This window comes from Bidens hawaiensis, unplaced genomic scaffold, assembly GCF_021521415.1.
Source record: "Bidens hawaiensis isolate Kalapana, Puna unplaced genomic scaffold, B.hawaiensis_p1.1 tig00017157_1, whole genome shotgun sequence".
Classification (NCBI taxonomy): domain Eukaryota; kingdom Viridiplantae; phylum Streptophyta; class Magnoliopsida; order Asterales; family Asteraceae; genus Bidens; species Bidens hawaiensis.
In genome coordinates, this window is record NW_027492594.1 from 278187 (window position 1) to 527851 (window position 249665).

Below are 249665 nucleotides of genomic sequence, written 5' to 3' on the forward strand. Positions count from 1 at the left end.
AGTAGTCACCTGAAGAAGGAATGAGCAAAAGCCGGGAACATTCCCGCATAAAGGCGGGAGGGGGAAAACTCCCGCCTAAATGAGCCAGTCCGTATAATAATGGAGGATCTTTTGTGTGATACCTGACGAGGTATGGACAAAAGATCTGACCAACGATACGACAGCTCACTGACAGCAGCATGGCAGACAACACGCCACAGCACTGTGACCAATAGCCGCCGCCTGCTCACCAACTCCTGCCATACCACGTGCCTAGCCTGTAGTTGGTGGAAAAGGAAAAGTGAACAGCACGCCTGGTCACTGTCAGCCGCTGCCTATCCACCAATTACCAGCAGAGCACGTGCGTAGGCCACAGTTGGCAGAGTAGTAGGCCGGCTAAACCTCCTTGGAAACCCACCTTCGGCTATAAAAGACATCAAATGGTAATATCATTTCATCATCTAATATCTTGTATAATTTACCTGATAACTGCTCTAGTATTAATAACATACTTTTATATTCAAAGAGTAATATAGACTGATTCTCACGCCGGAGGGTGGTCACAAGGAGGAACCCCCCCCCCCCCTTTCTTAGTGACGAGCTCACGGTGTCTGTTTTGCAGGTTATCGGAAGAACCATCTTGCCGGAATTAACCCCTCGTGGGAAACGTCTATCTAACCCTCAGGTTACTCGTAATCTGTCGGGGTTCGACTGGTGTTTCTTCATTGGCGCCATCCGTGCATAAAGCTAGAACTTTATTTTTCTCCAGTTTTTTCAAAACTTCTGGAAAGATGGTTAATGATACTCCGGTCCCAAAACCGAGTAACCAAGAGACTCCGGTAATTATAACCCCAGCTATAAGGGGGGATACCGAGTACACAAACTTTACGAACACTACCCCTGCTACCCAAGCCGGGGCAAGTGAAGTAAATAATCAGACACTGGGATTCACCGATACCCAGTTAGAAGATCAACAGACGAGGCTCCCCTGCCAAACACTCGATGAGGTTAAAGCGTGGGCCGAATCACGTCAAAAAGAGTTCCAAACTGAGTTGGATGAACGTTTACGTTCACTCCAACAAGTGGAAGAATTCGAATACGACGATGATTCGGAGGAATCCGAGGAAGACGCGAACCCTCGTCATAGGGCGAAAGGGAAGCGTAAAGAAACAGATTCCCAACCAAGAAGGCGTTTTGGAGAAGCATTCAGTCCAATAAACCTGGGCAACAGCCCACGGGACTTCTCCAAAACATTCACGCCAACTGCGGCAAGGGCGGGAACGTCCAAATTCGCAAGGGACATTGCGGAAGCAATCGCCCCAAGAAGTGCCAAACAAATGTCCAACATAGGCATGTACGATGGTATTTCTGACCCTGACGATCACTTGAACAGATTCATCGCGGGGGCGACCGTCAGTAACTGGACGGAACCCACGTGGTGTTATATGTTCCAAATGACGCTGGTCGGGGCAGCTAGAGCGTGGTTCGACCGTCTGCCGGTCCACCACATCTACGATTGGGCAGACTTCCAACAGAAGTTCAGCCAACACTTTAGTCAGCAAAGAAAGTACACTGAGGAGCAGTGGACAATCCTCAAGTGCGTCCGAGAGGAGGAAGAATCTTTGCCTGACTTCATCACTCGCTTCAACTCGAAGAAGCTAAGCCTGGGCAACGTTAGCGAAGATCTCGTTCGCGCCGCTTTCATCCAGGGCGCAAACGACCCGGAACTCATCCGCACCCTGACGGGCAAAGATGGCATGCCATCCACATGGGATGCCATCATGACCGCAGCTAAACGCTTTGCGGAAACCGAGAGGCAACTGGGTAGAGATCTTCCACAGAGCACGAACCTCAACACCCAGAAGACGAGGGAAAACAACGTCCTTACCGCCCGATTAAACAAAAAGCGGAAGCTGGGCATTTGGCAGTCAAGGGTAAACTTTGACACCCCGTCCGGTTTCCAACATCGGTTGGGCGGAAGAGATAACGTGAAACCGGAGAAGAACTCCAGGTGGACGCCACTCACAAAGAGTGTGTCCGAGATATTCGCCACGGAGGAGCTCCCGTGGCCAAAGGCTCCGTTTATCCGGCATCGCCACAACGCCGATCGGAGAAAGTATTGTGATTTTCACAAAACCAAAGGCCACAACACTGAAGAATGCTTAGACGTAAAGGACTTGGTCTAAGCATTTGTCAAGGATAGGACACTCGCGCACCTTGTGGCGAAGTGAGCGTCGAGAAGGCTGATGCGTGAACCCCAGCTGGGGAAACGCACGAATAAAAATCGCAGCTTCAACGGAGACTATATACTGCGTAAACAACGAGATCCCGAACAAGATACATGTCGGCTCGATGGTGCTCTCATCAAAGCCACGCCTAATGGGAGCTCAATTACACAGTTTGTATGTAGATCAATTCCAAATTTGTAAAGAAAAGGCCTAGAGCCACTTCTAATGGAAACGATTCTCCTTCAAATTGAAGCTGATGATTTTACATTTATATTTTATGAACTTTGCACATGGAGATGCCGGTATCCGCCGCATCAAGTGAAGAATCGTTGCGCAGGGAAGGCGGCAAAACCCGCACAAACCCAAAAGCATCAAACCTTCACGCAGGTCAGTTAAAGGGGAAAGGTTCAGCCATCCCACTATGTGAAAGTGCCGGTATATCCGCATGAATCCTGGTAGAAGAAGCTGAACACTAACCTATTAACAACCACGCGTTGAACGGTCGATTCGAACACTAATGCCGGTAGTCATCGCATCAAGAAGAGTCACTGCGGCAAAACCCGCATAAACCCAAAAAACGACAGATCCTTCACGCAGGTCAGTTAAAGGGGAAAGGTTCAGCCATCCCACTATGTGAAAGTGCTGGTATATCCGCAAGAATCCTGGTAGAGGAAGCTGAACACTAACCTATTAACAACCACGCGTTGAACGGTCGATTCGAACACTAATGCCGGTATTCACCGCATCAAGTGAAGAATCGTTGCGTGGGGAAGGCGGCAAAACCCGCATAAAACCAGAAAATGACAGGACCTTCATGCAGGACAGTTAAAGGGGAAGAGTTCAGCCATCCCACTATGTGAAAGTGCCGGTATACCCGCATGAATCCTGGTAGCGGAAGCTGAACACTAACTCATTAACAACCGCGCGTCGAACGGTTAAAAGTCATTCTGAAAGGATAAGGAAAAACCTACGCGCAGGTCAGACATAGGTAAAGTTTAGCCATCCTACCAAGTGCAAGTGCCGATCCTATCCGCACACTCACAAAGTGGGAAGCAAAACTTCAACCTACTGTCAACCACATTCAAGGTTAACTTATTCTAAACACTTGGGAAATCGCTAATTTAAACTAAGTATGCAAGTCATATAAGGTTTATAAAGCAATGAACCCAAAGGAAATAACAGTCTTATCCACAAAAAGATTTGTATTTCACAAAAGATATATTACAAGAATGGCCGGGTAACTACCCGCCTACAAAACAAAATCTAGTCTATCCTAGCAGCGGGAAGGGATCTTCAGAATCAAGCTTCAGGACCACTTCCACTTGGACCCGCCCCATCAGTAGAGCGTGGCGGTTCAAGGAAAGCCTTGAGAATAGCAAGTCCATCATCAGCAGCAGCGACTTCCTTCACCTTCTCCACCACCGGATGCGGGAAGGCGGCATATTGGTTCACCGCTTGGTCATATGCAGCTTCGGTGTCCACATCGAACAAAGGGAAGTTGGAAGGCGGGAAGCCTCTCTCAACGAACCCCAGACCAAGCAGGAAGCCGGCCTTTTCCCCATCCTCATGAGAAGCGTTGAGGGCTGCGCTCATGGCATCATCGTAAGTAGTCTCTGAGAAGACCCGATGCACAACCTACAAAAAAAAAATACAAGTGTCAAACACCTTTTCTATGTACAAAGGAAAGCGTGAAGACGTAAAGCTAAACATACCTGAGACAACGCTTCTCGAAGAAGCCATTCCTTGGCAACCAGAGCTTCTTTAAGGGCGGCTTGAGCTTGGGTGCAGGCGCGTTCGGCTTCGCTTTTGTTAAGGTTGGCAAGTAGCACTTCCTTTGCGGCAGCCTCTTCGACGCCCTTAAGCTTCCGCTCGGTATGGTCAAGCACGCCCCTCTGGTCCAAGATCTCCTGGAGCTTCTTGGCATCTTCCATCGCCAAGGCATCATGAGCACGTTGGAGAGCCTCTAATTTGGCCTTGAGCTCCTCGTTCTCCACGCGTAAAGGCTCAGCAACGGCTTCAGCCTTGGTGGCCCTCTCGGTCGCGGTCCTCGCAGTCTCCTTAGCCAGCCGAAGCTGTTCGTTAACAGCTTGGGCAGCCTTGGAGCGGGCCTCGAGTCGCGCTTGAACCTCAACCTCGAGGGCCTTGAAGGCCTTCTCCTTCTCCGCAGCAGCTGCGGCCAACTGTTGGTTCTCCTCCCGAAGAGCCCGCGCTTGAGATACTTCCTTGGCGCGAGCTGCTTTCAACTTGTCGTTTTCACGACAAAGCAGCTCGACGCGCGGTTGCATCCGGGCCTGGAGAACCCGAAGCTCATTGGTTAGCCTACCCTCCTGGTAGCTAGCCATGGCTTCCCCCAACGCACCATGGGGAGCAGCGTGGCGAGCCCATTCCACGCACTCCACACGGGTACGAAGGGTTGTTCCTCGGCGGATGTTCCATCGCGGAACATACACTTCATTGGAATCCGACACTGCAAAAGAAACAAAGCAGTTAGGAAAAGATAAAGAAAATATAAAGGCCAAAAGAACCCTACGCACCTGTAGGGTCGATCACAGGTCGATAGCCACCGAACCCATCGCCTGAACCTAAGGGAAATCCATCCAAAAGGTCGGGCAGATGGGAAGGTGACAAAGATTGGCGAGAAGCCCTCCGCGTACCTGATGGGCCGGCCGTTGTTGCCGGTGGCGGAGGCATAGTAGCGGCCGCCGTGGTCGCCGCCGCGGTCGCCGCCGCAGAATCCGCAGCAATCGTAACCGCCGGCTCGGTGAAAGATGCTGTAAAAATCGCACTTACCACCGGCGGTGACGTCATCTCAGCCGGAACAGTCGGCTTAAAGGAGTGAGCAACTGATCCAGCGGAAGCAGGCGCAGACGCCTGGGTCGTCGCCTCAGGTAGGCTGACCGAGCCTACCATCATCGGCGGAGGGGTACTCCTCTGCGCTCCACCCTGGAATGCGTCAACATCCACGCCTACACAAGAAGATAAGTGTTTCAATAAATTTATAAAGTGATAAATCTACAAAGATAAAGATGTTTGTACTTACGGGTTTTCTTGAGCTTGAACGTACGGACGGGCGGGGACGAATCCGATGGAGCCGGTCTCTTGATGCCGGCCACCGTCGTCGTCATTGGTTCTCCGGAGGTAACTGTCGTAGCCTCCGGAGCAGTGGTCTTCTCACCACCGGGGTTCCCCGCCACCTCTTCATTATCTGACTCAGTGTCAGATAGGACCACTGGATCGGCTGTGGAGGCCGCCTTCTCCTTCCCTTTTCCGCCGGCAGCCTTCCTCTTCCGCACCAACGGAGGACCATCTGCGGATTCCTCAGAAGAAGATGGGATGTCAGGAATTCCAGCAGCAGGTACAGCATTGAGGGGTGGAGGATAGAATAACGCCTTACCTGGCCGCCGGTGGCTCAGGATCTCGTGGCCCAGCGGATAGACCTCCACAAACCGATCCGCTGTTTGTTCCAGGATGGGCAACTCGTTCTCGTCTAGAGCACGAGTACCCACCCGCACGGGACCGTCAGCTTCCCGCGGGTACAGGAGCGACTCCAAATCGTTCCCCTCTGAAAGAAAAGAAACAGTTAGAAGACAAACTCATATCAGCAAAAAAGACAAGACATACCATAAGGAATAGAATTCAAACCGTATTCGAGAAGGATGGGAAACCGAGACGCCTCCTTCCATACCCGGCTCATCCCCAGCATTACCATCCCGGACTCCGGAAACCGGTAAACCGGAGATTGGACAAGAGATATCTTCGCGAACCATTCCGCCTCCTGGTAGCTGGAAGCATGAAGGCTCGGAAGCGCTTGCCCCTTCTTAAACTTCATGGCAATGGGGATGGCGCGGGCAGAAATGTAGAAGAACTCCCGCTTCCACGATCGGAGACTGCGCTCGGTCGCGCAAATCTTCAAACCCTTGATCCGGGTTGTCAGGGTGTACCACCCCTGGATGCACCTCCAAGTATAGAAGGTCATCAGGCGGTCCACATAGGGCTCAATGCCCAGAATTCGGCACACCCACTCGAAGTGCCGAATCTTGGCAATCGCCATCGGATGCACCTCGGTCAGGTGCACACCGTGCCTCTCCAGGACACGGTACACAAACTTTGTCAATGGGAACCTAAGGTTCCCATAAACAAAGAATGCAGCATATACCCCGATCTTGCCACTGGGGGCATCGTACACAGTCTGCTGGGGTTCAGGAAACACAGGCTCAAGAGACTCAAGCATGAATTTCCTGACAACGTACTGGTACAGATCGACAGGTAGAGCACACTGGCACTCGCCAGCAGTACTCCTATCGTCGGCTACAGCTTCAGCATCATGGGAAGACATATTGCAGAAGAAGAAAAACGATTTCGGAGGAATGCTCGATTAAATAAGGGAGTATTCACCAGAAATCGCCTTAGAGATGAAGAGAAGAAGTGAAGGTGTGAATTACAAAGGACCCTCTTCCCCTTTATATAGTGATCGCAATTAATGCGATGAATTTAATGCGAAGGAGAGAGAAATTGAAGGTGCAATGAAACCGTGACATGTGGCACCAGGCAAGCTGGCAACAGCTGTTGAAAGGACGAGTGCCATTAATTTTGCGGCCACGCGCCCGAAAAATCGCGCCCACGCGCCGAAAAAAGCGTCTGGAATGACCATATAATGTCACGTCGCCATAACTTCCAGCACGTCCTGACACAGTCAGAAGAAACCGTCGCACGACGACTGTTCTTATCTTTTCACCAACTTTTCAAATTTCAAATTTCAAAGATTCGAAAAGTAAGCGGGAAAAACCCCTTACCCCGGCTATCCAGTTGACCGTAAGTCGGCTGCGGGTACAGTGTTAAGGCAAAACCCTTCACATACCTAGCACCCGCGGGGAACAGAAGCCAAGAATACCCAACTATGAAGTCGGGTGCGGGTACAGTGTTAAGGCAAAACCCTTCACAAACCTAGCACCCGCAGGGAACGGAAACCGGAAAAACCCAACCATGAAGCCGGGTGCGGGTACAGTGTTAAGGCAAAACCCTTCACATACCTAGCACCCGCAGGGAACGGAAACCGGAAAAACCCAATTATGAAGCCGGGTGCGGGTACAGTGTTAAGGCAAAACCCTTCACATACCTAGCACCCGCAGGGAACGGAAACCGGAAAAACCCAATTATGAAGCCGGGTGCGGGTACAGTGTTAAGGCAAAACCCTTCACATACCTAGCACCCGCAGGGAACGGAAACCGGAAAAAACCCGACTATAAAAGATGGGTGCGGGTACAGTGTTAAGGCAAAACCCTTCACATGCCTAGCACCCACAGGGAAGCGAAGCCGAGAAAATCTTGGCATTCCACCCAACTACAAAACGGGCACAGGTACAGTGTTAAGGCAAAACCCTCCACATACCTAACACCCGTAAAAAGTCATACCTCGGCACCCAATTGTAAGTCGGGCGTGGGTACAGTGTTAAGGCAAAACCCTTCACATACCTAGCGCCCACAGGGGATTAAACGCCAGGAACACCTCGGCAAGCATAAGTCAGGTGCGGGTACAGTGTTAAGGCAAAACCCTTCACGCACCTAGCCCTGCAGGGATTTAACGCCAGGGATACCTTGGGAGTAAAGTAACTAATAAGACGAAGTGCGGGTACAGCGTCAAGGCAAAACCCTTCGCATACCGAGCACTCCATGGGAATTGAAACCAAGAAGGATCTTCTGGGCCATGCTTGCAGAAACGGGATTAACATCCCCGCATAGCGGGAACGTCAAGAACTAGATTGTTTGAAACTTCAGGATGGAATTGGTGGTTATAACATGATTGATCACTATGTTCAAAACCACCAAGACCTCATGGAGAATCTACACAAAAGGTTCTAAACGCTCCTGACTTGCGGGGAGGTTACAGACCTATCCGCATCATCCCAGAGATCAAGCAGAACATTGGGAAATTCTGCGTGACATTGGGAAACCCGTGGGTAAGACTTCCCGCGGAAAACCCATAAAACCAAACCCTTTTCAAAAAACCCCTTGCTTAAGTCCAAAAGTTCACCTCACTTTATTAAACATGCATGAGAAGAACATTGGACTGGGGGGACTTGAAGAGGTAGGTCCCAGCAGAGGTGGTTAGGACCCGCAAGACTCCCTTAAAAGGAGACGTCTGCGCAGTTGAACACGCAAAGCTCCTTAAACGGACGTCTGCGCATTTGAACCGCAGACTTCACCATAGGGACGTCTGCGCCGCGACCTACCAGACCCGCAGGACCCACCACGCTCAGAGTTGTGACGACCTCACATGCGGTACGCAAGCTGGTCCCGCAGGAAATGCCTCCCAATGGTTTCCAAGTATCCCCCTGTTCCCGCAGGCACGGATACCCGCCATTAGGGACTGGCCACCCGCGCAGCATGGCTACACGCATAAAGGCTCCAACTCGTAATAATTCAGTAGTCACCTGAAGAAGGAATGAGCAAAAGCCGGGAACATTCCCGCATAAAGGCGGGAGGGGGAAAACTCCCGCCTAAATGAGCCAGTCCGTATAATAATGGAGGATCTTTTGTGTGATACCTGACGAGGTATGGACAAAAGATCTGACCAACGATACGACAGCTCACTGACAGCAGCATGGCAGACAACACGCCACAGCACTGTGACCAATAGCCGCCGCCTGCTCACCAACTCCTGCCATACCACGTGCCTAGCCTGTAGTTGGTGGAAAAGGAAAAGTGAACAGCACGCCTGGTCACTGTCAGCCGCTGCCTATCCACCAATTACCAGCAGAGCACGTGCGTAGGCCACAGTTGGCAGAGCAGTAGGCCGGCTAAACCTCCTTGGAAACCCACCTTCGGCTATAAAAGACATCAAATGGTAATATCATTTCATCATCTAATATCTTGTATAATTTACCTGATAACTGCTCTAGTATTAATAACATACTTTTATATTCAAAGAGTAATATAGACTGATTCTCACGCCGGAGGGTGGTCACAAGGAGGAACCCCCCCCCCCCTTTCTTAGTGACGAGCTCACGGTGTCTGTTTTGCCGGTTATCGGAAGAACCATCTTGCCGGAATTAACCCCTCGTGGGAAACGTCTATCTAACCCTCAGGTTACTCGTAATCTGTCGGGGTTCGACTGGTGTTTCTTCAGACATATATATAATATCTAAAACTTAATTTTCTTTATATCTACCATTTCCGAGTACTTCGAGTACAACCAACTCCCCAGTCGGCCGCCTAGGGTCCGCCTAGCGACTTTTGCAACCATGATCTGGTCAGAATATGTTGTCATAACCGGGTCCATGCTGGCTTCATTGTTTGACTTGGATGTTTCACCAGGAAACCATACCATGGCTGTCATTTGACAGACGTTGTGCCGCCAAAAGAGCATAACTCTTTAGCGTAACACACGGTATGACGAAAACCCAGATGATCTCGGGATTCGAACGGACCACATTATACAATGCCTAACTCAAACCTTTTTATCTTAATTGCCATAATTTACCAAAAATAACTCACATAAATATTGAACTTAAGCCTCTACAGAAACCCAAGCTGTCACACCCCGGCTTAGGGCCTAGGCGTATAACCAATAGTTGGTACCTGTTTTTTAAATATATCAGAGTTGCGGTTTATTTTAGCGGAAGACTTTGGTTATAATAAAAGATTAATTTATTTGAAAACTTCTTGGATAATAAATACCCAAGTGTTTGATTTATAAAGCTTGTTGAAATACCGTTTGCAATATTTTAATAATTAAAAACTGAGCCATCATTACCTTGCGAGCATCTAACTCCATGAATGTCTTGCTACCTGTACTAATCTGTATTCCATGAAATGTGGGGAAAAATACATCAGCTATATGCTGGTGAACACGTATGACTCTATAAAACATTTTGAATGACATTACAATGCAATCATAGTTTTCTATACACTCAGCAGATGCACGGCCACATCTGGGCTTTGTATCACTCCCCTACACACACACAGTTGTTCCCCCGAGCTATATGCGTATAGCCCCTACAAGGAGAACTAGTTATGACCGTTAGCCCGCGGCCACATAACCTTTGAATGATTAGGTTGAACGGTTATGTTTGAATCCATACACATGTGTACTTGGTCTGAGTTGCTTTTATTGTCTATATTGTATTATAATGTTTTAGAGAACATATAATCTCATGCAAACATTGACTGACTCGTTAGACAAACACCCGTTCATCTTATCGAGTATAAAATATGTTTTGATTGAAAAGGTTAACGTATTCACGTTATAAAAGGTTTTGAACGTACTCACCTGTGATTGTCTGTTCTGAATGATATGGTGATCTCGTTTGAAACCTTGATTGTGAATGATTGATTGATTAACTGATTGATTGATTGATTGACCTATAATAAAATAGGTATATAAATATCCAGATCCTTACTTGATCCGGCTACAGACCCTTAGTCTGGTTTTGATAGCTTTAAACCTTGATTGATCATTTGTTTGAATAAAATATTGAGACATATAGTCTTTTTATTTATTTACCAAATCATATGCTGAGTTTCTTTTTCATGAAGAAACATCTATAATTTGTTTCTTCTTCAAGAATAAACATTCAATGACTGTTAGTATTGAATGTAAAATCTTTATGTTTCTTAATCATAAAGAAACAACGTTTTTACTATATTCCTTGTGTAGGAAATGCTATGTTTCTTAATCGTTAAGAAACTATATTTTGACTATATCCTTATGAAATATATTTATATATATGCTTCTTAATTGTAAAGAAACATTATTACAATCCTTGTATGTTAAAGCTTATATAAACATGTTTATGATCAATGTTTGGGCTATACCCTGACTATGGTCCAAGCCATATAATAAAATAATGGCTTAGGCAGAACCCCTACCTTACACGGGTATTCGGAGTTTGATTACTAAGATTGATTGAGCAGCACTTCTACTTTCTAATGCATAATAGAGCTTAGACTGTCGGATCCTTAGAGCTTGGCACGAACTTCAAGGTTGACACGCAAAACGAGGCGACATATAGTGGTCGTCGTGTTGTGCGCGTACTTCGAGATAGTTTGTCGAGTTATTCCCGTGTGGCACGCATTTCAAGGTATCGTAGGTATATGGCACGGCTTACGAGGTGACGATTGTCGGGTCGGGGCACGAAAACCGAGGTAGTGAGAGAGAGAGTACTCTAGAGAGAGAAAGAATTTTTGGTGTGTGAAGGAATGAGCCGTGAACCCCCCTTTTATAGGCTGAACTTGCAACCCATCGCGATACGCGATGGGTCTTGGTAACCCCGTCGCGTATCGCGGCGCCAGAAAATATACGCCGCCATACTAGAAGCTGCCACGTGTCCTGCTGACTCATCAAGGTCCATCGCAATACGCGATGACCTGTGTTCTGGGCTCATCGCGTAGCGCGATAGGTCCCTGAACTCAAATTTTCACTTTTAGTCCTTTGTCTCTTGGTAGCTTGTTACTTATGGGTTTAACTCCAGTGCGACATCAAAGCGCCACATTGCGCCCATCGCCTGAGCCCGTGCGCGTGCGCGTCGGGTGCTTTGCACCCTCCGCTAGGACCACTGTTGCATGCTAGGCATATAAGAATATTATAATGGAAACTCTCTTCTTTATAAAGAGCTCTCATTTCTTTACCACTTTCCATGTGGGATGAGATTATATTCCTTATTTATATCTAGATGGAAGGCTTCCATCTTTCCATGTGGGATGGAATTTTCTTATTCCATATTACTAACATAAGATAACTTTATTTATAAGATATTTTGTTTCCTTATAGAATGATCTAGTTTTCTTTAAATTTTCCCAACACTTATATTAGGGAATAATTTTGATCCTTCATCTTTACTTAGTTGTTAAATTTGGATCGGAATTTTGAGAATGTTAAACAAGCCTCTAACAATAAGCCACAACTGGTGGATATCAATCCTACATAAGTAAATATTCATTCAACTACATTTATGTATTTCACAATTTTATCTAATATTTTATGAATTTGTTTGCACACACACCGCTTTTACTTCTTTATTCAACTATATTTATCTAATGAAAAATTTTTCTAATGATAAATTATGGGGATATATTCAAGGAAAATTTGTTGTAGATTATGGTGGAAGAGAATTGAAAGAGTGTTCAAAATAAAAGATGTCTCTACGTTTATCATAGTCTTAATTAGCCTTGTTATGTGGCATTCAAATAAAAACACTAGACCCGTTATGTAATTTTAGTCTCATTGTATTCGTCCGTCCTTGCCTCTTTTTTTTTCCTTGTAAGAGGGGGCGGGGCACTGCGTGATGAGCTCCCCATCACGCGTGATGGCTAAGTGAACACCGCCGTCGGTCAATTGTCACGCGTGATGGGGTGTAGTTGCGTGATAGCCATCACGCAAGTGATGGGTGTTTATCGAGGAGAGGTATTCGGTGGGAATGGGTGGGAGCCGTTGGAGGGAGCATGTGATGGATTAATAACACCACACCACCACCCTTAATAAAAACCCATCACATGTGATGGATTTGGGGTTGGTGATGTGGCACACCACCATTGGAGGTGGTGTGTGATGAGCTTTGCACCCCCCCCCCCCTAATAAAGTGGTTGTTAACCTATAATCAAGTAATCTAGTGTTTTAGAGTTACCCTCTTCAAAAGTAGGGCTGACATATCATGTATACCCGTACACGATAAGACACGAACACGAAACATGTATATATGTACACGGAATGCAATCTTATTGTGCACCTGTATTTCAAACCCGAACACGAACCTTTTAATACCGGTGACATCGTTGCAACCACAAAGAGGCCAACCTGCCGGAGAATCAAAGATATGGAGAGGTAAAGCGTAAAATCGAAGGGTTGAGGCTACCGAAGATGTGGAGGGAAACCATTAGACTACCCGAGATTCGGAGATGGAGAATCGAAGAATGGCTTGTGCGTCGTATGCTTGATGTTGAACAGGAATGATATTTGCCTTGTTTATTTGTTTGGTATAAAAATTTAGAGTCAACTATTTGTGGTACATACATATTATATTCTTATATATTTTTATTTCTAAAAAAATCAAATTATGTACTAACGAGTACTTAACATGTAAATAGATATTTGACGTGTTTAGATACGAAAATTACTAAATCGATTCGTGACTACGTGTTTATTACACGAACTTGTTAAGAATAGACCTAATAATAAATTCCTTTTAAATATTAATCCACATATGATGACGTATGTAAAGGTGAAAAATGAGCAATTAAATAAAAATATGAAGGAGAAATGAGGTGTAAAATAAGTGTAAAGATGAGAACTTATGCGTGCGTGTGGGAGAAAGAAATTAAAGAGGTATCAGAAGTAGGAGCAGAAGGTAGGCTCTTAGGCTTTTACTTTAGCCACAGTACCTAAGCCTACACTGGCCACCTAAGCTTTTTGTAATTATAAATCATTCTTATATAAGATATATTGTCGTATTCTAGAAAAGACTAGTGAGACGCGTACGTATGCTACAAAGGTAGTTCGTAAAAATACAATATCTGTATTTAAGGCGGAGAAGGGCACGGTAACTTGAAATCGACGAATATGGTACCGATTTTGCTACTCCGCAGTCGTCACGTTATACTTGAAATCACGGTAAATAACATGGCATTATATGATTGATGAGAAATAGGTATCTTGAGTGACTATCCGTCTTATCTTAATAATTAATTGATATCATCATCGTACTCTGTATATCCAACAAATAGCAAAGTTATGGTAGAGTCTCAGAAGGGTAAATTGTAGACCGCCTTAGCTCTACCCCGTATGAATAGAGAGGTTGCTTCTGGTGAGACCCCCAGCTCGATAGTAGTTTTGCATCAAGCCTTTAACATAAGGCATATAACACTCAACAATCGGCCGATAAGTGCATGCACCCTTGTCTTTCGGCTATAAACGCCACCACCTGATGCATCATGCATGATTAAACTTCCGCCACTTTTAACGTTGTTCTCAAGAAATTAATAAAATAACGTCAAAATTAGTGAAATTTCACTTTTGTCCCAACCCATACGTATATAAATTGTATACGCGCACCACAAGTAGGCGTAACTAATTGATATACAAGAAACAATAAACCTAATAAATGCTATTAAATATTAATATATAATCGTTCTACAATAATATTTACATCAATTTTAAAATAAAAACTACACTTTATATTTTAAAGAATTAATTGTTAACAGAATTTAAATAAGCTGAAAACAAGAAAATACCTCTAAATTTTTATTAATGCACCTTTTTATAAAGTTGATAACGTGAATGTCTTATATTTTTATAACGTGAATATGTTCAACGTTTTACAAGGTTGTCTACTTTTTATAAACATATGAATACGTATCAAATTTTACAGAGTCAGAAGTGGACACACTGTAGCAATGCACTCATTGAGTTGTATATATATGTATAAGTGGCTAGCGATCTTAGAAAGCGGTTGTTGTCATACTGATGTTTAAAAGTGGTTGTCTGTTGTGATCATAACGGATTATGAAACCTTATTGAGTCAGATCAGCATTATTCACCAGCAACAACTGACGTATTTTTAAAAGGTATTTTCAGGTAATCAGTAATAGAGATATTGAAGAAACACTAACCAGACCCCGGGCAGATTACTGGTAACCTGGGGGTTGGAGAGCTGTTTCCCACGAGGGGTTAGACCCTTGGAAGATGGTTCTTCTGATAACCTGCAAAACAGACACCGTGAGCTCGTCACTGAGAAGGGGGGGTTCCTCCTTGTGACCACCCTCCGGCGTGAGAATCAGACTAGATTGCTCTTTAAATATAAAAGTATATTAAGAGATTGCTAGAGCAGATATCCGGTATATATGATAAGATAAGATGATCATACCATTGGGGTATTTATAGCCGAAGGTAGGTTTCCAAGGGGTTTAGCCGGCCCAACACGCTACCAACTGTAACCTATGCACGTGCCCTGCCTGTGAGTGGTGGATAGGTAGCGGCTGACACAGAGCAGGCGTGTCGTGCACTCTTCCTCTTCTGCCAACTACAGGCTAGGCACGTGGTATGGCAGGAGTTGGTGGGTAGGCGGCGGCTATTGGTCACAGTGCTGTGGCGTGCTGTCTGCCATGCTGCTGTCAGTGAGCTGTCGCATTCTTGGTCAGATCTTTTGTCTGTACCTCGTCAGGTATCACACAAAAGATCCTCCATCATACGGACTGGCTCATTTAGGCGGGAGTTTTCCCCCTCCCGCCTTTGCTCATTCCTTCAGGTGACACTGGGGAGAGTTAAGTGCCTAGTGCGTGTAGCCATGCTGCGCGGGTGGCCTTCCCTCATGGCTTGTATCCGAGGCTGCGGGAACAGGCGGAGTCCTTCACCATGGGAGGCATTTCCTGCGGGACCAGCTTGCATACTGCGCGTAAGGACGTCACTTCTCTGAGCATGGTTGGTCCTGCGGATCCAGTTGGTCTCTGCGCAGACGTCCCTGTTTAAGGTGAGTCTTGCGGGTCCAACTGGGCTCTGCTGGGACCTACCTCTTCAAGTCCCCCCAGTCCAATGTTCTTCTCATGCGTGTTTAATAAAGTGAGGTGAACTTTTGGACTTAAAAGGGTTTTGAAAAGGGTTTTGTAAGGTTTTCCATGGGAAGTCCTTGTCACTTGCAGAAATGCCCGAGTTTCCTGCTTGGTCTTTGGGTATGATGCGGGTAGGTCTGTAACCTCCTCGCAGGTCAGGAGCATTGAGTCCCAGTTGTGTGGATTCTCCATGAGGTTTTGGTAGTTTTGAACATAGTGATCAATTATGTTAAAACCACCAATTCCATCCTGGAGCTTCAAACAACGTAGTTCTCGACGTTCCCGCTATGCGGGGATGTTATTTCCTTTTCCGCAAGCATTGCCCAGAAGATCCTTCTTGGTTTCAATTCCCAGCGGAGCGCTAGGTATGTGAAGGGTTTTGCCTTAACACTGTACCTGCGCTCGTCTTACGGTTACTTTACTTCCAAGGTATTCCTGGCGTCAATTCCCTGCGGGTGCTAGGTATGTGAAGGGTTTTGCCTTTACACTGTACCCGCACCTGTCTTATAGTTGCTTGGTTGCCGAGGTACTTGGCTTCAATTCCCTGCGGGTGCTAGGTATGTGAAGGGTTTTGCCTTAACACTGTACCCGCATCCGTCTTATGGTTACTTGTTCGCCAAGGTTTTCTTGGCTTCAATTCCCTGCGGGTGCTAGGTATGTGAAGGGTTTTGCCTTAACACTGTACCCGCATCCGTCTTATGGTTACTTGTTCGCCAAGGTTTTCTTGGCTTCAATTCCCTGCGGGTGCTAGGTATGTGAAGGGTTTTGCCTTAACACTGTACCCGCATCCGTCTTATGGTTACTTGTTCGCCAAGGTAAGGGGGTATTTTCCCGCTTCTTTTTAAATTTTGAATTTTGAAATTCGAAAGGTTGGTGGAAAGATAGGAACAGTCCAAACCTCTGAAACGTCGCGCGACGGTTTCTTCTGACTGTGTCAGGACGTGCAGGAAGTTATGGTGACGTGACATTATATGGTCATTCCAGACGCTTTTTCAGGCGCGTGGGCGCGATTTTTCGGGCGCGTGGCCGCGAAATTACTGGCACACGTCCTGTCAACAGCTGTTGCCAGTCTGCTTTTTGCCACGTGTCATAGTTTCATTGCACCTTCGAATTCTCTCTCCTCCGCATTAAATTCACCGCATTAATTGCGATTAGTATATAAAGGGGGAGAGGGTTATTTGCAATTCACACTTTTCACTTTCATCTCTTCTTCTCAAGTAATTTCCGGCGAATTTTTCTGTTCAGTAAAGCATTACCCTGAAATCTCTTTTCATCTTTCTTCCACCATGCCTTCTCATGATGCTGATGACCAGAAGACTGCTGGCGAATGCCAGTGCTCTCTTCCTGTCGATCTGTACCAGTATATCGTCAGGAAGTTCATGCTCGAGTCTCTCGAGCCTGAGTTTCCTGAACCCCACCATACTGTGTACGATGCCCCTAGTGGCAAGATCGGGGTTTATGCTGCATTCTTTGTCTACGGAAACCTTAGGTTTCCGTTGACAAAGTTTGTGTACCGTGTTCTGGAGAGGCACGGTGTGCACCTGACAGAGGTGCACCCCATGGCCATTGCCAAGGTCCGGCACTTTGAGTGGGTGTGCCGGATACTGGGCCTTGAGCCCCTCGTTGACCGTCTGATGACCTTCTACACTTGGAGGTGCATCCAGGGGTGGTATACTCTTACAACCCGTATCAAGGGTTTAAAGATTTGTACCACCGAGCGGAGTCTTCGCTCATGGAGAAGAGAGTTCTTCTTCATATCCGCTCGCGCCATCCCCATCGCCATGAAGTTCAAGAATGGCCAGGCGCTTCCGAACCTTCCCGCCCTCAACTACGAGGAGGCGGAATGGTTCTCGAAGATATCCCGGGTCCAGTCCCCGGTTTTCCGTTTTCCGGAGTCGGCGATGGTGATGCTGGGGATGAGCCGGGTGTGGAAGGCGGCGAATGCGGATAAGGTTCCGATCGTTCTTGAATATGGTTCGAACTCTGTCCCTTATGGTACGTCTTGTTTCATTTTGCTGACTTCGATTTTTTCTAACTTTCTTGTTGATTTCAGAGGGGAACGATCTTCAGTCGCTCCTGAACCCGCGGGAGGAAGATGGTCCCGCGCGGATGGGTACTCGTGCTCTGGACGAGAACGAGTTGCCCATCTTAGAGCAGACCGCGGGTCGGTTCGTGGAGGTTTACCCGCCAGGCCAAGAGATCCTGAGCCACCGACGGCCAGGTAAGCCTATCTTCTACCCTGAACCTCTCAATGCTGTGCCTGCTGCTGGAGTTGACACTTCTTCTTCTGAGGAATCCGCAGAAGGTCCTCCACTGGTGCGGAAGAAAAAGGCTGCCGTCGGGAAAGGCAAGGAGAAGGTGGCCTCTACGGCCGACCCGGTAGTCCTATCTGACTCGGAGTCAGATAGTGCAGAGGTGGCGGGGAAGCCCGGTGGTGAGGAGACCACCGCTCCGGAGGCTGTAGCTGTTACCTCCGGGGAGGCAGCGACGACGACGGTTACCGGTGTCAAGAGGCCGGCTCCATCGGGTTCGCCCCCGCTCGTCCGTATGTTCAAGCTCAAGAAACCCCGTAAGTACCCCCATAATTCTTGTCTAGATTTGTTGTTTCAAATAAATTTTTCTAACACTTTTGCTTGTGCAGGTGTGGATGTTGACGCATTCCCGGGTGTAGTTGGAGCAAGTATTCCCCCGCCAATGAGGGAAGGCTCGGTCAGCCTTCCCGAGGCGTCGACCCAGGCGTCTGCGCCTGCTTCCGTTGGTTCCAGCCTTCCTGAGGCTGTTCCAGCTGAGAAGGTGTCTCCGCCGGCCGTGAGTGCAATTTTTGCAGCATCTTTCACGGAGCCGGCGGTTACTGTTGCTGAGGAGGCGACGCCAACAATGGCTACCACAGCGGCTGCCACTATACCTGCGCCACCGGCACCGACGGCCGGACCATCAGGTACGCGCCGGGCTTCCCGCCGATCTATGCCACCTTCCCATCTGCCTGACCTGTTGGATGGATTTCCTTTAGGTTCAGGTGATGGGTTTGGCGGCTATCGGCCTGTTATTGACCCTACAGGTACGTAGGGTTCTTTTTCCTTTGTATATTTTTGTCATCTTTTCCTAACTGCCTTTGTTTCTTTTGCAGTGTCGGATTCCAATGAAGTGTATGTTCCAAGATGGAACATACGCCGAGGAACAACCCTTCGCACCCCTGTGGAGTGCGTGGATTGGGCTCGCCACGCTGCTCCTCATGGTGCGTTGGGGGAAGCCATGGCTAGCTACCAGGAGGGTAGGCTAACCAATGAGCTTCGGGTTCTCCAAGCCCGGATGCAGCCCCGCGTCGAGCTGCTTTGTCGTGAAAACGACAAGTTAAAAGCAGCTCGCGCCAAAGAAATATCTGAGACGCGGGCTCTGCGGGAGGAGAACCGGCAGTTGGCCGCTGCCGCCGCCGAGAAGGAGAGAGCATTCAAGGCCCTCGAGGTTGAAGTCCAGGCGCGACTCGAGGCCCGCTCCAAGGCTGCCCAAGCTGTGAATGAACAGCTTCGGCTGGCTAAGGAGACTGCGCGAAACTCAACTGAGAGGGCTGCCAAGGCTGAAGCTGTTGCTGAGCCGCTTCGCGAAGAGAATGAGCAGCTTAAATGCAAATTAAAGGCTCTTCAGCATGCTCATGACGCCTTGGCAATGGAAGATGCCAAGAAGCTGCAGGAGATCCTTGACCAGAGGGGGGTGCTTGACCGCACTGAAAGGAAACTCAAAAGCGTCGAAGAGGCTGCCGCCAAGGAAGTTCAACTTGCCAACCTTGATAAAAGCGGAGCCGAACGTGCTTACAAAGAAAGTCAAGCTACCCTCCAATGGCTGCTTCGAGAAGCGTTGCCTCAGGTATCTTTATCTTTTTCTTTACGCTTTCCGCTCGTAATTAGAAAATGTTCTAACTTGTATTCTTTTGTAGGTTGTGCATCGGGTCCTTTCAGAGACCTCTTATGACGATGCGATGAGCGCAGCCCTCAACGCTTCTCATGAGGATGGGGAGAAGACTGGCTTCCTGCTTGGTCTTGGGTTTGCTGAGAGAGGCTTTCCGCCCTCCAACTTCCCTTTATTCAATGTTAATACTGAAGCTGCTTATGACCAAGCTGTGAACCAGTACGCTGCCTTCCCGCATCCAGTGGTGGAGAAGGTGAATGAAGCTGCTGCTGCTGATGATGGGCTAAACATCCTTAAGGCTTTCCTTGGGCAGCCGCTCTCTGACGGTGCTGGTCCAAGCGGAGGTGGCCCTGAAGCCTGATCCTGAAGATCCCTTCCCACTGCTAGGATAGACTTAGCTTTGTATAGATTTCTTTTAGGCGGGTAGTTACCCGGCCACTGTTGTAATATATCATTGAAATATACGATTGTTATTCCTTTCATTGGATTCTTTGCTTTATAAACTTATGACTTGCATACTTAGTTTAAAATAGCAATTTTCCAAGTGTTTAGAATAAGAACCTTTGAACGTGGTTGATAGTGGGTTAAAGTTTCGCTTCCTCCTTCGTGATTGTGCGGGTAGAACCGTCACTTGCACTTGGTAGGATGGCTAAACTTTAACTTTTATCTAACCTGCGTGTAGGTTTTTCTTACTTTTTGAGGATAAGTTAACCTTTGAACGTGGTTGATAATAGGTGTGAAGTTTTGCTTCCTCTTTCGTGATAGCGCGGGTAGAACCGTCACTTGCACTTGGTAGGATGGCAAAACTTTACCCATACCTGACCTGCGTGTAGGTTTTTCTTACCTTTTTAAGAATTGTTTTGAACCGTTCGACGCGCGGTTGTCGATAGGTTAGTGTTCATCTTCCTTTCATGATTCGTGCGGATAGACCGGCACTTTCATTTAATGGAATAATTGAACTCTTCTCCTTCAACTGACCTGCGTGAAGGTTTGCCACGTTATTGGGTTCGTGCGGGTAAGACCGCCTTCCCACGCAACGACTTCACGTAATGTGAATGCCGTCACCAGTGTTGGATTGTTTTAACCGTTCGACGCGCGGTTGTTGATAAGTTAGTGTTCATCTTCCTTTCATGATTCGTGCGGATAGACCGGCACTTTCATTTAATGGAATAATTGAACTCCTTCAACTGACCTGCGTGAAGGTTTGCCTGCTGAGGATAAGTTAACCTTTGAACGTGGCTGATAATAGGTGTGAAGTTTTGCTTCCTCTTTCGTGATTGTGCGGGTAGACCCGTCACTTGCACTTAGTAGGATGGCATAACTTTACCCATATCTGACCTGCGTATAGGTTTACCTTTTCCTCTTAAGAATTTTGAACTGTCCCACGCGCGGTTGTTGATAGGTTGGTGCAGTTCCCTCGAATGATTCATGCGGATAGACCAGCACTTTCATATGGTGCTGCGTGATAAACTTTTTTCCCCTTCAACTGACCTGCGTGAAGGTTTATCATGCTTTTTGGGTTCGTGCGGGTAGGACCGCCTTCCCATGCAATGACGTTTTTTTGTAATTATGCGGTGAAAACCGGCATATTAGTGTGTACAAAAGTATAAATGTAAATCATCAGCTTCGACGTTTGAAAGAGAATCATTTCCATTAGAAGTGGCTCTTGGCCTTTTCTGTACAAATTGGAATTGATTACATGCAAACTGTGTAATTGAACTCCCTTCCATGTTGGGACAGGAGTGCCATCGAGCCGACACGCACCTGTTTCGGGATCTCGTTCTTTACGCAGCATGTAGTCTCCATATTGAAGCTGATTTTTTATTCATGTTTACCCCAGCCATGGTTCCACACGCACCTGCCTGCCTGCTTAGCTTTTATTTCGCCACGAGGTGTGCGAGCGTCCCATCTCTGACGAATGTTTCGACCATGTCTTTTACGTCTATGCATTCTTCAGTGTTGTGGCCTTTTGTTCTGTGATAGTCACAGTACTTGCTCCGATCAGCATCGTGACGATGTCGGATTACTGGAGGCTTTGGCCATGGGAGCTCTTCAGTAGCAAATATGTCAGTGACGCTTTTGGTAAGTGGCGTCCATCTGGAGTTCCGGTGCAGCTTTACATTATCCCTTTCACCCAATCGGTGCTGTAAGCCGGATGAGGTGTCAAAGTTTACCCTTGACTGCCAAATGCCTTGCTTCCGTTTTTTGTTCAATCGGGCGGTGAGGACGTTGTCCTCTCTCGTCCTCTGGGTGTAAAGGTTTGTGCTCTGCGGAAGGTCTCTACCCAGTTGCTTCTCCGTTTCCGCATAGCGTTTAGCTGCTGTCATGATGCCATCCCATGTGGATGGCATTCCATCTTTACCCGTTAGGGTGCGGATAAGCTCTGGGTCCTGCGCGCCCTGGATGAAGGCTGCGCGAACAAGATCCTCGCTGATATTGCCCAAACTTAACTTCTTTGAGTTGAAGCGAGTGATGAAGTTTGGCAGAGATTCATCTTCTTCCCGTATGCATTTGAGGATTGTCCATTGCTCCTCGGTATACTTTCGCTGCTGGCTGAAGTGTTGGCTAAACTTCTGCTGGAAGTCTGCCCAGTCGTAAATGTGGTTAACCGGTAAACGATCAAACCAAACCCTAGCAGCCCCCACCGGCGTCATTTGAAACATGTAACACCACGTGGGTTCCGTCCAGTTGCTGACGGTTGCCCCTGCTATGAACCTGTTCAAATGGTCGTCTGGGTCGGACATACCATCATAAGTGCCTATGTTGGGCATTTGTTTGGCACTTTTTGGGGCAATTGCTTCCGCAATGTCCCTTGCAAATTTGGACGTTCCCGCATTTGCAACGTTCGGTCTGTACGTTTTGGAGAAGTCTCGTGAACTTCCACCTGTGCTTTTTGGTTTGAAGGCTTGTCCAAAATGCCTTCTCGGTTGGGAGTCCGTTTCCTTACGCTTCCCTTTTGCCCTATGGCGAGGGTTCGCGTCGGAGTCGGATTCCTCCGAGTCATTGTCCAAGTATTCTTCGAATTCGTCGGCCTGTTGGACGGAACGCAAGCGTTCGTCCAACTCAGCTTGGAATTCCTTTTGTCGTGCCTCCGCCCATGCCTTAACTTCATCGAGAGTTTGGCGGGGGAGTCTTGTTCGTTTTTTAAACTGGGTATCGGTGAATCCCAGTGGGCGATTATTTACTGCACTTGCCCCAGCTTGGGTAACTGGGGTAGTGTTCGTAAAATTTACTTCACTTGCTCCGGCTTCGGTAGCCGGAGTAGTGTTTGTAAAAACTGTGTTGCCGGTATTCCCCCCAATAGCTGGGGTTGTGGTTACCGGAATTTCTCTAACCATCTTTTGTAGAAAGTTTTGAAAAAACTGGAGAAAATTGTAGTTCTAGCTTTATGCACGGATGGCGCCAATGAAGAAACACTAACCAGACCCCGGGCAGATTACTGGTAACCTGGGGGTTGGAGAGCTGTTTCCCACGAGGGGTTAGACCCTTGGAAGATGGTTCTTCTGATAACCTGCAAAACAGACACCGTGAGCTCGTCACTGAGAAGGGGGGGTTCCTCCTTGTGACCACCCTCCGGCGTGAGAATCAGACTAGATTGCTCTTTAAATATAAAAGTATATTAAGAGATTGCTAGAGCAGATATCCGGTATATATGATAAGATAAGATGATCATACCATTGGGGTATTTATAGCCGAAGGTAGGTTTCCAAGGGGTTTAGCCGGCCCAACACGCTACCAACTGTAACCTATGCACGTGCCCTGCCTGTGAGTGGTGGATAGGTAGCGGCTGACACAGAGCAGGCGTGTCGTGCACTCTTCCTCTTCTGCCAACTACAGGCTAGGCACGTGGTATGGCAGGAGTTGGTGGGTAGGTGTCACACCCGGCCCTGAGCGGCGGAAACAGCCGGGCGCGCACGAGTGGGGATTGATAATTAAGCACGGGCCATTGCAAAACATTCAAAGATTTTTATTGCGCATGAGAAGTTTAGTACAAACACATTACATTGTTCAAAGATTACAAAAAGAAACATCCAAGTATAAAACTGAAGATTTCCTCGCCATATCCCCTTGCGCGGCGGGTAACCGTGCGCATCGAGGGGATAAAACCAAAATCTTCCAAAAAGCTTGTTTTAGATGTTCAGCGTGTGGTGCTCTAAGTGTGACTCCATGCGCTACCTAGTTATCTCCTGAAAGACACGTAAAAACATTTGAATCAGTATAAACTGAGTGAGTTCACAAGTTTTAGTAACTTGATAAAATCATTCTGAAACATTTCTGGCAACATCATTAACATCTGTTTGGTAAAATCGTATTAACACATAATTCTGACAATATTCTGATAAAAATCGTTCCGCGGGTTACGCGTGTACAAATTCTGGATACGGTGCTCGTCTATGTAAGTGGCGCAGCCACTACGAGCTAAAATAACGTAAAACCGTCCCGCGAGTTACGCGCAGACGTTTCTGGAAAACTATGCTCGTCTATGCAAAGAGGCATTGCCCCTACGAGCTAAGGATACTGTCCCGCGGGTTACGCGCGAACAATTCTGAGAAACTGTGCTCGTCCATGCAAAGAGGCATTGCCCCTACGAGCTAAGGATACCGTCCCGCGGGTTACGCGCAGACGTTGTGCCGGAACACAAGGCGCTCGTCCATGCAAAGAGGCGCGACCCCTACGAGCGGGCTCAACCCCATAGTACTGCCCCATGCCAGGCACTCGTCCATGCAAAGAGGTGCGACCCCTACGAGTGGGCGGATCAAACCAGCAGTCCCTACCCTTAGAGTTCCAATGGTAAAGTGATCACTTACTCGAGTTCTAGCGCACATACATTGAAAACCTTAGATAACCGTTTGCATTGCTCATCATGAAACATAACTTAAACACATAATCGCTTGCATAGCTTGTAAGTATACCATGATAAAACATTATTTAAGTACGTGTCCCTCGCCCCGAAAGCAGTTTAAAAACAGTGAAAACAGTGAAAATAGGGGCTGTGAGACTCACCTGTGGTTCTTGTTAAGGGATTAATCGAGATTCGGGTTTTCTTGGTGTTGGCCTCGGAATCGAAGGTCTAGAATACGATTAAATAACAAGTATATATATTAAGATCAAGAAATAGGAGAATATAAGGGTTGGATAGTAGGTCTCAAGGTTATATTCTCGGCTTACCTAGTAACAGGATCGGAGCTGGAAACAACGGATGCTTGGGAAAGGATTAGTGCAAGTTTGTAGTTCTTTGAAGTGTGTTTTGGGTGATAATTTAGGCTACAAATTTATAGGCAAACTCAAGGGAACACAATCCCTTGCTTTAGGGGATTGAAATCTTTTCATATCTAAATGTAATGATGATAAAGTATGGAAGTTATTATTATTTACTTAAGAGTGGAGTGGTGGATAAAAGATTTTGATTTGATTTGGACAGAACATGCAGGTCTGGGGTTGGTGAGAATAGGGTGGCTGACAGTTGACTTTTCATGTTACAGTGTGCTTTTTCAGGTACTTTTGTCAGTGTACAGTAAAAAGTGGAAAATCTCTGAAACACGCTACTGTTTCCTTTCGGGCGGGAGTAATCTCCTTAACTGGAGAATAGACCAAGTGTTCTGCGCGTATAACTTGGTGCGCATAGCTTTCTGCGTATAGGACATGTCTTTGCTGCGGGTAGGTGCGTAACCTTCTCGCAGTTAGGGACATTTGAGTTTCATTTGTAGATTCTCCAGGTGGTCTTGGTATTTCAACATAGTGATCAGTCATGTTGAAGTCAATTCCATCTTGGAGCTTCAGACAAACTAGCTCTCAACGTTCCCGTCATGCGGGTAGGTTAGTTCCCTTCCGCACGCGCATAAACGATGTAGGATGCACCCGCCTTAGCATCATGCGGGATGGTCAACCCATAGACAACATAATGTTTAAGTTACATGAAAACATAAAGCCAAATCATTCACGCATGGCGCATATAACATATGCTCACGCTGGTTCTTAACATGGTGCGCTCGCGCAGGTTGCACATAACAACTGCACGCGCTGACTATCATGGCGCGCTCGCGCAGGGCGCACATAACAAATGCACGCGCTTATCATTTACAATCACCTAATTATTAGGTTGATTACTTAGCTTATGGGTTTGGGAATTTACCGGTTGTCACATTCTCCCCTCGTTAAACGAATTTCGTCCCGAAATTTAGGAGACGTTGCTGGCAGAAGCCATGTTCTGAAAGAGGTGTGGGTATTTTGTGCGCATCTGGTCTTCTCTTTCCCAAGTGAATTCAGGCCCACGCCTCGAGTTCCATTGAACCTTTACTAACTTGATTTTTCTTCTGCGTAACTTTTGTTCTTTCCAATCGGTTACTGCTATGGGTTCTTCTACGAAGTGCAGCTGTTTGTCAATATGAATTTTTCCCAACGGTAAAATCAACGTTTCGTCAGATAAACACTTCTTGAGGTTGGATACATGAAACGTATCATGAACTCTACTGAGTTCGGCGGGTAGACGGAGTTTATAAGCAACTGGACCGATCCTCTCCAGGATCTCAAATGGTCCAATGTAGCGCGGATTTAGCTTTCCTCGCTTACCGAAACGGGGGACTCCCTTCCATGGAGAGACTTTCAAAAGTACTTTATCCCCTACTTGAAACTCCAACGGTTTCCTTCTCATATCAGCATAACTTTTCTGTCTGTCGCGTGCTGCCTTAAGGCGATCCCTTATCTGAAAAATCTTGTCTGTTGTTTCTTGGATCACTTCTGGACCAGTCATTTGCTTGTCGCCCACTTCAGCCCAACACAGTGGGGATCTACACTTGCGCCCATATAACGCTTCAAACGGCGCTGCCTTGAGGCTTGTGTGATAACTGTTATTGTAAGAAAATTCAACTAACGGAAGGTGGGTATCCCAACTACCTCCAAAATCGATCGCGCACGCGCGCAGCATATCTTCCAATGTCTGGATCGTTCGTTCGCTTTGTCCATCCGTTTGGGGGTGATAAGCCGTACTCATGTCCAGTCGAGTACCTAACCCCTCTTGTAATGATCTCCAAAACCTTGAGGTGAACCGACTATCTCTATCAGAAATGATGGACACTGGGACTCCATGTTTTGAAACTACTTCTCGAATATATAGTCGGGCTAACTTTCCCATTTTATCAGTTTCTTTAATCGGCAGGAAGTGCGCTGACTTAGTTAGCCGATCTACAATAACCCATATCGTGTCGTAACCCCCAGGTGTCCTTGGTAGTTTGGTGATGAAATCCATGGAGATTTGTTCCCACTTCCACATGGGAATTTCTGGCTGTTGAAGTAACCCCGACGGCTTCTGGTATTCAGCCTTTACCTTTGAACACGTCAGGCACTTACTGACATGTGTCGCGATGGCGCCTTTAAGATTGGGCCACCAATACAACATTTTAACATCTTGGTACATCTTGTCTGCGCCAGGATGTACGGAATACCGCGTCTTGTGAGCTTCGTTTAATACCTGCTCGCGCAGTCCTCCCTTGAGAGGGACCCATATGCGGTTGGCAAAATATCGAGTGTTCCCTTTAAGTTCCAAATTCTTAATCATACCCCCAAGGGATTCAGTTTTAACAAACTCTGGTTTCAAGGCTTCTTGCTGAGCGTCTCGGATGCGCGTAGAGAGCTCTGCGTGAATTGTTAGCTTTAGGGCCTTGACCCGTAGTGTTTTTATTCGCTCCTTTCTGCTTAGCGCGTCTGCTACCACATTCGCTTTCCCCGGATGATACTTGATCTCGCAATCATAATCATTCAACAATTCAACCCATCTTCGTTGCCTCATGTTTAAATCCTTCTGATTGAATATATGTTGGAGGCTCTTATGATCCGTAAAGATTACACATTTCGTACCGTAGAGGTAATGGCGCCAAATCTTTAGCGCGAAGACAACCGCTCCAAGTTCTAAATCATGCGTTGTGTAGTTCTTTTCATTGGTCTTGAGTTGGCGCGAGGCATACGCTATAACTTTGTCTCGCTGCATAAGGACACATCCGAGTCCCTGGTGTGAAGCGTCGCAGTAAACGACGATGTCATCCGTCCCCTCTGGTAAAGATAAAATTGGCGCACTACATAACTTCTGTTTCAACATTTGAAATGCCGCTTCCTGATTCTCGCCCCAAATAAACGCCTTGTCTTTCTGAGTTAGCGCGGTCAGAGGTAGAGCTATCTTGGAGAAGTTCTCAATGAAGCGTCGATAGTAGCCAGCTAGTCCAAGGAATTGCCTCACCTCAGTTGGGGTTTTTGGCGCTTCCCAGTTTTCGATGGCTTTAACCTTAGAAGGATCGACGTGTATTCCTTTCTCGTTTACAACGTGACCGAGAAAGTGAACCTCTCTAAGCCAAAACTCACATTTAGAAAACTTTGCATACAACCTTTCTTTCCTTAACAATTCCAAAATCAACCTCAAGTGTTGCTCATGCTCGGCCTTGGTTCGAGAGTAAATTAGAATATCATCTATAAACACAATCACAAACTTGTCCAAGTATGGTTTGCACACACGGTTCATCAGATCCATGAATATAGCCGGCGCATTAGTTAGCCCGAAAGGCATCACTAAGAACTCATAATGGCCATATCTGGTTCGGAAGGCTGTCTTTGGCGCGTCTTCCTCATGGACCCTAAGTTGGTGGTATCCTGACCGTAGATCTATCTTCGAATAATAACTAGATCCCTGCAACTGGTCAAATAAGTCGTCAATCCTCGGTAAGGGGTACCGATTTTTGACTGTCAGCTTATTCAGCTCCCTGTAGTCAATACACATCCGGAACGAACCATCCTTCTTCTTAACAAACAGTACTGGAGCTCCCCAAGGTGAAAAGCTTGGGCGTATGAAACCCTTATCCAAAAGTTCCTGTAACTGATTGGATAGCTCTTGCATCTCAGATGGAGCTAATCGATAAGGCGCTCGGGCTACTGGCGCAGCTCCTGGGACCAAATCAATTCGAAACTCGATTTGTCGCGGTGGCGGCAATCCGGGCAGATCTTTAGGAAAAACTTCTGGAAATTCGCGCACTACAGGTAAGTCTTCAATTCTTCGCTCATCTCCCTTCTCTATTACATGCGCCAGGAAGGCGTAGTACCCTTTCCTTAGGCACTTGCGCGCCTTTAGGCACGAAATCAGTTTCGTCGCAACTCCCTTTCTTTCCCCTTGAATCATCAAAGTTTCTCCGTTCAACAGTGGAATCCGAACCTGCTTCTCATGACAAACAATCTCCGCGAGATTCTCGACCAACCAATCCATACCTACCACAATATCGAAACTTCCCAAATCTATTGGCAACAAGTTTATATTGAACTCATGACCTCCCATGACTAATACACATTGCTCAGTCCTTTCATTCGCGCATAACTGCCTACCATTGGCTAGTTCTATAGTATAAGGTTTGTCTAGCCTACTGGTCGCTAAGCCCAGGGAGTTTTTAAACTCATGGGATATAAAACTTAGGTCAGCGCCAGTATCAAATAAGACAGATGCATAATGACCGTTAAGCAAAAACGTACCGGTTACCACATTCGGCTCTTCCTTTGCTTCACCCGCGCCGATCACAAAAGCTCTCCCGCGAGCTTGGTTTCCTTTCTGTGGGCAATCCCGACTGAAGTGTCCAGGCTTCCCGCATGCGTAGCAGCTGTCGCTCGATCCAGCTTCTCTGATGCGACAATTCATCGCCTTGTGTCCTGGTCTGCCACATTTGGCGCATTCGATTTTTGCGCATTCACCTTCGTGGTGATACTTGCATTTGCTGCACCATGGGCGAGGCCCGCTGTATCCTTTCCTTGATGGTTCCGCGGCTTGAATCGCGTAAACCCTTGTGCTTTCCTGCTTCTTGGGTGGTGGCTGCTTGAAGTCTGACCCTCGGTGGGAGTTCCATTTCCTCTTGGAGTCAGAGGTTCGCTGCTCGTTCAAGCGAGCGGTCAACATACCCGCACGAACCGTATCCCTTGTAAGGGTGATGGCTCGCGCAACCGCCTCGTCAAAGGTCGGAGGTGCGGCGGCGTTGAGCGGGACTCTAACGACAGGAGGTAACCCAAAGGTGTACCTCTCGATTTTCTTTTCTTCTGTGTTTGCCATGTCTGGCACCAGCTGGCAAAGCTCGTTGAAACGATTGGTGTAGGCATCGATATCCGTTCCTACCATGGTGTGGTTCCAGAATTCTTGTTGCAAGCTCTGAATTTCTGCGCGAGAGCAGAACTTTCTCATCATCATTTCTTTCAATTCTTCCCAGGTCTTGTGAAGAGCAACTTCTCGCCCCAAAGTCTTTACTTGGAGCTTCCACCAAGACGAAGCTGCTTCTTGGAACAGGCAGGTCGCGTAAAGGACCTTCTGGTTTTCACTACATCCGCTGATGGAGAGAACGGTCTCCATCTTGTCAATCCAATTGTAGAGCCCAATGGCTCCTTCGGTGCCTTTGAACGGCCAAGGCCTACAGGCCATGAATGTTTTATAGGAGCATCCTTTGTTCAAGGCTCCTGATTCGGGTTCTGGGGTCTCGTTCTCTTGGCGACCCTGACTAGATTCGGCCTTGCTGGCCTCATGCGTTGCAATCGCCTGCGCGATTATTTCTGCGAGCTCCTCGGGTGTCATGGTAATTCCCTTGGCTCTGGTTGGAGGCATTCTTTTCATAAAAAGAAAATATAACAAACTTAGCGCATGTACTCAGAGCACATAATGTTCTTATCTCTAGACACTGTGACCCGTGTTCCTAAGTGCGTGTGTGATTTTTCTTTTGAAAATATTCTTTTGAAAATATTCTTTGAAAAATATTTCATGCGATTCCCCAAAGGTTATAGTCTAGGTTAAAAACTTCTTTTCCTAGTTCGCTATAACCAGTGCTCTGATACCAATCTGTCACACCCGGCCCTGAGCGGCGGAAACAGCCGGGCGCGCACTAGTGGGGATTGATAATTAAGCACGGGCCATTGCAAAACATTCAAAGATTTTTATTGCGCATGAGAAGTTTAGTACAAACACATTACATTGTTCAAAGATTACAAAAAGAAACATCCAAGTATAAAACTGAAGATTTCCTCGCCATATCCCCTTGCGCGGCGGGTAACCGTGCGCATCGAGGGGATAAAACCAAAATCTTCCAAAAAGCTTGTTTTAGATGTTCAGCGTGTGGTGCTCTAAGTGTGACTCCATGCGCTACCTAGTTATCTCCTGAAAGACACGTAAAAACATTTGAATCAGTATAAACTGAGTGAGTTCACAAGTTTTAGTAACTTGATAAAATCAATCTGAAACATTTCTGGCAACATCATTAACATCTGTTTGGTAAAATCGTATTAACACATAATTCTGACAATATTCTGATAAAAATCGTTCCGCGGGTTACGCGTGTACAAATTCTGGATACGGTGCTCGTCTATGTAAGTGGCGCAGCCACTACGAGCTAAAATAACGTAAAACCGTCCCGCGAGTTACGCGCAGACGTTTCTGGAAAACTATGCTCGTCTATGCAAAGAGGCATTGCCCCTACGAGCTAAGGATACTGTCCCGCGGGTTACGCGCGAACAATTCTGAGAAACTGTGCTCGTCCATGCAAAGAGGCATTGCCCCTACGAGCTAAGGATACCGTCCCGCGGGTTACGCGCAGACGTTGTGCCGGAACACAAGGCGCTCGTCCATGCAAAGAGGCGCGACCCCTACGAGCGGGCTCAACCCCATAGTACTGCCCCATGCCAGGCACTCGTCCATGCAAAGAGGTGCGACCCCTACGAGTGGGCGGATCAAACCAGCAGTCCCTACCCTTAGAGTTCCAATGGTAAAGTGATCACTTACTCGAGTTCTAGCGCACATACATTGAAAACCTTAGATAACCGTTTGCATTGCTCATCATGAAACATAACTTAAACACATAATCGCTTGCATAGCTTGTAAGTATACCATGATAAAACATTATTTAAGTACGTGTCCCTCGCCCCGAAAGCAGTTTAAAAACAGTGAAAACAGTGAAAATAGGGGCTGTGAGACTCACCTGTGGTTCTTGTTAAGGGATTAATCGAGATTCGGGTTTTCTTGGTGTTGGCCTCGGAATCGAAGGTCTAGAATACGATTAAATAACAAGTATATATATTAAGATCAAGAAATAGGAGAATATAAGGGTTGGATAGTAGGTCTCAAGGTTATATTCTCGGCTTACCTAGTAACAGGATCGGAGCTGGAAACAACGGATGCTTGGGAAAGGATTAGTGCAAGTTTGTAGTTCTTTGAAGTGTGTTTTGGGTGATAATTTAGGCTACAAATTTATAGGCAAACTCAAGGGAACACAATCCCTTGCTTTAGGGGATTGAAATCTTTTCATATCTAAATGTAATGATGATAAAGTATGGAAGTTATTATTATTTACTTAAGAGTGGAGTGGTGGATAAAAGATTTTGATTTGATTTGGACAGAACATGCAGGTCTGGGGTTGGTGAGAATAGGGTGGCTGACAGTTGACTTTTCATGTTACAGTGTGCTTTTTCAGGTACTTTTGTCAGTGTACAGTAAAAAGTGGAAAATCTCTGAAACACGCTACTGTTTCCTTTCGGGCGGGAGTAATCTCCTTAACTGGAGAATAGACCAAGTGTTCTGCGCGTATAACTTGGTGCGCATAGCTTTCTGCGTATAGGACATGTCTTTGCTGCGGGTAGGTGCGTAACCTTCTCGCAGTTAGGGACATTTGAGTTTCATTTGTAGATTCTCCAGGTGGTCTTGGTATTTCAACATAGTGATCAGTCATGTTGAAGTCAATTCCATCTTGGAGCTTCAGACAAACTAGCTCTCAACGTTCCCGTCATGCGGGTAGGTTAGTTCCCTTCCGCACGCGCATAAACGATGTAGGATGCACCCGCCTTAGCATCATGCGGGATGGTCAACCCATAGACAACATAATGTTTAAGTTACATGAAAACATAAAGCCAAATCATTCACGCATGGCGCATATAACATATGCTCACGCTGGTTCTTAACATGGTGCGCTCGCGCAGGTTGCACATAACAACTGCACGCGCTGACTATCATGGCGCGCTCGCGCAGGGCGCACATAACAAATGCACGCGCTTATCATTTACAATCACCTAATTATTAGGTTGATTACTTAGCTTATGGGTTTGGGAATTTACCGGTTGTCACAGTAGGCGGCGGCTATTGGTCACAGTGCTGTGGCGTGCTGTCTGCCATGCTGCTGTCAGTGAGCTGTCGCATTCTTGGTCAGATCTTTTGTCTGTACCTCGTCAGGTATCACACAAAAGATCCTCCATCATACGGACTGGCTCATTTAGGCGGGAGTTTTCCCCCTCCCGCCTTTGCTCATTCCTTCAGGTGACACTGGGGAGAGTTAAGTGCCTAGTGCGTGTAGCCATGCTGCGCGGGTGGCCTTCCCTCATGGCTTGTATCCGAGGCTGCGGGAACAGGCGGAGTCCTTCACCATGGGAGGCATTTCCTGCGGGACCAGCTTGCATACTGCGCGTAAGGACGTCACTTCTCTGAGCATGGTTGGTCCTGCGGATCCAGTTGGTCTCTGCGCAGACGTCCCTGTTTAAGGTGAGTCTTGCGGGTCCAACTGGGCTCTGCTGGGACCTACCTCTTCAGATATAGATGTTGGAATGCCAAGTGGTGTTAGAACATCCCAGTATACAACTGTTGGCTCAGCTAAATTTTGTAAAACTATATCGACGTAAACTTGTTTTTAACTAGTAAATTTTGTAAACACTACGGGTGTTTAAGCCTCAGTTGTAATTGTAAATGAATATCTTTATTCGAGTGATTTTCTGTTGCGCAATTAAACTTTGATAATTTGACAAAACATGTACCAAATATTGGTCACATAGCTAGACTTAGTGGCAAAGCTTGGATACAAGTGCTTACCAAAAGAACTCTAATCATATATTGACAGCTATATACAATCTGATGATCAAACAAGAGTAATTGATTAGATATTCTCACAACTCTAGGGTTCTAGAGGATACGCAAATCTTTAGGATGGAGGTTTTATGCTTGTAGTATGGGATCTGAATGCTATTATGCTAGTGCTTAATATCAAATATTGGTAACAATTAGAGATTATCTTGTTTGGAATCATGTGCCAAAAGACACAACAATATGATCAATGTTTGTATCAACGTATGATCAAAAAAGGTAACACATCAAACAATTAATCTAAGTACATATTTAAATTTGATTTTAGTGTATCAACCTGATAAACGTTTAGCACATCATCATTAAGTTAATTGATGATATAAACTAAATCATCACATAATATATTTTAAAGTAAATTACACAAATCATCACTTAATTATAACTAAAACTGCAAGTTATGTACTTTAACTAACGTATGAATTACAAAAAACGTCATTTATTTGATAAGTTGTAGCACATCACATTCTTTTGACAATATGGGGAGTCATTTTGCTCCAACGACCGTGGACGCCACTTCTTTTGGAAAGTTCCATTTACTTCTTATTTGAATTTCAAATATTGTTGTTTTTATAACATTTACTTTGTAAAATATTTTATAAGAATTTAGTTATATAAAAAGTTAGCCAAGTTTGTATAAGTTTTGTTATTTTACTAGATGTTGATTTATAACCTCTCTACTAATATGTCCAGGGCTGGCTCAAGGCATGGGCGAGCCGAAAGGCCGTCCTAGGCACGTTTTTTTAGGGGGTGGGGTGGGAAGAGGGCACTGGCTGAACCATATAGAGTCAGGAGTGTCCGGCGAAGCAATTGTTTGTAGAGCTAGAAAGATAGAAAGCATATGAGATGAAAAAAATTGACTGAAACTAAGATAGTTCGACTCTGATGTAGAATGTCATTTGTAAAAGAAAAGTAAAGAAGATAACCCAATTGTGTTGGGCATTTTTTTAAAAAGTTAAAATACTCTTACAGTCATTTTAAAAACTGAATTATAAAATTCTTATAATCTTTTATAGCAAAGGACTCTAGTTTTAGTATATTAAATTTATATAACTACTTTTTAAAATTATAAAATAAAAAGGTTAATTTTAAGTATTTACCATTTCTATGCAGTTTAGTACTTTAGTAGTTTACCATTTTCTTAATTATTATTTATTATTATTATTATTATTATTATTATTATTATTATTATTATTATTATTATTGTTATTATTATTATTACAGACAAGAGTAAACGTAATATAACCAAGTTTATGCTTCTAAGTGTTGCCAACGTGAGATGCTTGGATCAAAAGATTTCCCAAAAAAGAACCACACTTCACATATTCAAATATATCTTCACTTCAAAGCAACAAAACCATGCCTTTGAATCAAACAAAACCCTATATAAACCCACACTCCATAACTTAACTTCATTCACATCATCAAATATGGCATTCCTCATTCCTTCCATAAGAGCCTCGCTTTTCTTCGTTTTCGTGTCGGTTTTGGCATGTTCGGCTTTAGCACACGAGTTTTCAATCCTAGGGTACGGCCCCGAGGATCTAAGCTCGATTCATAAGACGATTCACCTTTTTGAATCATGGATGGTTAAACATAGCAAATTATATAATAGTCTAGATGAGAAACTACACAAATTCGAGATCTTTTTGGACAACTTGAAGCATATCGACGAGACCAACAAGAAAGTTAGCAACTATTGGCTTGGACTTAACGAGTTTGCTGATATGAGTCACGAAGAGTTCAAGAACAATTTCTTGGGGCTCAAAGGTGTATTACCCGAGAGGAAAGACGAGTCAGTTGAAGAATTTAGTTATAGAGATTTCGTGGACTTGCCAAAATCCGTTGATTGGAGAAAGAAAGGAGCAGTCGCTCCGGTCAAGAACCAAGGTCAATGTGGTAAGTACAAGTAATAAAGCTACTCATTTTAACGTTAGCGGACTCATTCTAACGAGATACACAAACACGCAGGTAGTTGTTGGGCATTCTCAACCGTGGCTGCGGTGGAAGGCATAAACCAAATTGTAACAGGAAATCTAACCGAGTTGTCAGAACAAGAACTAATCGATTGTGACACGAGCTTCAACAACGGCTGCAATGGAGGTCTAATGGATTACGCATTTGCATACATAGTGAGAAATGGCGGACTTCATAAAGAAGAAGAGTATCCTTATATCATGAGCGAGGGCACATGCGATGCCATGAAGGTAAACTTTATAAACCTATAAAGACAGAGAATCTAAACCCGATCGGATATAAATGATTCTAAAATCTAAAAAAATCTCGTGTTGTCACAGGACGTATCTGAAAAGGTGACGATAAGCGGATATCACGATGTGCCACGAAACAATGAAGATAGTTTCTTGAAGGCTCTTGCAAACCAGCCGATTAGCGTTGCCATTGAAGCCTCGGGCCGTGATTTCCAATTCTACAGCGGGGTAAGTTTACAACGACCCGTTCATTTATAAATGTTTTATCTATATAAAAAAGTCAAATTTAATGCATAGAACTTTCTGAACCGTTACGTTTGTCTAACGTGTATACGTTGTGCATTGATTAGGGTGTGTTTGACGGGCATTGTGGGACCGAGTTGGATCATGGAGTTGCAGCCGTTGGATACGGAACAACCAAGGGTCTAGACTACATCATAGTGAGGAACTCTTGGGGGGCAAAATGGGGAGAAAAAGGATACATAAGGATGAGAAGAAATACAGGGAAGGCCCAAGGGAAGTGTGGCCTTTACATGATGGCTTCTTACCCTACAAAACAAAAATAATATGTCCCAATCATATGTATTTGTAATCTTTATGTTTCCTGCTTCATTAATTTCTTTTGTTTGTGGGGTATCTAAAGCCCACTATTTACTATAAATGAAACAATTCCAGTTATGTTTGACCTTAAAGTCAAAGTCAAAGATAAACCATGTAACCTTGTGCATAAATGATAAATGATAAACCTCAAGGTTAATGTTACAAAAAGAACACAATAGTCATAATCATAAGGATCAATATTCAATAACATAAACATACAACTAAAACCGGGCTCGATACTCAACTAGATAAAACAGAAACAACAGACTAGACGGAAGTAGCGATAGGGGTACCCGAGCTTTTAACCTTTGGTTGATTGGAGGGTATGGTGTGTTTCAACACTACGACTTCCAGTATGCCATCTTTCCGGAAAGTGGGTGCGGTCAACCTCGGATCAACTCGGCCTGGTAAGTTAAAGTTGACACGGAAGTCTCTGGATGAAGTTTTTTGTTCCTTGTATTTTTCTCCAGCATGTTTGTTGACAAACTCACTGTCTTGGACAACTCCTGTTATTTCAACGGGCCCATCGACGCATATATCCATCTTTACGTTGGCTGTCATGACATAATAATAAGTATTGATAACAAATCTTTTTTAGTTGAATATTTTATTCTTTGAATACTTTTAACTCATTGGTATTTTATGGGTTGTTGATGAGGAGGTTTGCAGATAGTTGATTGCATATTAGTGTAAGGGTAAAATGGTAAATGAGCACTTACACTGAGGTAAACGGACACCAGGTAGAGAAACCCGAAAAACGTAAGCATGCTGATTTTCACCTATATCAACGAGCCCAAGTGGCGAAGCGTTTTTGGCATCCTTAGCTACACCGGTCAAAGTAACGGGTGACTTGGTTTCACTCATACTTTCTGGGAAATTTACACATGCAAAAATATTAGGGCTGTATTAGTAGTTCTTAACAAGACGGGAAATTAACATGTACGACAAAATCTATAATAAATTGTTGCCGTGCATCCACTTTAATAAATCTTCATCAACTCGATTACAGTATTACCTTATATAGATAATACTTGTATGGCTTAAATACGCCCGTCCCTCGTTACCGTTCACATGATTAGCATTTCAAACATATGTTACTATCACTGTGTTTTAAAAATAATAAAAGCACAACAAAAAAGTACCCCTAAGACTAAAAATTAGCAAACAAAACAATCTGGTTAACAGAAAATAATGAAAGAACCTCTAGTGTTAGTGTGTTCTGTTTGGTCTAACATAATAACATTCTACTAGTATGTTGGTTGTGTAGATTCAATTCAAAAGGTAAAATACAAAGACTCCATTTTTTTCAAACTAAAATTTTAAATACAGTGCTTTTAGAAAAAAGTTATTATTGTCACCTATGCATTCACCATAAATTATGGGAAAAAAATAATATATGTTAGCTTTGTATCCTACCAATGACTTATTCTAGATATGGCTGCAAAATTAGGTATCCCTCTAAAAGGACCCATAATGTCCTTATATTCAGCTATGTATTCCCTCAAACAAATAATAAATGACACAATCCAGATATCTATAGTATGCAATAAAAATACATTAAGTTCCAATTTGGTGAATGAAGTTATTAAAATTATTGTAAAAGTGACTGCATACTTAACTTATTCAATAACAATTGAGGGGAACCCCTCAATATATCAAGTAATAAAACCCTAGAGAAGCCTAACTTCGGCATATCATATCGTGTTTAACAGGTTAGAGAGGACGCGCTTAGCACAAGTATCAAACATGAATACGACTCGTTACAGTTTTAAAATTCATGTAACAATAAGGAGAACTGATAAAGCATAGCCTACTAATTTCAATTATTTAAAAAAAAATAAAAAAATCACATAGCTTTTTTTATTAACAGGTTGTGCCCAATTGACAGCCCTAGGCATATGATATTAAAGAGCTAATATCATAACCAACCAACATATTATCTCATCTTTTAGGAAAAACTCCCACAACATAATATTGAAAAGACTGATTGGTTGGTTAAGGGCTCCGTACGGCTGGGTTGAGCCAGCTGGTGGTGACCTTTTGTCATTGGGTCACCCGTAACTTATATTTGTTAGCCATTAAAACAAAATAAAAAAGACTCATGATTTTAGATGTTTAATTAAATACCAAAACCCTAATTTTACAAAGAAAGAAGTTAGCAAGCAAAAGTGGCTAATTTAGAATACCAAAATTCAAAAATAAATAAATAATGAGCAATAGGTATAGATCTAGAGAGAATTTCAATCTCCTTAATAATTACACAGTCAGTTATCATCATCATCATCATCAGGTATATGTATATATATAAGCAAACATTACTTCACTTGGATTCAAACAAAACAAAACAAAAGTACAACAGTTTTGAAAGAAGAAATTAAATTTACAGAGAGAAATGAAATGCTGCAGAGAAGCTTACCCCAACTGTGAATATGAATATGAATATGAATATGAATATGATCTTCGGAGCTCTTTCTTTCTTCGTCTCACTGTTTCACACTACCAGTCTTCACAGATATATGTATATATAGATACACTCTTGATACACACTATTTAATTCATCCATCAAACATTTAATATTCAATATATTTTCACATTCGATTTCAAATTATGTTATTACTTTATAATATAATATAATATAATATAATATTACTATATAATATCAATACTTTTATTTTAAACTCTTCCCTTAAAAACATGGTTGGAAAAATCTCAACTAGTCCTCGATTATTTGTTATTTGGTCAAAATCGATCAAAATTGAAAAACTTATATATCTATAATATATATAAACGAAGATATAAAAATCCTACGTGTCGCGATGTGGTCGTTCCCCCTTTTTTTTGGAGTCATCAGATTTGCTTGATTTTTAAATGGAGGCTTCTCATGCATTTGACCCGAATTCATGGATATGGGTCTTACCAAACCCATATATTCCTTAAACGGGTTATAACATCTCCATAAATAAAAAATTATTCTCACCAAATTATTGATTTAAAAATCCTATAAAATAGGATATACTAAAAATTAATATCTTAATTATTTTAAAAAATATATATATATATATATATTATTTAAATTAAAAAACCAATTTGATAGTAAAAAAATAAACGGGTCTTGGGTCTCATCAAATCATAAGTATATTATTAACTTTCATAAATATTATTTATAATTAAAAAACAAATTTTATAGTAAAAGAAATAAACGAGTCTTGGGTCTCATCAAAACATATAGTTTTTAAACCGAGTTATAACATCTCATTTATTTGTCAAATAATTTATCATTAAACCATAAGTATATTATTAACTTTCATACAATATAGAAATATACATACAAAAAATAAATAAATATTATAACAAATAATATAAAACAACTCCCGTAATACGGGGGATAAAAACTAGTATATATGTGTGTGTGTGTGTATGTATGTATATTTTCAAAGAGTAAACCACATATGAATTTCATTCCGGTTAACTGATAGTCTGTACCCCATCGTTTGACTAACGCCTAACGATTTTTACAACACTATTAATATTTTATAATATATGAACAAATTTTGTTTTACTTTATTTTCATGAATCCAAATATTTCATTCTAGTGTAAAAGATTTGATAATAAATCTATATAAAGTAAGTTAGTTTTGTGCATTTAATGATTTTATTAGATAACATGAATTTAAAATTAATTAATACCTCAGCTTTAACAATGATATCAACTATAGAATTGTTTTTAATGTTTAATAATTGTACTTATATAGCATTAAATGCTGTATCTTAAAAGTTTTAAGTTTAAGAACTACACTTAAAAAATATGCTTTTATGACATAATATAAAACTTAGAAAATTAATACCCACATTTCCAAACCAGGTTTTACCATAAAGGGTCTTTGGGCGACGGGTATTCTCCAAAGCATAAATAATACCGTATAAAATTGTTTTTTACCATTATGTTTGCCTTGAATAACCGGGCTTTATTTATTAGTCATTCAAAAGAAAATTATCTTCATTTTCAATCTTAATTTTAGTCTTACTCGTGTTGGATTTCTATTTTCTATGATTTTTCTAACAATTTAATATTTATGAATTTTATGGTGGGTATTTGTAGTTATTTTAAATATGTTCATAATATATGACATAAGAAATCTCAATGTATGAGAAGCAAAAGATTTAATTGAGTATATTCTTAAACTAATTGTATATTGAACGCCATAAAAACAATTTTAATACTAAATAATAATATTACAATAATTGAGTACATTCCAAAAAAAAAATTGAAAACACACCGTAAAATAATAATATTATAATACTACGTGTGTTTTATTATGAGGGTCAAATTACTCTATAAAGGGGACAAAAATAAAAATGATGAGAAAACTTTTAGCAAAAAAAAACCCTCAAAAAATAATGAAACATTAATTAAAAAAAATCATAACTCAAAATTTAATAAAAATAACGAAAAATGTAAAAACATAAAAATGTTTCTACCGTCTTCCTAGTTCTCAAAAAAAAATGTTGAAGATAAACATCATTGTGTATTTATTTATTATTGTGTTTTGTGTTTATTTTTGTCATTGATTGTGTCTTTTTTCTTTAACATTGTGTCTTTTTTTCTTGATATTGTTATATATTACTCAATATTGTGTTATATTTTGTTCGGCATTGTGTTAAACTTTGCGATCTATTATGTTTTTTTATTTATCACTGTGTTGTTTGTTCATTTTCGGCATTGTGTCTTTTTTCTATACATTGTGTCTTTTCGTTGGATTTTTTTATTTTTTTAAACAGGAATTACGGGGTATACATTTTTGTTTTTCTCTTTTTTTTTTGTTTTTTATTTATATTTTGAGTTATAATTTTTATAATATTTTTTTTGAATTTTTTGTAAAGAAGTTTTTTATGTGGTAAAAATCTTTCTGACACTTCTCATGTTTGTCTCCCATTAATAAATATATACTTACTGTACTTAATACTACAAAGTTGAAAACATTAAAGAATTTATTATTTGGTTAATGAATCATAATTATGACTGTGGTAGCCGGCGATTCAATAATTGTCATCGAATTGTAGGACAATGGATGAAGTTATTTTTTAAAATATTATGACATATTTTATTAAATGAGAGCAACTAATAAGGTTGCTGATTTGTGACACAGAGGCCTTGAGTTTTGAGTTTTAAGCCAATTGTCATTGAATTATAGGACAATGGGTGAATAGGTTATTTTTTAAAATATTAAGACAATTTTTTTAAAATGACTTGGAGCAACTAATAAGGTTGCTCCAAGTCATTAATGGATACCGGGTCGGTGGCTGAATATAACTTCAAATGGAACAAGTGGGTTCCGTTAAAAGTTGGGGTTCTGGCATGGCAGGCGGAGATGGAAAGAATCCCAACCCTTGTGTCACTTGCGAGACGAAACGTAGACGTGTCGTTGGTGTTGTGCCCTATTTGTGGTGAGACGGAAGAGTCAGCGGAACATTTGTTTGTATCATGTAACTGCGCTCAAGCTACCTGCGGTTTGTTTAACGAGTATTTGGTGTCGTTGGAAAGCTAGAAATGATGCGGTGTTTAATGGAAAAGTCGCACAATTAAACAATGTGATGGGAGGAATAAAAGTGTTGGGTTTTTTGTTGGTGGGTGCGAAATGGATCAAAATCGAACACAATTACATGGGAAAACTGGAGAACCTTCAATTTGTAATTTTGGTATTATTTATTGGTTTTTCTGTTGTGTTTCTTTTTGGCTTCTAGCTATGTTTCATTGTGGTGTTTGTAGTTGTGATAACGGATAGCGACTTGCTGTTCTCGTTGATTTAATGAAATAATTTCCTCTTGGTCGTTCAAAAAATAATAATAATAATAATAATAATAATAATAATAATAATAATAATAATAATAATAAGGTTGCTGGTGACCCTGGGGTCATAAGCTTTGAGTTCCAGGCCGTGAGAAACAGCCTCTTTCACAAAGTGTAATACCAAGATCGCCTTATGTAACCACTGCGCAGTGACACGCTTTTTAATACCAAGATCGCTGCCAATGGCAATTTCTAATAACTCTTTAATTGATGATGTTCAAGTTGAGGCTTGTGATCTCAACATAAGAAAATAAAAATTAAAAAAAATTATAATTTGATGCACTACAAAAAGACCTATCATAATTCATACATCCAAACACAAACATGAAGAAGAAACAAGATCCTGGACTTTCACCCTTTGAAAACCAGGACCCATTTTGTCATAAACACAAACCGAAAAACGAAAAACAAACACGAGCATGGACGAATGCAAAGCACCGTTTAGTTTACTTTGACCAATGTATCTACAGAAACAAAAAATGAGGGGTTTGTTAATTTTAACAAGAATGGTGTGTATGCACGCCAGAAACCTATTCCGGCTTTGGATTGACCCTCGTGACACTGGCGGAGCGAGAGGGAGGGGCAAATGAGTCCATTCACATCACGGGATTTCCCAAACCATGATTTCTCTGGTAAAAATGACCTGCATACCATAATAACATCAACCAAAACTGTTTCTGTACAAAAAATAGCATAGCATGCATATCGATTACGACCAATACAGGTATTCGGTTTGACTTTACAAAAGTCAAAGAAACCTATTCTATCATATTCAGTGATCTGGATTACTATTTTTAGAATCATAAGACACACATTAATAAATTAATTATAAAAAGAAACTAATATGAGAAAAAAAAAGTACTTTATGGGACAACTTATCACCGCCTCTAGTTCAGAGAAACGAAAACGCTGATTTTCATTGGTTGAGTCAGGGTCCCACACCCTATACGGAGGCCAAGAATCACAATAACTTAAAATAATTGGAAACAAGTAGCCCACTTCACCCCCCACTAAAAATCAAATTCAACAAAGGCCACTAGTGAGAATAGACAGGACCCTACAAGTAACAATGCTGCATAAGTCACAGAATCTTTTATAAATTATACAAAGATCTAGTTGTCTCTGACTGGATAAGTGATCTATCTGTCACTCGTAGAGGTGGCAAAATGGACAGTTGGCTGAAACAGGAACCTTCTTAATAATGATCCAAATGGTTTAAACAAGATTATAAAACTATACTTTTAAAATAATAACCTACCAAGGCTATTTACAAGGTTTAAAGCATTTAAGAGCACTTCGGGTAGTTTTTGACCGTTTTCCTTTTTGTTAAGTTTTACTGTTGAAATTTGAATAAATCCAAGTCTTTCACTTTCAAAAATTAGTGGACACTTGCAGTTTTTCCTTTTTATAAAAAAGCAAGCCCACGTGCATTCTTCAATTATCGGGGAGAGTATCTAGTGCCTATGATATTACTTTTGGCTTTTTTAAGCATCATTACTATGAACAAACAGTTCAACCAACGGTTTAAAGTACCCCACTAGGATCACAAACATATATATGGACCCCTGTTTTACTAAAGGACAACTATACAAGGGTTCGAATATTTACGAAGGATTATTTTCTTTAAAAAAAAGTTATGCGCTTGTTGATGAGTATGTGTGTGTACCTCTAGAATGCAAAGCGATTAATTTGCAAGGCTAGATTGAAGGCCGCCACTCATGTAGCAGTACTCTCCTTAGTCCTGCTGCAATCTAAAAATACCTGAAGAAAAATAATAATTGAGAATTTATTGATGTATATTAGTAACAATTTCTTCAAATACGCACCTTTTAATCAGACATTCATCCTGCGCTGTGCTCAGGCCCGCCACCTGGCATAACCTGAGGTGAAGGGGCTGGAATTACAAACTGTTGTCCTTGAACAGGTGCTGCAACGCCTGAAAATACAAAGACAGGTTATCTTTTTTCAATAATTATTTTTGAAAAGTTTGAATGTTTTGGAAGAATATAAAGTGCCTGTCGGATATGGTGCTGGTTGTATCGTCCTAATGGCTGAAGTAGTTGTTGCATTTACGTTGGGCCCACCAAATTGCACCATCTGATGACCTGGCATTGTGTAACCCTGTACGGCTGTGTAGCCTTGACCACCCGGACCCATCTGATTGTAAGGATATATGGGTGTGTTAACTGCCCCATATATTTGAAGGTACTGTTGAGCTGAATACGGGTTGTAAACACCCTATAGATATAGTGAATAAATAACTTGTTAGAATACTTGTACTTCACATACACTTCCTATTTTAAGGGCTAGCAATATAGGTGTATAATAGTGAGTTAATAACGGGTTAAAATGAGTAAGTTCAGTACGGTTGGAACACTTTCTGGCCAAAATGTTTACTTTTTGTAGATAATTAGTTGTCATATATGATTATAAGGTTATATTACATCAATAATGATATAAAAATTTTAATAAAATGATTTAGTGCATTAAAATTACACTATGGATGCGTTTGACTTGCTTTCTTTTATGCTAATATTTTAGGATTGATTTCATAAATATCCTTTAAAAGGTTCAAAACTCATATATCCTGTTCATTATTTAGTTATTTGCCCCTTAAAAAGACTAAAAATATCATACATATCTATTTGGTTTTAAATAAAATAACTTCAATTATTTATAACAATTGGTTTTACCGGATGAAGTAATAGGGAAACAATATTATACTGCAAAGTCATCGCAGTGCCAATACTCTCTTCGTTTATTTATTTACTATGGAAGACTAGATGCAATAACATTTAGTGTTTTGAAAGGGTGAAAATGGTATTAAGAAATTCAGAAGAGTAAACATAAAAATTAAAACTTTTACAAATTTACAAGGATACATATGAACCTGTGGATAGACGTATTCTGGACCATACATTCCATACCTACATCCAAAAAAGAAAAACACTTTTTCTTAAGAATATTTGAGGTATTAATTTGACAAAGCAACTCAAAGAGATATAAAACTTACGGGTATGAGGGATACGATAATCCTTGTCGGTAATTATAAAAAAACGGTTGTTGGTAGCCATAACCTCCAACAGAAGGCACATTAGCAGTTTGACCACCTCCAACAAAAGGCATTTGCGATGCCATGTGTCCTAATTTCACCACAAAATGATATATACATAAATAAACTAAGGAACAAATACTTTTGAATTAGGAGTGTGCACAAACCCAGAATAACCAAACTCAATAAAGAACCGCTAGTTTGGTTTTATGTTTTTAAAAAACAGATTTTTCAGTTTGGTTACGGTTTTGCATCAACCCAAAAATCGAAATTACGAACCAAATAGATTGGAATCAGACCAAACCGACAAAACCGATTTAAAGCAATTTATTAAAAAAAAATTAAAAAGAAGAAGAAGAAGTTAGTAAATGGTATAGGCCAAAAATTTTACATCCAAATGTGTAATAATCAATGAATTATTGGTTAACAAACAAACACAAGTAGGCCCAAATTCATTACTTTGGGCATTTTTCTCCGTCCAAAATAATCAAGCCCAAATAGTAAAACCAAAATCGACCTGAACCCATTGTTAAAACCGAAAACGATGTCAAAAACTTTTTATTTGGGGGGGGGGGGGGGGAGGAAGAAAGAAACAAGTTTAGATTTTAAATGCCAACCTGTTAAAACTAATAACCAAATTACCAAAATATAGATTTTAGAAAATAAGCAGCTTGAAAAGTTGTTAATGTTATGCTTATTTTCACCTGAAAGAAGTTGATGTTTTTATATTTAGGAATTGGTTTTGGTGCAACAACTTCTTACCAAAAGGCAGTGCAGGACGAGGACGGCCAAGTGAAGCCAAATTACAGTTAGCCCGTCTACCATCAATAACCGGAGCTGGGTCCACACACGCATTCGCAGCTGATTCGGGATCACGAAAAGTCACCTAAACCCTCCGTAAAAACATACTCATTTGTCATTCTTTTTATCATAGTCACAAATATACTCTCATTTAACAAATTTATTTAGTTTTGATTTGCTCTTTCAAAGTTCAAACAATTAACAACTTATGTTTATGCTTATAAACATGATCAAATAATAACCAGTTTACTATAAGTCTATTAACAAACTACACACTTGCATAACTCAAATTTGTTTTTAGCAAAAAGTAGCATATTATAAATCCTCTTAAAGGTAGCAATATTTAAAGTAATTTCACATTTTAATATCTCAAATGACAGGCCAAACTAGAGGTGTTCAACAAATCATCATCATCATCATCATCATCGTACTCAGTATATCCCACCAATAGCAAAGCTATGGTAGGGTCTGAGGAGGGTAAGATGTAGACAGCCTTACCTCTACCCCATAAAGATAGAGAGGCTGCTTCCGGTGAGACCCCCGGCTCGATAGTAGTTTTGCATCAAGCCTTGGACATAAGGCACATAGCACTCAATCATCGGGACACCGGCTGATCGGTGCATGTACCCTTGTCTTTCGGCTATCAACGCCACTACATGATGCCTGATTAACCGTCCGTCACTTTTAACGTTATTTTCACGAGATTAGTAAAATAACGTCAAAATTAGTGCAATTTCACTTTTGCCCACCCGAGGGTTCACACATATATACATCATATGTGCGCACCGCAAGCAGGGCTTTTGCCCTGCTTGCCCACCCGAGGTTCACACAATTTCACTTTTGCCCACCCGAGGTGTTCAACAAATCAAACATCGAAATCAAATTTTGAATCTTTATAGCTGGACTCGTATTCAATTCGAAATTCGATTGCTGATATCGAATCAACCCGAATTATATTCAAAATCGAATTTTGAAACCTTATAGCTGGACTCGTATTCAATTCGAAATTCGATCCATATATCGACCCAACCCAAATCAAATACAAATATTTGAAAACTGAATTCGAAACTTCAAACTCGAAAAATAAATTTCAAGTTTTTCGAGCTCACCGAACACCCCTAGACCAAATGAGTAATTAATAATAATATTATTATTATTATATAAAGAAAAAACACTCACAAATCCGTAACCCTTGGATCGGCCATTATTCTTATCAGTGATCACAACCGCTTCAAGAATCTCTCCAAATTGTTCAAAATACTGACGCATGGTGTCACTCTGAGTCTCCCAAGCAAGCCCACCAACGAACACTTTAGTAAAAGTCGTATCACCAAACGGCGATTGAAACCCAGAACTCGAACTCGATCCAGAACTCGGACCCGCCATAAATAAAACAACAACACCCTTCTCAATTACCCAATAATTGATCAAACCCCTGTTCACAAAATCGATCAATTGGAAACCCTAGAAACAGAGGTGAAAAGGGGTTTTGGTGGGTGGAATGATTCGGTGTATAACAGCCCACTACATGTCATCGAAGTGGGATCAATTGAAGAAATTAAGAAGCTTTATTGGGTAATTGAAGGAGAATTGAGATTCTTGAAGTAAAACAAGAAAAAACTAGGGTTTGATAATTGAAAATTAGAAAGACACAGTAAGTAAATGATGATGATGATGATGATGATGATGAAGGTGAAGAAAAAGTTAATGGAAGTGAGCTGGCAAATGGGATGATTTATACGCACAAGGAACAACAGTCAAACAAATGGAGACTACAAATTGATAACTGTCAACTAAGGTACAAGTTGTAATGCGTGGTGTACATGTTTCTGAGGCAGTTTAGGCTTGGAGTGTCTTCAGTTTGGTAGGCTTCGGATTCTTTTGGTTCCCACCTATGGTTTACAAAATGAAATTGGATGATACGAAATCATTAGTTTGACTTGTTTTAAAACATTCCTAACAGAGCAGGTAGAGGTGCAAACGAGCTCGGCTCGTTTAAATTACACGAAGCTAAAACTCGGCTTGTTTCGAGCTCTATTTTTAAAGCTCGAGCTCGGCTCGTGAGTAGATTTCTAGCTCAAGTTCGACTCATATACTGTTTATTAATTATTATTTTTGTACATTTTAAAAAAAAATAAATTATAACTTGATGTATAAAATAATATATATTATTTATATTTAAATTTTCATAATATTATATATACTAATTAGTAATTATTAAACTGTATATATTTTTAAAAATAAAAGTTATATAATTGACAAGCTTGTTTACGCTCGTAAACTAGCTTGGCTCGATCGAGCTATTTCACGAGCCAGTCTCGAGTATCTCTTGAGCGGCTTGGCTCGTTTGCACCCCTAAGAGCAAATATACAAGCATTAGTATTGTAGAAACGTTTATTCTCATTCATATAATTTAACTAGAAAATATATTTATTCACAAAACTTGTTCATTTAATTGAAGCCGTATACATCTGATTACTCGTATTTATTCAATTAAATAATTTTTTTTAATTATATATGGAATGAATAGTAATTCGTATATGTGGAAAATCACTATTCAGTTTATATCCACTAGGCTAATAAGGAAATTGATATTTTCATCGCTCATCTTAAGGATCCAATTATCTGAACTTGCTTCTGGGGGTTCTTTATTTTTGTTTTGAGGGACCTGGTTCTTCCTGCTACAAGGACGATGGGTTACTATTTCTTGCTAGAAAATTTTTTGGAAATAGGAAAATGTTAAAAAATAAAATGGTTGTTAGGAGGGAGAAAAGTTTTATTAGGAAAACATGAGATTCGTCATTTGAAACGATGAATGTTAAAAAACACGTAGGTCATGTCATATCTTGTATGGTGAGGTGGACGACTATTAGGTGTTCCGTCATTTCAAATGGCGGATGTCAATTTTGGTGATCCGCCAGTTTGACTGACATGTCACAATTTCCAAAGTAGGCTACCCCTATACGTAAAAGTGTATTTTGATGGACATCCGTCATTTGAAATGGAAGATGTCATATTGACATCCGCCATCCTTTTTCTTTTTATTATTTACTTATTTTCTTATATAATAACGTTATTTAACAAATAAAAAGTGTATTAACAAATAACGTTTTTAAAATACGTTTTTTTTATTGTGTATTAGTTTTCTAAATATTATTATTTAAAAAAATATAAAATTTAATATTAAAAAGATTTTTTTATTAAAAACACCAACATATGTGGTTTTAATGGATGACATCTTCTAATTCAAATACAAAAAAAAAAAAAAATCTTTTTAATATTAAATTTTGTATTTTTTTAAAATAGTATCACTTGTATCTCCCGAGTGGTGAGGGTCTAGGACCTAGGTCTCGTGGGCAAGTGGTGTTTATTTAGGGGAGTGTAAGTTACACGTTAAAATTAAAACTTGTGTTTGTGCTGGACATCAAGGAGACCATTAATGGCTTCACGTTACTAAATCAACAAAATCTTTAGATACCTTAACACGACATCCAATTTGGTACCATTGACAACTACACTTATTTTTAGGCCATTAGTAGGTGTGTCTGATTATGTTTGGAATAATATAACGTTATAAAAAGATATTATTTTGATGCCTGAGACGTCACCTGCGGGAAGAAATCCTTCCACTGATAGGCTTGTACTTGACTGTGCTCTTGTTATTAGCTTTGATCAAACATTGTTAATGATTAGTTAAATCAACTAAAGACTATAGTAATAGAATTCAAACCTAACTGAGATAATAATGTGTAGGTTTTGCTATAGATGCGCATAGAGCTTAATGTGTATGATGCATGCTGCAAGTTATACTGTTAGTCTAAACTATGTGTTCAGAAAGTATGACGATTATTTGTAACAAAACTTTTTATGGTATTTTATAGTTTTCAGCAACACGAGTATGGACTGTAAATTGTATAGAATTGTAACAAAACTTTTTATGGTATTTTATAATTTTCAGCAACACGAGTCTACCTTTGTCATACAATTCTATACAATTAACAGTCAATAAAAATATTAAATTGTTAGTCAATGACAAAAACCTAACAGATCATACACAAGAACTACAATGATGCCGGAGGTTGAAAACGATTAATGGGTTTCGTGCTTTATGATCGTTTTGGTAACCATTTCTGACTATCCAACTTTATATGAGATTATTGAGCTGAGATTCCAGTTCCTGAATGGACACCATACTAATGGTGGCTATTTCCTCCTCATTGTACTCTTTTTTCAGCAGCGATAACACTTGTTCATGGGCTTCTATTATATTTGTCCTGCATCATCCCAACATAATAATAATAATAATAATAATAATAATAATAATAATTGTTTTTAATGATTTTAAGCTGGAAATTCAAGAAAACTTAAATAAACATCTTACTTAATTGGTTTGAAGAGTATTGTACGAGTGGATGGATTTTGCAGATACAGCTTCATTTTCTCCATCACTTTTGGCAACTCATTCTGCATAGCTGCATTTACCTGTACCAAACAGTTATTAAAATAATATAATTTCTGTTAACCGTATTGACACTAGTTATATATAAAAAAATAATAATTTGGACAAAAGCATACCTTTTGGACAATTTCTGCAACCTTATCTGGTGTAGCGAAAGCTTGATCCTTCAGTGGTTTTCCCATAGCTGACTCTAACTTTTGATTCTGACCACCTGATGACAATGCAACTTTGACAGCTGTCACCTTCAAGAAAGAAAAAACAAGCACGGATGAGTTTTTGTCATGATTATAATGAAAAAGAGTTGTGTAAGTGTTAAAAGAAGATAACCTTTGTAATAAAAGATAGCATGGGATCAACTACTGATTTAGTGACTGACATGATGAACTCTTCACATGTGGCTTTAAGATTTTTCTCAAGTTCCTTCTTTGCATCAATTTGACTTTCCAAAACTCGAGGGGACAATGTCCTTGCTAAAGAAGTTGACCTTGACCAGTCAAATAACGAGGTTTGACCTCTAAGAATCCGTCTTAGATGCTCCTAAACGCATACAAACCAGTAAAAGCTTTTAAAACTAATTTCAAGATATAAGAGGTTATTGTCATTAATCAGTCTTCAAGGAAATACTAACCAACAAGTGGGAGAAATCTAGTTCCTTGTGTGTGACTGAGAACTCTATGTCAAAAGGTGCAATCTGTAAAAATTACCAAAAATGTAGTGATGAAAATCAAAAGATTAGGAAAAATTGCATAAATGGTCCTTCTGGCTTGACCATATAACCATATTGCAAGCTTGTTCCCAGATTTTAGATTATTGCAAACTTAGAGGCTGTTTGGCAACCTCTGCACCCGTAAGTGTTGAACCAGTAAGTGGGCCCCGCGAATGGTTAACAGACTCTAAGCCAGTAAGTGTCGAGTCCGCCGATGTGGGGATTGGTGGTGAAGGAGGTTGGTGCATGAGTGGCAGACTGCCAAAGTGAAGGGACAAAGGGGGGAAATTTTCATACAACATTATTTTGAAACCTAATGGGTAGTAGGTTTGCTGACCGATTCAGAGGTGTCGTGTCCTTCTGGTGAACCAAACACCCTTAATCCTAACTGATTTAGTGGTAGCCACTTAATGGAATCATTAAGAGGCTACCAAACAGCCCCTTGGTCTAAACATTTGTGAGAGGGTTGCACATTCAGTCCCCACTAAACTAACTGGGATTAACGGTGAGGACTAAGCGTGCAGCCCTCTCACAAATATTTGGACTAAGCTTGCAAACTTTAAAACTTGGGAACCAAACTTGCAATGTGATCAAACCACAAGAGTCATAATAATGGAAAAAGTGTGGTGAGTCGAGACCTGTTCTCGTAAGATAAGAAGGTGCTTAATAAGAAAAAGTTGTCCATCCATTTGTGATGATCTTTTGGCAACAAGTTTGCTTGCTTTCTGCATCAAATAAATATATTAAACATTAAAATTGATTAAATAAACTTTATACTATCAAAAGCTGACTATGCTTACTTGAATGGATAGAGAACAAAACTCAACAGCTTCCTGAACAATGAAAAAGAATGCAATTGCAGTTAGTTAAACGTTAAAACATGATAATTTGTGAAATTGCTAATACCTGTGCTAAGCCAGTAAAAACTGCTTGTTCCAGACAGTTATATAATTTGGAAAGACAAGATACAGTTTTCTCGAGTGGAGGATACCAAGTCTTGAAAACATCTGAACTTTGATCCACCTACAAATGTTACATTTATATCAGTATAAAAAGAAGTTTTGTAATATTTTATATCAAATAAATAGTTTTACCTTTATAGTAAACAAAAACATATAAAAAGTGATTTAAGAACTTACAGAACTGGGGTCAGAATTGGTTTGAGCTGATTGTTCCAACTTTCTAGGGTAATCAAGATCTTCATCCAAAGGAAGATAATTTGCTATCTGAGATAAAGATGCAACAGAATTCAAATGGCAGAATTGCTTATCAAATCTTATGAAGGTCCTACTTTTACTATATTACAAAGTAATCTGATTTTAATATATGTAAGATATGTTGGTCATTTGCTTAGAAAGGTAGGCCTTTTTTTTTGTTTACTCAAGAAACTTACTCAGTGGCAATATTGTTGATTTTCTGTCTATTTATTATCTTCCAATAGAATCTATAATAACGTTAGCTTAATCTTATGTGTAGACTTGTCTGAGACCAAAATAATAATAACACGATAAACAGCAGCAGCAGCAGCAGCAAGTCAGCAACAACAAGAACAACAACATGCTAAACATAGTCCGTTAAGGCTATAGCCATATTATTGTTATTTATATCAAAATGTATAAGGAGGCCACCCAAGAATATATCCAGTTTCATATATACCAAATTTGATAAAAGTACATGTTGAAAGACGGAAATTTACTTCAACTTTTGACCGCAATTTACTGTACAGAATAGAAAACTATTTTTGTTCTTTCCAAAAAAAAAAATTTAAGGCTATATTTGTCATTCAGATAGTCAGATACATGTATGAGTGGCCTATATGAAATTCAAATAGTTGTTGCCTCACATTATTCCTAATTTTTAATAATCATGTAAATATGTAATTAACAATAAAGTGGTTGTTATCCATTAATCTGAATGTTATGTTTAGCAAACCACATAATAATATAACACACCAAGAAAGTAGAGGGCAGTCCATTGGTAGTTCAACAATAATGGTTCATGTTTCACAAACCATCTTTTTTTTGTACTTATTGTTCAATGTATACGCAATACACATGTAACTAGTTAATAATGATGCATGTTTTACAAACCTTTTTTTTCAAACTTATAGTTGAAATGATCATTTTTTAAGCAAACATGTGTGTTGGATATTAAACATAAATAGATTGTTTACAAAGGAATGTTTTATAGAGAACATTAAATCAACAAGTGGGGTTGTACATCACATTTTTTTATATAATGTTTTGTGTAAAACAACTCTTTATAAACAATCTTTATGCTTAATACCAAATACATATGTGTTTGGATAATAGAATGAAGTTTATTTCAATTATATTTTTGGAATGATGATTATTAAGTACATGTTTGGAACTTTGGAGTTTGGATCATTACTTTGTTGTGAAATTGTTTCTACAATAACGAAGGGATTAAATATAAACACAAACATGTCACATACCTCATCACGAATATGAGTACGTGCACGGAAGGTTAGTCTTTCATGAATATCTGCTAGAATTCTGTCTAATGTAGGACGTATACCAGCCAAAGATTCACTTCGTCTGCTGAGTTGTTCCCCTATCACTTCTATTTTAAGAATATCCACTAGTTCACAAAGACTGTCTAGATTCGTTTCATGAATAAGCTTCGGTCGCAGAGTATCATACAAGTAAGTACATCTGCGAAGCATCTACCAAAATTAGATGAGCACGAATAGCGAGATATAATCCGGGTTTTCCGGATATTATAACTTTAGAAACTTTTTTACAGTGTAATATGATAAAGCCTTTTTACAAGTGAATATTCATACATAAAAATATTCATGTCGAAACTTTGCTTATTAGATTGGTGAAAAGGGTACACGGCATCATTTTACAAAACAAAACAAAAAAAGTAAAGCGCGACTCAGTTTTGAAGGTGTGTATGTTTATGTATCGATCACTTCTAAGTTAACATTAACAATTTGGTTTTAAACAAAATTTACATCGATATGTAAATAAAAATAAGCATGTCGCAATGGCATACTCGGAACTTTATGGTCCACATGGCATAACATGATTGGTTAAAAAAGGAATGAAAAACAAAAATAAAAAACTTTAAGGTCTAAATGATATGTTTAAAGAGGCCCTTTTTGTAAGTTGGAAAAGCCCATGCTAAAAGCAGTTGTAAGAAGTGAATAGTGTTGTTCACTCACAATCAAAGTTTACCTTTTAATATTATATATAATATGGTGTGTTGCTAGACACCTAGACTATTGTTAAATTAAACTTATAGTCAACAAAGGAAAAGGGAAGAACAGAGAGAGAAGAATTATGTATTCAAATAAGGAATAAGGTGAAAAATATACAATAGACCCAAAGAGAATGAAGCTTACAGAGGATCTATCAAAGGAGCCAAACTTGAGATATCCTCTGATGTTGATGGAAAAAAATGGTCAAATAGTTGGCGCTCCAGCTGGCATACCTGTCAAAGTGATTTCGTACATTGTTAAACAAGTTCCTATTAGCTAGTGGACATCTTGAAAAATGATCTTCATAACTATCTACCTGCATCAAGTATGCACACCCAGATCTTGTTAATGAAGGTAATGTCTCCTTTTTGGAATACTCCGAAATCCTTTGTGACACTATGCCTTTTACCTAGATGACAATTGCAATTGCATCAAATAGAGAAAGCTTGATAACCTGAAAAACATAACATATAAATAAAAATATGAAATGATTATAGATCAGCTCACCAAAGATAGTCGTTGTTCACAATATATTCTGTGACACTCAGAAAGAAGTTGAACATATTCTTTCCTTGAAGCCCTTCTTTCAATTTCTTCTAGTACCGGTTTAAGCTGCATATATGCCTACTATTAGCTTATTCTTGATATAGAATTTAGAAAGTAAGCTATTATTACCTCACTTGCAGCTGCCTTGAAGCGAACATAAATGATAGATGCCTCAACACCCTCAGAAACACCAGCTTTATTTCCACTACTACCACGAAGGGCAGTTTGGACCTTTCCAAGAAAAAATAAATAAAAATAACTTCTTGAAAATTCCATTGTAGCAAAGAAAATTTACTCAGATATGTTACCTGAGAAGTACTGCTTTTGAGAACAGAAAGAACATGAGCACGAATCATTCCCAAGGCTCGAGACTGTAATTACATTAACTCGATATAATCCCAATCGTTAGGAAAATTCAAATTGAGAAATCTAAAACTTGATTTATAGAAGGGAAAGTGTGTTACATACTTGAAGTTGACGAAATTTGACAAGATAAACACCAGACTCAGCGTACTGCGGATTATTTTCAACATACCTAAATATTGCACAAAATAGAGCATTTGTATATAAATGCAAAAGTTCATTCAAATGGATGCAAAAGTTTAAAAAATTCCAATAAAACAGTTATCACCTAAACAAAGAATTAGTGTTCTCCTTGAAAGGAGAAAATTAAAGAGGAATACTATTATACTATATTGATATCATGTTTATCAAATGTATCATGTTAGGAATTCTATATTACTTGAGATTGATTTACTTTCCTAAAATAAGTTTATTTTGTTTCCATATTTTCTAGTTTTATATATAAATAGAGGCATCACCTTACAATCAATTCAAGCTTTAATTATGCATAAGAGCTAGTGTTATGAGCAATTTACTTACGAGATGCACTCATCAAGCTTTTTAAGCTGTGGAAGAAAATTTTCACTTGCAACATTTGTATTTGAAGAGTAGAAACTGGTAGCAACCTGCAAAGATATAATACATATAAAGATAATGTAGTCATGAAAATGCCACATGATCTATTAAAAGATGCCTTAAGTATGTTGGCATTTTTGTAATTTAACCAAAAATAATTATAGGTAAGATGATATGTAGTGTAGCTCTGCTAGAAAATGAAGAATGGCCTAAATAAACTAAGGGAAAAAAATCTTTATCAACATGATATACCTGGATCTAGATTTTTAGTGTAGTGCTTACAAATTACTCATTTCTTTATTCAACTAACCCTTAAGCTACTGCTAGGAACAAATTGATAACTTGTTACCTAGATGTTTTTTTAGCAAGAAAAAGTAACTACTTTTACATTACAGCTTACAATAAGCACGCAATGATTCATGACTTACATTTTCTAGTTCATCAAAATAATTGAGTTTGCTGCGAAGGGAGTCTGCAAACTCTATCAATCTTTGCTTCTCTACTACCTGCAATATAGACATGGAAGTATAAGATAGTTTCAAAGAATCTTCATTATTTCATTAAACTAAAAAACACAAAAGTTAATAAAATATCAGTTTTTAGCTTGCAACATTTGATATCTATAGAAAATTAGCTTCTAAACTAGATACAGCAAGAAAAGGTTAATTTTATTAAAAACACTATTAATCACAAAACTTTCGATTGTCACACGTGAACAAGAATAAGAAATACAAGTTTTAAGAGGAAAACAAACGGGACCCACCATTCGATCACATGCATCATGAAGAGTTTTGGTCTTCGTTGCCACAACTTGATGTTGCATTTGTAATTCATTGAACAAATCGAGAGTTTCATCAACCTAAAAATAATACATCCATTAGACATGAAAGAACACAATTGTTCATCAACAAGAAGAAAAACTTCTTGTTCATGTGGTTAAACAAACAAACATGAGCACATGTCTCGTTCGTTCATTTATATTCATGCACGTTTGTTATGTCCGTTCTTTTAGGTACCTTTATGCTCGTTAGTTTAAGTTTGTTCGTTTATGTATTCATGTATTGTTAGGCCCATTACAATTATGTCTAGTTTTATTAAATTAAAAAATCACCCGCAACAACTTAGTCTAGTTTTACTAAATTATAAAATTACCCATAACAATTTAGTCAAGTTTTATTACTCACATACTAATATTAACATTAACTTTTTATTGGTAATTGCTGAGTTATGTGCGTTTATATTCATTCGTCTATGTTCAGTTATATCCGTTTGTTTATGCTCTTTACCTTTGTGAACTGTTCGTTATACTATTAACAAATAAACATAAACCAACATGAACAATTATATTTCTTAACAAACGAACACAAACAAGAAAACCCTGTTCCTTTAACTGTCCGTGTTCAATCGTTTGTCCGGTTAAAGATAAGCTAGCAAACGCGAGCATACACCGTTGGTGCTCGTTCCGTTCGTTTACAGGTTAGGTGGGATCATTCTAGTTGGGTACCGGTTCAAAACAGAAAATTTTGTAGGGACTAGGCGATGAAACAGGTCAGGTTGGTTCGACTCGACACATCTTTTGTCCAAACCTTTTTCTATAAAACTGGTGGTTTAGTTTCAGTTATCTATGTTTTCCAGGGAAAAAAATTGTGGTATCCACTTGAGAAATTGTAGAATTGAGAAGATTTATCAGAGACGTATACCTGTTGAAGAATACCGTCACATGTCTGTATCCTCTCAGTTAAGGTGTTAACATATTGCTGATACTTCTCTTCCGTCTATAGAATAATATTATAAATCAGATTCCAAGACAAACAAGAAAACAACAAGGCAAAGAAAAAATGCTACTAACCTCTGATTTCATTGCTGCTTCGAGATCAGTAAACCATTTGTAGAACTGTATCAAGATGAACGAGCACTCATTAAGTCTTTAATTAAGTAACTTAACATTCAGTTTAAAAATACAGCATCTACAAGCTTGCATTTAGCATGTATACTTAAACAACATAATATATAAACTGTCTAATTGCATGCTGCTATTATGATTTATGAATCAAAACACCACTATATCACACCTGATTTGTATTGACCAAAACACCGTCTATTTCCCCAGATTCTTCCACGTTTCCATGCTTGGTAGAAACAGATAAACCATTATTCTCTTTGAATATATTATCCTGAAACTGCAAATCATATTATCCGTATCAGTTACCAGTCTCAATCCACACAAACAATATCCATCCAAGTAAAACTATTCGCTAGCAAAAACTCACCAACTTGGAAGGAAGTGGCCGCTCCACAACCGCATGAGACAATGCTAATATCGCGGCCTGTTGCTGTTCGGTCAACGGAGCATTCTGTCCAATAAAAACAAGCCATCACCAATATATCACGTTCTTGTGTACAAATTGGCTATTAACATCTAAGCAGTTAATGCGGAAACTTATCGGATATCGGCCAAGGACCGATATCTGAGATATAGGTTATCGCAGTGGGATATCGGTAATTTTAATATCATGTAAAATTAATATACATAGCAATCTAACACTAATAACTCAGTATACTCTCCTACCATTAACAAATTAACCTTTTGCAACTTGCAAAACACTAACAATCGTAGCATGTAGGAACTTATTAAGACTTAAAACACTAACATTGAACACTAAAAATTGATAATTAAGACTTATAACGCTGGTATCGGGAATATCGGTGATATATCAGTCAAATATCGGTCAATATCACGATATTATTGGTACCGATATTCTGACTGATATTTTGAACGATATTTTACCAAGGGAGCGATATCGATTGCATAGATTAACATGTTTTCAATTGTGTTTCCTAGACAGTCTCGTAATTTCCAGAGGATTAGTGAAACTGTAGTGAAGGATTGAATATGTACTACATTTATCAGCTCCCTTGTCTATGCCTAGATTTGTACTAATATCTGCAACTTCTGATGACCTAGGTCAATTTCTAATGATACATCTATTAAATCTATTAACTAAAACTAAAATTGTAAACAAATAGAATGAGAAATTGATAAAATGAATATGAATTAAACCTGTTCCCAGGTTGAAGCGAAATTGTAGCCTCTGGAAACAGCTTCTGAATTCGGAACACCGGTTCGTGTGGCACTAGTCATTTTGCTTACTCTACTCGTAAACTGATTGATTGAAATGTTAATAATATCTCAACTGTAACTGAATTAACGATGAATAAACGAACCAGATCTGACGTAATTACCTGATTCGCACACGAATCGTCGCAATTGCTGTTAGATCGAGTTTCGCGTTTGCCGGAGAAATGGAGATCGGTTTCAGTGTGTGCAGATTTTTCTTTTAATCACAAAACTATATATTTTTCGATTAATAATTCTTTTTTTAAGGCCCCGAGGTAACTTAACTGGCCAACCTTATTTGTTACGGGTCCTACTGCTTTAGCCGGCCGAAGTCATCCTGCAATGAAACTTGGTTAGGATCGGATTCAAACTTGAGATCTTGTGGCCTCCGACCCAAATCTTCAATTCACCCTCGATTTCAGTTGAGCTAAATTTCATTAGGGTTTGAAATATAATCATCACAATCCGACTTGTATCGGTATACAATGTCAGTGAATTCTTTGCGCTATGATGCAAGCCATCGGTAGGTATGGGTTTGGTTTGTCAGAGTATCGGTGCGCCAACAACACTTGATAAAGCAATCGATACGTGTTTTACATAAACTAAAACCCAAAGAAAGAATATTTATGTCGATGTTGGTTGAATGGCACTTGTGTTGGTACCTTTACGTTACGTCGTTTCGATATAGCTTAATGTTACAACCCTTATTTCTAGGTTATATGTTACTACTGAAACTTGGAAATTTGATTTGATAATCTGATTACTTGTTCATAATTGTTGATATGCATAATGCTTGATTAGCTAAAATGCCTGTAAAAACGTATATTTCATTGCCCTATATATACATTATCAACCAAAATGTTAATATTTTCGAACATTGGTCGAGGACATTCAAAATATTTATAATTAGGTACGTATTGAAGTGATAAAAAAACTTCCTAGTGTTTTCAGGAACAAAAATCCTGGTCATACAACACATTTCAACATTCAATAACATGTACATATCTAAGTCTACAAAAACCCCAATTAAAGTGAATCATGTTTCAAGACTATGAAAACTCTTACGCTAGTCATTACCTAGTCATAAACCACTACTAGTTACATACACGTTATAAATTTCAAAGTTAAGTGAATTATAACACACATTCCACCTACACTTTGTTTTTATTTATTTAAAATCCCATCTAAAATGATGTATGCACTAAATTGTATAGGATTTTATATCCACGTATGATTCCTTTTATATAACGAGTCTAGGAATTTGCAAAACTCTTGTAATCTACATGGAGACCACCTCACCCTCCCTTCTATCTCTCCTACCTTCCCTTTTGTGGCTGCCAACATCATCCCCTCCCCCTCTCTCTCTAGTTATACTTTGAAATTGAAACCCTAACAAGACTGACCAGTGACCGATGCGTTTAGCGTTTCAGTTAACGACATTTTTTAACATATGAACCATTTCTTTGTGATAAATGTTATTTAACAGGTTTGTCATTAAACCATAAATTAAGTTTGACATTTGATAAAAGATTTTGAATGAAAACATATAAATTTAAACTACTGAACAAAATAATGAGATTCTCGAGTCCCAATGAAGCTTCGCCCATATGTAAAGAAAATAGTTTAGATAGTAGAAAGACAATATTATAAAATTTTAATTAGAGATATTAGAAAAATAAATATACTTCTTTTTATTTATTTATATTCTCATTGTATGTGCAAAGATGTGTAATATTGGTGGAAAGTAGGAGTAAAAATACTTGTTAAAATAAATTAAGTAATTAATTTCATTTAATGCTATTTTCAAATGTTATTTAATATTTGTATTCATTTTAAAATTTTAACAATGAAGTTTGAAGTAACTATTATTATAATATTGGGGGCAACTTCATAAAATAGTAACCAAGTTTCAAATGTGTTTCAATTAAGTAACTGAATTTTCATATTTTATTAAATGAAAGGTCTTAACATGTTTTTTAGCGTTTTTCTTTTGTTTCACATAGGAAATCTTTTTTATCTTTTTTTTTGTTGACGTTGAGTGGCGACGTGGTTTATTTTTTATTTTTGAATTTTAAAATAATTAACGTTTTTTAATTTTTTTTAATTATAACTACATATATTGCAAATTCCGACCCTCACATCTTATCCTTTATTTATTTTTTGACGCACACAAAAATCAGTGAGACTCGATTTGAAAATTTAGTGACCCAATTTGAGAAAAATATGCATTAGTGGCCTAATTGGAACACTTTTGAAAGTTGGTTATTATTCTATATTCTATGAGATATTCCCTGTAATAATATAATTCAATGTTATTTAATACTTTTGTTTATTATTAAGTTATATATACACACGTATAAATGATTAAATACATAGAGTTGTTATCGAGTAAATTGTAAAATGTACAAATGACTAAATATAGGTTGGGTAAATATTTTTTATAATCTAAGTAATTAGTTACATATATTGCATCCTTATGCGCGGATAAAATTACACCTCTCTCACATACAACATGCCATTTTCTCATGCCTTTATACATTTTTTAGATTAGTGACCCTTTATACGTTAACTCACCATTTATATACACATACACAAAACAAAAGATTAAATTTGTTATATGAGTTGTAATAATATTTTCTTTATTTTATTTTTTTAAATTATTAAATAAATTAATAATTATGATATCACCCTCACACCCTGCCAATAACAAATTTCGAGTCCGATTATTATGACAATATTTATTTAATTTCTATTTATTTAGTGAGTTGAATCAGGTTCAAAGCATGAAGACATAACGCAGACGCATCAGATAATCGATAATCGCCAGTATATTTATTTACTTGTATTCTACTCTTGTTTCTGCTGTTACAGTCAGTTACAGTTAGACCTCTTTTTCTGTTTCTAATTTTCTAGCAACTTAATATTACTTACTTGCTATGGAAGTATAATTGTTTGCTTACTAGATAAACGCATGCATGAATTAATTGGTGTATATTGTCTGTTCCTGTAAATGAATCGGCAAACTGTTCGTGAACCGTTCAGCGGGAAGTCAGTTTATGTTCATTTATTTAATAATCCAATGAGGTGTTCGTTTTCGTGTAACTAAACATGTTTTGTTCGTCTATTTATATTCGTTTATGTCCTGTCTGTTTATTTATGTCCGTTTACATATTAATAGAAAATAGTTGAATATTATTTGTATAAGTCATCATCTACTTAATTGTTTTATATTTGTTCGTTTGTGTTCATTTATGTTTGTTGGTGTCCATTTACGTTTGTTCGTGTATGTTTATTTGTGTTCATTCATCTTTGTTCAATTATGTTTGATAACTATTCCTTTATATTTTTAACAAATAAACATAAATGAACACGAACATGTTCATTCTTTAAACGAACGAACATAAACGAACAAGCTCGTTTATTAAACGAACGAACATGAACACAAATATTTGTTCGATTATGTGTCCGTGTTCATTTAACGTTAAATGAATGAACACGAACATGCCCTTGTTTGTGTTCATTTACAGACCTTGACTGTTCATCTTAATGCTATTGTGTACAGTAAGCTATAAACAATTTCTTATAATATTTCTAAACAATTTGGTACAAGGATAACCGTTTACATGAATATTCTCCTTTACCATGTGTAAAATGCCCGTTACAGATTCTGCTTTCAAGTAGCTAGGACATAAAATTTTGAGTTTGTCTGTATTTTCATCCAAATCACTTAGCTTTAACGATGAAGAGCGGTGAGCGTGCTGCGAATATTGCTCTAGCAGGTTTATATTTCTTCTTCCAGATAGATCACATCTACATTATTATTATTATTATTATTATTATTATTTATTTTTGATTATTATTATTATTATTATTTATTTTTGATTATTTTGGGGTTACATGTCTAACTCTGGCACCGCTAATTTTGAAGATTGATCCAAATATTAATGTCATATTGACCGCATGCCTTGCAGTTTTTGTTGGTTGTTATCGTTCTGTCAAGCCAACACCTCCTTCTGTAAGTACACAACCACCGTATATTACCTCATTTTATGCTTAAAATGTGGTTTTTTATTCCACAGGAGACGATGTCTAAAGGACATGCCATGCGTTTCCCTTTAGTTGGCAGTGCAATGTTGTTATCTTTGTTCTTGCTCTCCAAGTTTCTGTCAAAAGACCTGGTCAATGCTGTTCTCAGTTTCTCACAGCCTATTTCTTTGTTCTTGCCTTCTTGGAATCATTGCCCTTTCGTATGTTCTCTTACATATCTATTTATTTAGTATGCTAAGCAAGTCATTTAATAAACACGGGCTAATATTTCACTGTAGGACGACACTCTTCCCTGCAATTAGGCGGTTCTTACCTACCAAGTGGAACGAAGATGTTATTCATTGGCGTTTCCCATATTTTCACTGTATGCATCCTATATCCATTGTATTCCTGTGTCATATGACTCATATTTGATATGATGTTATCAACAAGCTGACAAGGTTATACAGAGGCAAAGGATATTGATTATTGAGGGCCAGGGGTGCCCCCCCCCCTGTTTTTTCGCGCGTTAGTGTAGATGTAACCGTTTTTCGTCTGAAATATTTATACGCATTGTAAATTTACCCTTTTTCGACTAGAAAATTAAGCCCAGCCCCCCCCCCCCCCCCGGCGTTCACGTTTAAGCTTCGCCACTGAGGTTATATATGTTTTGTTATACAACTTTGGATGTTGAGTTTACAAGGTCTCAAGTAGTTGCAGCAATTCCCGGGACTTTTTTCTGCGTGTGGTATGTTTCACAGAAGCATTGGCTGGCTAACAATGTTCTATGACTTGCATTCTGCATTCAGGTTTGATCTTGTCTCATTTTATTATTTTGAAGAAAAACATATAATAGTTTATAGCTTTAGTGATTCATACTAGAGGCTATATTTGGCTGCTTTAATTTATAAGGTTTGTTTGACTGTTAAATTATGCATTATAATACAGTTTATTCTTAATATTCGTTATATTATTTATTTGAATACATATTTTTATGAATGTGATCAGGGCATCAGGCATATTTGTAGCATTGGCACTGAGATTTGATGTGTCAAGAAGGAGAAACAGCCACTACTTCAAAAGTGCTTTCATTGGATATGCAGTTGGTGTTGTTCTTACAATTGTGGTCATGAACTGGTTTCAAGCTACACAGGTTGGTTGGTAATTTATGCAAAGAGAAAATTGAGCAAATGGTCCGTGCAGTTTGATCATATTGCAAGTCTGGTTCATAGATTTTAAAAATTGTAAGCGTAGTCCAAACATTTGTGAGAGGGTTGCACGCTACTCCCCAACGTTAATCCTAGTTAGTTTTTAACGGAGAAAGTGATGTCATGTGTCATTCATTTGAAAGTAATTACGTGTTTTCAAATTTGGAAGTTGGAACCCTAATAGAATATAGAATACTCTTTTAAACTCCAGAACTCCTAACATCGACTTCATTAAATTCGATCAGTGCAAAATCGAAGGTGATGAAGTCGACGTTGGAGTTCTGCAGTTTGAAAGAATATTTTATTAGGTACTGTAGAAACATGAAATGAATCTGACCTGATCCATGACGATGTTCCCCGGTCTTCGAGATGAACGAACCACGTCTCGATCTTCTGCTCCGGTTAGCTTGAGATCTGCAATGGTTTTTGGGGGTGTGGAGGTGACTGCTAAGAAATCTCAAGGATCTCTTGTTTACAGACACAAAAATGGTTATGGTGGTGCCTCTTATTGAGAACAACCAACCCTTAATAAGGAGGTGGAGACCTCCTTATATAGGGAGCCTCATGGCCACCATCATGGTACCCTAATGGGCCTAGCCCAGTTAGGGTTACCTCCACAAAACCCCCTCAGCCCAATAATATTGTATTAGCCCATATAATAAAACAAGCCAAACATAATAAATTAAGGTCGTAAGCCGGGTTTAGTACCATACCCCTACAAGCCCCCCAAGTCCAGTGTTGCTCCTAGGCGTGCAAGCGTTTAGGTGGAGCTCTGGACTTCATAAGGTGTGTTAGGATATGAGGCGGTTTTTTCCCCTTTCTTCGGCCTTGTCTTTATTGTCTTTGAGTTTTTAGAGGTTTTCTCCATGATGGTGACATGTTGTGATCCTTATGATAATAATGGTGCACTGGCATGAATAAGATATAGCACGTATCATAACAATAGTGGCGCGGGGCCTGATAAAAGATAGAGTGCGCATCTCGATAATAATGTAACGCAACTTGCGCGCGAGGCAGCTTACGAGCTATTAAAATAATGAAGCTTGCGCGCGAGGCGACTTACGAGCTATAAAATAATGAAGCATGCGCGAGTTGCGGCTTATAAGCTATAATATGATGATAATGACCGGCCCACAAGGGCCTCTTCTACGCAGGATGACTATCCCGGCTTGTCTTCAAAATAATAATGGAGGCACAAACGGCCAGATAATAATAATAATGTAATAGGTGCTTGTGCGACTTGTAGCCGAACCTGCAAAAACATATCAATTAAAAGTGGATGTATTACAAGGTTCCCATCCTCGGGCAAATTATGAGGTGTGCCCAACCTACGTTGGCGCGTGGCCTTTTGGGATATTATTAGGCTCCCGACCTTTATGTTTGGCGCGTGGCCATGTGGGATATTATTAGGCTCCCGACCTTTATGTTTAGCGCGTGGCCGTTTGGGATATTATTAGGCTCCCGACCTTTATGTTTGGCGCGTGGCCGTTTGGGATATTATTAGGCTCCTGACCTTTATGTTCGGCGCATGGCCGTTTGGGATATTATTAGGCTCCCGACCTTTATGTTTGGCGCGCATGCATGGCCGGGTTGAGCGCGCATGCATGGCGGGAGTTGAGCGCGCATGCATGGAGAAGCGGAGGGTTGAGCGCGCAAGCATGGCGGGGTTGAGTGTAACACCCCGACCAAAGGCGGATTATACATCGGGGCGCCACATATTGTTTCATTACTCGTGACACTATTGGGTGTCAATATTTAATAAATACATTCATTCGCGCACGCGCAAAGTAAACAAGATAACATAAATCATCATAAATCATTATATTATAAATCATAATATTCGAACAGCAAAAACTTGTCTTGATACATTTTAATCTAGGCCCAAAATAAAGAAAACTTCCTACGTGTCCACAAGCTCCAAAACAGCTACTGCAAACCTGAACATGTGTTAAAATAAACGTCAAACACTTGCGTGTTGGTGAGAAATCAAGTTTAATACAATACATAGATAACAATAATTCTGCGCGCAACACGTGTATGTCTGGTGTTTAACAAGGGTGCAATCAGATTGTGATCAAGCCTAAATAGATCATAGCTCATAGTTCATAGTTCAATCCGTGCTCCCAATTGAGCACAAAAACGAGAAAACATCTGTGCAAGTGTAAACAAAGAAAACCGTAAACGATAGGTCTCCCGTGTTCATCTAATGGATCCATGAAAACTTCGGAATAGGCCGAACAAAGCGGTTAATGATACACACATACAAATAAACAGCCAAGTAAACGTCCTCAACACATGGGATACTGCGCGACTAAAGTTCATAAACCAGTTTAAGACTCAAGTTTGTACGAACACATGAACATCCCAAAACATTAAAAATAAAAAGGGATTAGATACGAGATTACTCACTTGATAACGATGCGGTGTAAGATAAAGCAAGAACCAACTTTTAACAAGCACAAGTTAACCTATAAACAAGATTATTGTTTTAATGATTTGTTTTAAGTCTTGATTACAAGTTAGCATAATTAATAAGTAAGTTATTATATATAATATATATTACCGGAAAAACAGGGCAGAACAGGGAGGAAGACGGAGGCAGAGAGGGAGGCGGCAGAGAGAGCAAGGAGGAGGACAGGAGAGATTAAGTGTTTTGTGTGTGTAGTGTTAGGAAAAATAATACTATTATTTATAGAGAAACCCTAGGGAACACAATCCCTAGAAAAAAGGGGAAAAGATCTCAAAAAGCAAAAGATTCCAAAAGCAAAAGATATCAAAAGATATGGCAGCTGCAGGGGACAAGAGAAAGCTGACAGGGAACAGAAAAAAGGCATGGGCGGGTCAGAAAAAGGTACTGGTCAAGCATGGCAAAAGCAGATCTCAAAAGATTATGTCAGTCACTTTTTCTGCCAACCAATGGGGTTGGTGCGCATGCTGCGCCAAAAGTGGCTTTTCAGACATAAGATAGGTCAGGTCAACAGCACAGAAGATAAGACAACACAAAAGCAAACGGCTAGATTCAACAGAAGAAAACTCAAAAGGGTTTAGCGCGAGAAGGCTAAGGCGCGCCGCGGGAAGAATCACATTTCTTAGCGCGCCGCGGGAGGAACTACAATTCCTAGCGCGCCGCGGGAAGAACTATAATTCTTCGCGCGTCGAGGGATGAACTACGATTCTTAGCGCGCTGCGAGAAGAACTACAAATCCTTAGCGCGTCGCGGGAAGAACTACCGTTCTTCGCGCGCTGCGAGAAGGATTACAATTCTTAGCGCGCTGCGAGAAGAGTTCGTCTCGCGTATCGCTGGAACAGATGGTCTTCACGCAGGCTTCCTTGTAAGGGGTCTGGCGCGTGGAGCTGCGCAGACAACCTTAGGCGGGAAGGAACAAAGGACAAGCAAAGAGGGAAACAAGGCTTAAGGGCGGGACGGCGACAAGAGGGAAAAGAAGGCGGAAAGAGAGAAGAGGGACGGGACGGCGGAAAGAAAGAGAGAGAAAGAGGCGGGAAGAAAAATATATTATTATTAAAAGTAAAATATAAGTATAAATAAATATTAAATCATAAAAGAAAGAGATCGGGTCAGAGAAACGGGTACCTGGGTCGGGTCGGATCGGGGCAGATGTCACAGTCTCCCCTACTTTAAGAAATTTCGTCCCGAAATTTATCTCGAAGTAGGTTGCGCAGAGAACAGGTGCGGGTACTTGATCTTCATCTGATCTTCCCTTTCCCATGTAAACTCGGCTCCGCGCTTGGACTCCCAGCGAACTTTCACGATAGGGATGCGACTGCGCTTGGTTTGCTTAACCTCGCGATCCATAATCTCAACAGGCTTCTCAACGAAATGCATAGATTCATCAACTTGAACTTCATCAAGTGGAATGTGAAGGTTCTCGTCAGCTAAACACTTCTTGAGATTGGATACATGGAACGTTGGATGCACATTACTGAGCGCGGGCGGCAGGTCAAGTCTGTAGGCAACTTTTCCTACGCGCGCGAGAATCTTAAATGGTCCAACATATCGAGGAGCAAGCTTACCTTTCTTCCCAAAGCGGACAACACCCTTCCAGGGCGACACTTTGAGGAGGACAAGATCACCAACTTGAAATTCGAGAGGCTTCCGCCTACGATCTGCGTAACTCTTCTGTCGGCTTCTGGCAGTCAGCAGATGATCACGGATCTTGGCGATTTTATCGGTTGTCTCTTGAACAAGTTCGGGTCCTGTGATTTGAGCTTCTCCCACTTCGCTCCAACAAATCGGGGAGCGGCACTTACGACCGTAAAGTGCTTCAAATGGGGCCATACCGATACTGGAATGATAGCTGTAATTATAAGAGAACTCGATCAAAGGCAGGTGCGAATCCCAATTACCTCCAAAATCAAGAACACAAGATCGGAGCATATCCTCAAGAGTTTGAATAGTTCGCTCAGACTGACCGTCAGTCTGAGGATGATATGTCGTACTCATGTCCAAGCGAGTTCCTAGCGCAGATTTGAGAGATTTCCAAAAGCGAGATATAAAACGGCCATCGCGATCGGATATGATGCTCAAAGGAGTACCATGGCGGCAGACAATTTCCTTGACATAAAGTTGCGCGAGTTGCTCAACACGGTAGTTTTCACGAATGGGCAGAAAGTGAGCAGACCTAGTCAATCGATCCACTATTACCCAAATGCTATCATGTTTGCTTGCTGTCAGAGGTAACTTGGTAATGAAGTCCATCGCTACACATTCCCATTTCCACGTAGGAATTTCTGGTTGTTCGAGCAAACCAGATGGGCGTTGGTGTTCAGCTTTTACCTTAGAACAAGTCAGGCATTTAGCTACGAACACAGCAATATCCTTCTTCATACCGGGCCACCAATAAGTAATGCGCAAATCCTTGTACATCTTATCAGCGCCAGGATGAACGGAATAACGAGATTTGTGCGCTTCACTCAGGATATCAACGCGAAGATTCTCATCATAGGGAATCCAGATGCAATTAAGATAGCAGAGAATTCCACTCAGATTAGGGACAAAGTGTGCTTCCGCGCCACACGCTAACTCGGCGCGAAGGTTACCATTACTGATGGATGCGCGCTGCGCGTCACGAATACGCGATTCAAGGTTGCTTTGAATCGGCGCGAAGTGAAGCTGGGTGCGCGGCAAGATACAGTTAAGCTGGCAGGGTTTTCGGCTGAGCGCATCGGCTACCACATTAGCCTTACCAGGATGATACCGGATCTCACAATCGTAATCGCTGATGAGTTCGTTCCATCGGCGTTGCCTCATGTTAAGTTCCTTCTGATCAAAGATATGTTGAAGGCTTTTATGGTCAGTGTAGAGGATACACTTAGTACCATAAAGGTAGTGTCTCCAGATCTTCAAGGCAAAAACAACTGCACCAAGTTCGAGATCGTGAGTCGTATAATTCTTCTCGTGAACCTTGAGTTGCCTTGATGCGTAAGCGATAACCTTGCCTCGTTGCATAAGAACACAACCGAGACCTTGGTTGGATGCATCGCAATACACGACAAAATCATCATTACCCTCAGGTAGCGCAAGAACAGGAGCTTCACACAACAAACGCTTGAGTGTTAGAAAGGCTTCTTCTTGCTTCGAGCCCCAAATATACGGTTTACCTTTGTGCGTTAAAGCTGTTAAAGGCAATGCGATCTTTGAGAAGTTCGAAATAAATCGCCGGTAATAACCAGCTAAGCCCAGAAAGGAACGGATCTCAGAAGGAGTAGATGGCGTAATCCAGTTCTTGATTGCTTCAATCTTGGATGGGTCGACATGGATACCCATCTTGTTCACAACATGGCCAAGAAACTGTACTTCATTAGACCAAAATTCACACTTGGAAAGCTTAGCAAAGAGCTGCTCGGTTCTAAGCTTTTGCAACACCAACCGAAGATGTTGCTCATACTCGGCCTTGGTCTTAGAATAAACCAGAACGTCATCGATAAACACAATCACGAATTTATCTAAGAAAGGCCTACACACCCGATTCATTAGATCCATGAAAACGGCGGGTGCGTTGGTTAAACCGAAGGACATGACCAAGAATTCAAAGTGGCCATAACGAGTTCGAAAAGCAGTCTTCGGAACATCTTCATCGCGGATGCGCAACTGGTGATAGCCAGAGCGGAGATCAATCTTGGAAAAACAAGTGGCACCTTGGAGTTGATCAAAGAGGTCGTCAATACGCGGTAAGGGATACCGGTTTTTAATGGTGAGTTTGTTCAACTCGCGGTAATCTATACACATGCGAAACGATCCATCTTTCTTTTTAACGAACAACACCGGAGCACCCCAGGGCGAAGAGCTAGGGCGAATGAATCCTTTAGCAGTCAACTCTTGAAGTTGGCTTGCCAATTCTTGCATCTCAGCGGGCGCAAGACGGTAAGGAGATTTGGCTACGGGGGAAGCACCAGGGACAAGATCAATACGAAACTCGACTTCACGAGCGGGAGGGATACCAGGAAGATCATCAGGAAAAACTTCAGGAAAATCGCGCACAACAGGGATGTCGCGAAGCTTCTTTTCTTCAGCAGGTTTAACCACATGGGCTAGAAATGCAATACACTTCTTCCGCATGAGTCTTTGGGCTTCGGCGCAAGACATAAGTTTAAGACCGCGGGAGGGTTTCTCGCCGTAGATATGAAGATCACCATTTTCTCGAGGTATGCGAATCATCTTCTTGGCGCAAATAACTTCGGCGCGATTATGCGTAAGCCAGTCCATACCAATGATAACATCAAAGCTTCCAAGGGGCATGGGGATGAGGTCGATCAGAAAATCGTTTTCGTTAAGGTTAAGCGTGCAATCTTTAATCACTGAGTTAATTAAAACAGTTTCACCATTAGCCAATTCAACTGAAAAATCTTCTTTTAAGTTATCGCGCGGTCGCGCAAGCTTCTGCTCAAAGGCGCGAGAGATAAAACTTCGATCGGCGCCAGTATCAAAAAGTACAGAAGCATAAAATCCGTTAAGCAAAAATGTACCATTAACTACGTCATTATTTGCTTGCGCTTGGTGCGCGGTTATGTTAAAAGCTCGTCCGCGTGTCACTTGGTTCGAAATCTGGTTCACCGGATTCGCTTGTGTGATTTGCACTTGTAGTCTCGGGCACGCGTTCCGGAAATGACTGGGATCACCGCAGTTATAGCACGACCTGGGTCGTGGGTTTTGGTAGGTTGGTTGTGGGTTCTGCGGGTAGACTGGTGGTGTTGGCGCAGTTGGGTTGGCGAGAGGGACTCTACAGTATTCGGCAGAGTGACCAACACGGCCACATCGGTTACATTGTCGACACGGGGTTTGGGTTGGGTGGTGAAGTCTACAGGTTGGGCAAAAGGGTTGATTTCCTGTGTAAGGTTTCTTAAGTGGCGGGGCAGGGAGTGCGGGGTTGGTTAAGGCATAGTTATGGACTACAGGAGGTGTTGGGTAGGCTGTCAGTGGGTTAGGCGTGTAAACTGGAGGTTGGTAGATGGGTTGCTGGACAATGGGCGGGTTGGTAAGCGCATAGGCTTTGCGCCTGCGCTTGAGGTTGTTACGGTTTGAGGGTTCTGGTTTGGTTTCTGTTGGTTCAGGAACAGTCTTGGTGAGTTTGGTCTTTTCTGTTCCCCGCAGGAACAGGGTTCCTGCTCTGACATGGTTGTCGCTGAGCACAGCGGCCAACTCGATGGCGTCAGAGAGGGTAACTGGGTTTCTGGCCCATACAGAATCTTGAATTTCCATGGGGAGACCCCCAAGGAATTTCTCTGTGGCTCGGCGGGAAGGGGTAACAAGGTGAGGGACAAGCAGGCTTAGTTCATGGAAACGCGTCGCGTACTCGCGCGCTTCACCGCTGTATTGCTTAAGATTCCAAAATTCTTCCTCCAAGCGCTTAACTTCGTTGGGAGGGCAGAATTCTCGCGTCAGAATTTCCTTAAATTCCTCCCAGAGCATGCTGGAAGCAGCTTCTGCGCCACGCGCATGAGCTACTCCATTCCACCATGTAAGCGCTCTAGATTCCAGGACACTGGAAGCATATAGGGTTCGTCTGTCTGAGGGGCATTGTGTGTGGAGGAAAGTGTTTTCTATTTTCTCAAGCCACTGGAGCATCACGGTGGCTCCTTCAAGACCTGTGAACTTTGGAGGGTTACCCGCGTTAAAGGACTTAATGTTGTAACCAGAGGTGTTGGTATTGTTTTGGCTCAAGGCTTGGGCTATTGCGGCGGCCATTTCCTGGGAACGTTGCAGCGAACGTCTGCGCGCGGCTTCTTTCTTCTTGAGATGGCGAGCTGATAGCGGAGGCATTCTATAAAAGTTTTAATTTTAGTTAATATCTTGGTTTTAGCGCAAAGTATAGCCTCAAAAAAAAAGCTTGGATTTACGGAGTCAGTTACTGTCAAAAGTTAAAGTAAAATAAATGACCCTAAATGCAGACTTAATAAAGGTAACAAATTCGAATCAAGAATCGACAATTCATGTATCACCATGACTTTCCGAATTCCCAATTTAAAATATACGAGCAAACGAGTATTGGAGATTGACGATTCATGTATCACCATGACTTTTCAATCTTCAATATAAAACATATAAGAAAATGAGTATTGGAGGTTGACAATTCATGTATCACCATGACTTTTCAAGTCTCCAACCTCAGAACATAATCGTAAATGGAAATTGAAAATCAACTATTCATGTATCACCATGACTTTTCGGATTTTCAAATCCAACAAACGAGTATGTAAGTAAAATCAATAAAAATCGAAATTCAACAAAAATCGAAATATCGCGGAATAAAACATAAAATCATATACTGCGCAAGCGCAAGCATATTCATAAATAACGAGTAATTAACAATAAGCGCGCAAACATGAGATTTCTCTCATGCGCGAGAAGGGACTCTTAGGTATTCTAGGCCGTTACGTCTAACCACCTATCCTAAAGTCAACGAGCTCTGATACCAATCTGTAACACCCCGACCAAAGGCGGATTATACATCGGGGCGCCACATATTGTTTCATTACTCGTGACACTATTGGGTGTCAATATTTAATAAATACATTCATTCGCGCACGCGCAAAGTAAACAAGATAACATAAATCATCATAAATCATTATATTATAAATCATAATATTCGAACAGCAAAAACTTGTCTTGATACATTTTAATCTAGGCCCAAAATAAAGAAAACTTCCTACGTGTCCACAAGCTCCAAAACAGCTACTGCAAACCTGAACATGTGTTAAAATAAACGTCAAACACTTGCGTGTTGGTGAGAAATCAAGTTTAATACAATACATAGATAACAATAATTCTGCGCGCAACACGTGTATGTCTGGTGTTTAACAAGGGTGCAATCAGATTGTGATCAAGCCTAAATAGATCATAGCTCATAGTTCATAGTTCAATCCGTGCTCCCAATTGAGCACAAAAACGAGAAAACATCTGTGCAAGTGTAAACAAAGAAAACCGTAAACGATAGGTCTCCCGTGTTCATCTAATGGATCCATGAAAACTTCGGAATAGGCCGAACAAAGCGGTTAATGATACACACATACAAATAAACAGCCAAGTAAACGTCCTCAACACATGGGATACTGCGCGACTAAAGTTCATAAACCAGTTTAAGACTCAAGTTTGTACGAACACATGAACATCCCAAAACATTAAAAATAAAAAGGGATTAGATACGAGATTACTCACTTGATAACGATGCGGTGTAAGATAAAGCAAGAACCAACTTTTAACAAGCACAAGTTAACCTATAAACAAGATTATTGTTTTAATGATTTGTTTTAAGTCTTGATTACAAGTTAGCATAATTAATAAGTAAGTTATTATATATAATATATATTACCGAAAAAACAGGGCAGAACAGGGAGGAAGACGGAGGCAGAGAGGGAGGCGGCAGAGAGAGCAAGGAGGAGGACAGGAGAGATTAAGTGTTTTGTGTGTGTAGTGTTAGGAAAAATAATACTATTATTTATAGAGAAACCCTAGGGAACACAATCCCTAGAAAAAAGGGGAAAAGATCTCAAAAAGCAAAAGATTCCAAAAGCAAAAGATATCAAAAGATATGGCAGCTGCAGGGGACAAGAGAAAGCTGACAGGGAACAGAAAAAAGGCATGGGCGGGTCAGAAAAAGGTACTGGTCAAGCATGGCAAAAGCAGATCTCAAAAGATTATGTCAGTCACTTTTTCTGCCAACCAATGGGGTTGGTGCGCATGCTGCGCCAAAAGTGGCTTTTCAGACATAAGATAGGTCAGGTCAACAGCACAGAAGATAAGACAACACAAAAGCAAACGGCTAGATTCAACAGAAGAAAACTCAAAAGGGTTTAGCGCGAGAAGGCTAAGGCGCGCCGCGGGAAGAATCACATTTCTTAGCGCGCCGCGGGAGGAACTACAATTCCTAGCGCGCCGCGGGAAGAACTATAATTCTTCGCGCGTCGAGGGATGAACTACGATTCTTAGCGCGCTGCGAGAAGAACTACAAATCCTTAGCGCGTCGCGGGAAGAACTACCGTTCTTCGCGCGCTGCGAGAAGGATTACAATTCTTAGCGCGCTGCGAGAAGAGTTCGTCTCGCGTATCGCTGGAACAGATGGTCTTCACGCAGGCTTCCTTGTAAGGGGTCTGGCGCGTGGAGCTGCGCAGACAACCTTAGGCGGGAAGGAACAAAGGACAAGCAAAGAGGGAAACAAGGCTTAAGGGCGGGACGGCGACAAGAGGGAAAAGAAGGCGGAAAGAGAGAAGAGGGACGGGACGGCGGAAAGAAAGAGAGAGAAAGAGGCGGGAAGAAAAATATATTATTATTAAAAGTAAAATATAAGTATAAATAAATATTAAATCATAAAAGAAAGAGATCGGGTCAGAGAAACGGGTACCTGGGTCGGGTCGGATCGGGGCAGATGTCACATTGAGCGCGCATGCATGGCGGGAGTTGAGCGCGCATGCATGGCGGAGGGTTGAGCGCGCATGCATGGCGGAGGGTTGAGCGCGCATGCATGGCGGGAGTTGAGCGCGCATGCATGGCGGGGAGTTGAGCGCGCATGCATGGCGGGGAGTTGAGCGCGCATGCATAGCGGGAGTTGAGCGCGCATGGAACAGATCTGAATATCCACATCAGGTAGGTTTTATGTAAAAACCAACAGATCTGAAAGGAATTATAGATCTATGAATATGAAAGGTGACTATTGCTCAAACGAACCCAGATCTGAAAAAATCATAACTAGATCTGGTATATTTCACTTATAAAACACACAGATCTAAGGGTTTTCCCCAAAGTTTGGTGGTATTTCTTCTTGTATATTTCCGGATCTAGAAATATTTTCAGATCTACGGATTTTTGGACTTCCATAGAACAGATCTGAAAGAAGAAATCGTAGAACCTAGAGTATTTGATGAAAAGATCGGAGGACCGAGACGAAAAACAAGACGTGGTTCGTTGCCGGTCCCATGGATGGCGCCAATGTAGAAACATGAAATGAATCTGACCTGATCCATGACGATGTTCCTCGGTCTTCGAGATGAACGAACCACGTCTCGATCTTCTGCTCCGGTTAGCTTGAGATATGCAATGGTTTTTGGGGGTGTGGAGGTGACTGCTAAGAAATCTCAAGGATCTCTTGTTTACAGACACAAAAATGGTTATGGTGGTGGCTCTTATTGAGAACAACCAACCCTTAATAAGGAGGTGGAGACCTCCTTATATAGGGAGCCTCATGGCCACCATCATGGTACCCTAATGGGCCTAGGCCAGTTAGGGTTACCTCCACAAAACCCCCTCAGCCCAATAATATTGTATTAGCCCATATAATAAAACAAGCCAAACATAATAAATTAAGGTCGTAAGCCGGGTTTAGTACCATACCCCTACAGGTACCAAATTTGAAAAGACACAATTACCCACACATGAATGACACATAACATAGCTAGTATGTAAAAAACTAACTGGCAACTAAACGTGCAACCTTCTCACAAGTGTTTCGACTAGGTTTGCAATTCTAAAAATGTAGGGACCAAACATGCAATATGATCAAACCGTAGGGACAAGTATTGCAATTTTCTTTTATGCCAAAAAGGAGTAATGTTTGTTTCATATTGGCCCATATAATCTAATAATGTTGGGTTTTGTTTCAGCCTGCTTTGATGTATATATTGCATATGGAATGGGGAGGTCAAACTGGTAAGTGTTTATAAACAAGCAAAAAAAAAAAAAAAAACTTCTTGCATGAGCTTTTGTCACGTTTTCCTAACATAACGGTTTTGGCATTTGGCCGTTGTTGGAGTTTGATGAATGATGAGTCTAAAACTGGTGGTGGTGGTGATGTAAATGAGAATACAAGCAAGAAGGTAGAGTGAAAGATTTAGAAAAATACAAATAGGAGAGAAGCTATGGTTTTCTTTTCTTTTTGGCTAACTTATGCTATAGATTATGCACTTTAAAGATTATAAGGATTTTATTATATATTCCTTTTGATATTTCTAGACGTTTATGTTAAACTTTGAGCAAGTGAATCAAGAACACGAACACGAGGATTTGATCAACCCACGATCGACTCTTTTATTAAGAAAACGACAAACGATAAAAAACTTAATATTTAACTAACACATTGAACCTATGGTATATATAAACTCATGGTTCTAATCCTATATTAACTCAAATACACAATTTGAATCTAAAACAAATAGGATTAAATAAAATAATACTAACTTATCTTATTATAATAAACAAATTATTATATTAAATATTCTCCAATATTTTAGGAGTCTTCAATCTGGTTTGGTGTTGGACACGTTTAACAGTTTAATCTATGGGTGGTTATTCCGGTGGGATTGAGTTGGTTGAGTTATTCATTAGGTGACTTGACCTATTCACCTTAGGCCCATTAAGTTGTGATCCGAATCGCTATGGGTGTAAACCAGCCGAGCCCGAGCTGGACTAAGCTTGAGCCCACTCATTTCAAAGTTTTATTTTCAAAACTCATGCTTGGCCAACGAATAGGTTTTTAAAGCTAGAAGCTTTGCTCGCCTTGGTTTGTTTGTTATTTGATAGTCAACTCGTTGGTCCTCAACCCCACCGGTCACATATCACTAGTTATATATCAACAAAACACTACATAAAAAATATATTATATGGGTTTCACACCTCTTTATGTAAATTTGATTGTGTACTTAACGTGGGTCAAGTATCACAAGTAAAGCTTTAATTAAAAAAAAACAATTAAGGTTAGTTGAGGTTATACTAAATAAGAATGAAATAAAACTTTCACGAATTAAACACTGAATCAAAGCATTACCGTTTTGTCAAATAATATATAATAAGGGTTACGCCAAAAGCCAAATTTGTTATTGTTTGCTTCAAAAAGTTTTATTTGCTATTAACAATGCCAATAGTAATAGTTTCTCTAATGAGAAGTTTTTATAATTGCTTCGAAAAGTCATTATTTGAACATTTGGTTTGGAGAAAAGTCTTGTTCAAAGATTATTTGTTGCTGAAAGCAACACCTCGTCACAATCAAGTACCGTGAATTGCATATTGTTACGAACTACATCGAATTTGCGTTTGCTCTAAAATGAATTGAGAGCATGTTTGAGATTGAGTTTGAAAACTGCTTATTAGCTTATTGGTGTTTTTAAAAAGTCAATAAGCTAAAAAGTGTTTGGCGATCACAAAAACTGTTTTTTATTTTAACCTTTTAAATGGGTTAAAAACAGTTTTTTAAAAGCCCTCAAATCATGGTTTTTTAAAATGGTTTTTTGAAAAAGCCAGTAAGTATTTTTCAAGCTCAATCCAAACATGCTTTGAAGTAAAAAACGTGCGAGAGAGAATTATGGATTATAATTTGAACTGAGACGCAAAGTGTTGCGACGGAGATGACGACGTAGAGTCACAGGCTGGGAAACGTGATGCGTAAAAGAAGGGTTGAAATGTTGGATTAGGGTTTAGAAGCTACCAAGAGAAAGCTAGTAAATAAGATAATTAAACCAGGTAATATATCAAATCTGATAACCAGTTTTGTGGTTAAGATGTTGGACTTTTAGAATTATGATCATGGTTTAAAGTAGATGTTGAACCCCACATGCTACAATTCTTTTATCTCGTCTACTAAACTGAAGATGGATGTGGAGTGGTGGAAGGATTCAAATCGAATACCTCATAAACCATATGAACTCAAACGGGAATTCTTTCAAGTTATGGATGAAAAGTCGATATTGATCTTCAGGCTAACGGTGTTAGTTGAAATAGGGACTCACTTTTACATACTTTTAAACCACAGGGACTCAAGTGTATCATTTTAACTTTAAGGGCACCTTATGCCCGCGTTATAACCACAATGACATAAATAGAAACTATCTCTTTATTAAATAAACTAGCTTATATCCCGTGTGACACACGGGTTAAAAAAATAAATTTGTATACATATTAATAAATATTTTCTATGAGATTTTAAAAATCAAATTAACATGCAACCAAATAACTTAAATTTTCTGTCATGTTCACCAAATAGAAGTCCACTTCTCCTGTATACAACCCATAAATCAAAATTAGATTGTATACATGTCCAGCATGGCCCATTATTTTAAAAAATTGAATAAATCATGTACACATGCTATGTTTCTACATGTAAGCATGTAAAGAGCTTTATAAAAAAATAGTTTAAAATAAAAAAAATTACATTATTATGAGGGTATTCCCTTTAAAGCATCTAAATCTGTTACTTAAAACATGCTTTTAGGAAAAGAAAAAATAATAAACCATATGAATTTGCGTAGGCTTATTTAGATTTTATCCTAGTAGTAGTGGCTCTAACAATAGTACTAAGAATTGTCTTACGACAATACACCCAAAACCAAAAGGACTCAAACAAAAAAAAAATAAAAAATACTTGGTGCCCAATAGGACCAAAGTGGATTGATTATCCAAACTAAAACACTCCAACACAATGCGAGTTCTTCTTTCTCCTTGACTTCTTCGACCGTCAAAAACCCTTAAAATACATTAAAAACAACAATCAAAAGTATGCTTGTAAACAAACCAAACAAACATGAACGGATCATGTTTGTTTCTCCTTGGCTAATGTTTAGTAAATTTGATAATTATAATCGGGAATATCTCATAGAATATTAATCAACTTTCAAAAGTGTTTTAATTAAGTCACTCATGCATATTTTTCTCAAATCGGGTCATTAAATCTTCAAATAGAGTCTCACCAATTTTTGTGTGTGTCATGAAAGAAATTGAGGATAAGATGTAGAGGTCGGAATTTTCAATATATGTAGTTATATTTAATTTTTTTTTAAAATTAATTATATTAAAATTCAAATATAATATATAAAATCCACGTCGCCACTCAACGTCAACATAAAAAAAACTAAGATAAAAAGATTTATTATGTGAAACAACAAAGAAAAACGCTAAAAAACATGTTAAAACATTTTAATTTAATAAAATATGAAAATTGAGTGACATGATTGAAGCACTTTTTAAAGTTATGATTTAATTGAAACACTTTTGGAACTTGTTTAGTATTCTATGAAATTGCCCTTCCCTTTACAAGTTTATAAACTAAACACTATTGTCGTTAAACAACAAGGTTCCTTCGAAAAATGTACACGAATCACACAACCCCTTAAAGTTGGGGTCCATAATTTGGTTTAAAGTTTTATAACTTTTTATATTGAGGGTATTTTAGTATTTTTATAAAAACCTAACAAGACTTTTTAAGGTAATTTATTCATAGGGATAGTCTTTTTTTACTAGTTAGTGAATAGGGCGACCCTCTCTCTATTTTTCTCTTTTTGGGCGCGTTTATCGCATGGGCAATGGTGTCTCTCCACAAGGGCCATAACACATGCCATACCCATTACCCATTTTCGAATCCACAGTGGTGTTGCCTATATTTCAGAGCGCGCACATGAGCCATGATTCGATCCCTGAACCCCTCAAAAACCTATTGACCAATCCACTAAAGTAATTATGACCTCTTAATAATATTTTATAGTCAATGATCTTGTATAGTTGTATGCATATTTGAATGTGATATTACCTTATAAAGCATACTAATCATCATATCCATTTACACATTATCTTTAAACATTAGGTTAACCTTCAATAAAATACGCTAAATTAACGCTCATCTGGATCCCTAAATTAGAAAACAATAAGAAGATAACAACGAGTCGATGAGACCTCATTTATGGCGTTAGCGGTGAGGGGGACACGTGGGATTAAAATTAAATACTTATCAGACTGCTTAATACAAATGTACATGTCTCGCTTGAAAAACTACACACGAAAACTATTACAATATTATATAAACAGTAAATAAAATTATAAAATTGTGGTGCAAGCCTGCAAATCCAAGAAGGTGGAAGTGGTGGGGTATGGTTTTGTTGTACGACTCAAAGGTCACATTCACTGTAAAACAAACAAGCAAACAGTGTGGTCTGGTGGGTGGAAATAAAGGTAAGTTTTTGATGGCCGTACGAGAAAAGGAAGACAATAATAAACAGTAATAATATTAATAATAATAAGATAAACTTAGAAAGAAACCATTCCAATTGACTCCACCACCACCCTTTTCACATCTTCAATCAGATCTATTCATTCCTCTCTCCTTCAGATCTCTATTTCAACTCAATCAAGATCTGCCCACCAACTGTTTGATAAAAGTCCTCACTCAGTTTTTCATCTATGAACCCCTAGAGGTTGGTAAGTCTTTGTTGTTTATTGGTTTTGTTTACATATGTTGATACATAGGTTAAAGATTAGTGTAGAAAGACCTCTAGTTTTGGTTCTAGGTTTGGTGTTTAGTGCTGTAGAACTTGCTAGGCACTAGTCGGGCGGGGTCGGGCCGGGTCGGGTGGAGGGGAGGGTGATTAATCGGATTGGAATTTATATGTAACTTTTTAAATATACATATATATTTTAATTTTGACCGACTTTGACTAGGTAACGATTAATCGGCGACCGGTAAGTAGGTGCCGACTAGCGATTAATAGGGATTATTCGGATTGGAATTTATTTGTAATTTTGAAAATATACATATGTATAAAATTTTATAAATATTAATTTCATTTTTGACTTGACTTTGAGTCTTTGACCAAATAGCGATTAATCGGCGAATGGTCGGTGGGTACTGGCTAGCAATTAATTGGTGATTAATTAGCGCCTAGGCGTGATTTTTGCAACCATGTTAATTTGATGGATTAGATTAGATTAGGGTTTGTTTGTCTGAGATGCTTTGACTTTTATAGGAATTTGGAAAATTTGAGGAAAAATGGAAGAAGTAGCTCCTCCTTTATATATGTACAACACAATTGGCACCAATCCGATCACCAAGAAACGAAGCATGCCGTTTCAAAGCGCAAACTGTATGCTACAACAGCAGCAGCAACAGCAACAGTATTTTCAAAGATTGAATTCAAGTTTAGATGAGCCCAGAAACAATTGGAACCCTAGATTGGGAGTGGGACAGTTCGAGGCTCGTGGCTAAACCCTTGATGGAGAATTCTAAACAGCAAGAAAAACAACGTCATCATCATCAGCAGCAGTCTGTTAATAATTCAAAGGAAGAAGATGCACGCCTCTTGTTACAGCTCGGTGGTGGTGGTGAAGAGGCGGCAGCCAGGCCTAGCAAGAGAGTTCGATCTGGATCACCTGGTGGTGGTGGTGGCGGGAATTATCCTATGTGTCAGGTTGATAATTGTAAGGAAGATCTAACGGCTGCTAAAGATTATCACCGCCGACACAAGGTTTGTGAGGTTCATAGTAAAGCTGGAAAGGCCTTGGTTGGAAACCGGATGCAAAGATTTTGTCAACAGTGCAGCAGGTTGGTTAGTTAGTCAATTAACTAACTCTCTTATTTTTCAGTTGAGGGTAATTTGGTAACTTTGTATACTGTGTTGTAGGTTTCACCTTCTTTCTGAGTTTGATGAGGGAAAACGAAGCTGCAGGCGTAGGCTTGTGGGCCACAACAGGAGAAGAAGAAAAACTCAACCAGATGATGCTGCTTCACATGTATTAAACGAAAATAATAAAAGCAACGGGGATATGAATATTGTTAATTTACTAACCGTTTTAGCTCATGCTCACGGTATAATACTAAAATACCCTTCTCCGTTTCTTCCTTTCTTTCATTTTTTTTAACAATCTAATATTTGTGGTTCTATATTAGGAAACACTGAAAACATAACTAGGAGTCCGCCACCATTACCAAACAAAGACCAACTCATGCAAATCCTTAACAAAATAAGCTCTTTGCCTATCCCACCAGCTCCCGGAAAGTTGACTAATGCTGACCAAGAAAGTCAAAAAGTCAACACCATGGACTTGCTTGGTGTTCTGAAGCCAGTGTCGGAGGTTAATTCTGGTGGAGAAAGAAGCAGTACAAGTTTTCAGTCTCGTGAAGATTCAGATTGTCAAGTGCTCGATACGCCTGTTAACTTACAGTTACAGTTATTTAGTTCATCACCTGAAAATGACAACAGCCCACCAAAACTAGCATCAAGCAGGAAGTATTTCTCGTCTGACAGTAGTGATCCAACTGACGACCAGTCGCCGTCATCATCACCAGTCGCCGTCATCATCATCGCCACCTGTTGTGCAAAGACTTTTCCCGCCAAAAGCTAGGGGCGGCACCACCATGCCTTTTGAGCTTTTTGGTGGCACTGATAATATTTCTATTCAAAGTTCACCTCACCGAACTGGTTATGCATCTTCATCTGGATCAGACCAGTCGCCTTCCAGTTTGAATTCGGATCCTCAGGTTGTTACTATGGGAGGGATCAAACGAGTAGAGGTTTTAGTGCGAGAAGTGAAGAGAAAGAAGAAAAGAATTATTCGTTTTTTTTTCAATTTTAGAATATTTTAAAATACAAAAAAATGGTTACAAGTGCCATGTTTATTATATCTATTTTAACATTAGAAAAAAGAACATAAACAAAATTCGTTTATATATAGAACCTACACATGTGTAGGTTTTGCGTGTCATGTGTAGGTATATTTTCCGCACATAACCTACACATACCTACACATGTGTAGGTAAACGTTTCAAAGTTAAGACAAATATATGAAAAAAAATTGTTTAATGGTTTTTTTTATGTATATAACATAACATTGTATGTAAGAAGTGAAAGTTTTTTAAAAGTTTTAATCATTGAGAGAAAAAAATAAATGTTTTAGGTTTCTTCTTTTTCTTCTCGCAATAATTTAGTCTACTGTTATGAACCTCTCCCTATATGTATATTGTGTATTTGTTTCATGTGAATATGTAATCTAATATATTTTGGTATTTTTTAGGATCGCACTGGGAGAATATCGTTTAAACTGTTTGACAAGGATCCAAGTCATTTGCCTGGTTCATTGCGTACGGAGGTAAAACATTTTTGGTAATTTTATCTTTTAAATCTCTAAAACAGCTTTATTTTAGCTGATTATATGATTAATTGTTATTCAGGTGTACAATTGGCTTTCTAGAAGTCCAACTGATATTGAAGGATACATAAGGCCCGGTTGTGTGGTTCTTTCAATTTATTTGTCCATGCCATCATCTTCTTGGGACCAAGTGAGTAGTATCTTATTTTGTTACAGCAGTGGTCTATTACTTATTAGGATATACTGAGCATTTTGTGTGTTTTTGGGCAGCTTGAGGGAAACTTTGTTCAGTATATGAATTCTCTTTTACAAGATTCTGGCACTGATTTTTGGGAGTCTGGAAGATTCTTAGCACATACTGAGAAACAAATAGCATCACATAAAGATGGTTAGTCATTTTCTTGTCTTTATAGATAATTGATGTATTCAATATATGTATTACTAAAATAATAATACATGTTTAAAACAAAGGAGGTTGTAAGTATCCAAATACACATATAGTGTCTTGTGACTTTCAATCCAGTTCTTTTGGCTAGCATTTAAAATTTTATTTATCTGACCCTTTAGAGATAATTTATAACCCAAATTGGTCAAACTTTTAAATTTTTTTCTATAATTTGATGTTTGTTTAATTTTATGATATATCAGGGAAAGTGCATTTGTTGAAATCTTTGAAAGCATGGAGTTTCCCACAGTTAATATCCATCTTCCCTTTGGCTGTTGTGGCTGGAAAGGAGACTTCCTTTATTCTTAGAGGCCGAAATCTAAAAATACCTGGCACAAAGTATGTATTTTTTTCCATTTATTTATTTATTATTATTATTATTATTATGTGTGTGTGTGTGTGTGTGTTGTTTCATAACCAGTTGGATTTTTAAAAATGATGTCATGTCATATTGCAGAATTTATTGCACACATGCAGATGGACATACATTGGAAGAAGCAACACAATCAGAATCTGCTAATCAAGAATCTGCATTGGATGTAATACGCACACACAGCTTTAAAGTGTCTGCCCCGAGTACGCTTGGTCGATGTTTCATCGAGGTATACATATGTTATAAACAACTGGCACTTTTGACCCGTCCATAGTTCGACCCATTTGGTTTGTGTTTTATTTCTTAATGGGTCAGACCAGTAATATTAAAAAGTAGCTTGAATGAACGTGTTGCAAGCTGCACATATATAAGAGATATAAGTATACAACCTCCTAAATAACTTTATTGAAAAAGTAAATTATTTGTAAAAATGGATTTTCTCCTAAACAGCCCTACATATTTCAGTAAAAACACAGTTTGGTCCCTACATGGCTGATATACTATTTTTGTGATCGACTTGAGTCCTCAAAAGGTTTTTGTTTAATCATAATATATGCTTTATATGCTTTTTGTGAGGGGTTAAGTCCTCCAATTTTGTTTTTGACCGACTGATAAGTAGGGCTTTTTTCAGAGAAAGTTAAAAAACTTTAGACAAAAAGTCTGTTGGGTCAACCCGTATTGACCCAAACAAATCTGTTGTTTTGACACATTTTGCCGCTTTATGAATCTGTTTTGGAAAGATGATTGAATCTAATCGTTGGAACAGGTAGAGAACGGTTTAAGAGGTACAAGCTTTCCTATAATTATAGCCGATGCAACTCTCTGCCAAGAGTTAAGGCTTCTCGAGTCTGAATTTGTGGAGTTTGTAAACGGTCAACCAAATCCAATGCGCGAAATCTTGCACTATCTAAACGAGCTTGGGTGGCTTTTTCAAAGAAAAGAAGGAAAATCTGATTATACGCTTACCCGGTTCAAATTTCTACTTGTATTCTCTGTGGAAAGAGATTTTGTGGCTTTGGTGAAAACCCTTTTGGGAATTTTATTCCAAAAAAGCTCGGGCATTACAGATGATGAGTCATCATTGGAGATGCTATCTGGGATTAATCTTTTAAACAGGGCTGTTAAAAGAAAGTGCAAGAATATGGTTGATTTGCTCATACATTATTCAATGGTTGACACCCAAACGACTTCTAGAAAGTATGTTTTCCCACCAAACCTGGCAGGACCCGGCGGCGTTACACCCTTGCATTTGGCAGCTTGCACATCTGATTCGGATGATTTGGTTGATGCCTTGACAAATGACCCACAAGAGGTATATACCATCTTCGTTTCTTGGTAGGAAATATGCCATTTAAAAAAATATATTTTTTATTTTTTCTAAGGTTTCATCTTTTTCAAAAAAGATGTAAATTTTCTACAGAAGATTTTCATATTTCCTAGAAAGATCTCATCTTAGAAAAAATATCATTTAATATATTGATATTGAAATGGAGTAGTTTTTAAGAAGTTTGGATTATTATGGAATAATATAATTTTGAAAAAGTTGGACTATAATTTATAAGATGTAATAAACATGCATGTATTCTCTTGAATCATTTTATTCAAAAAGTGTAGATTAATATTGAAATAATATAATTTTAATAAAGTTATATTACAATTTTAAAAAGATGTAATAAACATGCATAAATTAACTAGAATCGCTTTATTAAAAAGTTCAGATTATCAAACATTGGACAAAAAGTGCCCGGGGTCAACACTAACCCAACAACTAACGCTTTCTGATCATTTTGGCCCGTGCAGATTGGGCTGCTGAGCTGGAATTCTTCGTTAGATGCAAATGGGATGTCTCCATTCGTATACGCATCTATGAGAAACAACAATTCATACAACACACTAGTGGCCCGTAAGCTAGCAGACCGAATAGCCCATCAAGTGTCGGTACGAATGCCAACCGAGATCGAGCTCCAAACAAGAACAGGGGATCACCAGGAGCTTAGTTTCAGAATAAGAGACCAAACACCACAATCCTGTTCAAAATGTGCACAAGTGGCTGCAGCATACCCCAGGCGGATCCCGGGTTCACAAGGGTTACTTCACCGCCCTTACGTACACTCGATGCTTGCAATAGCTGCCGTGTGTGTATGTGTGTGTCTTTTCCTTCGTGGGGCCCCTGATATCGGTCTCGTGGCACCGTTTAAATGGGAAAATTTGGACTTTGGTCCAATGTAGATTAAATCAATAAGTAGGTTTATTTTAGGTTATAAGTTAACTTTTGGAAAGGATATGGATATAATAAACAAACAGGCTCATTAACTAGTGTTATCTTTTTTGAAATATATGCAAGTTTATATAATATAGTAGATAGTGTTTGTCTTGTTTCTGTATATCGTTTTGGCAGATGTAAAGGATGGTTTTTTTAAATCTCTTGTTTTCTACTTGTTTAGTTGATTTATTAGTATTATGATTCGTGCTTGTGTTTTCTAAAAATAAAAGAAAAACACCCATTTTTATATTGGTTTTGTTTTGAAACATTTAAGTAACACAGATGAGTAGACTAAATTAAATGATACTGTAGGATTACTGATTAGTTAAGTTATTTTATTTCATTAAAAATTATATTTTTTGATTATCAAAAAACAGTGGCGTGGTGAACGGATAAGGGATTACGTGTAAAAGGTAAACGTGACATTTATTAATAATAAATAAAATGTCACGAAACGGATATTCCAATATTCCATAAAGATGTTCTTGTGAGCTGTGACACTATTTTTTCAATTTATTTGTAGATGAACAAGGATAATATGGGTAATGGTTAAAAGTAAAAACGGTCACAAAAATAAGAATTGTGAGAATTTAAACGGTAGAGGCACATATACCCAGTTTATTTTTAAATAGCGTTTGGAACTTTCCTTGATAAAAAAAGGAAACTCACTAATATGAGAAAACACTCTCAAGTCATATTTCGAACTTGAGACATCAAGAATCTAAGCTTTAACCGTCACTTATGTGAATGCTCTAAGACTAAAACAACTTTAAAAAGCATACGAGTGTTAGTATTATTTTTTTGGAAAATTGGTTTTTATTGGTCTCAACTATCGTCTTTTGGTCATTGCTGATCCCAACTAACGAATTGGCTGCTGGCGGTCACAACTTCTAACGTATCTGTTCCTAACGGTCCGCGACTAACAGAATTCTAACGTCGTTAGTTTCGGGTCGCCGGAAAAACGTTTTTGGCCGGAAAACACACATTTTTTCCCGAAAACTCAATAATTTTGTCCCAAACATCATGGTAACTTTGTATCGTACCTTTAGGAACCTTTTACTAGTGAAAATCCCAATTATTGAGGTCGTAGGAACCCTAGAACCATCGTCTGAATCAGTTGATAGTGCTTAAGTGATGGTGGTGGTGGCGGTGCTCAGGTGGTGTTTTTCGGCAAAAAAATTGACTTTCTCGGCCAAAAACGTTTTTCCGGCGACCTTAAATTAACGGTGTTAGGTTTCTGTTAGCCGCGAACTGTTAGAAACAAATACATTAAAAGTTGGGACCATCAGTGACCAATTCGTTAGTTGGAACCGGCAATGACCAAAAGACAATGGTTGGGACCAATAAAAATCAATTTTCCTATTTTTTAAATACTAATAACACCGGTTATGTATTTTTTGCTTACCATTGTGTCTTTTTTCGTCACTTTGTCTTTCTGTTTTTCAATGTGTTTTTTTTCGCATTGTGTTTTTTTAATTACTAATAACACCGTCGTTGAGTAATAATATGTAAATATAATGAAAAATACTAACAAATTATCTAATACATAAAACAATGATGAATACATGTTACACAATAACCTGAAACGTAAAACACAATAATGAATACATATAACACAATGACCTGAAGCGTAAGACACACTGGTAAATACATATAACACAATTACCTGAAACGTAAAACACAATGAAATCTACATATTACACAATGACTTGAACGTAATACACAATGAAAATAGTACTAATTTTCTCAACTTAAGTGAATGTTGAACACAATGAATAAGTAACAATGAAAGTAGTTAAACAAATGTTGAACATAAATACATAATGAAGAACAAAAAAACACAATAATGTAATATTGGTTTTAATTTATATCTTTAATATGAGTACGATTGAAAAACACAATGACCAAAATCTATAACACATGCATAGAAAAACTCAATTAAAAAATACAATGAACAATCAAATAATACAATATAAAAAAACATCAACACTTATTTCTTAATAATTTGTTTTCTTTATTTTCTTCATAGACATACCATTATAATTTTACTAACTGCACTTTTTTTAGGATGCCACACATGTATTGGCATCTAAGATCATATATATAAAAACATGTATCTAAAATACACACACAAAAAAAGGGAAAACTATATAGTTAATTTGCTTGTTAATCATCTCAGTTATATTTGTTGTTTAGGCTTAAAATTAAATAAAAGGTAACACTAAATAAAGTTCAAAACTGAGAATATTAAAACTAACTCCCTTATATTTTTCAACACCCTATTGTGACGTTTCAAGATCTCGCAACTTTCGATGATTGATTTGAAAGATCGTTTGAACTACCACATGTTATACATATGCATTATTATTACCATATGTTATCACGTCATCAATGTTCTCGAGACTCATACCTTGATTTCAACGAGATTCGGTTATATTGAATGAATCTAGCCAACTTTAATTAAACTTATATTTTTATTAAGAAAAATTTTCCATTTCCAATAACTTTTAAACTTAGAATATCAAATTAAAAACAAGAATATAAAGTTTGTAGCTTTGTATTTTGTTCACTCAACCCTCAATGTTCTCGTTATACGGATAATATGATGTTATACACTCCTCCGATGTAATTACATAATTACATTACTTATTCGGACAGTTAACACGTTTTTTAGTTTAGACGTGAACTTTGTTGCTTGGAATAGGTTACAAAAAGGGTTCGGGTTTGACCGAACCAGAATCCGGTTTGTATGTGAGATGCAGTTGCAGCCTACCTACAAATACAAATATATATAGTGTAAGTCTATTATCGATCAGAGTGTCTGTGTGTATGCCATTAGCATTAGCAACAACACAAACACTGTAGCCGCCGACTGTTATTGTTCTCTTCATCAGGTCAAGTTCACCATTGCTGTCTGTGTCTGTTCACTCGTCGTAAACCGTCGCATATAGTTGCAGCAGGTATTTTATCTTATTTTTATTATTATTGTTTGTTTTAGGTTAGAACTGGTGATGTAGGAGGTTGCTTGTTGTTAGATCGATCTCATTCCTTTTCAATTTTCACACCATTCACAGTGGCGGATCCAGGATTTTTTTCCGGGTGGTGCATTACTTTTAGACGTTTCTATTTCATGGAGTCGGGTATAAAAAAATCCGGGTCGGTTTAAGGTTCGGGTCGGTTCGATGGTTCGAGAAAGTTCATTACATAATAAAAATACGATAAAATAATAAAAGAGACACCGTCATTAGAAATTAAAAACTAACAAATTAAAACCAACAAACTAACAAACTAAAACTAAATTTAACAAATAACTTAACAATCAAGAGCAATTAACATTTTACAAGAAGTCAAGAACAATTAACATTTAACAATGGATTGTGAATGTAAACTTACCTTCAAAGTGGGAGGATTAGAGGATTCGAGTAAGAGTAGGCAGTGGCAAGAGGACGGGGACGGCTGAGTGGCTGACAGAGTGAGGTTGCCGACGTTCCACGATGGTCGGAGTGACGAGGACGAGTGGCTGACGGAGTGAGGCTGCCGGCAGTCAGGGGCTGAAGAGGGTCAGGGGCTGGGGACAAATAAACAACTTAAAGATCAATTAATTTTCAAATGACTTAGTTTTGGTATTCAAAAAGCTTTAAATTTCAATATATATATATATATATATATTATTACGAATACGCAATTCATAACAAGAAAGAACAGACTAGTTTCTATGTCATCAATCTAGTTTGATAAGTCAGATCTAGAAGCTTCAAGTTCACGACTTGTAATTTACCTATAACAAATTCCTTAAACTATTAATGAAAAAAAAGTGAATTACCAGATGAGTTATTGTTGGCTGAGAAAACAAAAGGCTTAGGCTTATTGTTATCCTGAATTCGGTCTTTGAATCCCTGGAAGTCAGCTTCGAAGTCATCTGATGGTGGTGGCTTTGAGAAGTAATAGTTTGATAAATTGGAATCACGGAGAAGATCTGCGGCGGTTAAACGACGAGACTGGGGAGGCGCTGTGTGGTGTTTTGTGGACTGGTCACTGGTTGTGTTTATTATAAAACCCTAACTAAGTAAAAAAAAATGTTTCAAAAACCAGAATTGAACCTGTGACCTCCGGGTTACAAAACCAATAGGTTTCCAGCTAGACAAAGGCTTCAAATGTTTGTAAGGTGGTTCCTTTCTAATTTATAAGGTGGTTCCTTTATTATTTTCTATATATAAATACATTATTATTTCAAAACTCGGGTGGTTCCTCGGAACCACCCGTTTTCACTATAGATCCGCCCCTCCATTCATTCATTAATTACCTGTGTGCATTGCATTATTATATTATAATAATCGCGTTAGGGCTAATTGTTTCAAATTAAAATTCAGGGCTTCAGATGCTGTTGTTGTTGTTTAGGGTTTACTCATCTATTCTAAAACTGATTTAGGGCTTATTTATCTATTTATTTTTTAGGGTTTTTAATACACCATTTATTCCCAGTTTACTTTTCTTGTTGAATATATTAAGACCGTTTTGCGTTTCTGGTTGTTTTATTTAGTTTATTGATTGTTCATATCTCGCACGAAATACCAACACCTCAAAGATTCAGGCTGAACAAAATCGCAATAAGTGATACTACATCTTAATAACCAAATCTTAAATGGATGGTATTTGCTGCTCCATTAGACAATGGCTCAATAATAGATTTACTATATGATGCTCAAATTAGGTCAATTACTATTTGTGTCAATGTAAACCGTAATGCATTTTCTTTGATTTTATCAGTTTGATTAGCTAGTTAGATGGAAACCGGAGGCAATTCATTAGCATCTGGACCAGATGGAGTGAAGAGAAAAGTGTATTACTTTTACGATCCAGAAGTAGGAAATTACTACTATGGGCAAGGTCACCCAATGAAGCCACACAGAATTCGCATGACGCACGCGCTTCTAGCTCACTACGGTTTACTACAAGACATGCATGTTGTAAAGCCTGTTCCCGCTAGAGACAAAGATCTTTGCAGGTTTCATGCAGATGATTATGTTTCTTTTTTAAGGAGCATTACTCCAGAAACACAACAAGACCAGTTGAGGCAGTTAAAACGGTTCAATGTTGGTGAAGATTGCCCTGTGTTTGATGGTCTATACTCATTTTGTCAGACTTATGCCGGTGGTTCTGTTGGTGGGGCAGTTAAATTGAACCATGATTACTGTGATATTGCTATAAATTGGGCAGGCGGGCTGCATCATGCTAAGAAATGCGAGGCGTCTGGTTTCTGTTACGTTAATGATATCGTGTTGTCAATTCTTGAACTTCTGAAAGTGCACCAGGTTGGTCAACTGTTATTATTACAAGTTGGATACACTATATATGTGTGTGTGTGTGTACAGGGAGAGATTCATTATAAAACACATTAATACCGTGAGAACAAAAAGAACAAACTTGAATTTTTTAATGTTTTTTTATTAATGGTTCTGCTTTTTAAAACTTTCACTTCTTACATACAAATGTCTATGTTATGTACATAAAAACCATTAAAATAATTTGTTAATATGTTTTTCTTTCCACTTATAAACGGTGACCTATACGTGTTGGAAGTATAAGCTACAAGTTTTGCACGTGTGTAGGTTCTATAAATGAACGAAATTTTTTTTTAAGTTTCTTTAGAGTATTAGTAGAGAAATAAATATTGCCAAAAAAAAAACTGTGTTCTGCTTAAAACGCTACCCACTACCCAGTACACACACACACATATGTATATACATATATTTTGAAGGTGTGAGTACAATTTGACCCGTTCCACTAAGGTCACCGAAATACTACAACTTTGTATACACTTGTAGGGAAACCATTTGACCCGTTCCATTTTTAATAAAACACGACCCGTTTCTGACTTAATCGTGTGTTTATGTGTGCAGCGTGTGCTATATGTAGATATTGACATTCATCACGGTGATGGTGTGGAGGAAGCGTTTTACACAACCGACAGGGTCATGACTGTTTCTTTTCATAAATTTGGAGATTATTTTCCTGGTACAGGCGATATAAGAGATATTGGTTATTCAAAGGGGAAATATTATTCTTTAAATGTGCCTCTTGATGATGGCATTGATGATGAAAGTTACCAGTCGTTATTTAAGCCGATAATTGGTAAAGTTATGGAAGTTTTTAGGCCTGGTGCGGTTGTGTTACAGTGTGGTGCAGATTCTTTATCGGGGGATCGATTAGGTTGTTTTAATCTCTCCATTAAAGGCCATGCTGAATGTGTGAAATATATGAGATCGTTTAATGTGCCCTTGTTATTGCTTGGTGGTGGAGGCTATACAATTCGAAACGTTGCTCGTTGCTGGTGCTATGAGGTGCTTATTATGTTTCCTAATATAATTACAAATAACATGCTATTAAATATTAGTTAGAGAAAATTGCACAAAGGGTCCATTTGGTTGATCATATCGCAAGATTGGTCCCCAAGTTTTAAAATTTGGAAACTTAGTTCAAACATTTGTGAGAGGGTTGTACGATAATCACAGTTTTTAACGGAAAAATGGTGTCACGTGCCATTCATGTGACGGTAATTGTGTCTCTTCAAGTTCGGAACCCTGATAAAATACTCTTTCAAACTTCGAAACTTCTAACATCTTCAAAACTCCAAACGTCGACTTCATCTCCAAATATTTAATGACACAATTACCCTCACATTAATGGCACATGACTTTTTCGTTAAAAGCTAGCTGGAACAAGCGGCTGGGAGTAAACATGCAACCCACTTGCAATTGTTTTGGACTAAGTTTGCGATCTTTAAAATCTGGGGACCAAACTTGCATGTCAAAACCATAGGGTTCATTTGTGCAGTTTTCACAAAATATTAAAACTTTTATTTGTGTGTGCAGACTGGAGTTGCTCTTGGGGTTGAGCTGGAAGACAAAATGCCACAGCACGAGTATTATGAGTATTTTGGTCCTGATTATACACTTCATGTTGCTCCAAGTAATATGGAAAATAAGAATTCACGGCAGCTGTTGGAGGAAATAAGATCAAAGCTTCTTGATAATCTTTCTAAACTTCAACATGCACCTAGTGTGCAATTCCAAGAACGCCCCCCAGATACAGAATTCCCAGAGGTTTGTTACCAACTTTATGTCAAGTACATAGATTTATTATCTGCACTCAAATATAGATAATATATAAATGAATTTAAATTGATTTTTTTTTCTAGAAATGAAATTGATACTCTTGAAACCATGTGAAAATATATACGACTATACATAAAATAATTATATATTTTAAAACACAATGTTTATAAACCTATAAATATAACATAATTATACAACAGTTAAGTAAAAAAATTTTCTAATCTTTTAGAAAATTGATTATGGAAGCACATAGTTCACTACAAACACGTGATCTTACTTATTTAATAGTTCGGAGTTCAAATTTTATATCTCATTTATATAATAAAACAGCCAAACGGAATAGATATGCTTCTAAAAACATATAAATCTGTAATTATTAAGAAACAAATCAACTTAAATTTGTACTATCTGTGATTGTAGCAGCATTATTCTCTGGGGAGATTTTCATACAGAAATTTGTTATATATTTTATAATTACATCTAATTGTTTGTTTATGTTTCAAGTTATTTGCTTACTAATTTTTCTGTTCTGTGAATTTTTTTTCCAGGCAGATGAAGACCAAGAAGATGACGATCGAAGATCAGATGATTCTGATGATGAAAACGAGGGGTAATAATTCATTTCCTAAGACAAGCTAAAAAAACTTTGTTTTATTGTTTTCATTTTATATTTCTTCTTTTATTACTTTCATTTATTCATTCCCTTAACAGTAAGCCTGTCGTTGGACGTGTGAAGAGGGAACTTCATGATATCGAGTCTAAGGACACAGTAAGTGCAACTTTTGATCTTTAAGTGCAGTTAAATAGACTTTTTATCATATTTTAAGTGAATAAACTATGCATTCCTATTTCTTTTCTTAATAATTTAACTTAAATTCCTTTTGATATTCTCTTAATGCTATTATTGAGCTTACGAAAACATATACTATGAGTTTTAGCTACAAATATTTTCTTACTTTTGTGATGAAACCCTTTATCATTTGATTATACTGCCATTTCTTCTAAAAGTGATCTGGATTGGTATTTTGAAATTATATATCTGGTTATTACGACTTCAAATCACAATAATCAGTTATTATATATTTATATTTATCTGGTTATTGCGACTTCAAATCGCAATTATCATTATTTAGTGTTAGATGAAAAAGTTATATCATTTTATTCTGATATATATGTGTTTTCAGGATGCCATAAAAGAAAGTGAACGTGCCAGCGCTAGTACTAGAGAGATGGATGCATCATTTGCTGAAATATCTTTAAAGGTAATATAAATAAATAATTATATAAGTAAATAAATAGTTATTTAACTTTTTTTTTAAACATATATTGTCATTTGCCAGGCTTCAAATTCAGGTCCAGTAGCAGCAGCAGAGGTGAAAGTAGAACAAGGGAACTCAAACAAGCCAGATCAGCCAGCTTCTGATATGATGCCATAATCCTCACCATCAACATTTGGCTTTAATTTCAGTTAAAACCCTAATTATGAGAGTTTATGTATTATTTTGTTGATGGGGATCGTAATACTTAAACATGTCATGTTGCTTTTATTTAAATCGACAAACATCTATGCATATGTGATTCTCAACGTCTTTATTTTACACGCATTTACTTTTAAAAGAAAGCTTAATTCATAAAACTCAAACCTTAAATAGCAACATAGTTGCCTTCACTACTTTCTTAGGGTGGCTCCTGGGGTTTTACCTTAGGTTCACAAGGGTTTCTTTTGTTTGACATCGCGGGTTCAAATCCCACTCATGTGCCATATTTTTAGGTTATTAGGCTCAACGACATCGAATCCCACTAAGAGTTTTTCAAGGGTTTAACCTGTGTTCGCCGTTTAAAATGTTTATGACTTGTTTATGTTTAGTTATGAATATGTTTGCATCGGCAAGAGGCTAGAGACAGCCAACACATCAAAACCAATCTACCGGTTCCAGAGATTCAAGCTTTGCTCTATTCTTCAACTAAAAGAGGCTTTTGATCTCGTTAATTAGCCTATAAGCTAGACTCCTTTTATTATTGAAAGTAGCATCGTTTCGTGCACGCAACACACACCAACAGGGCAACAGGCTTTAGGTATCACCGTGTGGGAATATTTTTGTGGGCCTCTAGAAGATCAAGAATGGAGAAGGCAAAGATAAGTCATAAGAGGAATGTCACCACTGAGTAACAGATTGCCAAGTGATTGCAGCCATATAACACGAGGAGAATAAGTGAATGGCAGATTCCTACACTTCATTACATAGTTGACACCAACCTAGACCTATATCGATTTATCTTTTAGCAAGAGCATCCTTTGTGGGAATACAGTTCATTTCGGCCATCCACACGAAAATGGGGTGACTTTGTTGGGCACCAATCTACACCAATTCAATTTGAAATTTCTTTGGAAACTTACTTGACTGGCAGTCTGGCACATTATGGATTTAAACCTGAATGACCCGGTTGGGTCTCCAAGCAACACCTATTTATCCTTATTGAGAGAAAAATTGGTTTATATAATGAGGATCATTACGTGTAATATCTTTATCGCCTAAAATGGTCGCAGGCTTGTAACTCGCAGGTTTAAAGGTGTGTAATACATAGTTGATGTTTCAATGTCCCATGATGATCATTGTTCTAGATTTAAGAATAGATTAAATTAACCGTTATAAAGAACTATATAGAAATGTTATGAGTTTCTATATTGAAGAACTAAAAATTGTGAGAATGCATTACACATCAACACACGTGCTTCGCACAAAAACGATCCAGTTGTTTGATACTTTGATTGTTGGTTTTCTTTCCAACTCAAGAACATGAAAAGAATTTGAACAAGAAAAAAAATAACTGATTTTTTTTTCTCATTCTTTCTGATTTCCTTCCAAATATGCATCAAGAACACAACATTAAAAACACGAAATTCAAGAATAAATAGTAAGCAGTGTAAACTGAATGAAACAGACAAGATATATGATTATTCAAGATTCTGTTTTTCAAAAATCAAATCCTAGGTTCATTTGCCTGATGCTGCTGCTTCTTCAGGAGTTCTGGTTGTCATCTGGTCAACCGCATGAACAACACTTTGCAGTTCTTCCCATATGGCTTTGTATACCATCCTCTGTCTATTCACAGCAGATTTTCCCTCAAAATCTGCAGACACAACATCAATGCTGCAAAACCACAATCTCAAAAGTTATTTTTGATGCAACCGCCTTCTAAATCATTTAATTAACGACTCATTATTATTATTGCAATAATTTGTTTATAATCATTATATCAGCATATAAATAGTGATAGAAAGACACATGACAGCAATCACTTACACTCAAGTAACGATTCGTCACTTAAGAATTTAAGAATGACGACTTCAAACAATAGTAGCACATCCAAATACTACCTTCTACAAGCTTTAATATTATAGCTGATCTATCTATTCTAATAAATAACTACCCATTTTTGCTACTTGTCACTCTCATAGCTCTCTTCCTCTTTTTTTTCAACATTTCAATATTGATCCTTAGACTTTAAGTCATTTATATATATGAATTGAAGTTTATTTTTCTTGAATGTAAATCCTATTTGATTCATTCATTAACATTAATGGTGAAAGATAATAAAATAAGAAAATAAATTAAAGTTGCAGACTTATTAAAATAAAATTTTAAAATCATAGGTAATTAAAATCAAGGTAAACTATAACTTGTTTTTAAACTGGGATTTGAGCAGCAATGCATAATTTTTTATATAAGATTTGTTTCATTTGGATTTAAAATTTTCTCATATGTATTTGAACTCGGGAAAATGTGTATTTTCTTTATTTTCTCCAACCATTTTATATAAATATTGCAAACATGAAGAATACATTTTATATATATATCTCGGTGTTTAGCATTAAATCATTGAAGTTGAATATTATAATTATAATTCATATGAATAACGATTTACTATATGAACTATCTATCATTTATTTATGTCTTTTTTGTGCAGTATAAAAGGTTAGCAATAAGAATATCAATATATAGTTTTCAATATTTCCTTTCATAACTCAAGACAAAAATGCTCCAGAAACATATATTTTATGACTTGATTTATACTTTTTTTATACATTCAAATATATTAAATTTAATATGCCTTATAAGACAAATTACTTTATTAAAAGCATTCAAATTTTTAAACAAAAAAATCTGTTTCAATCCCTTTCCGCTATTTTCGCTTTCCAAAAATCATTCAGGATATGAAAACCTAGAATATCGTTTTCATCAGTTAGTCATTCAAATTATTTCAATATTATATTACTTAGTAATTTTAATTTTAGACAAATACAATGATTTGAGGTTATGTTAGTGTTACATGTTGGGTAGTACATAATTAAAATGTCTATTATAGTTTATATTCAAAATAATAAAGCTATACACAAATTTTTTTTAATAAAAAAAGATTTTACTGTTATTTGAACATGGCTTTAAGGTTAGTATGTCTTTGTCATTTTCCATTCATATGAAATGAAACAAATCATTTTGTTATATTTAAAATTTGGGTTTTATATGTTTCTTGATTATACAATTGTTAATTTTAATATATAAAATTAATTAAAATTTGTCATATGCAGAATATTAATAACTAAAAATAATTTATCATGATCAATAAATTTCAGATTCTAATGATGATTATATTATCAAAGTTCAGGTAATCCATTTTTTGGGGTAATCATGTTTTTTTTGGGATAAACATGAGCAAATGATCTCAAATGACATCATATATATATATATATATTAATTGATCAAAATGTAAGTTATTTTATGTGTATGAATATTTTTTTGTTAGTTTCATAGATATATATTATAATTTATCTAGGGTCGCGGTATGTACTTGAATAACCTTACTTGTCACACAAACAACTATGCATGGCTATATCAACTATCAAGATTTATAAGCAGACTTATATGTTACCTTATAAAGAATTACAAGCAGACCTGGACTAAAGATTTTGATTTTTGATAAACAATGTATACCAACCAATACAACCACAAATGTAGTGTACAAGGACAGAGTAGTGTCAATGTTTCTTTTTTTGTTTGTCCCGTTACAAATGTCCACTTTCAAAATTTATTAGTTAATTTCCAAATTTACCCTTAAACATACACAATTAACATTAATAACCAATATTGATGGACCCAATTTCTAAGGGCATTATTGTCATTTGGTAAGCAAGAAAAGTAATAATTCAATCTACCTTAAACTTTGTGTTTTTCAAACCATGACACTTCTAATGGGGCGGATTTGTAACGTATTTGTGTTATCTTAGTTATGTAATTTTTGTAATTTTCATATAAATTGTAACTGTATTAACAATATATGATCATTTTGTTGACTGTAATTCATTTAATGGTTAAAGTTTAAAATTTTCATCAATTACCCATGTAATACACGGGCCTCAATCTAGTTATAAATATTCAACTTCATGTAATTACTTTCAAAACACACATCCAAAGTCTAAACACCCCCCTTAGGCTATGTGTAGTAGAGGGGCTACAAAATGAAGCGTTTTGCGCCATGTGGCGCCCAGTCAGCAAAGGGTGGGTTTTGTGTTTGGAGTGTAATGGTGTTGTAGCCCCATATATATATATATATATAGAAAAGAGTTCAAATAAAAAACAAGTGTTTTGTGAGAAGTGTGAGAAGAGCTTTAAAATAAAAGAAACCACCTAAATATGACACTATACAATGTAAATATGAAACAATACAATTATTTAGAAACTACCAATCTCAACCACTAGATCATAGATCCAAGGGCCTAGATCTATTCTTATTCTTCTCACAAAAATATTGTTTTTTACATTAACCCTACCCTATATATATATATATATAGGGAGAGGATCATGAGAGAACTCCATTTTATGGAGAGAACTAATAATGAAGTATTTTTAATTTAATTAAAAAAAATATTTTTAATTTTTTTTTCATCCTTCTTATATGTTGTTATTCTTCACCACAAAAAAAATAAAAATAATAAAAAAAAAATAACGAGTAATGCATATATGCAATACACCGACTTTTTTTATAATGCATATGTGCAATAGTGTGCATTTTGATATTTGAAATAGTGTTGAATAGCATATATATAGTTGTTTGTATTGTTTATTTGCAATAGTGTTATATTATATACAAAAATTAAAAAAAATCGATATAGTGCATATGTGCATTAGTGTTGTATTACATATATGCGATAATGTGTTTTGCATACAATTATTAGTGTCGTATTTGCATATATTCAATAGTGTGTATTGGATAATGCAATTGTGTTGTATTACATGCAATAAAACACTATTGTATATATGCAATAGGCATTAGTGCACATATGCACTACAGTACTACACCGACAAGTTTTTTTTTTTTTTTTTTGTATCAATATCATCTTATTAGAAGGAGGAAAGAAAAAAAATCACAAAATAATTTTTTTTAAAATAGTTAAAAATAATTTTTTCCTAGTTCTCTAGTTCTCTCTTTAAGAGGAGTTCTCTCTAGATCCCATATATATATAGGGTAGGGTTAATGTAAAAAAGAATATTTTTGTGAGAAGAATAAGAATAGATCTAGGCCCTTGGATCTATGATTTAGTGGTTGAGATTGGTAGTTTCTAAATAATTGTATTGTTTCATATTTACATTGTATAGTGTCATATTTAGGTGGTTTCTTTTATTTTAAAGCTCTTCTCACACTTCTCACAAAACACTTGTTTTTTATTTGAACTCTTTTCTATATATATACACACATATATATATACATATATATATATATCTCACACACACATATATATATAATAATAATACACACACACACAACACCCGGCGAGAAATACCTAGCGCACCCCCACAATTCGCCCCAAAAATCGCCCGGGGGGCGGTGTTCGCACCCCAATTCGCCACTTGTCGCCCGTTTTTTCCGCCCATTACTTATAGCCTTAGTGTGTAGTGATGCAAAATATGATATTTGTGGAAGAAATCCACAACAAGAAATAGAATTAAGCAATAACCGAACCGTTAATCGAAACCGAAAACCGATTAGCCGAAAATCAATTATCATTCTTGTTTCAGTTAAATGAAATGAACCAAATTGAAAAATCCATATTTTCATATACTTTTAGTAGTTATACCTCCATTTAATGTATTTGATGTTTTATACCTACATTTAATGTATTTGTAAGCAAAAAGGTTTGGCTTTGGTTATTAACCGAACTGAACCGAACCTACAACCTAACCAGATAAACCAAACCGATTAACCAAAAACTGTTTGGTTAATAATATAAATAAATTAACCAGTGACTTCGGTCGAGGGTAATAACCGAACTGAATGCACACCACTAATAAGAATGACTGACCTAACATGTCTTCCATCACCATAAGCATCCTTGACAGTAACTAATTCCGCATTCAATTCTTCCTTAATCTGCAATTACTTTCAAATCAATAATAAACCTAGGGTTGGAGTTGGTAATCGTATAAATAATAATTATTATCGAACCTTAGTCTCCATGGATTGCATCAATGGGGAATCAATAGGTCCGGTTCCGTTAGTAACTCCGGCAGTGATGCTCCGGCGACCAATCAAGGGTTTAATAGCCCCAAATTTAGTGGCGACTGGTAGGATTAGGAAAGAAGCACGAGGAGGAGGTTGATAATGGTGAAGAACGTTGCATCTGAAGAGACGAGTGGTGTAAGCGCACAGTGCCGTCATATTTGAACGGCTCAGCATCATCTTCGCCATTGCCGTACTGGTAGTAGTAGTGGTACTGTGCACAGATACACCAAATGACGGCCACTCTTTCATAATTAAGTTTTACATCAATGGATTTATAAATTGATTTGTAATTTCATTCCGATCAAAATCTCTAAATCGTCAATTTAAGAAAAACTTAGCGTCGTTAAATTAGGTCAAATGAAAACAAGTAGTGTAAAAGTTGGGACTAGATAGTTATTTTCAAAGTTGAAATTATTATCGGCAAACTGCAATAAGTTATAATTACTAGAATCCAATTTTCCTATTCTTTAAACGTAAGTTTCTTTGACTTTGTCTTTGAGACCGGGTCATCAACACAATGACCAAAAGATTATTTACTACTTCAACATATCCCCTCATTTTGATCCAACTTAGGGGGTGTTTGGGATTTCTTATTTTACCTCCTTATAAGTTATAACTTTTCATTAAGTTAATAAGTTATAAAAATGTAACTTATGAAACTTTTCATCTCACAATATAAGCAATCCCAAACACCTGATTATTTCTCAAAAAATTTATAAGTTATAAGTTTGTGAAAATAAGCAATCCCAAACACCCCCTTAACTTATCCATTCACGTGAGTGCTTTCTTGTACCATATAATTAGCCTAAGTCTATTTCCTTAGTCTCTCCTAGCGCAGTACTGAACATCTCATATTGTTAGACGAGTAAATCGGTATATGTTTACATGAAATTCTATAGTTCTTTCAAATTGGATGATTAACTATCTCACGGTTATTTTACATACACATGTAATAATGTAACTGACAATCATAGATCTTATTAGGTAGTGCCATAGAATACACAATGCTTTATCGTCAATGTCTTAACATTTTGTGATCATTGTTTGAGTACCTGGATGGATCTTTAGATATTGTAATATCATTCCCATCTTTATAATTATTATATTTTTTTGTATGTATTCTCATAGTATGTTATCATAAAACACTAGTAAATTTTTGTCATCCTCATCTTCCATGTTACAAAGACATCTATAGACAAAATTAGAGGCTTATTGATAACCATTAGAGTTAGTTGTTGACATTGTTATGGTTTTCACGTAGTGAACATATTGTTTTAGAACCACGAATTTGGATCTGATGATTTGTTATATCAGTAATTCACAATCTCTTATATCACTTGTTTGACTTAAGCAAGATGATTCTAAACACGCAATCATGTTGTAGCATAATTACAATATGATACCTCACTTGTAAAATCAACTGTATCATCAAGAGTATTGCGAATCTCTAAGATGGATCTAATGGAATCGTTAATTACAATAACAATGATATACAAAGTTGTACATCGATATCATTCAAACCCTGGCCTTTTGGTAGTTTGCTTTAAGACATATACACACAACCGTAGTCGATATGACGTTCAGTTATTCAGTTTTCTATGCAAATCGGATAAATGTTCTTTAAAATTTCAATCAAATAACCCGAATACCTTTTTTTTTCTTCAATTAATTAGAGTCGATTTCATTCGATTATTCGGTTTAGAAAAACATCCAAAAGATTGTATGTTCCCTATATTTAGGTCCACATACATTGACGATTCGAAGACATGGTTAAAACAAGAAGGGTTCTAAACTTGTAATCATAAATCAAGAAACGTATCATACAAGCACCAATCTTTTATTATTATTATTATTAGATTAACAAACAATATACATACATACATAAACCCTAACTCACCACCGTCAAACTTTGATTACTGATGGTTGACGTGGTGTAATTCTCTCAAACATTCATCGTTATCGCCGATAGATTCATTTGATTATACATACATACATACATACGTGCTGCCACAACGACGACGGATAATAATAATAATAAACAATCAACTTCAATCAAAACCCACATTTCAATCGGTTCAATTTCACCCTCCGATTATCAATTATTCACTCCGATGGATCTGGTTTTAGGGTTTTAGTCAGATATGATAATGGGATTACAGTCTGCTGGTCAATTATTACTTCAATTCGGTGGTGGAACAACAATATTAATGCATTTGATGGATGCACCAGCAGCAATTCAAAGCTTCATTCTTTGATTATTATTAGTATTATTATTGTTTAGAAGAATTTCACAGGTTTCAGTGATGGATGACGTCATCACTAGGGTTCCACCAGCAGAAGCTTGGACTCCTAAACACCTTGTGTTTCAACCTTATACACCAACTACACACAATTTGGGTGTTTTTATTAAAAGACCTGTGAGTCTATTTCGACCATCAAAATCTTTACTTTTTATTAATCAAGTTGAAGTAATCAAGTTTCTTAATTGATAATATCTTTGCAGTTGGTATCAAGGTTAACCAAAGATATTGTTGGGACATACAGAATATGCAATCCACAGTTTAACTATTCACAAGAGTTAAACCCGAAACGGTTCTTAACAACCCCGTCTGCTGGTGTACTCAATGACGGTTACGATAATGAAAACTCTGACCTCATTTTAAGTGTTAACTGTCCCCTGGTTAACTCAGAAACTCACAGAAGATATGTTGTAAAGGACATGCTCGGGCAGGGGACGTTCGGGCAGGTTGCCAAATGTTGGGTTGCAGAACTTGACCGTTTTGTTGCTGTCAAAATAATTAAAAATCAACCGGCTTATTATCAGCAGGCGTTGGTTGAAGTTTCTATATTGACAACAGTAACTATTATTTATTTTTTTATATTGTCTAATGTTTTGACTTTATGAGAATAATGTATGTGATTGTAAGTTGATTTTGTTGTGGATTTCAGTTAAACAATAAGTTTGATCCTGAAGATAAGCATCACATTGTCCGAATATACGAGTACTTTGTATACCAACGCCATTTGTGCATTGCTTTTGAACTGCTCGATACAAATTTGTAAGTTTCAGTTTGCTGTATAAGTTTTGTTTGCATATTTGTGTCTGATTTTTTTGTTTTGTTTGTTATGGTATATTAGGTATGAGCTTATAAAGCTAAATCAGTTCCGGGGATTATCATTGAGCATTGTGCAGCTATTCTCAAAGCAGGTTATTATTTCTGTGTGAAACATTATTATAATTTGTTGCTCAGTTCGTCTAATGGTTTATATATATGTTGTACTAGATTTTATATGGATTAGCTCTGATGAAGGATGCTGCTATCATCCATTGTGATTTAAAACCTGAAAATATTCTTTTATGCACGAGGTGAGCTACTTAAATGGAGTTATATTTCTGTGTTGATTGACTGACTTATTATATTATTTATTACAGTATGAAGCCAGCAGGAGTGAAAATTATTGACTTTGGATCTGCATGCATGGAAGATCATACCGTTTATTCTTATATCCAGGTTTGTATCTAATACATTATCTTAAAGTTGCATGTTTGACTTTTGGTCATTGCCTTTGAATTTTTATAATTTTCTTTTGCAGAGTCGGTACTATAGATCACCTGAAGTTGTTCTAGGATATCAGTATCCTTCAATTATAAATCTGCTGTTATGTTGTTATTAGCATCTCTAAATCAAAATTTGAAGTTATATTAGTAGTTAGTACTATCAATTATTACTTCTGTTATTGTTAAAGCATATGGACATGTTAATACTTGTGGTGAGCCTTTGTTAGACTTTAACCGTTGGTTAGGTATACAACCGCCATTGACATGTGGTCGTTTGGATGCATAGTTGCTGAACTGTTTCTTGGCCTGCCCCTTTTCCCAGGAGCATCAGAATTTGATCTTCTAAGAAGAATGATAAAAATAACTGGGTATAATTATTTATCTTAAACTCGATCATACCTTTTATTTGAACTCCATTTACTTTGTTAGTTTCACCTTACGGCTTTAAAAAAAGTTAATATTATGAGCAACACTTGACAAATGTACGTATGAGTTATTTTGTTTTTATTTGTTCAAGGGAACAACCACCTGATTATGTGTTGAAAGGGGCGAAAAACACTAGCAAGTTCTTTAAGTGCGTTGGGAGTGTAAACCATGAAGATGGAATAAGTATTTACCAACCTTTAAATGAGCAAGAATATGAAGCTGTAAGTCTTCATTTTTCATCTTCTTAATATTTTCTTTCATTTGTACAAATCACATGAAATTAGAGAAGTCAGTATCTTTGAATCTGTAGGATGAAATGAATATTATTGAACTTATGCAATGCTGTGTATCTATAGATTGTAGTTACATCCCAAGGCCATATACTGTATGAAACCCTGAAGAAACTTGTTTATTTGTTATTTATAATTTTCTTATTTAGAGAGAGATGAAAAAACCTTCAATTGGAAAGGAGTACTTCAATCACATGAATCTTGAAGGAATTGTTAAAAAGTATCCTTATAAAAAGAACCTGCAAGAAGCAGATTTGGCTAGAGGTTAGCTTTATTTAATTATATTCATCCTTAAATCGCTAAATTTATTTTATTTTTCTTCCTAAATCTTTTATAGATAAATATATAATGGCTATCTCATGCAGAAAGTCAAATGCGACTTTCGCTGATTGACTTCTTGAAGGGACTTGTAGAATTTGATCCAGCTAAGCGGTGGTCACCTTTGCAGGTCACCAGATGACATTTTCTTTTTATTTATTATTAAATAATATAATGCCAATAATTTATCATATCATGGTGCAGGCTTCTAAGCATCCTTTTGTTACCGGGGAACCTTTTACTTGTCCCTATGTGCCTGCTCCCGAGACTCCTCGTTTGGTAACTAATATTTCTTACTTTATAATCTGAATTACCTATTTACTTGAATATTGGGTTAATGTGTAAATGACTTGTTTTTAATTTTTGCAATGTAGCCTGTTTCTCATAATGTGAAGGTTGATCATCATCCTGCTGCGGGTCATTGGTTTGCTGCAGGTCTCTCGCCTAATGTGAGCAACTTCTGTGTTATGTATTAACTTTTTGAAGAGAAGATTGCACAAATGGTCCCTGTGGTTTGACCATATTACAAGTTTGGTCCTTAGATTTTAAAAATTGCAAACATGTTCCCTGCAGGTCTCTTTTACAAATGTTTGGACTAAGTTTGCAGTTTTCAAAATCTGGGGACCAATCTTGCAAATTGCGATATGGTCAAAAGGGTCAAACCACTAGGACCGTTTGTGATACTTTCTCTTTTGTAAATATTAGAATTTTTCAAACATTTAGGTTCTAGGTGGAAATCGGGTTGCAATGTATAACAACTCTCATTTCCAAGCATCACCTTTTGGACATGGGGGCAATTTTGGAAGTTATAACGATGGCACTGTACTTGGAAGTAGTTATGGCAGTTATGGAGATAACAGTAATATGTTGGCATATTTTTCACCGGTGGGCCCGTCGCCTATGAACAACTACCAACAAAATATCCCAGTGCTTGGAACCAGTCCTGATGCTAGACGAAGAGCTATGCAAGTTCCCCATGGAAACGGGTTCGGATTCAGTCCAGCTGGCAATTTTGCACCTATGTCATTAGGCACTAGTCCATCGCAGTTCACTCCACCCTATAGCCAAGTGACAGCTGGATCTCCTGGACATTATGGCCCGAGCTCTCCTGCTAGAGGGAGTTGTCATGGGTCGCCTCTCGGGAAAGGAACAGGGTCGATGGGCAATCAGATGAATAGAAGAAAAGGATGGGGGTATTCGGGTAATTTACCAACTCAAGAAAGCACAGCTTCTGCACATCGGATGCAACAACAAAGGAATAGTGGAAATGGTGGGGCCAACAGCTCATTTGGGTCGGGTAAACCTTTATTGCCTCCTAAACATGATAAACCTGAAGCTAGTAGTTCACTGCCTGATCCTGGAGACTGGGATCCTAATTACAGGTAATGGTTGATGCCTTATTTTTGGATTTTATTATATTCCATATATTTTTTTGTGTCATGTTTGGTTTATTTTGTTTAATATGAAAGTATGTGACCCAATGTTGTGGTTATGTCAAACCGTGTTATCTATTACGTTAGGAACATACAAGTAGTGCTTTATATAATAGGCAGATGCGAGTTGTACATTTTTTACCCCTTTGAAATGTGCACAGTTCTAGGAATACAATTATTGCAGTTATGTGATGGTGCGTGTAATTAAGTGTAGAATGGGAAACTTGACATATTATCTAGCAAGTGTACATTCTTTTTGAGGCTTACTTGAATCGTAACGTGTGCCTGTGCATTAATTTGTTTTGGGATTATTTGTCCCATAAGGGGTAAATCATAATCCAAATCGGCCCATTCATATGTAAATGGGCTGAAGTTGCCACTACAATAGTTTTAGAATAGGTTGCTAGTAAATTGATAATCATGGCTTCTTGTTGGAAAAATTTAGAGTACGTCTTGTTTGACTTTTCCTTGAGTGATGAACCATTCTTGTTTGACTTTTACTTCAGTGATGATCTGCTTCTTGAAGATAATTCTTCAGAATTGAACAGCATGACCTTGGAATTCAGTAAGAGTATGCAAATTAGTCAAGCTTTTTCGCCTACCGGGCCATTTGGTGGGGTTGGGCAATTCAACCAAATGCCCAACTCAAATTTGTCAACACAAAGGTAAGTTCATCATGCAAATGTAACTTAATTTCACCTATATTGCACGTAAGGAAAAAATGGTTTTTCTCCTAGTATACATTATACTTCCAGTTTTAGCAATGTATGTAAGCGTCTTTTTGTTGAACAATTTTCTGATGACGTGGCGATGCGCCACATCACCATATCTTTTACCTTCTATAGGTTGTTAGGAACAAAGCGGCGCGCGGAAGCGAAACAGCACACACATGCACAACGATAAACACACATAAACGAAAATATAAACGACACAAGAATTTAACGTGGTTCGGTCCCCGCGAGGGGACCTACGTCCACGGGCTGCAACTAGGTTTTCTTATTAAGCTCAAGGCACACAAGATTACAATTACAACTAGGGTATATATAGACTAAATCTAGGGTTCCTAACTTGTTCTCCAAGTTAGGCCCAAACAAATAAGATGGGACCCATTAGGGCCGGCTAACCCTAATTAGGGCCGGCTGCCCTAATACCCTTTGTTCGAGTCTCCAACCCTAACAATCTCCCACTTGGAGGCTCGAGCAATCCTCAATCCACCATCCAAGCAAACCCTATACCTGTAACTCCAGTAATCTTAAAAACAGAAATCTTCCAAGCCTCCAGTTCCAAGAACAAGCTAAAACTTCACGGTCAGAAGTTCTCCAAGCCTCAAGCTCCCAAGAACAAGCTATGATTTCAAATAAAAGAAGTCCTCCAAGCCTCAGTTCCCATAAACAAGCTAAGACTTCAATCTAATCCTCCTAGTTGCAGCGGCCCGCTCCTCAATTACCTGAAGAGCCAGTTGAAGCTCCATTGAGCTCCAACCCAACAGTCATCAATGACCCAGCCATGGCAAAACCCGCCATTGACTCATCCTCAATCTCAACCGGCTCCCACTGATTCGAACTACCGGCTCCAGAGACTCCCAGAGAAAACACCACTCTCCAAAACCTGCAAGTACCCAGGAGAGATTTTCCCATTCGGAATTCCGGTATTCAAAACCCAACGGTGTTTTGAACTGTACCTAGAACACGGTTCGTGCTCCCACTGTTCCAAAACCCCTGACCTAGTTTAAACCTCCGAATGCACTCAGCTACATCCCGGTGGCTCCAGGATTCACACTTGCAAAATGAATCCACTTAGCTCTACCCGATGCAGCGAGCCAAGACTTTAATACTCGGAAGTTGGTTCCCTTCTTCCAGCGATACATAAACTTGTACCTTCCCAAAGTCTTCAATAAGATTCACCAATACTTCACTACAGTGGGTAACATGAAATGAAGTATACCAGAATCTCGAACCCAAGAGTCTCACTGCCTTCACTGAGTCCCAATGCATCAACCCAGACACATTCTCAGAAGCAGAATTCATTATCTTTTGACATTGACTCTAAAGAATGTCACGAACCTCCATGCAGCTCCACGAAGTCAACTATGCCCAGCTCCCACTGTCCCTGTTATCCCAACCCATTACCAAAACCAACATTCCATGAGATTATCCCCGATCGTACTTTTCCCGGTAAACGTGTTCACCCAGCACAAGATCCCGGATCCCCTCAAATGTCGAACTGCTGATCACCACCGAACAAGAAATAATTTCATAGTTCCAGACCAGCTAACCGGCAAACGGTTATAACTAACAGCAGTAGAGCTTTACCGAAAGCAAACGGTACCAAGGATTCCGCGATTGTACACCCGATCAGCTAATCCTAACCGAATAAACCTTTCAACCTGACTTCCCTTTTTTTTCACTTATGTCGTCACCAGCACACCAGAATCAGAATACTTAAAACCCAAAGCATTCCAACCTGCTAGTTCCATTTTCACCTGTTTTATCCCACAGTACCACATCCAAGTTCCTTTGACAAAACCAACCAACCGAAATCCAAACCGGTCAAACCTTCGATCATACCCATCCCGTCTTCAGCTATAACAATAGCAATCAGGAAACAAATCGAAACAGTGAACACATCAATGGTACGAGCCAGAACTTGACGGATGTTCTCTACCGAACATTGTCAACTGACCGATTTGCTCCTACAATAAACTTCGCAGACAAATCTAAACCCAAATATTGATTTTCACGTAACTCGGTTCTCAAACAGTTGATAATAAACAGTCAACAGAAACTAACTAAATCTCTAACCTTTATTCGACGAATCCAAGAGTTTTATAACCAAACCCTAATCGGCGGCTTCAAAGAGATTAACCTGGTACTATAAACAAAACCATTTATACCCGCGATGTCATAACCCGAAACACCTGACCCGACCTTCACCTGCAAACCCGAGTGAGACCAGCAACTTCAAGAGATCCAAAACCGGAACTCTAATTGCAAATTCACTCCAAATCAGCCCCGAACAGCCCTGTTTTCTTTCCCTTTTTGCGCAACCTAGGGTTTCTCCTTTACGAATCGTTCTTCCGTGCAATACCGTGTGCAACAACGAGCCAAAGCTCTGATGCCACTTGTTAGGAACAAAGCGGCGCGCGGAAGCGAAACAGCACACACATGCACAACGATAAACACACATAAACGAAAATATAAACGACACAAGAATTTAACGTGGTTCGGTCCCCGCGAGGGGACCTACGTCCACGGGCTGCAACTAGGTTTTCTTATTAAGCTCAAGGCACACAAGATTACAATTACAACTAGGGTATATATAGACTAAATCTAGGGTTCCTAACTTGTTCTCCAAGTTAGGCCCAAACAAATAAGATGGGACCCATTAGGGCCGGCTAACCCTAATTAGGGCCGGCTGCCCTAATACCCTTTGTTCGAGTCTCCAACCCTAACATAGGTTGCTACTTAAATACAGTGGTAAAAAACTAAAAGCACGTTACATACAATGAGGAATATATTTTTTTTGTTTTTTTTTTGCAAACAATGATAAAGGTGAAAGTATATTACATTTTGGCGTATTAAACCCTAATTTTAGGGGTTATTTACATGAGAATGTATGCCACTTTCACCTTCAAAAAATGGTTCTTTTTACCACTATATATAACCAACCTTCTATAGCCGGCAAAATATTTGTGATGACTTGGCAGTCTGCCAGGTCACCAGTTACATACAGTAGTAAAAAAACATGTAAGTAGGTTGCATACAATGGAGAAAAAACATGTTTTATTAAATACAATGAAAGAAAGGTGAAAGTAAGTTACATGTTTGTGTAATAAACCCTAATTTATTTATTGTATACTAATGTACTATTCGGTACAGGACAAATGTGCCTATGCAAGCATTTTTGAATGCAGAAACATCACCTGATGTGTATGTTCACCCTATGATGATGAATTCTTCCCATTTGATACCCCACTTCTCACCTAGCCGGTTGGGTCAGCCACCGGTTCAACGGTATGGACGGTCAATGGGCGGTACTCGTGGTGGTGAATGGAATCATTTCAAGGCCCCGCTTCCCAATTTCAATTCAGGGGGGCCTCGTTCCCCAGGAAGCAACAATAGTGCACCTTGGGGTACTTTTACAACCCTTTCTCGTCTTTTGAGTTTTTCTTGGAATTGCGTCTAATAAAATTTGTAAGTGTGGCAAACTGGACGAGTGGATGGGTTGGTTAACGAGTCAAAGTAGGTGTCATTTGACAAGGGTTGGGGTACCTTTCTTACAATTTTTTGTTCGTATTTTCAAATACATAAGAATATAGTTATTTAGGAGATTTTATGCATTAAAACAACATTTCGGGCGGCTTTCAACGCATTTGTCTTGTTAACTTTCTTTTTAGCTAATTTAGGTGAGTTTTCCCGGTATGGATAAAAATAACCTAAGCTGGTTCTTTCATAAGAATACCAGTTGTAATTTACCAATTGGCAACTGGCAACTCGTGGGTTAGTCAAGTTGGCTAACGGGTAAATGCTTGTTTTATTTTAGCTCTATAAAATGTTTGATCCAATTGAATTGCATCACCTTTTGTCCAAGTTTTTTCGTGAATTGTAAAGTGTGTTGGATATGATCACAAAAGTTATATAATTATGGCCATGGTCTACTTTCTTTAATACTATGGGCGAAGTTTTACTACTTCGTTTTTAGCCTTTAATTTTTGAATTAAACACTTTAGACGGTTTTATGCATTAAAAATACACCGTGACTCATGACGCATTTAACGAGTTTGTTTTGTAGTTATTTTTTCTTTCATTTGTTATAGATAAAACATATCGAATCAACCCATATATCTATAACTCTATTAAGGATAATATTGGAAACAGAGATGCCGCCTCTAGAAAGTGTATTATGAACTGAAGTTATTATTTTTGTAGGGCGTAGGGGCAACCATCCTATAGCCGCCAATATTCTGCCATCTTCCCATGGTCGGAACGAATACGAAAGGATCGTCTGATGGTTGGAAAAGGTGATATAATATATAGAAAGTTTTTACTTTTAAGGGATGTTGTGATGATAATTGGTAGTTGAAGACTTGAAGTGTGACTTATAAATGTGCATTCATAGTGATATTTTTAGTACGACCAATGAAACCGGCTTCCTTATGTTTCTTTCATTTATTGTTCTTGGTTGCTTTTTTGGTGGAATGCTGAAAAGGAGTAGTCTAAAAGGGTTTGTTCATTTCTATTTTTTATTTATTTTTATGTGTAATGTGGTTGATTTATTTTGTGCAAAATGGATACAAAAATATAAGAAAGTGGTCAATGGCCTCTTTGCTTGTGTTAGCAATTTGTGTCAATCTTGGATCACTCATTTGTATTAAAAAGCCGAAGTATGTGGATCCAAGATGGTCTATTTATTAGCCAGATGGCTGAGACAAGTGTATCAATGGCATGGCACATGCAAGTTCTCTATATATAAGGATGCTTAGGGTTATGTTAATGAATTATATTATTTTATTGTTTGGTAATGGTAATATTAATATTTGTGATATTTGATACATTTGTATGCAAAGGTAAAAGTTACCTGAAAATTGAACTTTAATAATTTATATTATAACCGATGGTTGATGACAATTTATGTTGGCAATGTAATTGTTGATACTCTTGACTGTTACTTTCTAGCAAAGGATAATATTTAACGGGAAAATAAACCCGTCTACTTATAACTTACTAAAAATTATCGTAATATTTTAATTGAAAAAAAAACTAGTTTTGCATTTTTACATTTATGAAATGAAAAGAAAGGTAAGGAAAAAAAGTTTTATTTTCTTATCTTTTCTTTTGTTATCTCCTCTCTCTTCAATTTATTTTTCTTTCAAATCTTTTCAATTTAAAAAGATACAAATTCTTTATTTTATTTATCATTTTTTTTTCAATCCCTTCCTTTTCTTTCTTTTAATGAAACTCAGGAACACCTCTTTTAATTTTTTTCCTTTTTTTCCTTTTTTGATTTGTACATTATATTTTCCTATACATGCGTTTTTCCTAGCCTTAATTTTGCCAAAGTTTTGTTTTGAGTTACAAATTTTCTTAGGAGAACATATAGATACAATTGAGTTTTTTTCCATTTGCTCTTTTATTCGTTTAACTATGCATTACTTACCACTTTATGTTACCCGTAATTACTACAATAATTATTAATATTAGTTGCATAGTCGTTGTTTTAGTTCTTTTAACCACACAATCACATATGTCATCTAGATTCATTTATATTATCCAGATTATTATAATGAATTCATAAAAAGAAGAAATTTTTATTTTTTTGAAGCCGATAGTTTCAACTGGATTTTTGCACTATCACGTAGACTGAAGTAAAGATTTACCCAGACTCATCGAACCCTATCAACTAGAGGTCAATCTTTTTTTACCGACTACATGTACCGTATCAAACCAATTTAGACCAAACACCATTAGACTATGTGTAGTGGGGACTACAAATTTGGGGAGATTTTGACACGTGACCTCACGTCAGCAAATGTATAATTTTTATTTTAGGGGTGTAATGGTTTTATAGCCCCATCACATCGTGTATATATTGTGTGTGTATATATATATTACGTACACATATAATATAATAATATTAACCCAACACACGTCACAACGACAAGTTAATGCCGCCCCCCTATCGCCCCTACTACCGCGTGGGGGTATTCTCGCCCCTTATCGCCTGGTGTCTCCCTATATTGTCGCCCAGTACACTTGGTCTTAGTATCGATATTGATACCCCGCACTCGTTTTTCGATAGAATGCATGTATAAAAACATAAATGAGTTTCGAAACACAAAAAACGTAAATGAAAGCGTTAAATTGGGACCCGATTATTTCCCAGCCCATCATCGTCTATCTGTGAACAGAACATAACATAACAAATGACGGTGGGTCATGTGGTGGCACTGGCCGGAGCTCCGCCTCTCCGACCGTTAACCACTAATAATAATGCACGGCTTTCTCTTCATCATCACTCTCATTTCTCAAAACTCTCCATAATTCGTCACTTCAAAACCTACACTCTGAAATCTTCTTCTTCTTCTTCTTCTTCTTCTTCATTTAATAATAATAATAATCACTCGTTTCGAGTGAAATCCCTACGGGCTCTAGATTCCGATATCCCAAATCCTATTCACCAACAAGAAGAGGACCAACAGAAGGAGGTTTGAATATGAATATTATTGATTATATTTTAATTTATTTATATGTTTTTGTAAGTTAAAATTCAGTTTTATGTTTGTGTAATTAGGGTTTGAAGCAATGGGATTCACTGACTGCAAAATTCGCTGGAGGTGCAAATGTCCCATTTTTATTGCTGCAGCTGCCTCAGATTGTGCTGAATGCTCGTAATCTTCTTGCTGGAAATAAGGCTGCCCTTTTTGCTGTTCCATGGCTGGTACTATGCATACATATATACTCTTCTAATTCTGCTTTTTTGCATGAGTAATTGTGTGATATGAAATAGTCAGAATTAGATAATACTTACAAGTTTTGAAAACTGATTAGTTAAGGATTTACATGTAAGATAATCAGAATCAAGAATTGTAGCTAACTGATTAGCTATTATTACTTCTGGTGTTGTAGAACTTGCTAGTCAGCCAGTGGGGTGGGTGGGGACTAGCTATTAATCGGACTGGGATTTTTCTATATCATTTTTAGTTTTATTTATACAAACACATTTGTATATATATGCGCATTTTTATGTACACACACACACACACGGAATTGCCGGAATTAAGGTCCGGCTAGCACGGTTAGGTCCAACTACCACTTTTCTCGCCAATTACCCAAAAATTAATCAGGCCAGCTAGCGATTAATCGCAGCCTAATCCCGATTTTTCCAATACTGACGATTGACAATTAATAGGTATTATTTAGATTGGAATTTTCTGTGTAATTTTTCAAAGTTATATAAAATAGTTCACATAAAACTTTAAATATAAACAGTTAAACTTAAACATAACAAATCAGTGAGAAAACCAAGGTCCAATTGCCTTTAGAAAAATAATAAAAAAAAGGTCCGATTTGGGCCGATTTTTGACCAATTTGACCGATTACCATTAATGGGCTGATTAGGTGAAATCGGGTTGGTAGAGTGTTGATTAGCGATTAGTCGCCGATATCCCGACTTCTACAACACCACTTACTTCCCCTTAAGAGAAAACTTGTAATTTCTGAATCTTCCAATAAAAGTAAGTAAAATAAAGCTGCTTATTGAAATCAGGTTAGTTCAATCTAAGATAAAACATTTTTCTTCAGTGGAAATTCTCAAAACTCAATATAAGCTGTTATAATGGACAAATTCCCAACACCCTTCCTTAGATGATTACTTGAAGTTCTAATAATCCTAATATATATTTGACTCCACAAAATCACACATTATTTTGCAGGGAATGTTTACTGGACTTCTTGGAAACCTTTCGTTACTATCTTATTTTGCAAAAAAAGGTGAAACCGAAGCAATGATAGTTCAAACTTTGGGAGTTATATCAACATATGCGGTTATCACTCAACTAGCCATGGCCGGATCCATGCCCGTACCACACTTTACAGCCACTTCTGTTGTCGTTGCTTCCGGTCTCCTCATTAATTTCTTTAATTATTTCAAATTGCTTAATCAAAATATCTGGAACTTTTGGGAGGATTTCATTACTATTGCTGGCCTCTCTGCACTTCCACAAGTAATATAATCTTTTCTTTTTTTCTTTATTTTGTAGCTCCAAACTCAATAATATAATTTCTCGTTAATCTGTTATGAATAAATATAATGTAGGTCATGTGGTTAACGTTTGTACCTTATGTTCCAAATAGTATCTTGCCAGGAATATTATCTTTTGTGATAGCAGTGGTCACTGTTGTGATGGTGAGCTAACTTATGCTTGATTAATTAAGTTTCTAGTTAAAAGTTGGAGAAAATTGCACAAATGGTCATTGTGTTATGACCATATTGCAAGTTTGTTTCCTAGATTTTAAAAGTTACAGAATTAGTCAAAACAGCTGTGAGTGGGTTGCGCATTTAGTCCTTACCGTTATACTCACTGTTAGTTTTTAACGGAAGAGTGATGTCATGTTAATCACTCTCACAAATGTTTGGATTAACTTTGCAATTTTTAAAAGCTGGAAACCAAAGTTGCAATATGGTCAAACCACAGGGACTACTTGTTCATTTTTCTCCAAATTTTGTAATTACTTGACATATCTGCAGGCTCGAATAGGGAAGCTTCCAGAAAATGCTACCAAATTTGTTGGATCAATATCTGGATGGACCGCTACACTTCTTTTCATGTGGATGCCTGTTGCACAAATGGTAGCTAGCATATATCTCATAAATATTATTCAATGCACGAGTTTATAAAATAAATTTCAATTAAATAATTAACAACTTTTGGTTTTAAACAGTGGACAAATTTCTTGAATCCTGAAAACATTAGAGGGTTGTCAGCTTTCTCAATGTTGCTTGCCATGACTGGAAATGGACTTTTAATCCCGCGTGCACTCTGTTAAAGATCTCATGTGGTACAATTCATTCTTATATTCCTCAAACTTGCATTAAATTTGATTGAAATATTATAATTTCATACACTAATGTGGTTTTCATTATGATGGGTTGATTTAACACTTTTTTTCAGGTTTACTGGTTCCTGTTGGGCATCTTTCTTTTATGGATGGGGAAACCTTATATGCATGTACCTGTAAGTCTTTAATAAATAATGCAATGTTTAAGCAATTTTAGCTAATTTAATTATATATATATGTTAATAACCATGATTATGGATGTATTCAGTTGTGCAAGTATCAGCAAGGAGTTCTTCTTGGCTGCAACAGTTGGCTTATTTCTTTGGATAGGTTTGCACTTTTAATATGCTCTTTGCACACGTCTTATATTAGCTTATCAATGTCAGAATTAGATAAGTCTTTTTGGAGTTAAACGCTTTAAAATAGCAAAATACCTACATCTGTTTTACTGATTATAGCAACTTAAATAGAAAGTTATCAGTCATAGCTACATCCTTTCATTTATTTTATTAACCCATAATAGCAATGTAATTTCTCTTAATCTCTTATGGTTGCTGATTGATAAAATGAAAGTATCTTTCTATTTCAAGAAATTTACCTTATATTTTTTGGTTGAATAATCATAAGCATAACCTGATAATTGTATTTTGTGGCTTATTTTAGAATGAAGATGAAAATCTTTATTTTTGATGTTTTTTTTTCTTCACAGGATTTGCACTATGGAACGATAGTAAGGCGTATGGTTATGGTTCACCATTGACATCTCTAAAGGTGCTGTTTTTAGGCTCTTAAAACATTTGCAAGTCAAATTTCATACAAATGATCTAGTGACTTGTGAGTGATGTGCTTGAAAAGGATGACGTGTCATCACTCACCATGGTAATAAGTGACATAACACAGCAACTCGCTGCGGTCCATATTCATTGGAACTTGGTCTAGAAGATAGTCAAGCTCAGAATTATGTGTAGTTGTCTTCAAGGAGGAAGTATAGTGTAGATGAGTCATCATCATCATCATCATCATCATCGTACTCAGTATATCCCACCAATAGCAAAGCTATGGTAGGGTCTGAGGAGGGTAAGATGTAGACAGCCTTACCTCTACCCCATGGGGATAGAGAGGCTGCTTCCGGTGAGACCCCCGGCTCGATAGTAGTTTTGCATCAAGCCTTGGACGTATTACATAAGGCACATAGCACTCAATCACCGGGACGCCGGCTGATTGGTGCATGTACCCTTGTCTTTCGGCTATCAACGCCACCACATGATGCCTGATTAACCTTCCATCACTTTTAACGTTATTTTCACAAAATTAGTAAAATAACGTCAAAATTAGTGCAATTTTACTTTTGCCCACCCGAGGGTTCACACATATATACATTATATGCGCGCACCGCAAGCAGGGCACCATAGTGTAGATGAGTATTAGTTCAAATTATGATTATAGCTATTAATACAAAGTGTAAAGTTATCAAGACTGTTATAGGCCATTTTATTTGGATAATATTCTTTTTAATTTAATGTTAAGCTTTGTAATCTTATTTAATAAATTAATTATTTATATATAGTCTTAAGAAACGTTTGTAGGTTAATATGATTCATTTTATATTTATCCGGTTTTGAAAGTTTGAATTATTAAAAAACTAAATCGTAAAAACAAATTACGAAGTTTGGTGTTACTTGGCCATCGTTGCAAAATCATGATACAACAATAAAATCTGCTACAATGTACAATCATTTATACACATGAATCATGAATGTGTTAAGCCCATCAAGGCTTGCCAAAATTCGTGTAACCTTTCGTTACCAAACTACTTTTGCTTGATTATTCGCCCGATTTTCTTTCTTTTCGTGTCAGTATTGTCGGTGTCGAGTCCTTGTTAAGGTCGGAGAGTAGACTATTGAAAGTGTCAAAAATTCATTGTTAAATGCATTGTTTTTCAATCGAGCCGACTTGTTCAGTTTGAGCACAAGCCTGAGCTATAGTTGGTTGGTACGACAGACTGAAGAAACACCGTTTATTACATTTAAAAACCATTTTTTCACTACATTTAGGTAAAATGATAATCAAATCAGGGTACATTTTATTCTCCACTTGTGGTCTAGTGATAGGAGGCTTGAGTTCTCCAGTGGAGACTCAAGTTTGAATACCACTTTTGTCACATTTGCGTGGACATTAGCAATGAAGGATTTGAGCTAGACCTTGTGCAAAAGTTGTCAGTTTGAACCCTGAGCCCACCCGGGTTTTCGTCCCACCGTGTGTTACTGATGTGGGCCCAAGTATAGAAGACCAGGCCATTATGTTTCTGGAGACCAAGATCGCGCTTCAAAAGGGGCTTCACGAAAATGGGCTTAACTTGGGCTACGGGCCTCCGTTTCTGGCGTTCTACCAATCAAAACGACCGTTGGAACGTGGGCCACGCTGTGGTAACCGCTGTAGGCGGGTTTTCCCGTTTATTTTTTCGAAATAAGGCCTCTAGATACACTTTTGGGCCACTTTTATTTTCGTCTACTTTTTGTGTTTTGTTTTGGGCTGTTGTTGGGCCTTTAGTTGTTTATTTCGGCCCAAACCTATTTTGGCTTCTCTATATATATGTTATTATGAATGTAATCTGACTGATTATTTATCAGAATTAATAAAAAACTTTTGACTTTTCAAGTTCTTGACTTTTGGGTCGAATTTAGGGGTTTGGGAAGGATTTCACGGGTATTCCAATAATCAACGTGTTAGCCTTCGGATTCTCATTGTACGCTGCATCAGTTACACTAGAGACTTCTGCTCTTGTGGTGGCACAACGGTTGTCAAGTGACAGTCGGCAGTATGGTTTCCTTGGGGAACGCCCAAGCCAAACTCTTAAGTCAGCGTGAGCCCGATTAAGACTATGTTTTGTTATAACATCTTCTATAACATATATACTACCCGTAGTGGGCGAAGAGTTTGGACGATTTTGGGCGAATAGGGCTACAACACCGCCCCCCGGGCGATTTTGGGGGCTATAAGGGGGGTGGGCGGCAATTATTTGTTGGGCGAAATGTGTTTGTTAGTGTGTGTGTGTATATGTATATTATTATATATGTTTGTGTGTAGTATATATATAGGGTTTGGATCAAATACAAATGAAATGAACGTGCTAAACGTGATAATCAAGTAGAGTAATTATATATATACAAGTAGCGTAATTATCATAGAGTAATTATGTAATTACTCTACTTGTATATATAATTACTCTAACAAGTTAATTTCATTTGTACGTTAACTTTCCCCATATATATATATATATATATATCAGCCTACAACACCATTACACCCCAGAAACAAATTCATATATTTTGCTGACCGGCGTCACGTGTCGCAATTCGTCCAATTTATAACCCCAACGCTACGCATAGGCTTGATGTAACTATGTATAGTCTTTCTTCGTTTCTTAAAATTGAGCTGATCAGTAAACCGGTAAGTAACACAGTGGGTTCGATTTTTTTACACACACTTTATATTTTATTATCGGCACGACTCACAAAACGCCACGTAAGCCAAGAGTAGCATCTGCCTGAAAAGTGACAAGTAAATGGAGGTTACACGGTAACTCAAACTCAGTTGAGCAATTAGCCACCGGCATGATCGATCGGCTGTAACGATTATTATTCCGATAACCTAGCGAAATCACTCAATTAATTAATTAGATCTGGATGGGTTGGGGATTGGCGATTTACGAAGGAGTGGTGGTGTTTGGGTCTCTACTACTGCTCGGCTGGGCCGGCCTCTGGTTTCTGAACCGGCGACTGTACAAAGAGTATGAAGAAAAACGCGTACTCGTTCAGATCATCTTCAGCGTCGTTTTTGCTTTCTCCTGCAACCTCTTTCAGCTTGTTCTGTTCGAGATCATTCCTATTCTGTCCAAAGAGTATGCTATGTTCTTTAATAAACCCTACACTACATATTACTTGCTATTAAATGCTAGGGTTAGGGTTTCAAGCTTATATATGTCAAATTATGAATCTGTCTTTGGTTAGGGTTATTTTCTGTTATGCCTCTGTAAGTATGGGTGTTTAATGCCTAATCTAAGCAGTTAATGTGGAAAAATATCGGATCTCGGTTGACGACCGAGATTATCGCAGTGAGATATCGGTAATTTTAATATCGTGCAGAATTTTTATATACATATAATATATATATATAGCAGTTTAACACTAACTGTTCAGTATACTCTCCTACTATTAACAAATTATCCTTTTGCAACTGCCAAAACACTAACAATTGTAGCAAGCAGGAACTATTTAAGACTCAAAACACCAACATTAGACACCAAAAGTTTAAAATTAAGACTTAAAACACTGATATCGGGAATATTGGTGGTGAAATATCGGTCAGTATCGCCGATGTTATCGGTACCGATATTTCACATGAGGACCGATAACCAAGATACCACCGAGATTGACTGCATAGTGCCTAATTACTTTTTATAACAATTGTAATATTGTTGTATTACTTATATAGGGCGAGATGGATGAACTGGAAGGTGGATTTAATATGCTTGATAACGTTACTGGTGTTCATGTTGCCTTATTATCATTGTTACTTGATGCTCTGCAAAAGTGGTATGCAATGTGCACTTATTATATGCCTCGTATTCTTAAGTAACATTTTTTTATCTGTTTGTTAAATTTTGGTTATGTATGAAAGGTGTTAGCAAGCAACGAGCTGCAACTGGAGCTGTTATATTCTTGTTGGCATTTCTATATGCTTTTTGGCGTATGGGAATCCATTTTCCAATGCCTTCACCAGATAAAGGTTTGAATCTATTTCACTTGCATTTTAACTTTTTTTCTGTTTTTCGTATGTTACCGATTGATATGTTGATGTTCTGATTATAATGCAGGTTTTTTCACCATTCCACAGCTTGTGAGTAGAATTGGAGTAATCGGTGTGACAGTTATGGCTGTTTTATCTGGTTTTGGAGCTGTCAATTTGCCATACAGTTATTTATCTCTCTTCATTAGGTAATATATTAATTGAGTTATTAGATCAAGGAAAAAATGTTAGGTAATGTTTGTGCCCAAAAACCCTTAGACCCATGAATTTGAAAGCATCCAGGGGCTCATTTATAATTTATGCAAACACATAGAAAAACACTATACTGTATGCTTGTTGTTTGAAATTAAATGTTATCACAGTTCTAAATGGTGTCTAAGATGTTAGTCTTGATATGCATTACTTTACGCATTCTTGTAGCCATTGTTTTTAAGTACTCAAACACACATTTCTATTCGCACTTAGTGTCATGCTATCGTTTTGGTAAATAGTTGCTTTTTTTTTGTTGAGCACAAAAGGCCCAGAAGTTGCTTGTTAAGTGCTTTCATGCATATTAGTATATTACACTAACTGTGAATTATAGTTATTAGTTTTTTTTAGCGTCTATTAGTATATAGCCTGTAAAGTGGTTTATCTGCTGTTAATGCTCTGTATAGATTGAGGGTTTCTTCCGTTTTAATTCACTTTCAGTTAATTAAATCCAGTTTACATGGTATCAGAGATAAGGCTCTAGGTAGAACTTGGGTGATAAACCCAAGTATGGAAGTTCAGTGATATTGCAATAGTAATTTAAAACAACAAGATGAATGATGTTCTATTACTGTTCAAGATGCAAAATTTATAAATCATGCATTCATGCTCTACTTTAGGAGTAGTGGTGACCATGTTTCTAAATTTTGTTTGTAACAAGGTGGACATGATTAACATCAATGCTCCAACTTGAGGATTGTTAATTATAGTTTTTAGCATTTTATTATTAGGGTTTGTTATTATATGGCATGTTGGCCCAAATTAGGTTTTTTTGGGATTTCTTTCGTGTATGTATAGAGGTTTCTCTCCATTGTAATTTATTTTGAGTTAATTGATCCACAGTTTACTAGCACGTATACGTATCCTTTAGCCTTGCTTCATTACAGCCTTGCTCTATATTTTTTTCTAGACAGCAACTGCATAAGCAGCCTGTGTACCATTGTTTTTGTTTTTAATTTTCTTGGTATGTAGCTAGATTGTAGTATTGTTTTTTACACCGAATAGACATCTTATTATCTTTCAGTAAGATGGTTGCATCTAATAAATATGGCTAGGTTTCTTGAGCCTTAACGTTAAGTCCTATAACAAAAGAAAACTAAATTGATACATGCGGGGTCTAAAGTTGTAGTCTGTATCTTAATCACATCATATGTAGGAAAGTTATGTAAATGCTTTTCTCTTCCTTGTCTGTTTGTATCATTAATTACTTGCTCATCTGATGTTCTTATATACTTTATTGTTGTAGAGAAATCGAAGAAATTGAAATCAAGGCATTGGAAAGACAGCTAATGCAGTCAATTGAGACATGTATTGGAAAGAAAAAGAAAATCATTCTTAGCCAAATGGAAATAGAACGAGTTCAAGGACAAGAAGAGGTTTGGCTGTCTTTTAAAACAAATTAGTTAAAGCTATTTTTTGTTGGACACAAACTTTTCTATTATAGTTTATATATATTTGCCTTTTGAGGTACCAGGTTTTAGTTGTTTGAACGCCACTTGTTTCTTCTTTTTTTTGCAGAACTTTAAGGCGGGGTCCTTTTTCAAGCGGATTGTTGGAACAGTTGTGCGTTCTGTGCAAGATGACCAGAAGGAACAAGGTTAGAGTGAAATCCATTTTCAATTATACAACCCTTTATAAGAAAAGTATAAATATATTTATATAGCATTAAGGTGAAGATATTGTGAATCAGCCCGAAAGAAACATCATAATCCATGTAATGAATTAGGTGTTTACAAAGATTTTGTTCATGTAAATTAGTAATATGGATCTTAATTAATTTGCTTGTAATAATATAACCTTTTGCTTCTTGGCAATTTCAGTTAACTTTCTGCTTGTAAGCTCTTAAGTTATTTTTATGTATTATGTTTCACTCCAGTTTTTTATTATTGTTTCATTTGAAGATATTAGAGGCTTGGAATCTGAGGTTCAAGCTTTAGAAGAGCTCTCAAAACAGCTTTTCTTGGAAATCTATGAGCTTCGGCAAGCTAAAGTATATTTTGTGATGAAAAACAGTAAATGGCATGTTTACCCTCAGCTTTGACCACAGTCAGCAACCCTTGACCACAGTTACCATTCTAAGCTTTTTTATAGATACGTAACATGTTAATGTGATTGCAAAACTATATTATTACATTAATAATCTATGTTTTGAATGATTTGATTAGGAGGTTTTATTCAATCAAAAGTACACTTTGGTAGATGTTTAATTTGTTTCAGTGAATTTTTTTGGCATGGCTTGTTTGACATAATTATATTACAAATCAACCCAATCATTTTTTTAATTATTTAAACCAATTAATCCTAAGTTTTATTTATCAGGAAGCAGCTGCATATTCTAGAACGTGGAAGGGCCATTTGCAGAACCTACTTGGCTACGCATGCTCAGTATATTGTGTGTATAAAATGATAAAGGTATGCCAATTATTAAGTATTAACTGCATATTGTAGGACGTGCATGTGTTATTTTCTTGAAATTTAGATTTATAATATTTACGTGATCTGATTGTTTCAATTGTACTTTGCAGTCTTTGCAGAGTGTTGTCTTCAAGGAGGTGCGCACATTGATCCTATAATTTCATTTAATTATTACTTAATATTATGTTCTACTACCAGAGCTCAATTTTTCCTCTTGTGCTATGAGACTTGTTGGTCTTCTTGTATTTTAATGTAGTATTCTATTAATATAACAGGCTGGTTCAGTTGATCCTGTGACTAGGACAATCAGCATATCATTGCAGTTTTTTGATATAGGCATCGATGCAGCGTTATTGTCCCAGGTTCTTTTTACTGCTTTTTCTATCAAATGATTAAACCTTACTTTTGTTTTCTAGTAAAACAAGTGTTAACTAATGATCAATAACCATATTGGACAGTATATATCTCTTTTATTCATTGGAATGCTGGTTGTGATATCTGTTCGCGGGTTCTTGAATAATCTGATGAAGGTAACCCTAGCTTCTCAATCTGCCTTTCAATTATAAAGTTGGAAAAATGGACGTGTCAAAATGGGTAATTTTTATATGTGTTGGATTGGCCAGAAACATGTTTTGTTCGGACTTTATACTTTTTTCTGTAACTTTTTTGCAGTAAAGCTAATTTCTTGGATAAAATTATCTAGGAGGTTTTATCTTTTAGACTTTTTAGCATAAAAAATGTACACTTCATGCAACGTTCGAGTTTAGGCTCTTTCGTTTTTAGCCAACATTTGACCCGTTTGGGGTAAAACATAGTTGCATCCACCCATTTGTAAGAAAGCGGTTAAGCTACTGCTTGATTTGCAAGACTATTCAAGTTGACTTTATCAAATGGGTGTGTTGGGTAACGGATGAAAGCGAGTAAGTGTTATATGGGCTGGGTTGACCGGAAACATATTTTCCAACTTTTTTTACCTATTGGAAGATTTATTAGGGTTTCATAAATGATTGCAAAACTTGTATTATTTCAATATAACTTAAAAGAAAAAAAAAGATTCATGAGCTTTTATGCAATAAATGAAAGACGGATGATTTTCGGCCTGCTTTTTTAGTTATATGTTTTTTACATCCATTGATCCATTGACAAAAGGTGAAAGTAAGTTGCATTTGACAACCCTAAATTACAGAAGGCATTGTAACAAATTGTTTGATTTTTGTATGCATATGCAGTTCTTTGCGGTTTCTAGAGTTGGAAGTGGGTCCTCTAGCAATGTTGTTCTGTTTTTATCTGAGATCATGGGGATGTATTTTTTATCTTCTATTCTTCTCATCAGAAAAAGCTTAGCAAACGAATACAGGTATATTATTCCTTGCTTTATATGGATGTTAATTTAATGCTAAACTTTTTAATACAAATTTAATCTTGTTGATTTTGTTTTCTTTTTTAACTAGTTAATGAATTAATTAAGGTTTAAACTCTATTGCTAAAATAATAATCCGGTTTTGCTAGTAAAATTATTTGGGAGGTTTTAGGCGTTTGAGAACACTTGGGATGTTTTTTGGCCCCTTTATTTTTAGCTAAGTTTACTATTTTATTTGTTTGACCCACTGATGAGTAAAGGAATTTTAAATTTTGTAATTAATTAAACTGGTTTAAACAAGATTATAAACCTATATTGTTAAAAATAATAATATATTCTTTTTTGAAAAAGTGAATTAGTAGGTTTGAAGTATCTAAAAATATTTTGGAAATTTTTGACCCATTCGATCGATTTGAGTCCACTCATCATTTGGCGTGCTTCCTCTTTAAACATTTTTTAAGATTTTAATAGCGAATTAACTAAGAGGGTTAATGATGTTTTAATTTTTAAACTTTTACCAGTTTTCTGTTTCAACCATTTGTCCATTTATGACATAGCAAAAAAAGTGTTGAACAGAGAAAAATTTAGGGTTAATAATGTTTTTTTTTGCAATGTTTTTACATTTAACTTCTAAATATTAACATCGCTATTAAATTTTTTTTGATAAAGTGAGCGTCGAGGTTTTAAGCATTTGATAACACATTGGGTGATTTTTTTTAAAGCTAATTTTTTAAAAATCTATTTATTTGATCTGTTGGGAGATTAAATAAAAAACTAACTTAAATAGACAAAGTAAATGTATACACTTATAAATGACCAGCAATGTTAATATTTTGTTTTGTATATTTTTGGCAGAGTGATTATTACAGACGTATTAGGGGGAGACATTCAGTTCGATTTCTACCATCGATGGTTTGATGCGATTTTTGTGGCTAGCGCTTTCTTGTCTTTGCTTTTGCTTTCTTCACATTACACATCTAGGCGGGCTGAAAAACACCCAATTGATTAATCAAACTTCATTTGTAAGCTTTGATTTGTACTTAATATTACAGTAGTGTTGTTTTTAAGCCATCTTAAAATGAAGTTTACAAAATGTAGATACGGTTTTATGGTTTAACCTTACTCTGTCAAGAGTCAATGTTACTCGTATTGTGAGAATTATCATTAATTAAATATAACTACAAGACCATGTTGAGAAATGATTGTGAGCTCTTCACAAGAAACACAAGGTATGAGTGTGACCATAATGTAGCAGCCACAGTGCTAGCAGTATATTTTCCTTTTTCTTATTACATATTATTATTACAAATAGATCTATCCATAAGTCCATAACAGAATTACAACACCAAATTAGTAACTAGCGAATCGACAAAAACAATTTGTTGACTGGATTGACCAAAGCCACATTCTGCAGAAAACAGAAGACCGAAAACTCGAAAAGTACTTTTGACAATGTGGATGCTGTCTACCTCATGCTTTGAATCCTGTAAAATCTTGAGTAAACTCCTTCTGACACTGCCACCAGATCTGAATGAGTACCCATTTCCACCACTTTACCTTTCTCCATAACAACAATGGTATCTGAATATACAACCGTCGAAAGCCTGTGTGCAACTGTAATCTGTGTCGTTTGTAACCCAGCGATTCCATTCCGGTTGATTGATTCCATTGCACTCACCACAGCTCTTTCTGACTCCGCATCAAGAGCACTCGTTGCCTCATCAAGAAGCATGATCGCCGGCCTCTTTAACAAACTCCGAGCAATAGCAATCCTCTGCTTTTGTCCCCCAGAAAGCTGACACCCTTTTTCGCCCACCACCGTGTCATACCCGTCCGGCAGATTACTTACAAATTCGTGAATGTTGGCTTCTTTTGAAACCTCGATGATTTCACTTTCAGAAGCCGATTCTTTCCCGTAACAGATATTCTCCCTGATCGAGCAACTAAACAATAACGGCTCTTGTTGCACTAATCCGATCTGCTTCCTTAAATTCCGCAAGTTATATCGTGTTATGTCTCTCCCATCTATCGATATCCTTCCTGATGAAGGAAGGTAGAATCTTAATATAAGAGCTAAAACTGACGACTTGCCAGCTCCGCTTGGCCCGACTAGAGCCAGCTTTGTCCCCGGATCAATATGCAAGCTAAAGCCATCTAGTATCTTCACCTCCGGGCGCAACGGATAGCTAAAGTGTATATTTTGAAACTCGATTTCCCCTATGATCTTTTTAGAAGGTGGGTCCTCGGGTTCATCCGGTTCAATTTCTGTTCTTCGGTCCAGTGTTTGAAAGACTGGAGTTAATACATTGACGGCTGAGATCACCGTTGGGATCAAAGTCCACAGCTCGGTGATCGAAGGTACGGTAAGGGAGAATATTTGGTACGATCGAATTCCATCTTCGAAACTCGCTTGCTTTTTCTCAACTAAAACCGTTGAATACCACAATGCAACAGCATGAGCAATGTTCCATAAACAAAGGGACACGCCTTGAATGAGACCGTACCACAAACTCTGTTTTCTGCTCTTTCTTAGCGGCGGATCTAAACAGCGTTCAGCTCTTTCAAGTATTCGTTGTTCGTGGCAGAACGAAGCAACGGTTCTGATGTTAGTTGCTGATTCCGAAGCAAGTGCAACGGCGTCTGAATGTGCTGCAGCTGTATCGCCTGAAAACCCTTTGGCGGACTTGGCTTGAATTAGACCGCCTATGAAGTGACATGGCATCACTGCCCAGGCTACCAGACCCATCCGCCAGTTGACTCGGATGCTAACAATGGTTGCAATTAATATGGAGGAAACACATTGCACAATCACCGCCATACGATCGGATATTATCGTCTTCACTGTCGATGTTTCGTTTATGATTCGTGACGTGAGTGATCCCACACTGTTTTCGGGCTTGTCGAACCATGCTACTTCATTGCTTAGTACAGCTACAACATATAAAGTAATAATCAGTAAATCACAGTTTTTGCTCATTAAATGTTTTTTTTTCAGCTCTGACTACGAGTAGCGTTAGAGAATATAATTACGTAAACGGGGCCGTGGGTTCAATACTAATAAACATAAAGTCATGTCTAAAATATTTCAACAAATACCTGAATATAAAGCTTGCCGAAGATTTGTCATGGCTTTCTCCCCAATAACTCCATAAAGATAATGCTGCACGGTGTGACTGAAGAGTGAAAGCAAACCAATTGCACAAAATAGCAGCGAATACCATCCGACTTTCTCTTTAGCTCCACTTTTAAAATATGCAACACCTATTGTAATAATAAAGAATCCAAAAACCGGTTTCGAAATGCCAGAAAATGCAGCAGCAAAAGAGCCAACACCAATCTTTACAAATTCTTGCCTATTCAAACCGAACCAGATCCTGAAAAATATATCATTTTTCACACTACCGTCCTGTTCATCTTTCGTAAGAGTCTCTTTAATGATTTTGTTTGTTTCTCTAGGTGTATCCGATACCTGTTGATCGGTTCTTTCTGTCTCTTTATTCGGATCTGTTCTTTCTGTTCTTTAATAGGATTTGATGAACTGTTAAACAGAAAAATCGTTATAAATAAATAAGTGTGTTCTGATTCTAATAACTCCCAACATAGATGCTAAATCATTTTTATTGAAGCAAGTAGATTATTATTGATATACAGACGGTGAATTGACAATCACTAACCTTGATTCACCGTCTGTATTGATATCCTGCATGCTAAACAAATTGCTGTAAAACTCGCTGGTTTTTAGCAAACTACTGTGAGTTCCCGTTTCGGTAACTCGTCCATTTTGCACGACGACGATCATGTCTGCATTAACAATTGTCGACATCCTGTGTGCAATCAAAATAACTGTTCTTCCTTTCATTGCACTCTCAAGTGCATCTTGAACCAGTCTTTCAGATTCCGAATCAAGAGCACTTGTTGCCTCATCAAGTAACAATATCGGAGAGTCTTTTAATATGGCCCGTGCAATGGCAATTCTCTGCTTTTGTCCTCCTGATAACTGTACACCCCTTTGTCCTACCTTATTATTACAAAATTCCATGTCAGCATATAAGCATATTTAGACCTTTATATTGAATACACTTACATCTGTTAGGTACTGATTTGGGAGTTGTGATATGAAAGTGTGTGCATTTGCCATAACTGATGCTCTTTCTATTTGTTCATCATCCGCATCTTTGTTTCCGCCTACTTTCAAGTTATCTTTAATGGTGCCAGAAAAGAGTGCGGGCTCCTGCGAAACTGCTCCTATGTTTGTCCTTAAAAACTTTATGTCAAGATCCTTCACGTTATGGTCGTCGATTAGCACCTCGCCTGACCGTCACAAATGAATTAGATCCATATCTATAATATAGTTTACATAAACAAATTTTGTGTATTTTACCTTTTTCTGGATCGTAAAATCGTGGGACTAGAGAAATGATGGTGCTTTTCCCGCAGCCGCTACTACCCACTAAAGCCACAACTTTTCCTGCTGGAATATATAACGAAAATCCTTGAAGAATTGTTTTTTCTTGGCGTGACGGGTACGCAAAATACACGTCGCGAATTTCAATATTTCCATTAATCTTTTCAAGTGTCTTCCCTTTTGCATCATAGCTTATAGCAGATTTCCTGTTAATCACCTCAAACACTTCTTTTCCCGCTGCTTTTGCTTGGTTAAATATTTGCATATCTGGTGCTGCATATGTGATCGATCTGATAATAATAATAATTCAATGAATATTAAACCTGGTACCGACATTTTGACTTGTTTACTTGTAAAGTGTCGGTTCATATTATAAATATTTTAACGGATAAAAAAAGGAGTATAACTAACATGGCTCCAAAGAGTATGCTCATGACTGCTGCAATAACATCACCACCTTTAGCTCTGTTGGCTACAACCACAATGGCTCCAATCCACACAATCAGAGCCCACGAACAAAACGTTACCGTTTGAAATATTCCGGTTCCAACTCCTTTAATCAACGCTTCTCCTTTGCTTATAATTAGCTGTCTCTGCATGCACTCTGAAAAAGATTTTATTGCAGAGTGTTCTCCAACAAACGCAAACACTGTTCTAATCTGAGAAATCGTCTGCAAAGAATCAAACTCAACTTACTAAACACTTTTCTAACAGTCCACAGACTAAAGTCTATATCATGATGATGATAATAACAATACTAATAATAATAATTTATAAACACGAGTTACGTATAAATAAGATTAAAGAAGCCAAGAAGGCTAATAATATACCTGTTCCACCATTACTGTGGTTTCTGCAAGGTATGTTGCTTTTGTGGCTGAAATGGAGTTCATTTTCTTTGTGTAAGTGGCTCCAATTATAAGAATCATAGGAACAACCAATATGGTGAGCAATGATACTTCCCAGCATGATATAAAAGCTATTATCACTCCGGTAAAAAAGGTTGCGAAACACGACAGAAAATGGCCCAACTGTGTACAAAAACATACAAACTAAATAAAAATAATAAAAATAAAAAAAGAGCTTAACAAGGGCTACCCAAAAAGAAAGCTTTAATCTTAATTATTTTATATTCGAGAAAGTTTATTATTGTTATTTTATTATTAAAGTTATATGGTTTTATGTAATTGACAATATTTGACGGATATAACTATTTTATAAAAGGCCAAATCCGACATGCGCATGTTGTCACATTTAAGTGTAGGTATTGAAGATTACCTTCTCGCCAATAGCGTCTTGTATTATACTCATGTGACTACTAATACCGGTGATGATTTTCCCGTTTGTCAGTTCTGTATCAAAAGCACCTATCTCTTGTTTAAGAAGTGCTTGCAGATATGCTAATCTTAACCGTGTAACTTGTCTCTCACTTGCATACATCCACCCTCCAACTTCTGCACATCCCAAACCAAACATTCTAAACCACTATGCTTTTTCAAAGAGAACATCACGAAAATAGACATTTTGACTGACAAAATTCCAAAATACAAATTGACTTTTAGTCTTAAAAAAATTGGCATGTTTAAACTAGCCAGTCATGATTCGACAAATAAATACGACTAGCTAGGGGGCTAGAATTTAGCAAGCACAGAAAACCTTGAAAAGCGGGGGCTAAATTCTAGCTGCCAGCTAAATTTAACCTACGCTTTTTACATGCGTATTTTTTATTGGACCGCATTGTATTTTTCGAGGTTTTTTGTGCCCGGCTAATTTCTAGCCGTCTTAGAGCATTCACATCCCCTTCTCTAAAACTAATCTATCTCTAAATTATATAGAAAATTCTAACAAAATCATCTAATTTACCCCCACATCCCATTCTCTAAAGTAGAGTTACAATTTTTAGAAGTTTAACTTCTTAAGGCCAAAAGTCAAATATCTAAAAATTATTGTGGGTGTATGAAAAAGAGAAAAATAATAAAATAAGTATATGAATATGACAAAGATAGAGATAAGAGAATGAGATGTGGGAGGTTTCTAAAAAATAAACAAATTTTAGAGAAAATGCGTATTTTTATTAAATTATATAGAGATAAATAATGAAATGTGAATGCTCCGTGATGCTTATTTATCGAGTCATGATTGGCTAGTTTGGATATGTCTTTTTATTGCGAAAATTTTCTCCTTTTTAAACACACAACTTGCATAATTAGCAACCAACTTTTGTCATATATTGCTTAAAACACCCTAAAAAACATTTTAAATTCATAAGTTAGTTATCATCATAAGTGAAAGCTACAAGCTTCTAAATTATAAGTTTCACCTATAACTCCAGCTGGAAATGTAGCAAAAGCCATGTACCATACAAATGGTATAACCTGAAAACCAAAATCATTACACAATTGTTAAACAAGATTAAAAGTCCCACAAAGTACACAACAAGTTATTATTGTTACCTTCTTGAGGGCTTTAACCATAGCAACATCATCATTTATGTTGTTACCAAACGCGTTTATAGCTTTCCCTAACAACAGATAACCAAGTGGTTGCGCAAGCCCATGGATAATCGAACCCAAAGATGCAAACGCCATTAACGTGTAATCTAGCGCATCTGCATAGCTTAAAAGTTTAAAAAACGACAATGGTTCATCGTTTAAAACCGCCTTTTCATCATTTATAAACTCTTGTGAGCCAACTCTCTTCATTTTGCATGCAACTAGCTAGCTAGACTGTTATCTGTTAAACATATGGTACGTTTTATATATTTAGTTATTTACATATGTGGTTTGTATTTATATTGGATATTTACATAAAATAAAGACGCGTAAGAGAATCCCGAGTGCATATTCGTGTAGCTTCGTAATATAAGTAGAACGTGACGGATTTATATGCTTGTTTTTCGATTATGACAAGTTGATATTGTCTGGATGTTGATGTCCTGTTAGTAAGTATGCCGTCCTATTTAAGGATATTCTTTGTGACGTGGATAATGTGCCATATATGCTTAGTGAGTAACAGATTCATATGTCTTTTTCTTGGTTTTAAGGTTCATGTTAAATTCCTTCGGTTCTGGATTCTTTAAACCTTTTGAGTACTATGTCATGCTTCAGGCATATATATAATGTTAATTACCAACAGAAATCTGTCGACAAATAGCCATCAGTATGACCGTGGCTAAGCTGGTTAATGTTATCAACATTGTCGAGTAATCATTGACAACTTTTAGAGCATCGTCCACAGACATCTTTTCTAACATACTACCGACGGGCTCATGAGCGATGTATTTACTAGAGAGACCATGTACCTACGGACTCCTTTAAGTTTAATTACCGACTAGTTTTCCCTTGGTAATTCATTGGCATATACTCGTATATTTTATTTAAAATATAATATTAAACCATGCATCTTTAAAACATATTAAACCATCTTACACAAAACATAATCATAACCGTAACAAAAAAACTTAGCATATGTATATGGTATGTTTTATTATAGAAAATTAAAAAATAAGATAAAATAGCATTCAATTGTTTCCTAATGGTCACTCTGACTTGCAACCACCATGTTCATAGAGCTATCAATTAATACACGACACGTACCTATACAATTTTAACAGATAACAGGTAAGGTCTTAACTGCTTTCGTGTCTAAACATAGAAAATACATGTCTACCTATTAAGTACATGTTAAGTACCTGGTTAGATTTTTATAATTAAATATATGGATTACTCCATACAATAGTATATATAATTATAAGTTATCATAAACCCTAAATTCCTAAAACATTCTCACTCTCTGTTTCTCGGCATCACTCACGAACATTCCCTCTCTGGCTTTTGTTTCACTAAACAAGTTGTCAAATATGTGTTTCTAAACAGTTCTTATCGTGTATTATCGTATTTTATCGTGTATACCAGGTACTAACAGGTTCGTGTTTGGGATACAGGTACACGATAAGTTTTCGTGTCGTGTACAGGTATACACATTTTGTGTCTTATCGTGTACGAGTATACACGATATGTCAGCCCTACATGTTCATCTACTAGTCAATTCTTGAATAATTTAGCGTTATTACAAAAACGCCATGGCTCATAAAGCCCATATAATGCGAAGCGGGTGTTTTGGCGTCTTCCGGACACAATATTTAGAATATGAAGCCCACGACAATAAAACTTAAGAATGACGAATTGAAAAGTTTAAAAATGTAGTTGTGTAAGTGCAATATGTAGGGAACGTAAGAAGGTTGTGTCAGCGAGAGGGTATTTTCACAGTCAATCAACGATCAGACTGTTAGATCAATCACAAAATCTCTATCCAAAATAGACTAAATATGCCAAGTCTAACATCCACATTCAATATTAAGGTCAGACCGAAGATTGACATTTTGAATGTTTTTTCAAGTACAATCTTAACACTTAATGAAGACGACAAGTCTTCTACATCAACATGATCATCATGGTTACTTGTATTGGGCATGGAACACTATTTAAAAGTCTAATGGTCAAACAAAGTTGAATTACACAAACATGGCAATATTCAAACAAAGAGGAATGGAAGAAAAAACCAAGCTAAGGGTTAAGAAAAGATGCTTTACTATTCAAACACCCCACCCCCACCCCACCCCACCCCACCCCACCCACACACACTTTATTTGCCTTCTCACAATGTTTGACCATTCATAGCGAAATTGGTGGACTACGCCATCCACAATCGATGCATGATCTAAAACGTGTATCGACCTACTGGATTATGTCAATCTTTCATATCGTCTTCCATCTAGGGTATTTAAGCAGTTCACGTCTGAACACTTTGACTAGCCTCTTGTACATTAATAATCATAAGCACGCTTCGTATGCCTTCGGTGGTTATATCAATTTTTTTTCACACCATTAAGATAACATGAAAAAATGACGGGTATCATGCACGCCCACTCATGCAAAATAAACATAAATCATATATTACAAATAACTTCAAGTGGACAAAAGAAATACTACTTTCTTAATGAATGTTTTGTAACGAAGATCACTAGCCATTTTATGAAAAGTGTAAAGAACTGATTATTACCCGATTGGTAAAGCACTACGCATTTAGAAAGGAAGAAGTTATAGTGATCCCGTAAATGTGGTCCCTACCTTGATTACTGAGAAGTTTAGTATCGAAATAACTTTTTAACAGATACCGATGAGTGTACATAAAAAGAAAAGATAATCCGGGGGACCATTGTTGTAAGTATTGAAGAGTATAAAATGAGTTTGGTTGCTGCAACTTCAAGTTATCATAATAATATCAATCAGACCCAACTGCAAGCAAGTCTTCGGTGCGACTGAGTCATCAACGCGCTTCATCATATTCCAACTCCAAAGGTACAATCTATCTAGCCCTAATTTGATGCTTATTCTATACATTATTATTTACAATATATTGTTGTCTGATCATCCATAGCTACCTCAAGTTTGAGTTTCTAATTAGCTTCGCGATCCCTAAATCACTCGATCGCCTGATCAAAGTATGTTAATTGGAGAAATCTGATCCTGTGTTACGCATGTTACTCTAATTTCAGTACTATTCTAGAGCTAATTTGTTATTAGGTTATGATATTTACTTGTTCCCAAATTTCGGAGTTGAAAACTAGGGTTTTGGTTAAATCAGAAACACGAGTGATAATCTGATTCTGATTCTTTAGTTTAGTATTATGTTGTTATTAAGTTATGGTGTTTAATTGTTCACGAATTTGACAGTTGAAAACTAGGGTTTTGAGTGTTTTGATTAAATCAGAAAAATGAGTGATTGTCTGATCCTTTATTTTAGCATCATTTTAGAGCTACTTTGTTATTAATTTACGGTATTTGATCGTTCTCAAATTTCACAGCTGAAAACTAGGGCTTGGGTGTTTTGATTTATTAATTAAATTAGAAACATGAGTAATAATCTGATCACCTTTTTGGTATTGTTTTAGAGCTACTTAGTTGCAAACTAGGATTTGAATATTTTGATTTAATCAGAAACTTGAGTGATAATTTGATCTTGTATTATGCATATTACTCGATTTTCAGTATTATTTTAGAGCTACTTTGCTAAAAACTTATGATATTTAATCGTTTTTAAATTTGGCAGTTGAAAACTAGGGTTTTGAGTGTTTTGAAGATCCGATCAAACCAGAAACATGAGTGACAATCTGATGGACAAAGTTAACGCTCTTGGTGAGCGCCTCAAGATTGGGGGATCTGAGGTGGGCCAGAAGATTTCTGCAGGGATGAGCTCGATGAGTTTCAAGATGAAAGAGTTCTTTCAGGGTCCAAATCAAGCTGATAATCTTGTGGAGGAAGCAACTGCAGAAACCCTAGATGAGCCTGACTGGGCCACAAACCTAGAACTGTGTGACATGATTAACAATGAAAGGGTCAGTAGCATTGACATGATCCGTGCCATCAAGAAACGGATCATGCTGAAGAACGCAAGGGTTCAGTACTTGACTCTGGTGTTGCTTGAGACTGTAGTCAAGAACTGTGAGAAGGCTTTTTCTGAAGTGGCTGCAGAGAGAGTGCTTGATGAGATGGTTAAAATTATTGATGATCCACAAACCGTTGTTAATAACCGTAATAAGGCCCTAATTTTGATTGAAGCTTGGGGTGAGTCTACTGAGGAGCTTCGATATTTGCCTGTTTATGAGGAGACATACAAGGTATCCATAGGACCTATGTTTGTATCTTGTTGTGGTCATTATATTCATTGAAAATTAATGATGAAACAACAACTGACAGTTATTAAGTGTTTATAGTTATAATTTCAAGGGCAAATATCATAAAATACCAACATACTTTCTGTTTATTTCTCACAAAAGTCGCTCAATATATATATTTTTTTGCACATTAAATTTCCCTTATAATGTTAACTTTGAACAAAATCGTGAATTCCTTTTTAGAACAATTTTAAACAGGTACATCCAAATGTTTTTAATAAACAGCTAGGATATCAAAATATAAGTTGCGTAACGGCGTAAGAAAAAAAACGCTAAACACGTAAGGAAGACAGCCGGGTGTATCGGTTTCAAGTTGTTTAAGAGAAAGTTTACCATTTTGTTCAAGTTTAACTTGCATGGGACTTCAATGTGCAAAAGGCTGTTAAGGGACTTTTGTGAGAAAAAAAAAAGAAAGTATGTTGGTTTTTTATGATATTTACCCTAATTTTAGAAACAAAATAATCAATTAGTTTAATATAAATGTTCCTTTGTTATTTATATATGTTATATATATACACACGCTAACAATTATGAAATGATAAATGTAATAAAGTGGAAATTTACCTCTTAAAGTTGAAAATATTGTATTAATTATACTTGTTTTGTGATTGGGTGATTATGCCAGTGAGAAATACAAAATAGATTGTATAACAGTTTTATACGGTTTCTTAATATACATTGTTACTTAAAAAAACATATGATAAGATATCTGTAAAGAAATGGTTGTAGTAAAGTAATGTTTATTACTTGAAGGTGTGTTGAATACATAAGCAACTACATCTATATATACACAACTAAACCCTAGCTAACAGCCCATAAAAGGCCCATGGGCTTTAACCAACAATATGGGCTAAAACCCTAACTAAAATACAATTAACACTCCTCAAGTTGGAGCATAGATGTTAATCATGCCCAACTTGTTACAAATAAAATCTATCTGAGCTTTCCGGAGCGGTTTAGTTAGAATGTCTGCTAGCTGGAAATTTGTCTTCACATGAACTGGTTGAATGGAAGGAGGATCAATTTGTGTGCCTACTACCCGATCTCTGATAAGGTGGCAGTCGACCTCAATGTGTTTTGTCCTCTCATGAAATACTTGATTCTTGGCTATGTGAATAGCTGACTGATTATCACAGTATAGCCTCATCAAGTCATTAGAAACAACCCCGAGCTCTCTGAGAAGACGACGAACCCATGTCATCTCTGATGTTACATCTGCCATGGCTCTATATTCTGATTCGGCACTCGACCGGGAGACCGTGTGTTGCTTCTTACTCTTCCATGATACAAGGTTTCCTCCAACAAACACACAATATCCGGTGGTAGATCGTCGAGAAATTGGACAACCTGCCCAATCTGCATCTGAGAACCCTGATATCCGACCATCTCCTTCTTCTGTGAAGGCACCTACACGACAATGACCCTGATCTGAGTATAATATACCCAAGCCAGGTGAGGTCTTAAGATATCTTAAGACACGAAGGGCAGCATCCCAGTGACCGGTGTATGGTGTAGCCATAAATTGGCTCAGAACACTGACAGTAAAGGAGATATCCGGTCGTGTGACGGTTAAATAATTAAGTTTACCAACCAGCCGTCTGTATCGCTCAGGATCTTTCATTGGATCTCCTTCTTTTGGGAGGAGTTTCTTTGTAGGAAGCATTGGGGTATCAACAGGTTTACAACCCAGTAAGCCACATTCAGTTAACATATCAAGAACATACTTTCGTTGGGAGAGAAGTATTCCTTGTGGAGAGCGGGATACTTCTATGCCAAGGAAATACCTCAATCGACCTAAGTCGCTGACCTGAAACTGAGACTGAAGAAACTGCTTGAGTTCGGAAATCCCGACCTCGTCATCACCTGTGATTATAATATCATCCACATAAACAACTACGATAATCCTCTTCCCTTTCTGGTGTCTAAAGAAGACAGAGTGATCGTAGGCACTCCGAGTCATCCCAAACTGTCCCATGACACTAGAGAATCGACCAAACCATGCCCTGGGAGACTGTTTAAGACCATATAGAGAACGACGTAGTCTACAAACTTTCGAGGCCTCCTCCTAAACGACGAATCCTGGGGGCTGCTCCATATATACCTCCTCCTCAAGAACACCATTAAGAAAGGCGTTCTTAACATCAAGCTGGTGGAGCGGCCAATGATTAATGGCAGCAAGAGCGATGCAAATACGGACAGATGGCATTTTAGCAACCGGAGAGATAGTTTCATCGTAATCAATGTCATATGCCTGAGAATACCCTTTTGCAACCAACCGAGCCTTTAAGCGGTGTAGGGAGCCATCCGGGTGTAGTTTAACCGTAAACACCCAACGACAACCAACAATACGCTTCCCTTTAGGAAGTGTTTCAAGATCCCATGTATGATTTCACTTTAGAGCCCCAATTTCATCTTCCATAGCCTTTCTCCATCCTGGGTGAGCGAGAGCGCTCGTCACATTTTTGGGAATCGGGTAGGAATCAAGGGTAGTGGTGTACGCATGAGATTCAGGAGATAGGTGGGTGAAGGCAACATAGTCCTGAATTGGGTAACGAGTACATGTCCGGGGTTCCTTGCGAAAGGAAATAGGTATATCGGGAAGTGGGGCACCAGGAGGATCATAAACAGGTGTGTCAGAGGTTGGTGGATCGGGTAAGGATGTAGTAGTGAGAGGGTAGAAGGAACTGACACAGGAATGATGTAGTAGTGTAGGCGGAGTATCGGAGGGTATTTCGGGGTCGTGGCCAGGTTGTGATTCAAGAGTCAAGAGTCGCTGATGTTTGACCCCTACCTCGCCTAGCATATGTGAAAAGCAGTGGCGGAGATTCTATCGGTGGGTCAGAATCAGAGGAGATTGGATCGGTAGAAGGAACTGACACAGGAATGGTGGGATGAAGGGAGATGTGGGTATATTGAGGTCAGGAAATGGGTCAGAAACAGGAGTGGAACACTCAGGAAAGTAAGGACAGGGCTCATTAAAAGTGACATCGGCACTAGTAAAGTATCGGTGAAGAGAAGGGCTATAGCACCGATACCCTTTTTGAACCTGTGAGTAACCAACAAAGATACAACGAAGGGCTCGGGGATCAAGTTTGATTGTTTTCGGACGATGGTCATGAACATAGGCAACGCAACCAAAGACTTTAGGTGCGAGAGGAAAAGGAGTACCAGTGGGACATAGTACAGAAAACGGTGTTTTACCGTGAAGAACGGGTGTGGGCATATGGTTAATCAGATATGCAGCTGTGAGAACGGCATCCCCCCAAAAACGATGAGGGACACGTGATTGGATCATGAGTGTGCGAGCAACATCCAATAGGTGACGATTTTTGCGTTCGGACACACCATTTTGTTGAGATGTATATGCACATGATGATTCATGAATAATACCGTTGTTTTTCAAGTACGAAGAAAAGTCGGTGGAAAAATATTCCTTAGCATTATCAGATCGGAAAGTTTTAATGGTGGTGTTAAATTGGTTTTGAACATAAGCATTAAATTCTTGAAATATGGAAAAAATTTCACTACGAGATTTCATCAAATAAATCCAAGTAGTGCGAGAATAGTCATCAATAAAGCTAACAAAATATTCAAAACCCAAAGTAGATTTGGTAGGACATGGCCCCCATACATCAGAATGCAAAAGTTCAAAACAAAAACTGACTCGATTAGACACTCTAGGGGGATAGGGACGTCTGGTATGTTTACCAAGTTGACACGACTCACAATGAAAATTAAAAGACGAAAGTGGTAAATCTGGACGCATTTGCCTCATAACCGCTGTAGAGGGATGACCTAACCGACAGTGGTCCTCCCTGACTGAGGCAGTTGCTGTAGAACATGTAGGACCTGACGGGAAGATTAAGCGGTAGAGGCCTCCAGATTCAAAACCTGTGCCAATCAGACGGTTCGTCCCTAGTTCCTGAAAGATACAGTGAGTAGGATAAAATTTAGCAGAGCAATTTGTATTTTAGTAAGTTGGCTTACCGAACAAAGGTTATCGGGAAATTTAGGAACATATAGAATAGACGAGAGGTTTAAGTTGGATGAGGTGTTAATGGATCCAACCCCCAGTACAGGACAGGAAGACCCATCAGCCAGTCGAACAGGTTGGTGGGAGATTTTATTAAGGTTGGACAGAATACCCGAGTTCCCAGTCATGTGATGAGTGGCACCCGAATCAATAATCCAAGATGAAGAAGGGCTAGGAAGCGTACCTGAATCGGCCGTATTGGCACATGGGGCAGGAGCAGGAGCAGGAGTCTGAGAGGCTAGAAGCTGCTGGAGACGACAATAGTCTTCTTCGCTAACTGTGTAGGAGGGAGTGGCGGTTGGACCTGAAGTCTCACCAGCGGCAGCCAAACGAGCTTTGGGACGAGGAGGTGGCTGACTTCCAGGAGGGCGGTTCGGGCAGTTCCATTTCGTATGACCTGGTTCCTTGCAATAGTGACAAACAAGACCACCGCCCCGTCCAATACCCTTTTTGTGGGTCATATGAGAACCTCGACCAGTACCCCGACCAGTAGATGTATACATAGCTGATGTATCAGTAGGAGATAGAGTTGCACCAGGACCATACATTTCCCGCAACAGGTGAAAGGTTGATGCAACTGAAGATGTGGCAACGGAGTTGCTCAACAGTAGGGGTCGGGCGCTTGAATACCTGGGCGAGATTCCGGCAATGAAGGTCATGACATCCATCTTGGCGTTTCGCTCCTCCTGAATCTTCAAATCAGTAGTGGGTGGAAACATAGTGCGAAGCTCATCTCGGAGTTTGCAGAATCGTGTGAAATAGTCGGTAAATGTAGAATCACCTTGCTCGGCCCGACCATAGGCTTGAACCATAGAATAAGCATGAGAGACAGACTCCTTAGCCGAAAAGGATGAAGAGAGGTGATCCCACATTTCCTTTACGGTGGAAAAGTTTTGAGCAATAGTAAGGATTTGTGTATCCATAGCATTCCATAGGGCCATTAAGATTCCGCTATCATCAATTTTCCATTCTTTGGTAATCGGGTCCGGGGGTGGTTTAGTGAGATGATCGTCTTTGTCCAAACTTTCAAGACCCTTTTGGACAAAGAGACTCCACGAACCCCAATTTTTTGAGTCAAGTTTGACCGGAATGCGAAGAACAACTGAATAATTAATAATACCTGGAGCAATCTGAGTTTCTGAAGCCTTTTTATCAGCCATTGGATCTGAAAGTTTCTTATTCGAACGAATACACACGCGAACTGAGACAGAAAACTAAAAGGTCCCGAATTGAAAAACTAACAACACAGGGTGGTGCGGAAGCAAAAAATAAGTAACCTGAAAAAAAGGACGGCGGCCGGAGGGCGGTGCACGCGCCGTCACGCGGCGGCGCGTGGAGGGCAGTGGCGGAGCAGAGGCGGCGCGTGGGGGCGTGTGCGGCGGCGGAATTTTAGGGTTTGCTGATCGGAGGTTGGTGGTGACAGTGAGAGAGGCGGTGACGGCGGAATATGTCTCGAAAAAAGATTTCGAGATCTGGACAGGAGGTTCGGTTTCGGTTTCAGATCTAGGGCCGGCTGGGTCGGTTCAGATTAAGTGGCGGCTAGGGTTTGGATCGAGAGCCGTAGCTCTGATACCATGTAAAGAAATGGTTGTAGTAAAGTAATGTTTATTACTTGAAGGTGTGTTGAATACATAAGCAACTACATCTATATATACACAACTAAACCCTAGCTAACAGCCCATAAAAGGCCCATAGGCTTTAACCAACAATATGGGCTAAAACCCTAACTAAAATACAATTAACAATATCAAAAAGTTCAATCTTTGTTTCATGTTGAACACCTTGAATATATCTTTTTAATGATGCAATTGTTGAATGAAACACACCATATTTTGTTGTTTGTTTAGAAAACCATAAAACATAAAAATAAAAACCTTTGATTTTAGGATATGCTGTTGTCATAATATTTATATGTAAAGATTTATTATTCAGATTCCGTGACTATACGTATTCAGTCTAATACGATTTGATAAGATTTAAGTTTTCTAATAATAATCGTGTAATACAGAGTTTGAAATCAAGAGGAGTACGATTTCCGGGTCGTGATTCTGAAAGTCTGGCTCCTATATTCACCCCGCCTCGTTCAATTCCAGCTCCAGAAGTATATCCTGTTCCTCCACAGAATGTTCGTCAAGAGATTCCGGTTCCTGTACAACAAATGTCAGCTGAACAAACAAAAGAAGCCTTTGATGTTGCAAGGAACAGTCTTGAGCTTCTGTCAACTGTTTTATCATCTTCACCTCAACAGGATGCTTTGCAGGTATTATGCTAGTTTGTTATATTCAAAAATTCATCATAAATTACTTATAAACGTGTTTGTGTGTTTAACATTAAGCAAACACACAATCAAATACGAACAATTAAACAAATGGGGTTTTCTTATTCATGTTTGTTCGTTAAGAAAATGAACATCTCCGTGTTCGTTTATGTTTGTGACTTTGTTTTTTAATAATAAAAAAGAACGGTTTACCTAAGTAAAGGAACGGACATGATTAAACATAGATGAGCGATTTGTAGCTAAGTTATGTGAAGAATAATGTGTTGTGCATGAAAAGTTATTAAAACGATAATGCGCCAAAAATAATTAAATGAATATATTAAGGAACGCAAACAAACGTAAATAAATGAACATAAAGTATCATAAAGGAACAAACATTAACAAATTTCAATGAACATAAATGAACGAAAGAGACGCATATCGTTTTACTAAATGAACAAAGTTTTTTGTTTATAAACGAACTTCCCGGCTCACGAGTTGTCTAGTGTTATTAATGCATTTCACATTATTGAAATATCATAGATTATGATTGTAATAAGATTGTTTCTCACAATCAGTGCATTATATCGCTGCAACATACTTTATCAGCATATTTGGTGAACATGGCATCATTGTTGCCATGTCAGCTGATCTGGTCTGTCACTTGCTGATGTTGAAATTAATAAAAAATTTTGATCTAACTTTTTATGTCTTAAAATTACAGGATGACTTGACCTCGACACTCGTGCAGCAATGTCGGCAGTCCCAGCTAACGGTTCAGAGAATAGTTGAGACAAGCGGAGATGATGAAGCCCTGCTGTTTGAGGCGTTGAGTGTTAATGATGAGCTCCAGAAGGTTCTATCCAAGTATGAAGAAATGAATAAACCAAGTCAGGTGCATCGTGAGCCAGAGCCAGCTATGATAGCTGTGGCTGCTGAGCCAGATGAACCGCCACACGTCGGGAAAGAAGAGTCGTTGATCAGAAAGCCGGCTGGGTCACGTGGCAACAACCAAAATGATGATATGATGGATGATCTTGATGAGATGATATTTGGGAAGAAAAGTGGGAGCCCGTCTGAATCGAAAAAGGATAAGTCTTCCAAAGATGATCTTATTAGTTTTTAGGGTTTCATAGTTGATCAAGTTGCTGCTACTCAGATTGTGATAAACATGAATTTATTATACTCTTTTGTGGTCTTGCTTTATTTTATTTTTAACTTTTGTGGTGTGGGGAGATTATATTTGGAGCTTTACCATTGTTTTCTACATGCATCTGTGACTCAGTGTTAACGGTTAATTTGGTTATGGGTCTGTTAATTTGATTTTCTGACACGTTATGACATTGACAATGACATGCATTTAAGAAGAGCTATAATTAGAAAATTAACTCCCAACGAAATCTGTTGAGCCTTTTTAACAATGTCGGATTTGTTTGTGTGAGCTTTTGGTGTGTAAATTCCATTGGAATTCGGTAAATGATCATACTGATTAACTTGTTTAGATAAGAAATTGTTCGTTATTCTATATTGTAATCAAAATAAATGTGTGAATGGTATATGATTTCTGAATGTTGATTAACTTCGGTTCTTAAATACCTATTGTTCAAATTACGATGTTTTAATGATGAAACAATTATATATATCCAAATCACTTTAGTAGATAATCATGCTGCATAACAAGTAACAACTGATATTAACTAATTTTAAATTGATAACCGATTCTAACAACGCTGCCTACATTAAATTCGTTAAAAAACATTATATGGCAAATTTTATAAAAATGCTAGCGGAAAATTAGCAACAAAACCCCAAGACAAAACAAACAAGACTGCCTAAACACAAAAAAAAACCTTTGGAAAACTAACAAGGGAACACCCGTACAACCACTCAATTCGCTTAATGAAGAGAAATGCATAAGATTTTAGGCTCTATTTGTTCACATGTAATCAAGTTTTTAAGTTTCTTTTTTTTAGATTATTATTTTAACTTTGTAGGGGTATGGTACAAAACTTGGCTTACGACCTTAATTTATTATATCTGGCTTATTTTATTATATGGACTAATACAATATTATTGGGCTGAGAGGGTTTTGTGGAGGTAACCCTAACTGGGCTAGGCCCATTAGGGTACCATGATGGTGGCCATGAGGCTCCCTATATAAGGAGGTCTCCACCTCCTTATTAAGGGTTGTTGTTGCTCTCAAGAAGAGCCACCACCATAACCATTTTTGTGTCTGTAAACAAGAGATCCTTGAGATTTCTTAGCAGTCACCTCCACACCCCCGAAAAGCCATTGCAGATCTCAAGCAAAACCGGAGAAGAAGATCAAGACGTGGTTCGTTCATCTCGAAGACCGAGGAACATCGTCATGGATCAGGTCAGATTCATTTCATGTTTCGACATTGGCTCCATCCGTGGGACGGCAACGAGCTATCCTTCGATCTTCGTCTCGGTTCTCAGATCTGTTCATCCATTATTCTAGATCTGTGATTTTCTCCTCTCCCAAGAAAAATCCAGATCTGGAAGTTTACAGAAAGATGTTTCAAGATTTGTTCCATTAAAGCTCAAAAAGATCCATAGATCTAAAAGATGCTTCCAGATCTGTATAAAAATGAAGCTGAAAGAAATTTGTAGATCCAAAAAGAAACTACCTGATCCGGACGGTCAAGCCTCCGGATCTGTGATGGTTTTAAATTCTCTCCACTTCGGATCTGGTTTACAGATCTAGATCTAGGTTATAGATCTGGATTTTAGGTTTAAAATTACATCATATACTGCGCCATCGCCATCGCGGAAAAATGTGATGGCCGCCCGTGCGCCATCGCAGATAAGACTCCTGACGCTGTGCATGCGCACCCGCGAGTCATCACTTCGCCGCCATGCATGCGCTCCCGCAAAAACCCAACACGTGGGTCGGAAGACGACTCCATGCCTTTGGTTTTGCGCAGAAGACTTCACTGCCATGCATGCGCGCCCGCGAGTCACCACTCCGCCGCCATGCAAGGGCACTGCCGAGGATCAAGATTCTGCTACCATGCATGCGCGTCACTGGAGATCAAGTCTCCTCTTCCATGCATGCGCAGTGCCGAAGATCAAAACTTCGCCACCATGCATGTGCGCCCACGAGTCACCACTCCGCCGCCATATTTCAATAATATTTAAAGGTTGGGAATCCTCATAAACCCATAAGGCCACGCGCCAAATTTAAAGGTTGGGAATCCTCATAAACCCATAAGGCCACGCGCCAAATTTAAAGGTTGGGAATCCTCATAAACCCATAAGGCCACGCGCCAAACTTAAAGGTTGGGAATCCTCATAAACCCATAAGGCCACGCGCCAAATTTAAAGGTTGGGAATCCTCATAAATCCATACGGCTACGCGCCAAACTTATAAGGTTGGGAATCCTCAAACCCATAAGGCCACGCGCCAAATTTAAAGGTTGGGAATCCTCATAAACCCAAAAGGCCACGCGCCAAATTTAAAGGTTGGGAATCCTCATAAACCCATAAGGCCACGCGCCAAACTTAAAGGTTGGGAATCCTCATAAACCCATAAGGCCACGCGCCAAATTTAAAGGTTGGGAATCCTCATAAACCCATACGGCTACGCGCCAAACTTATAAGGTTGGGAATCCTCAAACCCATAAGGCCACGCGCCAAACTTAAAGGTTGGGAATCCTCATAAACCCATAAGGCCACGCACCACCGCGGATCAACCATTCCGCCACTCTACATGCGCACCGCCATGATGCTTGCGCGCAGTCGCGTATCACATTCCACCAACTTGATCCGGTGGGTAAAACTCCGCCGCCACGGAACGCATGCGACCTTCTTGAAGTTCGACGCTAACTCTGGCAATTACGAACTCCATGCAACCATCCCAAATGTTCAAAATGGTGGCAGGAACGTGCAGAGGCAAACTATTAAGTCTAATCTCTTACCTCGCTCGCGCAAGATATGACACATTAGACTTGGGGGGCTTGAAGGGGTATGCACCCGCCTTAACATCGAGCGGGGCGGGTCAACCCACAAGATATAGACGAGACTTGAAATCAGGATGTCATGAAGACACAAAGCCAAAACCTATGCGCGTGGCGCATATCACATATGCTCACGCGTCACATATGCTCACGCGTCACATATGCTCACGCTTCACATATGCTCACGCGTCACATATGCTCACGCGTCACATGCTCACGCATATCACATCAGCGCATGCAACATCTGCGCGTGGCGCATGACAAAAAGCCTATGCGCAAGCGCATGCAACATCTGCGCGTGGCGCATGACACAAAGTCTACGCGCAAGCGCATGCAACATCTGCGCGTGGCGCATGACACAGCCTAGGCGCAAGCGCATGAAACATCTGCGCGTGGTGCATGACACAAAGCCTACGCGCAAGCGCATGAAACATCTGCGCATGACACAAAGTCTACGCGCAAGCGCATGCAACATCTGCGCGTGGCGCATGACACAGCCTATGCGCAAGCGCATGAAACATCTGCGCGTGGTGCATGACACAAAGCCTATGCGCAAGCGCATGAAACATCTGCGCATGACACAAAGTTTACGCGCAAGCGCATGCAACATCTGCGTGTGGCGCATGACACAGCCTATGCGCAAGCGCATGAAACATCTGCGCGTGGTGCATGACACAAAGCCTATGCGCAAGCGCATGAAACATCTGCGCATGACACAAAGCAAAAACTTATGCGTAAGCGACACAACAAATGAGACAATAGTCTAATCCAAATCAGGATAAGGACAACCTTATTTAGCAGCAATGAACTGGGGGACTATCGATACACGTTTGTGATTAAAACTTTATTAACAAGTTTATATTACAAGTTCAATGAACTAGGGGACTATCGTGGTATACCACCACTACATTATCGCGATGGAAGACATCCGAATCTTAGGTCGGGAGCCTAATAATATCCCAAACGGCCACGCGCCACGTAGGTTGGGCACACCTCATAATTTGCCCGAGGATGGGAACCTTGTAATACATCCACTTTTAGTTGATATGTTTTTGCAGGTTCGGCTACGAGTCGCACAAGCACCTATGACATTATTATTATCTGGCCGTTTGTGCCTCCATTATTATTTTGAAAACAAGTTGGGATAGTCATCCTGCGTAGAAGAGGCCCTTGCGGGCCAGTCATTATCATCATATTATAGCTCATAAGCCGCAACTCGCGCATGCTTTATTATTTTATAGCTCGTAAGTCGCCTCGCGCGCAAGCTTCATTATTTTTATAGCTCGTAAGTCGCCTCGCGCGCAAGCTTCATTACTTTTATAGCTCGTAAGCTGCCTCGCGCGCAAGTTGCGTTACATTATTATCAAGATGCGCACTCTATCTTCTATCAGGCCCCGCGCCACTATTGTTATGATGCGTGCTATATCTTATTCATGCCAGTGCACCATTATTATCATAAGGATCACAACATGTCACCATCATGGAGAAAACCTCTCAAAACTCAGAGACAATAAAGACAAGGCCGAAGAAAGGGGAAAAAACCGCCTCATACCCTAACACACCTTATGAAGTCCAGCGCTCCACCTAAACGCTTGCACGCCTAGGAGCAACACTGGACTTGGGGGCTTGTAGGGGTATGGTACTAAACCCGGCTTACGACCTTAATTTATTATATCTGGCTTATTTTATTATATGGACTAATACAATATTATTGGGCTGAGGGGGTTTTGTGGAGGTAACCCTAACTAGGCTAGGCCCATTAGGGTACCATGAGGCTCCCTATATAAGGAGGTCTCCACCTCCTTATTAAGGGTTGTTGTTGCTCTCAAGAAGAGCCACCACCATAACCATTTTTGTGTCTGTAAACAAGAGATCCTTGAGATTTCTTAGCAGTCACCTCCACACCCCCGAAAAGCCATTGCAGATTTCAAGCAAAACCGGAGAAGAAGATCAAGACGTGGTTCGTTCATCTCGAAGACCGAGGAACATCGTCATGGATCAGGTCAGATTCATTTCATGTTTCGACAAACTTTAAATACATTATGTATATTAAAATGATCAAATCATCTTAGTTGAGTTGGTAAGCTACAAATATTTTAGAAGTAATGTATTGAGTTCATTCCCATCAACAACATATTTTTGTCATTCCCACTTTGATGGATGATAAGGTGGTTAGAGTATTAAATAAGAGGCCAAACCCTCCCCATAATGTGTAAATATTTAGTCGTTCAATAAAAATGTATTTTAAAATGAGAAAATTACATCACATTTTTTTAAAATAGACACTTAAATTTAGCCTCCAACCCCAATGGGCATTTAAATGTAGCCGATCAGGATTCGTCACGTGCCCCCCCAAGACGGCTAAAAATATGAAAGGCGGCTACGCATTAGCTGCCACTATTTGAACTCTGAAAATCATGAAAAGTGACTTCAGACTAATAAGACACAGCCACATGTCTAAAGCCGGCTAAAGTTAGCCTACAAGTCTTAGTCGTCTCGATGTAGCCATTTTCAGAGTTCAAAGAGCGGCAGCTAAGGCTTTCATATTTTTAGCCGTATTAGGGTACATAGCAAAACCCATTGGCTCAATTTGAATATCTGTTGAGGTTGCAGACTAAATTTTGGTGTCTATTTTAGTCACACTTGGTTATTTATGTAATTTTCTTTTTAGTATAATGTAAATCCATTCCAAGAACCGTGGATGTAATTGACGAATAAACAATAAGGTTATATGTAGTGCAGGGGCTACAAAATGTGGTGACTTACAACATGTGGCGCCCAGTTAGTAAATAATTAGTTTTTGTTTTTCTTCCTCACGTTTACATGAGGACAAAGGACCTGGGGGTATTATGGTCAGACCAACCCGTATGAGGATTCGTTGATACATCACCCACGTTGGTCTGTACTTCAAGGTTCATTATTTACTGACAACAATGTTTGTCACGAATTTCTTCAACGAGGCACCCCTCCATCTGAGATGCAACGCCAACGTCGGCGACCTCGTTATGAATTGGTCAACTCTTTCTCTTCAACATGGCTAACGCTGTCTCCACCAGTCAGGAAATCTATCGGGACTGGTTAGCCATGAGTGAAACGTGGGATGAACTCGAGAGAATGCTGAGGTGGCGAAGAAAGAAGCTGAGGACTAACGCATATCTGCGAGGTGTGATGGTGTTGTAGCCCCCCCCCCCACATATATATATATATAGGGGTAAGTTAACTTACAAATGAAATTAACGTGCTAAACATGAGAATCAAGTAGAGAAATTATATATATACAAGTAGAGTAATTATGTAATTACTTCATAAAGTAATTACATAATTACTCTACTTGTATATATAATTCGCTCTATTTGATTATCATGTTTAGCACGTTAATTTCATTTGTACGCTAACCTTCCCCTATATATATATATATGCATGTGTGTGTATCACACACATAAACTATTATAATAATAACAGAACAACAAAGGTAACAGATGACAAAAACACCTCGCCCCCGCCCGATTATCGCCCAATTTGGCTATTTTGTCGCCCCAATACAAACAGCCTAAGGACAATCCGTGTAATTTGTGATAGCTATGGATTAAACATGCAATATTATAACTTTTACACTATGGAGACCACTTGTGTAATTAACTAATTAAGTCGAGTGATATGATAAACCGCCGTCAACCAATTCATTCCGAAACCCTACATAAACCCTGAAGCCACCATCGGTGCCTTCTAGAAACACAACCAACCGAAATGAACTCAATTCTTGTTTCAATTCACCATTAGATTGATTCATTCCTAGGGTTTCAATTGAAGTCAATTATTAGCACACAGCAATGGCAAACACTTCCGGTTCCGGCTTCTTTAACTTTCCTCCATTCTCTTCTTCACCTTCACCGTCACCGTCTCCGGCTGCCGATCCTAAATCACCTCCGGCGCAAAATGATAAACAGGCGCCTCCACGTGTCCGTAACGATAATCCGAGAACGACGTCTGCTGGATTCGATCCTGAGGCCTTGGAAAGAGGTGCTGAAGCTGTTAAGAAGATTGCAGCATCTAAGGAACCTAAAAAGGTTTATTACTTACTTGACTTAATATTTGAAACTAATATTTGAAATGATGATTTAGTTTTTATGTTTATATGTTTTGAGTTTTATAATTTGTGTTTTTTTAGGTATTTGAGTTGATGAAGAAGCAGGAAGAGACTCGGCAGGCGGATTTAGCTGCGAAAACGGCCGAGTTTAAGGCAATGCAGGCTCAGGCTGAAACTGTAAGCTTTGCCTCTGGTTTCAGCATGATTTATGATGCATGTTTTCAACAATTGTGTTTTACCTATGTCAGCTAAAATGTATATGTTATTAATTCGAAGTTTGTTATTTGATGACTTGGACATTTGGTTTTTCTTTATGCTGATTTAAGAAACATAAGAATATCTTTTTGATGTTAGTGTTTGGTGCTTCTTCTACTATGTGGAAATAAAAAATGAAAGATAATAATATGTTTAGTGATGGTGTGTAATAACAGCTTTGCTTATAAACAAAGATTGGCATTTCATCATTATTAATCATCAAACTAGGTCATCAGTCTGTGCTATATACAAGTTAAATAAAGAACATGTTAAATATTTAGTAATGAAGGTTTAGGAGTTATAAACCGGTGTTTTGTGATAACATATGATTGAAATAACGTATAAGTACTTAAAAGTATTAACACTTTTTCTTATAATTAGTGTTAAACTACAGTTGTTTATAGTTATAATTAGTATAATTAGTGTTACGAGTTATATTTGGATAATAGAAATGTGCCATGTAAACGGGCGAGCGGAAAAACACGCTTGTTCATGTAAAGACTTTGTTTTGCATTATTTGAATGTTTTTGTTTATTTATAGGAGAGGCAAAGAGTGATATACGAGGAGCAGAAAAAGCTAGCTCAACAACAAGCACAAAATAAATCACAAATGGCTCGCTATGAGGATGAGTTAGCAAGGAAAAGAATGCAGGCAGAAAACGAGTATCACAGAACAAGAAATCAAGAGCTTGTAAAAATGCAAGAGGAGTCATCAATTAGGCAAGAACAAGCCAGAAGAGCGACAGAAGAGCAAATTCAGGCACAAAAGAGACAAACAGATAGAGAGAGAGCTGATATTGACAGGGAAACATATAGGATTAAAGCCATGGCTAAAGCAGAAGCAAAAGCCCATGAAGCTAAATTGGCAGAAGATGTCAATAAACGTATGCTCATTGAACGTGCAAATGCAGAAAGAGAGAAATGGGTGTCTGCAATTAACACTACTTTTGAACACATCGGAGGTATGCACTTGTTTTTATGTTAAAGCATATGTATAGTTGTGTGATATGAACCTAGAACTACTCAACGAATCGAGTCAGCCCATCTGACTCGGTTAGGGCAGTTCCAGATACCCATTTACCTTAATCAGTTACCTAAACGTGGAGCGGTTTTACTTTCTTTGTTTTTATAGTACCTTGGATGTAGATTAGGGTGCAGGTTTGAAATATTTTAGTTTATCTTTGTAATCTGAAATCTTTCCTTCTCAATCTGGGACTTTTATTACGGTTCTAATCAATCATTTGAGTCTAATCGCTTTTGTAATTATATTTGACTCATGCAAGTTCTTATAAAAACCAGTTATTTTTCTTGTTTCAACTCGTTACTTAGCATTAGTTTTTTAGATTATAAAGATATTTCATGAGAACTATACATAAGCATATTATTTCCAAAAATGAGAGAATATTATAGCGGTAAATAACTGGTTCGATTTACACAGCCGGCTCCAGCTTCTAAGTTCCAAACCGTCGGCCAGACCGTCATACTCGTATTTCAAACCGCAAAACGCAAACCAAATCATATAAATCTCAAACCGGCTAAACTAACTGTCTTCATTTGGGTGGCTTGGTTGGTTTTGACAGTTTGGACACCGTACCAACCTGCTAATTTTGCCACCACTAGTTAGAATATTATGTTTATTGATCATTAATAATGAGGCAAGGTAATGAATTTGTTCTTTTAGGGGGACTGCAGGCAATATTAACTGATCAAAACAAGTTGGTAGTAGCTGTTGGTGGTGTCACAGCTCTTGCTGCAGGGATCTACACAACAAGGTATTTTTTTGGTGGTTTCATTAATACTTATTTATGTTATATAATTTAATTACAAACTATTTATTGCCTGTTACAACACACACAGAGAAGGTGCTAGGGTGGTGTGGAGCTATGTGGACAGAATATTAGGACAGCCATCACTAATCAGAGAATCTTCTAGAGGAAAATATCCATGGTCAGGCTTTTTCTCACGCGGTCTAAGTACCCTATCACGTGGCAGTCAGAACGGGTCAACTTCTCAGAACGGAAACGCGTTTGGTGAAGTTATTCTTAATCCATCTCTTCAAAAGAGAATTCAGCAGTTAGCCAATGCAACTGCTAATACAAAAGCTCATCAAGCACCGTTTAGGAATATGCTCTTTTATGGCCCACCAGGAACCGGGAAAACAATGGCAGCTCGAGAGTTAGCAAAAAAATCGGTATCAATTTTAGCTTTTTTATTTACAATATTTCTGTATATTGACTCATCTTATATGTGGTTTAAAATGTTTCAGGGACTTGATTATGCATTAATGACTGGTGGAGATGTTGCACCGTTAGGATCCCAAGCTGTTACAAAAATACATCAGTTATTTGATTGGGCCAAAAAATCCAACAGAGGCCTTTTGCTTTTTATTGATGAAGCAGATGCGTTTTTATGCGAGTAAGTAATTCTTTATATTGTCGTTTGAAAAAAAAAGTCATTCTTTTTATTAATTTGTTGGCATATGCTAATAAGTTAAAGAACCTCAATGTATGCACCAACGATTATGGTATAAGAACACTTTTTTGGAATATGCTTACACCAAAGTCTTATGTACTTGATAGCTTGATTTACATTAAATATGTGAAGGGTATAAAACAAATCGACATTATTCGAAAGGGTTAAAACGAAAAATATGGATCTTGGTGTTTTGGTGCGTACGTTGGAAATGAACTAATTGATACAACTAACACAAATTTATGTGTTTTATTTATTTAAATTGAACACAAATAAGTTAATGTAAATGATTTTATATTAAATATAAAGTTCATCGACTACTGTGTGTGTGTGTGTGTCAAATTACAAATACACATATTTGAATTAATTAAAATAAGTGAAAGGTATGAAATAAATTGACATTATTTAAAAAGGTTTAAAATGAAAAACATGGATCTTGGTGTTTTGGTGCATACGTTGGAAATGAGCTAATTGATACAACTAACACAAATTTTGTGTTTTATTTATTTAAATTGAACACAAATAAGTTAATGTAAATGATTTAATATTAAATATAAAGTTCATTGACGATGATAAAACTTAATTCTCTGTGTGTGCGCGTGTCAAATTACAAATACACATATTTGAATTAATTAAAATAAGTGAAAGGTATGAAATAAATTGACATTATTCAAAAAGGTTTAAAATAAAAAACATGGATATTTTGTATGGTGTTTTGGTGCATACATTGAAATGAGTCATATTACTTAATGGATATAACTAACACAAATTGTTGTGTTTTTATTTGTTTAAAAGGCGGAACAAAACTTATATGAGTGAAGCTCAAAGAAGTGCCCTAAACGCACTTCTGTTTCGAACGGGTGACCAGTCAAAGGACATAGTCTTGGCACTAGCTACAAACCGTCCCGGTGATCTTGACTCAGCCGTTGCAGACCGCGTTGATGAAGTTCTAGAATTCCCATTACCTGGTGAAGAAGAAAGATTCAAACTATTAAAACTTTATTTAGACAAATACATCGCTAAAGCTGGTGCAAGAAAACCGGGGTTGTTTTCGAAGTTTTTTCAAAAGCAACAACAGCAGATTGAGATCAAGGGTTTAACTGATGACATAATTAAAGAAGCTGCTGCAAAAACTGATGGGTTTTCAGGAAGAGAAATTGCTAAACTTATGGCGAGTGTACAAGCTGCTGTTTATGGAAGCGAAAATTGTGTTCTTGATCCGGCTTTGTTTCGTGAAGTGGTTGATTATAAGGTTGCAGAACATCAGCAGAGGCAAAAGCTGGCGGCTACCGACAGTGCTGGCGGCGGTAATTAGTTGTTTTGAGTTATCTGCTTTTGTGTCATTTTGGGTGCATCTGATGAAGAGTTTTATTGATATACAAACATGAATTGGTTTTACAATTTAGGAAGAAGTATGTTTTGTTGTTAGGCAAGGTTCATTGCGCAATAATATGAGGCATTTATGTTTTGGCTAAGGTCAGACAGTCTTATGATTGTCTGATAGACTGACAAATACTCCTGGCATATTATGTTTTTGACCCTTTTTGGTAATTTTGAACCGGATCTGGTTATTAATTTTTGTTCTGTAGTTACCAAAATGGGTCGAACAGTGTTATAAACAGACGCCACCTGGTACTAATTGATGTATCCATGGCACCTAAATGTAACAAACTGTCACTATATGATTCATGTCACAAAGTTTAGTTTTGTTGGCGTTTAATATGACTGGTGACGGGTTAGCGAAAGCTGTCAACATAGACCCTTGTTTTGCTCCATTCATGGCTACTGAGAAATGAAGATTGGCCTACATGATGTAGGCGGAAGTTATCGAAGTTCTCTATTAAAACCAAAACTGGTTATTAAGTGTATTTGAGATTTTTAAGGTTCCAATTCATGCATGTTATTCATAGAGGAGCGAATTTTTTGTTCATGTTTTGGTTCACTTTCATCTAAATTTCTGTTGACCATCCTTACGAATTAAAGAACTTAGGTAGTGTTAGGCCTAAAGGAATGAGTGGCGGAATAGAATGGATCATTTCAAAGAAATGAAAAAACCATGTTTGGTTGTTATGTGGTAATGGAATGAACCATTTAGTAATAAATAAAGTTCCTTCCAAATATATAATTTTCATTCTTTAAGTAGGTGTTTTTTTTCATTCCTCCAAAGAATAGAATCAACAATTATAATATATTAATATTAGTAATAAAATATATTATGATTATTAACTATATTTTATTATCATTATTTTTGTATATTATAATAAATCAATTACAATATTAAAGTTATTATCAATTATTATCAGTAGTATTATTATTAGTTGATGAGTCAACGCTTCACATCACGTATGCGTGGTTCAAGATTTTTTCGATGATTTTTATTTGGTTTAATGATATCGTTAAAGCGCACAAGTCTTAAAAAATGAGTTAATATGAATATTCATATTATTAGTATTTATTATTATTATTGTTGCTATAATAATAATAATAATAAAGGGATGATAATTTCATTCCTATATGGTAACTAAAGTACCAAACACAACAATTAAATGGTAATGATCCATTTTATTCTTTTTTTCATTCTGATCCCACGTCCATTCTATGCCACCTTAGCCAACCATACCATAACAAACCCCCAGTCATCACTCTCCTCTACCCACCTTCTCGCTAAGTGGGTAACGCTCTAGAGAGCTCAAAAAGTGGGATCCACCCTTATTTCAATCAATCTTCTATTTTTTTTAATATCTTGGTTAACTAAACTCCCTCCATTACACTTGTTTATTGAGTTTCGTTAGTTAAAGTTCACTGCCTATGTGACAATGACGTGACATTTTAACTAACCAACCCACAACACATAGTCTTATGATTTATCGACCGTTCAACAAATCTAATACTTAAGAAAAATGTAAGAAAAGTTAAAAAAAAATCATGATTTTTATATGATTTAAATAAGTTATTAGTTTCAAACATAAGATTATTACTTTATTGAAAGGTTGTGTTGTGTTGATGTAAAGCTAAATTTGCAAAAACTGTATGATTTCTCTCAAAATTTGGGGATGGGGACATGTTTGAGAGCTATTATGCCAATGTTGTTGGTTACATGTCTAGATCATTCAAATCTCATTTTTCATATTTAAAGTTAAAATTGAACTTCACATTATATATACTATATAATGCACCAATCAGCCGGCGTCCCGATGATTGAGTGCTATGTGCCTTATGTAATATGTCCAAGGCTTGATGCAAAACTACTATCGAGCCGGGGGTCTCACCGAAAGCAGCCTCTCTATCCCCATGGGGTAGAGGTAAGGCTGTCTACATCTTACCCTCCTCAGACCCTACCATAGCTTTGCTATTGGTGGGATATACTGAGTACGATGATGATGATGATGATGATATATACTATATATAAATAAGAAGTTTGGTGCTGCACTTGGCGGCACCGTGTTTATTGATGAATTTTGTTTTTAAGTTCGGTTACTATAATAAACGTATAGGAAATTAATCAAACGCCAATTTTTTTAAACCTGTAAGAAACCGACTGAGTTCGTGCAGACTTGCGGCCTTTATTTAAAGCCCATAACTGACGACGCTCGAGTTTTACCAATGCACAAGTTTACAAACCGACCCCCCCAAAAAAAAGGTTGTTGGTCCACCTCAATTTTATATGTTTTTTCGTTTTGGTACCATAACATACGTAATCAAAACATGCCGAATTTGTGTCATGTTACCACTCGATGCTTGGTGCTGGCAAAGCTTAGGTTTTGCCACCGCCCGGGTTTGTCAACAAAATAAACATCATTTAAATATTTTGTTTTCTTATATGTTAATGTTTTATATGTTCATTTAACGAATAATTTTTTTTGGGTTTTAACGTTGAAATTTTATCAGTGGTGTCTATGTCGTAACGAACGCAGCCGATACTGACCGAATTCGTGTCGACTCATCGTCGTAATGCTCGAGTTTTACCAATGCTCGTGTTTCAATGCTATGGTTTGCCAGCTGCCCCGGCTCAACACGCCAGGTAGAAAAATATTTAAAAACTAACTATACATTTCCTATATTTTGTCCATGTTTGTGAAGCAAGAAAGAGTTTTTATTTTTAATAGAGATGGAGAAGAGAAATAAATTTATGAGCTTTATTATATAAAAAAACCAGCCTTCTTATGTAGGATATGACCATATGTACATATTTTAGACGTTATTATCGGCTATAAAATAGGGCTGGCATTAAAAACGCGATCTGACTTGCTAATCATCACTTAAGGGGCATTCAGAATTACGAAGTAAAACTGTTAGGGTGTTTCGTGTTGCTTGTTAATCTATTCAAATAAGTAACCCGAAACACCCCTCCCCAACAAGTTCCAACCTTTTTTTTCATGAGTAACACAAATCACAAAAACTTGCAAAGGGGCTGGCATGAAACCATTATTCACAAACCCATGTATCATCTATATGTCCTCACTGCTCGTCTATCATGTCTCTAAAAACATGCATCTCACCCTTCCGCCTATGATCCTCCTCATTGTCCTTGGCTGTAGGTGAAAACGCACGAGAAAGCGATAAAGTAGATGCCACGTCACCAACCACGTCCTTTTTTGTCATTACTAACTATCCATTTCTCCAACCGCACACGAGATATCCTCGTTTAAGTCCAAAGGAAACACCAGTTTTTTGTTAGGTCTTTCACCATTATCACTCTTTTTCTTCTTGCTAAAGTTACACTCTTGTTGACCACTTGCATCATGCCAAGTGTCGGTTTGACTTGTAGCATTAACGTCAAGGTCAATAAATGGACGCTTTATGGGCTCACTTTCTGGGATTATCTCTTTGATGTTAACTGGAACTACATTAACATTATCCACTGGTCTTGATATGCTATCAACTCCCTTTTCATGTGAAGAGTTTTGCAAATTTGGGTTGACCTTTGACTCCAAGTCAACATGTTTATCCTGTAAAGAAAGAAAAAAAAGTTTCCTTTATTAAGTTAGATCTTAAAAATAGAAGTCACCTTAAAAACATGTTTTCCTGCTATAAGTGAACAAACCTTATGATGTCAAAACAAGGGTGATTAATCAATAATCATTAACCCATATTTTAACACATAAAAACAGCAATATCAATAACATAACATTAGATTCTAGGTATCACTCCCTAAATGTTGCAACCATGTATAACTTAAAAATAATAATAATAATAATAATAATAATAATAATAATAATAATAATAATAATAATAATAATAAATAGAAAACTAAAATAGGAGGTAAATTGGTAATGGTGAATGGAAAAAAAATTTCACTAAATAATAACCAATTTGCATAATTGTTCCATCTAAGTCAAATGACTGATCATCTAACGAAAGTTAAATGACTTTATGCTATTTTTAATTCACCCATTTGACCCGTCCAAAAAATTATATAAAATTATAATAGGCAACATAGGCGAGTCCAACGGGTCAGTATCTTGTAGGGTCAGGTCGGGTGGCCTGAATCACCCTCCAAAAAGATTCAACTTTTTATACAAGCAAGAAGTGTAAAATACGATTTTAAAGGTATTACGCACGTATTAAAAATGGTACGCTTGTGTTCGCGTTTATTTTAGCATGAATTAAAAATACACTTTAGTCGACTTGACCTCAATGCTAGTTTTGTTGTATTCAAATTAAATACTTTATTCACATGTTCACAAAAAGAATAATTACCTTTTCAACAGCTCCAAATGAACCCCCATTCTCCGCCAATGATATTTTATCAGTTGAGATGGAGGAAACGAAACATTTTTTTTCCAGATCATTAGGAATTTGGTGCGAGGAATTCTTTTTCTTTCCTCTAAACACACCCCATAGAAAGAACAACATATTCCAACCTATAAATAAAGAATAAGAAATGTGAGACACATGCATATGTATATGTGTTAATCATAAAGAGGTATAGTTTCTTCTTACGGTCAGATTTTTCAGGAAGCCGATTAGACGGGAATATCAAAAGTTCAACCCCATTAATACTTCCAATAAGAGCCAAATCACTCCTCATCATATCTTCCAATAAAACTTGATAGCTTTTCTCATAGCTGTGTAAAAAGTATAAACATTTAAAAAATGATGAGCCAAAAGTCAAAATGGACCTCGAAACGCTTTTTGTATAAAAAATTCCTTCTATAAATAATCTTAGTTTAACCCAAAATTAGCGTCCACTGTTTACAATGAACAAGTTACGGCTAATGGAATTCAGTGATATCATAAATGCATTATGGGTAAAATTGGCGTGTTCCGTTTTTAAAATAATCCATAATTTGCAGCCCGTTTACATTTAAGCTATTTTTTTACTCGTTAAAGATGACGCAAAATCTGGATCTACCCGTTCATAACTAAATTGATAGATTAAAATATGATAATATAAGAGAATATAGTTTGTTACCTATCAATGTCTTTAGCAAAAAAATAGATTCCAATATTGTTCTCTTTTACACCATTATTCTCAAATTGTGTGGGCCAGGCACTCACTCGTGACACCCCGTTTAACAGAATTTTATGAGGAAGTTTGTTCACAGTCTCATAGACTCTAGGGGATGCACAACTTGATAAATGGGCTTGTAACCCGTCCCAAAATTCAGCTGTCTTACCGCTTCTGTTAATCTCAAAACTTCCTCTACATTATACAACAAGTCGAAATCATAAGCACAAAAAAAATTCAAAAAAGAAAAACTTTAAAAGAATTGAGGAGAAGAAACCATACTGCCAGATACAATCATGATCCGGAATAGGCGTATGCTTTAAATAAGAAGATAACTCCACATCATCATGTCCAGCTGTCAAAGGCTTCACTTCAGAAGGGAGGATTATGGATTGCTCAAAACTGTTACCGTTTGACTGTTTAGGACGCCAATCACTTGAGGGCGCGTCAGCAGAAGTCAAAGTCCCTGTGTTTCTTAGATGTGGTTCATTATTATTATTATTATTGATGGTTGATTCATCAGTAACAGGTTGGTCAGGAACTTTATTTTTCCTATAAATTCCGGGCTTTTTAAGTAAAGCTGCTTCAATTGCATCTTTTAACTTGTTATCTCCGTCTTTCACATCTTTTGAAGTTTTCAAACCCGGTACATTGTTACCCGTTGTGACTCCATCAGCAAGATTTGTTGATTCTTTAGATATTGACACTTTTGATGAAATGTCAACTGACTTTTGGTCAACAAAATTGACACTAGAAGAAACCCTAGTTGGGGAAGATGGCAGCTGCTCATTATTCATGGTCGATTCATCAGCAGCAGATTGGTCACGAACTTTATTTTTCCTATAAATTCCAGGCTTTTTGAGTAAAGCTGCTTCAATTGCATCTTTTAACTTGTTATCTCTGTTTTTCACATCTTTTGAAGTTTTCAAACCCGGTACATTGTTACCCGTTGTGATTCCATCATCAAGATTTGTTGATTCTTTAGATATTGGCACTTTTGATGAAATGTCAGCTGACTTTTGGTCAACAGAATTGACACTAGAAGACACCCTAGTTGGGGATGATGGCAGCTGCTCGTTTAATTGACCTGAAACAGAAGATCAACAAAATACGTGAAAATGTCGCAAAATAAAGATTGAACAAACTTGCACAAACGGTCCTTGTGATCTGACCATATTGTAAGTTTGGTCGCCATAAATTAGAAGTCACAAACTTGGCCAAACATTTGTGAGAGGGATGCACGTTTAGTCCCAACTATTAATCCCAGACGGTTTTTAACGAAAAAGTGATGTCATGTCACATGTGTCATTCATGTGAGGGTAATTGTGTCTTATCAAACTTGGAACTCTAATATAATATTTTGGCCCTTACTAGACCCAAAATTTATAACTGGTTGACGCTCGGCTCTTTAGTATCAGGTCCAGATTCGGTTACATAACATTATGAATATTAATTTATAAGGGGTGTGCAACAACAACCACACACAATAAAAATCCCGCTAATAGCTCAAGGTCTGGGGAGGGTGGGATGTAGGCAAATCGTACCTCTATCCCAAAGAATAAAGAGGTAGCTTTAAGAGAGACCAAATTTTTGGCCAAACAAAAAAACGAAAATTTTTGGCTCGGTTTTGACTTTTTATGTAATTTAAATAGAAACCGAACCAAACGAAATTAGTAAATTTTTATTTTTTATTTTTTGAAATTTAAGTAGTTTATTAAAACTTAATAAATAGTGTAATCCAAATATTTTAGCCTAAATGCAAAATACTTAATTCTAAATTGACAAAAAGATAGAAGCCCAAATTCATTATTTTGGGCTAAGTTTTTATCAGCCCAACAATTTCAAGCCCAAATGGCTAAACTGGATTAACCAAAACCTAACCGAGCCCAAAATCGAACTGTATCCATTACCGGAAATAACCTAACCAAATTGTGAATTCAGTTTTTGGTTCGATTTCTAACCGTATCCAAATGTAAATTTGGTTATCAGTTCCACAAATCTTGCTTATTCGGATAAGCGGACCAAATTTAATCGAATAAACCAAATAATAACTGGTTTAATCGGATAACCAAACCAAATAAATCAGTTTAATTGGTTGAATTCGATTTTATTAGACACGTTTCAAATTCAGATCGGTTCAGTTCGGTTAGGACCAAAAAAAAGTAATTCAAATCCCAATAAACAGATATCTGAAGATTATACCTAAAGAAACAGGGGCTTCTGCACTTATATTAACCAAACGATTGGTTGACTTTAATCCTGAAATAATTTTACTATCACCCTTTACCGGTTTTACGTCAGCATTAGAACCAGAAGAAACTGAATTAGTTTCACCACGAGACGATAATACTTTAACTGAATTAGTCTTTTCAAAGGTCCTTTCTTTGTTGCTTTTGGGACTTTTAAGATCCTGAAGATGAGGCGACTTTGGAGATAACATTTTAATTTTAGAACCACTTGGCCCAAATGGCCCCGACTTTGTAGATCTAAATGACTTAAGTTTTGAAATCTCTTTGACTGTTGTAGTATCATGAGAATTATGTTCTTTTGTTGATTTCTGCCTTTGAAGAACAATTTCATCTACTAATTTAGTTTTCGACCGAGCATTGGAGAAACAGAATGAACTTGACTTTGAGAATGCACCTGAAATTATTAAAAGAAAATCACATGCATTTTAGATCTTTGTTACTTCTTTGCTTTCCAAAATAAACTAAAAATTATATATTTGCATTCGAGATTTTAATGAGCTTTATTATGTTTAGCTTGTATGATAACTAATAAGAGCATAAAAATACAATAACTGTATTAAACCCTCGTCTCATTTATTCCAATCTTAGTTTAAAAATGTGTGATGCGCTTTGATCAAAAAAGCTAATGAGTGATGGGCATGCATCACGTATGCAATGAGTTTGTAATTAAAAGAATATTAAAAAATTATATACAGATAATATTTTAACTTTCTTAACAATTAAAAACAAGCAAATAAGAGATTAAAATGAATAAATTAAAAAAAAATAAGAAAAAAATAAAGCTGTAGTACCACCAAAATAGGTCTTTAATGTAAAGAAATGGTTTGTAGTGAAGTAGTGTTTATTACTTTAAGGTGTGTCTAATACATAAGCCAGTACATCTATATATACACAACTAAACCCTAGCTAACAGCCCATAAAAGGCCCATAGGCTCTATCTAACCAAATGGGCTAAAACCCTAACTAAATACAATTAACACTCCTCCTCAAGTTGGAGCATAGATGTTAATCATGCCCAACTTGTTACAAATAAAATCTATCTGAGCTTTCCGGAACGGTTTAGTTAGAATGTCTGCTAGCTGGAAATTTGTCTTCACATGAACTGGTTGAATGGAAGGAGGATCAATTTGTGTGCCTACTACCCGATCTCTGATAAGGTGGCAGTCGACCTCAATGTGTTTTGTCCTCTCATGAAATACTTGATTCTTGGCTATGTGAATAGCTGACTGATTATCACAGTATAGCCTCATCAAGTCATTAGAAACAACCCCGAGCTCTCTGAGAAGACGACGAACCCATGTCATCTCTGATGTTACATCTGCCATGGCTCTATATTCTGATTCGGCACTCGACCGGGAAACCGTGTGTTGCTTCTTACTCTTCCATGATACAAGGTTTCCTCCAACAAACACACAATATCCGGTGGTAGATCGTCAAGAAATTGGACAACCTGCCCAATCTGCATCTGAGAACCCTGATATCCGACCATCTCCTTCTTCCGTGAAGGCACCTACACGACAATGACCCTGATCAGAGTATAATATGCCCAAGCCAGGTGAGGTCTTAAGATATCTTAAGACACGAAGGGCAGCATCCCAGTGACCGGTGTATGGTGTAGCCATAAATTGGCTCAGAACACTGACAGTAAAGGAGATATCCGGTCGTGTGACGGTTAAATAATTAAGTTTACCAACCAGCCGTCTGTATCGCTCAGGATCTTTCATTGGATCTCCTTCCTTTGGGAGGAGTTTCTTTGTAGGAAGTATTGGGGTATCAACAGGTTTACAACCCAGTAAGCCACATTCAGTTAACATATCAAGAACATACTTTCGTTGGGAGAGAAGTATTCCTTGTGGAGAGCGGGATACTTCTATGCCAAGGAAATACCTCAGTCGACCTAAGTCGCTTACCTGAAACTGAGACTGAAGAAACTGCTTGAGTTCGGAAATCCCGGCCTCGTCATCACCTGTGATTATAATGTCATCCACATAAACAACTACGATAATCCTCTTCCCTTTCTGGTGTCTAAAGAAGACAGAGTGATCGTAGGCACTCCGCGTCATCCCAAACTGTCCCATAACACTAGAGAATCGACCAAACCATGCTCTGGGAGACTGTTTAAGAAATGGTTTGTAGTGAAGTAATGTTTATTACTTTAAGGTATGTCTAATACATAAGCCACTACATCTATATATACACAACTAAACCCTAGCTAACAGCCCATAAAAGGCCCATGGGCTCTATCTAACCAAATGGGCTAAAACCCTAACTAAATACAATTAACATTTAACACTGTGTACAAATAGTCTATGCATAAGGTACACGTAACCTATGCAAAAATTCACTTTAACTCAGAAATGTGTGAATCATACCGCATCGCACGCATCATGGAATGTGCATCTTAAAACCAAGGTTCCAAACAAAAACATCCTAAAATCAGTAACATACCTCGCAAAGATTGCAAGTGTGGGTGTGTAGCAGGAGAACGTGACCCTTCGGCAAACTCGTTACCAAAACGAGAATCAGAAGAAACCTGATTAATGGGTTTGACTTTTCCACGATCAACATCAAGAGCCTGTTTTTTGAAAGATGGAGAATATACTAATTCTTCAGCAGGTCTTTTTCCAGATACTCGGTTTGTGTTTCTAACATCTTCTAACTTGCATTCTTCACATAACCAATCACCTTTAGGAACTTGATCTACCGGTTTTTCCATGCAATAACTGGCAGCATTTATTTGAAGTAAATAGAAATTCAGTTGGTTACAAAAAAAATAGCATCTTTATTATCAGTACACTGGCAAGTGATATAATAATGTATCCTTACGTGTGTTCTGCACCATCAATACACCTAGAACATGTAGCAAGTAAATCCTCCTGTCCTGCATCTCCACACGTATCACACACTTTAACCTGTCGGCATTAAATAATTTAGCAAAGTTTAAACATTTTATACAAACTTCAAATTTTAAAAATGACATTTTACCCTAATTAATATTATATGCCCTTACAGAGTGGTTAAAATATCATACATACCCAATTCATTAAAAACATATTATGAAATGACCACTTTACCCTTACTTTTCAAAAACTTTAAAATTTCTTATCATTAGCCTCAATTTTTTTATTTTCCTTTTTTTAAACCCATAAACAATAGTTTCTCAAAATATTATATTGCTTATCGTTCTACTATCATGCGCGACTATACTTGGTTCAATTATCTGATTTGAACATACAGATTCGATTGTTCGATTATCTTCCGTCGAAAGAACAAAAGTGGAGAGACAACGCTTCGGTTTGCTTGCCCATCGTCTATGTGGATCAAAATCCAAATAAAAAATAAGGTTAAAACAGATATAATGAAAAAGGGGTAGAATGGTCACTAAGTAAAAATTCACTAAAGTCGGGTATATATGATATTTTTAGTTTGTAAGGATATAAATGAAATTAATCCTTTATAAAAAAACGAAAAAAAAAGTAGAATTGATACTCACTTCATGTTCCACATCATCTGATTCATCACTGCCATCTGTATGCTGACTTTGCAAAGACATTTCTGGTTCCTTACTATTTTCATATTCATCTGAACTACATGAAGATTTTTCTGCATGTTCAAGAATCTATTAAGTTCAATGTTCAACTATAACTAAGTTAGTATCGAAAAAACAAACACATGGTGTGACATGACAATAAATGTACCTTCAATGTTTCTTAACTGACAATCATCCGCAGACATGTTTTGTCCATCATTGGATTTGTTTATTCGACCACCCTTCATATTAGCTTTTCTTTCAAATAAAGCATTATAACTTGAACTTGCACTCTCTATGTTGCTTGTTTCACTAGTTTTCTGTTTCTGCTCACGTGTTTTCTTCTTATCGTTAACCTTTACCATTGGATCTAGCTTAACATGCAAACAAGCTAAATACAGAGCAACCTCTTATCAACTTGAAAATACCTAAATAAATTTGTGCGATCATGTTCTAAAGTTTCAGGGCCTAACGTAAAATAGGTAATGCATCGAAATTGAAAAGCGTATTGGAGTAATGCAGTTGATGAGCCAAAATAATTGTATGTATGTATGTATGCATAACTTTAATACATGAGAAGTATAAAGTTGATGCAAAACAAACAATGATTCAAAGGCAAAGCATCATTTCATGCAACAACAATGTATAACATAATAAATCAGTAAAAGCTAGCTAGAATTGGTTTGTTTGTTTATAACTAACTAACTAACTCACTAACTAAGTTGAAAGCAATTGAATTTGTGAGTGAATAATAGGATTAAGTAAAAAGGTCAAAGGAAGTCAACAAATGAAAAAGGGATGAATAATAACAATAATAAACCCTAAAAAGTAATAATAAGTAGATATAAAATGAGACACCTTGGGAAATCAATTGACATTATACGTAATCGATGAATGAAAGGTGGAAGGCTTTTCGATGATTCAGTTAACCGATTGCTCCGCATACATAATGGAGGATGAGCAGGTGCAGAATGATAATTTGGGTATTATTATGGAGATTAATTATATCAATGAGTTTTGAAAGACAAAGGAACAAGAGATGTGTGAAATGGATAAATCTAATTCTAGGGCACCAATTCAACAATTTCTTCAACTACACCAAAATAGTAACAAATTTATTTTAATTAATTCAGAATTTTGGAAAAATATCATAATCTTTGTCGGTGTCGGGCTAGTCCGTTTTATACTAAAGTTATTTATGTGAAATGTAACGGGAGTAACATTTTGCGTTAAAAAAAAATTACTTTGTCGATCTAAAATTTGTAGAATGTAAGAAATTACTAAATTTAGTTTTAGTTATCTACCATAGATTTTTTTTGAAAAAAAATTATGTTTAATCGAGATACGCTTATCAATTAGCTAGACTAGAATCTTGATCATATGTTTTGTAGTAGTTTAAGCATTCAATCGACTAACAGCTTTATACTTTGTGTTTTTGTTTAAGTGTACCTATTTCTTAGATTATATTACGTACGAATACAATTTAGTGTGTACTTGGTTATATAGAATGTTTATGTGTATAGGCCCATATTGTTATGTGTGTAGCTTGAATATTTACAGATTAGAAAAATTAAGAGATTTATAGCTTCATAAAAGCATTTAAGTGCATGTATCTTAGTTTTGAAAATACTTAATATATACTTACTTAATCTAGTTGCTAAAGTAGAAAAGCTTATAGCCTTGCATCAAGATGTTTCGTTTATCCATTTAGCACGTGTTTGCATTCAAAATGTTTACTTATGTGTATTCTCTAGCATAAAAGTTAAATAAAAAGGACAAAGTCATAAAACGCACTAAAACACATTGGCACACATAAACGAGTTTCGAGTAATAAATTGAATAGAGTTTAAAGTAATAAGTTGCATGTATTTAATCATAAGCATTCGATTTGACTTAAAGCATTTGAAAGCACAAAAGTATTCTAATCTAAAAGCATGCATATAGAACTCACAATTAGCCTTCGCTAAGTTCTTGCCTACTCCACTTAAGCGTCCAGGCTAGTATGTTGGCGTATAACCAAGACTGTCTAACATGGCCGCTAAACAGTGTAACAATGATATTTTCATGGTGATTACGCCGTAACGTTTAGGTTCACGTCAACTTTGGTTTGGCTCATCACTATGTATTCTACTTTACACTACACACAAATGCACTGTATGTAAATGATTGCTAGCGTAATTGTGCCTTTCTGTATGTTTGTGCATATATAGTCTACACTAGCACAAGGCTCACATAGTCGTACTTTGTGCACTGCTACTGGCATCACTTGATGTCACAACCCCCGACCCTATATATCTGGAGGGGAGCCGTGAACACGCGCGGTGGTATTGGTGTTTATTATTAAAGTATTTAGCCAGCACAAATTAATCAAGAACGTAGTTAGGAAAAATTTATCAGAGTATAAAAACATCATGATTCTTATTTTATAATCTAGGAATAAAACTCATATTTATACAAACATAAATTTTATAGGGATAAATCCTAATTTACAAACATATTTCTTTATTTTTGTGACAAGCCACTTATTTAAGTTGGGAGGCTCACTGTCATCATTCATGTGTCTCTAACAAGTCACCTGAAACATGTTTAAAAATATTTGACCAACAAGAAATACTGGTGAGTACATTATTTGTAAACGACACATTTTTACAGTTACAACATTAATGTGTTTTTACACTTGCCTGCTTACAAATTACCGAAAGGTACTCGATCGTATATGTGACTATGGTCATATTACTTATTGGCTAACACTTGTCCAATAAGTAACATGTAATAGCCATTAGGCAAGCTTTGTATACAAAACCCCCCACAATACCAGTAGTAACTATCACGTAAGTCTACAGAGACTTAATCACTGTACTGTGATTAAAACCTTTTGAAATCATTTTGAAAACATTTGGACTATCTGTCATGAGTTTAATAAGTTTAAAATTCATCATGACAGTATTGGAAAACTAGTTGTCTCACACAAATGTGAGTTGTACAAAAACTCGACTTTCTCACCCTGAAAGTCTCTAAGCAAAGAGCCTCTTGGTATTAAGAACCTAATTAAACAAAATGTAGTATATCTAGATTAGTATAAATTGTGTAATTGCCGCCCAACACGTAGCGTGACCACCAAAAATACTGTAACATTTCCAAATTTTCCAAACACATATGGTGGAAAATGTAAAATAAGAAAATGGAATTACCCCACTTTGAATAAATGAAAAGATGAGTTCATCCCACATTGAAAGATGGAAAAATATGGAATTTCCACATGGGTATAAATATGGAATGAAATTTGATCCCACATGGAAACTTGAAAGAAAATGGAAGCTCTTTATAAGTAAATGAGTTTCCATAATAATATTTTTATATGATAGGTCACTCTCAAGTGGTCCTAGCGGAGGGTGCGTAAGCACGCGAACGCGCACGGGCTCGGGCGAAGTGCGATGGGCGCAATGTGACGCTTTGATGGCGCACTTCGCACGCTCGCATCGCCGCGAGCCGCTATAGGGCTGCCTTAGTATTTTTATGGAAAATTAAAATTTTTATAAATCCACCCATCACGATACACGACATGTAGCTTATCCATAAGCTTAGGTGTCCATCGCGATACGCGATGAACTCCCAAAGTGACCCGTCGTGATACGCGACGTGGAAGTTACACAGACGTGCCACATCACCTGACACGCGTCAGAAATGGGGATGACTCATCAACCCATCACGATACGCGATGCCTACTTGTTGAACCCATCGCGATATGCGATGCGGTCCAAAATCAGCTATAAATAGATTGGATTTGAGACACTTTCTCTTCGTCCAAAATTCTTCTTTCTCTCTGAATTTTCACACACATATATATATTAAGAGTATAGTATAATACCCGAGTGTCGTAACGATATCCTATCCGATCGAAAGAAGTTTTTTATATACGAATCCAAAAGCTCTACTTAAATAAGGTAAGACATTGTGTCATCGTGTAAAGTTTCTAATCTCGTGATTATCATTATGATTATGGGTTTATATTAACTTAATTAGCTATACTACATGGTATTTAACCTAGGTGATTAATACAAGGAAGCTCATAAACCGTAAACTTGCAAGGTGAGACATTCGAGTTTTTGTATCACTCACATTTGTGTGAGATAACTGTTTTTCCGACACTGTCATGATGATTTCAAAACCTATAAAACTCATGACAGATGGTCTAAATGTTTTCAAATACATTTTTAAAGTATTTTAAATACATTATAGTGATTAAGTCTCTGTAGACTTACGAGATGATTACTACTGGTATTGTGGGGTTTTGTTTATAAGGCTTGCCTACTGGGCTATTACACGTTACTTATTGGAAAAGTGTTAGCCAATAAGTAATATGACCCCAGTCATAGATACGGGCGAGTGACAAATACCTTTCGGTAATTTGTAAGCAGACAGATGTAAAAACATCTTAATGATGTAAATGTATATGTGCCATTATAAATGAATGTATTCACCAGTATTTCCGCTGATCAAATATTTTAAAACATTTTTCAGGTGAGATGATAAAGATAAAGAAATGGTGTCTGCGGGCCTTCCAGCTTAAATAAGTGGCTTATCACCAGAATAAAGAAACATGTTTTTTTGTTGTAAAATAGGGTTCATCCCTATAAAACATTGTAAGGATATAAATGGGTTTTATCCAACCAGATGAAATAAAAATCATGGTGTTTTACACTCTGATAATTTTTCCTAACTACGGTCCTGATAAATTTTTCCGCTGCTAAATAATAAACACCGATACCACCACTCGCGTTCACGGCTCCCCTCCCGAGGTATGGGTTTGAGGGCTGTGACAAATACTAAGGTGGTTCTCAAACGGTTGAGCTCTTAGTGCTCACTCAAGTTCACATATAACCTTTGATTCTAAGTACCCATAACCTATAAGGCTTAGGTTACAAGTTTTACCTTCTTAGCCACCATTCTTCACATTTACGATTTTGCCAGTCCCCAACGTATCATCACCCCACATATACTCACACTCAAAGATTGTCGATACATCGAGAGTATTTATTAGGCAGGAGCAGTCTACACGGAAAATAGGTGATTTACAGGAAACCCACGAGTTCTGAAATAATAATGTAGTGCTATAGTTTTTGTTAGTTATCCCATGTGTGTTGTATTAGGTTATATTATTAGTTTCATTTTATTTCTTTTTTCTTTTTTGGTTTAAATATAATGTGATAATCTAACAAAAAAAATTTAGGTTTGGTTATCGTACGCATAAAATGAATCTAATGGATATCAATCGAATTTGTGTCGACTCGCCGCCGTAACGTCCGGGTTTTTGTTTTAAGTATGTTAACTTGACGGGACTATTTTTTTGGGTTTAGTTCCAAACCATAGCAAATATAGCCGATACTAATTGGATTAAGATTGACTCGTCGCTACAACGACCATGTCTTATTGATCGAATAAACTTTGATTTAAATACAATTTTTATGGTTATTTTTATTTTTTGTATTATCTATATCTATATTATATATAAAGAAAGAGTGATGGGCACAAACGTCTTTTCATAATTGTGTGCGAAGGACAAAACCAACATTTCATAATAGGGCAAGAAAAGTAATTTGTCAATGGATCCATCAATTCCTAAAGCTCTTAGTACAACATCATGAAGCTTCAAATTTTAAGACATTACGCTTCAATCCTTTAGAAAACAAAAGGTTATGGTTTACATGTGTTATTATTATAGATTATTATTATCATTATTATTATGGTGACTATCCACATTCTTAACTCCCATGTGTTATTATGTTTCTATTAACTTTGTTAGCCTATATATAGTGCATTCTTGTACTTCTATTACATAAACATACATACATACCAATTAATAACAACCTCTCTTTTCTCCACTCCCTATTCTCCATTTATCATACCCTCTATACACTATTTCTCAAGGTTCGAAGGATGTAATAAGGAAAAGTTGAGGCGATTTGGGCTAAGGAAAAAGATGAAAGTGTAAAGTTCGGACTAAACTATAAGCACACTTTTGGTAGTGTTGGAAATTTGTAAAAACACTTTTGGTAGTGTTGGAAATTTGTAAAATCGATGGATAATCTATATCTATATTATATATAAAGGAAGAGTGATGGGCACAAACGTCTTTTCATAATTGTTTGCGAAGGACAAAACCGACATTTCATAATAGGGCAAGAAAAGTAATTTGTCAATGGATCCATCAATTCCTAAAGCTCTTAGTACAACATCATGAAGCTTCAAATTTTAAGACATTACTCTTCAATCCTTCAGAAAACAAAAGGTTATGGTTTACATGTGTTATTATTATAGATTATTATTATCATTATTATTATGGTGACTATCCACATTCTTAACTCCCATGTGTTATTATGTTTCTATTAACTTTGTTAGCCTATATATAGTGCATTCTTGTGCTTCTATTACATAAACATACATACATACCAATGAATAACAACCTCTCTTTTCTCCACTCCCTTTTCTCCATTTATCATACCCTCTATACACTATTTCTCAAGGTTCGAAGGATGTAATAAGGAAAAGTTGAGGCGATTTGGGCTAAGGAAAAAGATGATAGTGTAAAGTTCGGACTAAACTATAAGCACACTTTAGGTAGTGTTGGAAATTTGTAAAATCGATGGATAATCTATATCTATATTATATATAAAGGAAGAGTGATGGGCACAAACGCCTTTTCATAATTGTTTGCGAAGGACAAAACCGACATTTCATAATAGGGCAAGAAAAGTAATTTGTCAATGGATCCATCAATTCCTAAAGCTCTTAGTACAACATCATGAAGCTTCAAATTTTAAGACATTACTCTTCAATCCTTCAGAAAACAAAAGGTTATGGTTTACATGTGTTATTATTATAGATTATTGTTATCATTATTATTATGGTGACTATCCACATTCTTAACTCCCATGTGTTATTATGTTTCTATTAACTTTGTTAGCCTATATATAGTGCATTCTTGTGATTCTATTACATAAACATACACACATACCAATGAATAACAACCTCTCTTTTCTCCACTCCCTTTTCTCCATTTATCATACCCTCTATACACTATTTCTCAAGGTTTGAAGGATGTAATAAGGAAAAGTTGAGGCGATTTGGGCTAAGGAAAAAGATGATAGTGTAAAGTTCGGACTAAACTATAAGCACACTTTAGGTAGTGTTGGAAATTTGTAAAAACACTTTTGGTAGTGTTGGAAATTTGTAAAATCGATGGATAATACAATATGTATGAAACAATCCATAAATGGTTTTTTTTAAGAAACATTAGTGAGCATGTTACCAATATTGAGATTAATAAAGTCTATGGTTTAAATATGTTACTAAGTGATTATCCACATTTTTAACTCCTATGTTTCATTATGTTTCTATTAACTTTGTTAGCTTATATATAGTAGCTTGTTTTTTTTTAACCAAAGTTGGTTACCTATGTATTATCCCAACAACCATATAGACATGAAAATGAAAATACATACCACCAAACATTTCAAGGCGTGCAAGTGCGCAACCCTGTCATCGTTATCAACCGTCAACAATAAGGTGGGAGGATATTGACGAGAGCGATCATTAGATTACTCCCATGGTCTCTTAACATTATGCATTGGTGAGTACCTAATTAAACAATAACAATTAAAAACCTCCAAAATTTTAAGTTGTATTAAATATATATTACTCATAAATTGCACGAGGATTGATGGTTTACATTGCTCACTTGATTAATCATCAAACCTCTTCCTCCTTTATAGCTATATAAACATAGCATTAATGGCTTCGCCGCCTTACTTACCGCCGACGAGACGTCTCAACTTACGGGTAAATCACCACCACCAACCACTTTGTACCTCATGTGAAGTAGTACCTAATTTGTCACCACTTGCAAGTTGGCAGTTTTATACCATAGTAAATTACAAAAGATATAAAGAAAGATATGTAGATTTGCTTTATTTGAAAGTCTACCATGTCTCTTTCTTATGAAACAAAAAAACTACCATGTGAATACTGGTTTCTCGATACTTACTCATATTCAGTATCCTTTCTCCAGTAGTCCGGTAGCCCCCCTTATGTGAATTACCTATACTTAAATCATAATTAATGAAGAATATATCCATTTCACACCCATTCAACCTACAGTAAACACACCTTTACCCTCATTCTAAGAAATTATAACCACTATTAAACACATATTAATTACAATAACTCATCAATTTATATTCCTACATACATATTCAAAAAAATTAAACCCACACTCCATTTACTCACAGCTTAATATCTATATTGATACATGCATTCAATGACAGCTTCATATTCACCAACACCCCCTACATAGTCCCACTCCTCATAACCAAACTTCTCACTCTTGATGTCCATGCATGATCTACGACAAAAGTGTAAATAATTAAGACAGCATTTAGATGTGAGTTTAGAAAGAAGCTGCGTGAAAATTGGAAATCAAAAGGAACCATACCAGAATAAGAATTAAATGACTACAGTTATTTTTATACACAATTTAGGTTGTTATTACGCATTATACGTCACTGAAAATTGTTTATCCCAAAATGAACAAAACTAAAAGCAAATCAGTGATATACAAATCAAATAGCAAAAGCAAGAAAGATGAATTCCTAAACCAACCAACTGCAAAGTTTGAAGACTTCCCATCCTGTACACAACTAGATTATACGGTCTGATTAATTTAGACCAAAATTCATAACGATTAACTTCAAGAACGCCATGCAGCAATCCAAATATATAAAACTACTGCTCTAAATTATTAAACTGAAATAACAAACTAACAAATATCATCCCTAACATCATGCATGTAAATACCACATCCTTGAACATAACCTACTATATATCATTTGAAGTTGTAATAATAAGATGCCCAAATGTTTAAACAAATATAGTTTAATGATTAACATATTTAATTGCATGTAATACTGTTAGAAGTTTTAGAATATAGGGAGTCTAAAGTGATTAATGACACTAAAGCTGTATAGTGCTATTTGATTATTGTTTCCACTGCTTAGTTGATTCTAACAACAATTAGATTCATTTCCGTCAAGCTATTAAAATCAAACCAACACATTACTCATTACCGGCTTGGAGTGGGAGAAATGGAGTCGGTTCAATTTTATTAACTTTCCGTCGCAGACAGTTCTTGATGTAGTTTGTGTTTGTTGATGCAATTTGTGTTTGTTTCTTTTTATTCCTTGTAACTTTGGACTCTTTAATAGTTCGATTTTGGTTTTTTCCCCCTTTAAAGTTGGCCTTTATTTGTTTACATATCTAGAATTTAAAGGTTTTATTACTGGAAATTGGCTTCAAAGATTTTATCCAAAAAAAGGGTAAAAACTAACAATATTAGATGTTGTTAACCATATTACCTCATAATATTTTTATACATTATATGCACTTTAAAATATAAGTTTAATAATATGGGTAGAATAACAAACAATCTATAAGTCAGTTTCAAGTTTCAAATTTTCAAGCTATTAAAATCAGACTAGCACATTACCGGCTTGGACTTGAAGAAATGGAGTCGGTTCAGCTTTATTAACTTTCCGTTGCAGACAGTTGTTGATGTAGTTTGTGTTTGTTGCTGCAGTTTGGTTTCTTTCTTTTTATTCTTGTAACTTTGGGCTCTTTAATAGTCCGATTTTAGTTTTTTTTTCTTTAAAGTTAGCTTTTATTTGTTTACATGTCTAGAGTTTAGGGGTTTTATTACTAAAAAATTAGCTTCAAATATTTTCTCAAAAAAAAAAAGTAAAAAATAACAACAAACAACCACGGGTTTATGATCATATGGATCAAACAAAGGATATGCAACAAAAGGTGACATATTTTTAGTATTTAAAATAAATGGATAATAAGATAATGCATAATTCACACTTAATTCCCATTTGCTCTTAATGGAGGGCTTACCATTTTTAATTCTCAGCTTCCTATGTATTTAAGTTCATCCCTTAAAGCCATATTATATAAATAACTCATCATTTTATATTGATGAAATGAAACTCACACTCCATGAAGTCACCAATTAACACCTATTTATGCATGCATTGAACCTCAACATTTCCTATACTATATAAGTTATTATTACCCTTACTTTCCTCCAACATTTATGAAACTCACACTCCATGAAGTCAGCAATTAACACCTATTTATGCATGCATTGAACTTCAATATTTCCTACACTATATAAGTTATTATTACCCTTACTTTCCTCCAACATCTATGTTCCTTTCTTGCACCACTACAGCCCATGAATATGGCCTGCTTACCTCTCGACATCACATATAATACGCTTGGATGCCATCGAAGTTGTTAAATGTAGGTCTGTGTGTAGGCAATGGCGTGACATGATATCAACACCGGAGTTTGAGGCCGCTCACTACTCCCGTTCAGGTATTGCAGCAAAGCAAAGAACTATTTTAATACATGATTTCAACTACTCAACTTATTCGATGAACATGAAACACAACACTTATGGTCCAGAGACAACAGTTTCATTCCCGTTCCAGAACGGCCTCACGGGTGCAGAAATACTAGCACACTTGGATGGTCTATTGTGTGTTTGCTTCAACGAAACCAGTGAGATGGTCCTCCTGTGGATTTGATCTTTCCTTAATTTTGCACACATTAATCTTTCAATCTGCTCAGCTGAGATAATAGTTAAATAACATATAATAGATTGAAGTTTAGGGTGTTGATATTTATAACATAATTGGCGGACCCAATGTGACTTGAATTAGCATAACCCATTAGGTGTACGACGCCTTTCGCACGCCGGTTGAAAATTATCTCTACAACAATATGTCACATAAGGCAGGCTGGATTATGTAACGAATTGTTTTTTTGTTTGGTGCAATTGCCTCATGCAATGTTTGCCGCTTTGTTGCTCAATTATTTTTAAGTTTTTGTTAAATTTTGTATTTATATGAGTTGAGATAATTTAATAGGTAATATCGGACAACAATGAAAATAGCAGAAGGTCTTTCTTTGTTGCATTTAACTTCTTAAATAGCTTCTCAAACTCTAAGTGGCATTTTAAACTAAAATGTGTAATGTTAATATACATTTTAACCGTGCAAAGTAATTAATATAATTTGACTATACATTAGACTTAATATATAATTTACGGGTATAGATAGGAAAATGGTTGTTATCAAACCAAGTAACATTGAAATTCATAATGAAAATAAACCGTTTCATGTCACGCTTGCTCAAAATAAAGAAGAGAGAATGACAAAAGTCAAGGTTTCCTGTTGCTTTTTAAGCTTTTGAAAACAATTTTCTTTGGTTTATCATTTGGTTGAAAAATATTGAACCAAAATATTAAGTATGCTTAGTCATTTTGTTAAGTTATAGTTAATTGATTACTAATTCATGTAACTAAAAATATTTGGGTAAGACGTCCACGCGTCCATCAATGGTACATAATGTTATCAAGTTAGTTCATGGTCAAGGATAATACTTAAGTTAGTTTTACTCTAAACAAAGTTTATGTTATTATTCAATTTGACGGTTCATCAATATTAATTTATATACTAAATTATATAAAAATATATATACTTATTTGGTTCTTGACTCTGGTTCGACTAATCCAATTGGTCGTACGGATATACCAACAAACATGTCATCACCAACACCTTAATACGATCCCGCCGCAACGCGCGGGCACGTATGCTAGTATGTTATACGAGTCACTACTATTATGAGTGTTTACTAATTTATTATTTGTGTTTAATATATGTACCGGTACAAACCTAACTTATATCAATCGAATTCATGTCCGCCGTCGCAACACGATGGTTGCCACCTAGTTTGTATTCATATTGGAACCAAATTATTGAGAATAAGTAGACTACTAATGTCTTAAAAAGCATTTTTCTTTCTTTATGTAATCAAACAAAGGTAAACAGGGCATGTTGACTAACAGAAACATCTTAAATTATTAGTTTCAAAGGTCAATATGGTCTCTAATGCCAAAACCATGGAATAAAACAAGCGGTTGGTTTGCTGATTTATATAAAGTGTGAAAACAATTTGTAATAAGGATCATATTCCAAACAATACGGTCCATAATCATATGGCCATCTTTTCATAAATGACAAACATAGCCCTTGTATTATACACTTTTACAGTCTTGATAGTTATATTTCTAACTTTACCTAACCCTTTTGAGCCCTTTAATTCTCATTACGTATAACCATAACATCCTTTAACATAACTTAGAAATATAAATAACTTCAAACATACTTGCTTATCTCTTGAAGCTAATTCGCAATACCGGCACGTTGACCTCATGACTTTCAACGATCACTACGATGTGTCTTATGCCATAGCTCCACTCTCATAAACATCCAATTTTATCCATCTTAATAATTAGACACCGTGTATTACATCCAAAAAGTAGGGTGTTTTTACATTTCACGTAGCACTATCTCCCCCATCAAATGATTCATGAATGGTTCACTAAACGTTCGTTTTGTTTACATGCCTAGCTACTTTATAAAAACATTAAATAGAAAAATCTAACGGAGTTAGTGTCATGAACGAAAATACTTTAAGAAATTAAAAACGAAACCAAAGTGACTTATACAACAAATTTTTTTATTCTAAACTAAACTAGTTGAAATAGTTGAACCAAGTAAACGGAAAACCGAAAACTAAATTATATAATAGAATTTATTTAAAAGAAATTGATGGGAATTTATCTGGCCTCAATTAGTATTATCAAGAAACTGTAGAGTCATGGGTATTATTCCTGTTCCTTTAATCATTCAATTCAAAAAACGAATAACATTAGGTTAGAGAATGAACCACTCATTTTATTTGTATTTGTATCTGTATTGATTTAATGATTGATAGCGATGTATACGGCATAAGCACCGCACATCCCGTAAAAAGAATGTATTATATAGTCACCAGATGTTGATCTTCTTCTTTTGGCTTCGATGATGGTTTAATAATAATAATAAACCCAGGACATGCCCCCACATTATAATTTGATTCTGTTTCTGCATTCTTTACTCATCTCCATCATGTATCTATATATTCAAGGTATAACCATAATATCATCAATATCAATATGATCAATTCTTTTATCATTCCCATATTATATATATATCATCAATGAGTTATTTAATATTGTATTAGGAATCATGGGCAGGAACAATAGAGGAATGACCAAAAGAGTTGATAGTAATAATAATAATAATAATATTAATCATTCCTCCATTGCAAACATAACTTCTTTCTCTTGTACAACTTTCAATATCCTTGCTCCAATTTACAAGCGCATTACTTACGAGGTAAAACTAAAACTATAACCCATGTTCATGTTTCGGTCTTGTTTGTGTTGTCGAGTTTTGTTTTGAGACGTGCTTTGAAAGAATATAGGGTCGGGCTTGCAGAGAAAGCGCTGTTCGGGCCCATTGGCTCAACAGAAACGAAAAGATTTTGTACTTGTTGTTGCGTGAACGGTCGTCGATTATCTGTCTTCAGGTTATTAATTAAAATCTATATCTTCTAAGCTTTGTGTCTAAGTTAAAAATTTGGTTTGAAATTTTGTTAATTTGTATCAGGAATTTTGGGTTGATAATGAAGAGCTTGTGGATATGTATGCCACGAAGCTTGGGGATGCCGGTTATGTTAGTTTCAAGCTTCCACGAACCAATAACCGTGGGGATGGCTTGTTAACTGCTGTCCATAAAGACTACTTTCGTGTTATCAACCATAGAGAGTTCCTGTTTAATGGTTTTGCAGACCGGGTTACTCAGCTTTTGCATGTTGAAGTAATTGCGCCCTTTGCACAATGTCGATCCAAGAATAATGTTTGTCGCGAGATGCTTATAGTTAACACTCATTTGTTGTTTCCACATGATTCAAGCCTATCTTTGGAAAGACTAAGACAGGTAATTAAGCTAATTAAAATATTAACTTATTAAATTTTGCGCTAAAATACAAACTACTAAAAGTTTATTTTTTTAATGCTTTCATGGATAACCTTTCAAGATGCCATTTGAAGCATCTAAATTTGCTTTTTTATGTAGGTATACAAAATCTTGCAGTCTGTTGATGCCTATCAAAAAGAGAACAATCTTGACCCGTTGCCAATTATTCTTTGCGGGTAAACATGAATATTATTTGTTTTGTTAATATTCCGAGTTAAAGCATATTTTGTTGATAATGTTGGGCCATATTTACAGTGACTGGAACGGGAGCAAGCGAGGTCATGTTTACAAGTTCTTGAGATCTCAGGGATTTGAATCATCATATGATACGGCTCATCAATATACGGATGCAGATGCACATAAGGTCAGTTTGTTTTATACAACACGTGTTTTTTTTTATTTTAATGGATCTAATTTGTTTGTCTGTATGTATGCAGTGGGTTAGCCATAGAAATCATCGTGGAAACATATGTGGTGTGGATTTTATTTGGTTTCTTAATCCAAATAAATATCGAAAACTACTAAAATCAAGTTGGAGTGATGCGGTCTTTGGGTTGTTCAGGGTATGAAGCTGAACCTTAATATGTTATTGTTTTTATGCTAGCAAGAGGCAATCGTGTTGGATTGAACTTGAACACGACTTGTATATTTATTCGTGTCAAACACATCTATACTGGCCTGCACACACTTAGCCCAAACACGATCTGTTTCACGACCCCTTTATCTAAACAAGTAAAATGAGCGAAATCAATTTTGTAATCCATGTTTGCAGATTGTATTAAATTGGTTAAATACTTAAATAGGTTGCAAACATGTGTTAAAACTTAAAACATGTATGACTTTTCTCTAAAGGAGTTAGATATTACAACCCGAAAACCAGATTATTTTTATTCGTCTCGTGTTAGGGATTGGAATCGCCATCCCTAGCAGAAGAAGCACGTGTCGACTGAGTCGGGACATAGGGGGTGTTCGCCTTTGCATATAAACTATGTACATATTTAGAATTAAAGGTCCCAATTGATTTGAAATAATGAAATTGCAGAACATTTTTGTATTTTCAGTATCAACTAAGTCGGGCCTCAGTAACCGAAGAAGATGCATATGCATTTTTCAAGGCAGTGAGCAATGGTGATCATATTACTTACAACGGATTTTGTGAAGCATTACGCCAGGTATCATGTCAAAATGCTTTGTAAATTTGTATCATGTCAAAATCTAAAAGATAAGGAAAATTGGTTTTAAATAATCCAAACTATGGCCTATTGGTAAATATCCATCCCAACTTTACACTTGCCTGCTGGCAGGCTCAACTACTTGTGCATTTGTTTTTAACGGGCCGCGACTAACGGATGTTAACTCCGTTAGTCTTTGTCTGACGTGGCGATCCCAGTTGTCAAAAATTAGATTACGTGGACGTCTACGTGGCGGCTGGCTGTGTATTTAAAATATGGGTGTGTTTGGGATTCCTTATTTTCTTCTCCTTATAACTTATTGTGATAGAATAAGTTATTTTTGTGTGAAAATAGTGTTTGGCAATGCAAAAGTCCTTTTCCATTTCTCCTTATTTACTAGGCTAAAATATAAGTTTTCAATAAGTTAGGATTTCCTAACTTATCTCCTTATCAACTTCCCATTACACCCTCATCCCACCCAACTCTTTAACCACCTACCCTTGCCATAAAAAATGTCCTTTTTAATCATTTTACATCAATAAGTTAAACCAAAAACTTTTTAAAAAACAACTTATTGCCTTATATTAATCCAAACACCTTTTTGAAAACCCCTTATTGAAAACCCATAATACTTTTTTACCTTATCACAAAAAGACCTCCCAAACACACCCTAAATGTATATATATAGAGATTTACTCTCCCCCTTCTCTATCTATCTCTCTTCATCTTCATCCACCATCACCGCCCCACCTGTCACCACCATTTGCCACCGGACCACCGCCATCGCACCACCTGCCACCATCAACCTCTCTTACCGCACCATAAGAGTTGTACCACAAAATCTTAACTTGTATACCACCAATCCCCATCTCCGGTAGAGAAATCGTCGGGAAAATCCAACCCTGCAGCAAGAATCTTTCACCTTCATCACCTTCAATTTTAATAATTAATAATGTCGCATTTCCAGTTAGGGTTTGGTGACCAAAACATGGAGATTTGGGTGTTTATGATTTAGAGCTTCAAAATCAGATTAGGGCTTATGAAAATTGAATTGGGTCTTCAAAATCCGACTAAGGCTTCGTGAAGGTTGAACTTCGGTCTTTGAAATCTGATTAGGGCTCCGTGAAGGTTGAATTAGGGTGCTCGGAAACAAGGTATTCACCACTGTTGTTATGTTCAATCATTGCTGGAAACACACGATACCAACATCGTCTTCCCCACCATCAATATTGCTGGAAAAAATGGAAAATAGAGAAGTAAGGTTGATTCAAGTGGTTTTCCGATCTCCTTTTGGTGGTGGTCGATTGTGATGGAGGTGGTGGCGGTCACAGATGGTGTGGGTGGTGGTGTTGGTGGTGGCCGATTATGATGGAGGGAGAGAGAGAGAGAGAAGAATACTTATATTAATTTTATACATAAACCTTAATACACAGTCAGCCGCCACGTAGACGTCCACATAATCTGATTTTTGACAGCTGGGATCGTCACATCAGACAAAGACTAACGGAGTTAACATCCGTTAGTCGCGGCCCGTTAAAAACAAATGCATAATTAGTTGGTACTGCCAGCAGGCAAGTGTAAAGTTGGGATGGATATTTACCAATAGGCCATAGTTTGGATTATTTAAAACCAATTTTCCAAAAGATAATAATATGTTTCAAAAGAACTAATAGGAGCATAGTAGAGTACAGAATCTTGATTTGGGAATAAATTAATTTAATTCAAATGCATGAATTTGATTTTGTTTTGGTTCAAATGCATGTTGCAGCTTAACCTTATAGGTCAAGCCTATGGGCTTAGTGAGGATGAGACAGATGACCTGTGGTTTCAGGCAGACATTGATGGAAATGGCGTTCTTGACTACAAAGAATTTCAGAAACAGATATGGAATCCAATGTGGAGTTACCAAATTGAAGACCCGAGCCACGATCAAGAAGACGACAATAAGCGTGTCACGATGGGATTGGATGTGAAAAATGCAGTATTATTCCCAACAGAAACCGAAACCGGATGTTGGCCAGAAGATTATTCTTTATCGGATCATGCTAGTCTTACGGCCGTGTTTACACCTACTAGAATGTCAAGCTCTCGGTTGAATTCTTTGTAGTTTTGGCATATTTTTAAAGAAACAGACTCAAATGACGCGTTGACCGCTCTTGGCATGAGAATGCTTAAGTGAGATCATCTTTGATGGTGTGGGTATACTGGGAAACTTGAAGAAAACGGGATCTACAGGATTCTTCTTCTGATGTATTTCATGTATAGAAAGAAATATGTATAACAAACGTTTGAAAAGATGAATGATACGACCATGCATGCAGCTATAAAAATAAAATACATTAGTTATCCGTGACCAATATAAGAACAAGTAGTGTAATTTGTTCCATTTGGTTTAGAACATTGAAATAAAACATTGCCTTGTTCCCGAGTTGATGTTCAACCGCTTAAAATGTTTTCTTTCTTGGTATCGTCTTTCCCAGCCATGCATTCTTGCTTATTTCAGATTTGCAAAAACTTGTTCTTGCTGTTGCAAAATTGATCAAATTTACCCAACCAACTTGCTAATTGGAATTTAATTTATACAAACCCGTTGTACTTGCTTTGACCCAAGATTGATCGTTGAATCACAATGATTTTACTTGCTAGCTCTTGTTGTATTTGAACCAAAGATGGTTCTACTTTCTACAAAACCAAGATGCTTGTTTTGACTTGGTACAAGTAATCTATACTATATATATATAAAGAGAATCCCATGACCTCATAATTTTTAATAGGTACAATTATTATTACTCATTGTATTGCATGTCTTAAGTTGGTTAAGAGGGTAATATGGTATTTAGCCAAATGCCATCACACAATATAGTTTATTGTTTATATTATACTTACATTTTTTACCCCTCAACTTTACTCAATTTATGTAATAATAAACAATAATTACCCTTCCACCCCCTTATATTTATCCATATATTCCTCAATTTCTATTTTATTTTGTTTTCCTCGTATATCTTTTAATAAACTACGTTTTAAAAAAAATCAAACATGACATTGTGACGTGCTTATTTTTATCAACGTTTCAATATTAATTTTATTAAATTTCGAGTTGCATAGCATAATGTACAAACCATTTGTATCAGCTGCAATGCGCGGGTTTCCTGCTAGTCTTATATAAAAATTATTAGAATATATGTTACATGTCTAACTATTACACATGCCACAAAACGCAACAGTAATAGATTATTATTATTATTATTATTATTATTATTATTATTATTAATTTAGCTCAACCTTGTTTTTTATAACATTCAAAATATAACGTTTTATATAGGGATATTGGTTTTTAATACTCCCAACTTTCCCTTATTGGTAGATAACATTCTCAACTTTTGATTTGTCACCCACCACTCTCAACTTTCACCCTATTTTCCTGTATCACTCCCCGTCTAAATGAACACTAACCTTGTTAATGTTTTGGACTAAAAATGTCATTCAAATTAGTTGAGGGGGTAAAACATAAATATTATTTTTAACACACAACCGTCATTTCCAGTGACCTCGTTTTTCCGGCGACCTCTTTTTTCGGAGAATTTGAGTTTTCCGGCTATCTCGTCTTTCAGAACAACATATCCATCATTTCACCGAGCTTCACATATGCATTTGAGTTTTCCGGCGAGTTGCAGGTTTCCGGCGAACACCATATCCATCATTTCACCGCCCCCGCCCCAAAACCGCAACCCCCGTGTCATACCCCACTTTAGGGCCTAGGCGTGTGACCACAAGTTGGTACATTTTTTGTAAATAAATCAGAGTTGCGGGTTTTATTTCAGTGGAAGTCTTTAATTAAATATTATTGTATTGAAAACTTATTAAAAACTCGGGTTTAAATTCCCGTTTGATATTTCAAATACATTTCTTTATAAAACGTAACTCTTTTATAATATTTTCAAATAAAATATCTGAGCCATCAGATAGCATCTAACGACTATAACTCCAATCTTCTATTCCTTCTTGCTTGTTTGTTCTAACCTTTCTTGTTTCCCTGTAACATGGTGGAAAAAATACGTCAGCACAAAGCTGGTGAATAACGCTGACTCTAAAAATATCTTTTCACTACCTTTGTGCAACAATAATACCTTTGTGACTACTGATGACCGTCATTTGAGTCATGCAAAAACCTAATTAACCTAAGTAGTCATGCAAAAACCTAATTAAATCTCATCGTTTTGCGTGCTGGGCATCCCGGGTCTTCATTCCGTGTCACAACATGTCCATATTGAGTACTTTAACACCTGTGACCTGAAATCCAATAAAACACGTATGAAGTATCGATAGTTCTAGAATAAACAGTTAAAACTAAATAATAAACAAACTAAAACATATACAAATTAACCGACCATCAACTACTTATTAGGCACCCAATTACATTGGGATCAAATTACCCTAAGTACCATGTACAATTAATTATATACACAATATCATTTCTCTGAACAGTCCCGTAGACCTTCAGAGGCATGTTGATGATATGCATGGCCTCGGGGAAATGCCGAGTCACCATGTATGTTTGGATCCATACACATGTATACTCTTAATCAGAGTGTCCGTTTCTTATTATTGTACACAAAGTTTTTAAGGATTCGTAAATCCTATGCAAACATTTAGACTCATTTATAAAAGGTTTGGGGCGTATTCACCTTGTCTGTTTATAATCAGTTTCTGATACTGATTCCTGTTTTCTGTTCTTTTCTTCTTGTTTTGTTACCTCGGACCTATAGTACGAGAATAACATTTGTACAAATAACTAGATCAACGATCTATCTTTAGACCTTTAGTCTATTTCGTATAGCTTTAACCTTGATAAAATCATTTGTTTATATAAAACATTTGGACCTTTAGTCCCCTTCTTTATTTTATCGATTATATGTTACGTTTCTTCTTTATGAAGAAACGTCTATACTGAGTTTCTTCTTCAAGAAGAAACATTATTTAACTATACTCTTTGAATATTATATTTCTTAATATTAAAGAATACTATAACCTTTGCTTTATATTATTCTTAATTGTAATCAGGGTTCGGGCTATACCCTCGACTATGGTCTAAGCCATTTATAATAATAAAATAATAACTTAGGCAGAACCCCTTACCTCCCACGGGTATTCGGAGTTAGATTTCTTAAGTTTATACGGGCAGCACTTCTACTCTATACGCACGTTTATTGAGGCGTTCTTGATCCACCTTCCTTGGCATGCAAATCGAGGCGTTGTTCACGTGTCGCCGGGTCGTGTACGTACTTCGAGGCGGATGTCGGGTTACTTTTAGGTGGCACGCACTTCGAGGAGAACACCGGGTTTTTGGATCGGATTACAAGGTAATGATTGTCGGGTCGGTGGCACACAAAACGGTGTTCGACACGCAAACCGAGGTAGAGAGAGTGTAAATTCTAGAGAGAGAGTGGTTGTGGTGTGTGTGAAATGAGCCGGATCCCTCCCATTTTATAGCCATTTTTGTGTCCCATCGCGTACCGCGATAGGCACCTTTTCAACACCGTCGCGTACCGCGACGGGTACCATTCTGACACGTGGTCTGACACATTCTGCCACGTGTCCCGTCGTGTTGCCACGTGTCACCAGAGCGTGACACGTGTTCGTGAGTCATCACGGCCCATCGCGTACCGCGATGACTGTCCTCTTGGACTCATCGCGTACCGCGATGGGTCCTTAGATATTATTTTTTCGTTTTCAGTCCTTTATCTTTTGTAGCTTGTCATTTCTGGTCTAGTTCTCGTTGTCCAAAAATACTAAGGCGGCTCTTAAAGCGGCCCGCGACGATCCGAGCGTGCGAAGTGCAAAGTGCGCCATCAAAGCGCCACATTGCGCCCAACGCCCTTCGCCGTCGCCGTCGCCTTCGCCTTCGCCATCGTCCTCGCCCGAGCGCGAGCCCGTGCGCATGCGCGTCGGGTGCTACGCACCCTCCGCTAGGACCACTAGGTGCATGATATTCATAAAAGAATATAACTATGGAAATTCTATCTTTATAAAGAGCTTCCATTTCTTTACCACTTTCCATGTGGGATGGATTCTATTTCCCTTATTTATACCTTAGTGGAATGCTTCCATTTTCTTACATTTTCCAATGTGGGATGGAGTTTTCTCTTTACTTATTTCCTCCATGTAAGAATACTTAGCTTAGGAAATATTTTTATTTCCTTATTTTTCTTATAATTCCTTATTTAATATTTTCCCCATTACTTATCTTGAGATTATTTTTGATCCCTCAACTTTCCTAAGTTGTCAAATTTGGATCAAAATTTTGGGGATGTTACATCCTCCCCACCTTAGAATGAATATCGTCCTCGAGATTCGTTGGTTTAAGAGTGAATGGTTCTTGCCCTTTTGATTGTTGATTAGATTCTATCTAATCTTGTTCCTGTTGTTACAATCTCTATGCAGAATGACTAGGGTCTTTATTTTGTTGTTAACTTACATCTTTGAATGATGTAATCAGTCAATAATTCAAAATATCATTAGTAAATATAAATTGCTAAACACATTGATCAGTTGTGTTTAACTATTTACCTTACCTTTATGTATTCTAAACATTTACTGATGTTAACTACATTGTTGTTTGGATTCGGTCTGTCGAATCTATTCCACTAAGTTGCTAATTAGATTCAGTCTATCGAATCCATTCTTATCCTTGATCTTGATCAATGACATTCTTTATATTCTAACAGTACCCTTGTACTTTGTCTTAATCACATTTGCTATACTTAGCAATTGTATTTCTTGAATATCTTCGAGCTCTTTTCCTTTGATCAACCATTCTAGGTAATATAATATTCCGTCAGTCGTATTTCTTTGAACGAATTCTTTTCGATAATGTCCTTGCATATTTTCTAACGTTTGGTATATCATTTTCCTAGATGATAAATTTTCTCAACGTCTTCCTTGTTCTAAGTTTCGGATGAACCTTTTAATATTTGAACCTCTTGATTGTTCTCTAGAGGTAACGAATGTAAGCATTTTTGTGTATTAACACGATCTATATGCTAATATTTCATTTTATAACTTAGGGAATTAAATACCCTTCTTTGATTACAAAACTTCTCGTTTAAGAACGAGTTACAATTAATATACAAAAGTTAGCTAATCTATCTTGACATTTCTTTGATATGATCTTGTCATTCATTAATCTTGATTAGCTTTTCTTTTCGGGCATTCAGTCTTAAAGTGACCCGTTTCTCCACACGTAAAACATACTCCTAGCTTCTTACGACATTCTTCTATTGTGTGTCCTGCTCTCTTGCAGTATGCACAATTGTTTGAATTTTCTAGTCGACATTTTCCAGTATGTTTCTTTCCACAAGTCTTACAGGCTGACTTGGGAGTACTTTCTTCTTTCTCTAAATTCTCGGAATCTTTTGGTTTCTTGGCTTCTTTGTATTTCTCCTTTTCTTCTTCTTGATTCCTTATCATGCTGTTGATTAAGTATCCAGCCAATTCCATAGCCGAATCAACTATTCTTGGCATATTGGATCGTACCATGTCTCTTATTTCTCTTGGTAACCCATATATATAAAGAGTTACTTTATTATATTCTGGAGTTACTAGATGTGGAACCAATCGGCAGTACTCTAGGAATTTAGTGTTATATTCCCTAAGATTTGTGCCAATAACCTTGTGATTCCATAACTCGGTTTGAATTCGATCCATCTCATGAGTTGGGCAAAATTTCTTTAATATGAGACCTTTGAATGTTTCCCAACTTAAGTTATACATGGTTTTTCGACCCTTGTTTTGAATCAGGGTATTCCACCATTCAAGAGCTTCTCCCTTGAACATTTGTGAAGAATACTGGATAGCTTCCTCACCAGTGCATTTGCTTATGGCGACGATTGATTCTTGTTCTTCTAGCCATCTCATAGCGGCAATACCGTCTGAGTCTCCATGAAATTCTTTGGGATTGTAAACTTTAAAGTTCTTAAAGTTACATCCTTTTTGAATCTTTCGCTTCTTTCTTTTCTTGTTCCTTGAATTATTATCAGATGTAGAGCTATCATAAGCTTCTTCCTTTCTTGAAGGAACAGATTTACTTCGACTTCTCTTGTTAGATTTTGGTTGACTTTGATTTATAGAAATATCTTTGATAGCTTCTTTAATCATCTTTTGAATTCCTTCTTTATATTGGGCGGGAATTTCATTATCTTTATTATTAATGTTTTCTTCGTTTCCCGATTTCTTGGGAGGACTGTTGTGAGAGTTTGCACTTTCTTCTCTTGACATACTACAATAAAATTTTAAAAGATAAGTCCAATATTCGAAGAACTTAAAACATATCTTTTATTCATCTTATTATAGTTACAAAAGTGCATATTATTTTTGTTACAATTATACTCTCTACTAAGGTTCTATTTCTTCCATCGAATGACTAATTTCTTAATCTTGCTATCTTTCTTGCTATTCTCCTTTTCTTTTTCTTCCACCTCTATTTCCTTCATTGTTTCTTCATTTTGAATGTGAACAAAGTAAGGATCTTGAGTTGCCAGAAAATTAAAATATTCTTGTTCGTGAGAATATCTTCCGAATAAGTCATTACTTCTTTTTCCTTTGGCATCATTGGTTTCTTGGATCTACTTGATACGTCTCCATACATATTTTGATTTTGAATAATCCGAGCTAGTGGAATGTTAGAATCAAATGAATCTGAATCTTCCTCCATTTATGTTTGGCATGTGCTTTCATCGCTAGATATAGGGATTGGGAGAAAAGACGTTCCCATAAATCCTTTTCCTTTGCCAAATCGAGGCTGGCATGATCCTTGGCTAGATTGACAATCAGACATCTGCGCGAAGTTAGATTTTAAGGATAGGAAGACGCTCCTATCTTATTTGTATTATTCATTTCTTATCCGTATCAGTTTTGGATAATTTGTTGATACTTTCCAACTAAGTATTTTGTTTGCTTGAATCAATATTCATATAATAAGTTTTCAAAACTTATCCTTAATCAAAGCCTAGGTATAATTAAATACCTAATTCGCTAAGATTGATGGCTCTGATACCAACCTGTTACACCCCACTTTAGAGCCTAGGCGTGTGACCACAAGTTGGTACCTTTTTTGTAAATAAATCAGAGTTGCGGGTTTTATTTCAGCGGAAGTCTTTAATTAAATATTATTGTATTGAAAACTTATTAAAAACTCGGGTTTAAATTCCCGTTTGATATTTCAAATACATTTCTTTATAAAACGTAACTCTTTTATAATATTTTCAAATAAAATATCTGAGCCATCAGATATCATCTAATGACTATAACTCCAATCTTCTATTCCTTCTTGCTTGTTTGTTCTAACCTTTCTTGTTTCCCTGTAACATGGTGGGAAAAATACGTCAGCACAAAGCTGGTGAATAACGCTGACTCTAAAAATATCTTTTCAATACCTTTGTGAAATCAACAATAATACCTTTGTGACTACTCATTAGGCACCCAACTACATTGGGATCAAATTACCCTAAGTACCATGTACAATTAATTATATACACAATATCATTTCTCTGAACAGTCCCGTAGACCTTCAGAGGCATGTTGATGATATGCATGGCCTCGGGAAAATGCCGAGTCACCATGCATATCATCAACATGCCTCTGAAGGTCTACGGGACTGTTCAGAGAAATGATATTGTGTATATAATTAATTGTACATGGTACTTAGGGTAATTTGATCCCAATGTAGTTGGGTGCCTAATGAGTAGTCACAAAGGTATTATTGTTGATTTCACAAAGGTATTGAAAAGATATTTTTAGAGTCAGCGTTATTCACCAGCTTTGTGCTGACGTATTTTTCCCACCATGTTACAGGGAAACAAGAAAGGTTAGAACAAACAAGCAAGAAGGAATAGAAGATTGGAGTTATAGTCATTAGATGATATCTGATGGCTCAGATATTTTATTTGAAAATATTATAAAAGAGTTACGTTTTATAAAGAAATGTATTTGAAATATCAAACGGGAATTTAAACCCGAGTTTTTAATAAGTTTTCAATACAATAATATTTAATTAAAGACTTCCGCTGAAATAAAACCCGCAACTCTGATTTATTTACAAAAAAGGTACCAACTTGTGGTCACACGCCTAGGCCCTAAAGTGGGGTGTGACCCCGCCCCCCGCCACCACCAGTGTCTCACCCAGCCACCTTCCGGGATCGCCTGCGTGCCGAAAAATCGAGTTGCAGGTTTCCGGCGAGCACCATCTTCATCATATCTCCACCGGTGCACAATCTTCATGATCTCCATCACCTTTTTACACCTCTGAACCATCTCCATTTTCTGAAAGACGAGATAGTCGGAAAACTCAAATTCGCCGGAAAAAAAGAGGTCGTCGGAAAAACGAGGTCACCGGAAATGGAGGTTGTGTGTTAAAAATAAAATTTCTGTTTTACCCCCTCAACTAATTTGAATGACATTTTTAGTCCAAAACATTAACGAGGTTAGTGTTCATTTAGACGGGAGTGGTACAGGAAAATATAGTGAAAGTTGGGAGTGGTGGGTGACAAATCGAAAGTTGGGAGTGTTATCTACCAATGAGGGAAAGTTGGGAGTATTAAAAACTAATATCCCTTTATATAATTACAGATATGTCGTTGAAACGTACTAATTTTTCTCTACGTTTCAACTTAAGTTTCATTAAAAACAAAACGTCAATATAATATATTTTGTTATCATTATATGGCATTTCATTATACTAATCCTTTGTCTTAATATCCCATACCTTAGATAATCATTTTACTCTCGTTTATTAATATTAGATACCCGTCTAATCATCTTATATCTTAAAGGTTCATTCAACTTGTCATGCACATGTTCTAAATATCCTTGAGTATGAACTAAGATATTTTATTTATATTTAAAATTAGGATGTTACACTGTCCATCTGAAGACACACCCCGTGCTTTGACCCTGAGGAAAAGACAACGAAGACTGCAAAAGCATGGGTCGTGCCAGACAAAGATCACTAAATTATGTGATAAACGAGAACATATCATCCGGGGTTGTTAGGTAGTAAATAGTAGAAGGACTGAAGTGTAAATGTGCAATAGTTTAGGGTTATAATTGTAATAGGTTAGCATACATATTCGATCAGGAGTCGTGAATGAGGAATGTATCGATGATTTGAGTATTCTTCTTCTTCTATTGTGTTCTTCTTCTCTTAATCTTCCATCATTCTATTTAGATACGTAACAGGGGTGTTGTAACGTCTATGTATTTCTTTCATGTTCAAAGTTCATTCTTTACAAGTTGTGAAAGAGCTATACAATTTACATCATCCCGGGTGAAACAATATATAACACTGACATCAAAGACCACTCTATATGAGTTCTACAAATAGTCAAAGAGGTATGTAATTCCATGTACATCATCCTTGGTCGAGCAAGATATAACAGCAAGGAACACTTTTACGAGATGATTCACGTGTTCTTTTCCAAAGCTGATAATGCTGGCGTAAGGTAGTTATTTGCTTTGTCGGGTAGATGTGCCACCTACGAGGGGAAACACATGAAACAATGTGAACAGTCGAATATTATCAAATGGAATGACATGAGAGAACATTACCAGTTCATACAACTCCTTCCCGGGCTCAGCGACATATTCATAGCATACCTGTTCATAACATGATCATTGCTCAATTCCAACAAAGCCAATCATGATTAAAGTAAGTAATAAGCATGTTACTCACATCGAAGCTCTTGTTCCTTGCAGTTGGGTCATGCAATGCCTTTACACAGATATCGGCCACGTCAGCGCAACTTATCCCCTACAAGTAGCCTTGATGCTAAGCTTGGGCAGCATGTCAATAATAATAATGAACTAACTAACTGTTTATTAATAAACAATCACCTGAGTTATCCTGTTTCCTTGATCAAATATGAGAGCTCGTTGCCCCCCTGGTTCTTCCTATGTGACAAGAAAACCAGGCGATTAAACAGGATCAATGCCTTTTTGTTAATGGCAAAACATACACTATATGAAGTGACAAGCGACAACATAAACCCGATGTGATGAGCTCACCATTAATGGACCAGGGCGAATTACTGTGTACCCAAGGCCTGATCTTCTCAGAGAATCCTCTCCGGCCTATACAACAGATAGTCAGATATATTAGTTGTACCACAATATGACATTAAATATATGACAAGAAACAACAGACCTTTTTGGCTTTCAAAACCTGCTCCCTTCTGCCGGTTTCAATTCCTGAACCTGTACATGAGACCAAGATGAAGTCTGTTTCTTGCCCAGTCTGCAAAACCAGTTGTAATTCAGATTCAAGACTATGAAACCGATGCTAAACTATCCGTGTTTTGTAATTATAAAGGAAAACCTTTAGGAGTAATGTGCAAGATAGCAGATTAACCAAGAAAAAATAAATTTTGAAGTATGAATGCAAGATAAAACTAAATTTTATATGAAGCTGCAGTACCAATTTCTTGATGTGTAACTATTAGCAAGATGTTTTATGATTTAATGGCATAAAGCAACTCAAATGACACTTAGGAGAAATTTTTGTTTTCTCCTAAGGTATCAAATGAGTGGAACTCAAATATTTATGCATTTTAGGTTATGATGTAAGACGGTCATAAATTTGAAAACCACTCCACCAATAACCAAAAGATAAAATGAAATACATAACGGATATAATAAGAACAGGAAAGTCCCAATTCTTGTAGAGAAGTAACATGCAAAAACTTCAGAAATACTTACCGGCAATGCTTTTATATATTCCAATATCATTTTGAAGCTTCTCAAGTCTTGATTCACCCCAGCAGGTCCTTCAGCAGGTCTCTGTCAAAGTGAATATAACTCAACCATCACAAGTCATAACTTGGCATAATGCAGGTTTAACTAGAAATGCATATGATTGAGTGAATAAACTCAAAATATGTGGGGACATATTTAGTATATATATATTTTTTTTCTGGCAATATACATTAATTTTGGCAGTGCAAAGTTGAAAAAATCAAGTTTGAAGACACAAAAGAAAACCATTCGTTTTATGAGTACGGAAAACAAACCTACCTGTCTTCTAGGTTCAAAACGTATGGTCAAGGTATGCACAAGGAACGGATCCAATGGTGGATCAGCAGGATTCACAGGCCGAAACGACGAAAATGGTATTCTTACCTAGCAAGACAAATATGAGAAAACGTAAAGGAAGATAATTAAATGGAACATAAAACATCAACCGGACATCTAGGACAAGACCTCTCACCCTGCAAAACCCAACTTTTGTGCTAAATCTAGCAAAGTAGAGATCACTCTGGCCTGTGTCTTCTGAAGAACCGGATTCAAGAATTAAAACATACGACCTTCCATTTCCACCTACCGAAAGTACGAGACCTTCATACCTGAATTTGGGAGACTAGTAAGACTTAACAACAGATACAAAAAGATCAATATTTCTGCTATCCGACAATTACCTGTCCAACGTGCTACCAAGAGGTAGTGACAGCTTAGTTGACAGTTCAACATATCCTCCTCGTGTAAACACATAACCTATTCACATTGCAAAGTGTTACTAGGCATAACATTTGTTATGTTCATTCATGTTCATTCTAGAAAAGATGATCTCACCTGAAAAAACTGCTTCTCCGGTCTCGGTAAACTCAAATTTAGCATCCATTCCTCCATCATATTTAGCAGTAACCGTATCCTGGAAATAAGTTCCCTTGCGGATGTTCCACCCATTCAAGGACTCTGCAGACTTAAACTTTGCAAGTAGAAGCTTGCTTTTGCTGCTTTTTCCAGCTCGCAACTGCGCTAGCTTGTTGTTGTAGTCCTGAACCAAACAACAAAACAGTGAGTAATCTGTTTTATGCTGATCAAATAATTACAGTTCAATATGACTCACATTTATTATCCGACTTACATTTGGCAATCAAAGGTGATAATAATAATAATTATAAATGAAGGAATCACCTGAAAGGCTTTGCTGAGGTTATACACACCCTGATAATCAACTCTGTTAAGATCGACAGTTATAGAGGACCGAGCCGTGGCACAATAGATAATCTTGTTGCAACCTTCAACCGCAACTCTAAGAGTCGCAGGATCTCCAACATCCCCAATCACAATCTTAACCGAAGTCGGCAACATATCCAAAACTTCCTGATCAGCATTCCTCACCAAAGCCTAATTCACAACCAAACCATAACACAACATAACATATTCAAAAACTAAATTACAAAACACATCCAAATGTGAATGAATAACAAACATACTTTAACCGAATATCCCCTAAGCATAAGCTTACGGACGACAATTCGACCGACACGGCTGGTAGCACCAACCACAAGGACAGTGGTGTTCTGAGCCCCGGGAATGGCGAATTCGCACATCGGACCACCTTCCTGAATGAGAAGACTAGTCTCGTCATCGGAACGGGTGGTCCTAGAGATCTGTCCTAATTCGGAGAATTTGCGCCACGCCTCGTCGAATATCTGCCTCGATCGTCTGCCTAATCCGACCGGGTTGGCGTCCACTAGCCTCTTCATGACGGAGACAGAGGAATCATCAGCTGCCTCCTTGTTATCATCCTCTGGAGGTGGTGGAGAAGAAGAAGAAGCCAATACTAAGCGTCTGCGTAGATGCTGATGATTGGTGGTGACATTAGTACTCCAGCAGGTGGCGAATTTAGTTGGTGACTGAGGGCAAAGGTTACCGTGGCCGAATCCGGCGGTTGCTGTAGAGGTGGTGAGTGCAGATGCCATTTCGTTATCCCTCCGTACGAGCGAATCACAGAAGATCTGGCCACATAATAATAATTATAATAGAGAAGATGGAGGTTTGAAAAGCCGTTGGTGGAGTGATTTGCCACGTAGAGATACTCATGTTCACAACTCACCAATTGGCCTTCTTATCAGAAAATATAAATGTAGAATATCCAATATTATATGGATATTGTTTCACAAGGAGACAGGAGGAACAATTTGAACAATTGTCTCCCCTCACGTTAAAAGTGCTGATGTGTCACTCATACAAGCAATTAAGTTTATGTGTTATTCTCACAATTCACCTTAGAAAAAAACGGTTTATAATAAAAAAAAACCGGTTTCAATGGAAAAACCCTAAAAACATATTATCACATATTCCACCTCTTTCTTTCACTCTGCCTTCTTTCTTATTCTTTTCTCTCTTTTCCTTCAAATAATTCTGTTCTTATTATTATCAAATCTGAAATTTTCTTAATCTAATAATGTCGATTCTTTTGAAAGATTTATATGTGCTTTCTCTTAATCTTCTGATCCGCTTGATGGTTCTTCTACTCACAATAATCAGATTGTGAGTCAAATCAACCAAAGATCTGTCAGTCAATCTTCATGTATGAATATATTTTCCTTTGAATTTACTTCGTTTGGTGTTATTTCATGACGATTATTATTTTTTTAGGTTAATGTGCATTCGAAGCAAGTAAAGATCTGACTAGGTTCAACAGATCTACAGTTTCTTCTTCAGGTTTGGATCTTTATGTGTTTTAATTCAATGTCTTTGAAATTATTAGATTATGTTATTTTGTTTACTTTTAGGTTTTAATTTTGACAACTTTCATTTGTGGATTTGAAGCTATTACAGATATGACTATTAACCCAAAGTCTTCCGTTTATTATTCAGGTTCGGATCTTTAATTGTTTTAATTCAATGTCTTTGAAATTATTAGATTATCTTATTTTGTTGACTTTTAGGTTTTAATTTTGACAACTTTCTTTTGTGGATTTGAAGCTATTACAGATATGACCATTAACCCAAAGTCTTCCGTTTATTATTCAGGTTCGGATCTTTAATTGTTTTAATTCAATGTCTTTGAAATTATTAGATTATCTTATTTTGTTGACTTTTAGGGTTTAATTTTGACAACTTTCTTTTGTGGATTTGAAGCTATTACAGATATGACCATTAACCCAAAGTCTTCCGTTTATTATTCAGGTTTGGATCTTTAATTGTTTTAATTCAATGTCTTTAAAATTATTAGATTATCTTATTTTGTTGACTTTTAGGGTTTAATTTTGACAACTTTCTTTTGTGGATTTAAAGTTATTACAGATATGACCATTAACCCAAAGTCTTCCGTTTATTATTCAGGTTCGGATCTTTAATTGTTTTAATTCAATGTCTTTGAAGTTATTAGATTATCTTATTTTGTTGACTTTTAGGTTTTCATTTTGACAATTTGCATTTGCGTATTTGAAGCAATTACAGATATGACTATGATCCAAAAGTCTTCCGTTTATTCTTCAGGTTTGGATATTTTTTGGTTATAATTCAATTTTTCTCAAATTATTAGATTACCTTCATTTGTTTACTTTTAGGTTTTCTTTTGGACTTTTTTATATTAGGATTTGAAGCAATTGAAAATCTGACTTGGATTAACAAATCTTCTGTTTGTTCTTCAGGTTTGGATATTTTTTCCTTTTAATTGAATTTTTGTCAAATTATTACATTACCTTTATTTGTTCACTTTTAGGTTTTCATTTTGACAATTTGATTTATACTTTATATTAGATATACAGTGTCACACCCCCATCTTGGGCCTAGGAGTGTGATCCATAATTGGTACCACATTTATAAATAAATCAGAGTTGCGGTTTATAGTGGAAGACTTTTATAAAACATAAGGATCAAACTTGTAAATATTTACATTACAAAAAGACGAGACGAAAGTCTCGTTTAGTATTTACTTGTTTATATGTTTTACAAAAATATCATATTTTAATATTCAACAAAATTATCCGAGCCATCGGATTCTTGAGCTCTTCGTCCTTCAAGCTCTAATCTTGGTTACCTGCAAAATGTTATAAAATACGTCAGCAACGAATGCTGGTGAATATGCTGACGTAAAAATATTTTCTTTACTTAATTACCCCTCGTGACTACGTAAGCCTTGACCCATCTTGGCTTAGGAATAATCAAGTTAAAACAAACATCATTATAAACTCGAGTCTCTACACTAATTCACCCAGCAAAACACCGCATCGTTTCGACGTACTTAGGTACCATAAATATACACAAGGTCATTCTCACTCGAACATACTTTGGTTCGGCCCATCGTGGCTGGAGGTCGTGACCAGGCGTGGTGCGATGTGCCCACCGCATACCACATATGTAAGAATCCAGACAAACATATACTATAGCCTGAGGGCTAGGCTCATACTCTTATTTACAATGTTTTTAGAGCCACGTAGCCTCATGTAAAGTTTTACACATAACACGTTTGTTTTGTTTGAAATCAAGTTTGTAAAAGTGGGGCGTATTCACCTTTTGATAGGGATCGGTTTCCAACACCGTCCGTGAGTTCTTCTCTTGCTATCTCGCACCTATAGTACGAGTATAACTTTTGTTAGTCGGATACACGATCCGGCTTAAGACCTCTAGTCTTATTTATCTCGATGAACCTTTAGTTCATAATCTCTTTTTACTTTAAAACCTTTAGTTTTAATAATAATTTATAAACCTTTAGTTTATTCTTAAAACCCGACGTTTATTCTTCTTTAAGAAACGTATTCTTTTCTTTATTATTTAATATACTCATTATTCTTAAATAATATATTTTGTAACAAAGATTAATCATATTCATATATATGTTTTCATTTTCTTTTCTTTATTTTCTTTTTTATATGTTTCTTCGTTTATCGAGAATAACTTCGACTTGGGTATTAAGCCTTTATAATATTTTATTATATTTTGGTCGGGCATCATGCCTACCTTTGTTGGCTTAGAAATACCCTAGTCACATGGGCAGTACTTCGACGCCAATTGCTCTTTTCTACTCTTGGCACACTTCTCGAGACATCAACACTTCTTGGCACGCACTTCGAGACGATTGTCAGGATGTTGGGACATCACTTCTTTCTTGTTTGGAATATCGTCAGGGAATGGCACAAATATCGAGGTTTCAGGGCACGTTTATCGAGGTGGATCAATGGCACGTTTTTCGAGGTTTAGAGAGAGAGTAGTGAGAGAGTAATGTGTGTGATTTGAGGTGTGGGTTGTGAGAACCCGTGGCCCTTCTATTTATAGCCAGATTTGGATCCCATCGCAGTACGCGATGGGTCCCTTGACTTAGCCTGTCGCGTACCGCGACATAGGCTTGGCCAATCACCAATAGACCTGCCACGTGGTAACACGTGGCAGGCGCCGCGCCACGTGGTGAACGTGTTGCCACGTGGTGCACGTGGCGACAGACGTTGTCACCGTGTGCCACGTGGCACACAAGTCACTGCGTGTCAGACACTCCATCGCGTGACGCGACCACGTGGCGAACGTGTTGCCACATGGTGACACGTGGCGGTAGACGTTGTCCCCGTGTGCCACGTGGCACACATGTCACTGCGTGTTAGACACTCCATCGCATGACGCGATGGGACTCTCTTCTTGATCCATCGCGTAGCGCGATGGGTCAGGAAATTCAAAATTTACATTTTAGTCCCTGGAGTTTAGAAATTTACAGATTTGGTCCCTTGATTTTTGAAACTTGACATTTATGGCCCGAAATTTACGTGATGTTACATACAGACTTTCAAATAAAAATTTTATAAGTATAGATTAACTTTTATAAATCCAAATTCAGTTCATAAAACAAAATTCAAACTTGAATATGTTTCTTCCCAAATCTGATAAATACCCTTAATAATACTCTAAAAAGGCAGTTCCAAATCAACAGTATGACCATTTTACCCATTCTAAGCCAAATATCAAATACTTTTATTTATTAACGCATATGTCCGTGGTTAATTCATTCAAATCTGTTTTTATTTCAGCGATACAAGCGTTATGCTATACAATTACCAACACATTCTGTTGCATTCCGTCACAGTTAACCGTTCATTTAAAGGTACGACTTTACAAAAAATATAAGTTTATTTTATTTTAACTGATTAGACTCTTTTGTATCAGCATGTTTAAGTTTTTATTAATTTCATACATTTTGACAAATGATATGTGACAAATGCAAACGAGAGAGTTTTGACTGAACTTATTGTCCAACCTGGATTAACACCAACTATGGATGATTAGCAAATGGCAAATAAGGTATAACGTCTTTTAATTATGTTTTTTACATATCAAAATCTCAAATCTCAAAATAGTAATATAATCAAATTTATATTTATTACCAGATATGTGTTTTCAACAAACTTTCAAATACTCGCCCTTAACTAAAGCGGTAAGATTTTTAATTTCCTTTTTAACTGATTACACTATTTTATTAACATGTAACATTTTAATAATATAATATCTTTTCTTCAAATGCAAACGACGGACTTCATGGTCAACAACATTGACTTCATGTTCAAGCTGCTATACCGGTATGATGGTAATCCTATAACTTGTTTGAATTATTATAATTGCAAATCTCATATTAAACATCTAAATATTTGTGTTTGTAGGCACTTAGACATGATGTATACTCAAGGTATCAAATCTTCTATATACAACTTCCAAAAGTGTATATATATATATATATATATATATATATATGATTGATTTCTTTTGAGAACCACTTTGAGTTTTAAGAACTCGAAAGAACTCAACGTAACAATTTTTTTTCGAACTTTTTTACACATGTGTAATACGTAAGTGTAAGTGATGTACAAAAAATTACGGTATTTTTTTACACACCGAATCGACTTTTTACACATGTGTAACTAACGTTTAAACTTGTGTAATTATCAAAAATACTAATTCTCTCTCCTGCTTCATTTTTTAATTAAATTTAATCTCAGCCACATATTTCAAATCATTTAATTACATGTGTGGTTCAAAATTGAGTTCTTAAAGTTCTTAAAACTCACCATGGTTCTCCAAATAACCCTCCCCTATATATATATATATATGCATCAAATACTTTTTAAGCTCTTTATACATGATACTTTTTAGAACATTTAAATGCATGTTAGAAATGCTTGTGGTCAAATAGTTTGTTTAGATATATACATAGTCAAATAGATTTCATTATTCAAACAATAAAGATTTGATTTACAACAAAATAGTTATAAACTTTATTCTCTAAACATGACACGTACTTTGATGTTTTCAAATACCTTAGAATAGGTTTATTATTCATGTTGTAAAAGGCTTTACATATAGTTGGTTTAAAGTTATGCATGCTTTCAAAAACTTTTTCTAAAATCACATAGATTTGTTAAATTGTATTTGATACATATCTAAAATAGTTAGAAATGGTAACACATAACAAAAGTATAACAATTTAGAAGAATTTAATACCGATATATTTAGAAGACATCTTCTTTTCACCATCATTTAGTGTTCTCTAGCAAGACAGACAATAAATTTTTTAATATGTATTACAAAACTCGGATTCCTACTAATTTTTTAAAAATAGAAAATAACATTAATGATTTCATATTGTTACATTTTAAAAATAGTTTATAAAATTTCATTATTCAAACAATAAAGATTTGATTTACAACAAAATAGTTAAAAACTTTATTCTCTAGACATTACTTTTACTTTTATTTCTTCAAACACCTTAGAATAGGCTTATTATCCATGTTATAAAAGGGTTGACATATAGTTGATGAGACTTATTCATGCTTTCAAAAACTTTTTCTAAAATCACACATAGGTATGAATTCCAACAAAGACAAAAGTTCATGGAATTAGATACATACCTAAAATAGTTAGATTTGATAACACATAGCAAAATTCAAATCAATTTATAAGATTTCATTATTCAAACAATAAAGATTTGATTTACAACAAAATAGTTAAAAACTTTATTCTCTAAACATGACATTTACTTTTATTTCTTCAAACACCTTAGAATAGGCTTATTATCCATGTTATAAAAGGGTTGACATATAGTTGATGAGACCTATTCATGCTTTCAAAAACTTTTTCTAAAATCACACATAGGTACGAATTCCAACAAAGACATAAGTTCATGGGATTATATATATACCTAAAATAGTTAGATTTGATAACACATAAGAAAATTCAAATCAATTTATAAGATTTCATTATTCAAACAATAAAGATTTGATTTACAACAAAATAGTTAAAAACTTTATTCTCTAAACATGACATTTACTTTTATTTCTTAAAGCACCTTAGAATAGGCTTATCATCCATGTTATAAAAAGGGTTGACATATAGTTGATGAGACCTATTCATACTTTCAAAAACTTTTTCTAAAATCACACATAGGTACGAATTCCAACAAAGACATAAGTTCATGGGATTAGATACATACCTAAAACAGTTAGATTTGATAACACATAACAAAATTCAAATCAATTTATAAGATTTCATTATTCAAACAATAAAGATTTGATTTACAACAAAATAGTTAAAAACTTTAACATGACACTTAATTTTAAGTCTTCAAACTCCTTAAAATAAGTTATTATCCATGTTACAAAAAGGGTTGACATATAGTTGATGAGACCTATTCATGTTTTCAAAAACTTTTTCTAAAATCACACATAGGTACGAATTCCAACAAAGACATAAGTTCATGGGTTTAGATACATACCTAAAATAGTTAGATTTGATAACACATAATAAAATTCAAATCAATTTATAAGATTTCATTATTCAAACAATAAAGATTTGATTTACAACAAAATAATTAAAAACTTTATTCTCTAAACATGACACTTACTTTTAAGTCTTCAAACTCCTTAGAATAGGTTTATTATCCATGTTATAAAAGGCTTTACACATAGTTGGTTTAGACTTATGCATTTTTTCATACACTTTTACTAAAAACACATACATTACTTAATCGGATTCCAAGTACATTTTAAAACTAGAAAATTACATTTATGTTTTCATATTTGATATTGTTAACTTTTTAAAATAGTTTATAAGACTTGATTATTCAAATAATAAAGACTAGATTTTACAACAAAATAGTTAAAAACTTTATTCTATAAACATGACACTTACTTTGATGTCTTCAAACTCTTTAGAATATGTTTATTATCCATGTTATAAAAGGCTTTACACATAGATGGTTTGACTTATGCATGTTTTCATACACTTTTACTAAAAACACATACCTTACTTAATCGGATTCCAACTGCATTTTAAAACTAGAAAAATTCATTTATGTTTTCATATTTCATATTGTTAACTTTTTAAAATAGTTTATAAGACTTGATTATTCAAATAATAAAGACTAGATTTTACAACAAAATAGTTAAAAACTTTATTCTATAAACATGACACTTACTTTGATGTCTTCAAACTCCTTAGAATATGTTTATTATCCATGTTATAAAAGGCTTTACACATAGATGGTTTGACTTATGCATGTTTTCATACACTTTTACTAAAAACACATACCTTACTTAATCGGATTCCAACTGCATTTTAAAACTAGAAAAATTCATTTATGTTTTCATATTTCATATTGTTAACTTTTTAAAATAGTTTATAAGACTTGATTATTCAAATAATAAAGACTAGATTTTACAAGAAAATAGTTCAAAACTTTATTCTATAAACATGACACTTACTTTGATGTATTCAAACTCCTTAGAATAGGTTTATTATCCATGTTGTACATATACCTGATTAGACCTACTCATTCTTTCAAAAACTTTTTCTAAAATCATACCATAAAATAGCTTTATTATCCATGTTATAAAAGCCTTTACAAATAGTTGATTTAGACGTATGCATGTTTTCAAACCTTTTTTACCAAAAACACACATCAACACAATTAACTACATTGATTTAACTTTTTGTTTTTTGATACATACCTAAAATAGTTGTTTTCCTTTACTCTTTTACACTATAAATATCACCCTTCTTCCCTCATTTATCACACCATCTCTTCATTTATTGCTTTGTATTAAATCACTTATCAAACAAACCAAAGGCATTTCAATCATGGCAGCCAAGTACTTTTCTATACTCATGTTTATTTCTTTTTCAAGTTTCATGTCATCTACATCAACATATTTAATGCAATGTTTAAGTATTATAGTCAAAACATTTTTTTTCCAGCTTTGTTTATATTTATTAACTAATTTAGCTCTTAGATATCAACTATAGTTAATGCTTTGTTATTTTAAACTTTTAACAACAAAAATTTTTTCTTTATATATTACCAAATTTTATTATGTTTTTTGAAGACACTTTTATGTTTTACTCATAACTGTCCATTTACTCATATATTTACTTGCTCTAATATTTTTTATAAACATTTATTTATAATACAGCTTGCCTGAACTTGGTAATATAACCTACTTGAAGAACTTAGACTTGTCTCGCCGTGATTATACGGTCAAGGTTAGGGTAATCCGTTTATGGAAACATCCAATGTATAACAATCCACAACAATGGTACTCTATCGAAATGATCCTGGTTGATGAAGAGGTTTGTGTATTTACTTATTATACAATTAGAAAGTTTTTTTCTAAAATAAAACATAATAGTTTCACATGTTTTCTTTACAGGGTACAACAGTCTAAGCTAATGTTCTTCGATGTTGGTTTGCTCGATTTGAGCATGTTCTTAACGAATCAGGTTATATTTTCACAACAAAAGCATGATCATTTTTTTCTATTTTCATCTATTATATAAGTTCATATATTGCTGCAACAATACTATTTATCATATTAATATTAATTTTATTATTAAACTTTTTTTTTACATATTTAAGTAACTGTTATATTAACTATGAATGGAATACTCAAAAGTACAACTCTACTGCTTTCTTTTAAGATAGTCTTAAAGTTTTCAAATGTTACTCAACTTTATCACTACAACATATTGTTATTTTTCAACAAATTTTTGGTCAAAGTGTTTTAAAATACACTATTTTTTCAATATTGTTTACCCAACATACTTTACACTTTTCAACATTAATATTCTTTATATATATATATTTTTTTTTTGTAGATTGTTATTACATTGTGAGACCAACAATTGGGTTGAACGAATCAAACTACAAGTATGTTCAGAACCAAACCAAGCTAGGACTCAATTATGACACTCACATTTACCCTTGTAATGATTATTCCGGTCCACTCTACGGGTTTTCATTTACCAACTTTAAGGGTATTGTTGATCAAACTTTTCCTGAAAATCAACCGTTAGGTAATTTATTTTATTTTGTAATATAAAATACATTTATGTTTTTATATGATGGTCATATATTAAACTCTTTTTATAGATGTCATTGGTTTCGTTGCTGATGTTGGTGAGCCTAAGAAGTTCAAAACACAAAAGGGGAAAGAGACTAAGAAGCTGAATGTCGTTGTTCAAGATCTTGAGTTAGTCTGTTTCATAAAACTATTTAACTTCTTGGAAATCTAAAATATAACTTTAAACTACTTTTTTTGCTCATTCATTTTCAGGATGCAGAAAATATTTCTCTCATTATGGGATTCATATGCTGATATGATCCTAGAACACTGGGAAAACAGGGAACAAGATGGTATTATTGTAATCATCTTACAATTTTCTACTGCTAAATACTTTGGAAAATCTTCTTATGTCAGCAGTTCCTACAATGTTTCGAAAATTTTCATCAACTCGGAAATTGATGAGATCACTGCATTTCGAAACAGGTAGTATAATTTGAATTAAACTTAACATTCTTTTTTTTTAAATGTTCACTTGCACTATTTTGACCATTCATTTACTTTCTTCTAACAGCCTTCTGGTGAACTCTGCTCGGTCTTCAAGTTCAACTCAATCATCTAACATTTCGGGGATGTATCTTTCTATGTATGATGACTATGTAGTCAGATCAGAGTTCAACAACATCGCCGAAGTTAATCTACAACAGGTAAACTATAATACTAATTTTTTTAATTGCTATTTTCAATAAATTGCTGCTGAATCTATTATTTTATTTTAGGTTAAGTCTGTTGTCATTGTTGGCACTGTTCGATTGATACCGCAAGATGTTCCTTGGTTCTATTTGGCATGTAGAAGCTGTAACAGGAAATTAACCAAAAAAACTCCCAAAAATAATCAAGCAGTTGGTGTGTTGGTTGATCAAGAGGACATTTATGAGTGCAAAACTGAGACTTGCAATAACAATGTTGTTCACTATCTGCAAAGGTAACTATCTATAGTTTATGTTAATTAAATAATTTAAGTTATAATTTATATTTTATGCTAAATGATTCCTCTAAATTCTATTATATAGGCTTAGAGTCCCGTTGGCTGTTCAAGACTCAACCGGAACAGTATCTTTAACATTGTTTGATCGTGACGCTTGTAGACTTCTGAAAACAACCGGTTCAGCTCTAATTGAGAAATATGTAAGATTTGCTTACTTCACTATGCAATATTATATTCTTTAATTTGAAGATTAAATAACATTAAAATAAAAATAAATATTATAGGGGAGTGATAGTGGTGAGACTATTGCTGAATTTCATGCTCTTGTGGGGAAAAGGTTTGCTTTCAAGATTGACATAACACAGTACAACATCGACAACGGTTCTTCAGTTTTTGGCATTTCAAAACTCATTGATAATGTTGATATCATCTTTGAACTAGAGAAAAAGGCCAACAATTTTGAGGTTACACAATTATTTGTTTTTCATTTAAGCTTTTTGTCATCATCATACTTGACTCTTTAAAGGAATACTATTTTCAATATTTAGGATGACAACTCTGCTTCTCTTAGCATTGGATTCAATGATACCCAGTCACAAGGAACTATTGAATTTATGATATTACCTTTCAAAAATGTTTTCAGTTTAATACAAGCGTAAATATTTATTACCCTCATCTATAATAATACTTATTTGAACTATATTGTAGTCGGTTAATTCTGAAGAGGTTATCATAGGATTGGATACTGTGGAGACCACTGAAACTACTAATAAGGTATTTGAAAACCATATTATATTTTTTATTTACAAGTAAAGATGTATAAGTTATATGTAACCATATCTTTGTAAAAATGTCTAGGGTGGTGCTGAAAGTATGAACGACAATGTTACACCAATTGCCACATATGTGAATGACAAAAGTGTTGGAAAATCTCATGTGGTTGAAACGACAACGTTTAAACGCAAATCCGAGGCTCCAACTTTTAAGAAAAACTTGCTTGATAGCTATGATGTTGAGATCACTGGAGAAATGTCTACCACTAAGACTCCATCTGATGGCAAGCCAGTTCTCCTTATTCCCAAGATTGAAAAATGATTTCCTTAAAATCTGAATGTTTTATATTGGGTGGTTCTATTTTAATTTTAATGTCTTTCCTATCATGTTTGTCTGCTAAGAACTTCTATGTCATTTTGTTGTAGTCTATGTTATGATGATGTCTTATGCACTTATTATCATTTTGTTTAAGTATTTGATGCAAGACAATTTGGTTACATTATTATTATGTACGGGTTATGTGTTGCTTTTTGTATGTTACATTATGTTATTGTATTTTATTTGTACAAAACAATTAAGAAACTTCATATCCCAATCCTTAAATCTGCATCATTTTAGGAAGTTTTTTTTTGTCAACATAAACATTTTTAACTACATTTGAACTCTAAACTTTTACAACATAATGTTTTTGACCAACTTATTTTGTACATTTTTTCAGATTCAAATGATCGCTATATTTATGCAAAGCTCATGCGAAAGAAGAGGAAACTAAAATTGGATGAGAAAAGATCAAAACTATTTCCTTCGCATAGCAGCCTAAAAGGTCATTTCAAATACAACCTGATGAAATATTTTGGTCAATGTTTACAATTCTCAATTATAATAAATTGTTCACACTTTGAAAAGCTTAACTATTTTATATAATGACAGGTATAAACAACATACAATGCTCTTTAAACCCATCAATAGATTATGGAAGTTTTGGTTCTCACACAGCATTTGTTACTCCTTATGCATCAAATCCATATCAATATATCAATATTGGTTCTTCATCCCTACATACTAGAAGTCCATTGTCTAACATTACAAACGGTATATCTATTATGAATTTCTTTTTTGTGTTTTTAATTAATAACGTCAATGTTTTGCTTTTTTAAAGATTCAAAAGAAAAAAGAGTAATCAGGAACAGAAAATTGGATACAAAAAATGACAACAATCTTAAAGGTATAAAGTTTGTAAATCTTAAATTCATATTAAAACAACATATTTTAGAGTTATATTTAATTGTTACTAATATCACAAATATTAATTATATACTTTATTATTTTTTCAAAAACATATTCACAAAAAATGGAATTCATGTCAAACAACTTCACAAGTAATGGAACTCCAGTCTATTTGAGTGAAGTTGTTAATCCTCTTAAATCAATTCCATGTCGTGAAATCAATCTTACATCTTCATAATCCCATGTTATACTTCCTCTCTCAAACATTACAAACGGTATAACATAATATACTTTGCATTCCTGTTAATATTTTTTAATACAAACTTTTATAATTATTCTTGATTCTAAATTAATGTCTTAAAATTTCAATTATCAATGAAGGTTATACTAGCCATCAAATGAGTTGGTCCATCAGAAAACAAACTAGAGATACAAAAAAGTCAAACATGAAATGCACTCAATCATCTTCATCCAATAATTCACTACCGAAGGGAAAATACAATTCAAACAAAGAAAATATAGCAAAAGAAACTTCATTTGTTACAATACAAGAAGATGATGATAGCCTACTCATTGAATACATATTTTCTAGCCAAACGAAATGTACATTTTGAGTTTTCAATATGTGTTTACCTATCATATAAATAAGTTATACAATACTCTATAATAAGATAGTAATAAAGCTCAATAAACACCATTAACAGATTACTTGGATCATGGTGATCAAACTCATATATGTCAATCTTGTAAGGCAAAATTGTGGAAGGATGAGGTGTTACGAAGCAACAATCGAAATTATAAATCAAGCTTCTCTCTATGTTGTGGTTATGGTAAAGTTAAACTTCCAGATTTAAAGGACCCTCCATCAGATTATAAAAATCTTTTTAGTGGTATTGATTCAAAAAGCAAACACTTTATGAAGAACCTTCGTCGTTACAATTCAATGTTTTCCTTTACGTCAATGGGTAGAAAATTCGATTCATCCATTAACAGAGGCAATGGTCCGTTTGTATTTAGACTTGGTGGTGAAAATTACCTTGCTATTGGAAGTCTCCTACCAACTGCTGGATCAAAGCCTAAATTCTCTCAGTTATATATATATATATATATATATATATATATATGACACTGAAAATGAGGTTGCAAATAGGCAAGACACTTTAGGGTAAGTTATCTTACTTTTGTATAATAAACTTATTTCAACATTTTATTTTTAATCGGTACTTACTTGGTATTTGAAATCTTTTATTTAGTGAAACCAACAATGTCTCCACATCAAGTTCAGATATTCTGGATCATGAGATTATACAAGAACTGAAGGTCATGCTAGATTCACATAATGTGTTGGTTAAATCTTATAGAATGACAAGAGATTTGTTTCAAAACAACCCTCATGCGGATCTAAAATTACGCCTTATTGCGAAAAGGCAGCAAGATGGAAGAACATATAACTTGCCAACTGTTTCCGAAGTTGCGGCTTTAATAGTTGAAGACATTGACACCTCATATGAACCTAGAGATATTATTGTGAAGACTAAAACAGGTAAAATAGAAAGGATCAGCGAACTACATCCTTCATATATACCGCTTCAATATCCTCTATTTTTTCTGTATGGTGACGATGGTTACAGAATAGACATCCTTCATCGGGATGTTTCAGATTCAAACAGCTCTAAAAGACATACATGTACAATGAGAGAGTTCTTTGCGTATAGATTCCAAGATATAGTCAATACTTATTCTTTGCATCTAAATGGGGGAGGATTTTTCAACAATTGACTGTTGATGCGTATACTATGGTTGAAAGCAAAAGATTGTTTTACATACGTAGTCAACAAAAGAAACTAAGATGCGAGACTTACGAAAATCTACGCTCTGCTCAAAATCAGGGAACCAATGATGTTTCAAAAGTCGATCAGCGTATTGTATTGCCTTCCTCTTTTACTGGTAGTGCACGATACATGTTGCAAAACTATTTAGATGCCATGTCGCTTTGTAAGTGGTACGGATATCCTGATTTTTTCATCACAATCACATGTAACCCAAAGTGGCCTGAAGTGAAGAGGTATTTTCAAGATACTACGCTTAAGCTAGAAGACAGGTCTGATATTTTATGTAGATTATTTAAAATTAAGTTGGATGCCATGATTAAAGACTTGAAGGATAATGCAATACTTGGAAAGGTTCAAGGAGGTATGTTACATCAATAATTTATTATTCACCGGTTTTTACGCTCATATTACCTTTTAACAAAGTATATTATTATGTAGTTGTTTATACTTTTTTTTACTTGATAAGAAAAGTGGCTACGTACTGTTTACAAAATTATTAGGAAATATAATTAACATACAAATACGTTTGTATATATAAATGATTGACAAAATTTAGAAATATGGTTTACTTATTTAACCAACTTTAATACTCATAAGTATTAAGTAAAAAACAACATAGTCTATTTATCTATCATTATTTCTATTTACCTTAACTTATAACATATCTAAACTAAGAACCATATTAATAGAAAACATAACTGCATATATAAACATCAGCATTTAAAAATTATGGCTTATAAACATAAGCCAAATAGTTAACGGAGTTCAACATTCCTAAAAACATTAAACAGCAGAAAAAGTGAAGCAAAATACGAGGTTTTAAAGTTCAACACTAAGAGACTTAAACATAACACATAACATAAACATATTAATTAAACAACGACACCATACTTTTCCATTCCATCTTCAACCCATGCCACCACATTCACCATCATCTGCAAAACAGAAATACAAATACTCACATACAAATGCTACCTACTTGATACTTACAAAACATATAGGGGTCGTTAAAGTAATGTTTATGAGTTATATTTCTATAAAACATTCAACAAATCAGTTACTAACTAAAGCTTTTTTAAAGTTTTATTTCACTATTTTACGCTCCAACCAAAACAGTTTATTAATACCCCCTATCTACAATACTAACAGCATCCTAATTAAATATATAACACTTAACTATAATAGTAACAAAATTTAAATTTTAACTATACGAATAACATTTAAAACTTAAGTTTTGATATATCACTAACCTCAAATAAAGCAATCATCATCAGACTCCCAATCTTCATCCTTGATCTCCTCCGAGAAATAGCCATCGGATCCATCAGATTCTTCATCCTGTGAAACAACCGGACCACCAAACTCTTTAGCAATATTTTTTAGATCCCTAACTCTAAACTTGAACAAGCGTAGAAATTTTTGAACACTCATAGTTGTATCTTCTTCGACAAAAGGCTGGATCGTTAGCAAATCTTCAAGAAATTCAATATTGTTACTTGTGAGAACTTGGTATCGGTTGAAATTCTTAGTTATTCCATTCTCAAAATGAACCTCTATCTTGTCAAAAACATCAGAAAGCTTCCAGTGAATCACTTTTGATAACAAACGATCTTCTTCTTCAACATTTTCACCAAATCTTGCAGCCAATTTCTTCATAAGAAGTTTAGGTTTCTTGTAATCTTCTCCCAACGGATAACCCAAATCATAAATCTTCCTTAGCACATCAGCATCTAACCTCATGACACCTCGGACCTTTGATATCCTTATTTTTCGATGATCACTCATTTTCAAGAGAAACGAGTTCTGGCCGTTACTGAATCTCCAAGAAATTAAGATCAACATTTTGTTAAAGTTTTTATGAGAATTGTATTAGAGGTTGTGTGGTGATAAATAAACATATCTATTAGTATAAATATAAAGCAATGGTTTAATGCAGTCGTAATTAACATGTAAACCGCTCAGGGGTTTTCCAGAATAGGTTATCATTACCACCTATATGACGGCTACAATAAATAATAGTATCATTTATGTACATAAAAGATCTCTTACCATCAATAGGATATAATAAAGTATAATGAGATATTATAGACACTATCTTATATCCTTAAGTTATTCAAATGCCTTTCTTTTAACTTATCCACTTGTGTTTATGGACTACTTTTCAATAAGTCTTTTAAATGTACATTAAATTATTAATATACAAAACATGTTTAAAAGTAATAGTATCATTTTTGTATCCTTACGCAAGAATGAGATTTGTTAGAATCATTTTTGTATTGTTAGGTTATTCAAAAACATTTTTTATAGGTAAGATTTTGAAACATGTGTTGTGTTTACATATACATATACATAACAATTCCTTTTAATAAGCAACTTTATTTACTAAGTTAAGTTACTTTATTCTCACAACTTTGATGTAATACAACTTTTCTTACACCTAATTTCCGTTTTATTTATTATAATCTTAGTTTTGTATACCTACTCTCCAATAAATAATGGCATTTATGTACACAAAAGATCTTTACCATCAATAGGATATAATCATGTACAATAGCTTGTAGTTTATAATGAGATATTACAGACACTTTGTCATATCCTTAAGTAATTCAAATGCCATTTCTTTTAACTTATCCACTTGTGTTTATGGAGTACTTTTCAATAAGTCTTTGTAATGTACATTAAATTATTAATATACAAAACATGTTTACAACTAATAGTATGTAATAGTTTATAATGAGATTTGTTAGAATAATTTTTTTATCCTTAGATTATTCAAAAGTAATTTTTATATGTAAGATTTTTAACCATGTGTTGTGTTTACGTATACATATACATAACAATTTCTTTTAATAAACAACTTTATTTACTAACTTAAGTTACTTTATTCTCACAACTTTGATTTAATACAACTTTTGTTACACCTAATTTTGGTTTTATTTGTTATAATGTTAGTTGTGTATACCGTGGAGTTTCAAAAACTTGGCTTGCCTCATGCTCATTTGTGCTTATTTATGAATGCCGATCACAAGCTTCCAACAGTCGATCATGTTGATCCATTCATTTCTGCTGAAATACCAGATAAAAATGAAGATCCAGAATTATATTATCTTGTGAAGGAGTTTATGATTCATGGTCCTTGTGGCATTGAAAATATTAAGTGTCCATGTATGGTTGATAAAAAGTGTTCAAAAAACTTCCCAAAAAAGTTCCGTGAATTTACAAGCATAGATGGTGAAGGTTATCCGGTATACAGAAGGCGCAATGATGGATGTTTTGTTGACAAGTCAAATGTCATGTTAGATAACATAAGCGTTGTTCTGTATAACAAAACACTTTTAAAAAGATATCAAGCTCACATCAATGTGGAGTGGTGCAATCAAGCTGGTTCAATAAAATATTTGTTTAAATATATAAACAAAGGCCAAGATAGGGCTTCTATTTGTTTTGTACAAAGCAATCAACAATATGACAGTCAGGAATCGGTAGATGAAATAAAAGACTACTATAGTTGTAGATACATATCTGCATGCGAAGCATCATGGAGAATTTTCTCGTATGACATTCATTACAGGAAGCCTTCGGTCATCAGGCTTCCTTCTCATCTACCGAGACAACAACAGGTTATATATGAAGACTCTGATGATATAGAAGATGTCTTGGATAAACCTTCAGTGGCTGCTTCAATGTTTTTAGAATGGATTGAATCTAATCAATCTTACCAAGAAGCACGCACACTAACTTATGTTGAATTTCCTACAAAATTTGTTTGGAAGATCGATGAACGCAAGTGGGAAAGAAGGAAAAGAGGGTTTTCAATTGGTAGAATTCATGTTGTTTCCCCCTCTCTTGGTGAAGCGTATTATTTAAGAATTTTGCTAAACAAAGTAAAAGGTCCAAGAACATTTGATGAAATTAAAACATTCAACAATGTAGTATATCCTACATTTAGAGATGCATATTATGCATGTGGCCTTTTGGACGATGACAATGAATACGTTGAAGCAATCTCAGAAGCAAGTTTCTCAGGCACTGGTTATTATTTACGAAATTTATTTGCTACAATGTTAATGTCAGAAAGTATGTCTAGACCTGAAGTTGTATGGGAAAGAACGTGGACTTACCTATCAGATGACATTCTCTACAATCAACGTCTTCTTTTAAAGAGACCAGGTATGAACAATTATATTTTTATATATACAAATTGTTGTTAGTGTTAACAAATAATATATCTATCTAATGTTTGAAAATTGACCAACACTTTCAGATTTACTTCCAACTGAAGAACAAATTAAGAACCTTACGTTGTTTGAACTTGAAAAGTTTCTCCTTAGAAATAACTCAAGTTTAAAAAGGTTTTCAACCATGCATTTTCCTGATGACGATTCTATATCTACTGCAAAAAATGTTCTACTAAGTGAGGAGTTGGCATACGACAGGCAAGTGTTAAACGAAGAGTTTGGTGACCTTTTTTCTTCACTAACCAGCGAACAAAGACTTATATATGAAGAAATCATCACAGCGGTTTGTAACAAAAAAGGAGGAGTATTTTTTGTTTATGGTTACGGTGGGATCGGAAAAACTTTTCTTTGGAAGACGTTGTCTGCATCTTTAAGATCTGAAGGCAAGATTGTTTTAAGTGTTGCTTCAAGTGTAATTGCATCTATGTTACTATCAGGAGGAAGAACAGCACACTCTCGCTTTCACATTCTAATAAATTTAGTTGAGGATTCCATTTGTTACATAAAGCCAGATAGTGATCTTGCACGTTTATTACATGAAACGTCGCTCATTATTTGGGATGAAGCATCAATAGTACATAAACATGGGTTTGAAGCTTTGGATAGATCATTAAAGGACATATTTCAATCTGAATTACCATTTGGTGGAAAGGTTATAGTTTTTGGAGGAGATTTTCGGCAAATATTACTTGTTGTCCCTGGTGGAAGTAGACAACATATTGTAAATGTCTCTTTAAGCTCGTCATACATTTGGACACATTGCAAGGTCCTTAAGCTAACAAAGAATTTGAGATTGTTCGCTTCAAACAACTCATTTGATGTAGAAAAGACAACGGAGTTTGCAAGCTGGCTTTTGGATATAGGGGAGGGTAATATTGGTGGTCACAATACAAGTGAAGCAATTATAGATATACCGGAAGACCTTCTCATCAAGGATTCAGAAGATCCCGTTTCGGACTTAATAGACATCGTATATCCATGTATTCTTGATAATTTCAACAAGCAAAATTTCTTTCATGAAAGAGCAATACTGGCTCCAAAAATGATGTTGTTCAAGAAATTAATGATAGATTGCTATCAATATTTCCTGGTGATCAAAAAGAATATCTAAGTTCAGATAGTATATGTCCAACATAGATGATCAATCAGAATTTAGATGAAACTTTGTGCTCACCCGATATTCTTAATGGAATCAAAGCTTCATGATTGCCAAACCATAGCTTAATATTAACAGTGGGAAGTCCTGTAATGCTTCTAAGAAATATTGACCAAAAAAGTGGCATGTGTAACGGAACTAGATTAAAAGTTGTGTCATTGGGCAATCGTGTTATACAGGTAGAAATTATATCCAGAAGTCACATTGGAGATCGTCATTATATTCCAAGAATTACTTTGATACTTACTGACAAAAAACTGCACATTAAACTACAAAGAAGACAATTCCCCCTTGCCGTATGTTTTGCAATGACCATAAACAAAAGTCAAGGACAGTCACTATCAAGAGTTGGTTTATTTTTGAAAAAACCCGTTTTTACTCATGGGCAATTGTATGTTGCATTATCAAGAGTTACAAGACTAGATGACATCAAAGTTGTTGCTTTAGATAATGATGACAATCTTTCAAATACAACATCAAATGTTGTATACAAAGAAGTGTTTAGAAATTTGTAATAACTTTTTTAATATTATTGTTATATTCTATGTCATATATATCATTAACTATACTACAATTTCAAAATTGATGTATTCACATTTATTTTTATCGGGCCCGTGTGTCACACGGGCATTTAGCCTAGTAAACAAAATAATAATGAATGAAATGTATCCTTACCATGGGGATATAATTTATATTGTGATGTTTGATTATATAATGCGAAAATAAAATATGTTATTACTTTATTTTATTTGTTAAGCAACAAAATACAAGAAATAAAATAAATAAAATGATAGTGAGCGATGGTGATGGTAAGTGGTAGTGAGCACCCGCGATTAATTTTCCATTTACAGAATATAGCTAGTAGTTTACCCGGCGCGTTGTGTCGGGGCAAGTCGATAAAATCGGGTGTTAGTAAAACCCAAGCGATGTTGGTCCTGAAGTTAAGACGGTAAATCGAAGCAAATTCAGCCGTTTAAGTTATGTACGTTATGGTATCATAACTAAAACAAAAAAATATAAAAATTGAGGTGGACCAATGGGGTGGCGTCTGTCGGTTAAACTCGAACGTTGGTAAAATCTGAGCATTGTCAATCCTGAGTTGAGGCTTCGGCCGGTCTCTGTCGCATTTGTTACGTTATCAAAACTAAAAGCAAAAACAAAATTGGTATACGATCGGTTTTCGTTACAGTACTGGAACAACAACAAAACGTGGTGAGTCTACGCGAAATCGGTCGGTTTCCGTCACGTCCCTATGATACCATAACTAAAACAAAACTAAATTGCCATCCGGTCAGTTTCCGTTATTTCCATCACGGTACTGGAACTAAAACAAAAAAATGAGTCAATGGAATTCGGTCGGTTTTGATTAAGTGTGTTATGATACCGAAATAAAACAAAAGGACCGAAAACCTGAGCTTTGGCAAACCTTAACTCCCGAACATTACGATAGTCAGTGTCAAAAGAATAGCATTAACAAAAACAATGATGTGGCACATTTGGTGACACGTGGACCAAACAATCGCAGGTGACACCAAACTTCTACTTTACTATAGATAACTATATATCTAGATAATTATCTTTGTTGATTTTTATTTGTATGTATTATATTGTTTGTATAAGCTTTACTGCGTTGTCCCTACTTTTGGTTTTTTTCTTTCTTTTACCTTTAATCTTTTACATTTTTTACAATCCAAACGTATTTCCCTTTCAACTTTGGTCTTATACACTTTTTATCATTTATAATTTTTTTGTTTGTTAACATGTGTATATGGTTCAACATTTTTATGTCTAGGTTTTTCCTGTTTAATGGCCCCTGTCGCAACACGCAAGCTCTAGATCAACTTAGTTCTTGTTTTATATGTTATACATAATTACGTTTGATGTGCATGATTTAACATTTTTAAGTATACTTTTCATACGTTTTATTTTTTCTCTTTTTATATGAGTTCTTTTTGTCGTGGTGGTCCTTGGCAATGACGTGGCTAGCATGGGTGCTATTTGACACGATTTTACGCCCTTACATTAACACAAAGGTCTTAATGCTAGTTTATTATAAATTTGTTTAGTTTGTTGAGCTTAGTTAATTACTAGTTTTATTAAACCAATAAATGTCAACAAAGCTTATACGGAGTAATATTTTTCTAAACTAAAATAAATCACATAAACTAACAAAAAGATTTTATATTCAATTAAACATAAACATAATTAATCATTAAACATATACTTAAACAAGTAATCCGAATTGCACTCGTCTTTCTATGTGTCGTGGTTCGGTTTGTTGTTAATTATTTGGCTGAAAGCTGGTATCAAAATGTGTTTAGTTCACTGATTTTGGTAAAATTTGTTCGGTATTAATTCAGCTTGTTATGACACACTCGCTATAATGAAAAGGGGATTAAAAAAAGAGAGTAAAGTCGGGATGAGTAACTTTTCTTTACTGAAGTTCACAAACGTTAATTAAGTGAAAATTAAATAGTTAAAAGCGTATATTAGTTAAATTATTAGAGAGAAAAATGAAATTAGAAGAAAAGGTTAAAAAAGTCAAAACACGCTCATGGACCAACAATATTCGACGATGGTTCACGAAGTTGCTAAACAGCATTTTAAGATTAGAACATTCGAAATATAATACATTTGATTAATTTGCTTCGTAAACTGATGACGAAGAAGCTAGATGGACACGTGGTGATAGGAAAAGGTACGTGTCGTCAGAAGACGGAAAGAATTAAAGCACTACGCCGACCTTTGATTTAAATAATTGAATATTGCTGTACGTTCGGATAGTCAGTCGATACTAGTCACCGCTGAAGAGAAAGCTAGAAGCAGATAGAAATGGGACAAGGTGAAGGAGATACACCGGATGTCGAGATTCAGGTATACATATATAGATCATATATATTATATTGCATGCTCTGTCTATCGGTCTTTGTGTGTGTGTGTGTGTATATGTTTTATCAATGAACTCGATGATCAATTGCATATATATATGCAGGAAAGAGGGGACATATACTTGTTTTACAGGCCTAAAGTAGGCAAGGACGAAGCACATAGCTCCGATGATGTCCAGAGAATGTACATCATCTTAAACCCCCACACTAATTCCACTTCCACTTCCACTTCCACTCAACCCGACCAACATGAGAAGGAGAAGGTGGTGTTATTAATGTTTTAAATATATTGTACAATTACAATGAGGGATATAAATACAGTACAGTGACAGTGATAATATTAAACACAAATTATATCGCCAGCTAATTGTGCAGATTATTGATTTGATCACGTTCCTTGATCGTTGTCACTTATATATATCACTAGCCAGCTAGTTGAAATTAATAATATTATATATTTATTTGTTTGTTTCTTGGTAATTATTAGGAAGAAGCAAAAAAAGATGAGAAAAATGTGACGGTGAGGTTGATTGTCATGGGAAAGAAAAGCCTCCCTGATCCAGCCAAGAGAAGCAAACCATATTGGGGGCTAGTGGAATTGGTAACCACCAAGATTCAAGATGTCAAAGATGCTTTTAAAGGAGGTAATTCATCATTTAGTTAATTAATATTATGGGTTATTTTAATTAACTAATCGATCTATATATGGTCAGCAATTAAATATTATTTCCATGTGTAGAGGAATATGATACAAAGACAAGGGGTCACAGAGTGAACCCACCAGCAAGGGCCTTAGGAGAAGGCGTGTACCGAATGCTTAAACACCACACCGGAAACAACAAGATGCACACCCATCTCATTTACAAGCTCGAACTCCCATCCGAAGGAGCGATAACCAACCGCAGGAGGAGTTAAACGTAGAAAGGGAGGGTTCATTCCTCATCCAAATCAAGAATCCTAACCAGAACCAAGGACGGTCGAAAAAGAAGGCGGTGTTTCCTGCGCATCTGCAAGGACAGTTTGGGAAGCTGCGATACCACGCCGCGGATCCACCCGACTTTTTAAACTATGAAGGGTGCGAGTTCTTGCTAATATCAGCTTCTGATGATATACACCAGGAGCTTGGGTTGGAGATTGAAGAAGACGCGTCGTGCTCCGACCTTGTTAACACGTTCGGGGAGACGGCTTCCACAGATGCTCTTTTCAGAGGCGTTTGGGTTTGAACTATGAATGCTGTGTTGTTTGTTTTCCTGTGTTTCTACATGTACTGTGTACATATATGTTGTATGACTATTAGTTGGTGTTATATGTAGCTTTATAGTCACTATGCAGCTCCGCCTGAACTTATCTATATACTATTTGTGCATCTTTGTGATCATGAATCGTGAGGACCTGTAAAGTGTTAGCTTTGTTAGTTTATATGCACATCTACACTTACAATTCTGCAATATTTGCACATAGGTAACACATTAATTTGACTATATTTGTAGAACAAATGCTGATCATCATATATGATATGGTATTTATGTTATCATGAACTAATTATTAGTGATTGTATATTATTTTTGTAGATTAATTTTTTCACGTTTTGATGTGAATTTTTCTCGCTATTTTATTGACATGTAATTGTATCCATGTTTTTACCCCACTGTGAATCACATGTTATATTTTACTAGTAATTTTTAAAGTTGATTTGCAGGCATTATGAGTATTAAGAGAGGTGTTTTTTTAACTTCTAATGATGATGTTTGTATTTTTATTTTTTTTTTGTTAGTGTTGTGTTTTTATTATGGGATAAACCTTAACCGAACCGTCAAAATGACCCGAAACATCAAACATACCCGAACCATCAAACCTATCCGAACAGTGAACCTAATAGAAAAAAATTTACGAATCCGTCAATGTGGCCAACATAATAATCCACACATCATACACATGCATGTATTCTTAGATTGTCATATCACATCTTAAGTAAGCAATTTTATTTTACTTGTCATAATCATATTCACAGTTAAATGATATTAACAATGTTTAAATCAATTAACATGGTCTCAACAATCAAAATCATTTAACATGTTTTCAAATTTTTACATTCATGATCAATTAACATGTTATCAACACTTAAACCAATCAAAATCATTTAACATGTTTTAAGATTTTAACATTCATCAAAATCATTTAACATGTTTTTTAGATTTTAGCATTCATGATCAATTAACATGTTATCAACACTTAGACCGAGCCTAGTGGGATGATTTGGCATGACGTTTTGAGGGTGCATTTTGTGGATAAATGTTGTGTATACGATGTTGGGAAAGAATGCGTCTTGCCTTTTGGGAACTCTGCCCTCACCCTCTTCATGCTTTCCCTCTCTTGTTTATCTCACTTTTTATTTTTATCTGTCTTAAGACACTAAAACCAGATAAAATAAATGTTGCTAAAATGTGATAAATGAGAAGATGTGTGATAAACAAGTCCAAATCCAAAGACAAAGTCCAAGGGTAGATTTAAAGAAGTTAACAACAGCAATAGCAACAGACCAAGGGAAGGATGATGGAAATGAGATAAGGCTAGAGACCTAGAGTTTTATAACATGATATATATAGTTAAGGTTACAAGGGTAAATAAGTGGGTGTCGTGTAGACGAACCCGTTTAAACGTTTTTCAGTTCGTTTCAGCACCTAACAGCTCATTTAAGCGATTTTTCAGTTCGTTTCAGCACTTAATAGCTTGTTTGAGCACGTTTTTGACTAAAATGAGTTGTTTTGATTTGGGTTGGAACAGGTTAGGGTCAACAAGTTCGGGTCAGAACGGGTCACTTCGGAAAGGTCAAAACGGGTTTCGGGTCGGTTTTTTTTTTGTTTTTTTGTTTGTTGAACGAGGACAACGGACGAAACATTTTGGTTTTTTTTTTTTTACTTTTTTTGTTTTTGTTTTATATTTTGAATTATGGTTATTTTTTTGAATTTTTTTTAGGGTTTTTATTAAAAAAAACCTAGATTACCTGCTATCCATGTATAATATCTAGGATTGGAACAAAAATGAAAGTTCAATGACCTGATTGGAACAAAAGTTTTTATCAATGACCTGATTAGAACAACTTTCAAAGTTGGTTACTATTCTATAGAGTAATCCATATAATAAATGCTTATGCCAAAAGTCAAAACCTACAGCGGTATTTAAAAAAAAGAGTTTAAAAAAAGAGTATAGCATAGCAAACTAAACTGAAAACACGTTGCATTGCATAAAGATCATTTAATTGCTAAACTGAAAACACGTTGCATTGCATAAAGATCATTTAATTTAATAGTTTAAAGTAATTTTATAATTTTTTTTATTTTTTATAGATCGTTTCACTTCCTATATATCAATTTTACAATGAAGCATTATATTTTCTATTAGTTAATCATAACCGTGATAAGTTCCACACAATGATTATTAATTTTTGTTATTGCTAGTTATCGGTTCGGTTTCGTTAACATTCGACTATAGGACACCCTTAATTATTCGTTAACTTTGTTTTGTTTATTGTTTAACTTTGTTTTCTTTTAATTTATTGCTACAATAACTTTGTGTATGCGTATTGTTATCACAATTTTCATCAATCTATGAGAAAAAAATTACTTAATGGCTCATTTTTTAGTACTCGTTCGCGGCACGCGTCTTGAAGAAGGCCGTAAATGTAACATCCGGCCCCTCGCACCACCAATATTGTCCGCTTTGCCCACAAAGAGCTCACGGATTTGTTTTTTGTTGGTATCAAAGCACCTGTAACATCCGGCCCCTCGCACCACCAATATTGTCCGCTCTGCCCACGAATAGCTCACGGATTTGTTTTTGGTTGCCCAGATGGAGACTTCCCAGGAGGTCACCCATCCTAGTATTACTTCCACCTAAGCACGCTTAACCGTTGAGTTTTCATGTGCTCCACAGCCAACTAAGCCCAAAACGCGTTGGTAATTGAAGAGGCAGGACATTTACTTATAAACCAATGATATATCTTGTCCACGACCGATGTGGGATTTGCCTAAGAGTGGGACGATGTTGTGTTTGCCAAGGGTGTTACAAACTACCCCTCTTTGGACTCATCGTCCTCGATGAGGCGTGTCTCTCCATCTGGGCAACCAAAAACAAATCTGTGAGCTCTTCGTGGGCAGAGCGGACAATATTGGTGGTGCGAGGGGCCGGATGTTACAGTAAACAAACCCAAGGATCGAAAAATTCGAACCCATATAAAATAATTTCTGGCTCCGCCACTGACTATTTGCACATAGTTAACACACTAATTTGACTATATTTGTAGAACAATAATATTAGTTTAACATTACAACAATTGAAAACACTTACAATTCTGCACTATTTGAACGTAGGTCACACACTAATTTGATTATATTTGTAGAACAAATGCTGATGATCATATATGATATGGCATTAATGTTATCATGAACTAATTATTAGTGATTGTATATTATTTTTGTAGATTAATTTTTTCATGTTTTGATGTGAATTTTTCTCGCTATGTTATTGACATGTAAATGTATTCATGTTTTTACCCCACTGTGAATCACGGGTTATATTTTACTAGTAATTTTTAAAGTTGATTTATAGACATTAAGAATATTAAGAGATGTGTGTTTTTTTAACTTCTAATGATGAGGATGATGTTTGTATTATTTTAAGTTGATTTGCAGCCATTATGAGTATTAAGAGAGGTGTGTTTTTTTTAACTTCTAATAATGATGTTTGTATTATTTTTTTGTCAGTGTCGTATTTTTATTATGGGATAGACCTTAACCGAACCATTGAAATGACCCGAAACATCGAACAGATCCGAACCATCAAACCTATCACACCCCGACTTAGGGCCTAGGCGTGTGACCACGAGTTGGTACCTGTTTTGTAAATATATCAGAGTTTATGGGTTAATTTTAGCGGAAGACTTTAGGTTGAATATAATATTAATTTACATTGAAAATTTACTCGGGAATTAAATACCCGAGTATTGGTTTACTTAAGATATGTTTTCATATTACAAGGAATTTTATATAAAAAACGGAGCCATCTTGTACGCGCTTCTATCTTCATTAAGACTCCAATCCTTGTTAATGCTACTTATGCTTAATTACCTGCAATGGGTTGGAAAAATACGTCAGCGATATGCTGGTGAACACGTATGACTCAATAAAAACATTTTGAATGACAATATAATACAAATGTAGTTTTCTTGACAATCTCAGCGGAAGCATTTCTACTTCCGGTATATGTACCACTGCCCTACACATACAACGGTATTCCCCGAGCCAAACGGCCCTAAAATGAGAACTGGTCATGACCGTTTAAGCTCGTGGCTTCATTGCCTTTGATTGATTGATTGAGCTTTAACAGTTATGTTTGGATCCAGACACATGCGTATTCGGTCTGAGTTGATATTATTCTCTACTTTGTATTATAATGTTTTAGAGATTTCATTATCTCATGTAGACATTGATTGACTCGTTAAGACAAACACCCGTTCGTCTCATTGAGTATAAATATGTTTTGACTGATTAAAAAGGTTGACGTATTCACCTGTACCGTCGGTGTTGTAAACCTCGACTGATTGATTGATCGACTTTGAATGATATTAACCTATACATAAATAGGTTCGTATGAATGTTTTGAAGGATGTTAAGCTATGATTGTAAGCTTAACCTTGAAATCGTTTATCTTTGATTGTGAATTAAAATACTTGTTTTATGTGACGTTTGATATAGCATGCTTTGGCCTAATAGGTTCTATCACGTTGGTAAGTTTCTCCAGGTAAGTAAACGGGTCCCTCGGTTGATTGGGATTTATGCGAATTACTTTTCCTTAGGCAAGAAACTTACTACTAGTGATATCTCCCTTCCAGTTACTACATGCCCGTCAAAATATATCTTTCGTTTAACATTACTTCATCATGAAGTAACGTTTATGAAAAAATGATTGTGAATGAATGTTTGTAAAATACGATCAAGGTTAAAGAACATAGCCTCGATTGATAGTCTAAGCTATAATTCAAATAACTTAAACATAACTCCTACCTTAGTTCGGATGCTTAGATTGATAATAAGAAAAGGCAGGATCTTGATCTATTCGCTTATATGGTTGCTAGCTTAATTCCCACTTCGTTTCTTGCATGAATTACAAGAAAACAGCATGTCGGCTTGCTACGGCAACGGGGCACGCCTTACGAGGTTATGTGTGTGAAAGTGGAGGTGAAAATGGGATGAATGGAGCTCATGCCCGTCACCCCCCTTTTATAGGTGATTCTAGGCCCCGTCGCGTACCGCGCCCGGTCCTTTAGGACTGGTCGCGTACCGCGTCACCGCCTTTTTACACCGCCTTATGCGGTGATGACACGTGGCCTGTCGTTTTGTGCCACGTGTCGACACGGTTTCAACACGTGTCCGGTGACTCACCAACCCCATCGCGTACCGCGATGGGTTTACATGTTACCCCGTCGCGTACCGCGACGGGACAATATTTTCAGAATTTACAATTCTGGTCCCTATACTTTCTAAGTTAGTATATTTAAGCCTAAATTAAAAGGGTTAGGAACGTGGTGTTACATCCTCCCCACCTTTTGAATAATCTCGTCCTCGAGATTTATTGGAATAGATTGGGATACTTTTTCTTCATTTCTGACTCAAGTTCCCACGTATACTCGGGTTCTCGTCTTGAATCCCATTTGACTTTCACGAGCTTGAGTCGTTTGTGTTTGAGAAACTTTATCATGCTATCTTCTATGTGAATAGGTTTTTCCACAAACTTAAGCTTCTCATTGATCTTAACATCTTTCAATGGTATAGCAAGGGTTTCGTCGGCTAAACACTTGCGCAGATTAGATATGTGAAATACGTCATGAATTCCTTTCATCTCATCGGGTAATTCTAGCCTATAAGAAACTGGTCCAATTCTTTCAAGTATCTTGAATGGTCCAACGAATCTTGGACTCAGTTTTCCTTTCTTCCTGAATCTTACTACACCTTTCCAAGGCGATACTTTCAATAAAACTCTATCGCCTTCTTTAAACTCTAATGGTTTGCGACGAACGTCCGCATAGCTCTTTTGTCTATCTCTTGCTGCCTTTAATCGTTCTCGGATTTGTATAACTTGATCAGTGGTTCTTTGAACAATTTCAGGTCCTGACAACTGACTATCACCTGTTTCTGACCAACATACAGGTGTTCTACACTTACGCCCATACAATGCTTCAAATGGTTCTGCTTGGATACTTGTATGATAGCTGTTGTTGCACGAGAATTCCATTAGCGCAAGATGAGTGTCCCAACTTCCTCCTAAGTCGATAACACAGGCTCGAAGCATATCTTCCAAGGTTTGAATTGTTCGTTCACTTTGGCCATCAGTTTGGGGATGGTATGCAGTACTTAAGTTTAATCGAGTCCCCATAGCCTTTTGAAAGCTTGACCAAAAATTTGAAGTGAAACGACTATCTCTATCAGATATGATGGATATCGGCACACCATGTAAGGATACTATGTTTTCGACATATAGATGTGCTAATTTATCCATACTAAACGTTTCTTGAACTGGAATAAAATGGGCAGATTTAGTAAGTCTATCGACAATAACCCAGATTGCATCATTTTGACGAGAAGTCTTAGGTAACTTCATGATGAAATCCATAGTTATCATATCCCATTTCCATATCGGGATTTCGGGTTGTTGTAGTAATCCTAACGGCTTTTGATGTTCAGATTTTACTTTTAAACACGTCAGGCACTTAGCTACATACAAAGAAATGTCTTTCTTCATCCCGATCCACCAATAATCATCTTTTAGATTATGATACATCTTGTCGCTTCTCGGATGCATCATATATTTTGACTTGTGTGCTTCTTCTAAAATTTTATCTCTTAGACTTCCGATCATCGGTACCCAAATCCTTGTACCGAGTCTAAGTATTTCATCACTTCCTTTAATCAACTGATCAATTGTTCCATTCTCTTTTTCAGCTTTAATATTTCCTTCTTCCAGTGCCAACTTCTGAACTTCTTTGATTTGGCTAGCTAGATCGATTTTAAGTTCCAATCTAAGAGCTTGAACTCTCTTGGGCTTTTCATGTTCTTTTCTACTTAAGGCGTCAGCTACCACGTTGGCTTTTCCTTCATGATATACTATCTCACAATCGTAATCATTAAGTGTTTCCATCCAACGCCTTTGTCTAATATTCAATTCCTTCTGATCGAATATATGCTTCAAACTTTTGTGATCAGTGTATACCGTGAATCTTACACCATACAAGTAATGTCGCCATAACTTCAACGCAAAAATTATAGCGCCTAATTCAAGATCATGCGTGGTGTAATTCTTTTCATGATCTTTCAATTGTCTCGAAGCATAAGCAATCACTTTCTTTCCTTGCATCAAAACACTTCCAACTCTCGTGTGCGAAGCATCACAGTAAATGATAAAGTTTTCTAGCCCTTCTGGCAAAGCCAGAATCGGTGCATTAGTTAACTTTTGTTTTAGTGTTTCGAATGCTTCCTCTTGCTTCGGTCCCCATTCAAACTTAATTGTTTTCCTTGTGAGTGAAGTTAATAGGACAGCTATTCGAGAGAAATCTTGAATGAATCTTCTATAGTATCCTGCTAAGCGTAGAAAACTTCGGACTTGAGTCGGTGTCTTGGGTTTCTCCCATTTAGTTATAGCCTCAATCTTTGCTGGGTCTACTTGAATACCCTTCTCGTTTATAACATGACCAAGAAATTGTACTTCGGACAACCAAAACTCACATTTCAAGAATTTGGCGTATAATTTCTCGTTCCTTAGGGTTTCAAGTATGATCTTAAGATGAACTTGATGATCGTCTTTGGATTTTGAATAAACAAGGATGTCATCGATGAAAACAATAACAAACTTGTCCAAATATGGCTTGAAAATCCGATTCATCATGTCCATAAAAGCTGCCGGTGCATTAGTGAGTCCAAAAGGCATCACGGTGAACTCATAATGTCCGTATCGGGTTCTAAAGGTTGTATTTGGTATATCTTCTTCTTGTACCTTCAATTGATGATAACCCGATCTTAGGTCAATCTTGGAAAAAAACTTGCTCCTTGAAGCTGATCGAACAAGTCGTCGATTCTTGGTAATGGATACTTGTTCTTGATTGTGACCTTGTTCAGTTCTCGATAATCTATACACATCCTCATCGATCCGTCTTTCTTCTTTACGAACAAAATTGGGGCTCCCCATGGTGAAGAACTTGGTCGTATAAATCCTTTCTTCAAAAGTTCATCTAACTGTTTCTTTAGTTCTTTCATTTCCGTTGGTGCTAGACGATAAGGTGATTTGGCAATTGGTGATGTTCCTGGCGTGAGGTCGATCTTAAATTCTACTTCTCGATCAGGCGGGGCTCCTGGTAACTCATTAGGAAATACATCTTGAAATTCGGACACGATTGGCACTTCCTCCATCTTCTTTGGTTCAGGTTCTTTGGTTACATAGGCTATGAATGCGAGGCATCCTTTACCTATGAAATGACTTGCTTTGATCTTGGAAATGATTCCTACCTTTCCTCCTTCTTTATCTCCGGTTATACGAATGGTTTTGTTATTGGGTGTTCGAATATCGATGGCTCTATCGTTATGTAAGGCCCCATTACCGGTAGCCTTACTTTGTACGTTGGATTTACTCATGAACACAGTTCTAAATATCAGAGTTAATAAAAACTTTTGCGGAATAATAAAACTTCAACCATAACATTTTACATAACCATCAAATCATGTCTTATAAAACATTCATAGTCGATTAAAACAAAACATAGTCTTTTAAAACATCACAACATTTCTCCGAGATGCCAGTATCTTCGATTTCATGCCATGTGTCTTCAGTCACGCGAACTGCCTCAACCTATTTGCCTGCGTGCATACTAAAAGTCAGCTACGCTGAGTGAGTTCTAGTTAATCACATAACTTACTTTTCATTCACATATACGTGCCCGAAGGTACGCATTACATACATATCATGTTCAGCATTCGCCCATACACATTCATATCTAACCATGCATCATAAAGGGTGTTTTACCCTACATACCTTGGATATTATTAGGGTCCGGTACCCTCCATCCTCGGATATTATTAGGGTCCGGTCACCCTTCATCCTCGGATATTATTAGGGTCCGGTACCCTTCATCCTCGGATATTATTAGGGTCCGGTACCCTTCATCCTCGGACATTATTAGGGTCCGGTACCCTTTCTTCCATAGCTTCATACTATACCTGTTCTTAAATACTTTTCCTGGCAATACGTGATACGTACATTATACATACATCATATATATTCATACATGCATCTTATCTTACATCATACATGGCAATCACATCTTTAGCTACCACCTGACGGTACATGCAATATCCGAAGATCGTTCACTCACCGTCAAGCAATCGTCATACATAAATCATACAAGGCATACACTTACCACTTAAGGTAAGTGTATTAACTATCACATCGAGTATGCACACAGCCTCGAAAACATAGCAATGAAGTGGGGCTAGAAACTCACCTCAATGCGGTTGCGTTCACCGTTTACGGTTATTCCCTTCTTGAGCTGTGCACGACTAACTGTATAATAATTATACGTTTCAGTAAACTATCACTACGCATATCGTCTTTCTAGTTTAATTATTACCCTAAATGAACGAGGGTCCGGGGCAGCGCCCCTGGCTAGGGTTAAGCTGCCAGGTCAGCTTGGAAAAATTTTATTTTCATTAACAGTCTTAACACATTTTCCATTAGGATTTTGAATCATTAAATAATTTGCTACATAAAATCCAAGGGCTTCTTTGTAATTAAATCATTCTTTTCTAAGTCCAGGACCATTCTGTCATTCTTTCAAAGTTCTGATTCGTCACTCAGTCCTTAACGAATGGGAATTCATAACGAATTACCCATTATAGCGAATCTGCCTTTATAACGAATCAGGCATCTTAACGAACTGTTCCCTTTAGCGAATTGAACCTTAACGAACTGATCTGGTCAACGAATGAACCCTATAACGAATGGGGTTCATTCGTCCCTCCCTTAACGAATGGCCTTAGCGAATGGCCTAGTTCGCCCTTATTTCCTTAACGAATTACATGCCAGTTCGCTAATCTTTCCTTAGCGAATCGGCTGGCGAATCACATCTACTTCGCTAGTTACCCTTAGCGAATTAGGGTTAGGTCAGAGAATGTCGGAAACATTCTCTGACACGCTAACCTCGTACCAGCCGCCTTTCCGGCGCCGCCGCCGGAAAAACGCTGTTTCACCGGAAAAACGAGATCTAGCTCGTTTTCCACCGTTTTTTCACCGTTTTTCGTCTCGTTTGATCCAGATCTGAGCTAGGGTGACCCCTAAGCTCATCATAGGTTCGGTTTATACCCAATTCCACCCAGATCTCGTGACTTAAGCGGTTTAACGGTGTCGGCTCGTCGTTTCGTGTTTATATCTCACGGATTTAAGCTCATACAACAAAATACTATCATACCTTGGGTCGGGATCCGTTTCTTCTTCTATATTTTGGCTAGAGAGAGAGAGAGCTTAAGTGTGTGTTTTGAGAGGTGTATGGAATATGTGAGAATGAATGAAAATGGGTATTAAGTGTTTATATATATATGGATCATGGGCTTAAGCCCATGGTCCTTTCCTCTTTCTTTCATAACCCAAGTCCATAACCCGTGTCTATTTGACCCAACACTAGCCCAACACCTAATAACCCATACTTTCATTTATTAACCGAAACCCGAAAAATGGGATGTTACAAGTCTTCCCTCCTTAAAGAGGTTTCGTCCCCGAAACCTAACTATTACATAAACAAATTGGATAAAATTTGCGCATCTCTTCTTCAACTTCCCATGTAGCTTCCAATCCCTTGCGATGCTTCCATATCACTTTCACTAGTGGAATAACTTTACGACGAAGCTACTTCTCCTTGCGATCAACTATCTCGATTGGTTGCTCAATGTAGTTTAGCCGTTCATCAATTTCAATGTCCATTAATGGTACGTGCGACGTGTCATCAGCCAGAAATTTTCTTAGATGAGAAACGTGGAATGTTGAGTGAATTCCTTCTAACTCTTCTGGCAAATCTAACTTGTAAGCATCTTCACCTACTCGATCTAAAATCTTGAACGGTCCAATGTACCTCGGACTCAACTTTCCCCTCTTCCTAAAACGAATAATTCCCTTCCAAGGCGAGACCTTGAGCATCATATTGTCACCAACTTTAAACTCAATCGGTCATCGCCGTTTATCAGCATAAGACTTTTGTCTTTCTTGAGCAGCTTTCATTCTTGCTTTGATCTGATCGAACCTTGAAGAGGTTTCTTGCACAACCTCTAGGCTTCCCATCTCCTTCTGACCAATCTCTCCCCAACATACTGGAGTTCTACAACGTCTCCCATACAACATCTCGAATGGTGGCATACCAATACTTGAATGGTAGCTGTTGTTGTAGGAGAATTCTGCTAGATGTAGATGATCATCCCAACTTCCACCAAAGTCTACAACACAAGCACGTAGCATATCCTCAAGGGTTTGGATCGTCCTTTCAGACTGTCCATCCGTTTGAGGATGATATGCCGTACTGATGTTCAATCTCGTTCCCATGGCTTCATGGAACTTCTTCCAAAACCTCGAAGTAAAACGAGTATCTCTATCAGACACGATCGATAACGGTACTCCATGCTTAGACACAACCTCTTTGATGAACAAGCTTGCTAACGTTTCTGACGAGATGGCCTCTCGTATAGGCAGAAAGTGAGGACTCTTGGTCAAACGGTCCACAATCACCCAAATGGTATCATGATGCTTAACTGTGCGAGGTAGCTTAGTTATGAAATCCATGGTGATGTGTTCCCATTTCCATTCTGGTATCTCTAAAGGTTGCATCTTCCCATAAGGCTTCTGATGCTCTGCCTTGACTTGTAAACAAGTTAAGCACCTACTGACATAATCTACCACATCATTCTTCATCCCTGGCCACCAATAGTCTCTTTTCAAATCTTGGTACATCTTTGTAGCTCCTGGATGAATCGAATATCTTGACTTATGAGCTTCATCTAAGATTCGACCTTTGAGATCTCCATGGTGTGGAATCCACATGCGATCAAACCTAGTCCTAACACCATGCGTGTTTTCCATCAACTCGTCTTGCTGACCGAAAATCCTTTCTTTACTAGCCCTTCATCTATCAGCACTTCAGACTGCACCTTGATGATTTCTTCAAATAAGCTTGAGTTCATAATTAGCTGATATGACTTTACTGTTGCAATGACTTCCTCATTCTTACGGCTTAGCGCATCATCGACCACGTTAGCTTTACCAGGGTAGTACTTAATATCACAGTCGTAATCCTTTATTAATTCTAACCATCTTCTCTGCCTCATGTTCAATTCCTTCTGCTCGAATAAGTACTTTACACTCTTATGATCCGTGTAAATGGTACACTTAGTACCATACAGATAGTGTCTCCATATCTTGAGAGCATGCAAGATCCACATACCACGGTGTTAGTCGGTCGATGACATCTTCCGAAATGTCTCCTACCGCATGACTTGCAAACGGGACGGCTATACACGAATGCCCCTTCTCTCTTCTTCTCGGGTTTCCTTACCTTTCCACCTACTGACGATTTGCCATCATCCTTCTTCTTCTCATCACGATTCCTCAACATCCCGTCCATCAGATATCTGGCCAACTCCATAGCAGACTCCGTCGTGGATGGCATATGTGAACGGACTAAGTCGCGGATTTCTATTGGCAACCCGTAAATATAGCGCGTCACTTTATTTATTTCAGGAGTGACCAAGTGAGGTACGATTCTACAATACTCAAGAAACTTGGTGTTATATTCCTTAAGATTGGTTCCCACAACCTTGTGGTTCCACAGCTTGGTTTGAATCCGATCCATCTCGTTGATCGGACAGAATTTCTTCAACACCATAGCCTTGAATGTTGCCCAGTCTAGATTGTATAAATTCTCTCTACCCTTGATTCCAATCAGGGTATTCCACCACTCCAACGCCTCTCCCTTGAACATCTGGGAGGTATACTGCACTTTTTCACTCTCCGTACACTTGCTTATTAGTACAATCGATTCCATTTCCTCCAACCATCGGAGGGTATGTATCACTCCTTTATCCCCGTGAAACTCTTTGGGGTTATAAACTTTGAACACCTTGAAATCACAACCCTCATGTATCTTTAATTTCTTTGTCTTTTCATGGAGGTTGTTTTCCGCAGTCGAGCTTTCATCACTCGCTTCTTTCTTTTTCGGTTCTTTCTCTTTCTTAGTTTCTTTCTTTTCTGATTCCTTCTTGGATTCTTTCTTTGATTCTCTTTTCGAATTAACAGTTTCACTCTTACTTCTTTTGTTAGTTTGAGAGGCAGTACAGCTAGGATCGTTTTTCAAAATGTCATATATTGGACCTACAGCCTCTTTTATTATATCGCGGATACCAAGCACATAATTTTGTGGTATGGCTTGTATGTTTTCCACGGTAGCTTTTTCTTGTAATATTTCTTCGATTGTCTTTCCTTTATTGTTAACTTGAGTTTCTTGATTATTGTTTGCTTTAGACATGCTGTTACATGAATAAAACAAAATTTCAGAAAAGACACACTTTATATTACATTTATTTATCTTACAAGAAAAAGATCACAACAACTATATAGCCATAATTTCTAATCCTTAATCCATTTTGTAACAAGATTTTTCATCTTGTCACACTTCTTGACAATCTTTCTCCCTATTCTCTTTTTGTCCACTTTATCGTTTCTCAGCTCGTTCATCACCGAATTTGGCGGGTTTGGATATCCCGTTGGTGAGGATGCGGCTGGAAAGAGATAAGCATTCTCTTGCGGGTTAGCAACGTATGCATGCATTTCTTCATCAGGGATGTTGTTGGTGTAAAACTCCTCGATGAGATTTGCCTCCTCCCGAATCTCTTTTGCTTGCTGGGAGATCGACGGTATTGATCCCTTATAGGATGGAAAATAAGGATATCGATTATCCTCATCTTCTTTCTTGGAATCCTCCTCTTCCTCGGAATCTTCCTCAGATTCATAAGGATTTTTGATTGGCGATTGAATTGATCTCTTTTTGTATGGTAAGCTGACCCTCATCTTTGGCTTATGACTTGGTTCAACTGTAGTCGGTGGGATCTGGTATTGATAACCCAATGGTGGTGATCCGAATTGCCATCTCCTTTGATCAGAGTGACAATTCATCCAGCTTGATGACTCCGATACAGTTTATTGTTTGATTTTACTCTGCACCTCCTGTTCCTCGGAAGGATGGTATGTTGGAATGTCGGAGGGGTAATACCGGGAAACGTTGTCCTCGGTATTATCAGAGATTTCGATTGGAAATTGTTGACTGCCTGGGAGATACACAGGTTGACTCCCGTACGGTAACACCGGATTGATTGGTTGATCACGATTGAAAAAGCTAGTATAGTAACTATTGCTACTTTCCATATCAGATGGTTCATGAATGATTGTCGGTACTGATCGTATGGCTACTCGGTGTCTACGACCAAAGTAGTTAATATAAGACATCTGCACTTTAGTTAGGTTAGGGATAGGAGGTTTACCAATCCTATCTTATCCCTACGGATAATAATAACGATGATAATAATGGTTAAAGCCTCGGTACTAATGTTTAATACCTAATTCGCTAAAACCGATGGCTCTGATACCAACCTGTCACACCCCGACTTAGGGCCTAGGCGTGTGACCACGAGTTGGTACCTGTTTTGTAAATATATCAGAGTTTATGGGTTAATTTTAGCGGAAGACTTTAGGTTGAATATAATATTAATTTACATTGAAAATTTACTCGGGAATTAAATACCCGAGTATTGGTTTACAAAAGATATGTTTTCATATTACAAGGATTTTTTTATCAAAACGGAGCCATCTTGTACGCGCTTCTATCTTCATTAAGACTCCAATCCTTGTTAATGCTACTTATGCTTAATTACCTGCAATGGGTTGGAAAAATACATCAGCGATATGCTGGTGAACACGTATGACTCAATAAAAACATTTTGAATGACAATATAATACAAATGTAGTTTTCTTGACAATCTCAGCCAAAGCATTTCTACTTCCGGTATATGTACCACTGCCCTACACACACAACGGTATTCCCCGAGCCAAACGGCCCTAAAATGAGAACTGGTCATGACCGTTTAAGCTCGTGGCTTCATTGCCTTTGATTGATTGATTGAGCTTTAACAGTTATGCTTGGATCTAGACACATGCGTATTCGGTCTGAGTTGATATTATTCTCTACTTTGTATTATAATGTTTTAGAGATTTCATTATCTCATGTAGACATTGATTGACTCGTTAAGACAAACAACCGTTCGTCTCATTGAGTATAAATATGTTTTGATTGATTAAAAAGGTTGACGTATTCACCTGTACCGTCGGTGTTGTAAACCTCGACTGATTGATTGATCGACAGTGAATGATATTAACATATACATAAATAGGTTCGTATGAATGTTTTGAAGGATGTTAAGCTATGATTGTAAGCTTAACCTTGAAATCGTTTATCTTTGATTGTGAATGCAAATACTTGTTTTATGTGACGTTTGATATAGCATGCTTTGTCCTAATAGGTTCTATCACGTTGGTAAGTTTCTCCAGGTAAGTAAACGGGTCCCTCGGTTGATTGGGATTTATGCGAATTACTTTTCCTTAGGCAAGAAACTTACTACTAGTGATATCTCCCTTCCAGTTACTACATGCCCGTCAAAATATTTCTTTCGTTTAACATTACTTCATCATGAAGTAATGTTTAGAAAACATGATTGTGAATGAATGTTTGTAAAATACGATCAAGGTTAAAGGCCATAGCCTCGATTGATAGTCTAAGCTATAATTCAAATAACTTAAACATAACTCATACCTTAGTTCGGATGCTTAGATTGATAATAAGAAAAGGCAGGATCTTGATCTATTCGCTTATATGGTTGCTAGCTTAATTCTCACTTCGTTTCTTGCACGAATTACGAGAAAACAGCACGTCGGCTTGCTACGGCAACGGGGCACGCCTTATGAGGTTATGTGTGTGAAAGTGGAGGTGAAAATGGGATGAATGGAGCTCATGCCCGTCACCCCCCCCCCCCCTTTTATAGGTGATTCTGGGCCCCGTCGCGTACCGCGCCCGGTCCTTTAGGACTAGTCGCGTACCGCGTCGCCGCCTTTTTACACCGCCTTATGCGGTGATGACACGTGGCCTATCGTTTTGTGCCACGTGTCGACACGGTTTCAACACGTGTCCGGTGACTCACCAACCCCATCGCATACTGCGATGGGTTTACATGTTACCCCCGTCGCGGTACGCGACGGGACAATATTTTCATAATTTACAATTCTGGTCCATGTTCTTTCTAAGTTAGTATATTTAAGCCTAAATTAAAAAGGTTAGGAACGTGGTGTTACAAAACCTACCTGAACAATGAACCTATTGGAAAAAAATTTCTGGATCCGTCACTGTGGTCAAGCATGATAATCCACACATCATACACATGCATGCATTCCTAGTATCATCATATCACATCCTAAGTAAACGGCTTTATTTTACTTATCATAATCATATTCACAGTTACCTGTCATATTAACAACGTTCAAATCAATTAACATGGTCTCAACAATCAAAATCATTTAACATGTTCTTAGATTTTAACATTCATGATCAATTAACATGTTATCAACACTTAGACCGAGCCTAGTGGGGTGATTTGGCATGATTTTGAGGGTGCATTTTGTGGATAAATGTTGTGTATACGATGTTGGGAAAGAATGCGTTTTGCCTTTTGGGAACTCCGCCCTCACCCCCGTCATGTTCTCCCTCTCCTGTTTATCTCACTTTTTATATTTATCTGTCTTAAGACACAATAAACTAAAACCAAATAAAATAAATGTTTCTAAAATGTGATGAATGAGAAGATGTATGATGAATAAGTCCAAATCCAAAGACAAGGTCCAGGGGTAGATTTAAAGAAGTTAACAACAGCAGTAGCAACAGACCAAGGGAAGGAAGATGGAAATGAGATAACGCTAGAGTTTTATAACATGATATATATAGTTAAGGTTACAAGGGCAAAAGGGTAAATAAGTGGGTGTCGCGTAGACGAACCCGTTTAAACATTTAACTTCTCCCTCTCTGAGTTAATATTTTGAATAAGTTAGTTTAATGTAATTTTTTATATTCAATAAAACTAGGTTATTAACCCGTGTATGACACGGGTGGAAATATTGAAATTTTTGAACAAACACATGTCATTTGAAAGGACAGCATAAGTTGTTATATGTTATTTAGAACAACAACATACTTTAAGTTGTAAATAATATTTGTACGAAAACAAATGATTGTGAAATACAAAGATAAACCCAAATAACATTCAAATTAAAGTCTTTGAAAAGATAATCAAAAGTTAAAAATGTAAAATACATAAGCTATTAAAAAGACTTCCTTATGAACCATATTTATTCTTTATTTGTAACTTTATCTTCCTTTTTAATAAGAATTTTAACACCACTCTTCGCTTTTGATAAAGTTACATAGAGTTGTCCATGTGTAAACACCCGGTCTCTGATATATATGTCAACTTTTGCTAAAGAATGACTTTGACTTCTATTATGGTCATTGCAAAACAAACTACAACTGGAAAAAAAACTACATTCTCTTCAATTTAAACGAAAGTTTCATATCTGAAGGTGTTACACCACAACGAAATATATAAGTGCAATAACCAGTATTAGTACCTGAAAGAATTTTTACTTCAACAAAACACATTTCCCAACTCAATTACTTGCAATCTAGTTCCATTACACAAACCGTGTTCTTCTGGTTCATATTCCTTAGTAACATTATTGTCACATCGACTTTTAGAACCAATCTATGAGTCAAAATAATTTTGGTCTCTTTGATTTTATTTAGCATAATGTGTTTTTGAAAATTTTAGTTCAAATTAAAATCTAAAAAAATAATTGGTATAATCTTAATTAAAAACCAAAAAATTGATTTTTTATATGGAGCACAACTAAATTTGTTAATTTTGTTGCCAAGTATGGAAACAATATAAATTGAATAAACCAGATATAAGTAAAAAATAAGGAGAAATATTTTTGCGCCTATAATTAACATAATTTATTCGTATACACATTTTAATTAAAACATATATTTTAATTGGTTTTAAGAAAAATAAAATAGTATGGATAACTAAAAATTATGTTTCGTATCAATTCTAAAAAGAAAATAGAAAAAAGAAATATGTAAACATACATTTAATGTTATTAAAGATTTGTTTATCAAAGAGGTATAATGTAGTTAATAATAAAAATATTAAAAATCGTTTATAATTTTCTGTTACAAGTACCTAATTTTTAGGTAATAACATATCAAATTTTATTTACTATATTTTAGTTAATAAAAAATTATACTTTAATACAATATAGTGTATTAACGCGTTTAAAATAAAATGTAACCGTTCAAAATGTTAATAAGTAGTTCTCTTTGCGTTGAAGCTGCACGTTTACAAAAAAATGCATACTTAAAAATTTTAAAGGGTAACTAAAAAATTTGAAAATAACTAACCATTTGAAATCTTCTTATTGGAAGGCGTTGATTGACCAAAAATTACATTTTCTTTAATCTTGAATACATCTGTAATAGAATATAATATGGTTAGCATATAAAAAAAAATGAACAACATAAATATAAAAGCAGAATTTTATAGAGCATGATGTTACAATTTTTCATACATAATGAATGATTTTAAAACATAAAACAAAAAAATTAGAAAACAGGAAACCAAATACTATTAACTTTAGTGACAATTGTAGGTTATTTATATTTGGTGTTCATAAATATATTAAAGACATGAAAATTAGAAATATTACACAGGAAACAACAATAACACAACTTACGCTACTGGATATGAAGACTCTCAGCTAACTTGAATCCACATAGATGATCAGAAATTCATTTATGTAAAAGTATCTAACCCACCAATATATGTCTAGAATAATAGTCCATGTTACACATGGGTTGAAAACATATAAACAACCAAATACATATAGACAACCATAAAATTTTATAACTAACATATTAAACCAACAAAAATATTTAACATAAGTTTGTAACCAAAATATTAAACATTTAAACTGTATACATAAAAAGTTAATACTTACACAAACTTACTATACACCTAAATTAAAAAACCAAATGAAGATACGAACATGTTATAATCATATTAGCCCACCATTAACTTCTTCGATATTTTACAAAAAAAAATCGTTTTGCTTCACAATCTAAAAAACAAAATAAACCATAACAGCCTGATTAAATATACAGCTAAAGTTTTTAAGGTATAATGAGTTTCATTTCAACATTAATAAATAAATAAAGGTATATTTTATTATAAATTATTTGTAATTAAACTTTTGTTTTATTTCAATTCAAAGACCATTTAGTTAAATGTATTAAGTTAAATCCTACTATACTAATAAAACAATTGAGATTGTGTCCACATGACCCTTCTCTATTGGTCCATTCCCTTTGTTTCTAAATATGTCCTATACTTCTCTAATTTTCTTAACAATTAAATAAATTAAAAAGAAATTCAATTACCAATAATTAATGTACCATTTAAGTTTAAGAATAAGAATATAATTACAATTCGAATATTCTAATATTATAATACAAGGTTTCCTTATGAGTCTTCTAATATTCAATTCCTTTTAACCTAATCCTACTATACTATTAAATAATTGAGATTGGGTCCACATGGCCCTTCTCTATTGGTCCATTCCATTAGGAAACCAAATATATTCTATACTTCTCTAATTTTCTTAAAAATTAAATAAATCAAAAAGAAATTCAATTACCAATAATTAATGTAACCATTTAAGTTTAAGAATAAGAATATAATTACAATTCCAATATTACAATACATGGTTTCCTTATGAGCCTTCTAATATTCAATTCTTTTTAACCTAATAACCCAAATCACTCTTTCACTTCGCTATTATTTTACATCTATCCGATGATGATTTCATTAGAACCTGCAATTGTAATCGACTTTGGAGTTTGCCTAAATTAGTGTGATCAACAATAAAGTAAGGCTCCATTATTTGAAGACAACAATTGATCTGATTTCAGTAGATCCATAACGATGTACTTGCTCAGCATCTGGAAGTATACTATTAATCATGTCTTCACATCCATGGCTGTTTTCCCCGTCAATTAGCGTTTTTTCGGGGTCAGTAAACCATCAGGTTTGTATGGTTAAACGATTTATTATTTTAGAGTACTAAATTAGGTTAGTATGTTTAATGTTTAATTGTTAAATAATTGTTAATTGATATTATTAATTGATATGTTTCATTTATAGTACTAAATTTTTGCGACATTTTAATTTTAACTAAATACGGTATTTACAATTTTTAGACTTTAAATCCAGTATTTACATAAAACACCCAGACATTTACTTGGCAAACATTTTAAAACTTACACAATCAATTAACTTTGTATATTTGGTAACAACTAATTATTAGTTGTTAAATTAGTTGTTTTGTTTTAAAAAAGAATGCAATAGCATCTCCAGGTTTATATTTCTATTTATTTTGTACATTTTTATATAAACATTTTTATATAATAAAAATTTATAACTTCTAAAACTTACAAAATCAATTAACGTTGTATATTTGGATACAACTAATTCTTAGTTGTTAAATTAGTCGTTTTGTTTTTTAAAATGAATGCAATAACATATCCGGGTTTACATTTATGATTTTTTGTATATTTATATATAATAAAAGTTTATAAACTTTTATTTTGAAAAGCATTTACTATTTTTATAATTAAAAATCTTTGTATTTTTAGCTTCTATGATATTTCATATAACCTTAAAATATATATTTTTCTTTAATTCAAAATGTTAATTTAATTATTAAACTATTATATTAGATTTATATAGCTATCTTAAGTATGGTATATGGTATATTCTTTAATTTCATTCAACAATTTGAACTTTAAATAAGTAGATATCTATTTTTTATTAAATCAATATGAAATAATTTTTACATTAAAATCGTTTGATTACTAATAACAATATTAATTAGATAAATTATCTTTTTTGTTGCATATGTCAAAATTCAAATTTATATGAAACTGATTATCTTGAATGCAATTGAAAATAATAATTCTTTTTTAATTAACTAACCAAAAATAATTATGTGTATTTAATATAACACATATTAACTTTTCAGTATAATCAAAAGTAAATTATTTAAATTTCTTGTATTCATTAAATTTGTCATTTATGCTAATTAAATATTGGTCAAATATAAAAATATGGAAAGTTTTTTGACATTGAAAACTATTAAAAACTTCAAAAGATTGTTGCAAGAGTGGTCATTCGGTTTTGAAAAACAAAAATAAATAAATGTAAATATTATTATAAAAAACTTTCCATTTTTTTATAAGTTTACTAACTAAACAATATACTATTAACTTTTTTTAATTATCAAGAAATTATTGTCAAAACTCTAGCATCATTAACTTATTTAACAATAAATTCATTAGATAATTCTTTTTTCAATTTTATACATTAATCTTGACATTTATCTCTAATGAAAAATTAGTCAAATATAAAAAATGGAAAGTTTTTATTTTCTATTTAGTTTATTAGTTTATTTTTTAATTTCAGCAGAATAATTTTGACGAATAGGTAATTCTTGACATTTATGCCTAATTAAAAATTGGTCAATCATAAAAGATGTAATGTTTATTAAGATTGGAGAATATTAAAACTAAAAAAGAGTGGTCAAATTCGGTTCTTAAAAATAGAAATAAATTAATGTATAAATGATTAGAATCTAACTATACTATTAAAGCAATAGGCTTTATGTCAAAATCTCCCATTCCTATTGGTTGTTCACTAGAGTTTCCATGTATATCAATAGCTTCTCCATTTTTCTTCTTAATTAAATAAATCAATAATAAATTAAAATAAGATTAATCAATTCTCTTAAAGTATTCTCTTTCATCTATCATTTAATGTTTAATTTTGAATTTGAATTTGGAATTTTTTTAATTATGTTTCTACTTAATAATTATAATTGATAATATCTTTTTTCACACCTTATTTGAATCATTTTTAGTAATTTCTTTTTTTCACACCTTATATGAATTACATATATAATTAAATGTTGATTAATTATATTATGTTGATTATTTTTAGGAAAATTGCTTTTAAATACTCCCAACTATGCCTTATTGGCAAATAACAGTCCCAACGTAACATTTGGCTGGTGATGGTTCCAACTAATGATGTATTTGTTTCTAATGGTCCACGACTAACGGATGATTAACTCCGTTAGTTTGGTGCTTACGTGGCATGCTTTGTTGTCAAAACCTTGATTACGTGGCATCTTACGTGGCAACCAGGAATAATAATAATAATATAACATATATAAATAGGTTACATATCCACATCATCCCGCCGGTCACCGTCTTCTCCATCCCCACACCATGTTCTCCGGCGACACCTTCGCTGCAACCCTCCTAATTCCGACGAGTCATAATCTGTTGTTTACAAAATCCTAATTCCGGCAGATTTAACATGAAAAAAAAGTTTACACTATCAGATTTATATCCATTTGCCAAAACCCTAAATACCATGTTCACTTTAAATTCTTTCGATTGAACGCCACTGATGTTGCCGACCGTTCAACTCAACGCCATGGTGGTGGTGCTTTCATCTGATCGAAATTGCAGTGGTAGGTCAGAACCTCCATTTGTCTCCACCGCCATGGTGGCAGCGTTTCGTTCTTTAGTTCCTCCTGGCCCAGATCTGGTGTTGATAAGATAAGAAAGAAACAGATCTGTAAGTGAAGACCCAGATGCGATTGATTACTCATATCGTGTAATTGAAGAAAAAGCTTGCAGATCTGGGTGTGGTTGTGTGTGTGTGTGTGTGTGTGTGTTGTGAGTTTGGTTTGAATGGTGGAAACCTGGTGCTACACCTAATTGGGGATCAAGAAGATAAGTGGAGATCTGCTTTTATAAAAATTATTAATATTATTATTATTATTATTATTATTATTATTATTATATTATTATTATTCCTGGTTGCCACGTAAGATGCCACGTAATCAAGGTTTTGACAACAAAGCATGCCACGTAAGCACCAGACTAACGGAGTTAATCATCCGTTATTCGTGGACCATTAGAAACAAATACATCGTCAGTTGGGACCATCACCAGTCAAATGTTAAGTTGGGACTGTTATTTGCCACCAATAAGGCATAGTTGGGAGTATTTAAAACCAATTTTCCTTATTTTTATAACTTTCAATCATATGATTCAGTACGTCATTATATAAAATTTTATTGTAACTTTATATATTACAGACATTGTTATTTTATAAATTACATATACGGTGTTATAATTGATGATTTAATTATATTTTTGTAACTAAATAAATTACTAATTGTAAGGCCCCGTTACCGGTAGCCCTACTTTCGTGTTGGATTTACTCATAAACGCAGTTCTAAATATCAGAGTTAATTAAAAACACTCGCGGAATATAAAAACTTTAATAAAACATTTCATAACAATTCAAAACTTGTCTTAAACAACCAACTTGTCTTTCGAAAACTAAGTAATTAAAACATAACACGCCCTGAGCCTTCCGATGCCAGTCTCTTATTCAACGCCACGTGTCCCCTCAAGCGAGCTGCCTCATCCTACTCATCTGCGTGCATACTAAAAGTCAGCTACGCTGAGTGAGTTCTAGTTAATCATACATTATACAATACACACAAACTTATATTCTTTCATTCATACTTTCATACTTTATTTTGTACTAACTTGCTTTCATATCTTACGTTATAAAGAGCATTACGCCCTACATTCCTCGAGTATTATTAGGGCTCGGTACCCTCCTTCCTCGAGTATTATTAGGGCTCGGTACCCTCCTTCCTCGAGTATTATTAGGGCTCGGTACCCTCTTTCCTCGAATATTAGTAGGGTTCGGTTCCCTAGTTCTCGAATATTAGTAGGGTTTGATTCCCTCTTCGTTACCATACAACCATACATCATACCTCGAGTATTATTAGGGCTCAGTACCCTTTTCGTAACCATACAACCATACAACCATCCTTTCATTCTTTTATTAACTTTATCACGTTCATACACATAAGCATACATATCATACTTACTTTATACATAGCGTTACAACCTAACAGTACGTGCAATATCCGAAGATCGTTCACGTACCATCAAGCAATCATTCAGACATTTCACATTATTCACTTAAGGCATACACTTATCTCTTAGGATAAGCGTATTAACAAACATATTGAGTATGCACACAGCCCCGAAAACATAACACATAAATGGGGCTAGAAACTCACCTGGATCCTGTTGCGTTCACCGTTAATCGTTATCCCTTTCTTGATCTGTGCACGACTAACTGTATAATAATTACATGTATTAATTAACTATCACTACCCATATCGTGTTTCTAGTCTATTGTAATCCCACAACGAACGAGGGTCCGGGGGGCAGCGCCCCTGGCAGCGGGGTCTAGGGGCGGCAGCCCCTAGCAGGGTCCAAGGGGCAGAGCCCCTGGCTGGGGTCGAGCTGCCAGGCCAGCTTGGAAAAATTTTATTTTTATTAACTGTCTTAACGCATTTTTCACTAGGATTTTAATTCATTTCTCAGCGAACTTAACTTTTGGCGAACTTAATATTAAGCGAATTTAACATTAGCGAGCTTGCTGTTCAGTGAAGTTAACATTGGCGAACTTACTGTACAGCGAAGTTAACATTGGCAAACTTATACCTCAGCGAACTTAACATCCAAGCGAACTTAAGGTTGGCGAACTTGTTGTTAGGCGGACTTAACAACAAGCGAAGTTGGGTTTGGCGAAGTTAACCTTAAGCGAACATATTCCAGGCGAAGTTGTCAGGGGAGAACTTGGCTGGCGAACTTGCTTGAAGGCGAAGTTGGCTTGCAGGCGAAGTTATTCAGCATTCGCCTCTGTTCATTCGTAATCACCAGAATCACCCTCGTTTCATCGAGAAATTCTTGGATATGACGTTAACAAGTCCCGCGATCATTTCCATGGCCTTGTTCGGGTAAAACTTAGCCCGGAATGACGTAAAGTTTGGACCTTTATGGTAAAAACGTTCAATACTAGTGTTAAGGGTTCATTAATCGAGCCGTTTCCATTTTCGGGTTCATTACACTCGTATTTATCATCAAGTTTACAACTTTATGTTTCGTTTATACCCGATCTACTCTCGTTCTAAGTTTCAATGCTAAACGCTAATAAAACGTAAACTTTAAAGGGTCAAGAACATACCTTTAGTGCTCGTTTGGATCTCGTTTAACTTGTTTATGCACTCTAGATCTCGTGTAATAAAGATCTAATACCAACTAACGTTTGTTTGGCCTCAAGCCCCTCTCGTCTCTCTCAGCCGTGTACACGGTGGTGTGTGGTGTGTGTGTTTTGGAGTGTGTAGAAATTTATGAAAGATGGAAATGATAGTTAGGGTTTTAGGATGGTTTAAGGGGATATTTATATCCCTTAAAGCCCATGGACCTAAGGCCCATTACCCTTAATCCATCTTAATTAATCCAAGTCCATGGTCCTTTCTTTATTAGGCATAAGTTAACTATTAACACACGATAACTAAACGCGACTTTCTTTATTTATTATTAGAATATTTAGGATGTTACACTAATTTATATTTTTACATTAATAAGTTTATTTCCGTTTGTTTAAATATAGTCAACATTTAAATTTAAATTAAATAATATTATATTTATAATAATCTAAATTTGGAACATTACATTTTAGTAAATTCAAAATTTGAAAATCCATTAATCCCAATTCCTTACTTATCATTCTTACTTTAAGTTTTTTAAAATTTTTTGAAATTCCCTAATTATTTGTTTCTAATCAATTCCCTGTATACATTCCTTCTATAATTTAGTCAACCATAATTCAATCCGTATAAATAGTTAAGTTTCATACGGTAATTCTTACACCTTCAAACTCTCTTTAGCAAACAACATTAGCTTTGCGTCTAAGGTTTTTATTTTGTGTTGTTTTTATATCGTCCATTTTTGTATTCTTTTTTTTTTGTTTAAAAGTGTTATTGTTCCTAAATGAATTTTTTGTTTTTTTTTGAATTTTTCACCTCTAGAAAGAAGATCTCAATTTTTGAATTAGGAATTTATATTCTACATTAATAAGTCTAATTCCGTATTTAAATATAGTCTAGATTTAAATATAGTATAGATTTAATTTATGAACATTACATTTTAGTAATTGAAATTTTAAAAATTAATTAATCCTAATTCCCTAATTTGCGTCCTTATTTTAAGTTAATTGAGTTTCCTTAATTTTTTGTTTCTAATTAGAATAGGAAATTTGTGTATAAATACCTGGCATTCATACGGTAATTCTTACACTAACAAATCCCTAACCATTTTAATCTCTCTCTCTCTCTCTCTCTCTCTCTCTCTCTCGCCTTATTCCTCAACCGTCTCCTATATTCTGGTAATGGCCAATTTTGTTATACGTTTTAACGGTAAGGTTTTGTTGTTTCCGGTAAGATTTCCGGTAATGTTTTATATTTATTTTAATTGCTATATAAATTTTTTTTATATAATCTCTTTAGGTTGTAAATCAAAATCCAAGATTGAATTAATATGTTAAAGTTATTACGGTTTTCCGGTAAAGTTTTATATTTATTTTAACTTTTATATTACTTTGTTATAATATATTTAGATTCTATATAAAAATTCAAGATTAAACTGATAATTTTCCGTTTTTGTTTATATTTATATTAATATTTATATGATTTTTTCTTTTAATCTTTTTAGGTTATATATCAAAATCGAAGATTCAATGGAGATCTTCATTAATTTGTTTTTCCGGTAATGCGATTCAGTTTTTCCGGTTGTAAGTTATAACATCAATTTTACATTTTTCACATGATTCAAATCTTCCATAATTTGTAATATATTTATTATGTGATATTAATGTTAATATTTAATTTTATCATTTCAGGTTATTGTCCCCAACTTGGTATAGCTAATTTCATGGATTGAGAATTGTTTGATAAGATGTCTCTTATTTTTGTTTAATAAAGATTTATATTTATGTTAGTATTCATGTATTTATTTATTTTTCACAATTTATGTAATTTAATTGATTATTATATAATCCCGAAATGAAATTTAGTTGATTATTCTATAATACATTAAATTATCTATAGTAAGATAGTCAATCTTATATTGTTGTTTGTCAAAGTCCAATTATATTGAATAGGTTCAAATAACATTTACATATTTGATTATATTGAATAGGTTTAAATAACAACAATTTGAAATTAACGATTTGACTCAATTTGACCATTTATATTGAATAGGTTTAAATAAATTTACATATTTAAACATAATTCTCATTCCTAATTTGACTAATTTTTTTCAACCCTCTTTATTTTTTCTTGAATACCATCCATAAATATAAACTCTTTTCATAATTATTCAATATTCATGCATTAAATAAAAAAAATATTAGTTTCTTCTAAATATTTCAACTTATTGTGAATTTAATGTCAGTTTCAACTAGATTCCTTAAGTGAATAATAAAATTATTTATTCGAACCATTTTGAAATTCGAATTCTTGACCACTTACAAAAATAGGTTATATAATTAATAATCTGGTGCTCACGTACATCATAGAATCTTTAATACATTTCACCAATTTAATATGTCTTTATTATAATTTTTTAATTACCGTGTTTTAATTTAGGGTACCCAATAAATTATTATTGTTAATTAATTAATGTATTTACATTTTTATAAAAATTCTTATAATACGTGTTATAGTTAGGTTAGGTGATATAATGTTTTAAACACGATTAATTACAATATAATTAAAATTGATATGTTTAAATCTACACCATATTTCAAGCTAGAGCATAAAATTAGTAATGTACAAGAATAAGTTAGTAATTGATATTTATTACCATTAATATAATTAATCATATCAATTAAACGAATTTTGGTATCTGGTATGAATTGTCAATTCCCATATATCTAAAATTAGACCTAGTTAACAATAACATAAATAATTAAGCCTAGAATATAACTTTGTTTAGCTTTATAAAAAAATAATGTATACTAATTAAGCCTGTATATTAAAATAATTTTTACTAGAGACAGGATATGAAATTGAAAATTTTAATTTGAGTCAACTAATTAAAAATAAATGTATAAACTAACTTCAAAGGATGTTTATTATACGGTATATGATACAATTAATTAAGCCTGTGTATATACTATATTTCTTTATTAAAATGATGTTTACTAAAGAAGGGATAATTTACTTTATGATAAATCATTTAATAGTTTTCTTAATTTACTTTATGATAGTCATTTATCAAAATTAATTACTTTCTATAATAAAAATGGTGAGACTAACTTTTATAATATCATTAAATATCCTAAAATTCAAAATCATTTGAATAACCGGATTAAAATCACATTCAATTACCAAAACCACATATCATTCAATTTACCATAATTATGCAAAATCATCACTTTATGAATTAATTGTAATTAAAATCTTTAATTATTCTCTATATAAATGGGAAAATGTGTTGACTTTTTTTAATTTTAAGAAATTAAGAGATTCAGTTTCACAACATTTGGTACTAAGCTTATTAACATATTTTCATATTTAATTTATTTATTATGTTTACTTAAATTTATATCATTGACTTTTGTAGGAATTATTAAAAGCTTTCTTGAGGCAGTTTTATGGTGATGACGCCCCATGTGGAGGTATAATGATTAGGAGGAATAATACTATTATACAACAGTAAACTTCAATTACTACTATATATTTAAGAACCGCTAAAAATTATTTTATTCACCTTTTGTATGTATTAAAAAATGAATACATTATTAGTATCTTACTAAAGGAAAATAAGATATCAGAAGGCTATATAAACTATCATCTCATGCTCAATCTCTAATCGGGTGTTAGGTAAAAACCACAATTTATTTGGTGTTTGTTGTATAAGGTTTTTTACTTTATTTATCGAAAGCTTTATAAACTATTATTTTATTATAATTACATATCAGGAGCTTGACAGTGGAATTTGAATACAAGGCAATTTCTTACTTTATATTCATCAATTGCGTAGTTAATTTAATTTTGACCTTTAAATTGATTAATTACTAATTAGTTATTTAATATTTCTTCCATGATGGTTTAGATACAACACTGCCCATTTTTTGGAATTCCAAAACAACATTAAGGTGCTTACAATTGCATATATATTTATACTGAGGGCCAAATATCTTATTTACCTTATCATTACTATACAATTTAATATTTTCATTATTAAATTTGTAACCTTTTTTACATTATAATAATGGCCAAGTGCATGACTTTTCGGGAGGAAAATAAATAGATTGGTTGCATATGAACAAGATTTAGGCAAAATCTATTAAACTCATTTCTAAAGAGTACTATAAAAGAGAAAGTTCTGTTTCTCTAATATATTAAACTACTTTCCAGTCAAGATCATTGTGTAATTTGATTTTTTATTATCAATATATCATATGTTGTAGATACTTGTCTTCATGGATATAAAGATTATTAATACAAATTAATAAATAAAACCAATATTTTAAGATTTATACATACTGTTGGGCTCAATGAGAACTACTAAATATTTAAGAACCACTAAAAATTATTTTATTTATCTTTTATATGTATTAAAAATGAATACATTATTAGTATCTTACTAATGAAAAATAAAATATGTCACTATATCGAATGGTTGCCACATCCGGACTGTTATTAGCAGCCATATGGATATGTAGTTGAGCATGTCAAATTGTGCAGGTTCGTGTCATGATTTAGAACATGTTTGAGCTAATATGGGTTATTAACATCATGAGTTCAAGTCACAAGTTCAAGTCAATATTT

General features: G+C 36.5%; 13 protein-coding genes, 1 long non-coding RNA gene and 5 pseudogenes across 20 annotated transcripts; 12 read left to right on the forward strand and 7 right to left on the reverse strand.

Annotated features, from left to right (window-relative positions):
* The first annotated feature begins 34793 nt into the window (after window positions 1–34793).
* On the forward strand, window positions 34794–36453 carry LOC143553175 (cysteine protease XCP1-like). The gene is made up of 4 exons (XM_077043215.1): window positions 34794–35447; window positions 35520–35755; window positions 35846–35986; window positions 36109–36453. Exons 1-4 carry the CDS (start codon window positions 34802–34804, stop codon window positions 36322–36324), a joined length of 1239 nt encoding a protein of 412 aa, XP_076899330.1. The 5' UTR covers window positions 34794–34801; the 3' UTR covers window positions 36325–36453.
* A 37-nt stretch (window positions 36454–36490) lies between these two features.
* Window positions 36491–38803, reverse strand: LOC143553176 (uncharacterized). Its single transcript, XR_013138786.1, has 3 exons — window positions 38775–38803; window positions 37078–37227; window positions 36491–36912 (listed from the first exon to the last, which is right to left on the reverse strand). It is a non-coding gene; the product is annotated as an uncharacterized LOC143553176 (long non-coding RNA).
* Window positions 38804–42614: 3811 nt separating this feature from the next.
* Window positions 42615–47445, reverse strand: LOC143553178 (uncharacterized). The gene is made up of 8 exons (XM_077043216.1): window positions 47239–47445; window positions 46021–46144; window positions 45220–45349; window positions 45097–45133; window positions 44222–44444; window positions 44033–44142; window positions 43873–43967; window positions 42615–42849 (listed from the first exon to the last, which is right to left on the reverse strand). The coding sequence occupies exons 1-6, from the start codon at window positions 47443–47445 to the stop codon at window positions 44048–44050; spliced, it is 816 nt and encodes a 271-aa protein (XP_076899331.1). The 3' UTR covers window positions 42615–42849; window positions 43873–43967; window positions 44033–44047.
* A 2533-nt stretch (window positions 47446–49978) lies between these two features.
* Window positions 49979–59250, reverse strand: LOC143553190 (conserved oligomeric Golgi complex subunit 3-like). 2 transcript variants are annotated; one of them, XM_077043228.1, is made up of 25 exons: window positions 59158–59250; window positions 58976–59077; window positions 58185–58268; window positions 57987–58088; window positions 57764–57808; window positions 57615–57689; window positions 56678–56773; window positions 56343–56420; window positions 55879–55964; window positions 55465–55531; window positions 55305–55367; window positions 55126–55227; window positions 54958–55062; window positions 54767–54859; window positions 54595–54683; window positions 53680–53899; window positions 52364–52450; window positions 52131–52247; window positions 52025–52057; window positions 51863–51949; window positions 51147–51209; window positions 50846–51055; window positions 50635–50760; window positions 50441–50541; window positions 49979–50333 (listed from the first exon to the last, which is right to left on the reverse strand). In XM_077043228.1, exons 2-25 carry the CDS (start codon window positions 59054–59056, stop codon window positions 50204–50206), a joined length of 2340 nt encoding a protein of 779 aa, XP_076899343.1. In that variant the 5' UTR covers window positions 59057–59077; window positions 59158–59250; the 3' UTR covers window positions 49979–50203. The 2 variants fall into 2 exon arrangements, with proteins under 2 accessions (XP_076899343.1, XP_076899342.1); XM_077043227.1 differs by having other exon boundaries at window positions 57987–58094.
* A 3451-nt stretch (window positions 59251–62701) lies between these two features.
* Window positions 62702–64223, forward strand: LOC143553152 (signal peptide peptidase-like; annotated as a pseudogene).
* A 16535-nt stretch (window positions 64224–80758) lies between these two features.
* LOC143553191 (squamosa promoter-binding-like protein 14) lies at window positions 80759–86720 on the forward strand. The gene is given in 13 exon segments (XM_077043230.1): window positions 80759–80949; window positions 81499–81703; window positions 81705–82073; window positions 82153–82337; window positions 82419–82813; window positions 82815–83009; window positions 83543–83617; window positions 83700–83807; window positions 83888–84005; window positions 84266–84401; window positions 84520–84664; window positions 85202–85747; window positions 86236–86720. Coding segments are annotated over 12 exon segments (2883 nt in total). The 5' UTR covers window positions 80759–80949; window positions 81499–81521; the 3' UTR covers window positions 86665–86720.
* A 4745-nt stretch (window positions 86721–91465) lies between these two features.
* LOC143553192 (histone deacetylase 19-like) lies at window positions 91466–95391 on the forward strand. Its single transcript, XM_077043231.1, has 7 exons — window positions 91466–92010; window positions 92599–93039; window positions 93571–93801; window positions 94362–94423; window positions 94525–94582; window positions 94998–95075; window positions 95154–95391. Exons 1-7 carry the CDS (start codon window positions 91483–91485, stop codon window positions 95247–95249), a joined length of 1494 nt encoding a protein of 497 aa, XP_076899346.1. The 5' UTR covers window positions 91466–91482; the 3' UTR covers window positions 95250–95391.
* Window positions 95392–96701: 1310 nt separating this feature from the next.
* On the reverse strand, window positions 96702–101608 carry LOC143553179 (protein BOLA4, chloroplastic/mitochondrial-like). The gene is made up of 3 exons (XM_077043217.1): window positions 101317–101608; window positions 101174–101241; window positions 96702–96965 (listed from the first exon to the last, which is right to left on the reverse strand). The coding sequence occupies exons 1-3, from the start codon at window positions 101557–101559 to the stop codon at window positions 96809–96811; spliced, it is 468 nt and encodes a 155-aa protein (XP_076899332.1). The 5' UTR covers window positions 101560–101608; the 3' UTR covers window positions 96702–96808.
* Window positions 101609–103268: 1660 nt separating this feature from the next.
* On the forward strand, window positions 103269–112628 carry LOC143553193 (dual specificity protein kinase YAK1 homolog). The gene is made up of 17 exons (XM_077043232.1): window positions 103269–103790; window positions 103877–104230; window positions 104323–104432; window positions 104512–104581; window positions 104658–104740; window positions 104807–104885; window positions 104968–105008; window positions 105178–105300; window positions 105450–105579; window positions 105798–105912; window positions 106014–106096; window positions 106171–106245; window positions 106341–106415; window positions 106690–107348; window positions 107906–108064; window positions 111278–111531; window positions 112328–112628. The coding sequence occupies exons 1-17, from the start codon at window positions 103677–103679 to the stop codon at window positions 112405–112407; spliced, it is 2604 nt and encodes an 867-aa protein (XP_076899347.1). The 5' UTR covers window positions 103269–103676; the 3' UTR covers window positions 112408–112628.
* Window positions 112629–114321: 1693 nt separating this feature from the next.
* On the forward strand, window positions 114322–117951 carry LOC143553159 (maltose excess protein 1-like, chloroplastic; annotated as a pseudogene). Its single transcript, XR_013138785.1, has 9 exons — window positions 114322–114603; window positions 114690–114836; window positions 115831–116121; window positions 116214–116303; window positions 116646–116747; window positions 116840–116956; window positions 117070–117132; window positions 117225–117286; window positions 117666–117951. The product of XR_013138785.1 is annotated as a maltose excess protein 1-like, chloroplastic (transcript).
* A 2628-nt stretch (window positions 117952–120579) lies between these two features.
* LOC143553199 (GPCR-type G protein 1-like) lies at window positions 120580–231977 on the forward strand. Its single transcript, XM_077043237.1, has 14 exons — window positions 120580–120857; window positions 121451–121551; window positions 121637–121744; window positions 121833–121953; window positions 123261–123390; window positions 123533–123611; window positions 123916–124004; window positions 124334–124426; window positions 124540–124566; window positions 124705–124791; window positions 124888–124959; window positions 125659–125786; window positions 126645–126825; window positions 231951–231977. Exons 1-13 carry the CDS (start codon window positions 120643–120645, stop codon window positions 126796–126798), a joined length of 1404 nt encoding a protein of 467 aa, XP_076899352.1. The 5' UTR covers window positions 120580–120642; the 3' UTR covers window positions 126799–126825; window positions 231951–231977.
* On the reverse strand, window positions 127249–132909 carry LOC143553198 (ABC transporter B family member 19-like; annotated as a pseudogene). Its single transcript, XR_013138790.1, has 10 exons — window positions 132648–132909; window positions 132515–132569; window positions 131473–131648; window positions 131025–131225; window positions 130606–130865; window positions 130171–130484; window positions 129874–130100; window positions 129464–129807; window positions 128886–129327; window positions 127249–128720 (listed from the first exon to the last, which is right to left on the reverse strand). The product of XR_013138790.1 is annotated as an ABC transporter B family member 19-like (transcript).
* Window positions 136188–144578, forward strand: LOC143553194 (TOM1-like protein 1). Its single transcript, XM_077043233.1, has 3 exons — window positions 136188–136873; window positions 142972–143223; window positions 143945–144578. Exons 1-3 carry the CDS (start codon window positions 136355–136357, stop codon window positions 144344–144346), a joined length of 1173 nt encoding a protein of 390 aa, XP_076899348.1. The 5' UTR covers window positions 136188–136354; the 3' UTR covers window positions 144347–144578.
* Window positions 150888–155576, forward strand: LOC143553195 (uncharacterized). Its single transcript, XM_077043234.1, has 7 exons — window positions 150888–151266; window positions 151368–151463; window positions 152083–152503; window positions 153223–153313; window positions 153399–153732; window positions 153808–153956; window positions 154809–155576. The coding sequence occupies exons 1-7, from the start codon at window positions 151030–151032 to the stop codon at window positions 155326–155328; spliced, it is 1848 nt and encodes a 615-aa protein (XP_076899349.1). The 5' UTR covers window positions 150888–151029; the 3' UTR covers window positions 155329–155576.
* On the reverse strand, window positions 158256–167271 carry LOC143553196 (protein PARALOG OF AIPP2-like). Its single transcript, XM_077043235.1, has 11 exons — window positions 167101–167271; window positions 166412–166670; window positions 166207–166316; window positions 165540–165625; window positions 165162–165436; window positions 162667–163107; window positions 160747–161551; window positions 160429–160659; window positions 159957–160081; window positions 159714–159877; window positions 158256–158962 (listed from the first exon to the last, which is right to left on the reverse strand). The coding sequence occupies exons 2-11, from the start codon at window positions 166605–166607 to the stop codon at window positions 158618–158620; spliced, it is 2778 nt and encodes a 925-aa protein (XP_076899350.1). The 5' UTR covers window positions 166608–166670; window positions 167101–167271; the 3' UTR covers window positions 158256–158617.
* LOC143553180 (putative calcium-binding protein At1g02270) lies at window positions 179046–183622 on the forward strand. 2 transcript variants are annotated; one of them, XM_077043218.1, is made up of 9 exons: window positions 179046–179331; window positions 179428–179582; window positions 179671–179775; window positions 179856–180185; window positions 180324–180400; window positions 180480–180588; window positions 180662–180787; window positions 181286–181396; window positions 183165–183622. In XM_077043218.1, exons 1-9 carry the CDS (start codon window positions 179259–179261, stop codon window positions 183501–183503), a joined length of 1425 nt encoding a protein of 474 aa, XP_076899333.1. In that variant the 5' UTR covers window positions 179046–179258; the 3' UTR covers window positions 183504–183622. The 2 variants fall into 2 exon arrangements, with proteins under 2 accessions (XP_076899333.1, XP_076899334.1); XM_077043219.1 differs by lacking the exon at window positions 179046–179331 and having other exon boundaries at window positions 179664–179775.
* On the reverse strand, window positions 192635–196152 carry LOC143553160 (protein HIGH CHLOROPHYLL FLUORESCENCE PHENOTYPE 173, chloroplastic-like). Its single transcript, XM_077043201.1, has 13 exons — window positions 195664–196152; window positions 195362–195574; window positions 195017–195221; window positions 194863–194938; window positions 194655–194790; window positions 194462–194566; window positions 194147–194227; window positions 193596–193685; window positions 193457–193522; window positions 193286–193342; window positions 193125–193202; window positions 193001–193048; window positions 192635–192927 (listed from the first exon to the last, which is right to left on the reverse strand). Exons 1-13 carry the CDS (start codon window positions 196150–196152, stop codon window positions 192856–192858), a joined length of 1716 nt encoding a protein of 571 aa, XP_076899316.1. The 3' UTR covers window positions 192635–192855.
* Window positions 204077–207093, forward strand: LOC143553197 (replication protein A 70 kDa DNA-binding subunit B-like; annotated as a pseudogene). The gene is made up of 8 exons (XR_013138789.1): window positions 204077–204784; window positions 204865–204934; window positions 205310–205507; window positions 205584–205683; window positions 205768–205980; window positions 206069–206201; window positions 206274–206479; window positions 206568–207093. The product of XR_013138789.1 is annotated as a replication protein A 70 kDa DNA-binding subunit B-like (transcript).
* On the forward strand, window positions 219027–219935 carry LOC143553182 (uncharacterized; annotated as a pseudogene). Its single transcript, XR_013138787.1, has 2 exons — window positions 219027–219241; window positions 219337–219935. The product of XR_013138787.1 is annotated as an uncharacterized LOC143553182 (transcript).
* Window positions 231978–249665: the final 17688 nt, after the last annotated feature.

Bases quoted from the DNA above. Each gene is read 5' to 3' on its own strand.
- LOC143553175 (XM_077043215.1), top strand. From the start codon at position 34,802: ATGCTTCTAAGTGTTGCCAACGTGAGATGCTTGGATCAAAAGATTTCC. The intron at 35,448-35,519 runs GTAAGTACAAGT...ACAAACACGCAG, and splicing joins CAAGAACCAAGGTCAATGTG to GTAGTTGTTGGGCATTCTCA. The intron at 35,756-35,845 runs GTAAACTTTATA...GTGTTGTCACAG, and splicing joins GCACATGCGATGCCATGAAG to GACGTATCTGAAAAGGTGAC.
- LOC143553178 (XM_077043216.1), bottom strand. From the start codon at position 47,445: ATGGCGGGTCCGAGTTCTGGATCGAGTTCGAGTTCTGGGTTTCAATCG. The intron at 45,134-45,219 runs GTAAGTTTTATA...TTTTGGATGTAG, and splicing joins TTATCGTATCCCTCATACCC to GTATGGAATGTATGGTCCAG. The intron at 44,143-44,221 runs GCACTTTATATT...TTGTATTTTCAG, and splicing joins ACCAGCACCATATCCGACAG to GCGTTGCAGCACCTGTTCAA.
- LOC143553190 (XM_077043227.1), bottom strand. From the start codon at position 59,056: ATGACTAGTGCCACACGAACCGGTGTTCCGAATTCAGAAGCTGTTTCC. The intron at 55,368-55,464 runs GTATGTAACACA...ATGTAATTACAG, and splicing joins TCAAATTTCGTCAACTTCAA to TCTCGAGCCTTGGGAATGAT. The intron at 52,248-52,363 runs GTAAGTTCTTAA...TAACATTTGTAG, and splicing joins CCAATTCTGACCCCAGTTCT to GTGGATCAAAGTTCAGATGT.
- LOC143553192 (XM_077043231.1), top strand. From the start codon at position 91,483: ATGGAAACCGGAGGCAATTCATTAGCATCTGGACCAGATGGAGTGAAG. The intron at 93,802-94,361 runs GTTTGTTACCAA...TTTTTTTTCCAG, and splicing joins CAGATACAGAATTCCCAGAG to GCAGATGAAGACCAAGAAGA. The intron at 94,424-94,524 runs GTAATAATTCAT...TTCCCTTAACAG, and splicing joins TCTGATGATGAAAACGAGGG to TAAGCCTGTCGTTGGACGTG.
- LOC143553179 (XM_077043217.1), bottom strand. From the start codon at position 101,559: ATGGCGAAGATGATGCTGAGCCGTTCAAATATGACGGCACTGTGCGCT. The intron at 101,242-101,316 runs GTTCGATAATAA...AAGTAATTGCAG, and splicing joins TGCAATCCATGGAGACTAAG to ATTAAGGAAGAATTGAATGC. The intron at 96,966-101,173 runs GTCAGTCATTCT...GTGGTTTTGCAG, and splicing joins GGTGATGGAAGACATGTTAG to CATTGATGTTGTGTCTGCAG.
- LOC143553193 (XM_077043232.1), top strand. From the start codon at position 103,677: ATGGATGACGTCATCACTAGGGTTCCACCAGCAGAAGCTTGGACTCCT. The intron at 105,301-105,449 runs GTATAATTATTT...TATTTGTTCAAG, and splicing joins AGAATGATAAAAATAACTGG to GGAACAACCACCTGATTATG. The intron at 111,532-112,327 runs GTACTTTTACAA...TTATTTTTGTAG, and splicing joins CAACAATAGTGCACCTTGGG to GGCGTAGGGGCAACCATCCT.
- LOC143553199 (XM_077043237.1), top strand. From the start codon at position 120,643: ATGGGTTGGGGATTGGCGATTTACGAAGGAGTGGTGGTGTTTGGGTCT. The intron at 120,858-121,450 runs GTATGCTATGTT...TTACTTATATAG, and splicing joins ATTCCTATTCTGTCCAAAGA to GGCGAGATGGATGAACTGGA. The intron at 124,792-124,887 runs GTTCTTTTTACT...CATATTGGACAG, and splicing joins ATGCAGCGTTATTGTCCCAG to TATATATCTCTTTTATTCAT.
- LOC143553194 (XM_077043233.1), top strand. From the start codon at position 136,355: ATGAGTGACAATCTGATGGACAAAGTTAACGCTCTTGGTGAGCGCCTC. The intron at 136,874-142,971 runs GTATCCATAGGA...CGTGTAATACAG, and splicing joins TTTATGAGGAGACATACAAG to AGTTTGAAATCAAGAGGAGT. The intron at 143,224-143,944 runs GTATTATGCTAG...TTAAAATTACAG, and splicing joins CTCAACAGGATGCTTTGCAG to GATGACTTGACCTCGACACT.
- LOC143553195 (XM_077043234.1), top strand. From the start codon at position 151,030: ATGGCAAACACTTCCGGTTCCGGCTTCTTTAACTTTCCTCCATTCTCT. The intron at 151,464-152,082 runs GTAAGCTTTGCC...GTTTATTTATAG, and splicing joins TGCAGGCTCAGGCTGAAACT to GAGAGGCAAAGAGTGATATA. The intron at 153,314-153,398 runs GTATTTTTTTGG...CAACACACACAG, and splicing joins GCAGGGATCTACACAACAAG to AGAAGGTGCTAGGGTGGTGT.
- LOC143553196 (XM_077043235.1), bottom strand. From the start codon at position 166,607: ATGGTAAAGGTTAACGATAAGAAGAAAACACGTGAGCAGAAACAGAAA. The intron at 165,626-166,206 runs GTGAGTATCAAT...TAATGCCGACAG, and splicing joins CAGATGATGTGGAACATGAA to GTTAAAGTGTGTGATACGTG. The intron at 161,552-162,666 runs GTATAATCTTCA...CTTCTGTTTCAG, and splicing joins AGAAGCCCCTGTTTCTTTAG to GTCAATTAAACGAGCAGCTG.
- LOC143553180 (XM_077043218.1), top strand. From the start codon at position 179,259: ATGCCCCCACATTATAATTTGATTCTGTTTCTGCATTCTTTACTCATC. The intron at 180,186-180,323 runs GTAATTAAGCTA...TTTTTTATGTAG, and splicing joins CTTTGGAAAGACTAAGACAG to GTATACAAAATCTTGCAGTC. The intron at 180,401-180,479 runs GTAAACATGAAT...CCATATTTACAG, and splicing joins TTGCCAATTATTCTTTGCGG to TGACTGGAACGGGAGCAAGC.
- LOC143553160 (XM_077043201.1), bottom strand. From the start codon at position 196,152: ATGGCATCTGCACTCACCACCTCTACAGCAACCGCCGGATTCGGCCAC. The intron at 194,791-194,862 runs GTAATTGTCGGA...TCCCAAATTCAG, and splicing joins CTTGGTAGCACGTTGGACAG to GTATGAAGGTCTCGTACTTT. The intron at 193,049-193,124 runs GTGAGTAACATG...TGTTATGAACAG, and splicing joins CAAGGAACAAGAGCTTCGAT to GTATGCTATGAATATGTCGC.